Below are 222,939 nucleotides of genomic sequence, written 5' to 3'. Positions count from 1 at the left end.
GGCATGAGCAGCAGTTTTCCTCACCAGGAATAGACGCTCTTCTGGATTTGCATGTGTCATGGGCCCAGTGAACCGCTAGACCTGTTCAGGGAAGCCTGCCCAGCCCCTGCAACCAAGGAACCCATTTCTGAGCACAGGTGCAGCAAGGAGCACGACCATCCCCATGCCATGCTGGCCCTGGCGTCCACAGCTTGGGAGTGACACAGCCTGGTCCGGCTTGGGCAGGGGGGTGAGTGTTTCTTGTTCAGCCCCAGCCATGGGTCCTGGAGCCAGGAGCTGGAGGAGCAGGCGAAGGCTCTCATGTCACAGCAGTGACCCTGGGCTGTGCCTCCTGTCCTGACTCAGAGCTGGCTGGTCTGCAGTGTGGTACTCAGGGGAGGACACTGCCAGCCCAGGGACCTGGGAGCTGCGGCTGTGCCAGGTAAACAGGGAAAGAGAGTGTAAGGCTACCATTCTGACCTATGGTGGGGCAGGGGGGACATGGGTGGGACAGGAGACCTCAGGAATATTCCTCTATGACATGCTCATGTGTTAATGGGGGACCTTTGCAGCCCCAGGGGGGCAAGAGACACAGAGGCTAAGACCTCCTCAGGAATAAAGGTTGGTTTGGCCCCCCAGGGGAGAACCCACCTCTTGGAGCCACTGCCTATCGGCGAGGGCAATGAGGAAGTTCAGCAGGGAGGGTCACAGACACCCATGGGCTTGTGACCCCTTCGGGAAAAAGGAGAGCGTCTTGACTCATCTGAGGTCACCTGTTTTTTATCCTCTCCTTCTTTCCTCTTCCTTCCCCTGCTGTGGGGTAGCAGGTGCACTGACGGTGGGTAATTCTGGCATCTACTCCAGGCTGCAGACACTGGGCAGAACCTCGCCAGAACTCAAGGAGGTGGACGTGCCCCAGGGGACTGTGGTCCCAGTCACCTCCTGCCGCCATGACCAAAGGCCTGGGTGGTCCTCTGATGGGAAGGAAGTGTTTTTATTGACCCTCAGACAGCTGCGCTGTGCCAGGCAGGGCTCCCTGGAACCATGGGTGTGAGTGAAGGAAGAATTGTGGCTGCCACAGGGCCAGAGTGTGGCCCCTGCTTCCTGCAGGAACTGCCCTCACCCGACCCACATGGTTCTGTAGAGCCACCACCCACCGCCAGTGCAGGAGTGAGCTCGGGACCCAGGCCTGGACGATCACAGAGCGCTGACCCCTGGCCCAGGGAGCAAGCTCTTTCCTGGACGAGGAGTGAGAAACCTGTGCCCCCCTGGGTACCCAAGCTGGGACGGGTGACCTGGCCCTGTCTGGGTCATGCACCATACCTCTGCCACGCGGAGGAAATGTGTGGAGAAAAAGAAGCCAGCACACAGAGAGAAGCAAAGCCGAGCAACGAGAGAAACTCGAGGAGACAGACAGAAATGGATGCACCTCTGACATTTGAGTCCTCGGAGGCCCAGAAACCAGCGCAGCCCTTGGCCGTTCAGGTGGTAACTTCAGCTGAGCGAGTGTGAGTTGGGATTCAATCAGTTGTAACCAGAAGGATCTGGGTGTGCCGGCCCTGGCAGTCAGGTGCCCCGATGCCACCGTTTCACAGAACCACTTGTGACAGTCCACGCGCCAGAGGACTGGGTCCTCTGGATCTCTGTCCCAGGGTCCCGCGAACACTCCCGAGGGGGTGGGACCAACGGAGGCCTGATGAGGGAGGGAGGGCAGTGGGATTTCTGGGGACGCGCCCCGCCACAGCCGCTGCACGAGTGCTCCAATGCCAAGACTTCCAGCCAGAGCTTTCGTGCCCATCGGCAGCAGCCGAACCAGACGGAATGGGCAGCGGCCACCCAGGCAACAGCACAGGAAGCCCTGTGCGGGCCAGGAGGGGAGCAGGGCCCAGTGTGGGACTAGTCGTGTGTTCACATGCACGTATGCATACAGCCCTGAAACAGTACAGAAACTGTCTGGAAACAGCTGCCCCAGGTCGGCTCCGCGTCCCACAGGCATTTCGACTTTTGACCTTATGCACCCAGGAAATGTCTGCTTTTGTTCTTATGAGCGTGTGCCCTTTGTAAGTTTTCATGCAAATGTGAAGACAGAAAAGACAGCAGGGAGGTCACATCAGTGGCTCAGGTCTAAGACCCAGTTCTGGCCCAGGGAGGACGCTGCCCGCGGGCCCCAGTGGAGGGCAGACGCCCAGGTGGTGGCGCGCTGGCACGAGGAGGACAGCTCCCGGTCCTCTCCTCTCTGCCGGGGCTCCCATCCAGCGCTGAGGGCACACCAGTCATCCAGAGCTTGGCCACCCGCCGCTGCTCCCTCCCTGCCTCTCATGCTCTGGGAGGATGGGAGGGGGTTTATGGCCACTCCTGTGTCCTGCTTAAAGTGGTGGCGGTGACAGCATTGGTCAGCAATGGACTGAGAGAGAAGGAGCGTCTCAGGGTAGGGAGTGATGGGGGCCTCATGGTCTTGAGCCCCCTGACCACGTGGGTAGAAATTCTGGAAAGTTCTCAGCAGGGCCTGCTTCTCTTGGCTTATGTCCTAGCTGCAAGGGCCCTTGGACAGGCCACTTGCCTCCCCGACGCCTGGTTTCTTCCTCGCTGAAAATGAGGTCAGATGTGACCCCAGCAGGATGGCTCATCGATGGAGACTCCAGCAGGCTCTGTGTCCCCACAGCCTCCGAGCTGCTGGGCACCGAGTAACGACACCGTCTGCAGGGAGGGACAGCAATCCAGCCCACTGGTCATCGCCTGCCTTCAGCATCGTGTCCTCGTTCCCTGTTACCAGGAGGGGCAGAGACTGTGTTGCCCCGGTACCTGTCTTCCCCTTTTTCCTCAGAAATAGAACCCCCAACTCGTAACTGGGCACCTGGGTGTCCAGAGTCAAGATCACATTTTCTGGCTTCCCTTGCAGCCGGATGCAGCCCTGGGACCAAGTTCTGGCCAATAAAGGTGAACGGCAATGCCAAGGGCAATGGGAAGTGTCCTTAAACATAGGGGCTGTGCTCTTCTTTGTCCCTTCTCCCTTCCTACCGGTTGGAACGTACATGTGATGGCTGGAGCTTAAGCAGGCATCTTGGATCATGAGTAGGAAGCTATATTTGAGGACAGTAGAGCAACAAGACAGAAGGAGCCTGGGTTCCTGATGACTGTGGCACCTCCAAATCTGCCCTGGAGGCTTTATGTGAAAGAGAAAGAAGCGTTTCCCTTGCTTAAGTTATTGTTATTTTGGAGTTTCTATGGAGACTAAACCTAATCCTGAGTGTTGGGTATGTTCAGTCCGCTCCCGATCCCCATGGCTCCCCTTTTGTTGAGACTTGCTTGTCCATGCTGACTTCCACTTCCACCTCTCACCCCTCCCTCCCAGACCCGCACCCCCGTTCTGCTGGGATACCTCCGTTAAGAGCCCCTGGGGCATTGTGATCTCTGAAGTCAGTTCACTCTCAGTCCTGATGTCACTGCCAGTCAGGCCCTCTCACAGCATGGAGTGCTCATCACAGCCTGTAATTATGTATTTATTGTGGATTTCCTTGATTGCCTGCTTCCCAGGACTGTCATTAACGTGAGGGCAGGGCCCTGCCTGTGTGTGTTCACCATTACGTCCCTGCGCCCAGCTCGGGGCCCAGGCCCAAGGGTGCATCAGCAAACGCCCACCAGGTGGGTGCTGGCCGTGCTGACACTGCGGTCCTGCCTGCTCCCCTCCTCGGCTCCCACGGCCCCTGCCACTCCCCGCCCCCCGCCCTCTCCCAGTGCCCAGATGCCCTCCCCAGCTCTCTCTGCTCTGTGCCAGTCCTGACCTTGCACTGGAGCTCCAAGCCCTGAGGCCTTCCAGCTCGCCACACTACTCACATTTTATTTTCTGAACTCTGGCTTCAGACTCGAGGGAAGAATGGAGACTGGAGTTCCGGAAGCAGCTCCAGCGTATGCTGGCGGTGTGGCCTCACTTCTCAGACGCGTCCTTTTTCTGCCTATGAAGCCATCACATACCGCCCTGCCCAGGTGAGCACCCTGTCCACGGGGACGTCAGGAAGATCGAGAGGTGGCTGTGCTCCCCGCAGCCCCCTAAGGGCTAACAGTAAAGGACAGACCATCCCAAGTGCTGGCACAGGTGTGGCCACCAGAACCAGCCCACGCTGCTGGTGGGAGTGGCCGTCAGCTGCCCATCGGAGGCCTGAACATCTGGCTCCCCAGCAACCCTGCTGCCAGGCACAAACCCGGAAGACACGCACTAGAATGCTCATGGCATTATTTGTAAACTCTGGAGATCACCCACGTGTCCATTAACAGGAGACTGGGCAAATAAACTGTGACACACCCACATGGCGGACTACAACACAGCAGGACCAGCCACAGGCACGCAGCGACACGATGCATCACACAGCTCGTGTTGAGAGGAAGAGGCCAGCCTCAGAGGACAGGCGGTGTGGCTCCATTAATCCGAATACAAAGATCAAGCAAATCTTCAGGGACAGCGTGGGAGCTCCTCCGGGATTTGAGATGGAAGGGGCACGAGGGAGCCTCTGGGGGGCTGGCAGCTGTCTGGATGGTGGTGGTTTCGCGGTGCACATGAACATAAAAATGCACCCACCTGTAAACTTGTGGTCCGTGCGCTCACCTCAGGTTCAAATGGACTTAAGCCGAAGAGACGTGCTCTGAGGATGCAGAGCGTGGGTCTGCGCGACGGCCCTGCCACGGTAACCCCAGACCAGCCCTCGTTCCCCCTCCTCCGACCTCTTGTCCACCCTGAGACTCCCGGCTCTGCAGTGTCCCCAGGCCGAGCCCTCGTACGCACAGCAGCCACCTGCTCCCATCCTCCCGAGGCTCCTTCCGGTCCATTCTCTCTCTTCAACCTTGGCAGGCGCTGGCCTCCATGGCCTTGGGTTGGGACTGCTCTGACAGTGCTGAGGGCACCTGCACGTCCCAACCCCCCACGCCAGATGCTGCTCTTAAGGACTTACCCTCCCTGTGCATCTCATCCACCTGCCTGGGCTTCCTTCCGTGTGGGAATCAGGCTCGACAAGGGCTTAGGCTCAGAGAAGCCAGGTCTGGAATTGGCACTTCTGGTTCCAGGTCATCAGGTCCCAAATTCTGATGCTGGCCAAGCCAGGGATGGCAAACAGGGTCATTTTATGTGCTAGCTGCGGTTGATTAGGAGGCTGCCTGGAGAATGTGCTGAGAAAGATTCTGAGGCCACTTCTGGACTCTGCAGGAAAGAGCGGCTGATGTGTGAGTGGCACATGTGATGGAGGAATGAGAGGCAAGCTTGCTGTCCCTGAGAGCCATCCTCACTCTACACCCGCCTCTGCCCCTACACAGGCTCCTCGAATTCCGCCAAACCCACCGCCACCTCCCCAACCACAGTGAATGCTCGTGACAGCTCACGCGTATCTATGGAGCCTGTAATTACCTAGCGCAAGACTCCGCTAAGCACATCACCTACTTCTCTTCCCACCTGCCGATAAGCCTCTTATTACCGCCACGTGACAGGTGAGGGATGGAGACGGGCTGCCTCGCCCAGGACCCCTGGCTCCCGAGAGGCAGACATGGGGTGCACGCAGCCAGACCCCCAGGGCCACGTCCTCGGACTGTGGTTTCACCTCCACACTCCCCATCTTTCCTCATCTTCACCACCATTCTAACTCCTACCTGCCCTCAAAGCCACCTCAAGTGCCACCTCCTTCCCTCATCTCCATTCTGAAAGGAATCCTCTCTCTCCGGAACCTCTCAAGGGTCCTTGGCTCAGACTGCCTCATCCTGAACTTATGTGTGGCTTCACTGGACCGTGAACTTCATGCCGGAAACACATCCTTTCCTCCTTGGGGCCCCCTGGGTCTGAGCCCTGGCCCAGCAGAGAAGGGCCTCCCTGAAAATGTTTGTTGAGTGAACAGACACCCTTTGCCTCAGAAGGAAGTGCTGTCTCTGACCTTGCCCTTGGCTCTGACCTTGCCCAGGCAAAAGGCATGGTTCATTCATCTTCCAGTGTGTACTGAGTGCCTGGCAGATTCAGGCACCATGAAGAGACAACAGTGAACAAGACCGGTCCCTGCCCTTGGGACTTATGGGACTTATGCCCTGTGACAACTATTTAATGACAATGGAACATCCAGGAGGGCCTCCTAGAGGCGGTGGTGGCACCTGAACTTTGTGGCCCACGTGTGCTGACAGGTGCGCTGTTCCTCCTCTGCTCTGCCTCTTGTTGGATTCATCACTTGCAGGACGTCTTCCCACTGCTGGAAGGCTCTGAATGGCTTTGCAGGAGGAAGGGGCTCAAGTGCACACCCCCCCCCCACCCATTTTGAGGCTACTTCTGTGTAGGATGCACATGGGTTTGTGCACATGCACAGTGATTTACAAGGTATGTCACTGCCCACAAAACAAAACAGCAATGTTTCTAAGATGCTTTTATTCACACTTCAGAACAGGCGCTGGACACCTTACCAGTGCACCACCCCAGCTGCCCTGCCCCGTGGTCGGAGGCTGAGCTGTAGGCACAGTATCACTGGGGACTCCTCTGCCCCTGCTCGGGCTAGATTCAGCCAAGGGGAAGCCCACAGACAGAGGAGCAGGCAGGAGGGAGTGAGGTCAGTATATATATCACCAGGTTCCTGCCGGCCAGGTTGCTGAGTCCCTCTCCCCAAGGTCACAGCTCCTGCCAGACGGGCCTCTCCTATGGCTACAGCTGCCCTTCAGGTCTGGTAGTAACGGCTCCCCTTTGTCACTGGCCCTGGGTACTCATCATCTCTCCTTTAATTCATTCATTTTCCATTTATTCAACTCTTCTCAAACACCCTGTCTGAAGGTGCCGGTAAAATGTAAGACCATGTCAATTGTCCATATCAGAGAACATTCTTGTATGTTACACTTGGAGTAGCTTGGAGGGAAGACTATTGAAAACTAGGGGGAGGCTAGCCCCCAAGCCTCCCCTGGGGCCACCACTGTTTGTCTCCCCAGGACATTATGCAGCAGGCGTCAATAACTGACTCAATGAATGAGTTGATCCTGCCCGGCCCCTCCACCGCCCAATAGCAGACCGCCTCTGCTTTCCTTCCACCCGGCCTGCTTCAGTCTCCCCGGCCAAGCCCAGGTGACAGGCTCCTTCCTTTCCCGGTCCCTGAGCCAGCCCTCTGGTTATACAGCGGTGGGTGGGTGGAGAAGCCCTGCGCCCAGGCCCCCAGGGGAGGCGAGGAGCCGCGGCCGAGCAGCGGGATCAGGAAACTAGGTCTCCAGCGTCCTCCACCCTAACAGGCTGGGGGCTTTGAGGCTGTCACTTCACCTCCGCGTGTGCAATGGGGACAGCCACGACCCCGGCCCCACACAGCAGATGATCCAAAAGATGGCACAGAGCTTCGCAAGCAAAAGGTGCTCGGGGACCCTCGGGGACGGCTGGCGGCGGTGCGGGGGTCCTCGGGGCCGGGGTCCCGGCGGCGGCGCGGGGGCGCGGGTCGCCGTCCCTTCCCCTGGGCGCGTCCCCATCCCAGCGCCCCGCCCGCAGCAGCTGGCGAGCCGCCGCGCGCACCACCCCACGTGGGGCCGCACGGGCTCGCAGCCCCGGCTCTCGATTGGCCGCCGCGCAGCCAATCAGAGGGCGCTGTCGGCAGTGGCCGCGCCGATTGGCCGCGCTGGGCCGGCCCGGGAAGGGGGCGGGGCTCCCTTTTGTTCTTTCGTCGGCGCCGCGGGCGCCCCCACCGCGGACCCCCAGTCGGGGCTGCGGGGGAGCCGGCGCTGGTTTGCGGCCGCGGCGGACGCCCCTCCCAGGTGGCCGCTCCGGGGCCAGCTCCCCTCCCGCCCCATTCACAACCCCCTCAACACGCTCACCCGGAGAAAGGATCAGCCGCCTGAAACGCGGCGGCGCAGGGGCTGACCTTGGACCAGCCCTTTCAGCGCTTCGTCCCTCGGTTCTCCTAGCCTTGCTTTCCCCGGTCTCGTAGGAATTGCGGAGAAGAAGAGCCCATAAAAAATGAGCTTGGGCTCTTTCTAAAATGTAACCAGTCAATGGTAGAAAGGCGCTGATTTTTCCTGAGAGGGAGCACGTGGGAAATTGCCGAGGAGGGGAGCCTGGGTGTCCGGATTTTGCTAACCTCAAGCCGTATTCAGAGTGACGGTCCTTTCCTAATCATGGCTGGGGGTTCTTGTCCCAGATGGGCCGGGTGGGGGATGGGGCAGAAGTCCCTGCCTCTGCCTGGCCAGCTGTGCAAACTCTCCCTAAATCATTCTCCCTCTTCATCTCTCTTCGAAGTGGCCTCCCTCTGGGGTGGAAAGTGGTGGCCCCAGGAGCCAGGGGCCCTCACAGGGAGAGAGGGCGCTGAGCTGGGCTAGGGGGTCAGGGGTTCTGGTCTGCTCTCCCTCTAGCCCACCACCTTCCCTTCAGAAACTCCCTGAAAGCACTTTCCAGCGGAGCGGTGCGGCACACACATCCCTGGAGGCAGGCACAGGGCTCCCAATCTCTAGTCCCGGGCCTGAGGTCCCCTCCCAGCCGGGGACCCCTAGGCTCAGCTCCTTTCCTTCCACCAGGTGGCAACTGTGGAGCCCACCAAGACAGGGCGGGTCCTCTGCAGAAGAAGGGGTCAGGCTCCAGGGAGTCCTCAGTGCCCCTCCCATCCCCCATTGACCTGGAAAAGCCCCCAAGCCAGTGCTGATGGAGAAGGAGTCCTGACAGTGGCTCAGGGATGGCTGTCATCTCCAAGGTCACCTGCCTGGACCTGGGAGTCTGTAAAACACGTAATTCCCTGAGAAAGACAGAGACTCTAGCCTCTTCAGCATTCAGAATGCCTCTCCATACCGTTGGTGGAGCAGGCCCTCAGCCATAGGTGGCTCCTCCGCTGGAGCGCACTGGGCCACCTGCTCCAGCTCCCAACAAGCAGCATGGGGGTCAGAGGCCTCCCCTGCAGCCTGGCTGGAGTGGCCCTTAGAAGGACTCCCAGCCTCAGGGCCTTGGCAGGTGTCTGCTGGCTCCCTGGGGGTGGGGTGCTGGGAGGCTGACATCTGCAGAGTGTTTTTACTGTTGGACAAATTGAATCAATTAAGCAGGCCCCATCGGGGTGGCTCCGAGCCCAGTGAACAGAAAGGAGGAGAGCAGAGCCAAGGGGGCAGCACAGACTTTCTCTGGGGGGCGGCTCCCCGGCAAGAATTCAGGGTGAAGAGGTGGATGGACAGGATGCACCCCTTTCCCTGTGGTCTGGGGGCAGGGACCCTCTTTGCTGACCACAGTGAGGGAGGGTGGGGCATGCGCAAAAGGTAGAGCCAGCCCCGGGTGCTGGGGCACAGTACTGGGGGTGATGTGGAGGAAGCTTAGAGGGAGTGGCACCCGCCAGGCTGAGACCCACTTCTCATCCAAGATGCAGGCGCTGACTCGGCTTCTCGGCTGCCTGCCCTGCAACCCTTTGGGGCACCAGACACCAGAGCTCCCGACACCGCAGCGTCCTTTCAAAGGCATTTTGTTGCTCTCACACAGAGGCCTCCGGAAGCCCGGAGGCTCCACCGGAGAGAGGAGGCTGCCCAGGGAGGCCTGAGGAGCCGGCAGAGGAAAGAGGAAACAGACTGTGGAGGTGATAGTGAGGGTCGCTGGTCACCCACCTGGAGCGGAAGCTTCCCCCTTGGGCAGGCCCAGAACGATTTATAGGCCGGCTGCTCTGTGACCCAGCTGACCCAGGGCTGGCCACTCCCTAGGAGCCCAAGCAGCTGCTGAAGCATCCCCCTGCCCAAGCTGTGCCCAGTCCCTCGATTCTTGCAAGGGTGGTAGGGCCACTTCCTCAAACGCCCTTCCCCAGTGACCCAGGGCCAGGTGGCGTCTCCTTGGGCGACAGCTCTGAGGGAGCAGGGTATCTGTGAGTCGGGCCGGGCTCCCCACCCAGCTGCCATCCTTGGCACAGACACTCACCAAAGTGCCTTTGCTCATCATGAGCCATGGCAGCAATGATCTCACTGCCACCCTAGACAGCCAGACCACGTCTGTCCCTTGATGTCAAGTGACCGTTACTAGGCCACCTGAGGCAGACGAGTGTCTCATCAGCAAACTCATGGAGGACAAATGGTCAGCGAGAGCCCTTCCTCTGTCAGCACTCAGGACGACGAGGCAGAGGCTGAGAAAGGGCACTGACCAACACCTGGGTCTGGGGTTGGCTGAGGGTCCCACTTCCAGGAGTTAGCCTGGGACAGGGTTAATTCACCGGGAGATGGGGAGACCCTTGCAGCCCCCGCAGCCCATGGTCTGGGGCCCCAGTGTGGACACTGCCCCTTCCCAGCCAGGCCCCTCTGAGCCAGCCTGAATTCCAGGCCCAGCTGCTGGCAGACAAGACGCAGGGAGGGACGGGGACAGGGTGACAGGCACTCTCTTGGTTTTTGCTTGCATGTCACCTGCCAAGGAACCTCAAACTCGGACCCCCAAAGTCGCAGCCCCACATCCCCCTTGGGTAGAATTTGGAGGTGGCCGAGATGGGTGAGAGGGACCCGAGAGGGATTGCCGGGTCTGGGCGGTCCAGTGCCCTGTCTTAAGGGCAGCGAGTGCTCAGGCCGCATGGCGCGCTCCCACTCCGGAGAGTGCGGTCAGCCCCCGTTTGCCGGCGGAGGAACCAGCAAGCAGGTAACAAGGGGGCACAGGGCCCTGGAAGGAAGGAACGGCAGTCACTTCGTCCACTGAGCCTGCGACGCATTTTCGCCCCGACCTCGCGAGCTGCGGTGCAGTCTCGGGGCGGCCCGTCGCCTCTCAGTGGGTCTGGGGAGCAGGTCTGAAGTCGCCTCTGCGGCCTCCCGCTCCCGCCCTCGCTCTACCATGCCGGTGTGAACCAGGAGATCAACGTCCGGCGCCGCCGCGGGCCCCCGGCGGGAGCCGGCGGCCGGCAGGAGCGGTGCGGGGGCGCCCTCCAGCGGCCGCGGTCGGGAAGGCGGCCCGCTGGAAGGCTGCGAAGCGCCGGCCGCGCGGGGCGAGCTTGCGCTGGGGGGACCTGGGGACCGCGCCGCGCCCCAGTGCCGGGCCTCGCGGACGGCGCCCCGTGTCACTGACTGGATCGCAGGTAACTTGGGGACCAAAAAGGGAGCTGCCTGTAAGAGTTAAAAGCCAGACACCTCTTGGAGCCCCGAGGGGGCGGGGCTGGGGAGAGGGACTTAGGGAGGAGTGGAGGGCGCACTGTCGGGAGCTGGAGGAGCACCTGATGAAGAGCTGAGGGAGGAGCACCGAGTCAGGAGCTGGGGGGGAGCACTGGGTCAGGAACTGGGGAGGAGTATCGGGTCAGGAGCTGGGGGGAGCACTGAGTCAGCAGCTGGGGGGAGCACTAGGTCAGGAGCTGGGGAGGAGCACTTGGTCTGCAGCTGGGGAGGAGCACCGAGTCAGGAGCTGGGGGGGGAGCACTGGGTCAGCAGGTGGGGGGAGCACTGGGTCAGGAGCTGGGGAGCAGCACTTGGTCTGCAGCTAGGGAGGAGCACCGAGTCAGGAGCTGAGGGAGCATTGGTCAGGAGCTCGGTCTAGTTTTATCCCCATCAGGTGCGGATGTGTCCCCGGCTTGTCTCTGTGATGGACACAGCCCCTGGTATGGTCTGCCCCCGCCCCGCAGCCCAGCGAGGAGGCAGGCCCCGCCCCGCCCAGGGGGCGCGTGCGGAACTGGAGCACACGCCCAGTGAAGCAGCCCGTGGGAGCCCACCCAGCAGGCACCAGCGCCTCCCTCTGAGCTCAGATCCTGCCACACCCAGGCCAAGAGCACTTCTGGAGCAAAGACACGGCAGACGCTGTTTCCAGTATTACGGCTTTAAATGTTTCAACAGCTTTGTTGAGATATAATTCACACACCATTCAATTCACCCATTTAAAGTGTACAATTCTGTGGTTTCAGTATATTACATCATTAATTTTTTAACGTGGTAAAATATATAGAACATAAAATTTGCCATTTTAAAACCCTTTTTTTAAGTCTTAAGTGTTCCGTGGCATTTAAGTATATTCAGTGTTCTGCAACCATCACCACTACCCATTTCCAGAACTTTTGCATCATTCTGAACAGTAACTTTGTCCTCGTTAAGCAATAACTCCCCATTTCTCCCTCCCCCCAGCCCCTGGTAACCTCTAATCTACTTTCCATCTCTAAGAATTTGTCTACTCTAGATGTTTCATATGAGTGGAATCATACAGTATTTGTCCTTTTATGCCACTCAGCACAGTGTCTCCAAGGTTCATCCATGTTCAAGGGTGTGTCAGAACTTCATTCCTCTTCGTGGCTGAGTAATATTCCATCGTATGGCTGGAGCACGTGTTTCTCCACTCATCTGTTGACGGCCACTTGAGTTGTTCCCCCCTTTTCCCTGTTGTGAACAGTGTTGCAGCGAACATTGGCGTACAGCGTCTGTTCGAGGCCCTGCCCTCACTTCCTCTGAGTGCGTCCTCGAGTGGAAGGCAATTCTCTCTTTAGCTCATGGAGAGGGGACAAACTGTTCTCCAGAACGCGGCACCAGCACTGCGTGAGGGTTCCAAGTTCTCTGCCTCCTCACCAGCGCAGGTTACTTTCATCATTATTATTACTGTATAGCGTTGATTTTTAAAAGTAATGTTTGCATTACAAGCTATATATTCGTTGAGAAGAATGTAAAAGCTACAGAGATAACAAACATTTTGCATTTTCCTCCCACCCCGCCCCCTAGAGACGACCACCGCTCATCTTGGGCGAGACTGTTGGTCTCCATCTAAGGCCTTGTTTCTAGAACGGCGGGCGAGCGGTAGGGGGGGCTGCGAAGCCCTGCGAGGGTCGCCCGGGGTCCGCGGAGGGGCGGGGCCCCCAGCCGGACGGACCGCGGGTCGGCGCGCACGTGCATTACCGGGGCGCCCAGGACAGGGTCGCGGCTGCCTCCCGACGGCGGGCGGCTGGGGAAGAGGAGACCCCGCCGCCGCCGGGCTCGGAGGAGCCGCGCGCCCATTGGCCGAGAGCGCGGCCGCCCGGGCCAATCAGGCCGCGGCGGCCCAGCACCCAATGGGAGCGCAGTGGGCGGGGCGGCGGCGGGCGCGTGCGCGGTGGGGCCTGCGCGCGGCCCCGCCCCGCCGCTGCGTGCTGGGCCTGAGTGCGCCCCGGCCCTCCTGGTTCTCGCGCGGGTCTGAGCGGTCCATGCGTTTGAAGTCCTGGCGCGGGCCGGGGGTCTCTCGCAGATGCGCCACCCCTCCCTCCCGGCCGTGCCGGGACGCCCCCGCCCTAACCGAGGGTCGGCGCTACCCCCCCTACCCCCCTGGCCGCGGATCCGTGCACCCGGGAGCCCCAACCTCCAGCCGGGACCGGGAGGTGGAAGCACTGTTTTGCCGCGGAACTGTCATTATTGTAGAATAAACGCTTTAGTACAAAGGGAGAGGCAGAATTTACGAGACGGCCCCTCGGAGCCGGGTGGGCGACATCTGGCCGCGGCATTCTGCGAGGGGTCCCTTTATTCCGAGACAAAGGAGCCCCGAGGCCGCAGCGGCGGGGGTCCCTGTCGGCCCTGCGGGCGGGCGCGGGGAGCGGCGACCAGGGGGTGGCGGGGGCTCTGGGCGGCGGCTCGCGACCCCCCCCCATTCGAGACAGGCCCCTCCCCCCCGCGCCGCGCTGCCCCGTCCCCTCCCACTCCCAGGTCCCTTTCCGCCCTCGCCCTCCTCTTCTCCGTCCCCTGCCCGCGTCTCTTCCCCTCCCCTCCCCCCTCCCCTCCCCTCCCCTCTTTTTTTCTCCTTACCCTCCTCCTCCTCTGCCCCCGCCCTGCACCCGAGCGGCAAGGTTAAGAGAAAAGGCTTCGGGAGAATTTTCATTAAGTCAGCTCTGCTTCGGGGAATAACTAATAGAATCAAGGGCGGCTGCGACCCCCGCCCATTCCGCGGAGATAACTTATCCCACGTTCTGAAGGGCCTGTGGGGACCCGAGATCTTCCAGGACAGGGTCTTGCCCCTTCCCTCGGGAGCCCGGCTTCTCGCGGGTGCGGCGGCCCCGGTGCCCACGCGGCCGAGCCCTCGGGCCCTGCCCCCCGCCCCTGTCCGGCCGCGCGCTCCCGCCTCGGGCCTCCGGGTGGCCGGGCGGCGCTCTGCACAAAGGCCGCAGGGAGCCGCAGCGGGGCGCGGAAGGACTCGCTTGTGTCCGGGCTCAGCTGCCCGAGAGTGAGGCCCACCCCATGGCGGGGAAGGGGGCCCCCTGGCCGGTGGGGCCTCCAGAAGGGGAACGGGACGGACCGAGTGAGAGGGCTGTGGAGCAGGTGCTGCTCCCCGCTCCCTCCTCCCGGGAGCCCAGCTCTGGGGAGCCTTCGGAGAGGGACATGGCTGGCAGGGCCGGCAGCACCCCGCCCCTGTGCACGGAGGCCGCGCTGCGGAGACAGGTGACCGCGAGAACAGCGGGAACTGCCAGTCCCATTCCCCCCCCCCCCCCCCCGTTACAGGGAGGCCTCCAGGGGCCAAGTTTGACCCTCACCAGGCCTGGGCCTTTGCTCCCCAAGGACCGCCTGGGTGTGGATCAGAAACCCCAAGTCCCAGGGAGGACGGAGGGCAGGGCAGAGGCGGGCAGACCAGGAGGTCCTCAGAGGGGCCTGTGGAGCCAGGGCTGGGGGGGTTCTGCCTCTAACTGGGTCAGTAAACTTCTGTAAGTCACTCTGCTCCCAGCCTCAGAGCTCTCTCCCCAAACTGGGAATCCCCTTTAGCTGCCTGCTTACACCCCAAGAGAATTGCCCTGTAACCGAGCCCTCAGAGAAGCCCAAGTCCTCTGGGGAACCACAAGCCCCACCTAATATGCCCTTCTGTCTGCCACCATCTGACGCTCCAGACGCCCTGGCCTCCCTGCAGTTCCTGGAATACACCCAGACCTGTGCTCACCCCAGGGCCTTTGCGCCATTCCTTCTTCTGGGGACTGCTTTTCTCCCCATCAGCTGGCTGCCCCCCATGTCCTCCTTCAAATCTTTGCTCAAGTGTTGTCTTCGAGGGGCCTCCCCTAGCTCCCTATTTAAACTTTTGACCCCCTGACTCCCTGCCACCTCCTTGTCCCAGTCTCGGCTTTGTGACTGTTTCTCTGCAGCCTTCATGTCCTCTAACCTACTGCACGGTTTCCTTGGTATTTGGGGAGGTGTTTTTTGTTGAAGAGGATTGTCCCTGAGCTAACGTCTGTGCCAGTCTTCCTCTATTCTGTATGAGACACTGCCACAGCATGGCTTGATGAGCGGTGTGTAGGTCCACACCGGGGATCCAAACCTGCAAACCCCGGGCTGCCAAGTGGAGTGTGCAAACCTAACCACCACGCCACCGGACCCGTCCCAAGGTTTCATTGTTTTAAGAGTGTTTCCCTCAACTAGGATGTGAGATCGCTCTGTCCATTGTGTTTCTGGCTGTGTCCCGCCTGGCTCTCAGGCCCTCACTAAGTATCTGTTGCCAATAAAGTAGTGAATATGAATCCACATAAATCTGTAGACCACCCTTCAGGTCAAGGCCAACCCTCCTCCCAGCCCCACACTGGAGCCAGTGCTGGGGCGACAAACCAGCTACTATGTACAACATACACGACAGAACGACAACATACACGACAGAACGTTAACATTCGCAACATGTCGGAGGGTCTTTATTAATCAGTGAGGAAAACAGCAGCCTCTCAAGAGAAAATAGGCATGGCTGTGAACAGACATTCCACGATGGCCACAGACAAATGAAAAGATGCTCCAGCCTTCCCCCGGTCAGCTGTGCACATTCAGACAACCGGGAGACATCATTTCTCACCTACCAGATTGGCAAACATCACAGGGTGGTTGTGGCTGGTGTTGGGGGCTGCAGGGAAAAGGCACCCACAGTGGGAGGGGGTGAGGGAGGGAGGGCAGTGGCCCCACAGGGCCCTTGCAGTTTCATGCTGAGGACCCGGGAAAGCACAGCCAGCCAGGGCCCTCTCAGCTCCAGCTCCCGGCTGCTGAACCCGGGCGCAGCCCTGCGAGGCGCTCAGCCAAGCGCAGGCCCGCAGTGTAAGCACACAGGGAGCCAGCCCAAGAGCAGCCAGTAAGACCTTCCCCAGCTGGGGCGGGGCCTCCTGCCCGCCCCTGCTCCTTGGTATTGGATGTTCCTGAGATACCAGCTGGGAGGAGACACGCCTCTCCAGCCTGGCCAGTGGGTGCCAAGTCTGGGTGGCGGCTCTGCTCCCTGTGGAGAGGCCTAGGGCACTGTGCAGTTGGTGGGAGGCAGCCAGAGCAGCTCCAGAAATACTGATCAAGGAACCAGTAAATCACAGCTCCATCCGCCTCCTGCCCTCACCCCTCCGCATGGCTGCCTGACGTTTTTTATATTGATGCATTTAATTTATCTTTAAAAATGGGCAAAGCTGCTTGTTTGATTTCCACAGAGGCCACGTGGGGCAGAGAGCTGACAAATTATCTCCTGACCCTGGACGGCTGATGTAATGGGTGCCTGGCGCTGAAAGCCCTGTCCCGTCTCCCCGATGCTCCTCGGTGTGGCTCCGGGCCACTCCCCATGCAGTGACATCAGAGCTGGTGCTGTCCTTGGCACCTGGCTCATTTGCCCATAGCTGTGGGCACCATCGGTCCGGGAGGCCCCTGTCGGGAGGCAGTGACTGGGACCTGGCCTCTCCTGTCCGTGCCTCCCAAGGGAGCAGGAGGTCTCTGGTCTGGGGGGGCGGGGGGAGGCGCTGGCCCCTCCTTGGGCCTGACAATGATGTGGGGACAGCTTGGATTACTCCTTGGCCTAAATCACCAAGACAGGCAAGATCTTCGAGCACCACGAAAAGGGATTTATCTGCAGGAAATGAGTATTTTCAGCAAAAAGAAATCTGGAGAAAAGATCCAAGAGAATTCTTTGTCTACACTGGACAGGCTGAGGCCATCTGAGCCCGTGGGACCTCCCAAGAAAAGATCCCGGAAGAGTCCCATCAAAAGAGCCACATTCTACTTTCTGGCTGTGACCTCAACCTCCTTCCACTGGACCTGAGGCATCTTCACAACAAAACTGACCGATTCACTTTTAAAACAAACACATAGGCGGGCAGACACACAACAGCAGCCACCCGTGGTGCCATGGCAGGCCGCCCCCACTGTGCCCCAACGGCCCTGCCTCCTGGCCCCCAGGCCCCTGTGTCCCCTCCCACCCTGTGTCTGGGGAGGTTTGTGAGACCCAGCGAGTAGGGCGGAGCCACAGCACTGCTGAGATCAGCCTGTGGACGCCTCGGCCCTCTCGATCACTGCCTCCACCTGGCGAGGAACAGGCCTCCTGCCAACAGCCGCACGAACCATCCCGGTTCAGTCTTCAGTCCACAGCTTGACCTCAAGCTCGTGGAAGACTCTGCGCCAGGCCCCCTCAGGTAAGTGGCTTCCTGACCCTCGGATACCGTTGTTTGAAGCTGCTAAGAGTCGGGGCAGTTTGTTACACAGCTGACCAGACACCACGGGGAGAAGCAGACAGAGGAGAGGCAGCTGGGCACCTGCTTATACAAACAGAAGAGGAAAGAACTCCAGGACTGCATGCTTCCTTTCCTGACAGAGGACAGAGGGTGGAGCTGGACTTGGGGTCCAAACCCTGGGATGGAGCCTCCAGGCCCCCCTCTCCAGCCCAGCCCTGCAGGTCCACGTTCCCTGGTGGCTGCCGGCCGGCTCTCCGCCAGCTATCTGGTCCTTCTGGCGTTCTTGGTACAGGGAGCTCCTTCTGCCTGTCCCCACCCACCTTCAGGGGGTGGATTCTGCCCACACAGGCAGCCCCTCCCACATGGAGGCAGGGCCTCCCCTGCAACACGCATTCCCCAGGTTCAGGGACCTATTTACCACCAGAAAGGCCAGCTGCAGACCTAGCGCCACACCCGGCATACAGTGGGTGCTTAATGAGTGTTTGCTGACTTGGGGTGTGTGGCGTCAACTTTCAGCCTCTGTTTTTGATCTGAAAGCGGAGGTAGGGGGAGACCATAGCACTTACTCATTTACGCGAGTTAACTCATTAATCCCCACAGCTGCCCATGAGGTAGGTACACCAGTATTCCCATCCCCACCATACAGATGAGGAAACTGAGGCACGAAGAGGCTGAGGAGTGATTAAGACCACATAGCTCTTAAGTGGCACAGCCAGGATTCAGACCCTGGCAGGCTGGCTCTGACGCCATGCTCGTAATTACTGCATTCCCGCTTCCCGCCTACTGGGGTGTCCCCCATCAGCCATGGCCGCCCCCCCGCCTCACCACCGCATCAGCCACCGCACAGGGGCCTGCCCCCAGTGCCCCAGAGGCCAACTGGATCAGTGCTGCCGCCCCTCCAGGTGATTGGTCTGGCAGTCCGGGCCTCAGCCAGTCAGAACACAGTTCCCTCTGCCCACGGATCAGCGAGGGCTGGTGACTTTGGGTCTAATCCCACCTGATCCTCTTGAGCAGTGTGGGGTCGAGATGCAGATCTGACAGCGCTGCAGTTACTTTGCCACCTTGAGAGAAGCCAGTGCAAGCAGAAAGCAGACATCAGGGATGGGCAGAGCTGAGAAAACACAAGAAACCTTGTGGAGCCCTGATGGAACTGTGCCTGAAGCCTACACTTATTTACGTGAAGCTTGATGTAAGACAAGGGCCATGGGTGGGGAGACCCCGGCACGTCCAAGCAGGAGAGGAATCTCTTAACAAGATGCTGGCAGGCTCGCAGACTGCGAGGTGTGGGGCAGTCAGGATCGAGGGCTGTGGTGCTGGGTGGGAAGCCCGGGGCCCTGCTGCAGAGCTGGACAGGCGAGCACAGCCCACATCGGAAACCACCGACGCTCCACACCAGGCGTCCTCTAGGCCCTCTGCCACCCCTGCCGTCCCTCTGCTGTCAGCCCTGCCAGCACCCGTCACCAGAGTGGGCTCTGTGCTGCGTCTGCTCAAGGCGCGATTCAAGGCTGGAGGTGGAGGTGCCAGGCTGGTGGAGCCTGGTCCGTGGCCTTAGGTGAGAGGAAGGTGCCTTACTGCTGGACTAAGTTAGCACAACCTTTTGGAAAGCAATTTGGCAATATGTGTGAACAACCCACAGACAGCTACACTCGGTGGCCCTTTTCCTTTTAGGTAATCTCTCTCTCTTTTTTTTTTTTTTTTTTGAGGAAGATTAGCCCTGAGCTAACATCTGCTGCCAATCCTCCTCTTTTTTGCTGAGGAAGACTGGCCCTGAGCTAACATCCTTGTCCATCTTCCTCCACTTTATATGTAGGACGCCTACCACAGCATGGCTTGCCAAGCGGTGCCATGTCCGGACCCGGGATCTGAACCGGCGAACCCTGGGCCACCAAAGCGGAACGTGCGAACTTAACAACTGCACCACCAGACCAGCCCCAGGTAATCTCTCTTAAGGATGCTGGTAGGAGTGGTGGGCAGCCTCTAACACTCATGCCATCACAGCAGTGTTGATTATAAGCACAGCATATGGCAGCCACTGCCCTGTCCAATGAGGAGAGGATGTGAGTCTTGGCCCGGCATCTTACAAAGAACATTTAATAACCTGGGACATGCTTAGGTGAACCTGGCAAGTGAAAAGAGCAGGCTGTACCTGCAGTTGTCTTGGCAAAGCCTAATGAAGTATTACTTATCGAAAGCAAGAAAGCAGTTGCGCAGGCCTGCCCGATTTGAACTTAGCTGGCAGAAAGGCTTGGAAGAGTCTCCACATTTAGACAGAAATCACCCCAGGAAAATTAGGAAATGTCTTAAAATGCAAATGCCCTTGGAGAAAGCTCAGGGTTGGTTGGCCAAGAGGTTTGAAGAAGTGGGCATTCCCAGACAAGTGTACAAAGATGCGTAAATAAGAATGCCCATCACTGAGTCATGTGTAATAGTAGGAGACGTACGGCCTCCTCAGTCTAGAGGGAGTTAACTGATGGTAAATTTCCACAGCAGAAAACAAATCTTCCTCAACTCATGATGAGGTCGTGTCCTGATAAAGCCATTGTAAGTTGGAAATATCTTAAGTCAAAAATCCATTTAATACACTAACCTACCAAACATCAAACATTGGCCTAGCCTATCTTAACCACACTCAGAACACTTGTATTAGCCTACAGTTGGGCAAAATCATCTTACACAAGCCTATTTTATAATAAAGTGTTGAATACCTCATGTAACTTATTAAATACTGTACTGGAAGTGAAAAACAGAATGTTGTATGGGTCCAGAATGGTTGGAAGCGTATCTGGTGTTCACCCTCGTGATCCCATGGTTGATGGGAGCTGGGGCTCGCTGCCACTGCCCATCACCACGAGAGAGTATCTACTGCATATCCCCAGCCCTGGGAAAGATCAAAATTCAGAATGTGAGGCACAGTTGCTGCTGAATGCATGTCACTTTGCACCATCATAAAGTTGAGCCATTATAAGTCTGGGACCGTCTGAACTACATAGCCATGAGGAAGACACGGCTAACTGTATTGACATGAAAAGATGTCACCAACATGTTGATAACAGAAAAATCAGGTCATAGAAGAGTATATCCTTTATGTGTAGAAATCTGTCAATATATACATTACAAGGTATAGAAGGGGCGTCTACTTCTGGCCATCAAGGGATAACTGGTATGGGATTTGCCCTCCTGCCTTAAATAACTCAAAACCTGGACAGAAAACCCATGAAGCAGCTGTTTTTAGACATTGGACAATAGGCAGTCCAGGACTGGTCCCTGAGAGAAGGAAAACGTCAGATGTGAGCCCTACAATTATCTTGGCTTTCTGCCTGGAGGAAGTTCCTGGACTCAAGCACAGAACACAGAGGTCTTGTGAGTTGAGACACAAAGATTAGAGTCTGAAGAGGCTGAAATGGTTGGAATTTGCAAGGCGGAATGCCTACGTGGAGGAAGCTATGTAGAGAATGAGCTCCAGAGATCAACATGGAGGTCCCCTTAAGACTTTTGGTGAATTTTGAACTGTGCATGTGTACAAGGAAAGCCCACGGGACTCAGCAAAGAACGACTCCTGGGGAGCTGTAAAGCTGAACAAGCCACAGAGTGCACACAGGAGGAGAGAATCCTGGGTTCCCAACGGACCTCATCAAGGGCCAGGACATTTAGGGGAGATTCCACAAGAGTCACACTAAAGCAGGACTAAACTATCCTAGAATAAAGGTTAATCTAGACTCACTCTAACAAAGCTCTAAAACAGCCTCAAAAAGACCAAACTACTCTGCAGGTAAGTTGACTTCCTGTCAAAACAAACTTCAACATTCTAAAAAAGAGGACAATAAAATCCAGAGATTCAACAATAGAACATTTACAATGTCCAGCATTCAGTGAAAAATTGCTAGACATGTGTGGAAGCAGGAAACTGTGACCCGCAGCCAGAGGAAAAAGCAGCCACTAGAAAGAGACCGAGATACGAGAGGGATAATAGAATTTGCAGACGTGGATTTTAAAACATGTGTTATATGTGCAATGCAATTATGAATTTAAAACAAGACGTGAACGTAATGAGGAGAAAGAGAGGATATAAAAGAAGCCAAATGGAACTTCTAACGCTGAAAAACACAATCCCTGAAATTAAGAAGAAAATGTGGACTTAACAGCAGACAGACAAGCAAGACAAAATATCAGCGAGCTGAAGAATCCAATAATAGAAATTACCCAAACCAAATCACAGAGAGAAAAAAAACTAAAAAACGAACCTCAGTACCTGTGGGGCAATAGCAATTAGTCTAACATACATGTAATTGGAATCCCAGAAGAATCGGAAGGGATGACAGAAAACACGTTTTGAAAAAATAATGGCTGAAAATTTTCCAAATTTGTTGAAAACCATAAACCCACAGATCCAAAAGTTTGACAAATCTCAAGCAAGATAAAGATAAAGAAAACCATATCAGGACACATCTGAATCAAAATTTTGAAACCCAGTGATAAAAAGAAAAGCTTAAAAGCAGACAGAGCAAAGAGACATGTTTCATTCAGGGAAATAAAGATAAGAATGACTACTGACTTACTGTAAGAAACAATGCAAACAAGAAGACAATGAAATAAATTGCTAAAAGAAAAAAACCAGCAACCCTGTCAACTTAGAATTCTATATCCAGGGGCTGGCCCCGTGGCTGAGTGGTTAAGTTCACACGCTGTGCTGCAGGCGGCCCAGTGTTTTGTTGGTTCGAATCCTGGGCGCGGACATGGCACTGCTCATCAAACCACGCTGAGGCAGCGTCCCACATGCCACAACTAGAAGGACCCACAACGAAGAACATACAACTACGTACCAGGAGGCTTTGGGGAGAAAAAGGAAAAAAATAAAATCTTTAAAATTAAAAAAAAAAAAAAGAATCCTATATCCAGAGAAAGTGTTCTTCAAAACTGAAGGCAAAATGAAACATTTTCAGAAAACAAGGTTGAGATAATTTATGGCCAGCAGTCCTGCACTGCAAGAATATTAAAGGAAGAGCTACAAACTGAAGGAAATTGATACCAAATGGAAATAAAGAGTGCCAAAAATGGGAAATATATGAGTAAGAACTTTCCTTTTTAAAATATAGTTGACTTTAAACCAAAAATAGCAATGCATTATCAGGTTTTAACACATTTAGAAGTAAAATATGGCAAAACTAGCACAAAGATGAGAGGAAGGAAAGAGATGTGTACTGTTTTAAGGTTCTTCCATTGTATGTGGACTGGTAAAATAATATTTGAAGGTAGACTGTGATATGCTTTAAACATATATCATAAACCCTAAAGCAAGAGAGCAAAAGAGAATGAGAAAAGATTTACCAGATAAGCCAAAAGAGGAGATAAAATGGAATACTAAAAAATACACAATAACAAGAGGGTAGAACTTAATCTCAACCATATCAATAATTGCAATAAATGTAAATGGTCTAAACACTCCAATTAAAAGTCAGAGATTGACATATGGGATGAAAAAACAAGACCAAAATAACTGATGTCTGCAAGAAACACACTTGAAATATAAATCGGTTAAAGAGTGGAATATGTTAGGCCACGGAAACTAACCATAAGAAAGGGGAGTTGCTTTATTTATATCAGACAAAGTAGATTTAAGGACAAAGAATATTATCAGAGGTAAAGACACGATAATCCTAAATGTATACACACCCAGTAACCAAGCTCCAAATACAGGAGACAAAATTGCAAAGAAAACTCACAAATAGGGTTGGAGATTTTGACAATCTTGCGTTAGTAATTGAGATGACAATTAAATAAAAAATAAGTAAGGACGTAGAGGCCTTGAACAACACTCAGCAGTATCAAAACTTGACCTCACTGACATTTATAGAGCACGACACCCAACGTGGCAGAATGCATAGCCTTTTCAAGTGCACAAGGAAAGTTTACCAAGATTGACCAAATACTGGGCTATAAATAAGTCTCAACAGATTCAAAAGGATTGAAATAACGTAGAATATGTTCTCTGACCACAACAGAATTAATGTAGAAATTAACAACAAGAAGATCCTGGAAAAAATTAAAATATTTGGAAGTAAACATATATTTCTAAATAATCCATGGATTACAAAAGAAATCACAAGAGAAATTAGAACATATTTTTAACCACATTATATCAAAAACATAATATATAAAAATTTTGGAGATGCAGCTAAAACAGTGCTTAGAGGATATATATAATTTTAAATCTGTATATTAAAAAAAGAGGGGACCGGCCCCATGGCTGAGTGGTTAAGTTCATGCCCTCTGTTTCGGCGGCCTGGGGTTTCGCCGGTTTGGATCCTGAGCACGGACATGGCACCACTCATCAAGCCATGCTGAGGTAGCATCCCACATGCCACAGCTAGAAGGACCCACAACCCGAAATACACAACTATGTACTGGGGGGCTTTGGGGAGAAAAAGGAAAAATAAAATCTTTTAAAAAATAAATAAATAAACATAAAAATAAAAAAGGAAAGGTCCAAAATAAATTATCTGTGCATCTATCTTAAGATCCAGAAAAAAAGAAAAGCAAATGAGTCCCAAAATAGACGGAAGGACAAAGAAAATAGCAAAAATTGATGATAATTATATAGAAAATGAATAAGCAATAGAGAAAAATCAATGAAAGCAAAAGCTAGTTCTTTGAAAATATCAATAACTTTGATAAACCTCTAGCTACACTGGTGTTGTGGGCTGAATTGTGTCCCTCAAAATTCACATGTTGAAATCCTAACCCCCAGTCCCTGAAAATGTGTTCTTGGAGAAAGGGCCTTTAAGGAAGTGATCAGCTTAAACTGAGGTCATGAGGACCTTGATCCCACATGACTGGTGCCTTCTAAGAAGCGGGGATCAGGACACAGACACACACAGAGGAAAGACCACGTGAGGACACGGGGAAAACAGGTGTCTCCACACTGAGGAGAGAGGCCTCAGGAGAAACCAACCCTGCCCACACCTGGATCTGGGACTTCTGGCCTCCAGACTGTGAGCCCGTGAACGTCTGTTGTTTAAGCCCCGAGTCTGTGGTGCTTTATTATGGCAGCCATAGAAAACTAATAAAACTGGTCAAGAAAAAAAGAGAAAAATTGCAAACTACCAATATCAGGAAAGACAAGAGTGGATGTCACTACAGATCCCACACATTTTAAAAGGACAATAAGAGGGGCCAGCCCCATGGCCTAGTGGTTAAGTTTGGCACTGTCCACTTTGGCAGCCTGGATTTGGCTCCCGGGCATGGACCTACACCACTTGTTGCTGGCCACACTGTGGCAGTGGCTCACATACAAAATAGAATAAGACTAGCATAGATGTTAGCTCAGAGTGAATCTCCCTCAAGTAAAAAGAGGAATATTGGCAACAGATGTAAGCTCAGAGCCAATCTTCCTCAGCAAAAAAAAAGCATAGTAAGAGAGCATTATGGACAACTTTATGCCAATAAACTTGACAAATCAGATGAAAGATACAAATGATCATAATCAATAGAAGAAAAATTATGTGTGTATATACACACATATACATACATACACACATACATATATACATTCTCAAGGCCCAAATGGCTCCCTGGTAAATTCTATCAAACATTTAAGGATGAGATAATACCAAAATTATACAAACTCTTTCCAAAAATAGAGCAGGAAACACCCCTCAGCTCATTTTATCAGGCCAACGTTATCCTGACACCAAAAGTTGGCAAAGATACAAGAAAATAATACTACATATGAACAAATATCACTGAAGAACACAGATTCAGAAACACTTAGCATACTAGCAAACCAAATCAGCAATAAATAAAAGAATAACACATTATAACTAAGTGGGGTTTATCCCAGGAATACAAGGTTGGTTTAACATTCAAAAATCCATCGCTGTAATTCACCATAATAATAGAATAAAGGGGAAAAAACACACGATCTTCTTAATGATGCAGAAAAATGATTTAACAAAATTCAATGCCTATTTATGATTTAAAAAAAAAAAAACACTCACTGAAATAAAAATAGAAGGGAACTTCCTGAACCTGATAAAGCAGATCTGTGAAAACCCACCGCTGTGCATACTCAATGATCAAAGACGGACAGCGTTCCTCCAAGATGGGGAGTGCTCTCATCACGCCTATTCAGTTTGTTCAAGATCCTGCTGGAGGTGCCAGCCAGCACAAGACAAAAGAAATAATACTAAAGTTAAATTAAAGGCAAATATATATGAAAGAAAAAAAGTGAAACATTCATTATTTCCAGGCTATGACCCTGTATATAGAACGTCTGCTTCTAGAATTAACAATTGAATTAGCAAGACCACAGGCCACCAGGTCATTATGCAAAAACCAGTTGTTACTATTTCTACATACTAGGAACAAGCAATTGGAAAGTGAAAAGGATGCTATTTACAAGTGTATCAAAAACATCAAATACCTAAGAATAAGTTGAGTAAAAGATATTATCACCCCTCAACTGAAAACTATAAAATCTTACTGAGAAAAATTAAAGCCCTAAATAGATGGAGGGACATAAAATGTTCATTATTTGGAAGAGTCAGGATTAACTATTAAGATGTCAGTTCTTTTCAAATTGAACTGTAGATTTAATGCAGTCCTAATCAAAATCCTAGGAGACTTTTGTTTGTAGAAAATGACAAACTAACTCTAAAATGTATATGGAAGGCACAGGACTTAGAATGGCCAAAACAATTGTAAGAAAGAAGAACAGAGTTGGAGGACTTAGCTGCTTGGTTTCAAGAGTTAATATAAAGCTGAAGTAACCAAGACAGCGTGGTGTTGGTACAAGGATTACACAGAGATCAGCGGGACGGAACAGAGAGGCCAGAAATAGACCCACACATACAGTCGCTCGATTTTTTTTTTTTTTTTGAGGAAGATTAGCCCTGAGTTAACTACTGCCAATCCTCCTCTTTTTGCTGAGGAAGACTGACCCTGAGCTAACATCCGTGCCCATCTTCCTCTACTTTACATGTGGGACGCCTGCTGCAGCATGGCATGCCAAGCAGTGCCATGTCCGCACCCAGGATCTGAACCAGCCAACCCCGGGCCACCAAGAATAGGAACGTGCGAACTTAACCGCTGCGCCACTGGGTCGGCCCCTAGTCGGTTGTTTTTTGACAACAGTGTCCAGATAATTCAATGAGGAAAGGAAAGTCTTTTCAACCAATGGTGCTGAAACAACTGGATATTTTTGTGGGAAAAAAATGAACTCTTACCTCACACCATTCACAAAAATTAACTTTAAATGAATCATAGATCTAAATGTGAATCTGAGAACTATAGAACTTCTTGGGAAGAAATCAGAGGAGAAAATCTTCACCTGTGGGAGGACACAAGGAGCACTAATGATGATAGAAAACATGGGTAATTAGACCTCGACAAAATTGTAACCTTCTGTTCTTCAAACTGTACCATGAAAAGCCAAAAAGCAAGTGATGGAGTGAAAGTGCCTGCAATGTATATGTATCTGATACGTTATTAATATCCAGATTATATGAAGAACTCCTCCCACTCAACACAAAAAAGTCCAACAACTCAGCTAAAAACAGGCAAATGATTAGAACAAGTACCTCACAAAAGAAGATCTAGAATACGCCAAAAAAAGACCTAAAAAGATGTTCAACATCTTTAACCATCAGGAAAATGCAAATTAAGCCACATTGAGATACTACTAACGTCTAGGAAATGACTACAATTCTAAAACACTGACAACACCAAATGCTGGCAAGGATGTGGAGCCGCGGGAATGCTCATACATGGCTGGCAGGAAAGCAAAACGGTTCAGCCACTTTGGAAAACAATTTGGCAGTTTCTTACAAAGATAAACATAATCTTACCATACAGCCCAGCAGTTATGCTCTTAGATGTTTTACCTAACCGATTTGAAAACTTGCGTCCACACAAAAATGTTCATAGCAGCTTTATTTGTAGTTGCCAAAAAGTGGAAGCAAACAAGATGTCCTTCGGTAGGTGGATGGACACACAGACTGTGGAATATGCACATAATGAATACTATTTGGTGACACAAAGGGAGAAGCCAGAAATAGACTGAGCTGACACAAAAAACACGGAAGAATCTTAAATGCATGTTGCCAAGTGAAGGAGGCCAGTCTGAAAAGGCTCCATACTGTATGATTCCATTTATATGACCTTCTAGATAAGGAAAACTATAGAGACTATGATTCCCGGGGTTTGGGGTGAGGAGAGGATATGATGATGAAGTGCAGGGCATTTTTAGGGTGGGGAAACTTGTTCATGGTATTGTAATGGTGGATACATGACACTATGTATTTGTCAAAACCCATAGAACTCTACAGCAGGAAAAGCGAGGCATAATATATGCTGACTTTTAAAACATTTAGGAGATCACGGGATCCCAGAAGGAATGCAGACTGGGACAAAGACTCTAGCTGCATTGAAACCTCCTCACTGAGGGGCTGGGGAAGGTGCTGACCTCAGTCACCTGGAGATGAGTGGGGTCTGTGAGACTAAAGGTGCGGGGAGTGCACACAGACTGTGCTGTAGTTGGGAGAGTTGTTTCCCATGGGCTACTGGTCAATTCTGAAACCACCGTCCATGTGCACTGGAGCTGAGCCCTGAGTGCAGGGGTGGGGGATACTGGGAGCCAGGGTTCTCGCTGATGGAGTGAGTTTACAGATAAACAAGAGGGAAGGTGGATTGATCCAGAAGGTGATGAGTTAGAGCTGGAGACATCAATAGGAACTCATGTTTAGCTTAATATAGATATACAGATGGTTGCATATAGAAATATACATTTGTGTATGTACATGGATTAATATGCACACTGATATCTCCTTCCTCTGTCACCTGAAACGGCCTAAAAGCGAGGACACCCCGATAGCAATGAGCACACCCTTTGCCCAGATCTTGGTCTCTAACACCATTCTCCAACTAAAGGAACCAGGGCTCCTTGGAGAAATGGCTGAATCTAGGACTGAGGCAGGAAATGAACAAGATGAGCCTGGAGCATCCTGTAGTGCCAGAAAGTAAGGAGGTGTTCCAAAACCCCCACAATGACGGGGCTGTGTCAAAGCAGCACGGGGGCCGACTGAAAGAGCTCCCCATGGCCAGAGATGGAGCAAGCCGAGGAACACAATAAAGCAGGACTGGATTATAACCCAGAGTGTGAAGTAAACATCCACAAGTCCATACCAATCTAAATGCACAATGAATAAAGAAGTGAATGGAGAACAGACTAATCTCCCGTGCAGAATTCTGAACAATTTATAGTCATGCACCGAATAATGACATTTCAGTCAACAAGGGACCACATATACGCTGGTGGTCCCATAAGATTAGTACACACACGGCCTACTAAGTGTGTAGTAGGCTATACCATCTAGGTTTGTGCAAGTACGTGCCATGATCTTTGCACAAGGATGAAATCGCCTAACAGTGCATTTCTCAGAATACGTCCTCATCATTAAGCGACGTATAACTGTATGTAGATTCTCTCCTCTCAAGGAGATGAAGAATTGCTCCCCATCCAAGTGTGGGCTGTGCATAGCGACGCCCTCCCAAAGAGCACAGTACGGGACGGGACATGAGGAGGAGGCACTTGACCCTGTGCTCTTTCTCCCCCAAACCCACAAGCCTGCGCTAGTCATGAGAAAGCATCAGACAGATCCCAGCAGAGGGACAGTCTGCAAAGTCCCTGAGCAGTGCCCCGCAAAGCTGTCATGGTCATTGGGACCAGGAAAGTGTGAGACCACCCCAGCCAAGAGGAGCCTGAGGAGAGGGGTCGACCAGATGTGAGGTGGGCTCCTGGATGGGGTCCTGGAGGTGTAAAGAGATGCTAGGTAAAAACTAAGGAAACAGAAGTGTGGACTTTAGTTCATAATAATGTATCAGGGGCTGGCCGGGTGGCGCAGTGGTTAAGTTCGCACGTTCCCCTTTGGCGGCCCAGGGTTCACTGGTTCAGATCCCGGGTGCAGACATGGCACCGCTTGGCAAGCTATGCTGTGCTGGCGTCCCACGTATAAAGTAGAGGAAGATGGGCATGGATGTTAGCTCAGGGCCAGTCCTCCTCAGCAAAAAGAGGAGGATTGGCAGTAGTTAGCTCAGGGCTAATCTTCCTCAAAAAAAAAAAAAGTTTTTTTAAAAAAAGAATCCTTCCTCATAATAATGTATCAATATTGGCTCATTAATTGTAACAAATAGCCACATGAAGGAACATGTTAACAACAGGGGAAACTCCGTGAGGGGTGTATGGGAACTCTCTGTACTGTCTTTGCAACTTTGCTGTACATCTAAAACTGTTCTAGCATTAAAAGTTGATTAAAAGGAAAAGAAGGGAGGGAGAGAGGAAAAAGAAAGAAAGAAAAATATAGAAAGATATGTTTAACTCAAGGGCTAGCATAGAATATTCAATATAATTGTCTTTTCTTTTTTAAAGCACAGGGGAAAAAATAAAGGATGTGACTGCAATACTCACAAGCTTTACCTTGGTGGTTATGGTGATTTTTTTCCCTTTACCTTTGTCTGTATTTTCCAGATGTTCTACTTTTGCAATCAGACATAATAATAAAGAAACACATGTCTGCTTCCCAGGGGCAGAATTTCCTCATGTCTCAGCCCGTTCGGGCCTTCCATGTTGCAGGGTCCCTTCCTTATGGGGACAGGGCTCTGACGAGGCCAGGCCAAAGCGTTGTGGTCATAATGAGTAACCAGTAGTTGTGGGGCCCTCACACCAGCCCCACTCAGCCGGAGGGCAGTCTGAAACCTGGCCCACCTCCAGCGGCCCCTCGTCCTGCTGCAGCAGGGCGGCCCTCGGAGCCACCCCTCCTGAGACCAGCAAGTCCGAGTTCTGCTCCCCTGGGCTCTGCCCTCCTCTGCAAGAGCCAGCTGTTCTGCAAGGACCAGGCCCCTGTCCTCACCAGCCAGCAGCGGCAAGCCCGGCCTGGGGCGAGAGGACAGCAAAGCAGGAGCGACCATGGACTGGCTGCCAGGCTGCAGGACAGGCGGCCGTCGGACGGTAGACAGGCTGACTCGGAGCTGTGTCCTGGGCCCCAATCCCCACGTTGCACCCCTGACCACAGTGCTGGGCAGGAGCCCTCGAGTCCTCCAGGGTCTTGGGATCCTGGAGCCTCTTCCAGAAGCACAAGCTGTGTTTCTAGAAAGGACAGGGGACAGGGCAAAAGGTGGGTGTGATGCTGGAGCTGGCAGGTGGCCGGCCGAGGGAGGGGCAGGCAGACTGGACAGGGGCTGGGCTAGTCGTGGGGCACTCGCTATTGCTGAGGCTCCACCTTGGATGGTCCAGCCCCCAGCCCCCAGGAAGCCCCTCTCCAGTGGGACAGCTGAGTCACTCCCTTCCCTGGGAGCAGGGGTCCCTGAGTGAGGGTCCCAGGGACTTGGGGCTCTCTCCTGTGGTCCCCACCAGCTTACAGCTCAGCATCAGCCTGTGCTCTGGGGAAACCAGGTGACAGGAGGGGAGGGGCATGGCACCAGAATCCTTACTTCTGCTCAGGCTCAGTTCACCTCTGTGCCTCCTCTTCTCCAAAGGTGCCCAGGGGCCGTGACCAAAGGAGGGGGCCACCCAGCCTTTTTGTTGAAGTGTAAATGACACCCGGAAAAGTACACACTGAACCTTCCCTTTACCAAGAAAGTCCCTGGGGCGTTTCTGGGCTGACCGCCTGGCCTCACGCCCCTCCCAGGGCCCATTCCTGAGGACGTGTGTGGGGAACTCTCCGGTTTCCCAGGAGATTCTGGGAGGCAGGATTGAGTCTCGCCCTCATGCTGCTGGGGCCCCGCCCTTTGCAGTTTATGGAGCGGGACTAACCCTCACAACCACCCAATTTATGGGTGAGGAGAGTGCGAGGAGCCACTGGTCCACATCTGCTGGACAAGAAAGCGACTGTTTCAGAAGAACCTCCTGCAGGCAGGGATGTCACCGGCCTCTACTCTTATTTGCTGAGTCTGGCAGCCCTCCCGGCTCTCTGCTCGGCCCCCTCCCCGGGGCACTGACTCCTTGCAGAACTTCCTGGGAGCAGGGAACAGCCAATGGGGTGCTCCCTGGTGAGGGGACAGGGCCACCCAGAGATGTGGGCTGAGGGAAGGTCAATGCAGGCTCCCTCAGGAAGGGAGGAGGGGTGGGTGCTGGGGGCCAGGGTCTACATGCCGCCCCCAGCCAGGGCCACTTCCTGCTGAGGCCTCCCAGGGGACTGTGGGCACGCCCTCCCTCCATCCACAGCCTCTGGGGGGCCTCACCCCCAAGGCCCTCCCTCCCCATGGCCGGCCCTGCCAGCCCTGGTGGGTTTCCTCCCCGTCAAACCCCATTCCTGAGGAGTGGGCCTGCTCCCTGAGAAGGGCTCTTTGCCAGGATCCCGTTTCTGTGACCAGCACACCATGTGTTTACGGCACTTTATGATTTGCAAAACATTTTCATGACCGTCCCGTTTCGCTCTCCTGCAGCCCTGCGGGCTCAGTGAAGGAGAGATGCTGGTGGTCTGGTGAGTCCTGTTTCTGCCGGCTTGTCCGTGCTGCTGTGGCAGGCCCACCGCCTGCCACCCTGGGCCCATGGCCTGCCCTGCAGCAGCCCGGCCCCAAGGGGCTTGTTAAGACTTCGCTGAGCTGAAGCAAAGGGCATGTCGGCTCAGGGTGAGGAGACACAGCCCAGAGTAGGGTACAGGGGGCCTGGCCTGGGCTCCCCCCAGGGCGCTCTCAAGGCTTTCCCCATGCACCATCTCCCGTGGGGGAGGGCTGCAGAGCAGCGTGCAGACGCTGGACCAGGGGCTGTCAGAGGGGAACCGGCCATGGCGGGGGATCCCAGGCAGGCAGACTCTGACCCTGCAGGCCCAGAGGTGATGCACAGTAGGGCAGGCAGGCTGGGACCGGGGCAGGAGCTGAGCTGGGACAGACCCCAGGTGACCCTGAGTGGGGCTGAGCCTGGGGCAGTCAGCAGGCAGTAAGGAGCCCACAAGAAGAAGACAGGGAAGGCCTTTCTCTTCGGTCCCTCCGACGAGACCCCAGCCCAGGGACGGACGGTGGGGCCTTGGCTTTCCTCTGGGGCCTCTACTGTGGCTCTCCCTGCCAAGGGCCTTGGGGAGGGAGCGAGCCAGGCCCCTGGGCTGAGGTCAGAAAAGACAGGACTGCCGCATAGCCTGACCTGCATAGCAACTGACCGGAAAGTTCTGGACACTGCATCCCCTCTGGGCTGAAGTCCTCCAAGTGGGCCAAGCTCTCGTAAGTTTGTCCCGAATACCCCTGCACGTCCGGAAAGGCCCAGACTCCCTCGCCACCCTGTCCTGGGACAGGCACGGGTCCCCTCCCTGTTTCAGCTCTGCTCCCTAATCCTGAGTGTGTCTCCCAGGAGCTTTGTCCTATTGCCCTGAAGGCAGGGACTGAGTCTGTGCAGACGAACCTCAGACATGCCCTGGGCACCGACTCCGTGCCGGCCAGGCCCTGGGGAGGGGCTGAGAGACCAGCCCCTACCCTCCAAGAGCTTGCTGCACGCCCACCAGGATGGCTACCACCACAAAACAGAAAATGACACATGTTGGCGAGGATGCGGAGGAACGGGAACCCGGCGCACTGCTGGTGGGAACGTAAAATGGCACAGCCACTGTGGAAGACAGTCTGGAGGTTCCTCGAAACATCACACGTAAAACTAGCCTGTGATCCGGGATTCCACTCGTCGGCATCAACTCAAATGAACTGAAAGCAGGGACACAAAGAGACACTTGTGCACCCAGGTTCACAGCAGCATTACTCACAACGGGCAAAAGGTGGAAACGACCCAAGGGTCCGTCGTCGGATGATGGGTAAGCACAATATGGTCCATCCAAACAATGGAATACCATTCAGTCTTAAAAAGGAAGGAAATTCTTTCTTTTTTTTTTTAAAAAAAGGATTTTATTTTTCCTTTTTCTCCCAAAAGCCCCCCAGTACATAGTTGTGCATTTTTAGTTGTGGGTCCTTCTAGTTGTGGCACGTGGGACACGGCCTCAGCGTGGCTTGATGAGCAGTGCCATGTCCACGCCCAGGAGTCGAACCAACGAAACCCTGGGCCACCAAAGCAGAGCGCGAGAACTCAACCACTCGGCCACCAGGCCGGTTCCAGGAAGGAAATTCTGACACCTGCTACAACGTGGATGAACCTTGAAGACATTGTACTGAGTGAAATAAGTCAGACACAAGAGACCAAATATTGTATGATTCCACTTATATGAGATTCCTAGATGAGTCAAATTTATAGAGACAGTGTCTTTTGATGTGTAAAATTTTTAAATTTTCATGAGGTCCAATTGTCTATTTTTTCTTTTGTTACCTGTAACTTTGGTGTCATATCCAGAAATCATTGTCAAATCCAATGTCATGAAGCTTTTGTCCTTTGTTTTCTTCTGGGAGTTTTACAGTTTTAGGTCTTACATTTAGGTCTGTGATGCATTTTGAGTTAATCTTGTATATGGTGTGAGGTAAGGGTCCACCCTGCATCTTTTATATGTGGATACTCAGTTTTCCCAGCACCATTTGTTGAAAAGACTGTCCTTTCCCGACTGATTGGTCTTGGCACCTTTGTCAACCATTTGACCCTCTATGGGAGAGTGCATTTCCAGGCTCTCTGCTCTATTCCATTGGTCTATACGTCTGTCGTTATGCCACTACCACGCTGTTGTGATTACTGTAGCTTTGTAGTAAGTTTTGAAATCAGGAAATGTGAGTCCTCCAGCTTTCTTCTTCTTTTCAAGATTGTTTTGGCTTTGTGGGGCCCTGGAGAGTCCATATGAATTTTAGGATGGATTTTTCTATTTCTGCCAAAGACATCATTGGGATTTTGATGGAATTACATTGAATCTGTAGATTGCTTTGGGTAATATTGATATTTTAACAACAGTAAGTCTTCCAATCCATGAACATGGGATATGTTTCCATTTACTTGTGTCTTAATTTCTTTTAGCAATATTTCATAATTTTCATTGCGCAAGTCTTTCATCCCTTCCAGAAGCTTCCATTCATTAAGCTGAAGAGCATTTAAGACAGTCAGCCTTTGAGGTTTCCTCTTCCCTAAGGTGCCTATTCACATGCTTTTCTCTTGCTGGTCCACAGGTTTTCCTGACTTGTTCTTGCTGATTTGCAGTTCCGTGCACAGTGTGGAGATAAATCCCTTGTCTTCGACTTTGAAGATGTTGCCTCCAGGTACCTGTCTGTTGACTTTATTGATGTTCCTCCTTGAAGAGAGCTCCTTTTTCCTTTTGCACAAGTTGGCAAAAACCATTCACGTCTTTCTTTGGTTGGAGCAGACTCGTGGTTTTGGAAGTCGCAGGGGCTGAGTTCTCACTCTTTTCTCCAGCTCTGTCCCTTCTCTCCAAGCTTAGCATTTTGGGGCACTCAGGACTCAGATACCTGAAGAAAGCATGCTGACAAAAGTGAGACTTTCCACAGGGGCCCGAGGTGCCGTCACACATCCTTGAGAGGGCTCTGAGGGGAGGGGTCGCTGTGACGGGCCTCCCTTGGGCAGGGGAGTCTCTTTTTGGCAGATGAGGATAAATGGGACCCTTAGGCCAAGGCAGTATGCAGTGCCCTACAATACGCCCGGCCAGGCAGTGGCACCCACCACAAGACTTCCGCACTACCTTCCTTGAGTGGATACAGTGATGGGGTTTGACATCTGGTTAACGTCCCAAAAGCACCACAAAAAACCCCGTCTTCTGTCCTGCAGAAATTTTGCCACCCCACAGAGGTGGGAGGGAGGAACGTGTGTCCCTACCGTGTGCAGGCAAGGCAACTGGGGGCCTCGAGTCCTCACACCTGTGTGGAGGACACACTGCTCTCCTGTTTGCAGAAAGGATGGACACATGGAGTAGAGGGACTTGCCCTCTGGTCCCAACACCAGCAAGAGTGGAGCCAGATGGGGCCAGGCAGTGTGGCCATGATGCCAGCCAGCCACCTCTTTTTCTTTCTGGTTCCTTAGTAAAGGTGTGCTCTCCCCTGCTGTCCTACTCAGCCTGGAGCTGCTTCCTCTTTCCCGAACCCACTCATGCTGCGAATGAGATTTTTAGTCCTGAAAGTGGAATGCTGTCCAGGGCAAAAAGGTAACTTCTACTTGTGGCTCTGTATGTTTCACGGGGAGTCACAGGGTCACTGTGAGTGAGGTACCAGCAGCAAAGCAGGATGATGGCCTGAGCTGGGCAGGGTCCACTTTCTACTCAAAAAGGAGAGGCTCTCCACATCCTGACACACGTTGTTGGGGCCCCTTGCCTAACAGAGATCCCTCCCCACCATGGGAGGTCTTAAGACACCTTCCCAACCAATTGAAAGCGGGGCTAGAAAATACAACCATCTCGGTGGGTGCAAGCTGCTTCCCAGCAGTGGAGGGCCCCTCACCCTTTCTTAGAAAATCTTTCTGCCACATTTCAAAAATAAACGTTGCCAAATCCTCAAGCTTTCCCAATCTAGTGAAACTACCTCCTTGATCCAACCTACAAAGAACTAAGCTTGAAAATTTGAAACAGCCATGGAAGACTCGGGCTGCCCTCAGAAGTACTTAATCTCCTTCATTCACTGGGAGGCCCAGGGGAGGAGAGTCTCAGGACAGACTTGCCAATGAGCCCAGAGCCAGTTTAGTGACATTCCCACCGGAAACCCACGGCTCAGTAACTACTCTCTACTCCTCCATCCCATGGTTGCTACCCTTTGCTATGCTCTCCAAGAAAAACAATCCCCACCCCACTCCCACCCGAACGTAGGGAAGGCCTGGGCTCTGTGTGGCTCCAACTGCTTGTGGCAACACCGCTTAACAACCAAACTCCAAGTACCCAAGGCATCTCTTCCAACGCAGAAACCAAACCTTGGCCCTTGGCAGCCGAGGCTGCCCCACCCACACCATCTTGCAGGCAGCCCCCCACACAGCCCCCAAGAGGAGCCAGAGCTCAGTTGACTGCAGCACTTTATTTCCTCACACAATGACGCGTTGCTGGGGCCTAATGTTCTCACGTAACAGTAGAAAACCAAAATTTGTTGTCATCTCTTAAGGAATTGAGAATTGCGTACAAAAACCTTACATAAATTAAAAGGGTGAATAAATTTACAGGTATAAATGCAAACCGTTTCCCAACTCAAGGCAAGTAACCACCCACGGTGTTCTGGCGGGAAAACATCGGGGGAGAAAGGAAAGTGGGTCCTAAGGCTCGGCCCTTCCCAACCCCGTCAGACCGGCAAGACAGAAATGACAACTGCTCAGGACTCTTGCCAGCCTCCAGAGAAATCCTGGAACAGACAGCTCTCACACGTTAATACCCTGCACAGATCAAGAAACTCTTGGTCTCTCAGATTCTCCTCAAGCCAATGGACTTCTCTTCCACGGATATGTTCTCACCTCAGCCACCAAGTGGCCGAGCCGCGTGTGCTGGGGGCTTAAATCAAAGATATGCACAGGGTATTAAACATACACCAATGTAACAGTTAACTCGAGTACAAGGTCAAATCAGCAACAAGTTCTACAATCCAGTGCTGATATCAGATACAAGCTTCAAGGACAAATTTCTTTTCAAAGGCTTATTCCAGTTTCATGAGGCTAGCAAGAGGTGTACACATTTGCCAGGGCAAATTTATACTTCTGAATTCACTCATGCAGCAAATGCTACGCATCTGCTCGCAGTCCATTTAGAAGCATTTGCGGTGGACGATGGAGGGGCCCGACTCGTCGTACTCCTGCTTGCTGATCCACATCTGCTGGAAGGTGGACAGCGAGGCCAGGATGGAGCCCCCGATCCACACTGAGTACTTGCGTTCAGGAGGAGCAATGATCTGGAAAGACAAGAACGTGGCTTTAGCTCATGGCACTGTCTTCCCAGCAAGGCCTTCCACGAGCCCAAGCCCAGAACTGCACTTGACTCACCTTAATCTTCATCGTGCTGGGGGCCAGGGCCGTGATTTCCTTCTGCATCCTGTCGGCAATGCCGGGGTACATGGTGGTCCCACCGGACAGCACTGTGTTAGCATACAGGTCCTTGCGAATGTCGACGTCACATTTCATGATGGAGTTGAAGGTGGTCTCGTGGATACCACAAGACTCCATACCTAAAAAACAAAATACCCTTAGCATCACCTACTCCTCCTAAGGAGAGAAGCATCTCACCCCTCACAATCTCCAACAGAACCCACACAGCCCATCACCTACCCAGGAAGGACGGCTGGAACAGCGCCTCTGGACACCGGAACCGCTCGTTGCCGATGGTGATCACCTGGCCGTCGGGCAGCTCATAGCTCTTCTCCAGGGAGGAGGACGACGCAGCGGTGGCCATCTCCTGCTCGAAATCCAGGGCGACATAGCAGAGCTTCTCCTTGATGTCACGCACGATTTCCCGCTCGGCCGTGGTAGTGAAGCTGTAGCCACGCTCCGTGAGGATCTTCATGAGGTAGTCTGTCAGGTCCCGGCCAGCCAGGTCCAGACGCAAGATGGCGTGGGGCAGAGCGTACCCCTCATAGATGGGCACAGTGTGGGTGACCCCGTCCCCAGAGTCCATGACAATACCAGTTGTGCGGCCAGAGGCGTACAGGGACAGCACGGCCTGGATGGCCACGTACATAGCCGGAGTGTTGAAAGTCTCGAACATGATCTGGAGAAGGCAACGGGCTCCTTAGTGGGAGGCAGGGACCCGGGGCCACCCCATGCACACACACTGCATGCCAGCATGCCACAAATGTGATGTGTGGAGAAAAGAAAAGGAGCAGGCAGAAACACAAATAAGAAACCTTGAGACTTCAGGGAGGAAATGCCAGAAGAGGAACAGAACCCTGGAAATATCGAAAGAAATACTTGAATTTCAGAAAACAAAACTGAGCAAAAATGACTTGTGAAGCAAAGCGGAAAGCGGGAGCGCAGGGCGGCGCTTACCTGAGTCATCTTCTCGCGGTTGGCCTTGGGGTTCAGGGGGGCCTCGGTCAGCAGCACGGGGTGCTCCTCGGGGGCCACGCGCAGCTCGTTGTAGAAGGTGTGGTGCCAGATCTTCTCCATGTCGTCCCAGTTGGTGACGATGCCGTGCTCGATGGGGTACTTGAGGGTCAGGATGCCGCGCTTGCTCTGGGCCTCGTCGCCCACGTAGCTGTCCTTCTGCCCCATGCCCACCATCACGCCCTGGTGTCGGGGGCGCCCCACGATGGACGGGAACACAGCCCGGGGGGCGTCGTCCCCAGCAAAGCCAGCTTTGCACATCCCGGAGCCGTTGTCGATGACGAGCGCAGCGATCTCTTCTTCCATGGCGATCTGTTCAGAGATGCGACCCACTCAGGCGCGCCCCGGCCAGGCCCCTGCGGCGCCCCTCCGCCTCCGCGCCGGCCCGCCGCCCCGCCCCCCGCCCCGCCGCCCCCGGCAGCGCTGCAACCGCCCAGCCCAGGCCCCCCACGCAGCGCCGCCCCCCGTTCGTCGCGCGGCCCGAGCTCTCCGCACTGCGGTCCAGCCCCGCCCTGGTCCCCTCCCCCCGGCGACATCCCCACTGCGGCCGCCGCGGACGAGCTGAGCCGCATCCCTGCCCACCCCTTCCCGGCCACCCTTTGTTTCCCGGGCGGCGCGGCCCGGCTTCTCGGGCCACCGAAAAAGGACGCGGGGGCTCGGCCGCAGACAGGGCGCGCAGACCCGGCCGCTTACCGGCGGAGGCAGCGGCCGCGAGGTGCGGAGCAACGGGCGAACGAACGGCGAGACGACGCAGAGCACGAACCGGCTGCGGCGAGTGAGACCGACCGCGGCCTCCCCCGCCGCTTTTTAAGCGGAGCGGGGCGCGCGCGCGGGCCGGTGGCGCGCGCGGCCCCAGAACATGTCCATATATGGCGATCTTTCCGAACGACGGGCGCCCATTGGCCGGCCCGGCCGGGGCACGTGGGGCCCCGCTCACGGCCCCGCCCCCAGCCCGCACCGCCCCCAACGGCACCCCCCTCCCCGCGGCGCCCCCGCACCCGAGACCCCGCGCCCGAGATCTGGCGTCCCAGACTCGGCGCCCGGGACCCCCGCCCGAGACCCGGCGCGGGCCGGGCGGATGGGCGCCCCCGGGGGCTGCGGGGAGGACCGCGCGGCCGGCCGGCCAGCCCCGCCCCGGGACTGCCGCGCGCCGTGGGGGAGGGCCCGCCTGCACCCCGAAACTCCCCGGCCCGACGCTGGGCCGCGCCCCCGCCCCGCTGGGCGGCTTTGCTCCCCGCGCCCCCTGCGAGCCCCGCCCAGGCTCCGCGGAGAGCCTGGGCCGCGACGGCGGGGGAGGGGCGGGGGTCTCGGCGGCCGCCGGTGCTGAGCTCTGGGCCCCGCGGCCCGGGGAGCTGCCCTCACCCCCGCACGGGGAATGGGTCGCCCGTGCCCCTGCGCCCGCGAGGGGTGCCTCGGGGTCCCTGACAGCGCAGAAGCGGAAGCCCCCTTCTACCCACACCCCACATTTTGCTCCTCAAAGTGCAGGCCCGATAGTCCTCAGGCGCGGGCCCCACTCGGGGTTGGGGCCTCCCCACCCCCCATCCAGCTGGAAGGGGTGGGGCCTTGCTTCATTCTAATCACCTAGAGACAGTATAGGGAAACTGAGGCAGGAGAGGAGTGTCCTGGCTGCCCAACGGTCGACTCCCCCCAAGACTTGGGGGGCACCCTTTATTCTGTCTATGAGACTAGGAGTCGGGGCTGGAGTGGGTTTGCTGATCCCTAGGAACAGGCCGCCTGCGCTGCTCCCCTGCCCCTGGGCGCCTGCCCTTTCCCCCCTGCGGCCTGCATGGAGGACCTGTCCTAGCGGCAGGGTCCGGGTGCACCTGCTGGCGCCCATGCTTTGCTCATGCCCAGAGGCGAACCAAGTACTATAGTTTCCTTGGACTTTTTCTAAGCTTTTGGAATCGTTCAGTGCAGAATTAAATATGAGAGGAGCGTGAGGAAGAGCCCTGGCTGAGAGCAGTGGCAGTGGGGCAATGGGGCAGGGGGCTCATCTTGACGCACGCAGGTGTCTGACGGTGAAAGGCCGGGCCTCGCGCCCCGAGTCCTGCAAGGCCAGCTGGTGACCACATCTAGGGATGAGGACGCCGGGCCCAGAAGATAAGGCAGCCACCCAGGTCACCTACAGACTGCAGTCCCTCAGACGCCAAGGCCTTGCCTATGGCCACCTGTGCCACTGGGCCCAGCTGGGTCTCGACTCCCCAGACTTTCCAGGGGCGCAGGGCAAAGTTGCTCTCCGTCAGGTGTGTGCCCCACTCATGGGAGAACTCGGGGCTGGGCCTCCAGAAAACCCACTGTTACTGGCGCCGGTGGGCACAACCACTGCCTGCTCATCTCCCTGGTGGGGGCGTCAACGATGTGAGGACGACTGCTTCGCTTGGGGGCCCCAAGATGCCACACAGGACATGGGGGAGGTGGGAAGTAGCTAAGATCTCCTGGCCCTGTGTCCGCCCAGCTGCATTCCACCCCTGCCCCTCCCCACGCCATGCCCTCCGGCCTCCTGTCTCCTGTGTGCCGGGCGGGGGGCTGCACCCGGCTGCCCGGGCTGCTTCTGGGGGCACATGGGGAGAGGGCCGAGGCCCATGGACCTCTGTTCCCGCCCCCCTCCTTCTTCCCCATCTTGCAGTCTGCAGGATGCTAGTGCACGGCCTAAGGGTCGCGGGGGAAAGTGAGGCGGGGCCTGGGAGCCCCAAGATTCCCGCCAGCTCCCCCACCCGCAGGGCTGCAGCTGCGGGGGAAGGCAGGGGGCGCTCCCTGCCGGCCCGGCGCGAGGCAGGGGGGCCTGCGTCCTCTTCCGCGGATGTGTCACCCGGCGGGGGGGGGGGGGCCAAGGTGCGGCCGCAGGTGTGCGGGCGGGGGGCGGCGGCGCGCGGCGCGGCCATATTTGGCGATTTCGGCGCCGCCCGGGAAGCCGCGGCCCGGGCAGCACCGTCCCCGCCCGCCGCCGGCCCTGAGTCACCGGCCGGGCGGGGGGCGGAAGTAACGGACGGGGGGCGCCGGGCGCGCTCCTCGCCTTATTTAGTCAAGGAGGCCGCCGATTGGCCGGCGGGACAAAGGGGCGGTAGCGGGCGGCCGGGGCGGGGGCGGGGCGGCCCCCGGCGCCTCCGAGGGGGGGGGCGGGAGGGGAGGGGTCCTTCGGCTGCTCCGCACCCTTACCTCGGCCCTCCGCGCCTCCCGAGACCCCACTGCTCCGCGTCAGGCTGGCCGCGAGGGCGGGGTGGTGCCTGTGGCCGCGAGGCCAGGTGGCCGCCAGGAGTGGGGGGATGCGGAGCTGGATGTCTGGCATGGGAGGAGAGGGGCGTTCGCCCGCCTGGGAAGCACCGCCGAAAGCCAGGAGTCAGTGGGCGCGGTGCGGCCAGGCCCCAGGTGGAGCGAGGCCTCCAAGCCGGGCTCGGGGGATGGGGAGCCCCGTGTTCTGCGCTGTGATTTTTCTGTTTTGCAACTGAACAGTGAGAGGCCTCGCCCAAGGTCACCTCAGGGCTCTGCTCTTGGAGCGCAGGGCCACCCCCACCCCTCCTGGAGCCTGGAGCTGGAGAGGGCCGGGCATCCCTGGGGAGGGGGCGGCGCGGATGTGTGAGCAGGGAGGCCATGGGGGCGGTGAGAGTCAGCAGCTGCGCTTCTGCCCGGAGCGGGCGTGTCCTTCCCATCTTGAGGATGGAGACTTGGGACTCAGAAACGCTGTGATTTTTTTCTAGCTCTGTGCTGGTTTTGCTGGATTATTGTGAGCTTGCTGCGTCTCATTTTATCTTTCATCCATTGAATAGCTGAGAAAACAGCAGGGCAGGAGGTGGCCTCGCCTTGCAAGGAAGTGCAGCCTGGCTGAGACTCAGCCTGCGGCCACCTCCCTGGTCCTGCGTCCTTTCCCAAGGGTCTTCTTCCTGACACTGAAGCCAGCCTGGCATCTTCCTGTTCCAGCCTCCAGGGTGCTCCCAGGATCGGGCTCACCTCTGCACCTGGTAGCATGGCCCCCAGCCCACCCTGCACCCTCCCACCTCCAGCTATCTCCCAACTAGCAGGTTACTTGTCAGGCAGACAGGATAGAGTATGTGGTAATGAGTCCTGGCTCCTGGCCTTTGCCTCTACCATTCCACCTGCCAGGAATGCCTTTCCTTTTCCTCTCTGCAAATGCACTGTGGGATCCTGGGTTGGATCCTGGAACAGAAAAAAGGATGGTAGTGGAAGAACTGGTAACATTTGAGTAAAGTGAAGTTTATTAATACAAAGTACCAATGTCGGTCTCTCAGTGTGACAACTGTGTCAGGACTGTGTAAGATGTTAGCATTAGGGGAAACTGGGTGCAGTCTACCGGAACATTCATCCTGTCTTTGCAACTTTTCTGTAAATCTAAAACTATCCCTCGGGCAGGGCCCGGTGGCGTAATGGTTAAGTTCTCACGCTCTGTTTCCACGACCTTGGGTTCGCAGGTTTGAATCCCAGGCGCAGACTTAGTACTGCTTGTCAAGCCCACGCTGTGGTGGCATCCCACACAAAATAGAGGAAGACTGGCACAGATGTTAGCTTACTGACAATCTTCCTCACAAAAAATAAAAATAAATAAACTTATCTCATAGTAAAGACTTTTATTTTAAAAAGCCCAAGGAAAACCAAAGTTTCTCTACCCTCAGCTCACTGTCCTCTTGTCCCAGGCCTGTGTGTTCCCGTGGGGCGGGGTCAGCCCCTGGAGTGGCCTTATTGGGAACAGTGGTCCTGAGGGCTGCCCTGGTAGGCAAGGCCAGGTTCCTGCTGGCCTGGCCTGCCTGCCTCTGAGTTTCACGTCAAAGGACAATGTCAGGGCCACACGCTTCTCTCTCTGGCCTGGCGCCCAGTGGGGGCTTGTTCTGCCAGCGCTGTATGGACCGAGGCATGGAAGGGCCAGCTGTCTGGAGCCAGCTGTACAGTCACCTGGGCTGCTGTGAGTTGGGTCGGGGGCTGTGTGCTCAAAGCTGCCATTTGTCCTGTGCCAGGATGCACCAGGCCAGGCCTCTGCATGTCTGAGGACACGCCACTGCTGTGCCATTTTCCAGGAGGGGAAGCTGAGGCTCACAGTGCGCGCCTCCCACATGAAGTTTGGGGGGTCGGGTGCACAGAAACCCTAGGCCAAAGGTCCCCACCCACCTCCCCTCCCCCCACTGCTCCAGTGGTGGAGGGCTGCAGGCCTTTGAAAGACAGATCCCACTGGAGTTTATGAGAGGTCCCCGTCTCCCCACTGTGCTGCAGCAGGAACCAAGGAGTCCCCTGGAAGAACACTGGGCTGGGAGTCAGGAGCTGGGTTCTGGTCCAGGCTCGGCCCTGTGCCAGCTGTGGCCTCCCTGGGCCTCGGTTTCGGTAAAGAAGATGGGCCAGTGACGTGAGGGGTGTGTGGCCCATGAGAGGCTCTGAGGCTGGCGGTGGCCCTCTTGCACTGGACAACAGGTCTGGGGACAGAAGGCCATTAGGCGGCCCAGCAAACGCCCCAGGCCTCACTGCTGAGGTTTTCCAGGCCTCTGGCCTTGCGGTTCGGTTTTTGGTGATGATTGAGAAGCACTCAGCGCCTCTGTGTGTCAGCCCTGAGATTCCTGGGAGCAGCGGCTCCCCACTCTGCTTCCCAGGGCACACCCTCAGGCCTCCTTCCCCGGGCCTCCATGGACAGAATGACCATGCTCCCTACCCCATGGAGCAGGGACCTGGCACAGTGCTCCCCACCTGTGCTGCACACACCGCCAAGGATAATTATGTCACGGACACCGTGGTGGGCCCCTCCCCCGGAGATCACCCCCTTCCACCTCTGCATAGTTCTTACTCTGCGTGAGCCGTGTCCACAGACTGCAATGGGGAACCAAGGATTAAACCCAGGAGTCCGGGCCTCCAGCTGCTGAACAACACGGTCCTACCTCTGCACGTCGTGAAAGCCAGAAAGCGGGGTGCCTGCCAGGCCACAGGACGCCCCACACATCCCTGACCTGCTGTGGTGTCTGTCCAGCCCAGCCACCCACCCCCTGCTTCCCCACAATGCTGCAAATCAGGTCACTCTGCTCCCCAGGCCACCCACCGCCTCGAGATGGAAGCTGAGCCCCTTCCCTGGAGCTGGAGGCGATCTGGGTGCCTCGGCCTGCACCCCCTCCACCTACTGCACCTCTCACACACGGCCCTCCAGACCCAGACCAGCGGCGGGCTGTTCCTCTGCCTGGAAATTTCTTCCCATTGGCAGCCTTCTCCCTGCAGGCCTCCAAGCCATCCCCGGGCCTGCAGTCAGGTCCTCGCCTCCCACCCAAATACTCGTTTGTTATTCACTGTCTGTCCTGGTCCTCCACCCTCCCTGGAGCTTAGGTTCTGGGGTTACAGGGTGACGCTGGTTTCCGCTATGCCTGGCATGGCACCTGGTACCTACGGGTCCGGCAGAAGGCATGACTCGAGGGAAAAGGAATGGAGAAGGAGGGGCTCCCAGCCCTGGAGGAGGGAGGAGAATTCACTGAGAAGAGAAATGGGACAGGGAAAGGCTGGCCGATCTGTGCCCCCAACCCTGATTCCAATATGCAAGTGGGGGTCAGAGCTCTAGGGCTGAGAGGGAAGGGGGTCCCGGAGCCTGACTCTCCTCTGGGACTCTCTCCCTGCCCCCCAGCTGGTAGGCTCGCGGGGCTTCAGGGGACAGAGAGGGCCGGTGGGGAGACGCCTAGCGAAGGTTCAGGCTAACCTTCCCGCACCTCCCACTCTGGCCCCAGGCTGCGGGGAGCGCGCCCCGCCGGGTGAGTTCTTTTGTGCTACACGGTGGTCAGCCACCCCAGGGACACCTGGTGTGACGCCGAGGACCAGGGGGCACATCAGGGTGAGACACGGGCCGGAGGCCATGCTCTGAGCCCTGTGTCCTCCCCGCCACTGTCCCAAGGGCTGCAGCTGGGGTGGGCAGGCTGGGGGGGGTCCAGGCTGAGGTCAAGTCTGGCCTCCGGACCGGTCACCCTGGCCTTCGCCGCGCCCTCCTTCCCCGGCACAGACTTCCCAGGGAAGCTGTGCGGCCGGGCAAGGGGCGGGCGTTGTGGGTGCGGGTGGGGGGGGCGGGCATTGCTGCGCTCGGCCCCGCCCCCAGCCGACGATTCGGGGAGCATCTCCCAGGAGAGCGGGTCCGATCCTGTGGGGCACGGAGGGACCCCTGCTGGGTGGGCCCCGGAGCTCACTCACTGGCCTGGCCTGGGGCCGCGCGTCCTAACTTGGTCCGGGGGCGGTGCCCTGGCCACGCGTCCTCGCTCGCCCCGGCCCTGCCCCGCCTCCGGGAGCCCGGTCCCCGCACCAGCTTTCCCTGCGCCCCTTGGCGTCAGCGCCGGTGTCCCCGGGAGAGACTGGTGGGCCTGGGAGGGAAAGACAGGGGGCAACCGGGAGAATGTGGAACATGCTGCCGCCAAAGCAGCGCAAACTGGGGCGGGAGACCTGGGGCGCCCTGACCTGTCCGGATCCTCACCGGCTCTGGGGATGCGAGCGGGGGGCCATGGGGCGGTCATGCTACCCTCGGCCCTTCTGCGTCCTGGCTGTCATCTGGTTTCAGAAACCCTCCTCTCTACCGCACACCCCATCTCCTCTGCCCAGGGTGGTGGGGGAAGGGCACCGCACGGTGGGAATGGGGTAGGCAGGCACAGGCCCCGCACTCAGCATGCACCACTCCTGCAGGGCACGGGCTGGGAGCAAGGACACTCCCCAGGGCCAGCGAGCTTGGAGGCCTGGGCCAGGAGATGGCGCCCTGGCTGGCCGCGGCACCCCAGCCCTGAGCGCCCAGCTCTGAGGTAGGCGCGGTGTTATTCCCAGGTGTGCCGCCAGGTGGGTCCCGTTGTCGCGGTTGGACACCCTGGCAGAACAAGGAGTCTGGGTGGCCCCTTTCTGTTGGGCCCCCACTCCCCATCATGCTGGGCTGGCTCTCCCCAGCGCTGGGAGGGACCCCCACAGCCACTGACTGGGGCTGGGGAGGGGCCTGGAACTGACGGGCAGTCGCTGAGTCACTGCCGCCCCAGGGTGACAAGGGAGCGGCTGGTGACCTCAGCCAGTGCTGACGCAGGGAGAGAAGGTGGGATCGGGCAACTAAAGAAGGGAGGGCCAGGGCTTCGAGTCAGCCAGGCAGAGTCAGCTCACCCCAGTGTCCATGGCACCTTCTGTCCAGGGGCAGACAGCACCCACAGAGAGACCCTAAAGCCAGGGCCTACCCTGGACCTGATGCGTGTCTGCTGAGTACAGGGCTGGTGCCTAGGGGGCTGGATGCCAGCTGCCATGCCCTGTCTGCTTACTGGGTACACTGGCTTATTTCAGCAGCTAAGCCACCCTGGGAGATGGTTATTGATAACCAATTCAGAGAGAAGGAAAGGGAGGCTCAGAGAGGCTGTGGCTGGTTCGAGGTCACACACAGCAGGAAAGGTGGAGCTAGGATTGGAGGGGTGGGACTCTGAGCCCTGCCCCCCCCCACACCCCCTGCTGGCTGTGGGATGCCGAGGTTGGGGAACAGCGAGGGTGCGTTTATTCTGCTTTTCCAGCAGCCTCCCCAGGGCTGTGAGATGTGGAGCTTGGTTGTTTGGGGCTAGGTTAGCCCCATGAAGTGGGAGGGGACACTGGTAGGGGGACAGCCTCAGGGTACCTGGAGTAGCACCCCAGGGCAGTGGGGAGCCACAGAATGCCCTGGGGTGGAGTGGGGGGCAGAGGGCAGACTTGGGACGTGGCCCTGAAGGTGGAGGGGGCACCAAGCCAGGCTGGGGTCAGGATATTCTGGGGAAGGACAGGCAATGTCCATGGGCAGGTGGCCGGGGTGGCACCTCCACCTCCCTGGGTAACAGGTGGATCAGCCCCAATTGTGTGTCCACCAGGGACTGTAGGAATGAATTGTCACAGGGAGCCCATCTCCAGGAGCAGCCCCCACTCACAGGCGCCCTGAGTGAGCCTGGATCTCAGCCATGCTGGGCCCTTCCACGACCCCTCCTCCCAGTCCCCGTGGCATTCTCATCCCCACTTTACACGGGGCCGACTGCACTTGGTGGGCCAAGCAGCTGGGCAGGGGCTGCCATGGTCACGTGGCCGGGCAGGGGTGGGAGGGGGCCTGTAAGTGGGAGAGCGAGATCGCACGTGTGCACACACCTGTATCTTACCCTCGTGGGGATGGTAGTTTGGCGAGGGAGGAGCTTCAAGATGAGATGTCCCCTCGGACCTGAAGGCTTGGCTTCCTGCCTCTTGCTGCACTGTCACTCTCAGGCAATGTGTCACCTGAGCCCTGATCCCGTGTCCATAATAGTTAGGTGTTCCCTTTATCCCGCTGATCTACAATTCCTGCTGTGCCCAGGAGCCTCCTCATGCTTGTCCAGGTCCTGCCACTCGGGATCCTTCAGTTCTGGGGAATTTTCTGGCATTCTTTCGTGCCTTTTTTTTGTTTAGGAAGAGTAGCCCTGAGCTAACATCTGCCGCCAATCCTCCTCTTTTTGCTGAGGAAGGCTGGCCCTGAGCTAACATCCGTGCCCATCTTCCTCTACTTTATACGTGGGATGACTGCCACAGCATGGCTTGACAAGTGGTGCCACGTCCACACCCGAGATCCAAACCAGCGAACCCCAGGCCATGGAACCAGAACATGCAAACTTAACCGCTGTGCCACCGGACTGGCCCCATGGCATTATTTCTTTCATAATTTAATTCCTGTTTTATTTTTTCTGTTCTTTTGTTTTGGAGGTTTTTATTAATTGCGTGCCATACCTCCTAGATGAATCCTTTAATATTCTTGTTTTTTCTTCCATCTCTTTGTGTGTTTTTTGTTTTTTGTTTACTTTCTGAGATATTTTTTGATGACCTTTTCTGAGACTGCAGTGGAATTTTTTATTCTATTTAATATAGTTTTTTGTGTGTTTGTGTTTTGTTTTGGTGAGGAAAATTGGCCCTGAGCTAACATCTGTGCCAGTCTTCCTCTATTTTGTATGTGGGACACTGCCACAGCATAGGTCCACACCCAGGATCCAAACCCGTGAACCCTGGGCTGCTGGAGTGGAGCGCACGAACTTAACCACTACGCCACCAGACTGGCCCCTGATATAGTTTTTAACCTTTTTGTTTTGAGATAATCTTACACTAAATTTTAAACATTTGCCACATTTGCCTTATTGTTCTTTTTATCTCACTTTTCAATTCTGAGCCATGCGGTCAGCCTCAGATGCTCTGCCCCACCGCTTAACATTTCAATGTGGTTTTCCTAAGAACAGAGACATTGTCTTATATAACCACAGTACAGTGACCAAAATCAGGCAATTTCACATCGATGTGACACTATTCACCCATCTACAGTCTATATTTCAGTGATGACTGTTGTCCCAATAATGTCCCCCACAGCACCTTTCCTGCCCTGGTCCAGGATCCCGGGTCGCAGTTAGCTGTCATAACCTATCGCCTGTTTACTCCTGGGGTCTCTCTCCGTTCTCTGCACCACTTATAGTATCACCTAGAGGTGAGAAGATTTTTATTAGAAACAGACCAGCACTAGTGCCTCAAGCTGAGAGGTGTGGCACTGTCCCCATGGGAGGCACTTGACAAAGGAAGGTGACCACGTGCAGAGGCTGTCTCACTGAAGGATGAGGCAATGGTCCATTTCTGTTTTGTCCCAGAAGTCAGAGATGGAGTCACTCCCTGTTTGGACCCCTAGAAAGGTTCCTGGCGCACAGTAGGTACTTAATGAGTGCCTGTGATTGTTTCATGTGAGGGATCTGGTTCTTCCAGGATGGGCTGAGCCTCTGCAGATGGATGCGGTATTGTGCATTCATGTCTCTGTGTGTGTGTGTATCTCTGGGCATGTGCGTGTGTGGTGGTTTTTTGTTTTTTTGTTTTTGAGGAAGATTAGCCCTAAGCTAACATCTGCTGCCAACCCTCCTCTTTTTGCTGAGGAAGACTGGCCTTGAGCTAACATCCGTGTCCATCTTCCTCCACTTTATATGTGGGACGCCTACCACAGCATGGCTTGACAAGCGGTGCCATGTCTGCACCCGGGATCCGAACTGATGAACCCCAGGCCATCCCCATGTGTGTGTTTTGTGTGAAGGTGCACACAGACGGGGGCTGGACAGAGGCTACCATGGTCACCTGCAGAGTTGTGAGCTCATGACTGGCCATGCCAGGTGTGGCACATCTGAGCCATGCACCTGTGTGCCTGGAAGCCCAGTGGGCGGTAAATAGCCATCTATTTCCTTGGAGTTGATCTGATTCTCACTCAGCCCCATGTGGCCAGGAGCTCACTCTCAGATATTCTTGTGAATGCTCCCATGTTGTCCCAGGAATGCACAAAGGTCCTGGGGTTTGGGTGTTCGAAGACTGCCTAGTGGTCATAGAGCATCTGGGCTTGCTGAGGTGCCCTTGGTCCTGTCCTTGTGGTCCCTTCAGGGAATCTCGGCCTTCCTGGCACCCAGAGGTTTCTGGCCTGTCGCTCCTCTCTGCAAAGTGCTGTCTCTCCTCACCCCTGCCAGACATACCCGCCCCCCCAAACCTTATGGTTTTACAAGAGGCAAAAGCCAGGAGACACACCAGCTTTCGACCCTGACAGCCCCAAGCAGGGGCTTCCCCAGCCCAGCCAGCAGCTCTCGGCTTGAAGTGGGCAGCAGCAGGAGAGGATCTCAAGGAGCTGCCGTGCCCTGATGGGGGATAGGCGGGTCACGAGGGATGGGGTGGGGGTGGAGGAGGGTGGGGGGAAGGTAAAGGTGGGGGATGGGGTGGGGAGGGCAGGGGTCTCAGGAGATGGGGGTGGGGTGCGTTTTCCACGGAGCAGGTGGGAGGCACAGGCTGGGCAGCCCCAGTGTGTGGCCACATAACACAGTCGGCCATGCGCCAGCCCCCTCCTCACTCTTCATCCCAGCACCGCCTGCTCCCTCCTGCCCTGAGCAGGGAGCTGTCACCCTAAACCTGCAGGCCTCCAGTAAACCAACCCAGGCCGGAGTAAGAGAAGCGTGGGCCCCGCCTGCCCGTGTAAGTGGAACTGCAGAGCAGCAGAGAGCTCGCCATGAAAAAATCATGAGGCAACCAAGCCATGGGCCTGTTTTCAGGAACAATGTGGGAGGCTGGGCTCTGGGCACCTGCCAAGCTGGCCCCCTGGAGCAGGTGGCAGGCCCAGGAATGAGGAAATCAGGGCCTTGGGCCATGCCCAGCAGTGTCCAGGCCGGCAGAGTGGCCCTCACCTCATGGGACGAGGACCCCCCGGGGGCAGAGGGCCGAAGGGGGACAGCAGAGGCCCTGGTAGGGGCTGGCCAGCCTGGCCTGGGCATGCGAGGGGCAGAGTACCCAGGGCGGTGGGGGACAGGAATGCCAGCAAGAGCAGCAGCAGGCCAGGGCTGGGGCTGAGGCGGGGGCTCTGGAAAGTGGGGTGAGGCGTTGGGGATCCCCTCTGCGTGAAGTGACTCCTGGAGCCTTGCTGCCCTGCAGGGAGGGTGCGCCAGGCACTGCTCAGAGCAGGGGACCGAGACCTGGGTCTCGAAAGGTGTGGCCTGTGGAGGTCCCTCAGCCAGGGGAGCTGCCCTGGCCTGTCCTGGGCCATTTCCCGCTTCCGGGCTCCAGGCCAGCTGAGGGGGGGAGCCATCTCTCCCCCAGCCTGCACACACGCAGCCTGTGCCAGCTCACGCCACCAGCATCGGTGTTGCCCAGGCGCCCAGCCTGGCGCACATGCTGGTCACCATGGCAGCAGGCAGCGTGCTGGCAGGAGCCCAGGCGGGACCCTTGCATCCAGGGCCAGCAGTCTAGACATACGGGGGCGAGGGTTGTTTCCCTGGTAGCCCCAGAGGGGCCTGACTGGGTGAAGCGGGGAGGGTGGGGACCCTCCAAGTGGCCAGGCTCGTCCATCCCCCAGCTTCTCTGGAAAGGAACAGTTTCCTGAGGGCTCCAGGGTGGACGCCAGGGTCCTGGGGGGCTTCAAGGCCCTGTGCTCCTGGCCCCAGCTGGACACTCACCGAGAGGGGCTGGCCCCTGCCTTGTCTGCTGAGGGCTTTCAACATCGCCCAACCTGCCTTCCAGGCCCAGGTGCAGCCAGCAGGGTCCATCCCGCCGTGTCCAGCTGCAGAAGGCCACTCCCTAAAGTAGGGGCCAGGGGTGCCACTCACCTAAATGGCCTCTTGGTGCCCATCAGGAAAAGGTGCCCCTCCCCAAATCAAACATGTTCAAGGTGGTGCAATTGGGCAGCCTGACATCTGTGCCCAGGCCTGGTCCAGTGATCGCAGACGGCACCCCTGGGCAGTGGGCACACACCAGATACCCACTGCCCAGGGAGGGGATGGCTTCAGGTTCAGAGGTGAGTGTGGTCAGGCGAATTGGGCTCCCAGAGTGGCAGTGACTTTGGACACCCCAGAGTGCAGGCTCTGGATGCACAGGACACAGTGATGGGCATGTTTGTGTGTCCCAAGTGTATGGCTGCGTGGGCACCTTCTGGCAGGGGACATGGCCACAGGGTTCTACGGGGTTCCATGAGAGGGGTGGTCCCCATTGCCTGAGGATGCTGCTGTGGGGCTGGAGCATCCAGCCTACCACAGGGTCTTATGAGTAGTGTACATCTGGGATATGAGTGGTGCCCGTGAAACAGATTCTCTTGTGCAGTGCATAGCCTGATCACCCTGCCTGACAGCCATGAGTGAGCTCTGAGGCTGGGATCCAGGGCAGCATCTCTAGGGCCAGGGCTGGCCCAGCAGGTGGCTATAGATCCCTCTGCCCAGTCCCCATCCATGTGTATTTTCACACATATGCCCAGGCTGTGTACATACTGCTGCATCTATCTGCACAGGCTCAGTCCATCACACAGGAACCTCCACATCAAACAGTCACAGGCACTTATTAAGTACCTACTGTGTGCCAGAACATGTGGAGTATCCAGAAAAGAACCATGACCCCAGCAGGCAGGTGGGCAAGGGCCTCAGGTCCTTGGTTCCTGAGCGGGGGATCCGTGCAAACGACCTGCTCCAAGAACATCTAGGCTGGGAGGCCCACCTCTTAGAGTCCCCCAGAGGCCCAAAAGGCCACCCCGTGGCTCACACCCCTGAGTCACTGCCAGGCAGCCCCACCCCACCCCCACCTGGGGCTGTGGGCCCCCAGAATTGAGAGGCCACAGCCGCTGCTGGCTCTGCTGCCAAGCGGCTGCCTGGAGACAGGCCCACTTAGCGCCTGGCGGCCGGGCCTCCTCCCGCCGGGCACATGATGCCCATGAGCGCCTGCCAGTGCGGCTGTGCTAATGAGGCTGTCATGCTAATTGGGACGTCTTGGGCTCCTCTGAAGCCTGGCTGGGAGGAGGGGGTGTGGAGAGGCCAGTGCCCACACCTGGGGGTAGCACGTGCACAGCTGCCCTCGGGCCCCCACACATGGGTGAACTGAGGTACAGGCAGCACCACGGCTTGTACCCCCAAACCAGGGCCATCTCCCCAGCATTGAGGCTAGACCTGGGTCCCCGGTGCCCTGGGAACTTGGGGGATGCTGTGTGGGCATCACCCCTGAGGCAGGGTGCAACCCCAGATAGCGTCTTCCTCCCGTGGGTCAGGAAGCCCGGTGGGCACACGGTCGGCGTCCCGAGAATGCACATGGGTCACGGAGATGGATGGCGCTGGCCCCCAGAGAGCCTGCCGGCACCTGGCCCAGCTGAGCTGCGGCACACAGCGCGCTGTCCCCGGGATTGTGCTCGGGTCTCTCCCGCACCTTGCTCATGCCCCAAGTGAGGGAACAGGTCCCCGTTCTCAGTGTCTGCACGTGCTTGGCGAGGTCACCACCCAGGACTTGGAGACTGGAGGAAGGACTTCTGACCCCAAGTGCATCCCCTGACCATGGACCCCTGTGCCCACCTGCCCTGCCTGCCCCTGGGGCCCACACATGCCCAGTCCAAGGCCCTTTACTCTGCTGGACCCCCACAGCGTGGGGCCCCCATCACGACCTCGAGAAGGATGGAGGGTGCTGCCCGGAGCCCCGAGGGCCCATGAGGAGGGGGCATGACTCTGGAGGCCACGGCTGGAAGTGCCCCGTGGCTCCTGGCCCTGGGTCCCAAGGATGCCTGAGGGCCACACGCTGCGACGAGGAAGAGGACACCGAGGCTGGCCCCGGCCCAGGATGGGCAGCTGTGGTTTCACTAGTTGGCTCCCAGCCCCTGAGGCAGGTGCAGGAGACAGACAGGCAGGGTGCAGCTGAGCGGGCCCACTGCAGGTTCCCAAAGACGGCCCCTCAGGCTCAGTGGGGAAGGGGTGCAGCCAGACAGCCAGAGCAGCTGGGGCTGGGAGGTGCCAGGGGTCAGGGGTCACCTGCTTCTGGCCTCTTCTAGCCTGCTGGTCTCATCCCTCTTACAGAGGGCTTTGCCCTACACGGCCCCCTGGAGCCGACCCCACAAAGACCCCAAGTCAGGCCAGTCACTCCAGTGATGTGAACAGCAGTTCAGGGGTCCACACGGCCAGCCAGCAGTGCCCACCCATAGAAGAAGGGACAGAAGAGGGGCCCCATTAGGTGCCACCCGGATGACATCTGCTTCACACTCCTGCTCTCATGTCACCCTCCCACAGAGCAACCCTTGAGGCGGGTGTTACTGTCTCCATCGTACAACTGCCATCTCGGCCCAAACCAGGGGCCCTTTCCCTGGGGCCAGCACAGCCAGGCTGCCGGGCCCAGTGTGGACACGGCTGGGCAGCAGCCTCTCCACACCTCCTGCACCCTGCCGTGCAGCCGGGTGCCACGGGTGCCAGGATGGGGGCCCCTGGGCACTTGGCCCACTCGCTGGCACCAACGCCCCCTCCTGCCGCTTTCCCCACTCAGACCACTCTCGGGGAAGAATCAGGCCCAGGGCGAGAGGCGGCGGCCAAGGGGACGGCACACGACTTGGGCGGAAGAGTGGGGGGCCTTGCCGTGCTCCTGGCAGCAGGAATCAGAGAAGCAGTAACTGGATCTGGCTGAGGATCGGGCGGCCTCCAGGGCGGAGGGCTGTGATCGGGTTGCAGCCACACTGCGAGTTTTCCACCAGCAGCTTTTTCTGCCTTGGGAAAGAGCTGGGTTGGGCTGGCGAGTCCATGCGGTGGGTTTGGGGGCCCTGAGGTCGGGGGCGGAAAGGACAGAAGCTAAGAGGTGCAGGAGCCACAAAGCAGGCCACAGGGCCCGAGCCGTGGGCCCAGGCAGCCGCGGGCAAGGGCAAGGGCAAGGACGTGGTCAGCCCCGCCGCGCGCGGTGCTCTCCAGCCCTGCAGGCCCTGGGCTCCGGCCCCTGGTGCGGTTCGGGAGTGGCTGAAATCCAAGCTGGGGTAATGAAAGGCAGCCGCCGTTCTTAAGCCGACACAGCTCTGATCCGCCCTCCCACCCGCCCTCTGCTGCCCGCTAGCCATGTAAGAGCTGCCTGGGCCCACGGCCACTGGTCAGAGGTGGCGTGCGAGCAGGCAGCGGGTCCATGACGCCAGCCAGGCTTGGGGGCCGAGGGCCAGCCCAGTCACACTGGGCCTCCGGGGGACCTCGGGGGCCGTGAGCACTCAGAGAGAGCTTCCCAGGCCCCTTTGGGGACCTGGGCCAGTCCTGAAGATGCCCACCAATGGCCTGCACCAGGTGTTGAAGATCCAGTTTGGCCTTGTCAATGACGCTGACCGCTACCTGACAGCGGAGAGCTTTGGCTTCAAGGTCAACGCCTCGGCACCCAGCCTCAAGAGGAAGCAGATGTGGGTGCTGGAGCCTGACCCAGGGCAGGGCACTGCCGTGCTGTTCCGCAGCAGCCACCTGGGCCGCTACCTGTCGGCCGAGGAGGACGGTCGCGTGGCCTGCGAGGCAGAGCAACCGAGCCGAGACTGCCGCTTCCTGGTCCTGCCACAGCCGGACGGGCGCTGGGTACTGCAGTCGGAGCCGCACGGCCGCTTCTTCGGGGGCACCGAAGACCAGCTGTCGTGCTTTGCCACGGCCATCTCCCCGGCCGAGCTGTGGACCGTGCACCTGGCCATCCACCCGCAAGCTCACCTGCTGAGCGTGAGCCGGCGGCGCTACGCGCACCTGTGCCCACAGGAGGACGAGATCGCGGCAGACAGCAACACGCCGTGGGGCGTGGACGCGCTCATCACCCTCATCTTCCAGAACCGGCAGTACTGCCTCAAGTCCTGCGACAGCCGCTACCTGCGCAGCGACGGCCGCCTCGTCTGGGAGCCTGAGGCCCGCGCACGCTACACGCTCGAGTTCAAGGCAGGCAAGCTGGCCTTCAAGGACTGCGATGGCCGATACCTGGCGCCTGTGGGGCCCGCTGGCACGCTCAGGGCCGGACGCAACACACGGCCCGGCAAGGACGAGCTTTTCGACTTGGAGGAGAGTCCCCCGCAGGTGGTGCTAGTGGCTGCCAACCACCGCTATGTGTCTGTGAGGCAAGGTAACGGGCCGCCGCGGGGCCGGCCATGCTGACCTCAGTGTGCAGGTCACACGGGGATGAGGCATTCTGTCCTTGGGGGTGGGGACACCTGTGGCGGTACACAGTGCAGGTGGGTGGACCATGGGCCCAGGCCCATATGGTTGGTGTGTCAGTAAAATGTGGGCAACGGTGTGGAAGAGCTTCCTCTGTGAGAGTCAAAGGAGATGCTGCACACAGAGGTCTCTGTACGTGTGCAGCTAGCGAGCGAGACTTGTGGTGGCAGTGTGGTCTGTGGCTGTAAGGGTGGTGGTGGAGCAGATGGTAACCACAAAGATGGTGCTAGTGGTTCTGCTGGTGACAGTGGTGGTGTCGACGATGGTGATGATGGTGGTGGTTTTGGTGATGGAGATGGCTGTGGTGGTGAGGGACAGTGGCTATATGGACCATTTTCATTCTCTGGATCACCCTGCAACTGACCCCATCTCTTTGATGGGGAATCTCCCACTAAGGACCAAATCCGCCTCCCACGGTAGAAGCTGGAGGTAGCCCCGTTCGCCTCCCCACTTCCCCTGCAATAAGGCTGACGGTGTATGACCCAGCGCCACAGATGTTCAGATGTTGGCTTGACAACCAGTGATGCGAAGAAGCAGGATGCTGCATCTCGTTCCTCGGGGAGGAGGGAGTGGTGCCCCTAGATCCCAAGGCAGCCCGAGTGGTGGTACCTTGATCCAGGTCATCTTCCTGGCCAAGCAGCCTCCAAACCCAAACTTGTCTTCTTGCCCTGGGGTGTCTGCGAGCACTGAAGCTTACCTGTTTTCTCCTCCCAATGTCTTTCTTTGTGCTGCTTGTTTCTGCCACACCTGTTGCCAGCCTTGCTGACGCGGTGGTGCTGACAGCAGCACAGCAGTCACCGTCTGTTGCTGCAAGTAACAGAAAAATGGCTGCAAACTGGCTCAAGCCATGAAGACATTGATTACCTCGTATAAAGAGGAATCTGGAGGCACGGGGTGGTGGGGTCCCAGGCAGGGCACCATCACCAGCTCAGCAGTGTCACTAAAGTCCTCCACTCTTTCCTTCTCGTGGAACCACTCTCCTGGGACAGCTCTGAGTTCAGGCTGGCGTCTTGTGGTCACAAGATGGCTGCTGCTGTTCCAGCCCTCACATCTACACAGCACAAAGTCCAGAGGAAAGAGGAGCACTGCCTCTTCTTGTGTCTTTTCAGGAGTAAGAAAATTTCTCGCGTAAATGCCACAGACACCCTTTCTTCTTCACACCTCCACCGATCAACCAATGCCTCCCAGGGAAGTGGATGTGTGCTCTTTGCTTGCCCTAACCAGGACTCCCTGTGCCTCTCCCACCTTGAGGTCAGGGCCCTAGAAGCAGATGACTGTGTGAGATGGAGCCCCTGGGCCACATCCTGTCTGGAGGAGGTGCACGGGGGCAACGCTGGGGACACCAACAAGGTTGGCCTCAGAGATGGCAGTCGAGGCGCACAGCCCCTGGCCTCGCTCCTCCCTCAGTACCTTTAGGGATGGCTCCCTCACCTCCTCAGGTCTGCTTCAACGTCACCTTGTCTGTGAGGCTGTCCTTGGCCAAGGCCCACAGCATCCCTGGGTGCTGGACATGGTTCTTGTTGTCTATCGCTCCCCACAGACTATAAGTGCCAGCGAGCCAAGGACTGTTTTGTGACTGCTCATGGCGGTCCCACAGCAGCAGCAGCTCACTTAGCTCAGTATTGCTGACAGATGGTGAGGATGGCGGTGAAAATGCCAGGCTGCTGCCTTCCCTCTGAGCAGTGGCCCGTGTGAGGGGGAGACAGAGCCCAGCCTGGGGCGGTTTTGTGAGCAGCAGCCTTCGGGAGCTGGTGAAGGGTGAGAGGTCCCGCCCTGTCCATGACAGGCCCTGCCTGGTGCCCGTCCTTCCTTCTCGAAGGTTGGACAGGATCTGGCCCCGACTCTCAGCCCCTGATGGGGCTCTGCCCCCATCCCTCCTGCTCCCCTAGCTGGACAGAGTGGCCTTGTGGAGAGGTCTGTGATCTGCCACATCAGTTGGAGTGGCCACTTGCCATGGAAACAGGGACAGGGTTTACGGGAAGAAACTGGGGGAGGCTCTAGTGCCTGTCGGCTGCCCCCCACCCTGGGCATGGATGTCCCTTCCATTGCCCTCCCAAGAACCCCAGGCTGAGCCCCGGGTATCCTTGCCCTCCCCAGGGCTTCTGGGAGACCACACATATGTGCATGAGGGGCTGGGGAGGTAATAGGGGGCCAGCTCCTGCCCAGTGCCCGGGAGTGGGCCCCAGGCCCCGGCTGTGTCCTGGGCCATGGCATGGGGAAGAACAGAGATCTTACTGTGCCCGCCCAGTGGCTTAGGGGCGGGTATAAAGAGAGGCTGGTCTAAGTCCTGGGTCGAGAGAGCGGGAGCAAGCAGATTACCTGACGATTAGCAGAGGCGGGGGATTTGCCAGCACGGAACGGACTGGCTCCTGGGGCTATGGTAGCAGCTGGGTCAAGGACCTTTAGGGAGCAGTGTGGAGGGTCCCCAATGTGGCTACATGGCCCTAGGGGCAGGGCTCCTCGACCCTCTGAGAGGTGCCCTCCAAAGTCCAGAGGGTTCTAGATGAGACCCCCTCTGGTTTCAGGGTTGCCCCAAGAGCATGCTTCCCCACCCCTCTGCTCCCCATCCCACTCAGGGAGAGGCGTGAGGGGCTTCCCATCTCCTCCTCCAGGGGTCAACGTCTCAGCCAACCAAGATGAAGAACTGGATCATGAGACCTTCCTGATGCAAATTGACCAAGAGACAAAGAAGTGCACCTTCTATTCTAGCACTGGGGGCTACTGGACCCTGGTCACCCACGGGGGCATCCAGGCCACAGCCACACAAGTGTGAGTGCACCACCCCCACCTCCACTACCACTTCCGTCTCCAGCAGCACCATCACCACCATTACCATCATCACTACCACCTCCATCTCCACCTCCACTACCATCACCATCACCTCCATAACCACCACCACCTCTACCACCACCCCACCTCCACCTCAACCACGAAGACCGTGGTTGCAGCCCAGCCAGGGAAGAATGCCCACAGGGGTGAGGGGCAGTTCTTAATAGTGGTGGGTGTGTCAGTGGAAGGCAAGGGTCTGTCCCTCCCCGTGGGGGTGGTACTGGACCAGAAGGGGATGGGGAGGCCTGACCCTGAGCCTCCATGTCCTGCTGCTCTGAGAGTACCTTGCCCCGCCCCCTCCAGTTCTGCCAACACCATGTTTGAGATGGAGTGGCGTGGCCGGCGGGTGGCCCTCAAGGCCAGTAACGGACGCTATGTGTGCATGAAGAAGAATGGGCAGCTGGCGGCCATCAGTGATTTTGTGGGTGAGCACTCCCCACCTGCCCTGGGGGAACTGGGACTGGGCTCCCTGCCCAGGGACAGCACCTGCTCAGAGATCCTGTCTCCACCAAGAGCTGATCCTTCCGGCTCCCCACGGACCTGCTGCTGCCCCTGGCAATAGTCATACTTGCTGGTCAAGATAATCGTTCTGGACGTGGGGGGAGCCATTAAATCCCAGAGTGCCCAGACCTCCGCTGCACACTTGGGGAACCCGGGGTTCAGTGGCAGCAGGCCACTTGTCAAGGTGACCTAAGGCAGTGACAATGGTAGATCTGGCCCACAAGCTGGGCGTCGGAGCCTGCAACTCTTCCAGGGGAGCCCCGGGTATGCCCCCACGCCCTACCGCCCCTCAGCCCGCTCTCCCACCAGGCGAGGACGAGGAGTTCATCCTCAAGCTGATCAACCGGCCCATCCTCGTGCTGCGCGGCCTGGACGGCTTCGTCTGCCAGCGCCGCGGCTCCAACCAGCTGGACACCAACCGCTCCGTCTACGACGTCTTCCACCTGAGCTTCAGCGATGGCGCCTACCAGATCCGAGGTGCGGATGGGGCGGACCGCAGGGGGCGTGGGGCCGTGGAATGAGTGGGGCGGGGCGGGTGGCTGCACAGGGCGGGATGGAGGCACGGCAGGCAGGGCGGGGGAGCGAGCGGGCCCCGCCGACCCCTCCCCACCCCCAGGCCGCGGCGGCGGGTTCTGGCACACCGGCAGCCACGGCAGCGTGTGCAGCGACGGCCAGCGCGCCGAGGACTTCCTCTTCGAGTTCCGCGAGCGCGGCCGCCTGGCCATCCGCACCCGGAGCGGCAAGTATCTGCGCGGCGGCGCCTCGGGGCTGCTGCGCGCGGACGCGGACGCGCCGGCGGGGGTCGCGCTCTGGGAGTACTGAGCACCGGGCCCGCCTGTCCCCCATTAAACCGTGTCAGTGACGCAGCGGCTCGATGGCACCGATCGGAGCGGGGCAGGGTGTGTGCGGAGGGTCTGCATCTCCGGCCACAGGCCGGGCCTCTTCTGCCCTAGAGTTCCTGTGGTGGTCAACCTCTCCATCCTCATGCCCGGAAAATCAAGGAGGGGGGCTTGTCTGGGGGAAGGGTTGAGCCAATTGAGTGCTCCCCTCCCCCAATCCTGGACAGCCACAGCCCTGAGCCGCCTCTTGTTCTGCCCTGCACTCCCCTTTCCGGGCCCCCCCCCCCATGCCTTGCCATACACCTCCTCCCCAAAACCGAGGGAGAAGACCCCTGCTCCACTCAGCGGGACCAGGAGTTAGGTGGGACAGCTAGAAGCCCGGTCTGTGGCCCTGGCAAGTCAGGCCTGTTAGAGGGTCTTTGGGGGGAGCACGTCTCCGTGGAGCATCTCACTGCTCTCTTTCCCAGGAACAGAGTCCTAGAGGATCTGGGAAACACCTGATGGAGAAGTGACCCCCCCACCCCTCCCAAATAGAACCCCTCTTAGCCCAGGAAGGGGGCTCCAGGCCTCCCACCCCCAGCCTCAACCCACATGTGGCTCTCAGGCCAAGGCACTCCCCTGCCTGCCCCCCCAACCCCCAACAGATGAGGAGAGTCCTCACTCGCCTTGCCCAAAGCAGGCTGGTGGCCCTATGGCCTGGGTGGAAGATGAGACAAACCTATGGTTCACCCACGTCTCCCCACCACCCAGCACCTAGAATTCCTCAGCCCCCAAGGACCCCCACCCAGGCCAATGCCTCTTGGACATGCTAGGTGACCTGGGCCATCAGAGGTGGGAGACAGCCTGAGGAAGGCCTAGAGCCTGGAGGGAGGGTGCGACCATGAATGCAGATGCCCTTGCCACCCTTCCCCACACCCACCCCCTCTCCCAACCCCAGGCAGCACCTGCTTGAAGCAGGCCTGCCTGAGTGTGGCCAGCGTGGGCGGAGGAGAGGGTCAGCTGGGGCTGGGGTGCTTTGAGAAAGGAGGGAGGCAGGGAGAGGGGCACAGCGATCCCAGGGGAGAGCAGACCTGCAAGGCCAGGGAGGAGAGGAGGGGGCTGAGAGGCATCCTGGGGGCAGGGAGGACCAACTGGGTCCCCCCCAGCCTGCTCCTGGCCTCGCTGCTCTCCTCTCCCCTTAGGGACAAAGAAGGGCTGAGACTGAGGGGGCTGGCTGGTCCAAGGCCAGCTTGTTAAACCTGCAAGAACCAGATGCCAAAGTCCAACCGGCCCCTGGAAGACAGGTGGCTGCCTCAGCCTCGGCGTGCACTGCCCCCTGGTGGCGTCTGGGGCAGGAGGGCTGGTGGCCCACCTGCTGGGCACCAGGCCTGGAATCACACAAGTCGCTCCCACCCGTGCCCTTTGGAGCTCCCCTGACGCTGCAGGGTGTTGAGAAGGGGTCTCCCTCTTGCTGACCTCAGCCAGACAGTGCATGTGGCCTCAGACACTTGCTGAGTGGAGCTTGCACAGGCTGGGGCAGCGGCTGCAGAGGGGAGGCACGGGAGAGCGTCTAGGGGTCCCCAGGAGAGGCCAGCTGGGGTGGGGAATAAAGGCCAGGACTGGACAGAGGAGAGGGACACACTGAGGCTAAGGCGGGTGGGAGCTGCATGCAGGGGACACAGAACTCAGTGTAGATGGCCCATGAGGGCCAGCCTGGGGCCTCCCACAGCAGGGATCAGCAAAGGGACGCCCCGTGTCCGGCGTGGTGCTCATCCTGCTCTGCGGGAAGACCGCACACTGAGTGGCTGGGGGGGCACTCAGAAGGACATCCAAGCAGGTGAGGGCTCCTAGGTCTTGGTTGTGGTCCAGGTGGCTCCCCAAGCAGCTCCCTGTGGATCTGCTGCCTGCCGCCCACTGTGTGGCCTCAGGCCTCCACCCTGCCCCTTGGTCTGTGGGCTTCGGGCAGGTTCGCGCAGGCGGCAGAGTGAAGTGTCACGGCCGGGGTGAGCCTGTCACCCTGCAGCTTCTTTGCTGTTTGTCCTGTCCTTCCTTTCTGCCTCCTCTCTGATTTATCACCTTTTTCTCGTTACGCCATTTTACCTCCTCTTGGCTTTTTAGGTGTTCATGTAGTTTTTCTCCTTTTCTGGAGATTACGACGTGCACCCTTAACGTGGCAGTCTGCCTTGAATTGCTGCCACCGTGCCCACACCACGCAGGGGCCTCTGGCCAGCAGGCAGGAGGAGTGGCCCTCCCACCACTGCCCCTGCTCCGTACCTCAAAGGCCTCGTTTTTTTCAGACAGACCAGCACCAACGCCTCGAGAGGGTTATCCCTGAATGAGCCAGCAGAGGCCCAGGTGGGCCAGGGACGCTGTCTTAGCTGTGGGGCCACCACGTGAGCCTGTGTCAGGAGCTGCACGGTGGGGACCAAGGGCGACCAATCGAGCACCCAGTGCCTGGGGAGATGGTCCCAATGCTGCTCTTTCACACACCACGTTGGTGCCCACCGCCCCCTACACAGCTGAGGCTCACCGAGTTGGACAGTGTCACTGCTCTGGGCCGAGACCTGGTTGGGGAGCATCGCAGGGGGCAGGTGGCATCCCCATCAGTCTCCTGCAGCTTCCATGACCTGGGGCGGCTGGCTGGCCTCTGGGTAGGTAAGCCCTGCAGGTGACCAAGACCCAGATCTGTCAGCTCTGGGCTCCCTGCAGCCTGTGTGGCGAGTCGGGGGCTGTGGGGCAAGGCTCTTTCTCCAAGGTGGGCAGACACAGGCCCTGAGAGTGCTGTCCTCTGTCCACTCACAAAGAACGGTCTATTCTGGGGCCTCTGTGGGCTGGCCTGGCCACTCCATTCTCCCCGTGGCACTCAGGCGACAGGAAGACGACCCTTGGAAAACAGCTGGAGACAGGGCTGCTAAGGGGGTACAGGCCCTCCCTGGGCCAGGCCGGGCCACAGCAGTGCTCTAGGCTGCAGAAGGACCACCGTGAGCCAGCAGAGGCTGGAGGTGAGCCCCCTTGCTTGAAGGAAGCTGCCACGGCTGCTCCTAGCACACAGGGGGCAATACTAGGGGGCCTCCCTCCCACCCTCGCTCCCGCCCTGGAGAACCCTCCATCGTGGGGTCTGTGTGGCGACCACCCACTCTCCCAGACTGATTTGAAGCACCTGCCAGCCCCCCTCCCTCTGTGGAGGGTGACAAGGAGGTGACCTTGGTCCTCCCTGGGAGGGACTCTCGTGCCCTGATCGGCAGGATGGCTGCTGCAGCGACCACTTCATTTGTGGGCTTGGCCCCAGTGCTGGGGACTCCCTACTGGCCCCAAGGCCACGGAGAGGCCAGTGCAGGGCTCATTCAGGCGCTAAAGAGCTGGGGGCACCCAGGAATCCAGGTCAAAGGTGCCACCGGACTGAGGGAGGAGTAAAAAACCAGAAGACGAAGCAGTTCAGCACAAAGGGTCAATGTGGGTGGGGGGCCTCACAGGGGGATCCCGCACGCACCACAGGAGAGCACTGTCACCTCCCCAGATGCCGAGAACGCCAGCACCAGAGCTGAGCCAGGCTGCTGCCCAGGCTGAGGGAGGGCTGTGGGGCTGCGCCCACCCTGAGGGGCCCTGGCAACAATGCAGTGCTTGGTGCTGGGTGCAGCCATAGCTGGAGGCACCTAGTTGTTGAGTGTTCTGGCCACAGGCCACCGGAGGCCACTGGGCACTTCCGTGAGCTCCCCCCACCCGCCCCCCGGCCATTTTTGTGCTTCAGTCACAGGAGGCGCCCTCACACCTGGTGGCCCCAGCTGCTGCAGAGTGGCAGGGCAAGGTGCCCTGAGCTGGATGGGAGGTTCGGGGGGGAGGGGCGTGTCGCTAGAAGGGGCAGCCCCGCGCTCGGGGCAGAGGGGTGGGAATGGATACAAACCCGCCCCAAGTCCTAACTCCAGAAACCCTGTTCCTCCATGGCCTCTGCAGGCCGCTCAGGCAACAACGCTCCTGCTTTGGGGTCCAGGGTCTGTGTCCTGGGCCTGACTTCTGAGCAGAGGGGATGTCGCTGATCCAGCCCAGCACTCCGGGTGGGAGACTGCCCAGCAGTGACCACCAGGTCGTGTGAGGAGGCTGTGGGCAGCTGTTGGAGGAAAGGAAAGGAGTGATGTGAACAGAAGACAGGAACTGGGGAAGGGGGAACAAGGATGAGTGAGGGCAGAGCCTGGTGCTCAGGGGGCTCAGATGCCACCCAGGCTGCCCTGGGACAACTCACTTCACACTTCACTTCCGCCGAGCACACACATGCATGAGGGCAGCCAAGTGGCCATGCAGGGGACCAGGTACCCTGCATTACGCTGTGCACTGGCCAACCCCATCCTGCCCCCTAACTTTCCCTGGCTGTGACCAGGCCAACATGTGCCTCCTGGGTCATGAGCAAGAAGTAGTCTCTCACATTCCAGGTTTTTCTCTGTAAAACCACGAAGGCACTGTGAGTGGCTGGAAGGGGCAGGGCCGACCTGAATCACAACAGGAGGAGGCTGGGGCTGCGAAGCTGCCTGTACAGCTGCAGGAGCTTCTCGGCGGTGGCGCAGGAGTGGCCTTCGTCCTCCGTGCACAGCCGGTCACGCAGGGTCTGCACCTCCCGCAGCAGCATCTGCAGGGGGGCAGGTGGCAATGGCTCAGGCCACCTTCCCACTGGGCATGTCACTGGGTTCCTCTGGGGGATGCCAACCATGCATAAATCCTACTTGGGAGGGGTCGGTGGTACAGGAAGAACACTTATCTGTGACCCTACAGCATGGGACATGCAGCCTGGCCCCGAAGGCCCCTCAAGACAGGAGAGCTGCTGGGCTGAGGGGAGACACCCTCCCCAGGTGAGACAAGGGTCCCAGCCAAGGCGGCGCAGGGAGGAGGAGTGGGCCCAGACAGAAGTGACTGCACCTACCCTGCCCCACCGGCCCCACAAGGGGAGCCGAGCCCACACCCCTGACTTGGCTGTGAGGACAGCGCAGGCCCTGCTGGACTGGGCGACACCCGAGTGCTTGCGTGTGTCCCCAGAGGAGCCCAGGCAGTGGTGGGAGGTTCAGGGGACGGGACCCATGGGGGCCTCACCTCGTGGTTGGCCTGGATCTGGTGGAGATACTGCATACGGAGGTCAGGTGGGCTGGAGCCCCGGGCGGCCTGCTCGACGACCATCCGCTGGGGGGACACAAGGGGCAGGTCACTGGAGAGAAAGCGCTTCCCGCCGCCTACCCTCCATGCCTCAGAGCCAGATGGCCCTGCCACTCCCCTGCAGCCTCCATCTCAGCCCCCCACCTCACCCCGCTGTGTCATCTCTGCTGTGTCCCCACTCCAACGGCAGGGCCTAACCCAATGGTGACTTACTTGGAAGAAAGTTTCAGGCCTTTCCCCTCTGCTCCCCACCGCCTCGGCCCCACAGAGCCACCCCTTCTCCCATCTTTAGCTTCAGGCCTCAGTGCCCGCTCCTCCTGCCCCGTCTCAGGCGGCCCCCGGAGCTGTCCCCCTGGCGGATCCACTCAGCACGGCCCACGCAGAGGCTGCTCCACATCCCGCTTTCTGGAGGAAGCCCAGCGGCTCCTGGAGCTCAGACCCAAGCTCCCAGGCAGCTCTAGGCAGCGAGGCCCCCACTGGCCTTGGGAACAAAGTGCTGAGAAGAGATCCCGACACCCTGATGGGCAGCAGGAGGGGCCGGCCCATGGTGGACACTGCACACCTGGCAGGGTCCTGACTGTTCCATGTGGCCAGGTGACGAATGCTGTTACAGGAACCCCCACAACACAGAGCTCGGCGTTGGCTGATGGAGGACGGACAGGTGTGAGGCCCGCGTGGACCCCCATCCGGGGAGCGTCTACAGCACTATCAGGGGCTGAGCTGTGCCCGCCGGCGTTCACACGCAGAAGCCCCAAGTCCAGTACCTCAGCACACTACTGTGTTCACAGACAAGGTCTCTGCTGGTGATGAGGCTAGTGAGGTCGTGGCTGGGCCCTAAGCCAATCTGACTGGTGTCCTCATGAGAAGAGATTAGGAGACAGACATGCACAGAAGGATGACCACATAGGGACACAGGGAGGTGACGGCTGTCTGCACGCCACGGAGAGGCCTCAGAGGAACCAACCCTGCTGGCACCCAGATCGCAGACTGCCAGCCTCCAGCCCCGCTTTCCTGTTGTTCGTGCCCCATCTGTGCTGCTTTGTCACGGCTGCCCCAGGACACTAACCACCCCCTGCTTCTTGCTGGAAGTCCGCTCAGCACGCTCCTTCCCCCGGCTTCACGCTACTGTCCACCTCGTGGCCGCCACACTTGGCACAGTCTGCAGATGGCCCAACACTCCAGGCCCAGGGAGAGCATGCCAATGATGCACGTGGCTCCTCTCTGGGGCAGAGAAATGCAGGTGCTGGAGCTCTGCTCTCGGCAGGGAGAGGGACCCATTCTGGAGAATGGGTGTCCCTAGTGGGCAGAGCCCTGACAAGTGGTACCACTGCCCCAGAGACCACCTTGATGACTCAAAGTGCTCAGGCCTAAATTCCTGAGCAGGCTCACCATGGCACTGTGATCTCAGCAGGGTGACAGTCACAGTGCTGGGTAACCAGAGCATAAGAGTCACAGCAGGGTCACGGCACTGTGTGACATGGTCATCAGGGTCTCAGTGGGGTCACAGTGCCACGTGACATGATCATCAGGGTCACCCATCTCAGCTGTCGAGTGGCACCCACCCAGGCTGGTGCAGGGCGTCCCATTGCAGCTCAGTTCCAGTGGGTCTTGAACAACAGCCCTCAGATCCTTGTTAAAGCTCAGCTCTCAGGTCCTCTGATTCTCAGGGTCCGGGGTGGGGCCTGGGAACGAGCACTGATAGCAAGGTGCAGGAGAGACCAATGCACAGACCACACTCGGGACAAATCATCGTAATGGGCTGACAGCGGCCACTGCAGCCCCTCTGTGAGGCCAAGGCCACACGGTCAGAACAGGTGGCAGAGGACAGGCGGCCCGATCCTGAAGGCAGGGCTGTGTCCTGCTCAGGTCACCAACTGACAGACTTTCATTTGGAAGACAAGGACCCTCTCAGATCTGGCAGTCGTGGCCCAGGCGGCCCCGGGAGGGCAGTGCAGCAGTCTGCTCCTGAGCCAGGTGGCGGAAGGGCCCCAGGGCTGCCGGGGATGGCCACCAACTCCTGCTTTCTTGGCAAAGACATGGAGGCTCACACAAGCACGTACTTTGTCCAGGGATCTGCGCCCAGGGTGTCTGACCCGAGGGCATAGCCTCTCCGTGGGGCCTCTGCTCGGCCAGGCAAGTGCAGAAACCTCCAGCTGAACATAGGAGGTAGTAGCTGGAAACACCTCCCTTTAATCTACTGGCCATGTGGCTTCACAGCTGCATTAGGAGCTGATGGAACACACAGAGGGCAGTGTCTATCACTGGGGGATAAGCAGCAAAGTTCTGCCACACGCCTCCTAGCTCCCGCAGCTCACCTGCACGACACGTGCATGTGGGAGCCAAGAGAGGAGGTGGAGGGGTTGTCCTGCGACCCCTGTGGCAGGTAGCCACAGACCACCATGGTCCCATGTTCCCACCACCCAGCAGACTTCCCCACGGAGCCCAGAACGGACTGACACACCTGCATACGCCCGATGATAGCGTGGTGAGCCTGGCACATGTTGGCCAGAGAGGAGCTCTCCACCTGGATCTCCACGGCCTGGAGAGGCCCTGCCGGACACAGGTCGGTCACCGCCACCTGCAACACATGAGGAACCTCGCTGCCTGTCCAAAGCCCTGCCCAGCCCAAGAGTGGCTGGAACGACAGGAGCCTCCGAGCCAAAAGGAGCAGGTGAAGCCCTAGGGCCCCAATGCCCTGGCCTGGGCGGCCCCTCTGCACCTGCGCAACGCCCTGGCCTGGGCGGCCCCTCTGCACCCTGTGCGTGGGCAAAGCTGGGCACAAAACGGCTCCCGGACCTGCTCCTCCCCCTCAATGTTAATTCCCCCCTGAAGAACAGCCAGCCAACCAGCAGCAAATCTGCTCATTTGGAAGTGTGTGCCCAGGAAGAACACCATGCCGACCACGGCACTCACTCCAGGAGGAAATGACTGCCCCCCCCCCCGGCCAGGCCCCAGAATCAGGGCCCGGGGACCCCCCAACCTAGACACGCTGGCCTGGTCTCGGCCTGGCCCGAAAGGGCTGTGCAGGGGCAGCCCCCACCCAGCCCTCAGGGATGTGTGTCTTGGCCTCCTGGGATGCTCTGCGAGAGCCTGCAACATTACAAAGCCAGGGTCTGCTGGACATGACCCCAGTGGCTGGGGGCGGGGCTGGGGGGCCCTGTAAGCGGCTTCTAGGACAGGCCTAGAGCCCCCTGGTGCTCTAGAAGTTTAGTGCCTCAGATGCTGACAACGGTCTGTGCTGCTCCTGGGGTACAAACCGTCAAGGAGCAGCACTGGGGACCCGGCTATGAATTCCAGCAGTGCACGAGGTGGGAGCCCACGTGTGGGGAGTGTCGGACAGGCCATTCCTCACTGGGACCTAAGACTGAGACCTCGCCAAGGCTGCCCCATACAGCTGTGCCTCCAACTGAGGCGTGCCTTGGAATCCTCGAGAATCTGAGTCCTCTCAAGCGGCCCAGAGATGCTGCGGCCCCAGGGACCCTGCTCTGAGAAGCGCTGCTGTAGAGGCCGGTTTCCCCGCAGACGGGAGAGCCGACCCTCTGCTTACCTCGCGGATGATGAGGTGGACGTCGGTGCCATCTGGGGCCACTCCCTGCACAGAGGACAGTGCTCGGGCCCTCACGATGTCCACAGCAGCATTCTCGGCCAGGAGCCACTGCAGGGTGGCACAGCATAAGGACACGCCTGGAGGGGAGAGGCGCCAGCCATGAGCTTGGGTGGATCCTGGAAGGAACGACCCCATATCTGCAGGCCTCAACACCAGAGGGAAGCCAGTCAGCGCCACCAACCTGAGTAACTGTCCCCCATGGTGGCCCTCAGCAGCTCCGCTGACACCTTGATGGCGGCCACTGATGGAGGCAGGTAGGCGGCCCGCAGAGATGCAGGTCCAGCCGGCTTGCTGCCTGGCCCAAGGCAAGCTCCCAGGAAGGTGTCCACAGGGTCACTGACTGGGCTGAGCAGGCTGGGGGCCTGCATGTGGGGTGTGGCCAGGCTGGGGAAGCGCAGACACTGCAACATGTCCACCGTGTGCTCACTCAGGGGCAGGCAGATGCCCTCCTGCTCAGGCAGGACATCAAGGGGGCACATATCCAAGGAGGGGTCCTTGGAACAGTCTGAGGGGGTGAGGGCCCCGCCCACGACCTCCCGGAGGCTGTAGAAGAGTGCACAGGACACGGTCACAGGCAGATCGAGCATGCCGTCCTCGCCAGGGCCCAGGGGCAGCGTCACCTCCCGCCGACTGCCAGGGCCGAGCCGGTCCACGGGGATGGTGTAGGTGACCGCTGAGCTGGCCGAGTCCAGCTCCAAGGTCCGGGAGCTGGTGAGCACCTGGATGCACAAGGCCCAGCCCCGGTCCAGGCTGAAGTCGCTGCTGTTCTCCAGCAGGCAGGTGGCCGTAAGCATGTCCTGCAGCTGCAGGCGGCTCCAGGTGGTGGTGGTGGTACAGGAGATGGGCCTGGGGCCCTCCCGGCTTGACAGCAGGGCACAGCTCACGTTCATGGCTTCATTGAGGCACATCAGAGCCTTGTTCCGCTGGTCAACTGCCTTCTTCAGAAAAGACACTCTGAAAAGAGCAGATGTGCCACCCAAGGGAAGGGCAAGAAGCCACTGTGGTGGGTGCAATGTCCCCTAGCCCCAGGGTCAGAAGGAACCAGAACTTGGCTCCCTGAAAAGCACCAAGTGAGGAATAAGTCCCCGCCCCAGAGAGCAGCTCTCCTTGTCCTGCTCATGCCAAACCGTTTTGAAGCTGTTGCCAGCTATCTGACCCAACCGCTCCTCTTGGGCAGCAGGAGGACAGAAGACAGAGGACAAAGCTGGTGCAGCCTGTGCTCGCGGGCCTGGCCTAGCCTAGCAAGCTCATGGAGCCTGCCACCCCGGTCAGGACAACGCGAGCCAGGTGAGGCCTGGGGTCAGGGGTGGGGGGGCTAGCTGCTAAGTTGGCCCCTTTGCTCCCCAGCAGCACCACCACGATAGCCTGGAGGATGGCAGGCGCTACAGAAACAGCTGTCAGCCACAGGCGCCTGGAGCTCCAGAAGCTCCCTCGGGCCCGTGGAGGGCAGGTGAGGGCAGTGAGAGGAGCTGCTCTCTCTCTGAACAGGTCAGAGAAAAGGGCTGCTGGTGCCCTCACTGAGAGCAGGGAGGAGAGGAGGTCCAGGGGGAGGGCTGAAGAATCGGCACGGGCAGCCCCCTACGCCCCTACAGGGAAAAGATGGAGCAGTCGGAGAAGATGGAGGTCCCTTTCGACTCACGAGGCAGCCGGCCTTTAGCGCAGCCTTTCACCAGGCGATGCGATGTCTGGGTTCTTGCTGGGGACCAGACGCAAAGGAAAAGGCCTGGCCAGGACCAAGACCATCACCCAGGATGCCACCACCTCGGACACAGTCATCTGAGGACATAGCACCAGCCTCAGCCCGAGCCGCAGAGCAGCTGCTCACCTCTCAGAGACGGTGCCAATTCCAGAGAGCAATTCCTTGATTTTTCGGCCAGTGTTTGCTGCGGTCACTCTGGTAGGGGAAGGCGTCTCAGAGTTCAGGTCCAGCCTGCAGGTCATCAGGCGGCCTTTGGCAGACAGGGCCAAGAGCTCAGTGCCACCTGAAAATGGACACATGCAGGGCCTGGTCGGCAGGCGGGAGCGGCATGCTGCTGGGAGCACCCAGCAGTGCCCCTGGGATGCAAGACCAGTGCTGGCAGAAGGTCAGTGCCCGAGTGAGAAAGAGAGGGTCCTTGGAGCCATCCCTGAAGAGACGCCCCGAAGAGCCCAGACAGGCGCCAGAGGCTGGGTGGAGCCGCTGCCCACGCTCACCCAACACATGCTCCCAAGGGCCCGTTTGGGGTGCCAGCGCCACAGAGGCGGCCCTCGGTGGTATCTGGGCACATCTCACACGGATGGGACTAAAAGGCCACCATGTCAGCTGGGCGTGCTTGACCTCCAACAGGCCACCTGGAACAAAGCTGCCCCGAAGTTTCCAAAGAGAAGTGAGTGCTGGGCAGGCGCCTTGCACTCACTCTGCTCCCACTGGGGCCTTTCTGGAAGCCCACGCCTCTCTAGCGTCATTCTGCCTTCTCTCCCGCTCCTGGGTTACCAGGGAGCTCTCCAGGACACAGGCTTTATCTCCTGCGACCTCGCTTGTCCCCCAGGCCCAATAGCGTGGAGGCCCTGACCCCACCCCAGGAGGAACAGCCCGACAGGCAGGCCCCTCCCTGAGCTGACAGGCACATGCCCAGGTGGGCTCTCTATGCCCTTCCATTCCCTGCTGTCCCTGCGGTCTTCTTCCCCCATGGGACGGACAGTGGACTTTCCCCTTTAAGCATTTCTTGTATGTGGACTGTGGTGCAGGGCAGGCCCACGGCACACTCACGGGCGGGGAGGGCGGCTCTACCCTCTCCCCCGGCACTGGGTAAGCACAGCTAAAACGCTCCGTGGCTCTGTCTGGGGACAGCATACGCCGGGAGCTCTGGGTGCAGCCTGCCCACCTTCCCTCCAGGCAGGGTGGCTCCTTCACAGCCACGTGTAAGTGGAGCAGGTGTGTTCTGACCTTTGGAAGAATGTAAGGCTTGACCTGAACCAATTCGAATTTCCCCTGCACTACCCGCGACGTAAGACCTGTCATGGAGAGACGCCCTTACCCCAGGGTCACCCAGGTGCAGACCCCATCTAGGCAGAGCAGCACACCTCCTGCAGCACACCTCCTGCTCCTAAACCCACACAGGACACATACAACCAGGCACCCCCTGACGCCAAGACAGGACGTATCAACCACGAGGCTACCCAGGTGAGAGGAAGCCGCCTCTGTCAGGTTTAGGGAAGACAGGAACGAGACGCGGAGGGGAGGACGAGCAAGTTCACAGGGGAGAAGGATGCCAGAGGAAGGATGCCACTCTGAGACGTTGGTTTTCCAAGTTTCAACAGTGGCTCGTACCTTCAGGTGCCCTAGACGACACAGACAGGGTGACGACGCTGCAGACACTCAAGCTCGCTGGACACAGCAGAGAGGGCAAGTCTCCTGGGCCCGTGTCCGGCTGCATGGGGTCCCAGGGAGTGCCTCCCCGAGCCAGGTCTACCACACAGAGGTCCGAGGGGGTGCTGTGGTACATGCGGCCGCCCCCGCCGCAGGCTGCACAGAGCACAGGCCCCGGGAGGCAGTACTCCCGCAGCTCTGGCACCAGATTCCCAGCCTCATCCCAGCTGGCCTTGACAGCCAGTGTCCGGCCATGATGACCAAGTGCCACCAGGCAGTCGGAGTGTGAGTCTTCCACGTCCTCAGCCAGTGGCTCTGTCCTCAAGGCCCCAATGAAGACGACGGGCTCCTCCAGGTGATGGAGGATCTTGACAAGAGCCTTCGAGTCATCAGGGGCCAACCCAGAGGTGACCAGGGTCTGCAGGACCACACAGCAAAGCTGGCCATCGGGGAGACCACAGAGGATCACGGGTGACTCCAGGAGGGAGGCATCAGTTCCAAAGAGTAGCCCAAAGAGGGTCTCCTCCAGCGTGAAGCCCCTGGAGCCGTGCAGGTGGCTGTGTGCGACTCTGGAGCCTGGCGGTGACATGCAGCACAGCACTGGGAGGAAGTAGGGGGCTGCAGGCTCTCTCGGACTCCCAGCTGGGGGGGTGGACAACTCCACCTCACCGATCTGGCCTTTGAGCAGGGGGTCCTCTCCTGGACAGGGACACTCGAACAGCTGCACCTTCCACCGGGCGGGGCCCTGTGCTAAGGTGATGAGCAAATTGTCGAGCACGGTGAAAGTGCACAGCGTGGCATCATGGAGGACACAGGCGTCTGGATCCACAGGGATCACACGGGAAGGGGACTCACCGTCCTGACTGTCCTCACTGTCCCCATCGTCCCCGTCATCCTGGCTCACAGACCTGCGAGAACACAGGGAACTACCCATCACGACCTTCACGCACTCTTCAAGACAACCCACCACCAAGCACGCTGGGTCTGGGGTCTTCAGAGAGAGTGATCTCAGGGACCGTCACAGCCCCTCAGCACTGTGAGGAAGGCTCCCCAGGGAGCAGCCTGCCTGCCACACTGCCTCCCACCTGCCCCAAGGACTGTTCCACTTGGCACCAGTCACCCAGGGACACACATAACAGGATGTACCAAGGCTTCCAGAAATGGAGTGTGGACAAAAAATTCTCATCAGTGCAAAACTGTTTGACCCCTGAGGCCTCATCTGTGATTCACACTGGCTACCTCTTTCTGTCCTAAGCCAGTAGTGAGCAGGCGCCGTGTGAAGGCGCTGCACTGGTGCCTGGGAGGGGCCTGGCTCCTCCACATTGGGCTTCTCTAACCACTGACTTGGGGTTCATGGTGCTTTTGCCATGACTACCAACCAGAGACCCACTGGAAGGTGTGTCATGACACAAGGGACAGGACCAAAGGGGCAGGGTCCTGCTCCGAGCTGCAGACTTGGCTGCCTGAACCCCATTTACTAAGGATTCTCCGCAAGCAGGAACCTGTTAGAGAAGGCAAGTGCTGTGGGCTGGCCGGGACACCGAAGGCTTCAGAACCGAACCTGAGCCCCATGCTGGGGAGTGCTCATTCTGAACCCAATCCAGCAGCAAGCAAAACGTACAGATCGCAGGGGTAGCGTCGGAGCAGAGCAGGGCGGCCACGGATCAGAGACAGCGAGCTCATCTGAGGCCAGGTCGGCCTCCACCAAAGAGAGACCATTTGGACTCGCCCAAAGTGGTGCCGCCCAGCGACCATCCTCACCTGCTCGCCTGGTCCAACGACATGCAGTAGATGCCCCTGTGGGCGCACAGGACGTAAAGCGCCCTGCGAAGGGCCAGAAGCTCCAGGTGCCACACCTGACCCGGAAACCTGTACACCGCCTGGACAGCGTGGGGGCAGACGACAGCACGGAGCCCTTAGTTTTAAACGAACTCCTCAAACGCGCCAGCCCCTCGGAAGGAAGCGGGAGCTCCGCCCCTCAGCCCCGCCCGGGGAACCCCGCGCCTCCCTGGCCCAGGCCCGCGACCCCCTCCCTCCCCGCGCCCGGGACCCCCGCCGTTCCCTCCCCGGCCGAGCGCTCACGGTCAGCAGCCCCGCCTCCTGGTCGTAGACGTAGACCAGCTCGCTCCCGGTGGACAGGAAGATCTCCGCCCCGAGGCACAGCACGCGGGGCTTGCCCGCCGCCAGGCCCCCGAGCGGGCAGCAGAAGCCCGCCAGGTAGTTAACCTGCGGCGCGAGGTCGGCCATCGTGCGGGCCTGCGGCTCGGGGAGCGCGGGAGGCGCCGGGAGGCCGCTCCGCTCCGGGACGCTGATGCCGGGGGTGGGGCGGGGGCGCTTCACGGCCGCCCACGTCGCGGCGCGTCCTCCGCCGTAAAGCTGGGCGGCGGGCCGAGGCGGGGGCGTGGCCGAGGCGGGGGCGGGGCCCGGACTCCGCGGCTGTTCTCCGGGAGGCGGGTCCCCGCTGGATCCCTAGCCGGCGGGCTGGAAGGCCACGCCCCTGCGATCATGCTAGTGGACGCAGAACAGCTAGGAAAGAGCCGACGTGTTTAAAGGCAACGCGGGAAACCACGGGCCTGCGCTGGTCCACCCAGTCCGTCCTCCGAGCGGCCCGAGGCGCCTTGTTGGAAGACCCTGCGGGTCTGCAGCACCTCCCACGCCCGTGCGGGGCGTGCGCTTCGCTCGTGCGTCCTAAAGCATGGCAAGCTCCGGGACCCGGCCAGTCCGCGGGCTCCCCCAGGGCGGGGGCGGGGCCCCTGCGCCCAGCAGAACGCGTCTTCTCGGAGCAGCCGATTTTCTAGGGTTTCGGGGAACTGTTGAATTCTGCGGAGGAGTCCAAGAAGGGGGCGCACGGCACTCTCGCCCTAGGGACGGGTCTCCTTGCTCTGAGCTGCTGAGCCGCCCCTTCCTCAGGACACTGCGGGGGTGAGAGAAACATGAACAGAAGTGTCACCTTTCTCCATGCCTGAATATTAGCTGTCCATGGGTGTGTTGGCTCGACTGGACAATGGGGACAAATGGTAAGCTGGAAGAATTCTGGGCTGGGGGCAGAGGACCGTAAAAAACTGACAGACTGGGCCTCGGGACGGGGCGGCTCACCAGCAATCAGCTGGGGGTGAGGGTGAAGCCAGGGCAAGACACCTCTCCTTCCCACTGGGGCTGCTCCTTCTCCACATCCTCTAGCATTTTGGAGACAGGCGCTAACCAGAGAGGGAACAAGAGCTCTGGAGGAGAGACTGGGAGATCCAGAGCGTCCCTGCTTACAAAGTGAAAGACCCGCCCCCTCTCCTTTGAGAAGCCAATCCGGGAATCTCTAACACCCGACGCCCATGAGCCAGAGGCCTCTGGGGGGCATGGCCAGGCATCCAGCTGCCAAATGTCTTCTGCGTTTGGAAGTCACCCTGACATCACAGAGGCTGGTGTGCCTACCGAAACACAAAGAACCAGTAGCACAAGTTCCAACCCCTCTCCTTGAGGTTGAGGTGGGCCCTCATCTCTAGGGCAGCGGACAGCCACGGTCCCACTGCTCCTGGATGCTGGTTGGATACAACTTGAGTGGGCATCTGCAGTCTGTTGTCTGTCCCTCCTGCTCCCAGATGTTTAGGCTGGAAACACTGTCCTGGCTGCTGGGACAGGAGGAGAGGGCCATGGAGGAATGAGGAGGACCCACTCCTACTTGGCCTTTGGAATTAGGAAGAGGACATGCTGCTTTCAAGCAACGTATCACTCTGAATTTCCCCCCGCCCAGTGCACAAGTGTTCTTGGCTGGTTTTCTGGCCACCAATCCTTGGGAGCCACATGCTCACACTAATTCCCATCCCACTCCTCCGAGGCTGTTTTCCAACACTGAGGGAAATACACCAGGATCATCCTAGAGAAAATGACCATGTGGGGAGGACCACCTGGGAGAGGATGGGCTGAGCAGGTTCAGCCCTGACTGGCCAGGACGACCCTGCAGGCACTGTTAAGTTGGGTCACTCCTCTGTCCCACTTCCTTCTGTTCAGGGGGGCTAGCAGGCTCCTGGCCCCAAGGCCAGGCAAGCCCCACTCTGCGATACAAGGATTTATGATCATCAACAGCCTATCTCAACACAGGGGGGCCTTGAGTGCCGATCCCTGGAGGTTACAGACATGAATAAAGGGCTGAAGGCCCACTCAGATGGCTAACGGATGATGCAGAGTGAGGGGGCCTCTCACATGGGTGTGCAAGGTGCACACTCCTAGTGGGAAACCTGAGACAGCAGAGCACATTGCTGACAGCCAGTAATGCCAAGTTTGGAGGCAGCGTAATCACCCTAAGGACAAACTGCGCCACTGGACTCGGGGGAGAAAGCACGGGGCGTGCAGGGAAGTTGCAGGCTGTGCCATGTACTTCTCACAGGTGGCGTAGCCTGCCAACAGGTCGAACGTGCCAGCAAAGAGGGGGTAGGACCCCAGAATTCTATTTCCAAGCAGTACACTCCATTTGCTTGATTTCTTGGGGTGTGGTGGGGGGGGGGTCCCAGAACCGTATCACTTCATGGAACCAAGTTCAGCAGCCTAAGATGCACCAAGGGCCCAGCATGACAATAAAACCTGAACTTGGGAGCTGTGGTTGATAGTGTGAACTGCACTGCTGTTGAAAGCAGAAAGTCTCAGGGACAGGACTGAGACTGGAGGCAGGTGCTGACGGCCCGCCCACCCTACAGTCCAGAAGCAAGGCTGGGGCCTGCCTCACCCCAGGGCCCCTCAGACATCCACGTGAGGTGTTCCTATGTACTGATTCAGGGAGCAATGAATCACCCAGCTGGAGGACAGAGTGGTGCTGAAAGGTGTGTGTGGAGGCTGGCACCCAAACATCAGAGGGGTGCCTTCTGGCTGTCACCAGACAAGGTCATTCAGGTGAGGCAGCATGTCACCTCCAGGCCTCGCACCCGACACCTGTGGAGTCTGGGGGCTTCCGGACTTCATGCTTCATCTGCTGCCTGTCAGTTGCACCTGCTTCACCATGCAGAGGCCCAGGAGCAGCCACATGGCTGACAGGCGGGGAAGGCGCAGAAAGGGAGCCCAGGCTCTCCTCTTCCACCCAGACGTTGTGCTGGAAGCACACTGCCAAGGAGCCCAGGCAGGGGAGTGGGGCCCTACCCTTCAAATCAATTGTCCAAATACATCAGGGGAGGACAGTGACATGTGGAGGAAAGTTGTCAGTCAGCCGACATACAGCAGACACCACTTGACCTGCAGACAAAGGCTCAGCGCGCAGGGAGAGGCCTCGAGGCCCAGGAAAGACAGACGGGGAGCTCGGCAGTCACTTCAGGTGCTTTTATTAGTTCCACTGCAGGGCTGGAGTCCAGGTAACGCTAACGCAAACCCAGCCGATGCACACTTCGAGCCCCAAGCAGAGCCAAGGCGGGAGCACCAGGGCAGACTGGTGGGAGGAGGCCGAGGCGGCCGGCTGTGTTCACCCGGGCAAGTGTGCAGTCAGTCACCTCTCGCTGGGTTATGGTGCCTGGTGGCATGAGAGGGTGTGTCCACGTGAGGGCAGGTAGGACGCAGGTAGGGCTGGGGAGCCCCTCCCCTGTGCAAGAGGTGGTGGCTGGGCTGCCTGGGCCCAAGCCCTCCAGCAGGACACCCCCGCACGCCCTTTCACTGAGCTCAGACTCTCTTTGGACAATAAAATAAAGTGCATTACTGAACAAAGAGTGACTCAGAAGCAGAGAAATCACAATGCTTTTTCTTTAACTGAAAGACAAAAGGAAACAAATGGAATTATGCAGATGCTGGAACTTCAGAGTGAGGAGAAAACTGGTTGAAGAGAAAAGGAAACCAGCTTGGTGGATCAAGCAGAGGAGGAACTGGAGGGCGGGGGCATTGGGCTCTCAGAAATCTGCATCCTCCATCCCTACCCCGGCACTGGGAGACACAGAGACTAAGCACGGGGCCTGGGGACACCAGGCCATCTGCAGGCTGACATCTGATCGCAGAGCCCAGGTGACACAGAGGCTGGAGCTCCAGCGGCGCAGCTGTTAGGAGCAAGACGAGGCAGCCGACAGACGAGCTGGGGAGAGAGAGACTGGCAGCTCTGTGCCTCTCCTGCCCCTCCAGAACAGACAGCTCTGCCGCAGCCAGACCCAACCCAATGGGCCACTGGCCCCAAGAGCAGACAAGTCTGTGTCTCTCATTTGGTGTCCCCCGCCAGGTGGACCTGAAGATGCCAGGCACAGCACTCACCACAGGAGAAGCCAACATGCACGTGTTCTCTGTCCACAGTGCCAAAGGTAAGGGAGGGTCACATAGGCCTGCCCCCAACCCCCACACCAGAGACTTGAAGTCCCCAAGCACAGAATGTGTCTGGGCCGGCCTCCCTGGGGGGTGCAGTGCAGCTCAGAGATACGGCTCTCATTAAGGCAAAGAGGCATCAGGATGCCCACAACTCCCTGGGGAAGGGCCAGACCATAGCCTGGCCACAGAGGAAATGTGGGGAACCCAGAGCACATGGGTATGGTCAAATCACGACCTCTGTCCTGGGCTAGCCCAGACCTCACACTGTCAGCATAGTATCAACTTTCCGATGCCCCCACAGCAATGCCACATGACCCTTATGACAGGCCAAGCCCCTACTCCCTCACCCAGGCCCGTCTCAATGGCCTTGTCACTGTGCCAAAGGCCAGGGGCTGGGCGGGGCAATGGGAAGGGATGGCGAAAGAGACCAGAGCTTCCAGTCCCCGGCAACCAGCTCACCCGATGCAGGCCTGGTCAGCAGCATTGGCCATCTGGAGGGGCCGCTTACTTGGTGGGAACCACCACTGCCCTCCTGCTCGGACCGCCCGTGTCTGCAGGTGTCGCAGCTGTGCGGCTTGGCAGAAAAGTCTCAGGCACTGAGGTTTACTTCCAAAGAGAAATGACTGTGGGTCCCCCGTCCACACTCACCCACCCAGCACACACCCACAAGGACTCACTAAAGGAGGGAAGTGGAAACTAGTCTCTCTCACTCCCCTTTTATGCAGTTTTTATCTTAAAAAAAATAAATAAAAAGTCTTCTGGGCAGGAATTACTGATAACTGTTATTACAACCAATGCAGACTTTAAAATCCCACCTGGACATTAGGTGAGAGCAAGAAAAAGGGTGGGCAGCAATTAACCTGCAGATCAAGCAGTCAGGAGGCTGGTGAGCCCATGGCCACTCGAGTTTCCACCAGACAACGGCTACTGGAAGGGGAAGAAGTTGGCCCTCACAGGCAGGGTCTGCCCCAGAGCAACAGGGTAAAGAGGCCCTCAAGAGCTCCCAGCCAGAAACACGGGAGGCAAGAACAAAAAGCATCCAAGAGGAAGGAAAGAGAAAGCTGGGTGGCAGCAGCAAGGCTTCCCCACCCCTCCAATCCCAGGTGGTGATTTAGAGGTGCCCAGTCCTTCCACCACAGTAGGGGCTGGGAACCGGGCAGGCGTGCCGGGCATCCGGGCCTAGAAGTCTGGTTTCAGCCCGCAGAGCACCAGCCTGGCTCCCTCCCTCCAGGGAAGCTGGGTGCTAAGAAGCTTTGTGGATCACAGACCCCAGGGCAGTCAGCCCCGCCCTGCCCTTCAGGGCTGCCCACTTTTGGGCATGGTTACAACAATCCTGGCTTCAGAAAGGGCTGGGGTGGGTCCAGTCCTGCCAGCAGGGGCCGGGAGCCCTAGGTCCTGGGGAGGCTGCACATCTCGCAGTGGCCAGTGCCTGGCTGGTTCATGAAGGTGCAGTGCTGACAGGCCCACATAGCAGCCGTGGTGGCATGTGTGGAGCCCCCGATGGCTCCGTACTCATGGAGGCCCGGAAGCTGAACTCCGACTGTGCCTGTAGGGTGGGAAAAAGTGTGTGTTCATCATTTCTGCACAGGAAGATGTTCCACCCCGTCTGAGAGCTCTGCGCTACTGCTTATCAGAGTAAAAGTGGACTCAAAGCAACTGCTACGGGCATGGGCAGATGCGGCTGCAGGACCCCCACTGTGGGTTCTCTGATTGCACAGAACCCTGCTAAATAAAGCTGTCGTGTGCAGAGCTCAAATCTGTCGCCTATGACCGACTCAATCCACCTGGCCCGCCCTCCTGGCTTGCCGTGTCAGTGGCTCCTTTTTTATTGCTGAGTGGTACTTCTCTGTGTGAACAGCATCACAGGGTACCCATTCCCCTCTTGACGGACATTTGGGTCGTTTCCAGTTTTGAGCTCTTACAAACAAAGCTGCCACAAATATTGTTGCACAAATCTTTGTGTGAAACCTGTGTTTTCATGTCTCTTGGGTAAAAATCTAGCAGTGGGCTTCCTGGGTCCTAGGGCAAGTGAGAATTTATAAGAAACTGCCAGACTGTTTCCACATTCTCAGTGGGGTGTGAGAGGGTTCCAGCTGCTCTGCAAGCTCACCAGCACTGGATCCTGTCAGTTTTCCATCTTAGCCAATCTAGGAATGTGTAATGGTATCTCATTTGTTTTAATCTGCATTTCCCTGATGACTAAGGATGCTGACCACTACTGTATCTCTTGTGAAATGCTGACGTCTTTCACCCGGTTTTTACCCATGCTCTTTGTGTTTTGGTTATCAACTATCCATACGCAGAGCTCGATTTCAGCTGTGAGCCCTGCGTCATTCACATGTATGTTGTTGATTGTCCGTGTGCAGAGTTCTCCGCTTTGCCTGTGAGCCCTGTGCCGTTCCTGTAGATTACAGATATTCTCCCCCGGTCTGTGTCTTGCCTTTTCATGTTTTTAATAGTGTCTTTGATGAGCACAAATGCTTCATTTTGATAAAGTCCAGCTGACCAGTCTTCACAGTCAGTGTTTTCTCTGTCCTGCCTCAAAGTCCTGCTGCCGCCTAAAACAATCTTTGCCTGCCCCAAGGCCCTGAAGATACTCAACTTGTTTTTTTTAAATAAATGCTTTAGGGGCCAGCTGGTTAAGTTCACACGCTCCACTTCAGTGTCCCGGGGTTGGCGGGTTCGGATGCAAGGTGTGGACCTAGCACTGCTCATCAAGCCACACTGTGGTGCCATCCCACTTAAAACAGAGGAGGACTGGCACAGATGTTAGTTCAGGGACAATCTTCCTCAAGCAAAAAGAGGAAGATTGGCAACAGATGTTAGCTTAGGGCCAATCTTCCTCACAAAAATAAAATAAAATAAATTAATTAATTAAACACATTGCTTTACAGTTTTAGCTTTCACCATTAGGCCTATGACCCATCTTGAGTTGATTTTTGTGTATTGTAGAGGTCAAGGTTCATTTTGTGCACACATATCCAGTTGTTCCGTCGCTTTCCTGAAAAGGCCATCTTCTCCTCACTTAGCTGTTCTGGTGCCCGTGTTATCAACCAGTTCTCAAGTTTCCATCTGGCCCGTTGGTCTGTTTACTCTCACGCTGACACCATGCTGTCTTAGCCACTGTAGTCTTGTGGTCCTGAAATCAGGTGGTGTCTGGCCTCCAACTTTGTTTTTCTCTTTCAAGACTGCCCTTCTAGGCCCGCGACATTCCCAGATAAATTTTATAACTTATTTTTCACTCCCCTCCCCTGCCAAAAAATGTCTATGGGGATTTTCAATGGGATTGCACTGATTGATTTTGGGAAAACTGACACCCTAAAAATATATTGAGTCTTCCAATCTAGAAAGATGGTAGTTCTGTTTACTTCGTTCATTTGGCAAAGCATCAGCTTTCAGCAGAGCTTTGCCCGGCTCCCATCAAACGCGCCCCTAGGTGCCTCACGTTTTGTGGTGCCTGGCTAAGTGGTACTCTACTAGCAATTTCTGTCACCAGTCCTGTGCATAACACGTTGAGTTCCATGAGCAGATTATATGTTGAGAGGATGTGACAGTCACCTAATACACTTTTTAGCAAAGCAAGGATCATCAACACCAGGAGTTCTCCAGGCAGAGGCTGCAGGCGGCTGTCCCCCTGCTGCTGTAGGACTGACACTGACAGGGGCTTGGGTTCTTCTTATCCTGTCTAAGCACGAGGGGTGGGGCCAGCAGGCTCCAGCCCCTGTGGGGTCACTTGCTTCAGGTTAGTGGCTAATGGAGATGGCAAAAACATGCTAAATGCTCAGACTGAAACCTTTTCAGATCTAGTTTTCCTTTCCCCCAACCAGACCAATGTGTATCCAGAGTAACCTCCTGGCAACCTGTCCTCCCTCTGGGTCCCCATGGAGCATCTCTGCACACTCTTGGCTGCCCTGTGCACACTCTCTGGGCTGGAAGAAAGGGCTCCAATGTTAAAGCTGCTGTAATCAATGTTTGTGTGAAGGATCTGAAAATAACCCTGGGGAGGAAGCCCATGTGGGAGTTACACCAGGTGTTGAGCATCACTGGCTGGTGCCACCCCACTGTCTACCCGAGGACATGAGGCTGTGGGGTTTCATTTTAGGGAGTTTGGTGAGAACAACTTAGAACATCTGAGCAATGGTTCAGAACATGAGGGCAAGAAGAATACATAGCACATCTAGCCAGCCATATTATGGTTTGGCTGTCAGAACTGTATAAAAAAAGAAAACTTCACAAAAAGCTTAACACAACAGATACTAAGGTTCTTCAGACCACTGAGCTCCTGGGTGTTTTAGTTCAAGAGAGAATAACTCTCCACTAGGCTTCCTCACGGCTCGGATTCCACTGAGGTTTTTCTTGGCTAATTTTGATTCTAGTATCTATCTACTAGATTGAGAACATGTTTTTATATGTATTTTCAAGGTTGTCTTAAGAGGGCACTCCAATATTTCTCAAAGCCACAGGGAAAAGGGCTGTCAAGGCTGCCTGCCACTTTGAGTACTCGGCTGGACGGGATCAGCCGCACTGGTGCAAGCAGTGCGCGAGCACAACACGGCTGCAGCGGGGCGCCTGACCGAGACAGACAGAGGACTCTCATCAGGGTGGCGTGGTCTCAGGCTCCTGGAGACACGACATCCCCACGTTCTATTCTGTAACTGTTTTCCTTCTTACCAGTCAAGAAAGCTCTGAGGACTAGGGGAAAAGAAAAGCCTGAGGAGACCAAGAGGTCTCTGTGCTCTCAGCACTCATGTGAATGTCAAGTTTCTGTTTATCTAGAACAATGACTTTAAAATTGTCCCTAAGATGCTTGAAGAATAGCTTCTCCGTGAACACATGTTTAAAAATTCACTGATCTTGGGGCTGGCTCCATGGCCGAGTGGTTAAGTTCGTGCGCTCCGCTTTGGTGGCCCAGGGTTTTGCTGGTTCGGATCCTGGGCGTGGACATGGCACTGCTCGTCAGGCCATGCTGAGGCGGTGCCCCACATGCCACAACTAGAAGGACCCACAACTAAAATATACAACTATGTACTGGAGGGCTTTGGGGAGAAAAAAAAAAAATTCACTGATCTGTACACCAAAGATCTGTGCCCTTTATAGAATGTATGTTACGGCAATGAAGAACTCTGAGTGCCCTGGCAGAGGCCAGTCTGTGCTTGTTCAGCTGCCCATGAGCGATGCCCAGCAGAACACAGCTGGCGTCAGGCTTCTAGGGCATAAGAAGCACTGAAGCTCTGAAGAGCAGGCGTCCGGCCCCCTGGGCTCTGTCTGGCAAACGGACCATGAGGGCGCGACCCTTGGGACCAAGGAAGGGAAGGACACTTACTGCACAGCTGCTCGATGGTGGCCCACTGCTCGGACTTCTTCCATGTCTGAGCAAGCTCCTCATTTCTGGTCCTCACGGCCTCCAGCAGCAAGCTGATGCTGTCCTGCAAGAAGCCAAAAAGAAGGTTCCAACTTGCTTTGCCTGTGGTGGACAGATTCTTGTTAATAGGTTTCTTCTTCCCCAACATCAAGACGTACTTCAGGGAAATTTAAAAAACCTCACAGGCTGTCACTATGAAACGTAAAATGCCACACACTTAGGTCTATAAATACAACTGCTAAATTGAGCTAAAATTCAAATTCTTCCCAAATCACCCCAAGTTGGCTGCTGTGCCGCTCTCTGTCATGGGCTGACAGAGTGCTCAATCACCTACATAATAAAGCTCACGTCCCTTCTGCTGGGGGCTCAGATGGGTGGACAGGAGGCTCGTGGTTGTGAAGTCTATCCTCCCTCACACTCTCTCCTTGGGCTCTTTATCTTCTCACTTGCGTCTTTAAAAATGCACTTTATATCCTAGGCCTCTAGTGTCAAAGTGCAGAGAATTAAAACAGTTTATATAAAGAGAGATTTATAAAGCCTTCGGGGCTCTCAGACAGTACCTACAGAAAATGTTTTCCAATAGGTGACTGCAAAACAGTACACAATTACTAGCAAGGAGGCCCTGATATTGAGAGCCTAACTTTTCACCAGCTGTCCAAATGGACGGGCAGCAGCTGAACCTGGGGCCAGAGGTGCAACTCTCTAGGCTTAACAAGGAAGGCAGAACCAGTGGGAAGTCCCAGGGTGCCTGGTGTCAAATATAAGAAGCAGGTGATTTGGGGAAAAGATACAGATACTAGATAAACCCAGCAGGATATAATAAGAGCTAGAGGCCACCTGATGTAGAAAAGCAGTGAGGAGGGAGGGGTCTCTCCATTCTATGCTGTCACCTCCAGGGAAAGGTGCTGAGTCAGTGTATCGGTGGCTCAGACATGAACAAGTTCTTTCTCTAGCATTTGCTTGGGGTCTTAGGCAGAAAAAAGGCCAAAACAGAAAGACATCCATGACATGGCACATGAAAGGGGCCTCCTGGCTGGATCCACTGGCCCCTGCCCCCACATTGCTCAGATCACAACTGCCGTCTGTAATGCTCTCCCTCTTCTCTCCAACAGTGTGCCTTAAAAATGCCAACTGTGCAGCTGTGCACTTGGGGCCTGGACGCTTGCCAACCTTCTGGGCCAAGGAGATAAAACCAAAGTTGATTTGGGCGGTGGGGAGATATCAATAAGCAGCAGAAGCTGTGATTCTGAAACCATTAGGACAGGAATTTTTAAATTGTTGGATCTCTGGTGCTCCATGCTAGAGGACACAGAGCTCAATGAGCTCTACTTCCCAAGTGATTACAGCACAAACCAAACTGTCCTCCACCACGGAGGACGGACACTTAAGAAGTTGTTTCTATGCAAACGCTTAACGTGAAACAATTCATCTTTCTATCAACAAGCCCCTTGTGAAAGCCGCTGCCCACAGGACGCAAGGGGCCACTGCAACCCAAGGCCCAGCCATGCTCTGGTTTGTGAGGAAAGGAAGCATATCTTTCCAGCCAACCCTCCCGGGGTCCACCAAAGCCAGGTGCTCAGCAGGCACACACACTCAAGACGTACCTGCAGAGGCATGACTTCATTGGTGACCAGAAAGAGCAGGAGGTGGAAATCCGAGATTGTGTCCAAGAACACAGATGAAGTATTCTGGGACAAATAGGTAGCCAAACTATGGAAGTCCTAGAGTGATGGGGGTGAGAGAAGGAAGGAAACAAACACGGACGTTCCATTACAACTCCCCATGGCAGACCCAGAAGAGAGCCATTTCCTCCTAAGCTGTAAGTGAAGATGTCTGATGCTGATGGACGCCTCTCTCCCTCTCTTCCTACAACCAGTGATGAGGACCCAGGGACAGAGGAGCACACAGGTGCAGAACAAGCTGTGGCCTCTTCTCTCAGGAGGACACTCTCACGACATCTGACTTAGACAGAGGTATAAGAAGGCATGTTTATAAAGCTGACCCAGGTGTGAGACACGTTCAAACAGACAAAAAACACCCCCTTCCCTCTAGGTGAAGGCTGTGGGAAGGGCCCACTTTGGGGCTAGGAGACCCGTTTGCTTTTCTGTCTAGTTGCATTGTTGATCTAGGGCAGCTTGATAATGAGGAGGAGGAACTGTGTGTGAGGAGGTGGAGGTGGGCTTTTGCAACACTAATACCTTCAGCAGGATGGAAAAAAGGAGATTCAAGAGTGCTAGCCCGGGGCCGGCCCCATGGCCGAGTGGTTAAGTTTGTGCGCTCTGCTTCGGAGGCCCAGGGTTTTGCCAGTTCGAATCCTGGGTGCAGACATGGCACTGCTCATCAAGCCATGCTGAGGCGGCGTGCCACATGCCACAACTAGAAGGACCCACAACTAAAAGTACACAACTATGTAGTGGGGGGCTTTGGGAGAGAAAGGAAAAATAAAATCTTAAAAAAAAAAAAAACAGGGCTACCCCACTAAGTGGCTCTGCACCTCTAAAGCACCCCGAGTCCCTGGACAGACGGGCAGTAAAGAGACCCACAAGTCAGAGAGGTTTTGTAAACAAACCACTGCTTCAGAAGAAAACCTCATAGATATTCTGTAACTAAGCCATTTTCTGCAATGCCTGTTAACAAATTAGGATCTAAGAACAAACGTGTGTTCACGGACCGTCCATGTGGCACACGCGCAGTCAGAGCATTTCCGATCTGGCTGATCTGCTGGTGAGAGGGGAAGGCCACAACGTGGGACATGTTGAATGACATCAGCACCATGTGCTGGAAAGCCTGAGGGGCCAGGCCATACAAGGCCCACAGGGCTCAGACGGTGCCCAAGAAACAGCAGGTGACAAGGCAGGCCAGGGCAAACAGTGAAGCAAGACATCTCCATAAAGAGATAACACTGATTAACAAACAAATGAAAAAGTTCTTGCAAAAGGACACAAAGTGAGAAATAAATTTTGGGAAAAAAAGGAAGCCAACCAAGAATGGCCATTCTGGCAAATCCACAGGCCCAAGGACTTACGGGGATTTGCCTTTGTGTCATCCGTCACCCCAGCCCCAGAGAGGGCCTCACGAAGATCAACAGTGTCTTAGAAAAAGGCCTAGCCAGGATTTGTCAAAAGAATGAACCAGGAGAGTTTGAAAGCTTGGTACTTTCTGGAAAAACAATACTGACACTAAATAAACAAGCAGTAGTTACTTTAAATTATGTTTCTAAAGACAAAGAGCTTACCTGTGTCTCACCCAATACATCCCGGTTTTCAATAGGAAATGGATTTTGCGAAATAGAAAAAGTATAAACTGGATCCTTGGGGAAAGTTGTTGTGATCTAATGAACAAAACACAAACTCGTGATAAACTGTGCTGTAAACAGGGGTGTAGACAATTGTCAAGTGCCCCAAAGAGCCTTGCACACACACACCACCCCCAGATCCCAAGTTTCAGCGGCAAAGAGCCCGAACTGCCCTACACTGAAGGAAGAGGGAACTCTTAGTACCACCTCTAGATGAAAATTCTGAAACTTTGACTCTGGGAGGCAAACTCAAGAACTATTTTTAATAATTTTTGAGACTGCACACCTGTGGGCAGTTTCTGTACACTGGCCCCTATAATACCTGACTCTGGCCCCCTGGGACTACCCCAGGTGCAGCTCCCCTGTGATGAGCCTCTCACCCAGGTGCTTTCCTGCACCATGGAGGAACTGGAGAGGGAACTATGGGAACAACAGAGGAGGCGAGGAGGCATGTCAGAGCTGCCTCTGCTCCCAACTCTGGAGGGGACTGCAGAATCAGCCTGTGAGGGTTTTGAGAGATGCAATGACCTCTAGCGAGCTTGCTAAAAGCCCTTCTGAATTCTGGAGGGCCTCGCTCCAGAGGGGAGGAGAGCGGAGACCTCTGAGATGCAGGGCCCAGCTCTCCTGCTCTCCCTGAAGATGCTGGAGTCAAGAGCTGTGTTCAAAGGGTTGTCTGAGCCCTTCATTTGGTTCAGACACGCTTTAGAAACAACAGAGGGCATTTTGAATCTAACATATAATCCACAGAAGCTACACACAGTGGTAAATGTGCAAGAATCAATACAAATACAGTTCCTCATTCCTCCTGGCAGATGCCCCTCCCCACAAAAACACCAGAGGGTGAGCTATCAGCCACCTTTTGGTCAACGCAGCTTTTCCTCTGCAAAATGACACTAGAGGCAGCAGATTACACCTCATCCAGATTTAGGGCAGCTATTCAGGTTCCTTTGGGACTATTTCTAAAGAATAAAAATGTTGTCCTGGTCTGTTTTCCACATCAGCAAAGGCAGCGAGCTGTTTCAGGCTGGCTGGCCGAGGATTCGCTGTGCCTGTGCCAGCACTCTGAAGGATGAGCTGAGCTGTCAGCAGCAGCCCCCACCCAAGCCTTACTGGTCTTATTGAGACCCGTAGCCACATGGCGAAGGGTATGGACTTAAGCTGCAGTGCTGTGTACTAGCTGCTTGGCCTCTGTCAGCTAGGAATCCTAAGTCTCACTTTGCTCATCTGCAAGATAAAGATGATCCTAGTGCCTACGCCTCCTAAGGCTGCTGTGAGGATTAAATGCGCTCAGACGTGCAAAGTCCTCAGAACCGGGCCCAGCACACACAGGGCTCAGTCTCGGCTGCTGTCATAGTTCCAAAGACAGTGGAGTGTCTGTCCGTGCTGCAGAGACAAAGGTCTGTGGACTGCTCGGGTCCCTCCCTTTGGGAAGGCAGAGATGGTAAGTAGACAGGCGACAGAGAATACCTACTAGTAAGTAAACGTGGAATTAAGAGAAGTATTTGTTAGACTTGCAGTTGCCACTTGGAGAACAACAGAACCACAGTTCACCTGGCAGTTTGTGACTATTTCAGACGGCAGAGGGGAGAGGAGGCAGGGTGTCGAGCACCTGGTCTGATGCTTAGATCCTCTCCCCACCCAGCCTGCCTCAGGGTTGACTAGCCCAGACACCTCCAGAGCATGGGCACAGAAGCCCAGAGGAACGCAGCTCATCCCTCTCCCTCCTGAAACAGCTGCAGGTCAGGAGATTCGAGGACATCAGACGGCCCCAGTTAGGCTATGGATCTGGAGCCAGCAGAGGAGCTGAGCACACTTGGCTGGGCACCTGCTCTCAAAGGAATGCTTCAACCTCCTTCCACAGGAAAGGAGAGCTTGGGCATCACAGGGCAGAACGTTCCCTCAACAACCACATACCACTGAAACAACGCGCTAAGGCAAAACTTAGCTCCTTTAGGGAAGAAAGGGGAGGCGAGGCCACTGGGAGGGAAGACCTTAGAAAGCTGGCTTTAAATCATGCCGACTCCTCCTAAGTGTATATTCCATCAATCTGCTTTCATCTTAATTACACCCTAGGTAGTCTAAAAAACAGATGCCTTACGGCCTAGGTAATAAATATGTTCTCTGGAGCTGTCAACTGGAATGGAGCATCGATGGGCTCAGCTCATGGGGACCCGCTGCCCCAAATGCGATGCGAGTTTACAGCCTGAATCACATGCCCATCCCAAGTCCAAATGCAACCCAGACAGATCCTGGCAGGCAGCAGTGAGGAAATGAGCCACCTCCCACCCTCCCCTTTGGACAGAACTCTCAGTGTCAGGCCTTCATGCTGCAGCACTCCGCTGCCCTCTGGCCTGGGGCCACATCTCTGTGGCCAGAGCACACCCCCAGAAAGAGCTGAGACTTTGGGAACATGCATTGGAGGCAGTAACCCTCTTGGCTCCTGGACTCCCCTGAAACCACACTGGCCCTCACTCAAGAACAGATAACCGCTGTGTCCCCTAAGGACTGACTCAGACAGAGTGGCCTCCATGAGCCTGGCTGTGGCAGGTAAGCTGTGACCGGAGCGGCATGTACACACTCACACAAGGAGCCACTGGGGCTCACTGACCTCAGGGCTGCTCAGCCCAGCTGCTGGTTCTTTGTTCCACTTTAGTTTGGCAGAGGTTAACATCTACATTGTTTTTAAGGAAATAAAAAAACTGAAAGTAAAAGAAAAAGCCCTTAAAACTGTGAGCTTTTCGGGGAGGTCAGGAGCTGAGTGATCCAAACACCTCCTAGGTGCCTGTCCTACGCCAGGCCGATGTGCAACTGTCCAAGCCGCTGCTGCCCTTGCACGGCCACCACCTGGCAGACCTGACCTCCAGTGCACCCACTGGGAGCGTGGGGCAGTGGGGACAACACACACTTACGTCTATGATCAGATACTCCACAGGCAGGGGGCGGGCCAATTGCGTGATCTCGTTGCCAAACTTGTCTATGTCCTGAAACAGGAAACAAAGGTGGATGGCATGAGTGAAGGTGTGGTGACCAGTGACATGTTTTTCCTTTCACATGCTCGTCTCACCTTTCACATTATTACAATTCTGTTTTGTGGAAGATTAGCCCTGAGCTAACATCTGCTGCCAATCCTCCTCTTTTTGCTGAGGAAGACTGGCCCTGAGCTAACATCCGTGCCCATCTTCCTCTACTTTATATGTGGGACGCCTGCCACAGCATGGCTTGCCAAGCAGTGCCATGTCCGCACCCAGGATCCAAAGCGGCGAACCCTGGGCCACCAAATGGGAATGTGTGAACTTAACTGCTGCACCACCGGGCCGGCCCCCATCATTACAACTCTTGCTGAAGTGTACGAAAAGCAGAAAGGGAATGTGCAAAGTTTTGCAATGAATCCACCTTCCCGCATTGTTCGGAGCTCTTTATGACGGCCATAAGATGAGAAAGCAGCTATACTCTAGCCGAACAGGAGTCTCCACTGAGAGAACGTGTTTGAACCTCATGCCCCCCCACCCCCGACTCCCCACCCCCCACACCGCTCGGCACTCCAGCCTGGTCCTAAAGCTGCCTGAGCCATGGGCCCAGGGCTCCCGCTTGCCCCTCAGGCTGCACCTGTGCCCTCTCCTCTTCCACAAGCTCCCTCAGTCTCAAGTCTAAATACTAATTCTTAACAATCTTACACCTCTGAAAACCCAACTTTGTGGAAACTTAATACTCGAACAGCAATAAAATAAGTACACACATAAATGAGTACACATACACATAAATACGCAGACATGGAAACCTCCACCACCAATCTGTCAAAGTCTACACTTGTTTTGCTTTGTCAGATGCACGGAACATAAAGTTTAATTATGGGGAAAAATGGCCAGCATATGTTCATTAATCATAAAATGACAATTAGATCTGATTTATGTCAAACATGCTGAGTTCAAACAGAGCTCTAGAAATAAATTCATAAGAACCGACGCTTTTCATTAAAGATTCTGCAAGAGGGGGTCATATTTTCTATCTAAGTCATCACTTAACATTATATAAATCATTCATTGAGTCATATATAAATTATACATCCATAATTTCCAATTATGGGGCCCTACATAAAAGTTTACGTTTATTAAAGCTCTCAGACCTGAATGGATGCCAAGCAGATCTCCCTGAGGCTGCGGGGTGAAGCAAGGCCCGCCGCCCCCCCACATTCACACCTTCCCCAGTGTCAGAGCCAACCTTTACAGGCTGCTGCTAAGTTAAACCACGTCCATTATCTTAATGGACACCCAGAGGCCCCATTTGGCCCTGCTCCCTTTGTGTAGAAATTAACATTTCTGGTCTGCAAACCTCTCAGGTTATCCATACCTTCTCTACCTTCTCTCTATCCACAACCTACAGAGCTGCCAACAAGAACTTGCCCCTTTGCCCTCCCAGAAAATGGTCCAAATGTATCTAACCAGCTGGCTATACAAGGAGCATTAGCACCCCATCAAAGGACACATTCCTCGAAACAACACACAGCTTGTGTGCTTGCCTTCCTCTGAAGTCAGAAGTACTTTCCATTCCATCTGGGTAAGAGCCGTTTGTCCTTCCCCAGGACAGGTGGCTGCCCTGTGTTTCCACAGCAGTCAGGTTGGCCCAGCTTTCCATGGCTCTACTGGCTTTGTCAGGGGCAGCCCAAGATAGGACCCTGCTGAATGGGTCCTGGGGCCCCAGAAGAGGCAGTTTCTCGATGGAGGAGATACGGTAGGAGGCGGGAATCAAATCCAATCAAACTAAATCACCATTTCCAAAAATACACGCTTGCCCCTACAAGAAAGGACCTGCAACAACTCACACATAATTAGCCCATCTGGAATTCATCTTCAAATCTAATTAAGCTCTAATATGCAGAAACATTTTCCAGCACCTGTTCGCTTTAATCTTCCCCTCCAGGGATTTTCTTGTTAAATGCCCCTCTCTCTTTTTTTTGTGTCCTGCTATTCTATTTCAAATTTAACTACCCAACTGTACCTTTCTGCTCCCCAAGAAAATAAAGGTGTTGTATCCCCCTCTCTTCCCTGGGGGGAAAATCAGGTAGCGTCGATCTCTCCCCCATGCCTTCACTCAAATGTTTTTGCCAGCCAATCCCTAGCCCCATACACCATTTTAAAAGGCAATTACTTTTTATGGGCGTTAGCAAATGTCAGGCGGAATACACTAAGAGGAAGACATCTTAATTCTAAGTTTGGCAGCTGCCAAAGTGTCAGCAGTTTTATCTCCACCTGGGGCAAGACACTGGGAGAGTGAGAAATCCAGGTCCCCAATGCCATTTCACTAGCTGCTATCAGGCACATCTGGAAATAGCGCACCACTGTGGTGACATCAAAGAGAAATCCAGGGATCTCTGTCTTTGTTAGCTTGAAAGCACGTGGGCTTTGTGCCAGGACAACAGCAAACCCCATTGATTGGGTGGCCCCATCTTGCTTCAGAAAAGGTGAACCAAATCCTTAATGTCTTGCTTTTCTCTTTAAAGAACTCACAAGAAGGGTAACTAGTGACACTAGTAGCTTGATCAGAGACTTCACAGGATAAAGAAAAAACAAGGCTGTCAGAACAAATGTCCTTAAAGAATCATAGTTTAGGAAAACAGTCTGGTTGAGAAGAACCTACAGAGCACCTGTCAGATGCAAACAGAACCAGCAGCTGACCACTTTTTAGGTGCTCACAGTGCCTGGTCCAGGCTCAACACTGAGTGCACAGAACCACTGGGTCCCCAACGCATGATGAAAATATGAAGGGCCACAAAAATGAGTTAACCTGCCTGAGATCTAACAGCTGGCAGGGACAGAAGAGGGGTTAGAGACCAGGTCCATCCACATCACAACTCAGGACTGAGCAAGAGAACTTGCCCCTCCTGCTCCTCAGCACAGTGCTGGCACCGTGGGGTCGGCACATTCCAACTCCACTCCTGCTCTCGGGGATCTTGCAGGCGCAGGCCCCTGCCTTGACAGCAGACTTATACCGAGCAAGACTCGCCATCTCCAACTCAAGGCAAAGAATGAAAACCAAGCTTGGAGGTTTTCCCTAGACTGGAATACTATGCTAATATGTTGTTCAGAATCTCTTCCCTTGTTAGCAATTGCTTGATTAACTGACAAACTTTCCTGAATAGCGCTAGAAGCAAATATGATCTCCTGTGATTAAAATATTTGTTTAGGGGCCAGCCCTGTGCCTGAGTGGTTAAGTTCGAGCGCTCCGCTTCGGCAGCCCAGGCTTTCACCAGTTTGAATCCTGGGTGCAGACAAGGCACCACTCATCAGGCCATGTTGAGGCGGCGTCCCACATGCCACAACTAGAAAGACCCACAACTAAAATATGCAACTATGTACTGGGGAGATTTGGGAAGAAAAAGCAGAAAAAAAAACCCAAACACATTTGTTTAAAAAAGTTGAATATGGGGCTGACCCGGTGGCGCAGTGGTTAAGTGCACATGTTCCACTTTGGTGGCCTGGGGTTCGCTGGTTCGGATCCCGGGTGCAGACACGGCACCGCTTGGCAAGTTACGCTGTGGTAGGCGTCCCACACATAAAGTAGAGGAAGATGGGCACGGATGTTAGCTCAGGGCTAGGCTTCCTCAGCAAAAAGAGGGGAATTGGTGGCAGATGTTAGCTCAGGGCTAATCTTCCTCAAAAAAAAAAAAAAAAGTTGAATAGTGCAGGGCCTTGCCCTAACAAATACAAAAATGTATTATGGAGCTACAATAAATAGATAAATAAATAATGGATTATGGATCTCAATGTAAAATTAAATCATAAAAGCACTAAAAGAAAACATAGGTAAATACATAGCTTTGGGGTAAAAAATTACTTTCTAAGTATGATAACAAAGGCAGAAATTACAACGAAAAAGGATTAAGGTATCTTTGAAATCAGAAAATATTTCAGCTTCTTTGTATGAAACATATAAAGAAAACGATAGCCTGATAGGTGTTTGCAACATGTGACAAGGGTTAACATACAAAGACCTCACAAACGAAAGCAAAAGTGATGAATCACCTTACAAATACCTAAGCTCACACAGAGGCAATACCCATAAGAGACTCCTGGGTAGGGCAAAGAGAGTACAGGGAGCAGGGTCCTGAGAGCAAGGCGCCTGGTCTGGCGGGTGGGCAGAATGAGGGTGGGGCTAGTCTGTGGCATAGCCTGCGAGTGTAAACTGTGAGACCTTCTAGGTGTAAATTTGGGAGGATACAGGAAACTCTTGAAATATGTCATCCTTCAACAAAATAAGGTCAATTCTGAGAATCTGTCCCAAGTGATTGAGAGTACAAACAGAGAGAGCTATAGATGGCCCACAAAGCACTGTTGGTAAGCAACAGATGCTGGGACAAACCCATGTCTGGATGAGGAACAACGTGTCAGTAAACAATGGCCCTCAGAGAGCCCCATGCCCTCCACGGCCAGCTCCTTGAAGGAAGGATACCCCTGACTGCCCCCAGGTCACTCCTCTATGCTGCAGGCACTTGTCAGCTCTTCCTAGCCTCTCAGCGCTGACCCCACACCCACCCTTCATGCCAGGAATCCACCCTCCTGGGTCAGCCCACTAAGAGCAGTCTTCTGAGGACTCTATCCTACACCCTCTCTGTCTTCTGAACAACCTCAGCTCCTCGCATCCACTTCCAGGGCTTCTATGCAGATAGCCTTGAAAATGACATTCTCGGTCCATACCTCTCCCTTGCTGTCCTACCACATCAAATTTTAAACATGGGGCATCTGAAAACCTCCACCCCCGACAACCGCCTCCACCCTGTTATTCATCACAGTTTACGACTCCAATACCCACCCACTCACCCAAACCACAGATCTGATTCCCTCCTGGGATCTCCCTGCGATCCTGCCAGGCCTATGGGACTGTCGGCTCCAGCACACCTCCTCCATCCCCAAAGGCCAAAGGAGGTCGATACATGTCACCTGGATTACCTTCTCACTGGGCCCCCCAACTCTGTACCCAAAATGAATCTTCCATAACAGTGACCTCCCCTCCCCATCAACCTGGTTTCCAGCTCCTTCATAGTGCATCTCATATTGAATTTCAGGCCCACCTCACATTTCTCTCCTGCTGCCCTCTCCTGGCTCAGCCACCAATATTTGATGCTTGCACTGCTGCAAAAGCCTCCTGTCTCCAGACCACTCTTCATGCCACATCCAGCAAGAATGCTCCGGAACCACCTTCCACCTCTCTTTCTGTGGCTCCCCACCGCCTACTACACCCTTCATAAGCACACTCCAGCTGGACTGAGCCTTGACCCTCTGGACGTGTGGCCCCTGGATGGGCTCCCTCCCCACCTGGCTAACTCTCACACTCTTCAGGTCCTGGAGCACCCTGCCACACCACACCAGAACACCTCAGCAGGAACTCGAGGAGGAGGAGGGGACCAAGTGTGACTTGCTCACCACTGCGGTCCCAGGACCGGGGCATTAACATCTGGCACAATATCTAAGTCTCAACTAAGCACAGGCTTCATGGTGATGCCATTATCAACTTACACAAATCCATGCATGCACAGCAGCATGCTGGAAGGACAGGTGAAGGCTGGTGTTGAGGTGTCTATTTTCTTCATATTAATCTACAATTTCTGACTTTCCATAATACACCTACACTGGATTTCATGTTAATACAATGTTCTGCATGTTAATTTTTAGAAGACTCGCACTCCTGATGCACATGAAATCGTGAGCCGTGATCAAGCACCTGTCTGCCTCCAGTCAGCCCCTCGCCCACTGCCTGAGAAGCTCACATCACAGACCTCCAGCACCTCTGCCTCTTGCCTCACTCTCAGCTGATAACTTGGCTTCCCGTAAGCAAACTGAACGTCCAAGGCTCCCACATCGCAGCCCTCCTGCACCCACCCGCCAGTTCAGCAGCTACGTCTGCCTCCTGCCTGGTACTACATGTCTCTAAATGCTCTAGAACCCCACTACCCAGGCGACAGATTCTCCCTCCTCCTGTCTTCTTAAGGACATCACTCAGCAACTTTCTCCTTCCTTTTACATCACCAAAAACCCCTCTCCACCAGACCAACACTAGCAGCACACACAGGCTGTTGGTGAGAGTCATCACTCTCGTGATTAAAATAATTCAAACAAGAAAACACTTTAATCCTATTTCCCGCACCAGCACTGTCCACTGCCCTACCTCCCTTCACAGCAAAATTCCTTTAGAGTTGTCTGCCTGCTGTCTCAATTCTTCCCTTGTCTCTTCCTTAAACCCATGCTAAACAGCCTCTCGCCCTCTATGCAAGCTGCTCTTCAATGTACTGATGGCCGTGTGGTACCTGTTAACAGCACCCCCATTGTGGACTTATCAGTACCTTTTGACAGGAAACCCTTTCTCCGTCTGGCTGAGGCTCCTCCCGCGCTCCCTGGGGTGCATGCTCAGTCTGCATTCCAGGCCTCTGCTGTGGCCCACCTGTCCATGTTGGAGGCGCAGGGCTCAGCTGGACCTTAGTTCTCATATCTGTCCAGACTCCCTGATGATCTCTTCCAGGATAATGGCCCTGAACACCACCAAAACACTACAATTCTAAACCCACATCCAGGGTCCAATCACTCTCCTGAGCTGTACCTCACCCACCCCCAGCCAGGGTGACAACGGAGACACTGGCACCACATCTAAAGGTGGACCAAGGCACCACTACCAGCCCTAACAACAACCAGACACAACTAAAGTAGCCATCAGCAGAAGATTAATTAAATACATAAGATTTGGCCACATACTGAATAAATGTACTCATTTATTCTGTATAATTACAATTTTTTAATTTATTAAGAGAACAGGGGCCGGCCCCATGGCCGAGTGGTTAAGTTCATGTGCCCCACTTCGGCAGCCTGGGATTTTGCAGGTTCGGATCCCGGGCGCAGACATGGCGCCACTCGTGAGGCCACACTGAGGTGGCATCCCACATGCCACAACTACAAGGACCCACAACTAAAATATACCACTATGTACTGGGGTGCTTTGGGGAGAGAAAAGCAGGAGAAAAAAAGAACAGAAAAAGAAATGAGGAGGAACTACACCAGATGCAAACAGTGCTGTCATTAAATAAGTCTTTTCATGTCTTTCTGCAGGGATCAAGTGTGCTACCACGAACATGTATAACTTCTGCTTTAAATTCTAAAGGACACACGGGTGGTATAAAAGCAGCCCAGAAAGATGGAGGGAAAAGATCATCCCTCCACCCCAAATGCCTAGGAGATGACCCACAGCAAGCACTGAATCTCTTAGGAAAAGGATCTGGCTTTTTAAAAAACACACACTAGATATTACACACATAGGTCTTCAATTCCTTCTTCAGCATCCTGGTATCTTTATGTACCTCTCTCCCCATCTTCCCAGCAGGCACTTTCACTGGCTGCACGGAGTTTCCCAGGACAGACAGACCTGAGCTGTAGACAAGTGCTGCCCTCCTGGTAGACCTTCAAGCTTTCCACTCCTGTCCTCGGTGTGAATGCACATATAAATGTGTCTACATACAAGCATAAACACCTGCATGTGTGTCTTTAAAAAACAAAAAATTAATTGGGAGACTCTATATACAGGTACATTTTTAAATTTACATCATGAGTTTTATCCCATATCTTTAAATAATTTTCAAACACAGGCCTTTAGTGACCACATAATATTCCACCATACAGGGGCCGGCCCGGTGGCACAGCGGTTAAGTGCGCATGTTCTGCTTTGGCTGCCCAGGGTCTACCGGTTTGGATCCGGGGTGCAGACATGGCACCACCCATCAAGCCATGCTGTGGTAGGCGTCCAACATACAAAGTAGAGGAAGATGGGCACGGATATTAGCTCAGGGCCAGTGTTCCTCAGCAAAAGGAGGAGGATTGGCAGATGTTAGCTCAGGGCTGAGCTTCCTCAAAAAAAAAAAAAAAAAAAAAATCCACCATACAGATGTATAACAATTTAATGCCCCCTGTTATTGGACATTTAGATTGCTTCCAATTTTTGTTATCACAGATAATACCATGATGAACAGCTTTAGACAAATATTGGTACATGTCCTGTTTACAAGGCATATTTTAAAGCCAATCCCAGAGCCCACAGGAGGACTAAAAGGATTACTTAAATGTTTGCTTTCATGGGTCTCTTTCCTCAAGCTGATATTTCCTGAAACATATGAGAAATGAGTCTCTCAAATCCTACAGGGCTATAAACCAATCCTGGGAAGCATTTCTAGTCTGCTCTCACTGACAGGCAAGTAAGCAATCTGAGAAAGGAGAGGCATGATTAAGGAAATAACACATGTTCCATGACAAACGGGAGCTCATTTCTTAAGTGCAGGAGACTTACAACAAGACATGGAAATAAAAAGCAAATTTCAACCTGATAAAGGGTATTACAAAAAAAAAAACCCAACTACACACTCATAGTTAATGATGAAATCTTTTAATCTACGATTAAAAACAAGACAAAAATGCTGGTCACTGGACATTGTTCAGAAGCCCTAGCCAGCAGGAAGAGCCAAAAGGAATGGGAAGGGAGAAACAGAAGTGTCATTCCTGGATAATATGCTCATCTGTGTAGAAAACCCAAAAGAATAAACATATAAATTAGAGGAATGAATAACAGATGGCAAAGTTGCTGAACGTAAAAATTTACCAGTTTCAAACAGCAACAGTTTGAAAACATAATTTTAAAAAGATGCTGTGGGGGGCCCGCCCCGTGGCTGAGTGGTTAAAGTTCTGCACGCTCCACTTTGGCAGCCCGGGGTTCACATGTTCGGATCCCGGGTGTAGACCCACTCCACTCATCAGCCATGCTGTGGAGGTGTCCCACATACGAAGTAGAGGAAGACTGGCACAGATGTTAGCTCAGGGCTAACCTTCCTCAAGCAAAAAAAGAGGAGGACTGGCAACGGTGTTAGCTCAGGGCAAATCTTCCTCACACACAAAACGGAAGCTGTTTATAATATGTAGAAACTACAAAGCACCTAAGAACAATCTAACAAATGATGGGCAAGACCGTCGTGGAGAAAATCCTAGCCTGAGACATCAAAGAACATGAAACAAGTGCAGCCCCTCCCCATGCTCGGAGGGGGCTCAGCATGGAAAAGAGACTAATGAAACCCTAATGAGACCTGCTTGTTTTCGTGTAACTTGGAAGCCAATTCTAAAATTTACATGGAAGAGAAAAGGGCCAAGAACAGTCAGGCTGTAATTCACCAGATACGCAGAACAATCATAAAGCTGCAGTGACTGAGAGCACGGCATGGTGCTGCTGAGGAAACTGACCAAAGGGACAGCACGGAGTACAGAAACACCCAGGACCACGGACACAACTGATGACACAGAAGCACCGCGGACAACCAGGGAAAGAGGAGGGTTCTTTTCCACACACGGTGTTCAGACAGTTCATTATCCATATGGTTAAAAAACTACCAAAGGAGCTGGGCCCCTACCTCACACCACACATTTAAAACAATTCCAGGTGGACTAAGAACCCAAACATGTAAGACAAAATTACAAACCTTGTAGAAGACAAGATAACAGACTATCTTCATGATTCAAAATGCCAAACCATAAAGACGAGAGTCTCAAAGCTGACTACACTGAAACGTAAGCCTTCTACATCAAAAGACACTACGACCGTGAAAAGAGAAGCTGTGCTGAGAGCTGGGACACAGCTAACTGACAAAGGGTTAGGATGCAGAATATATAGAGAACTCCCAGAAATCAATTAAAGAAAGACAAAACCACCCAAGGAAAAAAACAGGAAACAGACTTGAACATGCACTTCACAGGAGAAAGGAGCTCAAGCTCACTTCTAATCAGGCCAGTGCAAGTCACACTCGACGAAATACCATCGGAAACTCTGAATGGTGAATGTGGCACTTGTACACGGGTGGAGTTTAATTCTGTACAACTGCCCTGCTCGTGGTGGGGCGCTGTGCAACAGCTGACGTGAATGACCACCACACACGGGTCTTAGGCAACAGAACGGTAAGTGAACACACAAGTCTCTGAGGGTCAGGAAGAGCACGATTTCTCCTCCATCAAGTGCAACAGCACGCAAAACTAACAGGACCTGGGTTAGGAAAACAAACATATGAGGGAAAACTAGGAAGGAAAGCAAGGAAATTGTGCTTGACACTAAAGATAGCAGTCATCTCTTGAGGGGGTAGAAAAGGAGACGGAAGCAGAGAGGTGAGTCCAGGGAACTTCACAGCCCACAGGAATGTTCTGGTCATTAAACTCCGGCATTTAGTATTATGTGATTTTTATTCCTTAAATGCATTTTATTTTAAAAACTTTGAAAACAGAGAAACAGATGGCAGTTTGATTAATGTGAAGTGATGTGTTCGTTCATATTATGCATGAAAGGGTTTCCTGAGCATGTGCTGGGGTTGAACCAGGCCCACATTACTGCTAAGTCCCCTGCTACCAGTGCCAGAGAGTCCGCGTGAAGAACCTGAGATGTAAAACACACGTTGAGCTTTTCAATGAGGACACCAGGTTCTGTCATTGCCCACAGACCAGCAGGCTTTTCTAAAAGGGTTAAACGAGTGGCCAGCCCGGTGGCCGAGTGGTTAAGTTTGTGTGCTCCACTGCGGCAGCCCAGGGTTTCACCGGTTCAGGTCCTGGGTGTGACCATGGCACCGCTCCTCAAGCCACGCTGAGGCGGCATCCCACATGCCACAACTAGAAGGATCTACAACTAAAAATATACAACTATGTACCAGGAGTGCTTTGGGGAGAAAAAGGAAAAAAATAAACTCTTAAAAATAATAATAAATAAAAATAAATAAATAAATAAAAGGGTTAAATGAAACCATTGTCCAAATGTTCAGGATAGGGCCATCAGAACCACCAGGTCTCAGGTTCTAAAAATTAGTCAAAACACTGATTTTCTATTACAAAACATAACATTATAAATACATCTTATAAGATAGGAACTTTGGGGAGAAATAGCTAATCCTCATATCTATTCGTAGCATGGTGAGATTTGATGTCTGAAAGTTTAATAATGATTTAAACCGAACGCTTATTCTTTTGGAACAGAATCGAGAGCCCAGAAATAAAGACATGAGTCTACGGACAGCTAATTTTTGACAAGGGAGCCAAGAACATACAATGGAGAAAGGAAAGTCTCATCAATAAATGGTGCTGGGAAAACTGGACAGCCACATGCAAAAGAATGCAAGTAGATCATTATCTTACACGATATACAAAAATTAACTCAAAATGGATTAAAGACCTGAATGAAGACCTGAAACCATGAAACTTCTAGAAGAAAACATAGGCAGTATGCTCTTTGACATCAGTCTTAGCAGCATATTTTCAAATACCATGTCTGACCACACAAGGGAAACAACAGGAAAAATAAACAAATGGGACTACATCAAATTAAAAAGCTTCTGCACAGCAAAGTAAACCATCAACAAAATGAAAAGACAATCTAACAATCTGGAGAAGATATTTGCAAATCACATATATAATAAGAGGCTAATATCCAAAATATACAAAGTACTCACACATCTCAACAACAAAAAAACTAACAACCCGATTAAAAAATGGGCAAAAGCTCTGAGCAGACATTTTTCCAAAAAAGATATACAGAGGCAAACAGGCACAAGAAAAGATGTTCACCAACGCTAATTATTAGGGAAATACAAATCAAAACTACAATGAGATACCACCTCACAGCTATCAGAATGGCTATAATTAACAAGACAAGAAATAACAAGTGTTGGAGAGGATGTGGAGAAAAGGGAACCCTCATACACTGCTGGTGGGTGTGCAAACTGGTGCAGCCACTATGGAAAACAGTAGGGAAATTTCTCAAAAAGTTAAGAATAGAGCTACCATATGATTCAGCTATCCCACTGCTGGGTATTTATCCAAAAATCATGAAAACACAAATGCGCAAAGATACATGCACCCGTATGTTCACTGAGGCATTATTCACAATAGCGAAGACTCGGAAACAACCTAAGTGTCCATCAAGGGAGGAATGGATAAAGAAGATGCGGTATATGTGCACAATGGAATACTACTCAGCCATAAAAAAGATAAAATCTTGCCATTTGCCACAACATGGATGGACCTTGAGGGTATTATGCTAAGAAAAATAAGTCAGAGGGAGAAAGTCAAATACTATATGATCTCACTCATAAATAGAAGATAAAGACAACAACAACAACACACACACAGATACAGAGACTGGACTGGTGGTTACCAGAGGGGAAGGGAGGAGGGCGAACAGGATGTAATCTAGACAGAAATCAAAATATAATGATATACATCTGAAATTTATATAATGTTAGCTCAATAAAAAAAATTTTTTTTAAAACCCTAATGATTTGTCTTTTTTTTTTTGGCACCTGAGCTAACATTTATTGCTAGTCTTCTTGTTTTTTCTTCTTCTTCTCAAAGGGGCTTCCCAAAGCCCCCAGTACATAGTTGTAATATTCTAGTTGTAGGTCCTTCTAGTTGTACTATGTGGGACGCCACCTCAGCATGGCCTGATGAGCAGTGCCATATTCATACCCAGGATCCGAACCAGCAAAACCCTGAGCCACTGAAGCAGAGCACACAAACTTAACCACTCAGCCATGGGGCTGGCCCACGATTTATCTTTTAAGTACCTGATGTACAAAGAGGATCTGTCTGAGGGTGAGGTCTGCGCTATCAAATCAGATAATTTTTTATTAAATCGCCCAGGGGGTGGTAGGGGAGAGAACAACAGTTCCTAAATGAGGGCTTAGGAAACATTTCCTTACAAGACTGATATGGAGCACCCCTTCCTATTAGCTCCTTTACCGCGCCAAGTCGGAGAGGTCATCGGACCTGTCAGGCAAGTCTGACTTCGTCCCTCAACCACAATACGTAGTCAGAAAGGAGCAGACACAGCAGAGCTGCCATCCTTTGTTCCGCTAGCACTTCCGGATACACAGTTGACAGGAAAAGCACGCTGAAGCCTTAGGACACAGACCTCTACTTGCTGGCCCAGCTTTTCCAATGAGGCTTCCGAGTCTCCCGCCCCAGCTCCTGGAGACCCCACGGCCCCTCAAACTGAGAGCAGTGCTAATTCACAAGCAGAAATAAAGCCTTCATTCCAAAGAGTTGAGGAGGAGACCAAGAGCAAGGACAAAACCACTGCCGTGCAAACAGACGCCCACTCCGCTCCTTTCACCTGCCAGCGCTTCTCTCCCCATCACCCTATTAACACACACACAACAATATGAATGACCTAATTCCAGACAGTAATTCGGCCCTTACTCCTATCTGCGAGGAAGTGAATTCTTGGTTACAAGTTAGGCCGTCTCCAGCTTCATAAGTCACTTCTCAGGACGAGGCCTCAGAGCTCCTCAGCTTCTGGGTGTTCTCGCAGTGGTCCACTGTGCCCCACAGGTGATATGCTACTCGCACACAACTGAATGTTATCGGCAACAAAAAGAATAAAGTACTACATGCTACAAACATGATAAACCTTGAAGATATTATGCTAAGTGGTGAAAGAAGCCAGTCACAAAAGACCACATATTGTAGGATTCCATCAGGCAAACCTGCAGACAGAAAGCAGACTGGTGGCTGCCAGGAGCAGAGAAGGATGGGAGGATTAGGGCAGGACAGCTAAGGGATGCAGGGTTTCTTCTTTGGGAAACAAAGATGTTCCAAAATTAGATTGTGGTAATGGCCACACAACCCTGTGAATACACCACACACCACTGAACTGTGCCCTTTACATGGGTGAATTGTATGGTATGCGAATTACATCTCGACAAAGCTGTTTAAAACTTTAGATTTGGTAGGAATAATATAAACAACAATAAAACAATGGCTACACATAGAAGGGAACTACCTCAACATAATAAAGGCCATGTACGACAAACCCATAGCCAACATCATACTCAATGGGCAAAAACTGAACCCCATCCCCCTGAAAACAGGAACGAGATAAGGATGCCCTCTATCACCACTCTTATTTAATATAGTACTGGAGGTCCTGGCCAGAGAAATCAGGCAAGAAAAAGGAATAAAAGGAATCCAAATAGGGAGGGAAGAAGTGAAACTCTCGCTGTTTGCAGACGACATGATCTTATATATAGAAAACCCCAAAGAATCCATTGGAAAACTGTTAGAAGTAATCAACAACTACAGCAAAGTTGCAGGGTATAAAATCAATTTGCATAAATCAGTAGCATTTCTATACTCCAGTAATGAACCAACAGAAAAAGAACTCAAGAATACAATACCATTCACAATCGCAACAAAAAGAATAAAATACCTTGGGGTAAACTTAACTAAGGAAGTGAAGGACCTATATAATGAAAATTACAAGGCCTTTCTGAGAGAATTGGATGACGACATAAGGAGATGGAAAGATGGAAAGACATTCCATGTACATGGATTCGAAGAATAAACATAGTTAAAATGTCCGTTCTACCTAAAGCAATCTACAGATTCAACGCCATCCCAATCAGAATCCCAATGACATTCTTTACAGAATTAGAACAAAGAATCCTAAAATTCAAGGGGGCAACAAAAGACCCTGAATTTCTAAAGCAATCCTGAGAAAAAAGAACAAAACGGGAGGCATCACAATCCCTGACTTCAAAACATACTACAAAGCTACAGTAATCAAAACAGCATGGTACTGGTACAAAAACAGGTGCACAGATCAATGGAACAGAATTGAAAGCCCAGAAATAAAACCACACATCTATGGACAGCTTATCTTTGACAAAGGAGCTGAGGGCATACGATGGAGAAAAGAAAGTCTTTTCAACAAATGGTGCTGGGAAAACTGGAAAGCCACATGTAAAAGAATGAAAATTGACCATTCTTTTTCACCATTCACCAAAATAAACTCAAAATGGATTAAAGACCTAAAGGTGAGACCTGAAACCATAAGGCTTCTGGAAGAAAACGTAGGCAGTACACTCTTTGACATCAGTATTAAAAGGATCTTTTCGGACACCATGCCTTCTCAGAGAAGGGAAACAATAGAAATAATAAACAAATGTGACTTCATCAGACTAAAGAGCTCCTTCAAGGCAAATGAAAACAGGATTGAAACAAAAAAACAACCCACTAACTGGGAAAAAATATTTGCAAGTCATATATCTGACAAAGGCTTAATATCCGTAATATATAAAGAACTCTCGCAACTCAACAACAAAACATCAAACAACCCAATCAAAAAATGGGCTGGAGACATGAACAGACATTTCTCCAAAGAAGATATATGGATGGCCAATAGGCACATGAAAAGATGCTCATCATCGCTGATCATCAGGGAAATGCAAATCAAAACTACACTAAGATATCACCTTACACCCGTTAGAATGACAAAAATATCTAAAACTAATAGCAACAAATGTTGGAGAGGTTGCGGAGAAAAAGGAACCCTCATACACTGCTGGTGGGAATGCAAACTGGTGCAGCCACTATGGAAAACAGTATGGAGATTCCTCAAAAAACTAAAAATAGAACTACCATACGATCCAGCCATCCCACTACTGGGTATTTATCCAAAGAGCCTGAAGCCAGCAATCCCAAAAGTCCTGTGCACCCCAATGTTTACTGCAGCACTGTTTACAATAGCCAAGACGTGGAAGCAACCTAAGTGTCCAGCAACAGACGAATGGATAAAGAAGATGTGGTACATATATACAATGGAATACTACTCAGCTGCAAAACAGAACAAAATCATTCCATTTGCAATAACATGGATGGACCTTGAGAGAATTATGTTAAGTGAAACAAGCCAGCGAGAGAAAGATAATCTGTGTATGACTCCACTCATATGAGGAATTTAAAATTATGGACTAAGAACAGTTTAGTGGATACCAGGGGAAAGGTGGGGTGGGGGGTGGGCACAAAGGGTAAAGTGGTGCACCTACAACATGACCGACAAACATTAATGTACAATTGAAATTTCACAAGATTGTAACCTATCAATAACTCAATAAAAAAATAAATAAATAAAAATAAATAAAACAATGGCTACAAGTGCATGCATCAATTAAAAAACTGCTGAAAGATTCAAATCATTTTAAAGAAACTAGACAATCAAATTTTGACCTGGATATCTTGGACACGGTATAATGGCCACAGGAGATAATCCTCAACAATAGATACTACAATCAGGAAAACTTGGTATAATTAAAAATGTTCAGGGCCAGCTCCAGTGGCCTAGTGGTTAAGTTCGGCGCTCTCCACTTTGGTGGCCCAGGTTTGGTTCCCGGGCATGTACCTACACCACTCATCTGTCAGTGGCCATGCTGTGGTAGTGGCTCACAGACAAAAAGAGGAAGATTGGCAACAGATGTTAGCTCAGGGCAAATCTTCCTCAGTAGAAAGAAAAAAAAGTTTAGCCTCATTAGTGATTGAAGAAGTACATGTTTACATGTCAAGACACTACTTGACAACATCAAGTGTTGGCGAGGATGTGGAGAAACGGGAACTCTCATCACCTGCTGGTACCTGGTCAAACACAACACCACAAATGCCACCTCCTAGCAATTCCATGCCAGCCTCCAGGACTCAGAGAAACTCGCACAATGTGTGCCAGGATTGAGAGACCAGAGTTCAACAGCAGAGCTACTCACAGAAGCAGAAACCTACACGCCAGGGGCGCACCCAGCACAAGCAGAACAAGCCAGACTGTGATATGTCCCACACATGGGGAAGATGAAGCTCTTCCAGCAGCACAGATCCACACGGATGCAGCTCAGAATCAATACACAGAACACGAGGGAAGGTCACAGAAGAAATAATATCATATGTGGTCCCATTTAAATACAGTCCAAAAAGGCGTACAAGGATACATATACCTGGTAAAAAGAACAAGAAAAGCAAAGGAAGGATGAACACGTTGGGGAGGGGCTCCCAAAGGCTTTTCTGGTGCTGGTGATACGCCCTTTCTCAAGGACGAAGACATGTGTGTTTTATTATTCTTATTTACATATTTTATTGACTCTTTTATACGTAGGCTGTTTCACAATAGAAACAATTTAAAAACAGATCATGATGAATTAAACCTTTACAAAATATGCCTGGTAAGAAATTCATTCTAATGAAAATAAACATCAATACAACAAAAAGGAACAAGAAAAACATTACACCATACTGAAAAATCATCAAGGAATTAAACTGATTTAAATGTCATTCACTCTAGAGAACTGTCTTGACAAAAGTCATCAATATTGGTATCAATTGTTTAAAATTATTTTCTTCATAAACACAGTGTCTAAATATACTTGGGGCAAGAGAAACTCTCATCAGTGTGGACATTCGTTCATTTATGGAAAGAATGTCAGAGACACTAACAACGGTACCAGGAGGAGCTCTATTCTGCAAGTGCTGCCTTCAAGCCTCTCTCAGCAGGTTATTTTAGAACACACATTCCTGGGAATGAAAACATCTGGAAAGGGAATCAATTCCAAAGCTTTGTGCTTAACTAGAAAGAGTCAGCAGAGATAGCAGAAAGAGGGAAAGCTTTGGGCCAAGTTTCATGCGGGGTATTTGGCTCACCAAACAGGATTTTTTATCCATTCTAGAATTCTCCATTTGTTAGGCCACTAAAACATTCAACTGAGTACTTGAAGTATTCCACTTTTAAACTGTTTACAGGGCCTCGAGGCCCTCACAGAGTGCTGGCAGCCCCGACTCTGTCGTCAGAGCAGCTTCCACCCGCGCCTCTCCCGTCTGCCGGCTGCGCTAACTTCTCTGAGCCTCCATCTCCTCAAGTGGAAAATAGGGAGGATGGCAATGAAGATAATAACAACAACACCACAGCGCCACTGAACTCCGCGGCTGCCGAGGGCTAGAGAGAGACCTGTAAAGTTCTTAGAAAGCAGGTAGCACGTCGGAAGCCAGCAACTATAATTCCTGCGGGTCCCGCTGTGGACTTACAGGCAAATGAGGGCCACATTACTAGAATGAAAGCAAGCTCCTTCTTAGTTATCAAAGAACTGCAAGGAAAATTCAAGAACAGAAACATGATCAGGAACAATAAAATATTTCAAAAGTGGGCAAGAATGTTAAAAAGATATCCGGACTTCCCCTTCCTAATAGGATACAAGAGGTCATGGCAGGTAAGGCTCCCACTTACAAGAGAAAAATACATTATAAAAACTGCATTTTTAAAGTAGTTAACTGTGGAACCAACAAAGATTACTGAGGATTAAACTGACCAAACCCCCCCCAAGGGGGAAACTGTTCAGAGGGTAGCAGACAGTGTTCCCCGGGCGATATACTGATGCTGGACTGAAGACCTGCATTTGGCTGGGTCACACAGAGCCAGTGGCGGGAGAAGAGAGAGCAGCAACGCTTTTAGTAGGTGGTGGGGTGGGCTGGACCTACAAAACCGGAGGTCAGGGGCCTTAAGTATAAGCCCGGTTCCCCCACAAAATACTGTTCAGCTCTGAGACGTGTGGGAGGCTGAGCACCTGAAGGGCAGGTGACAGCCCCTGTCACCTCACCGTGGTTAGGCCACGAAGACCTGCTGACAGAAGGGGCCTGGAAACCAAACAGGCCAGCGATGAAGACTTGAGAAAGCGATCAGTGACACTGAGACTCTCACCACTCCTGGGTGCTAAGAGCCTGAGTTCAGGGAAACGTGCCCAGCAGAGACTGCGGCTTCACACACAGCGCCACTCCCTGCCTCAAGACAATGCACAACTTGTGAGGTATACGGGGTGGGGGGTCCACATGTTTAAACCGCATGAGGCAGCAGCCAAGCTGGAAACATGAATGGGACTAAATCTCCCAGTCTTTCAGGGCTGAAGAGACAAAGATCTCAGTCCCACCGTCCTCTTACAAAGGGCTCTCATGTGGAAACTCTGGAGGACAACACCATATGAAAAGGCAAGAATCAGCAGTAGACTCAGTCTTACCCAAACACAAGTCAGATCTGACCCAGCTAAGTACTACTTCAATGTAGGCAGACAGCCCACCACCCCGTTCCCCCACTGGAGGACAGGAAAGCCCTCTCTGGTGGAAGGACCCTCTGAGATCCACAGTGGGGTTTTTTGGGTTTTTTTGGTGAGGAAGATTGGCCCTGGGCTAACATCTGTGCCAGTCTTCTATTTTGTATGTGGGATGCAGCCACAGCATGGTTTGACAAGTGGTGTGTAAGTCCGTGCCCAGGATCCAAACCCATGAACCCCGGGACACCAAAGCAGAGAATGGAAACTTAACCACTACATCACCGAGCTGGCCCTGGCATCTACGAGTTTTTTAATACACCATGACCAGCACACAACAAAAACTTACTAAACACATGAAGAGGAAAGACAGACAATCCAAAGAAGAAACAGACAATAGCTGTAAACCCACAGATGATAAAAATGTTGGACACAAGGACCTTAAAATAACATGACTACAACTCATAATTAGGAGGAAAAAAAAAATCAACCAATCAAATCTGATCCAGAAATGACAGACCAAATCTAAAAATACACCAAAAGAGTCATTATAAATGTATCCCACATGTTCAAAAAGTTAAGTTGAAACATAAAAATGTCAAATTAGGAGTTGGCACAGTGGCCTAATGATTAAGTCTGTGCACTCCGTTTCAGCAGCCCAGGATTCACAGGTTTAGATCCCAGGTGCAGACCTAGCACCATTCATCAAGCCACACTGTGGCAGCATCCCACATAAAACAGAGGAAGATTAGCACAGATGTTAGTTCAGGGACAATCTTCCTCACCAAAAAAAAAAAAAAAAAAGGTCAAATTAAACTTCTACCAATGAAAACTACAACATCTGAGCATCTGAGATGAACAATACACTAGATGGGATTAACAGCAGATAGACATCACAGGAGTAATGATGAATAAACTGAAAGACGTAGGAATAGAAACTATCCAACATGAAACAGAAAAAACCCAGACGAAATAAAACGAATGGAGCGTCAACGAGCTGTGGGACAACTTCAAGCAGCCAAATGCACACAGGTGATTAAAGTCCCCAGAGGAGAGGAAACAATCAAAAAAACCTGAATGGCTGTCAAAGGCAGAATTCTGAAAACGGTCCTGAAATGTTTCCCACCCTCCTCCCGAGGGCTGTGAACATGATGAGAAATCATGCCCGTGAATGAGGTCCCTTGCATGGCAAAGGGATTCAGCAGGTGTAATAAAGGTTACTGATCAACTGACCTCGGGATCCGGAGAGGACCTTGATCACCCAGATGGGCCCAATCAAAGGACAGGGGCCCGCACAGCTCGTGTTGGTGGCAGAAGTCAGAGACAGGCGCTCCTGGGCCTTAAGAGAGAAGCAGCAAACTGCCATCCTGAACCGCCCGGGCCAGGCACCACGTGACCAAGAGCTGCCAGCACATTGGACCTCAGATCAAACCAAAGCCCCCGCTGACGCGCTGTGGCCTGGACAGCCCTGAGCAGAGCAGGCAGCTGAGCTGTGCCCCGACTCCTGGCCACAGAGCTGCGAGGGACAAACGGGTGCTGCTGACAGCCACCAAGTCTACAGCAACTGGTCAAGGCAGCAAGAGAAAACAAGCACTACAGCCAAAAAGAACACTACCAGCTCAGAGACCCCAGACGCTCAACAAACCCCAGACAGAGGACACAGGAGGAGAGCCACGCAGGCACATCATCATCAAATTGCTAAAAACCAGGGATAAAGAAAGGATCTAAACAGCAGCCAGCAGGAAAAGTCACACTACGGACAGAGGAACATATGAGGACAGCCGACTTCCTGTTGGAAACACTGTGAGTGAGGAAACAGTGGAGCAAAACCGTCAATCTAGAATTCTTTACATGGCGAAAATATCCTTCAAAATGAAGAGAAAACACTCAGACATACAAAAGCTGCCCTGCACTGTAAGAAATATTGGAGTCCTCCAGGCAGCAGAGCACTGCCAGATGGAAACCCAGGTCTGCCTGGATTGGGAACCAGAAGGAGCCTTGATCACGACCAGGACCAACTCCCGAGCTGAGGATGAGAAGTGTGTCTCCAGTCCTACAGGGAAGCACCTAACTCCTACATGTTCAAACTAGACAACATTTTTCAATAAAAATAGTTTAATAGCTTTCACAAGAAACAAAGATTGAGAAATGGACAAGTACCAGGGCTGGCCCCCGGACCAAGTGGTTAAGTTCGAGCACTCTGCTGCAGCGGCCCAGGGTTTCACCAGTTCGACTCCTGGGCGCGGACATGGCACCACTCATCAGGCCACACTGAGGCGGCATCCCACATGCCACAAATAGAAGGACCCACAACTAAAAATAGACAACTATGTACTGGGGGGGCTTAGGAAAAAAAATTTGAAATCTTTAAAAAAAAAAAAAGAAATGGACAATTATCTATGTTGTAGCTCAGCCTGACTGCAGCCACACAGCCCTGTCTCACTCCTGGGAGGCCCCGACACACACCATCTTCTCACTTCTAGAACCTGTAATTCCACGTCGCAATGGTTTGAACTGTGTTACATATCCCAAACCCAGCACATGTTCTTTCCACTTCCGGCTATAAGCTCTAACATCATAAAAGCCTCAGTAGCTAATAACAAGCCCCAGGAATGTGATGGAATGGCTTTACTCACAAGCTGGGCTTTAACCAACCACAGCTGACAAACAGCTAATATGGCACAATGTACCAAAATTAGTAAAGCCCAAGCCCGGTCAGTGTTCACACTGCTCTCCATCCACTTAATTCTTTTCGTACCATCACAGTGTTACCTTATAGAACACATCAGGCACATACTGCTCGCTGCTGGACTCCTTGGCATAGCCGAGCTCAGGGGCGTCCTTGCACGGCAGCAGGCACTCATCACGGACCAGCGCCATGCACTGATTGGACACCTGGTACCCTTCAAAATGGACCTGGTTGTCGGGACCACCTGCAAGAGAGAGACCTTCGATGAGATATTCAAAGGACATCAACAGATATTCAACACAAGTCCACATCTGTTACTCTTCACTTCAGTCCAACAGAACAAACAAATTCCCAAGTTTGGCTTGGGTAAGAATTCAAAAATGTTTGATGGCAATTTTATGAGTAGCTTGAGCATATGGCCTTGAATGCAGGGCACAGAGATGCCACTGCAGCTCCTCAAACAGGTCCCAACAATGACATGTTCTCTCAGAACTGAGAAACAAGACTGTTAAACATTCTCCAATATCTGCGCAGAACTAAGCTTCGCGTCATCAAGTAATTGGGCTTTTGGTTTTTAATTACACCAGCGGCATGAACAACAAACAGAGCCCCACATTCCAGCAAACTCCCATTCTTGAGTGACGGAGGGATGTGGAGGTACAGAAGTGGAGGGCGGAAGAACAAGACCGAAACCATTTTCAGCACAAACAACGCCAGTACTTGTACTGCACGTACAGCGGTCTCCACCTCATGGAGACCTGCAGAGCCACAGCATCATTTAGTCACCACATGTAGGGGGTAGAGATGCCACCACAGGGTCATAGGCAGCACAGGGACCCCCCCGCCCTAGTCTCCTGACAATCCCACATGTGCCGCTTTCGCTGCACCATGCATCACCCTCCACACCTTTCACTCTTTACCTCTCTCGGACCCACTCCATAAAAATCTCCAATGTGACTCAAATCAGGGGCAAGGGTAGTGCAAAAAGCTGCTGAGAGGGAACAATCTGATCAAGTTAAGCCGAGCAGGAAGCTGGGTGAGACAAGAACCTGAAGTGAGAAGGATGGGCCATGCTGTGAAAGGCAGGTCCTCAGTCCTTGCAAGAGACAAGACCAGACCGTGCAGACGGCCAACTCCGACCGCAGACAAATGTGTTTCCAGAATCCAGGCTTTGGAGACCTAAACCCCTCGCCGCCCAAGATCTCTGCTTTAGTTTCTTTGACAAAAATAGAATTAAGTTATTGACGAGGCAACAGAAATTTTGACTGTCTGGCTTTCAAACATTTATTAGAAACCAGACCTGATGGCCAAGCAATCAGAAAATGTGAAGGACGGGGGCAGAGCCAGCCTCCAGTGGGGACCAGCCAGGGGCCTGCTGTCTGCTCCACTCTGCACACCAGAGGCCAAAAGCAGCTGGCTTCCAAATGCTGAGTCAAACTGGGCTCCAAAGGCCCACTCGGCAACCAAGTCTAGTACCTTCTCCCCGGCCCTCACTCCCAAACTCGAGAGAGGTGGCCAAGCCTGGGCAACGACCACTGATTAACATTGAGGAGTCAAACACAGGGCGCTTCAGCCTCTGGCGAGTTCGGGGATATGAACGTCGACCTCAAGTGAGCACTGGTTTAGAAGGAGCAGAGGTGAAGGTCACGGAGGAGCGGGGAGGAGCTGCCCACGGGATGTGTGTCTGGCCACTGTTCTACTTTGGGCACTGTAAACCTGCACTGGTTTTTAAATTGATCATTGAAGTGTGATAGGTCATTAGAGAAAGAGGAAACCTGGCCTTTGAGAACCAGAGAAAAGTGGAAAGCAGTACACGTAAAACTGAAAGCTGCTAAAAAAAAAAAAAGCAAAATGAGTCCACATGGATAGCCTCCAAAGACAGATTCACTGAGAAGCGCAAGCTCTACTTTTCCATGTGGAGGAGCAAGAAATCCGGTCCTGACAGGTTTACTCACCCTTGCCAGAAACCTAATAATTGCTGAGATACAAAGGAGGCCAGATAAGTTAAGCACCATTCCCCTCCCAAATCAGCGTGTCAGGAAACTCACACGTGGGACGGAAAGGGGCCGTGACAGGAAGAACTCAGCTGCAACTGAGTCTGAGATGCAGCCTCAGAAAGTAACTTTCACAACCCAGAGAAATGGATGCCCCAAATGACCAAGACACAGACATAGTGTTGTGGCAGGGAGTGTGAACGGGCTCTGTGATGCATCTGCCCCCACCAGATCCTTGAGGTTCACGTGAGCAAACATCACACACAATCAGTACTCTTTCTCTCTGAAAGTGTCACACTAGAGAAGCTCTTGAGGGAAGGGGTAGACAGACACGAGACAAGGGGGTGAGGTCTCCGCATCAGGGCCAGCACCCGGCCTTGCAGCTTCGGCAGCAGCTTTGGGCAGAACAGAGGGCACTGTGCCTGCAGAAGCACCATGAACCCAGTGGTGCAATGGTCAGTCTCCTGGGAGACAGCCACACACACGCACACGCACACGCACACACACACCTGCTTCTTCGCGTCCCATCAGGATCTCAGGGATGGGACTGCGGCAAGGGCATTTCAAACAGGTCCCCAGAGTACCAACATGTCCCTGGTCAAGAATCACTGATGCAGGGAAGAGCACACTTTATTTGGAGTTAGAAGATCTATGATGCTTTGGATAACCACCCTTCTGTTCGCTACCCCCCTGAAAAATGGAGAGAATTTTAAGTCTGAGCACCTCACAACGTTACCAAGAGGGAGGACTCGGCAGACACATGAAAAGGACTCTAACTGCAGACCTTATCATAAATTAGTTACTGTCTCACAGCTCTAAAACCTTTCAGTAAAATGCCGATTTCAGAGGCAAAAATTCCATGGACGATCCATAATTTCCAAACTCCCAACAAGAGGTATGACTCAATAATTGAAGGTACAGGCAGCCCCAAGTTAGAAACTATTTATAATTCTAAAAATGTGCCAGTTCTTTTGGCCCATCAAATAATTCCCCATAGAAACAGTAATTAAAAGGGTTAGGTTACCATGTGAGCCCATGGAAGCCTAAAACAGTAGTCCTCATGAGGAGCAGTTCTGGAAATCTGTGAAGGTGATTTTTGGTCATCTCAACGATGGCGGGCGGACTGCCAGCTTTAGTGGGCTGGAGCCAAAGATGTCAGATGTCTTGCTGTGTTCTGGGGAGTCCCACATAACAAAGTGGTGTTCCACATCCCACAGGACCTTGAAAGTTCCCTGCACACTCAATGTAGGCAAAAACCCCTATTTATGATGATCTGAGATTAGAATCATTTATATTTTATATATAACCACACAAAAAAACAGACCGTTTTAACGTGGTGAACTCTCCAGGAGTGCGATACTGTGTAAGCTGAGGGAAGGGACACTTCAGCCCACAGCTTCACAGACAGTCGCTGAATGTCTCAGGAAACCAGGTCACTGATGGCGAGGCCAGTGGACGTGACCTGCCATCCAGCCAGTGCAGGGCCCACCCCACACAAGCGTCAGTCCCCAAGCAGTGACATGCTGAAACACACTGCTTTATTACATATTTCGTTACTATTTCCCCTTTACGTTATGGTTAGGCTACTACTCTGCTTTCTTTTTCAGAATTATATGTGTAGGCAGGTATGTTATCCATGAATTTTGTTTTCTACATAGTAAAGGGGCAACACAAGATGTTCTAAAAAGGGGGTGTCCAGTCTGATAGGTTTGAAAACTACCAGTCTGAATTACTGTACCCAGAATATGAGCCTAAACGAAGACAAAGGGGTTACGTGATGCAAGGAGTAGAAACATAATCCTTTTGTCCCCTTCGTCAAATACAGAGCTGGCCTGGCAAAACCCCAGATTCTGTAGAGGCTGTCTGCCCCCCGCTCCCCTCCCCGGCACCCAGTCTCTGCCCTGCTGCTGCTGCCCTAAGTGCTCCCTCACAGCAGGGCCCTGGCCAGGCCCCACACAGAAGTCTCCATGCTGCAGAGCTGCTGAATCATTCAATCCCAGTCAAGACTCCCAGCCACTCTCCTCAGCACCTGACCCAACGACAATCTAGGAAAGTAAATCTGACTTAACTAACCCACATGTGCAAGATACTGCCATCGCCCCTCACTCACACTCACACGTGCAAGACACTGCCATCGCCCCTCACTCACACTCACACGTGCAAGACACTGCCATCGCCCCTCACTCACACTCACACGTGCAAGACACTGCCATCGCCCCTCACTCACACTCACACGTGCAAGACACTGCCATCGCCCCTCACTCACACTCACACGTGCAAGACACTGCCATCGCCCCTCACTCACACTCACACGTGCAAGACACTGCCATCGCCCCTCACTCACTCACACGTGCAAGACACTGCCATCGCCCCTCACTCACTCACACGTGCAAGACTGCCATCGCCCCTCACTCACATCACACGTGCAAGACACTGCCATCGCCCCTCACTCACTCACACGTGCAAGACTGCCATCGCCCCTCACTCACACTCACACGTGCAAGACACTGCCATCGCCCCTCACTCACTCACACGTGCAAGACACTGCCATCACCCCTCACTCACACTCACACGTGCAAGACACTGCCATCGCCCCCACTCACACTCACACGTGCAAGACACTGCCATCGCCCTCACTCACACTCACACGTGCAAGACACTGCCATCGCCCCTCACTCACACTCACACGTGCAAGACACTGCCATCACCCCTCACTCACACTCACACGTGCAAGACTGCCATCACCCCTCACTCACACTCACACGTGCAAGACTGCCATCACCCCCTCACTCAAAGTGCATTCACTTCAAAAAGGTGTCTCTGAAACTAAGTGGATCTTAAAGCAATGGATCTTAAAAATTCAGTGTGAAAGACACTTTTCTTCGTGGTTCCCACAGCAGTGGTAACAAGCTCAATTGGGATTAATAGAGGCTCCACTTACTCACATGCTTGGGCTGTTTGTAAACTGGTGTTTGTTAAACTGAGGGGTGTTTCTTTCTATAGAACTAGGAGAAGAACGGTTAAGAAGTGGATTATCACCTCTGCGAGGGTAGAAACCAGGTCTTCACAGGATTAAGGTTATTGTTGACTTTTAAAAACTGACCAGGGCTGGCACCGTGGCCGAGTGATTAAGTTCGCCCGCTCCGCTGCAGGCGGCCCAGTGTTTCATCAGTTCAAATCCTGGGCACAGACATGGCACCGCTCATCGAGCCACGGTGAGGCAGCGTCCCACATGCCACAACGAGAAGGACCCACAACTAAGAACATACAACTACGTACCGCGGGGCTTTGGGGAGAAAAAGGAAAAAAATAAAATCTTTAAAAAAAAAAACAAAACTGACCAGGGGCCGGCCCAGTGGCACCGCGGTTAAGTTGGCACGTTCAGCTTCTCGGCGGCCCGGGTTTCACCGGTTCGGATCCTGGGTGTGGACATGGCACTGCTTGGCATGCCATGCTGCGGCAGGCATCCCACATATAAAGTAGAGGAAGATGGGCACCAGTGTAGCTCAGGGCCAGGCTTCCTCAGCAAAAAGAGGAGGACTGGCAGTAGTTAGCTCAGGGCTAATCTTCCTCAAAAAGAACAAACAAAAAAAAAGCAACTGACCAGAGCCAGCCCTGATGGCCTAGTGGCTAAAGTCTGGCATGCTCTGCTTTGGCAGCCTGGGTTCAGGTCCTGGGCATGGAACCACACCACTCATCTGTCAGTAGCCATGCTGTGGCAGCAGCTCACAGAGAAGAACTAGAGGGACTTACAACTAGAAGATACAACTACGTACCAGGGCTTTCAAGAGGGGGATAAAAAAGAGAGGAAGACTGGCAACAGATGTTAGCTCAGGACAAATCTTTCCCAGAAAGACAAACAAACAAACAAAAACCTGATCAAATAGATTGTTTTCATGAGTTGGTTCTCCAAGTTTCAAATTCCTATTCTTTTTAATTTTTTATTTTTTTGCTGAGGAAGATTCGCCCTGAGCTATCCACTGCCAATCGTCCTCTTTTCATATGTGAGCCGCTGCCACAGCATGGCCACTGACGAGTGGTGTAAGTCCACATCTGGGAACTGAACCTAGACCGTGGAAGCATAGTGTGCCGAACTTAACCACTAGGCCACTGAGGCTGGCCCATCCTATTCCTTTTAAATTGTACGGTCCTATGTCTGGCTATTTTTTAGGATAGGATCTCAAGTATATTATAAAAGATTTGGTTTGGGGCCAGATTGGTGGTGCAGCGGATTGGTAAGTTGCATGTTTCGCTTCAGCAGCCAGGGGTTCACCGGTTCAGATCCTGGGTGCAGATATGGCACTGCTTGGCAAGCTATGCTGTGGTAGGCGTCCCACATAGAAAGTGGAGGAAGATGGGCATGGATGTTAGCTCAGGGCCAGTCTTCCTCAGCAAAAAAAAAAAAAGAGGAGGATTGGCAGCAGATGTTACCTTAGGGCTAATCTTCCTCAAAAAAAAAAAAGATTTGGTGGCACTTTTTTATAGGCTGCAATCTTTTACTATTATGTATTTATGATGAACACCAACACATAATATAATACATGTAACATCACAATATGCATGTCACTCCCAACACAGCTTTATGGAAATGGTTTCTTAAAATAATACTCCCACTCATGATGTCAAAAATAAACAAGTAACAGAAACAGCAAATCCCTTTTCTCCTGCATAGCCAGACAAAGAGTCATCTTTGGTTACTGGAAAGCGGCAAAGACAGCCCCAAGCTCAGGTCCAGAACCAAGTTCACATGGACTTGGGATGAAAGAGTGAACTAGAGAAGAGCTGCATCGAGGCCCCAATTCTAATTCTAGTAATTTTGCGGGTGATGCTGTCAGCTCAGCCTAAGTTCTGGTTACCACAAACCGAAGAGAGGAATCTGTATCTCACAGCCCCATTAAGAAAATCCATTGTAACTGAGTTAAGGATGAAAGAGGAACAAAATATATTAACAAGGTAGTAATATTTACAACATGACTCTGTCCCTGCTTATACCTGTAGCCACTGCAGTAACAAACTTGGAGCCAAAATGTCCGTCTGGAGAGAGTCGACATATGTTGGGATGCTTATTTTGGAAGTCTCCTGCAGTGATACATTCTTCTGAACTCAGGAAATATGTGTCCTAAGATAAGAGAACCAGTATATCAAGTTTTACAGCATCATGTCAAATATTCTTCTATTTCTTCTTTAGAAAATATTAAGAACTATAACATGTCAAAAATGACACTGAAACAAATACCTACAACTCTTAGCCATTATAGACTCCTCACATAAAGCCATGCATAACTAGTTAAGGCCAGAAGCACTGGGCAATCCTCCCCCACAGGCTGACTTCCAAAAAGCACTGGTTTGTAAGGGTCAGGTGAGTTTTGCTCTACAAAACAGAATCAAAAGGCCCAGCCTTAATTTATCAAGAAGACTGTGCTGGAAAATCATTTAGTCTAGCGGCCAGTGCAGTGGTGTGGTGGTTAAGTTCGCACATTCCATCTCAGCAGCCCAGGGTTCATGGGTTCAGATCCCAGGCAGGGACCTACACATTGCTCACCAAGCCATGTTGCGGCGGTGTCCCACATACAAAATAGAGGAAGACTGGCACAATACTATTTTTCTTTTGAGAAAGATTGGCCCTGAGCTAACATCTGTATCCATGCCCATCTTCTTCTACTTTGTATGTGGGAACCCTGCCACAGCATGGCCTGACAAGCGATGCATAGGTCCGCACCAGGATCCAAACCAGCAAACCCTGGCCACCAAAGCGGAACGTGCGAACTTAACTGCTGTGCCAACGGGCTGGCCCCGGAAGACTGGCACAGATGTTAGCTCAGGGACGATCCTCCTCAAGCAAAAAAAAAGAGGAAGACTGGCACAGATGTTAGCTCAAGGACAATCCTCCTCAAGCAAAAAAAAGAGGAAGACTGGCAACAGACGTTAGCTCAGGGACAATCTTCCTCACCAAAAAAGAATAATCATCATAATTTGGTCTAAAAGCCAGGATGAGCTGTACAGAGACCCCCGTGAGAGTGTGAGCCAGAGCTAGTTTGTAACCAAGCTGCAGGCTAAGTCAGTGAGTATTCCTGTCCCACCTCACCTTATTTCGACTGTAACGAACTGTACCCTTTCGGGTGTCTTCCGAGACAAGGTCTGTAAATATCCAACCAACCTGCATAAAAGAGGAAAATATCTTCTGAGTCTCTCCCTAAAATAGATGACAAATGTTTCCCGGCTTCTGCCCAGAGAGCTTAACAATAATGTTCTCAGCAAGAGACTCCTGTGAGCCCGTTCTTTCTTCGTAGATGACTCAGTTCCTCAAGTAAGCTATTAGGCCACACCAGGGCTTTCAAACTCTACTCAGTTGAAACTGGCCACCCTCCTTCTGGTACTGCTGGCTTGGAGATGAGGGTAAACAACCAGAGCTCATTTACTCATTAAACAAAGTCTTCCATGGCACCAACTCTGGGCCTAGCACTGTGCTAGGCGCAGTGGACTCTGGGGTGAACAAGATTAACAGAATGCGACGGAAAAGGGAACTTATACTCCAAAGAGGAAGACAGACAATGAGCTGGCAAATCAAGATGCTAGGACTTTCTCTGCAAGATAAAAAAACAGACTCCCTAGAAAAGGCACTAAAAATAAGAAGGAATGATACAATGGAGACTTCGCCCAGCTGCTCCTTTGAGCCCCACTGTAGGACTCAAACAAAGGAAGCTTCTGAGGGTACAAGGATCTGAAATCCCCATCACTGGGGCACCCTAACAGCAGTCCCAGAGCTCAGGGCAGGGTCAGCACCCCCCAGTGCGTCCTGTCACAGCTACACTGCCCGTCTGTATGCTCTGTGATCCCTCGGCTCTTTGCCCACGAACTTCACAGCTGGTTCCCCATCCTGAACTAGAGCCTGGCTGGGAGGTTTACGAGTGGGGCTAGACTCCAGACACCCCACTTCAGTCTTCTGGAGAACTAATCTGGTGCCCATGACTCACTCCAGCACAACCCTGATACTGAACTCTTCAAATCTATCTCCTGCAGACATGACCAGGAAATTCAGAGATTTCCATTTTCTCTAAAAATTCCTAATGAACAAACAACCCAAGAAGGATGGAGATGAAGAAAACAAGACTTAAAGGATAAATGTAATTAAGCAGTAAATACAGCAGAACCAAGATTGAGCTGAGATAAATAAGGGTAAGGAACTAGTGTTTAGAAGAAAGGTATTTAAGTAACTTCAAGATCTTCTATTATAGTTATGATTATCATGAATTATGAGTCTATAACAAACAAAAGTCAAAAAACTGTACCGATTTCTCTTTTGAATGAGAAACTTCCAGAATTTAACCCTAAATATGAACCTAAATCAAGATATAGACTCCTTGTTAGAAATAAAAGGACATTTTTCTCATAAAACTTTTTTCTTAAAATGGTATAGCCACTTTGCTCTATAAAATTCCTAGGTTATAAAGCACATTTCCAGTTTTCCCCCATTTATCTGCAGGGACTTTATTTTTCACTGCCTAAATTGATTAGGAAATAAAAGATAAAACTTACAGAGCTATTAATAGTTACTTTCTAAGATTTGTTCATATTCACAGTTCAACACGTAGCTATAAAAACTCATCTTTAAAGTTCCTGGGAATGTTATCAAGTATGTGAGATAACTAGATCAGCAGCCTCAAAGAGGCTCCCTTGTCTTCTAACCCACCCAGTAAAACTAGCAAGGCTTAATGTGCAGATGCCTACAACTATACACAGGAAGTTCAATGATGGTGACGAAGGAACACCAGGACCTCCCAGTGCACGGGACAGAAAACTGACGCTGTGAACGAGGCCTTTGCCATAGGCAGCAAAGACACATGAAGGGAGAGCTTACACCTAAGGGGACGTGCCACAGTGGGTGGGCAGGACACACAGCCTGGTGTCAAGGTGCCCTCTCAGGCAGGAAGAAGGGGTCTTGCTCCCGCTGCTCCTTCTCTCCCCGCTTTGAAACAGTCCCCCAGAGGTGCGGCTGGCAGACTTAAATATAACAGCTCCTGCATCGGGATTGATTTATTTTTTATGCTCAGGGAAATGTTCTCATTTTACTTTAAATCAGAGAAACATAAAAGCTATTGGCACCCAATAAACACAAATGAGGCTTTAAAACAAGCCGGGCCTGCACCTGACCTTGTACAGCTGGGAGTTCAGTCCCAGATGAGGCCTTACCACGCCACCCACCTGGATGTCCCCAACACAGAGCCCAAGTCCCCTCTCAAAGGCCTCAGTACCTTCCTCAGGCCGAGTTTGGCAGCAATTTCATCAACCACGTCAGCTTTTGGGTCTTCAAGAAGCTCCAAGCTGTTCTGTGTGCCAATCTGTCAGGGCATCAAAGGAGAACACGGGTTCAGAGCAGTGGGCTCAGGAAAGCAGCACAGCTGCTCCATTCCCTTCTGGCTCCGGGTCACAGAGGAGCACTGCTCTCCCCCTTACCAAAAAGAGGGTGACAGCAGCAGTAAAGCTTAAGGCCATCAGATAAAACACAACCGAAACCCCTCCAGGTTTTTCCCTTCTCAGGTGGCGTTGAGCTTTTGATCAAGACTCAGAACATGAAGACGCACTGTTCAGGCCGGTTTATGGCAGACAGCTCCATATCGAGTGTGTGACTATCCAGGACTAAGGCAGGCTCTCTACACGGTTTCCTAAGGTTCCTCCATTGGGGAAAGAAGTTAGTTTCAAAACCCTGTTGGATAGTCACACTCCAAATAGGTTGTGGCTAGCTTAGGCAAGATGAGAGCTGTAAGGTAACATTCATTCCCAGAAAACAGCCTTGGAAAATTCGTGTGCAGCTCCTACAGAGACATTGTCCTACAGGGACAATGCTTAGCTTCCCTGGTAAGACACTGAGAGAGCGACCGACAGGCAAACCCTAAGCAAATGAAAAGGCTTCTGTGACCGGTTACCTGCTGGCTGGTGGGCAGACTGCTAGGCTCGGGACAGCAGGTGGGCTCGTGATCCAGCCAGCTCACACGCAACCTAAACTGGCCACAGGACCCCAACTTCCTGCAGTTGGCAAAACCTGCCGAAACCTTTAATCTGCATTGAAATGCAGCTCGTGGGTCATTAATAGTAAGTATTGTACAGAGCAGAAACCCCAGCCATAGGAATAGGAAAGTGAAGATAATCCCAAATTGAGTTATACTAATTGGGTATATCCTTGTAAATTAGTCAAATTCTGGCAAAAGAACAAAAGAACTTTATGTTGCTGGGTATTACCCATATGGAGATCATTAATACCTCCAGAGCATAGGTCAAGTCACAAACTCAGAACAAATCTGAGGATTTTGTTTCAACATGTGGCAGCATGAGCTTCAACTTCTAATGAGCTAGAGGTTATTAGAGGTCAACCGTTTCAACCTCCAGGATCCCCAAATTGGGAGCGCCAACGATGCTGTTAGTAATCCGGTCGCCAGAAGCTTCAGTTCCAATTTTTTGTTCAGTCATCCTCTTAACAGAACAGTTGAAACTCTTCATGAAAGAGACCCTCTACAAAACTGACTTTGGACGTCGTGTGCTTCAAAAAGCAGCCTCCTGATTGCAGAGCGCACTTCATGCCCTAAGGGTTAGGTAATCAGGGTCTCTCGTAGGGTCTCTGTTGCCATCTAGTGTCTCCTTCTAAATGAACCATCACAAAGGCCCTGTCCAACTCTTCATCTGCAGCTCTCAGGAAATACTGAAAATGTCGGGGGGGAGAGGGAGGGGAGTAGACTACACACACAATCTGTATAAATACAGCCATGGAAGACAAGGGCATTTGTGCAGGAGCCACAAACCTGCACAACAGCCAGTGGCCACAAGGCCTGCAGTTTCAGGTTCTTTAAAAAGCAGGCCGGTCCCGGAGCAATCTCCAGAACACAGCGCAAGGGGACAAAGGTGTGAACGGTATGGTAAACATCCAAAGAAACAGAGGATGTGTGCGTATCTCCTTATAGTAAAAAATCAAACTTTAGAAGTCTGAACCAAAAATTTTTTAAAGTGGGGGCCACTTGTGGGGGAAGGAAGGAAACAGGATGAAAGGGAATGCCTTGTTTGTAGATTTGATGTTGGAAATGTATAAATTTTTCTTTTCCAACATTTTTTTAAATAAAAAGTGTCAAACATAGAACAAACTTTAAAGAATGTTAGGGTGAACACCCATATACCCACCACCTAGACTCAGTCATTAATATTTACTACACTCTATCCATTCCTCTAGCCATCCCTCAATCCATCTTATTTTTTCGTTGCACTTCACGGTAAACTACGGACACAAATCTACCTCCCCCTCACTATTTCGGCATGCATTTCACTAACTAGAATGCAACATATATACAGTTTTCACTTTTGTAGTAAATTTACATACAACAAAAAGCACTATATATTTTATATAGTTATGTAACAAATTAAAAATATATATGTATAAAACCAACCCCTAAAGATTGAAAAGAAAACAAATGAACATAAATGTATAACTAAATATGTAATTAGTTGGTGGCAAAATCACACAGAGAGGACATTCCAAGTGACTTAAAATACAGTGACCCAGCGCCCGTCCCTAGTGGGTACACCCTAAAGACTCCCCCTCCCACCAAAAAATTTTGAAACTGTTTTCAGTCCTATACCGGTGGTGATTTGGGTACTGTTATTCTGGGACAATGTGTGTGGCACAGGGTAAAGAATATGAGTAATTCTGTGATTCTCTACCTCCATCATCCCTGGGGCTGACTATACGTGGGGGAGACACAGAATTACAGCTGGTACCCAACTGATGATGGTTTGACTCATGATTTTTCGACTTTATGAAGGTGCAAAAGCCATATGCATTCAGTAAAAACTGTACTTATACTGTGATCTTTGATCTTTTCCCAGGCTAGCAATATTCACTGCTATCCTCTCTTGTGAAGCTGGGTAGTGGCAGCGAGCCACAGCTCCCAGTCAGCCACATGACCACAAGGGTAAACAACTATATAATCATTCTTTTTTTCACTTTCAGTACAGTATTCAACAAATTACATGAGATATTCAACACTTTATTATCAAATAGGCTTTGTTTTAGGTGATTCTGCCCAACTATAGGCTAATTTAAGTGTTCTGAGCACGTTTGAAGAGGCTGGGCTAAGCCATTCTGTTCAGTAGGTTAGTGTATTAAATGCACTTCTGATTTACAATGGGTTTATCAGGACGTAACCCCACTGTAAGTTGAGGAAGATCTATATAAGACAAGAGATGAAGCGATGGTGAGACACTTCTGGGGCAAGTGACAAAAGTGGAATACAGATGGCAGCTTAGATAAAAATATTGTATCAATGTTCAATTTACTTAAGTTTATAAATGTACTTGTTATGTAAGAGACTATCCTTATTCTTTGGAAATACTTACTGAAATATCTAGTGGCAGTGATCTTACTCTCCAATAATTCAAAAAATAAACACCGGGGTTGGGGGAGGGTGTGGAGAGAGACAGAGACAGACTGGGCAAATGATAAAGCAAAAGCAGCAAAATGCAATCTGAAAGGGCATCCCACACAGCCTTCAAAACACAGAAGGCAGAGACCCACAAATCCTGCACGTCTACCTGAGGAGGTTCATAAATTGCAGCTACTTCAGCCCTGATGCCAAGAGGAATGTCTTTGTGCTCCGTATACCGGCCATACAAGTACCCGAAATGCTGGTTCCCTGTCTTCCTCCAGAAGTCAAGAAAGCGATCAGCAACTGTGTGATTCTCAAACATGATATTGTCCACATGTCTGTATTTCTGTAGAGTTAACAACAATGGGCTAAATGAAGACACTCCATCAAAAAGAAATGATTTTTCTAGTACAAACCATTCACAAATATCTCCTACCTAGCTCTTTAAACACACACACAAAGGCTCACGAATTTTAAGAATGTGCTCTGTCCCGAGGGGGTGGCCCCGTGGCCGAGTGGTTAAGTTCGCGCGCTCCGCTGCAGGCGGCCCAGTGTTTCGTTGGTTCGAATCCTGGGCGCAGACATGGCACTGCTCATCAAACCACACTGAGGCGGCGTCCCACATGCCACAACTAGAAGGACCCACAACTAAGAATATGCCACTATGTACCGGGGGGCTTTGGGGAGAAAAAGGAAAAAAATAAAATCTTTAAAAAAAAAAAAAAAAAAAAAGAATGTGCTCTGTCCCTGAAACCATTTCCGGTTCTGGTGGGCGGGTCGGGCTCCTCAATAAACTAATTCAAATTAATCTTACTGAGATTTCACCTAAAATGCAGGTTTTCACAATCTCTAGTGCAAAGAATAATTTTCAAAAAGAAAAAGAGAGAAATGGAGGGAAGGAGAGAAAGAAAAGGAAAAAAGAAGTTTCCAAACAGTCAAGAAGGCCATGGAATTCTCGCTAAGAAGCAAAACATGGGCCAGCAGTGGTGGGGAAAGATGAGGTGCACCGCTCTTAGAGGGCACGACAATAAGAGCGGAAAAGGCCACAATAACCCTACGCAATTTTCCCTGGTTCTCTCCCTCCCTCCTAAGCCCAGTCCCCTTCTTAGCCCGGCCTGGACAGGCATCCTGAGCTGGTCCCAGTTCTGTTACCAACTTTCAGAGCCACGGTTTCTTAAAAGACAGAGTCACGACCACTGAGCATTTTAAATAGTCACCAAGGAAATTCTGCCTCCATGCAAGCACAAAAAACTGAAGGCTCCCCTCTGTACTTGCAAGAGCTGGAGATCTTACAAACATTGTCTTCAGTGTATCACTTCCACAAAAGGTCAATCGATCTGTCAATAAATACCTGGGAATGTGCCACACGTAACACACTCTGCTAGCGGCAGCTCCTCTCCAGGGAGGGGCTCTTCCAGCAATTTTCATTTCTCAGCCATAAAAACAAATCTACTGCTTTCCACTGTCTAGACGGACACGGCGAACATCTCACCTGTCTGTTCAGCGTGATGGCGCTTGGCTGGCACTTAGTACAGATGCCGTTAGGCCATGGAAGGTGTCCCTCACACCCTGATTTAATCTTGCAACTGATGTTCTCCAGGGCAACAAATTTCCCCCTGAATAAGAAGAGGCAACTTAATTAATTAAACGTTATAATGGTGAAAGGTTTAGCAGGAGACTGGAAATAATATGTCAAATATCTTACACCTCCTGAACAGAGTTCTAAGGAGCTAAGCATGTGGTAGGCGGCAGCAGAGAAAATGTGCTAAAGATGATTCTAATGGAATTCTAGCTTCTGTTCTGTGGACTTAGACTACACAGCAATACATAACTATTTCCTATAAAAAGCGTTTTACTTTGCACTATCACTAACATCCATGAAGATTTTCAAGAACACTGTTGAATCTACTGATCTAACCTATGCCACTGAGAGGAAATGAAGTCTTTTCAAATTTCATTAATTTATCAGCAACGTTTACATTAAGAGTCTAGTATTCAGACATTTGTAAAAAAATTCTTGTTCATAAAGATTTTGATTGTAACCTGACTAGGACATATAACAAAGATATGCTCCCTCCGCTTTGGCTAAAATAAAAACTACTGTTAGAAGACCACCATCAAGGAAGTCCTGGGCCCCTCTCTGAACTTGGGGCGAATCTGCACAAGTGACTTCACCCTCTGCCAGTTTCCCCATTCAAAAGACGGCCCCACTAATTCAGAGTGGTCTTCACAAGCCAACAGGGCAGGATGGTATGACAGCATCTGGAAAGCAACGACTGCCACTAAGTCTGCATGTTAGTGACAGCCGCAGATGTGCCCCCACGGGAGACTATGGTACTTGACCTAGACTGACAAAAGGCTTACAGATTTCACCACAACGAATCTCTACTCATTCCCTAGTCCAGAAAGTTCCATAGCTTACCCCACTGACAGGCAAGAATGAGTTTCTGGTGGGATTTTTTTCTCCTGGTATAACTTTTTTAAAAAGTGATTTCAGGATGTCAGTGGGTTGTCAAAGATAAAAGCTACAATCAGGCCAACATGACATTCTTCACAAAATGTTGCTGACAGATCCAGCCACCACCTCCTCCTGCTGCACGAACAGGAATAATAAAATCACGGTATGAAGTCCGTTACTCTGGTAAGGGGAGCACACCATCAACAGAAGGGAATGCACAGACAAGTACTTGACGTAGTTTAAAAGAAAGTGAAATACCTCAGGTTCACCCCTCTCCGGGCACTGTCACAACCTGCTCTCAAGGAGCCAAGAGATGGCCTCACCTTCACATACAACTAAGTCACCAGGGCACTGAATACCCAGGGGAAGGTTGGTGAGGTCGCCCAGGGGCCTCCACAGTGGCCACTGCCAGCCTGGCATCTGTCCAACACTGTAGGCACTGTGCATTACAGCAGGACACCACAGAGTCTCCACTCAACTGTTTCTTTTCTAGAATCAGGGCAAAATTCATGAATTCAAATGCTTCGTGACCACCCTCTGATCATTACTTTTCTCATTCATATACACAGTGGCTCTAAGTAACACCTCCCAGATACACAAAATGAACTTCTGCGCACCAAAGCCACACTGGTGCAGCCTAACCGCGTTCAAGCTGCTTACTTGTCGGCCCCTCCAGTCAACTTTCGGATGTAGGCGTGGAAGGACATGTGCTTCACGGGAGGCTCAAGATGGTTTAGGTAGTCCTCATCGAACGGCTGCCAAGACACACACAGTCAGTATGGTCAAGCACCTGCTGGGGTTGCAAGGCACAGAGAGGTAGGCAGCCGAGCTTCGGCTGCGTGCAGGGAGAGACCCAGGCAGCCATGGCCTCTACAAGCCAGGCCCCGTGAAGAGCAATGAGGGAGAACAGGTGCTTGGTTCTCACTTATCATTCATTCTAGGTCAGAATCAAATTTTTCTTTGTGTACCAGTTATTCTTTCAAGATTAAAATGAATCTACATTAAATATAAAACGCTCTAAGTCAAGTAAATATCAGGAAAATTTTGCAAAAAACAAAAAAAAAGCCACAGGATGGAGCAAGAGGAGCCTCATGAAGAAAATCAGGTTGGCCTTGCCGCCATAAATTCAGTGTTACCCAGTTACCAGTCAGCATTATTATGGTAACTCTCAATCTCGCCAGGACAAATCAGCAGAGGAGACACGAGATTCAGGGCAAAGTAAATCAAAACAACGTCAAGCACAAAAACCGCCAGGCCTAGCTTTGTGTCAGGTTTTAAAAGGATTGTCCAGGGAGCCTACTGTAAGTGCTGCCCCTTTATCACAGCAATACAAATGCTTTAGCCATTCCTAATCCACCCAGAAGGTCAGTCCCATAAATAAAGGCTCGTCCTCTGTGCAGTTTGCACTAGTGGGAATATGAGGCCCAGGGCAATAAACAGATAAGTTCTTTCAGCCACTACGACCAAGTGCAGGGACTTAAGAGAAGTATTTAGACGGCTCCAGGAAGCGGCCCACCACTCGAGCCCAGAACTTACTCTGCAAGGACTCTCACCTCTAGAGGAACGCAGTGCACACATTTCCCCAGAGGGCCGTGTCGGCATCTGAGAGCAAAAGAAACACACAGCCATCAGCATGCCTGTTTTTCTGCTGCTGCCCCTCAGCGTTTTTGATATTAAAAATGTACATCATACTTAATAAAGCATTTCCCTACCTACATGAAATTACTTTAGATGGTATGTGGTGAGTGTTTTTTTTAATTGTTTAGCATTTATTTTGATGTGTATTAGAAAAAACTGACCAGCACATCAAACCTGTGATTTCATGGATAGTAACTGCTTAAAATGACACAAGCTAAAAATAAAAGTGAATGGATTTGAAGTCAATTTAAATACAAATGTTAAATAAATACTAAGAAAGTTGGTACGTGGATATGGCAAAAATCCTCAGAGTGGTACATAAATAACTCAGGTCTGGAAAACACCCACGTCGTGCACGCTTTGGAAAAAAGCACAAAGGATGCTTGGCTCTGTAGGTTTCAGACATTTCAGTCAGAGAACCCTTAGAAGCTCCACATGTAAAACATGACCGTGGAGATGAGCTCAGGTGAAGAGGGTGGTGATGGGCTGGTGGGAAAGCCAAGCAGTGGTCCCTCAGGGCTCAACCAGATCACTTTCTAAATGGGGTCAGAACTCTGATGCATGTGAGTTCTACATGTCAGGGTAGAGATGGCCTGTGTCTCCTAACAGGCAGGCTCTTATAGATGAATGCACACGCGGGGCTGGTCCCGTGGCTGAGTGGTTAAGTTCGTGCACTCCGCTGCAGGTGGCCCAGTGTTTCGTTGGTTCGAATCCTGGGCGTGGACATTGCACTGCTCATCAAACCACGCTGAGGCAGCGTTCCACATGCCACAACTAGAAGGACCCACAACTAAGAATATACAACTATGTACCAGGGGGCTTTGGGGAGAAAAAGAAAAAAAATAAAATCTTAAAAAGAAAAGAATGCACACACATGTGCACACACACACAAGCACCCTCTAAAAGATTCCTAATGAAGCTTCAAAGACACTGATCGTGCAGAGAGCTAGCACTGGGTCCCTGGGAGGAAACGCAAATGGAAGAGGCGTGCAGGCTAATGGCTATGGCCATGAAGTGGCTCCATGCCAACTGCAGCTGAGCACCATTTGGGGCTCTTTAATCTAAGATGTACGAGTTGCTAATGCAGCATTTGGAATCCCAGTATCTCGATGTCAGCACCCCATCACGTTTATGGACTGACGCAGTTACAAAAGACTCCACTGCAGAGACAAACCACCTTCGCTCAGATAACTTCACATCACCGAGTGTAAACTCAGAGGTCTCTAAATGATTGCTTTAAAAAGAACTGCAAAAAATCTAAAATAAACAAATGTACACAAACATAAGCTTTTTTTTTTTTTAAAGATTTTATTTTTTCCCTTTTCTCCCCAAAGGCCCCGGTACATAGTTGTGTATTTCTTTAGTTGTGGGTCCTTCTAGTTGTGGCATGTTGCATTTTATATAATCCTAAGTGAAAAGCTAATACTCAAGGCAGCAGCAGCACCTTTAGCAAATGAAATGTTCACGTGAATGAATGAAGAGTATACGGCATAGATAACGTTGAAACTGCACTACTCTAATGTAATGAGAGACCTGAACGAGGACCATGCACTAGCAGGTACCCAAGTACCACCCCTTCTGCTCCTTCCTCCTGCCCTGTCACACTTGCTAAAGTCCCACTCTGCCCATGGCAATCAAGTATCCCCAGGGGTACATCATGGTAAAGACTCAGTTTAAGGCCTTTCCCTTCTTTCAAATCTCTTAGTTCCAAATACTTGGAGACTCTTAAATCATATATGGAACATACTTTGAGATTCAAACAACGAGAAACAGCTTACAAAATAATTTGAAGTGAAACAATCTGAAAAGAGGTAGTCAAACTCAAAACTTACATTTCTTCATCAGATATGTATTGAAACAGGACACGCTGTCAGTGTTTCACTTTACTGACCCATCAGGATCACCAAAGGCGGGACTGAACCCCAGGAGCACTTACAGCTGTGGGTCGCGGCTTCTGTAAATCTTCCCGTCCTGTTTGCTGAGGTACTGGTCAATCTCATCTTCCACCACATTAGGAGCACCAAAGGCCTTGAACCCCGGTGGGGTGGATGTCTCCATTTCAGATGAGGGTCCAGCAAGACTCGAGGGAAACAGGAACAACAAATCGCCATGCCTGTTCAAACGACAAACCTAAGTCAAGGCCTTCCTTCCTTCCTTCTACAACCTGAGCTGCACAGATCACCCTGGATCTGAAACTCTCTGACATCTGCAGAAAGCACACACCAACCTTCCCAAAGGCCTAAATGACAAGCTTTCCAATGTTGAGAGACCAGAATTTTCTTTTCATGTTTCCCACGCTTAACATTCTAAACGCCAGCAGCAGGTTCTCTGGAACTGTAACTTCATTTCTTTTACAAGTGTGTTCTAAAATTCATGCCACACACCCACCTGCCTGTATATGCTCTCACACAGATGGACAGACGTCAAAATATACACACCAGCTCTGCAGGCAGTTTTCTCCCTCCTACTCACTCTTCACTTGGCTCCCACTGTCCTTTAGCCTCTATTCGGCTTCCCCACGTTATCTACCTGGTACATACTTCCATTTCTTTCTCTACGTTCACACGCCCACACGTCTACATAGACATATGTATCACTGCTTGAAAACAATGAGATTATCAAAGACATACTTTTTGCATTTGCTTTTCTCATTCAACAATACCTCACAAAATCCCCTCAAATACTCCAAATATAGTCCGTGTCACGTCGTTACTTTTACTGGCTGCATAACGTTCCCCAGTGAAGCTGCCTCGTAATTTACTCTGCCACTCCCATGCCAAAGGGCACCTGCGCTATCCGTGGGCTTCTGCCACCATGAACACCACTTGAGGAAATGCTCAAAGACAGCAGCGTATGGTTTTGCTTCTACAGAGTGGATTTCCGGGAGTGGCCCTGTTAGACTGAAGAGTTTTTGTGTTTAAAGCTGGTGACACACTGCTTTCCAAAAAGGCTGCCACAATTTCCATTGACAATACTTGGTTTTCTATCATTTTCACTGTAAATTTAAATTATTTTCTTCCTTAACCAGAACCACGCTGCTGACTTACTGCAGGACCCGATTAACACAGCCAGACGACTGCGACCCAAAGCTAAACAAGCATTCCCACTCGGGAGCGGTTCTCAGCAGCACTGTGGGCTCCCGCAGGACCACAGACGGTTCGCAACACCAAAAACCAACACCATCTTGGAGGAAAAGCTGCAGCACTACCATTTGGTAAATATTTAACTGCTGTCAACAAGACACACACACAGGAAAATGACACTGAAAGAGCAGCCTGCCACAGCACTAAACCAACAACCTGAATGGAGAGGGGCGCAGGCCACAGATTAAAAACAGTGAGGACACAGGACATGAAGAGGCTTGGTCACAGCTCTTCAGTAGACTTGTTCTCTCCCCTTTTTCCTTCATAATTCAATGGTGATAAAATTGCCAAACAGGGAGCCGGCCCAGTGGCATGGTGGTTAAGTTTGTGCACTCCACTTTGGTGGCCCAGGGTTCACAGGTTTGGATCCTGGGTACAGACCTACACACCACTCACCAAGCCATGTTGTGGCAGCGTCCCATACACAAAGTAGAGGAAGACTGGCACAGATGTTAGCTCCGGGATCACCTTCCTCAAGCAAAAAAAAAAGGAAGATTGGCAACAGATGTTAGCCCAGGGCCAGTCTTCCTCACAAAAAAAGAAATTGCCAAACTGTAATCAAAGACCTCTGTTTCTAGCAGCGGGTTAGATATTCCTAAACATTCTCCAGCTACAGAACACTTGGCTCAGCTGCCACATCAGTTTTAAAAAATATACTCATGCACTGTCGAGCTCTAAAGAAAGTAAGGAACTCCCCAGGGGCCAAAAAACCAACAATAGCTCAAACAAGAACAGGGGGAACAGAGCTCATAGCTGCCCTCTGGCCAGCCCCACTACAGGAGCCCCGAGCTTGGCTTACACAGTCATTCTCTGCCCAAGGCAGACTGCTGAGCCTGAAACACCACACAAAGTCACGTCTCGAGAGCCGGGAAAAATCCATCAGGTGAAAATAGGAACCGAAGAGGAATCCCGTCTGCTTCCACCCACTACATAGTAGGGAAAAAAGTCACCTCTGAGAGTCTGTAACCAAAAGCCTGCTCTGCCATGTGCCCAGGGTGGAATTAGCTATGCTACTTGGTTCTGGAAGCCCAAAGACAGAAATTAACTCACAGGAGTGCTGGATCCACAGCGCCCCCTTGTGCCAAGAGAAGCAAATGCAAGGCTTCTCCGTAGAAAAGCCACTAACCAGGGGTCCTTCAGGACTCCCCAAGACCAAGTTTGGTCAAATATAAGCTCTCAAAAAGAGTTCACCAAATGGACAAGAGAAACAAGCCGTCATGAGCAAGAGTGGGCAAAGACAACAATAATCAAATTTAGACAGTCAAGGACTACAGATTTGAAATTACAAGATACAAAACATAAGATTAGATGGAATGTTGCACAAAAATGGAATGGAAAGAGTCCAAGTAACAAGAAGCTACCTAAAACGACCAGGTGGGATTCTGGGAGGCAGGGCAGCTGGGGCCACAGATGAAGTGGCTCTTCACAAATCCCCTGATACAGAGCCAGACAACATGTCAAACTCACTGACAACAGTGCGACAGGTATCCTCGTGAACCCCAAAACAGGCGGGGGAGACACCCCCGATGCTACAAGACCTAAGAGGAAAGCATCATGCGTGTGCCTGGCAAGACAGAGCCCCCACAGAAGCCAGCAGTCTTCACCAGAAGCTTAGCAGGCCAGTGCAAGAACAGAGGGAAACCCGGAAGGAGCCTGAGCCACACGGTCCCTGCCAGTGAGTGAGGCCAATGGCTGGGTTTGAAAAGGGGTTCACTGGTTCGAATCCCGGGTGCGGACATGGCACTGCCTGGCACGCCATGCTGTGGTAGGCGTCCCACATATAAAGTGGAGGAAGATGGGCACTGATGTTAGCTCAGGGCCAGGCTTCCTCAGTGAAAAGAGGAGGACTGGCAGCAGTTAGCTCAGGGCTAATCTTCCTCAAAAAAAAAAAAAAAAAAAAAAGAGCAGACAGAGGGGGAAAAAGATCACCCACAACTGAACAAAAGAATTATAATGGACTGCTGAGCTGTGACAAGGTAAGCCAGGGGGCGGTGGAATCAGATCAAATTAGAGCACAAAGAGAGTAACCACCACTCGTAAACACATGGGTGAAATGAAGGCATGCTTCAAGCATGACAGAAGAGCAGTGACAGAACGTAGTTCTCAAGTGTAGGCCCACGCTGGTAAGTACCACGACTATCCTCGGAAAGACAGACTCTAGGATAATTCAGACAGAAATCCACTCTAAGCGCCCCTCGGGGTGGCTGAGCTGTCCGATGCCTCGGGTACAGTACTGGTGCCTCAGGTACAGTACTGGTGCCCCGGGTACAGTACTGGTGCCCCGGGTACAGTACCTCGGGTACAGTAGTGGTGCCTCGGGTACAGCACTGGTGCCCCGGGTACAGTACCTCGGGTACAGTAGTGGTGCCTTGGGTACAGTACTGGTGCCTCGGGTACAGTCCTGGTGCCTTGGGTACAGTACCTCAGGTACAGTACTGGTGCCTCGGGTACAGCACTGGTGCCTTGGGTACAGTACCTCGGGTACAGTAGTGGTGCCTCGGGTACAGTCCTGGTGCCTTGGGTACAGTACCTCGGGTACAGTAGTAGTGCCTCGGGTACAGTCCTGGTGCCTTGGGTACAGTACCTCGGGTACAGTAGTAGTGCCTCGGGTACAGCACTGGTGCCTCGGGTACAGTACCTCAGGTACAGTACTGGTGCCTCGGGTACAGTACCTCGGGTACAGTACTGGTGCCTCGGGTACAGTACCTCAGGTACAGTACTGGTGCCTTGGGTACAGTACTGGTGCCCCGGGTACAGTACCTCGGGTACAGTACTGGTGCCTCGGGTACAGTACCTCAGGTACAGTACTGGTGCCTTGGGTACAGTACTGGTGCCTCGGGTACAGTCCTGGTGCCTTGGGTACAGTACCTCGGGTACAGTAGTGGTGCCTCGGGTACAGTCCTGGTGCCTCGGGTACAGTACCTCAGGTACAGTACTGGTGCCTTGGGTACAGTACTGGTGCCTCGGGTACAGTCCTGGTGCCTTGGGTACAGTACCTCGGGTACAGTAGTGGTGCCTCGGGTACAGTCCTGGTGCCTTGGGTACAGTACCTCGGGTACAGTAGTGGTGCCTCGGGTACAGTCCTGGTGCCTTGGGTACAGTACCTCAGGTACAGTAGTGGTGCCTCGGGTACAGCACTGGTGCCTCGGGTACAGTACCTCAGGTACAGTACTGGTGCCTCGGGTACAGTACCTCGGGTACAGTACTGGTGCCTCGGGTACAGTACCTCGGGTACAGTACTGGTGCCTTGGGTACAGTACTGGTGCCTCGGGTACAGTCCTGGTGCCTTGGGTACAGTACCTCAGGTACAGTACTGGTGCCTCGGGTACAGTACCTCGGGTACAGTCCTGGTGCCTTGGGTACAGTACCTCGGGTACCGTAGTGGTGCCTCAGGTACAGTCCTGGTGCCTTGGGTACAGTACCTCGGGTACAGTAGTGGTGCCTCGGGTACAGCACTGGTGCCTTGGGTACAGTACCTCAGGTACAGTCCTGGTGCCTCGGGTACAGTACCTCGGGTACAGTCCTGGTGCCTCGGGTACAGTACCTCGGGTACAGTACTGGTGCCTCGGGTACAGTACCTTGGGTACAGTCCTGGTGCGACCACAGTCCAGTTTGATAGCTTTGTCTCAAAGGCATTTCATTCTGTAGCCTCCTTTCCTTGGATCCAGCTTTCAGAAGAGTTTTTCAAAACTTAGCCACTATCTTTTGAGGGCTCACCATGTACAGGCGCCGTGCAGCCGTGTGAAGGAGGCACTGCTATCCCCTTGCAGACAGGGACGGTGAGGCCCAGTGAGGTTAAGTAACTTCCCCAGGCACACAGCCAGTGAGGGCGCAGTGTGAATCCAAACCCACCTAACATTCATGAGAAGTGATTCTTAAGGTGCAAAAACCATTTACAAGCTGGGAGGAAAGATGAGCCTCATCTGCACTGGAAATGGACATCAACGACAGGCTTTATCTAATTACAGGGGTAGGCAAACAGCAGATATCCAATAAATATTTGTTGAAGAACAAATAAACGAATGCTGTAAGTGCTTTTTTATCTTCTAGATATACTAACTTGTGAACCTAAAAACGAGCACACAAACTGCCAAAATAGCCTATTATTCTGACAGGTAAACACAGAGCCAACCACCAGCAAAGTCCAGCCCACCCACTCACGCTGCCTGCAGCCCCCGTGGGAGAGCTCCCCACCCACCAGCTGAGGCCTGAATGATGTTAAGCGTTCGGCTCACTGATATGTTAGCAGGTGTGCCCAGACAGTTTAGACAGAAGTTGGCAAACTTTTTCTGCAAAGGCCCAAAACAGTAAAAATCTGTGGCTTTGGAGGCCATGCCATCTCTGTCACAATCACTCAGCTCCACCCTTGTAGGGTGAAAACCCGTAAATGAATGCCTGAGGCTGTGCTCCACTGAAACTACAAAAATAAGCAGTGAGCTATGGGAAGAGGTCTCTGTACCCCATAAACCCCTACTGACATCACTCGTCAACTCTAGGGAACTCTATGGGGTCTCGCCAGCAAGAAATACGGTCTGGGCACTGAGCCACTGCACTGCCGGCCCCTCTGCCCGACAAGCAGGTCCCGAGGCAGAAGCCCGCACAGAGCTCCGTTCAAGGTCCTCCTCTGCAGAGAAGCAGCCGACTGTGCAGCTCACCCGCCGCACCCCCGCCCTAGACCGCAACTCTCTCTCCTCAGTGACACACATCTCAGAATTCTGCAAGTCAGCCAAAGCGGCTCAACAGTAACTGCAGATTCAGTGTGACTGCTGAATACCTGGCAAGAAATATGGTCGCCTGTGTTTCGGCCAGTGACTGGGACCATAATTACAGTATCAGGGCGACGTGAGGAGGAAACAGGACAGAATGGAGCAAGCGTGGTGGGTAACCGGTGCCGTCATCCCACCCTCCCCGCCGGGCACATACTTGATCTTCAGCAGGTTGAGGGACTTGTTGGAGGACGCCGTTATCTCTCCAGTCTTGTTTCTATTGATGTAAACTGAGAAGCCATTATTTTGGAAGCCAAACTCCTTTGCGACCTAAAACAAGCCCCAAACAACAGACAGTTAATAAAATATTTAAGCATCATTTCTCTGATCACATATACATCAGACAATAGGAGAACACTCACTAAATTTAGAAACTGCTCCTCGTTAGCCAAATTTCTCTGGTTATTTTGCTCTCTTGTGAGGAAATTTGTACTGTTTATGCAGATGTCAAGTAAAACGAGAAAAGTGGCCAAAAAGAAGCAAAGCTTTTGTAAATGATAAGACTATGACACATTTAAGAGTTTGAAGCAAGCTGGAGTCATGGCCATATCTGGAAAGTTTAATTTCTACTTTTGAAATCAATTCTAAAAATTCACTTCCAATTTTGAAACCTAACAGAAGAAAAATGAAGTATAGAAGATGCCACTAAATCAGTAACAAATGTCCACCATGCCAGGTGCTGGGAATATTCATTTATTCACTCAACAAACAGTAAGCAGTCCTGTGTGCTGTTCCATTCGGGGTGCTCAGAACACAAGACGGAGTAAAAACAGACCATGCTCCTGCCATTGAGGATCTTACCATCAAGTGGGGGAGACAAACTCAACAAAGATGAGCACCACAGGTTGAGATAAGCACCAAGGCAGGAAGGGAGAGAGAGCAAAGCAGGGAAGAGGCCGTCCCAGAAGGGAGGACAGAGAAGGTCTCTCTGAGGAGCACATGTGAGCAGAGGCCTGGAGGAGGAGAGTGAGACTGCTACGCACAAAGCTGGGAAGGAACAAGGCAGGCAGGAGGAGCACATACAAAGGCCAACAGGCAGGAAGGGGTTGGAAAGAGTGAGGTCAGAGTCCAGCGGGCAGGAAGGAAGCAGGACGTGATGAGACTGGCGAGGTAGACAGGAGCTGACACACAGGACCATGTGGGCCGTGAAGAGTCTGCAGGCCAGGTCAGGAGCCATGGGAAGCCACAGGGGCTGAGGACAGGAGGCTGCCGACCTACTGATCCTATTTCTTATTGCCACTCTGCTGCAGGTGGGAAGAGGAAATGGGATAGCCAATCGTCTGGACAAGAGGAGACGGGCTCAGATGAGGCCAGGACAGTGGAGAGGGAGGGAGGAGCACACCTTCCAGTCATCATAATCAACAACCCCCAGTAAGGGGCAGGATGAGAGGGCAGAATGGAGTGAGGGAGAGGACAGACATCACAGTGGTGTTCAGAATTCTGGGTTGAGAACTGTTGGAAGGTGACACCTGTAAGGGAGCCATATAAGAGGCTGAAGGAGGAAGACTGAAAGGAAAATCAAGCCTTCTTTTTTTTTTGAGGAAGATCAGCCCTGAGCTAACATCTGCCAATCCTCTTTTTGCTGAGGAAGACTGGCCCTGAGCTAACATCCATGCCCATCTTCCTCCACTTTATATGTGGGACGCCTACCACAGCATGGCTTGATGATCTGTGTTATATCCGCAGCCAGCATCCGAACCAGCAGACCCCAGGCTGCCAAAGCCGAACATGTGCACTTAACCGCTGCGCCACTGGGCCGACCCCATCAAGCCTTCTATTTAACGCTGAGATTTGAACTGACTTCCAGACACCCTGGTGAAGGCATCAGGCTGGCAGTTAGTACTTGAGTTTGAGGCCAGGAGAGGGATCCAAGCTGGTGCTCAACGTTTAAGGGTCATCAGAGAAGAGTTAAACCAATGAAAAGACAGGGTCTCGCGGCAAAGGAGCAGAAATAATAAAACAGAATCAAATGGAAATTCTACAAATGAAAAATATAATAAATAACTGAAATGGAAAATTCACAAGATGGGTTTATCAGCAGAAGGGAGATGACAGAAGAAAGAGTCAATTAACCTGAAACTATATAATCTGAAGACAGAGATTTAAAAGAAAAATGAACAGAGCCTTAGCAACCCCTAGAACAATATCAAATGACCCTCAAGAGAAGACAATGAGGATACAACTGAAAAATTGAAGAAAGAATGGGCAAAACCCTCAAATTTGATGAAAAACACAGAGTAACAAATCAGGAAGTTCAGCAAACCCAAAGGAGGATAAATAAAAAGAAAACTACCCGTAGGTACATGATCATCAAACCGCTGAAAACCAGAGATCAACTGAGACCAAAACAATGGGACAACATCTTTAAAGTGCTGAGGGGGACTAAAAACTTGTCAGCTCAGAATTCGGTATCCGGCAAAAATACCCTTCAAATACAAGGGTAAAAGGAACATATTTTCTGGTCAACAAAACCCGCCAGAGCCTGTTACCAGCAGGCCTCCACTACAGAAAATGCCTCCGGACGTTCTTCAGGCTGAAGAAAAGCAATACTAGACAAAAACTCAGACCTAGAAAAAACACTGGAAAAGTAAAGAAGGCAGAAATTATGAAGATAATAACTCTAAATTATGCAACATGAAACTATCACATTAAATGTTTTGTGATTGTTAAAAAAAAAAAGAACTGCCATGAGACTCCTTACAAAGAGACAGCATGGGTCAGGAATGAGAGCAGGGAGGAGCTGGACATTTCCCTAAGTCAACTGAAGGCTCACCGACAGCTGATGCCTTGTTCTACCTGCTGCTTTTTACCTATGGTTGATTTATCCTTTGATATGGAATTACGGATAACAGCTAGTATTTATTCACTGTAAGAAAAAAGAGTTAATAATTAACTTTATGTATTAACCTTATATTCTACTGATTTAAAAAAATGGATTAAAAGTAATTTCAAATCACCTTGTCATTCTGAAAGCAATAATAAGCAATGGTCTTTAAGACAAAGTTAAGATTTTATATCAGATATACTATAATAAGTATGTGATACCACATGATTTTTTCCTCCAAGCTAAAAGTGGCATTAATAAAATTAAGTGGGGCCAGCCCCGTGGCTGAGTGGTTAAGTTCTTGCGCTCCCCTGCAGCCGGCCCAGTGTGTCGTTGGTTCGAATCCTGGGTGCGGACACGGCACTGCCCACTAAGCAATGCTGGGGTGGCGTCCCACATGGCACAACCAGAAGGACCTACAACTAGAATATGCAACTATGTACTGGGGGGTTTGGGAGAAGAAGAAGAAAAAAGACTGGTAACAGATGTTAGCTCAGGTGCCAATCTTTAAAAAAAAAACAGTTGAAGTATTATAAGGAGAAGGGACCATGTCACATGCTGCTGAGAGATCAATTAAGAAAAGACTGAGAACCACCCACTAGCCCAAGCAGGTAGGACGTGAGGTGACTCTCTAAGAGTCGTTTCAGGGAAGCAAGCACAACAGCAGCCTGACAGAACAGGCTGAAGAGCACTAGGGTGAGGAGGGGCACCGGTGAGTGAGACAGCCAGAAGGACTCATCCTGGAGGGGTTTACGGCTGATGATTCACGGAAAAGGAATGCTTGAGTGAGAAGCATTAGAGGTCTCACAGGAAGCCAAGGCTCAAGATTCTGTGAGAGATTTTCCGCATAAACCATCTCACCACACTTGAAAACATCAATTTCCTTAGAGGGCATAAATACCACAAATTAAATCAGGATCAAGGCTATCAAGTGTGGGGACAGCAAGCTAGAGCCAACAACGTTCACAGAAGACAACCTACACTTTTCAGGCAACTTTGTGATTAGACAGGAAGGCCATTTCAAAGCCCATTTATAGGGTACATGTACACAGCCAAACTATTAATTACTAAAGGTCAGTATGATCCCACTTACATGAGACACCTGGAGAAGTCACATACACAAAGACGGAAAGTAGGATGGTCGTTGCCAAGGGCTGCGGCAGGAGGAGAAGGGAGCTGCTGTTTAATGGGACAGAGTTTCAGATTTGCAAGATGAAAAAGTTCTGGAGATGGATGGTAGTGATGGTTGCAAAACAATGTGAATGTACTTAACACTATTGAATCGTACACGTAAAAATGGTTTAGGGGCCGGCCCCATGGTGGACAGGTTAAGTTCACACGCTCGGATTCGGCAGCCCAGGGTTTCGCCGGTATGGATCCTGGGCGCGGACATGGCACCGCTTGTCAGGCCATGCCGAGGCGGCATCCCACATGCCACAACTAGAAGGACCCACAACTAAAATATACAACTATGTACTGGGGGGATTTGGGGAGAAAAAGAAAAAAAAAAAGGAGATTGGCAACAGTTGTCAGCTCAGGTGCCAATCTTAAAAAAAAAAATGGTTTAGATGGCAAATTTTATGTTGCGGGTTATTTTTTTATCACAATAAAAAAAAGGATGTAAATCTACATTTATTGACATAGAACCATGTCCATAACCTACTGTCAAGTGAAAAAAAGGTTACAAATGATCATATGATAAGAATTTAACATCTTTGAAACGGATACATCTTAAGAGCAACAGCGTCTTACAGTTTTTGCCTGCAGGGCAGCAGGACTGACACAAAGGACACTGCCTGGGCATGTGTAAACTTGTCACCCAGGTGGCATGGCTGGACAACTGTCACCCTCAACATTTCTATCAAACAAGCCATTTAACCATCAGTCAAGGAAGGAAGAGGAATCCTGTTTGTCAAGCCCTCCTGGTAGGATGGAGAGAACTCCAGCACCAGCACCCGCAGAACAGGTGTCAGCAGGTGGCACACTGACCCTGCCGACAGTGCAGACAATGACTCTCCGTGGTAAGACATGGACACTAACAGGTGAGTCAAAAAATGGTTCAGAAGGACTACACTCTGAATGTGATGTTGTAGGGAGATCCTACCCAATTAATTTCCCCAAGATTTTCGTTCTTATGTATAGGTAAAAATAATACATGGTTAAAATAAATTATTTCCAAATAAGTCTAAAATACCACTTTATTTAAATATAAAATTCTAAGTGACAAGGGACAGCAGGTGTGATAGCACTTTCTTCTTTCTTAGTGATACATAAATGTTTCTCCTTAAACTCAATACACTAGATCTGACAAGCACAGCAACAGTACAGTATGATCCCATTTCGGCAAAAGTTTGTGCACGTATGTATGTAGGGGTGTGTGACTGCATGCACTCACGTGTGCACGCACAGACATGCTATGCTAACAGTTATTTCTGGGCAGCAGAATTGCAAGTGATTCTTGCTTGTTTCTTTATGCTTTTCTGTGTTGCCTGAATCTGTTATAATTAATCCATACTATTTTTATAATCAAAGGAAAGGATTTTCATTTGAGGGAAACATACTTCAGAGTAATAAATGTGTTTGTTTTTTAGTATTCCCAAGAAAATTTCTTCCAAGCAATGACTACTGTGTTGATGATGGCTTCAGCGATCAAACAGTCAAAATCAAACTATATCTCCCCAACTCCAACCACTTCCAATGACAAGCTGTCGTGTCTGTGTTTCTCTATGCGAGGCAACAATGAACCACCCAGAGGGAAATACCAGGATTTCAGGAATACTTCTGAAGCAAACAGAAGTCAGAACTACAATGTTATATTTTTAGGTTTCTCTGAAATCTTCTGAATTTAACCTGTGTGACCACTCTACATTTGATACCAAGCACAAAAACCTCAAGTTAAAAACAAAATCAGGGCCAGCCTGGTGGTGCAGCGGTTATGCGCGCACGTTACGCTTCGGCGGCCCAGGGTTCACCGGTTCCAATCCTGGGTGCAGACATGGCACCGCGTGGCAAGCCATGCTGTGGTAGGTGTCTCACATATAAAGTAGAGGAAGATGGGCACAGATGTTAGCTCAGGGCCAGTCTTCCTCAGCAAAAAGAGGAGGAGTGGCAGCAATTAGCTCAGGGCTAATCTTCCCAAAAAAAGCCACAAAAAACCCCCCACAAAATCCTATCTACCCGTGGTTACTATAGACTAAGTTAAAAAATGTCCCTATCACAAAGCCTCAGAAAAGTAAAGAACTATAGGTAGTTCTCTTACGTCTGGTGTTTATCCGCACAATTATCTAAGCAATAGCCACTTAATGCTTAATCTTTGTGCAGATGACCTCTCAAGAATTCTAGCACTTACCATATCCTAGCACCATCCCTAAGAACAAGCTGACAATGGTCAGATGCTACTACAAGAGTAGGATACTAAAAATTTCCTGAAGACTCAGAGATTCTCTGTTACCTATTGCACCTAATTCTTCTTCCTTTTATTCCTATAAATATGGTCCTGTAAGCAGTGCTATTGGAACCATGACAGCAACTACGTTTTAGAAACCAAATTTCCCAAGTAAGAGTTGTGGCCTCACCAACAGATCACAGGCCCAGTGTGAGCCTCAGTAAGTCTCTTTACTCCCCTGGCCTTCAGTTTCCACCTTTGTGAAAATAAAAAAGTCAGACTATAAGACACCTAAGATTCCCTCTGGCTCTAACAGTCCATGACACTACAATATTTTTTGCTTATGAAAAATGAAAAACGATATTTTTCATCATTACCAAAGGTAACACCTGCTTGCAACAAATTCAAATAACACAGAATGTATAAAGCAGAGGCTGGCAAACTTTTCCGTAAAGGGCCAGGCAGTAAATATTTCTGGCTTTGCAGGCCACACAGTCTCTGCCCCAGCTCACCTCCCTGCCGTTGGAGCTCCAAAGCAGTCAGACAATACACAAATCAATGACTGTGGCTGTATTCCAGTAAAACTCTACTTACAAAAACAGGCGGCCAGGGGCGAGCCCGGTTCGCATGTTCCACTTCTCCGCGGCCCAGGGTTCGCCGGTTCGGATCCCGGGTGTGGACATGGCACCACTTGGCAAAAACCATGCTGTGGCAGGCGTCCCACGTATAAAGTAGAGGAAGACGGGCAAGGATGCTAGCTCAGGGCCAGTCTTCCTCAGCAAAAAAGAGGAAGATTGGCAGTAATTAGCTCAGGGCTAATCTTCCTCAAAAAAAAACACAGGCGGCCAGCCCTGGAGCCATAGTTTGCTGTCCTCTGGCATGAAGTATAAAGTGAGAGCCACTCTCCTGACTGCAGGCCTCTCCTCCCAAGGCTACCTCTTCAAGTCAGCTGGTGCTCTTTCACGTCACATTCTGTGCTCACACAACAGATGTGTGTTATGTGGCATTAGTTTTTAAGAACAAAGGGGATCATTCTATACATGTTTTTAACAATTCCCCTTTGACAGACAATTCAAGTTTTTCACTCTCCTCTTTTTCACTGTCATAAACACTACTCCTGTGAAATGGTTTTACACCTACATCTGGGCCCTTGGTCCTACAACTGTACGCAGTGGTCAGTCGTGACACAATGTGATGCTGTATCAATCCAACCAAGCTCGACAGAGAAAAGCAATGCAATAGACTCAACTTGGGAGTGGGCGGAATGAGGAAAAGAGGAAAGGTAGAGAATGGGAAGGGAATACAGTGGAGGACGAAGAAGATCCTGACAGGCAAACACCCGAGCCACAGGTACCTTTTTCAAAAATGTTGCAGCCGTTTCTCTCTTGGTTGCTGTGATCCGCTTCACCCCATCTGGAGACTGAACACGAACGATCTGTTGAAATGAAACGAGACGGTTACTGCACAGCCCAGTAAGGTCCTGATCTATTATTAACACTAACATCTGCAGTCTTCCAACATCATATGGGTGACCGAAACTTAAAGCCAAACCCCACCCTTCCCCTTGCGATACCAAAGTTTCTACAAGATGAAGCCGAGGTACGAAATTCATCAACATATGGGAGGACTTCCTGAGAGGACTGCCCTGATTCTCCACGCTTATTTCACTCAGAAAGACACAACCCCCATTCCTAACCATTACTTATGAAGAATATCTCTGCAACACTAATATTTTTCTCTTCAGATTTACAAAAAACAAACAAACAAACAAAAACAGAAGAAAACCCCACCATGCATCATGAATGACCAGGTTCTTTAAAAAAGGTCTGGGGGCCGGCCAGTGGCATAGTGGTTAAGTTCACTCGCTCCAGTTCGGCAGCCCAGGGTTCACAGGTTCAGGTCCCGGGTGCAGACCTACACACCACTCATCAAGCCATGCTGTGACAGCGTCCCACATAAAATAGAGGACGATGGGCACAGATGTTAGCTCCGGGCTAATCTTCCTCACAAAAAAAGTCTCACATTGTTCCAGGATGTACACACAGACATTAGACTGACTTAAAAGAGTCGTAAGAAACCTTCTAATTTGTTATTTACTTTTTTTTTTAAAGATTGGCCCCTGACTAACATCTGTTGCCAATCTTCTTTCTTCTTCTTCTTCTTCTTCTCCCCAAAGCCCCCCAGTACACAGTTGTATATTCTAGTTGTGAGTGCGTCTGGTTGTGCTATGTGGGAAGCCACCTCATCATGGCCTGATGAGCAGTGCCATGCCCATGCCCGGGATCTGAACCAGCAAAACCCTGGGCCGCCAAAGGAGAGCGCACAAACTTAACCACTCAGCCATGGGGCTGGCCCGTTATTTACTTTTAATAGAAAGATTAAAATAAAAGAAGTAAAAGTGTTTAACACCATGATAAAAGTCAGCAAAATTTTAAAAAAACTATTTTTGCGGCGAGCCTGAAACGATGGGCAGGCCTGGAAGGCTCCTGGACAAAGAGCGCCACTTTCCAAGACTGGGTCTCTACACTGACCAAAGCCCTTCCGAGGTGCGCTATCACAGAGGCGACCTCGGGCCACGCTTCAGTCAGGGGCAGGACACCACACGCCCTGCCGCACACAGGCCACGCGAGGGGCGGAGGCACCAGGCTGCAGGTTCTCCTCTCAGCAGTCACTGCACTGTGCACTGTATTTAAAACAGCACTGCACAGTGGAAAACGTCACAGGCCGTTGTTTCTGAAAAGAGGTATTCACCGATAGATATGAGATAAAACGCCACAATGGCTTTCAATCTACTGTCTGCTTTTATCAAACAAATTAAGGATAATCTAGATTTTCCTAAAATAGCTGGACTCCGTCTTTCTCGTTTTCTAGTAACTTTGCGTTGACTGAACAGGCTTTGCCCCCACATTGTTCTCAATTTTTAAGATTTTGTTTCAAATAATCCTTAGGAAGTCCCAATTGTTAAGAGCATAAAATATCTAGTTTTTGCTCCTCAACTATACTTGCTTAACGTGCCGAGCGCACGCACAAAGTCTTTCACCCGCTGATTTCTAGGACACTTCATGGCGGATTCTACACCCAGAGACGTGCTCCGCAGCCTGCGGCATGGGCATCGAGTCTGCCTCCACCCTCGGGCACGTCAACACGGGAAGAGCAGTTTCCCGGTCGAGGATTCTGGCCATTCCTCCCACTGCTCACCCAGGACCAGAGCATGACACTGCACTCCTGGAGGGACTAAAGGTCAGGCTTACAGGCTTCTGGAGAGTTCCAAGCTTAGGAAGTCGCTCTACCTGATCCTCCACAACAGGGCACGGCAGTCCAGGTCTCCGAGCCAAGCCCAGCATTAACCCCAAGAGACAAACAGAATTCGTACTGAGGGAAGCTCTGGCTCGGCCTCTGACACAGGCTACAGAATTAAGTCCCTAAGGAGAGACAGACCTGCAACATGGACACACCGCCTCTCCTAACTTAGGTCTCACTATTTATAAGGAAATGAGCTCAGGGGCCGCCCAGTTGGCACAGTGGTTACATGTTCGCTCTGCTTCAGTGGCCCGGGGTTTGCAGGTTCGGATCCCGGGCATGGACATACCCACAGTTCATCAAGCCATGCTGTGGCGGGGGGTCCCACACACAAAATAGAGGAAGATGGGCACACATATTAACTCAGGGCCAATCTTCCTCACCAAAAATAAAAAAGAAAGAAGGTGAGCCCAGACTACTACTTCCTGGCAAAGTCAAAGAACTGGTGAGATAAAAATCAGTTTAACTCACAGAAATTTTTAGACCTCTTTCTAAATTCAAAAAAACACCTTGGAATCCATTTCAGAAGGCGGCTCTGTTTTAAGTCCTCACAATCTGAGAAATGCGACAAGAGACCCCTGGCGTCGAGGGGGGCCTTATGCACGCCCGTGGAGCAATGGCCTTGTCCCTAACACTCACTCGCCCGTGGCCACTCCGGTTCAGCCAGAGGCACCCCGGTAAACACAAAGTTTGGAAGCAGATCAGAACCTATTTCTAGAAGCCACCAACGACAGGTAAATCCTATTTTAAGAGGAGCGAGGTCCTCTCGGGCATTCGCTGCCGCCGCTCGTCTCCAGGCTAGGAACGCGGAGGAGCCGCCGGGGCCCGTGCGCGGAGCCGGGCGCGAAGGAGCCGTCCGAGCACAGCCCCCGACGCGGGGCCGGGCTTCCCGCCGACGCCACAGCGGCCGCGCCCGGGCGAAAGCTCGGCGCCCCGGAAGACCCCAAGCATCCTCCGCGGCAACCGAAAGCCGTGCGCCTCGGGGGGGCTCCCTCCGATCGCAGCGACTTCCCACCGGACGGGAAGGGGGCGCGCCCGTCCCTAACTCAGCCCTGAGGGCGCCCCGGCCGAGCGAGGCTCCCGGCCCCGCGCCCCTCCGCGCCCGCCGGCCCCGGGCCCCGCTCCGGGAGCCCAGCCCTCCGCGGACGCCGGCGGGGCGCGCGAGGCCCGGGCCGGGGAGGGCGCGCGGGCGAGCCCGGCGGAGGGAGGGAGCCCGGCCTCCCGCAGGCCGCGCCGGCAAATCTGCTGCCTCATGCCGGCGCCGCGCTCGCGCCCGCCCGCCGCCCCACTCACGATGCTCTCGGCCATGGCGGCCGCTCCCGCCTCCGGGCTCGAGCCCTGGGCCGCCGCCGCCTGCCGCCCCACGGGCCTCGCAGCCCCGGCCCCGGCCTCAGCCCCGGCCTCCCGCCGCCGCCGCCACCGCCGCTCCAGCTTCGCCGCCCGGCCGCCACCGCCGCGACGTCCGGTGCCTCGCAAAACGCGCTCCGCCGGCTGCGCAGCCCCGAAACCCGGTTCCGGCCCCACTAACGGCCCGCGCATGCGCAGGGCGGCCCCAAGCCCGGCCGCCGCGCCCCTCCCCGCCTCGCTCGTGGCCCTGCACGCCCCCTCTCCCTCCCCCTCCCCCTGCCCCGCCCCCCGGCCTCTCGAGAAAGAAGCGCTTGGAAAGATGACTGTGCTAGTGACATATGCTCCTTATTTAAAAATCCAAGCAATACGGAAGAGTCCAAAAAGAAACAAAAGCAAGTATCCAGACCTCACCCAGAAGTAACCACCGGTGGGGTTATAATTGGGCAAAGTGTCATTCCGGGCCTCTCGATGGTCGTATACAAGCAGAGAGAGAATTTCAGGAAGGTGACATCATACCTTTATGTCATAAAAAAAAGAAAGAAGGCGTTTTCCCTGAATCTAACATAAGAGAAACGAATGGATTTAGACTGTGTTTTAGATAAATCTTTCTTTGCCACAGAGATATAATATTCTAAAATATGCCGCCAGGGCCAGCTTCATGGGCACCCCCTTCCACCACTCAGAAGGGCCTCATGCTTGGCTTAATGCTCTGCTGTCACCGTCTTGAAAGATTTAGTAATTTTCAGCAGGGAGCTCCCCAGTTTCATTTTGCACTGGGCCCTGCAAATTTGGCAGCTGGCCTTCCATATGAGTGTGAAAGAGAGTTATGAAAAGCCCTAAGAGGCCAAAATCTATGTTTTTTAACCCCATGGTTCAATTTCAGATTGTATTTTTTTATCTCGTGTGCTGAAAAAAGTTAGGAAATTGTTAGTCTCATTTCCTCCCCATCCCCATCTCTTAATTTCACTGATTTTGTTATTATAGTTACAATGTCAGTGGTTATAACACATTCTGTTCTGTAAGCTCAGTTTCAGTAGTTATTTGAGCTTGGTTTATTCATTCCATCAACAAATACTTATTAAAGTGCCTACTTTGTATGTGGCATGGCTCTAATGCTAGGGATAGAGCAGAAATAAGATAGATCCCTGCCCTGGTGGAATCTACCAGCAGAAGGCAGACTGTAAACAGATCAAGATGTAAATAGGTGAAGTCGGGTGATGACCAGTGCCAGCTGACAACCAAAGCAAGGGAGGGGCCGGAGGGTAGTACAGGCTGTTTTAAATAAGATGGTCAAGAAAGACCTGTCTGAGGAGGTGAGGCTTGAACAGTTCCCAGAGGAAGCACAGACATCCCAAGGAAGAGTGGAATAGAATGAGGGGAAGCACGTGCCAAGGTCCAGGGGCCTGAGAAGTGCTGGAGTGCTCCAGGAGCAACACAGGGGCCAGTGTGGCTGCGTGCAGTGAGTGGGGGCAGGGGAGCGCTGGGTGCAAAGGCCTCAGGTTCTGCTCTGGGTGTGTTAGGAAGCCTTTGGAGGGGTGAGAGCAGAGGAGATGAGCTCTCTCTTGCATTTTAGGATTCTTCCGGAGGCCTAGTGGAGAAGAGACAGTGGGGAAGGGGCCACAGGAGAAGCAGGGAGACCCTCAAGGAGGCTCATGCCATAGTCCAGAGGACAGCTCATGGTGGCAGCGAAGGCCGAGAGGTGGCTGGACCCCGGACGGACATTGGAGGAAGAGCTGGTAGACTGTCCGAAGAACTGGTTTTTATTCTGCTGGTACATCCTTCTCCTCTTATTTTCCCTCTTCTTCTTGTACAGAATGGCCTCTGATCTTTTCACTTCTCTTATAACCAAATGTATCCCTTACACAGAAGGGCCCGCCTATGCCTTCTTCGTGATGTCTCCTGGTATGATTGTGTTCGAGCATCGCATGAGGATGGACAGGTTATTCTATGACACATTGCTTACTTTTTAACCTCCATTATGTTATTGTGAAGGTATTACATTGGTTTTTTTTATTAAGGTTATGAAAGTTAACATCCTTGTGAAATTACAGTTGTACATCATTATTAGTCATGTTGTAGGTACATCACTTCACCCCTAGTGCCCTCCACCCACCCCCCCTTTCCCCTGGGAACCACCGATCAGTTCTCTTTGTCCGTATGTTAACTACCACCTATGACTGGAGTCATACAGAGATCGTCTTTCTCTGTCTGGCTTATTTCACTCAACATAATACCCTCAATGTCTATCCATGTTGTTGTGAATGGGACGACTTTGTCCTTTTTTGTGGCTGAGTAGTATTCCATTGTGTGTATATACCATATCTTCTTTATCCAATCATCCATTGCTGGGCGCTTAAGTTGGTTCCACATCTTGGCTATTGTGAATAATGCTGCGATGAACATACGGGTGCATGGGACTTTTGGAATTGCTGATTTCAGGTTCTTAGGATAGATACCCAGTAGTGGGATGGCTGAGTCATAAGGTATTTCTATTCTTAACTTTTTGAGGAATCTCCATACTGTTTTCCATAGTGGCTGCACCAGTTTGCATTCCCACCAACAGTGTATGAGGGTTCCCTTTTCTCCACAGCCTCTCCAACATTTCTCACTCTTGGTTTTGGATATTTTTGCCAATCTAACAGGTGTAAGGTAATATCTTAGTGTAGTTTTGATTTGCATTTCCCTGATGATTAGTGATGATGAGCATCTTTTCACATGTCTATTGGCCATCCTTATATCTTCTTTGGAGAAATGTCTGTTCATGTCCCCTGCCCATTTTGTAATTGGGTTGTTTGATTTTTTATTGTTGAGTTGTGTACATTGATTTTTTTAAAGTGATATTAGTAGTTGTATTAGTTTTCTGGTGGCTGCTTTAAAAAACGCCAATGACTGGGTGGCTTAAATTTATTTTCTCACAATTCTGGACGCTGGAAGTCCGAGATCAAGGTGATGGCAAGATTCTGAGGATTCTTCTGAGGCCTCTCCCCTTGGCTTGCAGACAGCCACGTTCTCCCTGTGCCCTTCCCATGTTCTCAAGCATCCCTGGCGTCTGTCCATGTGTCCCGATTTCCTCTTATGAGGACGTTGGAGTCAGGCCTGCCCTAATGGCCTCATTTGAAGTTAATTACCTCTTTAAAGGCCCTGTCTCCTGGCCCTGTGGCCTAGTGGTTAAGTTCAGCACGCTCAGCTTCAGCAGCCTGGGTTCAGTTCCCGGGCATGGACCTCCACCACTCTGCAGCAGCCAAGCTGTAGCAGTGACCATGCTGTAGCAGCAACCCACATGCAAAGTAGAGGAAGATTGGCAGTGGATGTTAGCTCAGGGAGAATCTTCCTCAGGAGAAAAAAAATGCTCTTTCTCCAAGTCATGTTCTGAGGTACTGGGGTTGGGACATTAACAGATGAATTTAGGGGAACACCATTCAGCCCATAACCATGGTGGTGACTATAATTTCATCCAAAGGCTGCCCATCATCAGGACAGGACAGAGATGGAGCTGGGGAGGTGATGGTTGTTGCCCTGAGAGCCTGGCTTCGGAGCTGGATGCAGCCTGAGTGTGTCACCTTTGAGGAAGAGGTGAATGATGGCTTGACTACAAGGTCTAATCTCAGTTCTCATCCTTGCCCTGACTTCTGCCCGCAGCACAGAAGCCTGAGTGGTCCTTTTAAAGCATGAGGCAGGTCACAATGCTCCTTTACTTGACTCCCATAATCTCCCCATCTCACTTGGAGCAAAATCCTTCCTTCTTCAAACTTACCAGCCTTGCTCCCACCTAAGGCACTTCCCATGCCTGAAATGCTCTTCCCGCACACATCAGTGTAGTGTGTGCTGGGTGCACCGCCCAGACCCCCACTTGGGCTGAAGCTGCTGAGAGTGTGAGCGGCCAGCAGTCCTCATCTGAGCTCCCCTTGGGGGACTGCCCTCGCCCTGGATCACTGTCCCTTTCCCAGGCAGCCCATGCTCAACAACAATCGATGGCTATCAAGGCCCAGCCCTTTGTCCCAGTTTAGGACATCTCTGCAGGCCATCCCGGTTCCAGAGCTCCTCATAGGATCCCGAGCCTTTGTTGTGACTGCCTGACAGCTCACCTTCTCCCTGTGCCCAGTCCTCTTTCCTTCCCAGAGGTGGATCCCTGGTCACTTTCTCAGAGTTGGCCTTGCGGGGGGCGTGAGCTGAGAAAATCCATGTGGCTTGTTTCCTTGCCTCCTTAGGTTTCTTCTCAGTCCTCTTCTTCTTCTTTGAATTGAGGTGAAATTCACATAACATGCAATTAATCATTTTAAAGTGAAAAATCAGTAGCATTTAGTGCATTCACAATGTTGTGTAACCACCTCCCCAAAAGGAAACTTGTCCTACTCAGCAGTAGCTTTCTGTTGCCCCCTCCCCAACCCCTGGCAACCACCAATCATCATTCTGTCTCTGTGGCTTTACCTATTCTGAATATTTTCCATAAATGGAATTACATGATATGTGGACTTGTGCGTCTGGCTTCTTTCACTGAGCATAATCTTTTCAGGGTTCATCCGTGTTGTGCGTGTGTCAGTGCTTCATTCCTCTGCATGGCTGCATAGTACTCCACTGTATGCATAGAGCACGTTTTGTTTATCTGTTCTTCGTCGATAGACATCTGGGTTGTTTCCACTTTTTGGCGACTGTAAATAATGCTGCCTTGAAAATGCATGTATATGTATTTGTTTGAGTCTCTGTTTAAAATTCTTTCGAGTATATATGTACCTCGGAGCCAGACATCTTCTCACAGTGAGGCCCTCCCTGATCACCTTATATGAGACACCACTACCCCACACCCTTTATCTCTCTTTCCTTGCTTCATAACTCTTATGATTATATAAAATAGAGTATATTGACTTATTTATTCTCTTGCTTTATGAGTTCCCTGTACTAGAATGTAAGCTCCTGGTGACTGGGGATTGTCAGGTTGTTTTCACGGCTGTGTGGCAAGGGCTCAGAATGGCCCTAACAGAACAAACCCTTGTATCAGTTATGTGTTGTCACAGCAATGCTGTGTAATGGGCTCTCCCAAAACCTAGTGGCTTAAAACGACAAGCACTGCTTCGGCTCACAATCCTGCGGGTCAGGAAATTAGGATGGGCGCAGGCTGTGGTTGTCCTGTGGGAAGCTCGTAGGGGGACATGAAGCAAGAACAGAGAGAAATAGTAAATGAAGCAAAATTGAGTACATCAGAATAGAAGCGAAAAGCGCTCCAGAAGCCCAGAAAGGGGGAGCCCACTGCCCCCTGGGCAGGAGACGTCTGGAGCTGGACGCAGGAAGGAGATTTCAGGGGATGGCAAAGGTCGGGTCGTACGAGTGTGGGGCCATTTGGGGCCAGCCAGCAGCCCCTGTGGCTGGATTGTGAAGTGGTGGGTAAAGTGGGGAAGAGAAGCTGGGGCTGGAATGCCAAACCCCGGTGGGGAGGATGGTGGAGACGGGATGGGGCCCTGGCATGCCCCGGAGGTCACCCTCTCTCCTGCCATGAAAACACGCATGTGCAGAAGGTCTCCTCCCAGTCTCTGCCCCCACGACCATCAGAGGTGCCCGGAAGCCAACAACTGACGTGCACATCATAGCCTCACAAATGGAACAAGGGAGGTGGGGAGACGTGCGTGCCCAAGCAGGTGGGGGTCCCCTCTGAGCCTTCCTTCCCACCACTGTCCTAGCCACTGAGAGAAGACGAGATGAAACAGAGTCAGAGTGTCAAGCACACCTTCTGTCCATCCACAGGGTGGCTGCGTGGCCCGGGTCCTTCCAGGCACTAGGGCACAATGCTGACTGTGACAAAGTCCTGCCCCTGAGAAGCCCAGAGGGTTGGGGAACCCAGGTACCATGAAACCAGGAAGGATGTGAGCTGGCCAATGGATATTGTCTCATTCTTACCATGAATGAATCAGGGGAATAATCTTGCCTATAGCTGCGGGCAGGTCTCCAGGGACTATTCCTGTGAACAGGGTCTGATCTCTTGGGTGAGCTGATGGAGCAGCCAGAAACCTGCCAGGCTGAGGCCCACCCCAGGGCCCTGTAGTGATGGCCACGAGGCCCACACCCTGACAGCCCCATCCACGTTGTGCTTACGCAGAACTTCAGGGAATGCACAGAAAGAGCCAAGAATCTGGGCTCGAGAAGAAAGATCGTCTGCATCTCAACAGGCAGAGGCTGTCTTAAGCCCTAAAATGTGACTCCTCACATGATCCGGTTGTGACTACAGCGTCCTGGTGGGGCTCATAGCTGCCAGAGCAGCCAGAGACAGGGGCAGCATCAGGCCCGGTGTCCCAGCCAGAGAAGCTGGGCAGGGGACCAATGTGCCTGTGCTGGTGGAGGATGAAAGAGGGGGAAAGGAGCCCCCTGCTGTCCCAGGTAAGCCAGTGCCCTGGTGGCCTCCCCTGGGTTTGGAGATGTCCCCAGCCCTAAGGCCCGTGGGAGGCCCCTGGGCCCAGTTCTTACACACCCTGGCCCCTAGCCCCATCCCAAGCCTTGCCGTATGCTGGGGTTAGCCAGGCGGCGGATGTCCATGAGAAGCTGCTAAGATTGGGGTTGAGGTCTTCCCAGTCAGGCTCCTTCACCTCACCCAGCACCCCGTTCAGACTCTGAAATGTGACCCGACCTTGTCCTTGCATTTGACACTGCACAGATGTGTCCATGCCCCGAGGAAAGCACACGCCCAGGGCTTGGTCCCCCTCCACTTGTGACTTCCCCCCACAGGCCCCTTGGCCTTCTCACCTCCCCTGTGGCCCCTTCCCCACTGCTCCTGTTCTCTCAGCCCAGTGCTGGCCCCCGGACAAGGGGTTGGGGGCGACCTCTGGCTCAGGGTGAAGGAGGGACTAAAGGCCAACATCCCTCCCACCTGACCGTGGAGCTGCAAGGTGACGTCCCCAGCCCACGTCCACTCCCATGGCCTCCTCTGGCCCCAGTCCACCCAACCTAGCACTGGCAGCCTGTCCTTCCGCTCCTACTGGCTTGTTGGTGTCTGGGGGGCTGATAAATAGCCCTCCTTCCCTCTGCTCTGAGTTCAGAAGAAATGAAGCATCCATACAGAGTCAGACAGGTGGGGATGAGGGGCAGCTTCTTCCTGGTAAACTGGACTGGAATGGGACCCCTGCCTAGACGTGGGGTGTCAGCTTCCTAATCCTCCCCCCATTCAAACTTCATCACTGGCAGAGCTGGGTGCCTGCGGGCCTCCCCAGCGGGGGCTGGCAGGGGCAGGCTGTCCCTCTGCTCCTGCAGAGAGAGACCAGAAGGCCCTCCCACACCTGCCTGCGGGGCAAGGGGGTCAAGTGAGGAAGAAGGGGCAGGCAGAACTGAAATTGAGATCGTCCATTAAGCGGCCAAGTAGAACAGGCTTTGCAGTTTCTCTAAACCTCACCGATCAATGAGCCACTCCTCTGTGGGGAATTGTGAGGGGGGACAGGCCCCCAACATTCAGCACCCCTTAACTATTCACTTTGGTACGGCCAGGAGCCCCAGGCTTGGCTGAGTCCTGCTAGAGGATGAGGGGGCCCCTTGGAAGGCCCTGCGTCCCACAGAGCCCTGGTCTCCTGGTGGCCCTTCTCCCTGCCCCGGGAGCCGGGTGGGCAGGGCCCTGGCCTGTCCCCCACTGTCGTGGGCCCAGCACAGCACTTGCACTCAGTTAGCAGGGCTGACCAAGTGGATTCTGGGACATCAGGTCTGGTTTCAGAGGCAGTGAAGGTGGTCACTTGGGCCAGCCCCTCTGCCTGGTGGGCCCCAACCTCCTGGCCTGGTTGGAGAAGCCCCCCAGTGACCACGTCTTTTGCCACACAGGTGCAGAGGGGAGAGGCGTGGAACGGGAATAGTTATTTCCCACCATCGCCTTGCTTAATCTCCACCACGGACTTGGAGGGGGTAGTAATCCCCCTGTTCTAAAGGTGCTGGGACCCTCACTGTCCCCTCTGCTACCCGGCCGAGCACGACAAGCCTGGAGGCTCCATGTCTTGGCCATCTAGGATCTCTGAGCCCCCTCCCCCCTCCACCGTCCAGCTTTCTCCCCTCTGCCGGCTCTACCCCTTGCTGTGAGGTTTCCTCCCTCCTGACTGTCAGGGGTCTGTGGGAATGGGGTGGCACTGGCAAGGTCTCCCTTTTCCTCCTCCCTCTGCAGGACGCTGGGGGCCAGGAGCCACCCCTCTCTGGGAGCAGCCCACTCACTTCGAGCCACCTGGGTCCAGCACTCCAGGAGGGCCAGGCCTGGAGGACAGGCCTTGGGGGAGGCCTGGTCCCCTTCCTCCCCTCGGGAAGAAGTTGCCTCAAGTGCCTGACCTTCCTATCCAACTTCCTCTTCTCTCTGCTCAGCCTGCTGGCCCTGGCCATGGGGCTCTGGGGCCTGGCCATCAGGGGCTCTCTGGGGAATAGTTGGGGGGGCCCCCTGCCTGCAGACCCCATGCTGGGGTTGGTGCTGGGGGGGCTGGCGGTGAGTGTGGTGAGCCTGGCGGGCTGCCTGGGTGCCCTCTGCGAGAATGCCTGCCTGCTGCGCTGCTTCTCGGGAGGCCTTCTCACTTTCCTGGTGCTGGAGGCCGTGTGGGGGGCCCTGGTGGTAGCCCTCTGGGGCCCACTGCAGGATGGCCTGGAGCATGCCCTGCGTGTGGCCATCACCCACTACCAGGATGACCCAGACCTGCGCTTCCTCATGGACCAAGTCCAGCTCAGGCTGCAGTGCTGCGGGGCCGCCTCCTACCAGGACTGGCAGAGGAACCTGTGAGTCCCGGAGCGCGGGAGGGAGGAGGGTGGCCTCTGGTGGTCAGCAGGGTCCCCGGGGCTGGAGGGGGGTCACCCCCCACACACACACGTCTGCACACATACACACTCAGACCCAGCCAGGGCCAGGTGGACACGCAAGGATCTTAATGGAGAAGCCCAGCCAGCAGACTTAGAAAGTCACTTTTGGGGGATTTTCTTTGGTAAGGACATCATACAAAACACCTCAATGTCAAATGACAATAACTTTTAGGTTGATTCAGGATGTCATTCTGGACCACGACTCCACAGTCCTCCCTCCACCGTGTGTGCGTGTGTGTTTCAGCACTCTCTGCTCAGGCGCACAGCAGTTTCTTTTTTGTTCTGCTCGAGGCTATCTGTTTTGTCAACTGTCCCCAATGCACAGACTCTGGAGCAGCATCTGCTCTCTATGTGACACTCACGACAGATGGTATATGCTCCCCCCTTGGGCCTTCCTGGTGTGTGTATCCAGGGGAAACTGACCACAAGAGATGGAGTCATGTGGAGACTCTCAAAAACCAGCCATTCGTACCCAACAGTCACTAACACGTGTGGAGCCCATCCATGTGCCAGGCACTCTAGAAGCATGCACCTGGGTTGTTCTTGTTTGCTGGCTGCATGTGACCTTGGATTGGTGGCAGCTCCCTGTGGAGTTGTGGCCACTTATCCTTTGAGCCCCTTCCTTACAAGACCCACTCTTTTGGGAGATGAGGCAGTGCCTGTGAGGGAAGGTGAGGGGGATGAGCCTACAGGTTGCAGGGTCCTGGACACCTGTCGGAGGCCAAGGGCGACTGGGGACTGTGACCAGAGCAACACTCCCTGGCAGCCCTGGGAGCTCTTCCCAAGCCTCCCACCTCGTGTCACTGGCCAGTGCTGCCCCTCACTTCCCCACTATGACCCAGTGACCACTAAAGAGGCCTCTGTCAGGCCTCATCCCACCTTCTCCCACTCCAGTTCCACTGCTCAAACCAACTCAGCAGCATCTATGGAGCCAGGCTGTCTTTTTTTTTTTTTTTTTTGAGGAAGATTAGCCCTGAGCTAACTGCTGCCAGTCCTCCTCTTTTTTGCTGAGGAAGACTGGCCCTGAGCTAACATCTGTGCCCATCTTCCTCTACTTTATATGTGGGATGCCTACCACAGCATGGCGTGCCAAGTGGTGCCATGTCCACACCTGGGATCCAAACCAGCGAACCCCAGGCCGCCGAAGTGGAACATGGGCACTTAACTGCTGCACCACCGGCCTGGCCCGAGAGCCAGGCTGCCTTTATTTCCACCCCTCATCAAATGCTTGTCTCCCCTTCAACCATCTCATTAAATATGGCCCCTCTAGCCAAGAAGCTATTACATCTGCCTGCATGTGCAGAGGGCTACCACATGCCAGGATCAGTTATAGAAAGCTGGGTATTGTGTGTGTGTCTGTGTGTGCATGTGCATATGTATGTGTACATGCTTGCCTGTGTGAATTCATGCCTGTGTGTATGCAGGCGTGAACGTGTGCATGTGCATGAGTGTGGGTGTGTGTGCATGCGTGTGCACCTCTGTGTGTGTGTGTGTGGCCATGGAAGCTTGAAGGTGGATGGGAGACACTCTGTGCAGCACCAAGTCCCAAAACAGTGGGTGCTGCCCTCCAGCCTGACGCCCTGTGTGCCCTGCAGGTTCTTTAACTGCAGTTCCCCCGGGGTCCAGGCCTGCAGCCTTCCTGCCTCCTGCTGCATCAACCCCTGGGAAGATGGAGCCTCTGTCAATGACCAGTGTGGCTTCGGGGTCCTGGGCCTGGATGAGGATGCAGCTCAGAGAGTGGTGCACCTGGAGGGCTGCGGCCCCCCACTCCGACAGTGGCTGCGAGGAAATATCCCGGTCGTGGGTAGTTGCTTGATCACAGTCGTGGTGGTCCAGGGGGCAGAGCTCCTGCTGGCCACCCAGCTGCTGAGGGTCCTGGCTGGCCGCAAGGGGGCGGCGGAGAGCCCCGGAGGGGAGAGGGAAGGTAGGCCTAGCCACTGGAGTCCCAGAACTGATGTCTGGCCCTCTGCCAAGCTGGCTGGGGATGACTGGCACCGGGGACAAAAGATGGGGGCAGTGGGATAGAGTCTGGGACCCTCCCAGGGAAGGCGTCAGAGTGACCTGCGTGGGTGCTTGTGGACGTGCACCTCGGACACCCGAGCCTCCTCCACCTGCTGGGCCTCTGCTCCCCAGGGTCCCCTCTCCCCAAGGGCTGAGCCTGCCTGCCTCCTTCTCAGTTCTGTTGTTTCCCCAAGGCTCGGCTGGAATGAGTCCCCGGCGGCCACCTGATTTCGCTCTGTTTTGGAGGCTTTGCCCCCAGATCCACTGACTCACACTGCCTGATCGCTTGCAAAAGCCACTGTGGTCTAAGTGTAGACCGACCCCCAAGAGGTGCTGCCGGGCCAGCGTCTGCCTCCCACAGAGGATGCAGGCAAAGCCACCTGGCTGGGAGGGAGAATGGGGTGGGACAGGGACTGGATGAAATCTTGCGGCCAAGCCCCCAACTCTGAGCCCTGCCTGTGAGGTCCCACGTCCAAGGCCCATCTCCCACCCGCCTCTGAGGCCAGCCTCAGACCCCCACCTTCAAGGCCTAACCCTGAGACCCAGCTCCTTACCACAGCTTGGCATCTGCCCTCCTCTGGGGCCACCTCCCCCTTTGCTATCCATTGTGGTGGTTGAGGGTGAGGCCCAGGCCTCTTCCTCCAGAATTCTTTTTTTGGGGGGCAGTAAATGTTATTGAGATGTATCATTCATGCAGTAAATTGCACCAATCTTAAGTGGGCAGCACGAGGAATTCTTACCTATCTAAACACCTGGGGAACCACCACCAGGTCAAAATTCAGCCCCAGCAGGCTCCCCCAGCCCCTCCCTGTGGTCACCCCTGTTTGGACTTCACCGCCTTCGGTTAGTGTGGCCTTTCCTGGCTTTCACATAAACGGGATCACTGAGGGCCCTTCCCGAGAGTCACCATCTGGTCACCACACCTGGTCCATGTCGACACGCACCTGGGTGGCTTCCGGATAATGACTGCTGCCAGCGACAGTTTTGCACAGGTCTGGTATGGAGGTGGCCCTGCTTCTCCTGGCTGTGGTGTCAGGAGTGGAATTGCCAGGTCACGAGTGGGTGCCTGACCAGCTTTAGTGGACACTAAGGACAGGCTGGCTGGGCCACTGGGTAAGTTACCGAATCTCTCCGCACCTGTTTCCTCACCTGTGAGGAGGGGACAGACGTTCCCTCCTCCTGGCGTGAGCTGTTGTTGGGCCTTGTCCTGTCCCACCTTCTCGGTCAGGCCTGCTCTGGCCACTGGGAGTGCGCGAGGCCACCTGCCTGCCTCGTCCCAGCCCTGGCCTGGCTGCTTGTGTCCCCGGCCATGAGAGAGCCAGGCTCAGAGCCCGATGGGTTTTCTTCCCTCTCAGCCTGGCCAGGGCCCTGCTGCCCCCACTGCCCTGCACCTTCATCCATACATTCTACTGACAACATGCCCCAAATGAGCAAGTGGGGGTGCACTAACTCTATTTTGAAACAAGGACAGCAAGCATGGGCCATGTTGGAAAGGACGAGGTCCTGCAGGCATGATGGTTCACAGTGGCCTTGCTCTCTTGCTGATGCCCTCAGGACTCCTGCCCACAACCATCCCAGACCCAAGGGCGCCTGCTGGGACGGGCTAGTGGGAGGGGCTTGTTCTCACCCTGGGACAGGGAGGATGGGGGCCTGGGTGAGGGGGACACTCCTGGGAGGTCCTGCTCTGGCTTTCCAGCCACCAGTGGAGAGGGGCTGGGGTCCAGCTCCCTGTCTCCAAGGGCAAGCCTGGGGGTGTGGGCCAGAGTCTCGGGAAGTTAAGCAGGGCCTGGCCGGCCCCAAGAGGGCATCCTGTGGGGAGATGGTGGGCTCCTGGGAACTAGTGTCTGGGGGCCTGAAGTCGCTGCCCTGTGCAGGTCTCCAGACACAATCTGGGCAATCCGGACACACTGCACTGGGGGGTGGGCCTCCTCCACAGGAATCCTGAGCAGGGGTTGGAGCAGACAGCAGGGTGGAGGGTCCCGGGACCCTGGGTGCTAGATGATTCCGTACTGGGCCAGCTCATGCAGCTCCAGGTGGTTGAAGGCCTCCCATGGGCAGATGACTGTGATATCTGCAAAAGAAGGAGGCCAGTGTCCAGGAGGGTGCCATGGCCTCAGAAGCCACTATCCCTCGGGGCCCTATTATCTACACCCCAAGTGGTGAGAGTACACGTCTTGGGTGTAGAGGCCTCCTCCCAGGACACACCAGCTTTGGGGGTGTGTGGAGTGGGTGTCCTGCCCAGGAAGAGTGGCTACAGCAGGCCCAAGGGAGGGACTGGAGGAAGGTGGGCCTTGCTGCCAGGGGGAGGGGACGGCAAGGGCGCCCTGTTCTTTTCCAGCCCCTCCAAGAACCCGGTGAACCCACAAATGAGAACAAGCTTCAGTTTCCACTGTTGGGGGAGATGTTGGGGGAGAAAACAAAGGACAGGCTCGGGGCGGGTGACACCCTAAATAAGCCTGGGCCTGAGAAAGCAAGGGAGGTTGGGCCTGGGCACACCGGTGGGTGAGGGGGCAGCTGGGTGGACCCTAGCAGTCGTCATACCTGTTCCCAGGCCTTCCATTCCAGGGATGTCGTCCCCAAACCTGTGAGGACAGAGCAGTCAGGGACTGTGGCCAGGAAGAGAGTGGGGTTGGGGGAGGGGGGCGTGTGTGCTCTTGACTCAGCTTCCTGAGAGCGTGGTGTGTCTGGGAGTGTGTCCCTGGTGTGTTCACGTGGGCTGTGAGTGTGTGTGCAGGGACACTAGTCGGTTGAGGGGGCTGTGGCTGAGTCTCAGGTGGGAGTGGGTGCTTTCGAGACCTGATGGCAACACCAGCTAGAGAGGGTGACTGGAGCCCTCTGAGCATCCCCCTGTCCCTCCTCCCATGCTGGGGAGTGGGGGGCTCTGAGACAGGCTGGGCTCGGGCCCTTGGAACTGCCCCATCCCATTAGCATGATGGGACCACCCAGCCAGGAAAGGGTGGCTGAGGCCCCTCCCCAGCCTCCCAGCTACAGCACAGCCGCCCTCCTATGCCACCTGAGGATCAGGGGGGTTGGGTGGGGGGGCTGGCCCTCCATCCCCTTGCAGAGGCTCCCCTCCTTGAGCTGTGCTTACCCTTGGACGCCTTTCTTGGGGGGCTTGCTCTTGAATTGTCTTGTTTGTCGCTGCTTAAACTTGGGGGGCCCTTTCCTGGGAGTGACGGGCCCCCCGGTCACCCGGGTGGCGGACCGGATCTCGGCCTTGGGTGGCTCCAGGTTCATGGTCAGGCCGGCAGACCCCCTGTGGTGGCCTCTGGCTTCTGGACTCCTTCACGCTGTGGGCTGGGGGTAAACCAGGCCGGGGATCCCAGTCAGCCCTCCTGCTACTGATGCCCCTCGCAGATCTTGACCACCAGAGCAGAGGAAACCCTGAAACATGAGATCCAGCTCTGCTGGCCTTCACCCTTCGGTACGACCCTGATGGCAGGCCCCAACCAGCTCCTCGTGGGGCTCGACGTGGGGCTAGGCAGGGGAATGGGAATGCTGGGTGACCCCCAAGTGTACCCCTCCTCACACGTCTCCCCCTTCTCCTCTGTTCCCCACCCCTATCCCTGGGGGTTGGGACAGTCGGTCTCATTCATGGTGACATTCCAGCACCCAGTGGTGCTGATGAAGAATGACCGGAAAAATGGGAGGGCAAGGTGCCTGGGCAGAGCAGGGCCCTGTCTCAGAATGAGACGCCCAGCTGAGCTGTGTAACCCTCACCCAAGCAGTGTCTTCCCTCTGCTGGTAAATCCTCTGGCCACTCACTGCGCTTGGAGCCCACTCAACGCCAACATCACCTGCCTGGCTCGGGTGTGGCTGAGCAGGTCTCTCCGCTGCTCCAGACAAGGCCAGTGTCCTTGCACCCACCTCAAAGGGTGACCTCCCCACCTCTCCCCCAGAGCCTCTCCCCAGATGCCCTAAGCCCCAGTGACCTTGGCCAAGGGTAGCTCGGCTTCCTCTAAGCCTGTTAACACCAGAGGGAGACTCTAATCCCTCAGGGAACACCATGAGCCCAGAAGGGTCTGGGGCTAAGCACATGACACACAGGAGCCACTGCCCCTGGCACTGGAGAACCCAAGGACCACCTCTTGGGTCCTGTTTCTTGCCCTCGGTCTTGTGGGCTGTGATGCCTGACTCCAGCCTTGGGCTACCGTCAGCTCCCTGCTAGAGCGTCAGGACTGAGACCAACTGCGAGGTGAGGACAGGTGGCCCCACAGGGAGCAAGGCTTGGCGGCAGGTCCAGGGCACCTGGGATTGGGGTGGACCCCGCCATGGACCATCCCTCCCTAAGGTGCAGCCTTTGTGCCAGGACTAGCACCAGCCTGGGAGGAACCAGGGCTCAGGAGCCGGATCTGCGTGGGGTCTAAGGCGGACAGCAGCAGGCCTGGTGGTGCTGGCTGCTCAGACCCCACAACCCCACTCCTCACAGCCCAGATGTATAGGCCCAGTCAGACCCCCTCCCCAGTCCCAGGCCATAGGCCTGGCAAGGACAGCCAGGGGCCCTGATGGAGCTCCAGCTATCATGCTGTCCCCATGGAAACTGCTGCCTGAGCTGCCCAGGGCCCAGCCCCCGCTGTGGCTGGGGCCCACTCAAGCTGGCTGAGCATGTGTGGCCTAAGGCTCCCAGACCATTGCTGTCTCGGGGATGGCCTGCACCACTGTTCGACATGGGGGAGCAGGGAGATGGGCTGGGCACCCTCTCTGATGGAAAGGGCCGGGGATGGACTCTCGCAGACCCAGGCCTAAGTGTGGTGGCGAAAAGCCCACCTGCTGCCCACCCTCTGGGTAGATGCCCACTAACACCCTTGGGTAAATGGCCACCAGGAAAGGCGACCTGGGAAGGTCACTACTCACCAAGCTCTGGGGCAGGTCTCAGGGGGTTATGGGTGTGAGTGGCCAGGTTTCCCTCAGCAGGGTGCCGGCCTGGGCATTTATCCTGCTGTGGGTAAGCTGATTAGGACTGTCCTCTGACACCACACTAATGAGATTGTCAGGGGCCCTGGGGCAGGCACCCCCCCCCTTGACGCTTCTGGGGGACAGGGAAGCAGCTCAGGTGTGGTCAAGGGCCTGAAGGAAGGACAAGCCAAGGACGGGGCCAGGACAGGGAGGGGAAGTGTGATCAGGAACAGAACAGCAGGAGAACAGCAGCACTCTCTCTTGAAGCCGCTCAGCTTTGAAATGAAGATGAACCCGCACTGGCTGCCGTCTTGCACCTCTCCCTCTCTTTCAGTCCTCTGACTTCTGAAGAACCCACCTTTGTGGCCCCCAAAGCCGTGTGTAGCCAGGCCTCTATCTTTTTTTTTTTTTTTTTGAGGAAGATTAGCCCTGAGCTAACATCTGCTGCCAATCCTCCTCTTTTTGCTGAGGAAGACTGGCCCTGAGCTAACATGGATGAACATTTTCCTCTACTTTATACGTGGTATACCCACCACAGCATGGCTTTTTGCCAAGCGGGCCATGTCTGCACCCGCCAGGCCCCTATCTTTGGCCTCACCTTTCACCCCTCTCTCGTTCTCCGTACTCCGATGAGCCCCTTCCACCCCAGGACGTTTGCACCTGCTGCTCCCTGGGTGGTGCATTTTCTACACCTCTCTGCTTTCCCCCAGCTCCCTCCTCCTAGGCCTTCAGAGCTCTGCCCCAGTCTCATCTCCCTGGGGCGACCCCTCACACAGTATCAGGATGCCTATTTCATAGGACCTCACAGCAGCTGGAAGTTTCCTTCATCACACTTATCATGTAATTGTATGTTTGGATAATTCTTGTGTTAACCTCCGTCTCCCACACTAGAGCAGAATGGGGAGACAGATTTCCACCGGATCCCAGAGTCTAGCCCAGTGCCAGGTATTTGGCAGACGCTCCATAAGTACCTGTGGGATGAATGAATGAATGAACAATGACAAGATCCGCACTGGGACGGTAGTTTCAGCAAGGCTGGTGCTGACACTGTGCTGGCATCCTCAGCCGCCATGTTTTACATGCAGGAGGGGGCCTGCCCCATGGCAAGGGGCGAGGCCAGTGGCTTCTCTTTGGGGATGTCCCACACTGAACGGGCCTTTTCCACGACTGGTGAATTTTAAAACAAGGCTAATTTCGTAGGATCCACTGGGTGGGCTGTATACATACGTACACAAGTACACACACGTGTATATGGATATATGTATACGTGTGTATACACATATATACAAGACGTTTTGTAAATCCCTATTTTTGAGGAAAATATAGAAACCCTCTTCCTACATCTCTGAGATAAACCCCCTCTATGTCGTGGACGACTTCAGGGGGTCCCGGAGCACACTGAGCTCTGCTGTGCTGCTCTATGTGGGGAACATCTTTTCCTGCACTGTTTTCAAATCTGTATCACAGGGGTTAGACTAGACACTGAGATAGACTCTAATAAATATGTCACCATAATCACATTTCTCTGAACCCACCAAAGCTCTGAATGCTTCTGGATGACACTCATTAGCTGTCCAAGACAACAGCCTGAACTACTGCGTGTCTTGTTAGGCATTGGTATGGCACATTTTGCGGTTGCGTGGTTTTAGTCTACTGTCCACAGATCTCTATCTCTCTGTGAAACGCTGGCTTTACACTAAAGACCCCAACCTGGGAAGACCTGTTTATCAGCGCAAATCCCTCGTGAAGTCCTGTTACAATCTTAGCCAAATGAGTAGGAATAAAACAGGCATAAATTCATGTAACCCTCGCCAGGCCCAGGCCACTGGAATCAGATCTTGGAGTTGCTTGGAGGCGGATGAGGGGGGAAAGTTTCCATGGAGGAGGGTGAGCAGGACATGGGGATGGGCAGTGAGGGCCCTAAGATAAAGTCCTACCTGGGCCAATGGTCCAGTGCCAGGTCTGTAGCCAAGGACCAGGCTGGTGCCAGGAGGCTGGTTCCAAGGCTAACACTCGAGGTCTTCCGGTCCTTCCAAGCCCACTGCCTTGGGAGCCATGGCTAAGCAGCTTGAAACGGCTGGTGGCCAAGCAGTGCTCAGGCCCCTGAGGCTGACCTGCAGCCTTCTACCTGGTGGTGGAAGGGTGTCTCCCAAGGACCCGAGCAGCTGAGGGCTGACTGCAGCTGGATGAATGGGGTGCTTCCCGGGCTGCCTTCAGGCGTTGGCACCAAGGGCTTTGCCAATGGCAACTTCACGGGACCAGATGGTCCTCTCTCTGCCGCATGTTGAGAGTAACCAGAGCTGACCTCTGGGCAGGACTTCTGGGATGCTGGGACATGGAAGGGAGCCCCGGGGTCACTGTCACTTGAATATTCAAGGAAATGAGTCTTATTTCACCCTCACAGGTTGGTGAAGGCTGTGGGTGCTCGGTAAATATGACCACCTGTCCCTGCTTTCTTTGATGAGGCAACACAAACCTTACAGACATATAACGACACAGAAGCCTCCTGTCTAACCACCACAGAGAACTTATTTATTCTCAGATAAAGTCAATAAATAACTCTTCCTATTCGCATCCAACACAAGCCCCATAAAGAGATGACAAATAAAAGAGGCAGTGTTGCTTCCCAATAAGGAACCGCCAAGCTGGAGCCCCTTAGGGCGAGGGCCTCCGTCCGGGTGAGGCTGTCTGGCTGGGCCGGCTCAGCCTCCACTCCTCACTCGGAGCCGGATCTCCATCCTGAGGAAGGCCTTGAGGTTCTCGTCAGCCACGTGCTCCTCCAGGGCAGCCAGGGCCCGCTCCCCACCGTCCTGGTAGTGCTGCAGCAGCGTGTCCGCGTACTCCACCCACACGCAGTTGGGACAGCCGCTCATGCAGCAGTTGGTAGGGGGCTGGAGCTCAGGTGGCAGGGGGTACGGGGGTCCCAAGGGGCCCCTGCCGGGCAGGGAGGATTTGGGCTGCCTAGTGCTGTCTGCACCTGATTGGGAGCCCACCTCCACATGGTCCTTCGTGAACTCTCTGCGGCCTTCACGGACTCGGATCCAGGTGTGGTGCCTGTGCAGAATGTTGCTGCCTTCAGGAAGCCTTTGGCAGCAGTCCCAGCTGGAGAGTCGGCGTGGCCCCTAAGAATGCAGATAAGCATATGAGTCTCTAGGAAGCTGGTAAGGCCTCGCCTGCCCCCAGCTCTGGGGAAATTTCATCCTCCTGTCACTGGTCGGGGGCTCCATGTCCTTCTTGGCTTCCTCATTTCCTGTGTTACTTTAGACAAGTTACTTTTCTAGACTCAGTTTCCTGTCTATAAAATGGGCATGATGGTTGGTATGAACACGACACAATTATGATTCATGAGAAGTGCTGGGTTCAGGACCAGGCACTAGGTGTGCACTCCAGCAGTGGCGGGGTGGGAGGGGGGGAGGGGGGGAGAAGCTTGGTACCTCCAGCTAAGATAACTGCTCTATGGACAGGAATGGTGGCAGGGAAGCCTGTAAGCTTCGGCCACACAGCCACCTCTCCCTCTCTAACCAGTACAGCCACGCCCCCCACGCCCAACCATCCTGACTAACCACATCATTCTCTCATCTCTGTGTCCCTCTGTCACGAGAAGCCCAGGCCTCCCAGGTCATCCCCCAAAGGCCGCGGGAGGGTGGGGGGCAGCCTTCCCTCCTTCCTCCCTCCCCAGCCCAGGTCCCCAGGGCCCCTTCCCTGTTCTGTGTGTCTCCAGAGCACTCAGCAATGACTGACACTGCCCAAATTTCCTTCATTTCTTCAACTCCTCCTGCAAGAAGCATCAGCTCCTTGTTCACTGCGGCTTCCCCAAGGGCTCGCACACAGCAGACGCTCGACAGATACTGCCGAAGGAGTGAACGAGCTGAGAACCCGGCTGGTGCTATCCCGGGGCCCTGCCCAGTGGCAGAGCGGCCCTTCTCGCACCCCGCCAGGGCGGAACAGACAGGAGGCGAGGCCCGCAGGCTGTCCTGCCCACCGGGAGCGCGGCGGTTGCAGCTGTCCCCTAGGAGGCGGGGAGGCCGGGCGGGCGCCGGGCCCCGGCCTCCCGAGCGCGCCCCAGCCCCGGTCCCCGCCGGTACTTGCCGGCGCACGAGCAGCGGCGGCCACCGACCGGCCTCCCACGGCCAAGCTCCGCAGCAGCATCGCCGGCGGCCTGGCCCACGGCGCACGCGCGCCTCAGACCAGGGCCCCGCCCGAGCCGTGAGCGGCAGCCGCGCTGTCCAATCGCAGCCCGTCAGGGAACAGCGCCGTCCCAATGAGCGTGGGGCTGAGCGCAGGAAGCGCAGGTAGCGGTTGTGGGGCGGGCCGTGCGGGAAGGCGGAAGTGGCTTCTTATGGGAGCGCAAGGAGCGCAGATGGCGGGAGCTCGGCGCGGAGCGGCGGCACCCGCAGGGGCGGCGGGGCCTGGGATCCGGGGGCGACTGCACGGCCGGCAGCAGCCGCAGCAGCGGGGGAAGCAGGGCTCGGCGCCGTGGCCCCGGCCGCGCAGGTGGGTGTCACCGCTCTGGAGTCTCTCCCGGCCCCTCCGCCGGCCGGGCCCAGCGCCCTGGTGTTGGTGCGGTGGGCGCGCGGGAGCGAGTCTCCGCTGTGGCGCCTGCCACTTCCTGGGGTGCTGTCTTTGCGAGGCGGACGAGGTCAGGAAGCGACGGGCCTCCCCGGGCTCTCGGAGCGCCCCTCACCCAGCGTCCTGGGAGAACCCGGTTCGGGGGCCGCCTCCGAGCGAGCGTGAGAGGAGGGGTTGCTGCTGCCTTGACCCGCACGCGCCGCGGCAGCCAGGGTGGCCTGCGAAGTTTCTTTCTCGAGGCCCAGCTTCGGTTTCTCTGATTCTGCTTATGCTGGGCTTGGGACGCGTCTCACTCTGGTGTTCTCCTTTCCAGCAAAGAGAAGAAGAAAGTGAATTGCAAGCCCAAGAACCCGGATGAACAGGAAATCCCTTTCCGCCTCCGAGAGATTATGAGGATCCGCCAGGAGATGAAAAACCCCATCAGTAACAAGAAGAGGAAGAAAGAGGGTAACGTGCTGGCCCATGCTGGGGAGCTGTAAAGCTTTGTGTGTTTGAATACACTTAATTGCGCAAATATTTAATGGCATTTCAGGCAAAGGACACTGCCCAGATCCAGTGGTCCGAGGGTACAGGAGCACACGGAGGACTGACTGACGGCCACTGTTGCCAGGGCCAAAATGGTGACTGGTGGAGGGGCAGTGTGGTTTTAGGTGAAGCTGCAAAAGGAGCCTGTGGGGCCTCACATAAGGAGTGTTGATCTCCACTCCAGAGCAGTGGAGATCTCTCAAACGGGATGGTGGGTTCAGATTTACTCTGAGAAAAAGTCACTACGTAACAATTGAGAGAGTGAGAGTGGACATGGCAGGCCCGTGAGGCTATTGCAATTGAGAAATAACTGTTCCCTGGACCAGCGTGCAGAAACCACGGTGGAGAGAAGTGGATGGTTTCCTGAGGTTAAAGGGAGAATTGATTAGACCCCGTCTGAGAAAGTTACCTTTCCTCCCCTCCTCCAAGGCCAGGCCGGGTGCCCTCCTCCCAGCCTCTGCCAGAGGTGACACGCAGGGCACACTGGGGAATGGAGTCCAGCGTGTTTGTCTGTGCATATTTGTTTTTCCAAATGTGGGGCTGATTTTATAGCAATGCTGTTTTATAATTTCTTTGTAAACCTTAGGTTTTTCACTGGGGGCTATAGCTGCCAAAGGCATAGTGAAATAAAGAGTCGAGGAAGGGGAGGGGCAGAGGAGGGACGCTGCCCCTGCTGGAAGATGGCACATTTTGAACCGTGCTCCATTGAATCAGCACTCTTTTTGGTTATTTACAAGATACAAGCCTACCTCCTTGGTAGAATCCAAGAGCTCTGAAAGGTATTGAGGCCCAGCCCTGCTCCCTCCCCTGAGAGAACCCCGCTGTTCATCCTCTTGTATGCCTTCGCTGGAGAAGTACCATGTGTATTTTCACATGTTTATGATGTAAAAGCTATGCTTTCATTCTCTACGTTGTTGAGTGTCCTGGGTTTCACTTCCAGTGGATTTTATAGGTCTTTCCACATCCCTACGTGTAGCTCCCCTGTGCTCTCTCCCACGGCTGTGCAGTGAAGTCTCGGGATGAACATAGGGGAATTCATTCAACTAGTCACCTACTAATGGACATTTAGTTTGTTTCCTGTTTCCTTTCTCAGCCGAGCTGTGGTGGACATCTTTAACGTTTATCAGGGCTGTGGGAATCCCATCCCTGTGGGTGCCCTGAGCTGGGCAGCTTAGATCCTCATTAGCTACTGTGGTTGGGCTGCTCCCACTTGAGCCTGGTCTTCCCTTCCTGTGGCCTCGGGAGGGGAAATGAGCGTAGACAACCGGCCTGGCACCTACCTGCTCCCTCCAGCACCTGACACCACACCCCCTCTGAGGGCTCCCTTTGTCCTCAGCCCAGGTGGCCTTCAGAAAGACGTTGGAGAAGGAAGCAAAGGGAGTGGAGCCAGACATCGCCGTCCCCAAGTTCAAGCAGGGGAAGTGGGAGTCCGATGGGGCCTATATCCAGCGCATGGAGCAGGAGGCCAAGCATGTGCTGTTCCTCAGCAAGAACCAGGCTGACCGGCAGCCTGAGACACAGGCAGCTCCCAAGAAGGAGAAGTCGGAGCGGAAGAAAGCGTGAGTGGGTGCTGGAAGGGGCTGGGGTCTAGCCCTGGAGGCCTGGGGGAGGCAGGGCAGTGGGGTCCCATGATTATCTTCTGCAGCGACAGCGTCTTGTTGCCATGGGGCACCCCCATCCCACCCCATGATCAGGGAAAGCGTGGGAAGAAGGTACAGCCCTGGTCAGTTGGCAAGTGTTTTTCTCTGTATCAGAGCTTCTTAATCTCACGGTTCAGGATTTAGGGAGGCTCCCAACCCACAGAATCCTGAAGGCATAGCTGTGTCTTTGCCTTTCTCTGGAAAAGCATCACGGGTGTCCAAGAGCCAGCTGAGGTCCAGGGCCAGCTGTCCAGCCCGGGTCAGTTACTGTAGGGAAGTAGAAAAAAATGAGGCTCACTGCCCTCTCAGCAGGGCCTGCTGGCCACCGGCGACCGTGCCTGCCCCACGGAAATCAGTTTCCAGTGTTCACCTTTCTGATCTAAAGGAGATCTGAGAGCCTTTAGCTGTCATTTATACAAGTTCTGTGACCTCTCTCAGACTGAGCTTCCTTGTCGGTAAAGTGAAAATTCCGGCACCTCCATGGAGGCTCGGACGAGATCCTTGTATGGTTCCTGAGGGTGATGTCCAGCTCCAGGAGGGAGCCCACCGTCAGCTGCAGTTCCCCTGCTCTTCCCGCCCCCAGCCCTGGAGGAGTCTAGGCCGGAAGCCATGAGCCACCTCCCTGAGCCTGTGGGCAGGGTCTGGGGAGGTTGTTTCAACAAACAAGGGCTTTTTGAGACATGTTTCTGCCTTAACTGTAACTTTAGAGATGAAGCAAGCCAAGCTTTCATCAGAAGTTTCTCTAAAAGCTGTGAAAGTTAGATTGTTTTCACCTTTGTGGAGTTTCTCCATGTCTGAATTCCTGTCATACATGTAGTCATATTAGCCAATGAAAATTACATCACAGAAAACCTATCCCAGATACTGTCTAAAGCCACAGTGGTCTCCAAAACTGTCAATAAACATTAAGATTCCAAAGTCACATTACAGGCCATGTCACGTATCTGCTACCTTGTGAGGCCCTTTAGATACAGCAGCACAGTTGACACTTGGGGCCAGATGCTTCTCTGGAGTGGGGCTCTCCTGTGCACTGTAGAGTATTGAGCGGCATCCCTGGTCTCTACCCAGGAGGTGCCAGGAGCACCCCCCCCATTGTGACAGCCCAGAATGTCTCTGGACATTGTCAGATGGCCCTGGGGGCTGTTGCCCCTGCTGAGGACCACTTACTTGGAACTTTACAGGGGCTTGCTGGGCTCAGGGCCCTCTCTGGTGGGTGGCAGTGGGTTGTGGGTGGTGGCAGGAGTGGGGACTTGGAGGCAGCCACCTGGGCTCTGCCATAGGGCAACCCTTGTGGGCAGGGGTGACCTTTGCCTCCTGAGTCCAGTGAACTGAGAGGTTGGGAATCTCCACAGCACTGGGTTTTCTTCTCCAGGTTCCAGAAGCGGCGATTGGATAAAGTCCGGCAGAGAAGGGAAGAAAAGGCAGCAGAAAGGCTGGAGCAGGAGCTGCTCCGAGGTAGCTCTTCCTGCAGCCGTTGTGTCAGCCCGGGTCCTGCGGGCAGGCGGGGTGGGGCTGGGCACCCGTGTCTCCCCAGGGTCAGTGGGTGGGTGGACAGTGACTCTGGGTGCCGGGCTGTGGGGGTTGTGTGGGCAGCAGGTTTCAGTTGTGCTCCTCTGCCCTCCAGACACGGTGAAGTTTGGTGAGGTCGCCCTGCAGCCCCCAGAGCTGACCGCCAGGCCCAGGACGGGCATGAACAGAGGCCAGGTGAGCAGGGACAGGGGAATGGCCCTGTTTGGCCCTGGTGCTCACAGGGCTAAGGCTGTTGGAGCAACCTAGGCTCTTTGTCACCTCCCCTCCTTCCTCAACCTGTGCCTCAGCGTTCCATCTTTCTGTTTCTCAGCCTGGCAAGAAATCGCTGATGCTGAGGATGCTTTTGAGCCCTGGTGGTGTGTCCCAGCCTCTGAACACCTCGCTGGCTCGACAGCGGATCGTGGGGGAGGAGAGAGAGAGGGCCGTGCAGGCCTACAGGGCGCTAAAGAAGCGGCAGCAGCAGCAGCAGGGCGCACGGTCACCACAGACACCCCAGGCACTCCACCTCCCTTCTGGGAAGACGCCAGAGCCACACCTGTGATGCTGAGAGACCAGGCCGCTGCAGCTGGGTGGAGAGGGACGGCAGACCACCTGCAGATGAGCAGCCTTTCCCTGGACACACCTGGGACTCCCAGGGCCTAGCACACCACCTCTCAAGAGTGGGAGAGGGTGCCAGGTCCTTGCTGTCTCGTTTTTTCCTCCTTAAGGACTGCTCTTTCACGAGTGACCATCCGCTGGACCCATATCTCGCGTGGGGCATCGTCCGTCCCCTGAGCCCCCATAGATGGGGCCCGTGCCTGGTTGAGACGCAGCCACTTGGGCACACCTGATGTCACTCACAGCTTTGTTCTGGACACACAGGTCCAGGCTGAGACATAACCCAGGGCCACTTTAGCGGGGCCAATCCTGTAATCCTGTCCCTAGATGGCTACTAATTGTAGATGCTGCCGATTTAGGTCGACTAAATTGATAACAGGCTCAGCTGGATTCAACAGAGCAACATGGCTGAACATGTGGGCCAGCACTGGGGGAGGAGGGACAGACCCCGGGGAAGGGGTCAGCGTCATCACCTAGACTTGCTCGTGGCTCCACTGTGACGGTCCCCACAGAGGCTGGTGGAGCCCACCCAAGTTTTGGTTCAGTTGTGGAGACTGCTGATGCCATCCACACTTGAGAAGATTTGAGGTTTGGTCCTTATGTCATCGAGGTCCCTGTGGCGAGCAGGGCACACCTCTCAAACAGGTCCCAAGAGGCTTGACAGCGAGGACAGGAGCCTCGCCTGGGACTCCTGTGGTTAGAGGGCCTGAGCAAGAGTTCCTGCCAAGAGTAGTGCCTGGCAAGGTTTGAATCTCCCACTGGTGCCAACAGACGGAGCACCCCGATTTTATCAGTGTGCCCACATGTGGGGCCCTGGGGAGCCGTGAAGGCTGTCAGCTGTCAGATGGAGGAAGGGAGTGGGGCTGTGCACCCCCTCTGAGGAGGCCGGCCACCAGCCCCTTGCTGGTGCGTGGCTCAGGCCCTTCCTATTGGCACAGACAGGAGCTCACTAGGTGCGGGTGGGCCCAGCCAGTGTGCACGTGCAGTGGAGTGGGGTCTTTTTGCCCTTCCCTTGAGGTGGGATGCACTGTTCCCACAGGGTGTGGGTGGTACTGTCGCTTCTGTAGTCTGAGTGCAGACTTGTCAGGGTTTTAGACTCAGCAGCTCTGGTTCCGAGAACCAGGAGGTAGAGTTGTGGGTGCCGCAGGAGTGTGGGTGGGTGGGTGGGTTTGCTGAGCTGACCCCTGACTTCCTAGGATCCAGGCCGCAGGGACACTGGGCAGGAGGAGGGGGAGGTGTGCACCTGGGCTCCTGTTGTCCAGAAAGTCAGCATTTTAACAACAAAAACTAGGAGCAGAGCTCTCGGAGAACACCACCACCGTGGTAGAGCAGGCTCCCCTGACTCGGCCTCTAGGGCGCACAGGGTGGTCAGGACCGGGAACTCGGTTTGCTTCCCACACACGGGACCAGGGCCCTGGGGCCAACCTTGCCCCGTGGGAAGACCTGTGAGAGCCAGCCCAGGGCAGCAGGGTGTCTGGAGGGCGGGCTGAAGTGCCTCTGCTGCCCGGCTGGCGGCTCCGGCTCAGTGACCGCGCCTTCTGTGCGGAGGGAGCCGGGCCTGCATGGATGCATTGGAATCAGAGTTGAGGGTTTAGCGCTGCTTCTTTCTAAGCATTCCTCAAAGTCTGGCACTGTGGAGACGGTAATATTTGCCTTTTATTTGAATGCCTTGTATTTTTGTTGCCTTATTCATTGGATGACATGCATGAAGGGCACAGGATTGAATGAATTCTGGAGGGAGCCGACTTCCAAACAGTCCCTCTGCTTCTCAAGCAGAACGTCTGGGTTTAGACACGGGCTCTGGGTGTCCTCCAGCCTACTCCTGGTCACCATCTTCAGTGGTTACTTCAGTCACTCACTAAAACTGGTCTGTGCTCTGGGGACTTCCAGGCACCACTGGCGCTTCTAGAACTGTGGTTCTGAACCTCTTTCTGGCTTACAGGTCTCGTCTGACAAAATACCAGGGAGATCATGAGGAACAGGACAAGAATTTCTACTGTCATTAGTTAATATAGTCCTGGAATTTCTGGTCAGAGGAATAAACCAAGAAAACAAATGTAACAAACTGTTTGCCAAGTGATATGGTTGTGGACCTGGAAAACCTCAAAATAACAGGAAAACATATAATACAGAATGTATATTTGTATCATTTATGTGAATAATTCAAAAAATATATGCAATTTAGATTTGAAATATAAACATTTATGTAGTGTATAGAGATTCTTGTATTTGTATAAATACATAAGAATAACATAAAGATAATTCAGTAGGTAGCCTATTAAAAATGAGTAAAAGAAAATAATTTTTAGGGGGCCAGCCCCATGGGATGGTGGCGAACTTTGCATGTTCTGCTTTGGCAGCCTGAGGTTCGCAGGTTCAGGTCCTGGGCATGGACCTACACACAGCTCATCAAGCCATGCTGTGGCGGTGTCCCACATACAAAATAAAAGAATATTGGCACAGATATTAGCTCAGCGACAATCTTCCTCACCAAAAAAAAAAGTTTTTATATATATCAGTAAAATTAGACAAGTTAATGAATTGTGGGTTTCATTCAGAATAGTGACAATTTTTAATATAGAAGTAAATTTGTCAAGAAATGTTAACGTGGATGAAGGAAACTACAAACTAGCAGGGAACAGGAAAGATTTACAGAACACAGAGGTTCTTAACAGGCAGTCTTGTTGCCAGGGGGCAGTCTGGAGACGTTTTGGGTGCTCCGGCATCTAGTGCATGGAGGCCGGGGATGCTGCTAAATATCCTACGGTACACAGGACGGTCCCACAACAGAATGATCCAGCCCACACTGTCAGCAGTGCTGATGCTGAGCAACCCTGGTCTAAAAGGAGAGGTGTACCTTGCTCCTGGATGGGAATACGCAAAATCAAACAGGGAAAAACTTTCAGCAGGGACTGTGGGGGAGGGGCCAGGGCTGGGTAAGCAGACAGCATATGGCCGCCCAGTTAACAGGGAATGTTGTCTCTGCAGTCAGCTGACGCCGGATGCTTAGTTGTTAGGAGGACGTGCCTTGGCTTTCCTGGTACCCCTGTGCCACACACCACCCCTAAACACACACACACATACATGCATACCTCAGATACACCCACACATGCACATACCATATCCAAACACACACATGTGCTCACACTCAACACTCATATACATGCACCATCTTATCACACGTAGTACATCTGCCACACATACACTCCAAGTACACTCAGACATACACATGCACACACATTCCAGACAGAATCACACATGCACACTCACCTACGTACACTCGTGCACAAACCCCCATCATCTGGACACATACACATGCACATCTGTGTACACATGCACCCACTCAGATGTAGACAGCCCCACAGTCACACCATCACACCCCATACTTTCGGTCCTCCTCCTGGGCCCTCTCCTTTTGCCCTGGTGACCAGCCACCTGTCCCCAGTGGCAGGCACGGGCTTCCCTCTGCACCCTAGCACTGTCAGCCTTTGACTATGCTCTGCCGCAGCATTTTAGACCAGGCCTCTGCTTTGCTCCGTGTCACCGGGAGGAGCGAACCCGGAGGATAAGGGCAGCCTGGCCCTTCCACATCCTCCCCGCAAGTGCCCAGTGCCGGGCTCTGAGGACAGATGGCTCCACTCGTACTGACAAAGCAGCTGGCCCATGATGGCCTCTCCTGTGCCCCACTGCTGGCCTGCCCACTAAGCCCACACTGCAGGCTGTGCTGCTTTCCCTCCCACTGGAGAGAGGTAACTGCATCCACATTCTGCCAGTGTGGGAATGGAGCCCCTCCAGTCAACCCTCCTTCACCACCCTGCCTCGTGGGAGCTGCTTCTCTGCTGCCCCTTCTTTGTTTAGATCCTGGTCACCCCTCCTCCCTCCCTGGCATCTGCATTCTCAGGAGGTTCCCCTCATGCCCCCGGAAACTGGGCGAAGCGACAGCATCCAGGGACGGAGGGAGCTGCTGAGGCAGACGGGGCTCTGGCTGGGCCACAGCTACATAGAGCAAAGCCTGAGCTTCTGTTCCTTCCTAGCCCGGGATGCGCAGTCACACAAACACTCTGCACAAAATAGGGGGCGGGGGGAGCAAAACCAGCCATCCCAGACTGGTCACCTTATTCACACTGAAAAAGCACAGTTGAGGGGGTTCTGCCCAGGCTCCGATTCGGGGAGCTCCCGTCTCAGCATCCTTCCACCTCTCACCTACCCTTCGTTCCTAGGATCTTTAGGAGATGTGGATGTACATCAGCTCAAAGTGGATGTTTAAGAGATGAAGACCAAAGATGGAGCTTCCTGTGTGTTCCAACCTCCCACAGGGCTGAGCTGGTTTCTCTCTGTACAAAGGGAAAACAATCTGCACAAAATTGGGGGGGTGGGGGCAAAACCAGTGATCCCAGACTGGCCATCTTACTTGTACACACAGGCCTCGCAACACCCTGCGTGTGGATTCTCTCAGAGCCAAGTGTTTTTTCAGACTAGTCACATTTAAACATATGTACAACGTCATACTTTTCATTACACTGCTGCATAATGCTATCCTTTGTTATCCTAGTGTTGGATTTGATGGGAAACCCAAACCCTTAAAGAAAGTTCTTATCCAGATGCTATGAAAGCATGCTGACAAGAATCCACAGGCAGAGACGTCCTTTGAGAAGAGTGGCACCCTCAGCAGTGTCAGTTCCCAGATTCAGGAACTGAATTTAGCTCCCGGGGGTGGGGTGGCTAGGCCATGGGAGAGTGTAGTGCTCCAACACACAGGGTGCTTGGACCCAGAACAGACCCCCAAGAGCAGCGGAGGACCCCAAAGACAGGGGTCGGGGGCATCCCCGCCACTGTTAGGGTGAGCCACCTCTACTCTGGAGGACACACCAGTTTACTCTTAAGAAGCGCCCTAAATCCAATCATAGGTGTCCCCATAAGAAAAAAATGGGCAGCCACACAAAGACAGAGGCAGAGATTCAAGGTCTGCAAGCTGCAAGCCAAGGAACGCCAAAAACTACCAGCAGCTAGAATCCATTCTCCCTCAGGGCCTCCACAAGGAGGCTGTGGACACCTTGATTTTGGACTTCTGGCCTCCAGAGCTGTGAGCATAAGTTTCCATTGCTTTAAGCCACCAGTTGGTAGTAATTTGTTACAGAGGCCTTAGGACACAAATATACCAATCGATACGTGTTCTCCAGAAAGCTCCCCCAGCTGTGAAAGGACACGAGCGGGACATGGGAGCCTTGGCCCTGAGGGCCTGGTGATGAGCTCGCCGGCAGCACCTCCCATGCTCCACTGGAGCCTCTCCCAGCCCTCGCCTACCTGCAGGAACCCCACATCCTCCTGGCTTCTCGGGGCAATGAGTGTTCACGTAACAAATGCACCAATGAAATGCTTCTCTGGTTTCTGATTCTAGGCTTGGTTCTTCCTGTGACACTGGCTTCATCCAGCAGGGGTCACACCATCAGTGTATCAGACCGCCACAGGCTACAGCTTGTACCACAGTAGAAAGAGGTCTGTGGTGCTTGGAGTCTAAACACCTTGGGGAAAGAGGAGGGGGTTTCCTGGTGGGAGGGGAACAAAACCCAGTAGCAGCAGGACACCAGCTACCCACCAGGCCTGTCCCCTTCCAGCCCTGGGGACAGAGGCAAGATGTCAGGAGTTTCTGTAACCTAGATGACTCCATTTATCCATCACTCAGCTCAGCACACAAGCCTATCTTCTACGGCTCACATTCAGCCATCCCGCCCCCGCAAGAATAAACCGCCAGAGGCCAAGCAGTGCTGTGCTCTGCCTCCTCGCCACAGAGCAGGACAGCCACATTCCTCCACCCTGTAGTCAGCTGTGGGTTCTGTGGGTGTCCTGGAGCCAGCGCAGCACCTCTGACAAGCCAGTGCCTCTCAAGGCACTGATTTCTGCTGTGGTGATGTTCTGCTTGGCGCAAGCAATGATGTCCGGGAGCCTGATTAATGACTGCATCTCCTCTACGGTCATATAACAGGGCAGGTCACTGCAGCAAAAGAAGCACTGTCAGAGCGGGCTGCCCCAAGGCTACCCCAGGCCCCACTGCACCCTCTCCTAACAAGCCACCCTCCTGGCTACACTCCAAAGGAGCCCTGCCCTGAGGCACCCCCTGCACTCTCTCTCGGCTCACAGACGCATACATTTTATTGAAGAGTATCAGAACCGATGCTTCTGCAAGTTGTTCTGCAGATAGAAGACCCAAGAGTTGCACACAGGATGCAGACAGCTGGGTGGGGTTAGAGGCATCCATCATGAACTGTGAAAGAAGGAAAAAGAGATCAGGACCACCCTGCGAGGAAAGACAGTCCTTGCCAAATCTCTCCCCTTGGGCATCACAGAACTGGCTTAGGAAGGGCAAAATGACTTTTAAACAAAGGGTTTTGGGGACAGGCAGAAGCAGAGAGAAACTAGTTGCACGAGAATGACCTGGTGTCATTTGTTTCCATCTACACAGAGTCTCTTTTTTTTTTTGAGGAAGATTAGCCCTGAGCTAATCTGTGCCCATCTTCCTCTACTTTATATGTGGGACGCCTACCACAGCATGGCTTGCCAAGTGGTGCCATGTCCGCACCAGGGATCCGAAGCAGTGAACCCCGGGCCACCGAAGCAGAACGTGCACACTTAATAGCTGCACCACTGGGCCGGCCCCTACCCAGAGTCTCTTTGTGTGGTGATCAGTTCTCCAAGGAGCAGGTCTGGAATTTGGGGCACAGGCCTTGCCAGAACCAAAGGGATGTAGAAATCAAACATGAACATAAAAACACACCTGGGGCAACAAGGCAGACAGTATAGATGTCAGACAGTTACGTGCAGAGAACAAACACTGCCCTCAGCAAGGCTTCCGTGAGCTTCTATATTCCTCGGGAACAGGAGCACTTGGGATCAGGCTGGCTTCCCAGGAGAAAGCAGCTCTAGTGTGGGCCCTGTTCCCTTGACTAGCATAGTCGCTCAGGAACCCAAACTCCATCTCATACAAAGTGAGGTTGGGGACAAGACAAGGCCAGAATGGGGACACACTTCCCTAAAAGCAGTTCGAAGGATTGACCTACCAGGAGAGAATGGCAGTTTCCATAGTAACTGGACCAGATGGGGCCCATGCAACCCCCTAGCTCCCGGATGGTGATCTTTCTCTGGACCACGATGTCAGTAAGGTTAGTGCCCACCTGTGGAAAAAAACACGATGCAGAGAGGACAATACAGGCGTCTTCCCATTCGAAACTCCTAGACAGCAACTTGCACAGCCTCCTATGCTGTGATCTAAGCTTCAACAGATCCCTCTCAAGGACTCAGGCTTTAAGGCAAAACCTATACCCAAGGAGAATTACAGATGCTTCCACCGGTCCAGGGCCTGGCCCCGCAGGGCCGGGTGTGGCCGGAGTACCAGCGCCCATCAGTGGGATTCGCCCTGTGGGGCGACTAGCGAAAACAGTCTTGAGGGGTGGGCGGCTGGGGCACCTATCTCCACTGCGGCTCTGCCTCAAGGGAACCAGGCTCCTTCCGGGACTCCCCACTCGGCTCCCGAGGGCCATATTTAACTATCGACCGGCTGGATTCCAGCCTCCACTTAGAACTCAAAGTCCTCTGCAAATCGCAAAGGGTCCCCGATTCTACTAGCCCTGCGGGAGGGCGGACGCCTACCGTGGGCCGCGTCGGGGGAGGATCGCCCAGGTGTCCCTTCCCATCCCGGGAGCTCAGCTGTGCGGCGCAGTCAAGGACCGGGAGCAGGCAGAGGAGGGCAGCCGGCGGTCAGCCCCCGCCCCCCAGGAGCCCCCGCATCCCGGACCCCCAGCCCCGGTCCTCCGGACGCCCCTGCCCCCGCAACCCGTCCCCCGAGCGCAGCCAGCACCCCCCAGGCGCCCCTGCCCCCCAGGTCTCCAGGCTCGGCGCGGAAGGATAGCTTGCAGTCGTTTCACCAACAGCGTCTTCCCGACGCCCGTGGGCCCCAGGATGAGACACATCCCGGCCCCTAGCTCCACCCGGTACCCGTAGCTCTGCCCCGCGGCGACGCAAGGCCCGCCCCCCGCCCCGCTCTCATTGGAGGGGCCTCGCCTCCGGGCGGCTCATTGGTTCTCGGCGCCCACCGACTCGACGGGCGCGGCCCGATCGGCGCACAGAGTGTGGGCCAAGCGTAAAGGCCCGCCTCCTAGCGGCTCGCGGGCTTGCCCGGCGACGTGCGCGTGAGCGCGCCCGGGGTGAAGGCGGAAGCGGAAGTCGGGGGCGCGCCGGCTGGCAGGGAGGGAGTGCCGCGGCGTCGGGTCGGCTCCGGGGTCGCCATGGGGCGCGGCAGCGGCACCTTCGAGCGTCTCCTAGGTAACGCAGCCCCCGCCCGCCCCCCGCCCGCGCCTCCGCCGCGCGGTCCACTGGCCCCGGCCCGGGGCGCGCCCCGCCGGCCCCCGCCCCCTGGCCCAGCCCGCGGCCGCCGGGAGGGCGCCGAGGGCGGCCGCCGCGCGACCTGGGCCCCGTGTGGGCGCGCCGGCGACGCGGGGGCTCGGCAGTCTGGGCACTGGGCGGACGTCCCCCGCAGTGGGCGCGGGTCCGCGGAGGTGCCCTCGCGCGGGGCTCTCGGCCCCTGGGGCTTGGAAGCTGGCGGGTCCCGGGAGACGGTCGGGCTCCTTCTGGAACCGCGAGCTCTGACCCAGCGACGGGGCCAGAAGTCCTGAGTCACGAAACCGGTGACTCAGTCAAATAATAAGATTTCAGCAGACTTCCCTCCCCCGAAAAAAGCCTAGATTGTATAGGATTTGGAAGTTATGACCCAAACATTGGGCCCCGAAGGGTGGAGCCAGTCGCGTCGTTCCTGGACCCTGCCGAGCTCTTTTGAGCGCTGCTTCCCTGGGGAGCCGGACCAGAACCCAGGGAGCGCCCGGTGGGTTAGGAAGGCGTATTCTCTGTTTGCTGGAGGTGTAAGGCTGATCCTTTCTGAGCCTCCTGGAGGTCACAAATTTTAGGAAGGAAAGTGAATATTTGTGGGCATGTTCCCCCTCCCCAAAAGAAGCTACTGGCACCCGTGTTTGGGACAGGCTCTCTGGGTGCTCCGGTAGTCAGCCCGAGCCCGCCCTCCGATGAGGCGTGGAGCGCCTCCTTCTGCCTTCCTTGCTTTTGGAGCATGCAGGCTGAGGAACTCAGCCATACAGGGATGGTTCAGCCCTTCAAGGATCAATCCAGAAGTTATTACCAGATCAATACTGAAAGTGGACATGCCTTATTAGGTCATCTGTATGTCAGGAGATGGTGCCAGCGGGGCTGGAGCAGCAGCTCCTCGGAGCGTCTGCTATCTGGGACAGCTGTGGCACACAGTAGTGATATTGGGTGGAGAATCCTTCTTGGAGGTCAGTCCCATCTTTGCCCCAAAAAACACTTGAAGTAGAGGGCTGGAATCCGTGCTGCGTCTCTCTCTAGCCTTGCCCCAACTGAGATCTGATGGAATAGGTTAAACTTCTAGAAAAAAACAGAAACTCTGAGGGACGAGATGGCAGAATTCTCTTTGTTGAGAAGCAGCCCAGCATAGAGTTGAATTCCGGCTTTATCCCCAGCAAGCTGTGTGACTTTGGGCGGTAACCTCACCTCTCTGCTTCAGTTTCTTTATCTGCAAAGAGGATGGAAATAGCACCTAGCTCTTAAGCTTGTGTGAGAGTGGAGTGAGTGAGTTCACAAAAAGTGTTTGGAACAGCACCTGGTGGATAACAAGCCCATGACGGGCATTCTCTGTTACTGTTTTTCAAGTTATTTGCCCCTTGTTTGGGCAGGACAGCGCTCATCGTTATCGAGCATCAGGAGGATTTTCACATGGTTTTCCATTTCGTTCAAATGTTTAAAATGGGAAGGAGGCAGTTGCTCCTCCCGGTTGCTGAGCTGGGGGCTTCCTAAGGAATCACACAGCAGGACAAGCCCTGATCGTGGTGCGTTTCTGCCTTAGACAAAGCAACCAGCCAGCTTCTGCTGGAGACCGACTGGGAGTCCATCCTCCAGATTTGCGACCTGATCCGCCAGGGGGACACACAGTAAGTGGGGAGGGCCTGTGCTCACTAGAACCAAGGGCCTGGTCGTGCCATCTGTTGGGGTTGCTTGGTGCCCACTGACCCTCCAAGATCCTGCGATGATCTTCTGGATGGAGTTTTCTTCAGGCGGAGAGTTGCCTGGTGTGCTTTCTGGGATTTTTGAGACCTTGGGACAACTAAAGGATTTTCTCTGTATGGCTGGGAAGCACGTGGTTACCTGAACATTTGCTGGGGGTTCTCAAGGACCACATGGCGGTGGACTTTTCTCATCTTGGTTGCTGAGACTATTTCCTTTTTTCCTTCTCTTTCTGCTTTTCCCAACGCCCTTTTTTCTCAGAGCAAAGTATGCCGTGAGTTCCATCAAGAAGAAAGTCAACGACAAGAATCCCCATGTGGCCTTGTATGCCCTGGAGGTAATGAGACCCCTGCATTCCCGTCGTCCAAGGGTCCCCGCCCCCTGTTGGGATGGCAGAGATGAGTCAACCAGTGGCTTTGCCCACCTGCCTGGGCATACCACCAGCAGTGAGGGGCCCAGAGGGAGGGCAGATGCGAGCAGCCCTGATGAGGGCTGGGGCAGGGGAAATGCTGACAGACTTGGATCCCTGAGCTCGACTCTGGTCTGTCCTTGCGATAAAACGTGGAGTTAGAAGGAGCGTGTATAGCGCTGGCTGCCGCCTGCCTTAGAGGATGCCACGTGGGCTCTCCTGACTGCCTGGGTGGCCCTAGAGGCCTGTCAGCCCTGCCTTCTTGTTGGGGGGTGCGCCTGTCCAGGAGGGGGTGTCCCTGCCCTGACCGGCAGCCTGACCCTTCCCTTCCTTGGGGTCTGCAGGTCATGGAGTCTGTGGTGAAGAACTGTGGGCAGACCGTCCATGACGAGGTGGCTAACAAGCAGACCATGGAGGAGCTGAAGGAGCTACTGAAGGTGGGGGCCTCGTGGGGAGCAGTGAGGTCCAGGCTGGGGATACGGCTACCCCATGGCCTGCCTTGTGGGTGTTTGCTGGCACCTCTGGCAGGAGCAGTGCCAGGTTGGGCAGAGGACGGGAAGGCGTGCATTGGTCGTCCTCGCATGGTGCCACTCCCAAACCGGTGAGGTCAGGGCCTTACCGGAAGTGAGCCGGGTGCTGAGCCTAGGGGCACAGAGAAGACCCCGCTCTTCCTGTGGGGTCGGGATGGCTTACTGAGGGCAGGGCTTGGAGCCAAGTCTTGAAGGAGGGGGACCTCACCCTCACTGAGTGGTAGAGAAGTAGGTGGAAGGAAACAGGGTGTGCGAGCAGAGGCCTAGGGGTGTCCCGGAAGGCGCTGGGTGGGTCCCACGCATGGGGCCCCAGGAGGGATTCTGAGCAGGGAGGCCTGTGAGTCTGACGTGTTTATTATGAAGGGACAGTTGAGGGGAGACAGCAGAGCAGGGACACCTTGGAGAGTGCGTTTCATGCTATTCTTTGGCAAAGCAGGGAGAGTCCTCCAGAACCCCAAGAGAGAGTGTTCTGAGTGGGCAGCTGCCTGTGGCCTCAGGCTCGCACTGCCCACCTGCGGGGATTGTGATGTGGGCAGTGACACCGGGAGGTTGTGTGATGCAGAGTGGAGTGGTGCAGCCATTCTTTGAGGGGAAAGGGCATTCCCCAGAGATGAGGCTGCCCAGGGTGGCAGCTGAGGAGCACAGCCCTGGGCTCCATCTCTGCCACCACTGGTGAGCCAGGCCATGGTTTCGTGGGCCTGTCCAGGTGCCTGTGGGCCCACGTGGCCAAGAGCCCATCTGGGACCTGAGCTGACAGCAGGGCTTCTCTGAGGCCCTGGCTGGTGACATTGGCCGTTCCCTACTCTGGGCAGGCTGAAACAGCAGAAGGAGTTAGAACCTGGTCTCTCCTTGTATTGGCACCATTGTGTTCTGTTCGTGGGGCATGTGGTTTATGCCAGTTAGTCCTCCCTTGGCGGGGGCAGGGTTATGAGAGGAAAGGGGGGGGCCGCTGACTGGACACAGATTATGAGAAAGAACCGAAGCCCAGCGTGCGAGCTGTAGTAGGTGTCTCTGTGAGCAGCCTTCTTATCCCACCGTTCTCCTGAGCATCGTGTGTGGACTTTGTCCCCAGGAGGACTCTGGAAATGTGATTCGCTGTGCTTTGACCTGGTGGAAATGGTTGCTGCCCCCAACCCACCCCAGCTGGCTATGGGAAGGAGGGAGCCAGCCAGAGGCACATCTGCTCCCTCAGCCCAGCCTGTTTGGCTCTGCCTGTTAGAGGCCAGCGTTAACTGGGGCCAGAGCGGGTTACAGACTGAGGGGCTCCTGAGGCTGATCAGGGTCCCAAGGGGCAGGAGAGAGAGAAGCAGATGGTTACAGGATGGCAGAACTGGAGAACTTTGGCTTCAGGGGTACCCCAGCTTTTCTCAGGGTTAAAGAAAAGTCCAGGCCCTGAGTGGACAGACAGGTGCAGTAGGTTTGTCCTCAGGGACAGGGTTCCATGGAGGAGGGCTGGGCCTGGAGAGTGGGTCAGTACATGGCCCTGGCACCCCGCTTGGGGGACCCAGCCTGCCTCTGCCAGCTCCGTCTGCTTGGAGTTGTGGGGTCTTGCCAGCCACTTCCTCATGCTGAGATGTCTCTTTGGCACTGGCCTTTCCCAAGGCCCTCCTTATCTTTCTCCTTCCCTTCTTTGCAGAGGCAGGTAGAAGTAAATGTCCGAAATAAGATCCTGTATCTGATTCAGGCCTGGGCACACGCCTTCCGGAATGAGCCCAAGTACAAGGTGGTCCAGGATACTTACCAGATCATGAAAGTGGAAGGTGAGTCGGAGCAGGCTTGGGATGTGGCCTCCAGGAGCCAAGAGGCTGCCCCTGTCCACCCTGAGCAGGGTGGGGGATGGCGCCTCACCACATGACCATCATTGGGAATGTGGAGTAGGTGTCCCCACAGCGGGGACATGGGATCAGCCTGGTTCTGGACACCCGAGCCCCTGCCTTTCCGAATCTTATTCCCCATCGGGGTAGGGGTGGAGAAGGGGCAGTGCAGCAGACAACACAGAAGTGAAAAGTTAGCAGAAGAGCTAATTTCCACGAGAGATGGGTTCTAGGAGAGAAGTCAAGCTGAGGGACCTGGCCCCTGGGGGGGCTGGGTTAGGACAAGTGGTTGGGGAAGGCCTAGAGAGCAGGTGGCACGTGCATCAGACCTGAGCCTGAGAACGAACTGGTGAGAGACGTCCTGGGCCACACTGTCCCACAGAGGACCACGGTTCAGAGCCCCGGGGCTGGTGCAGACTGGCTGCTGAAGGTGTGGGAGGCACCAGCCTGGAGGAGAGCTGTGGGCCAGAGCTGGGGTCCTCTGAGCACAGCAGGAAGTCCTTGGAGGATTTTAAGCCAGGGTGTGGCAGCTAAGGAGCATTTTTTAAGGATTCCTTGCATTCCTCCTGGCTGTTGGCAGTGGCTGTGGAGAGCTGGTGGGGTTTGGCAAGGTGGGCAGTGGATTCAGGCTGTAGTTGGAAGGTTTGCTGATGCTCATGCTGGGCAGTGAACGAGAGGGCTGGGGCTTCCGTGCCCTGTGCAGAACACTTGGCCAGGTCCTCTGGCCTTAGACATGAGGCGTGGAATACAAGCAGAAGTGGTGTTTTGTGGCTGTGGGGTGGCAGGACCCTGTGGAGAATGTATGACCAGGGTCCTGTCCAACATCCAGTCACTCAGTCCCTGAACATTGGACATGGGATGCTGGAAATGTGCTCACATTAACTTTCCTGGGGCGAATGTCTAAAGTTTTATAGGATTCCCAAGGGGTCTGTGCCTCAAAAAAAGCTTGGGAACTCCATCTTTAAGAATACTGGGAAGTGTGGTTGCCTGGAATGTGGGTCCAGGAGCCAGACGGGAGGCCCAGGGAATATCTGTGAGGCCTTGATATGGTGGGAGAAAGGCTTGGCTCTGTGTTGGGGGCCCCCAGGATGGAGTGGCCGTGGGGAGCCACCTGGGTGTGGTGTGGGCTGACTGAGCTGTGCACTAAGACACTCTGGCCCGTTGTGGGTCACTGCACCTGCCTCCCGGGGGCTCTGGGCCTCCTCCTGTAGGTTTCTTTGGGGAGGCAGATGTCAAGAGTTAGGACATAGCTCCTGAAGGTCTCAGGGCGAGGACAGATGAGGCTGTCAGGGCCTCGCATGCCAGGGTGGCACCCGGTGGTAACCGGGGCCTCCTTTCTCCAGGACACGTCTTCCCAGAGTTCAAGGAGAGCGACGCCATGTTCGCTGCAGAGAGAGTGAGTTCTCGGGGTACTGCGGATCTGGGAATTAACTTGCTTTGAGGAAGCAGGAGGGAAGCCCTGGGATCCGGGCTTGTTGGGAGCGTTGGTGGGTGAGCTGCTATTTCATCTCGAAAACAAGAATATCTGACTTTTTCAAGTAAACACGCAGCCGTGTCTCTGCAGGCTGAGATTGGAACATGGTTCAAGGTGCCTTTGGACTGTGTCTAGAAAGTTCATATAGTTAAAGTAAATATTTGCTTGTCCCCGAAGCTGCGGGAAGCCTTGCTGTCATGCCTGTATGAAGAAAAGTCTGTTTTGCAAGGGGCTTCTTCCTCATGTCTGCGGTGACGTGGCCCTGGGCCCTTGCCCACATCAGGGTCTTCTTCCATCTGTGGGAAGTGGGGATCTTGGCAGGGGGGGTGCAATGTGTGATCCTGACTCTGTGTGCCCACCAGGCCCCCGACTGGGTGGACGCCGAGGAGTGCCACCGGTGCAGGGTACAATTTGGAGTGGTGACCCGAAAGGTGAGTGTGCCTGCCCCTGGGGGGGTCTGCCGCCTGAGCAGCCATGTGGGAGGGCCTGGCTCCTTGCACGGCCGGGGCAGACCCCAGGCCACCCACCGTCATCATGAAGCCACTGCACACGCATGATCCTTTCCCTCTTGGCTGTGACTTGGTGGTGCAGGGAGCCAGTCCAGTCTCCAGCTGTGTGGTGAGCATGGTCACCAAGGGGTCCCGTGTCTGATGGTCAGTGCCATCAGGTGAAGCTCGGGCAAGGCTGCGCTCCTCCCAAGAAATGGAACACCCCAAGCCCAGCTCGGGGGGCTCAGGTCTGTGTTGCCTCAGCTGACAACCCCTTAGCTGCGTCTCCTCAGCTGACTTGGTCTGTCCAATTTGGATCCTCAAGCCACCATCTCTTGCCCCTGAAGCCCAGGTGGGCAGCAGCCAAGGCTGGGAGCCTGGGAGGTCTGAGCAGACTCACAGGACCCACTACCCAACAAAAGCTCTCCTTTATCAGCACAATTCACGCACGCTTTTTGTGAATCTTTCTTTTTAATTTAACTTTGCCCCAAAATGGTGTCTGCAGCTGAGAGCCTGGAAGGGAGCCTGTTTTTCCAGGGCCTCTGTGGCCTCCCACACCTGCTTTCTGCCCACCCTTTGCCCCCCCCGGCCTGGGAGGCCCAGCCTGCTGTGTTCAGCAGTAGGCGGTGCTGGGCGGGGTGGGGGCCCATCACCAGGCCGCTGCCCTGACCCACCCTGTGTCCCAGCACCACTGCCGGGCATGTGGCCAGATCTTCTGCGGCAAGTGCTCCTCCAAGTACTCCACCATCCCCAAGTTCGGCATCGAGAAGGAAGTACGCGTGTGCGAGCCCTGCTACGAGCAGCTGAACAAGTGAGTCCCTGCGGGCGCCTTGAGGACAGCTGCGTGCCCCATGGAGCCGGGCCTCTGTCCCCCTGTCTCGGAGGGTTGGCCCCAGGTCCCGGACTCCGGGCAGGTCAGGCGGGCGAGACCGAGATGCCTCAACCTCGGGTCTGAGACTTGCGGGCCAGTTGCTTGGGTTTGTTTTTTGGTTTGTTTGTGTTTTAACATTTTAGTTTGGAAGTAAAACCTAGAGAAAAGATGCAGGAGTATAAGAAGACCCTGCGAGGTGGGCCCTTCACCTGGCTTTTCCGGTGTTGACACTAACATGTTGCCATGTTGGCTTAATCACGTGTCCCCTTGTCTGCTTGTGTGTGCACACATACGCATTTTATTCTGAACCATGCAAGAGCAAGCCACAGCCACCCTGTCCCTCAGCCCTGGAACCTCCTGGGTATATTTCCCAAGGAGAAGAATGTTCTCTCATGTAACCACAGCACAGTTGTCAAATTGGGGCATCTGACAGCTACTTTGTAGTCCTTGTTCTGGTTTTGCTGAGTCCCAGTAACATCCTGTGGCAGTTCCGTCCTATCAGGACCCATCCCACTCTACAGCGTGTGGCAGGTGGCTGTCACGCCTCCTCAGCTGCCTGAACCCAGACGTGTTTTCCTCCTCTTTCTCTTTCATGATGTAGACATTTCTAAGGGTCAAGGTCATTGTAGTGTGTCCGTCCGTTTGGGTTTAAGGTTTCCTCATGGTTATAGTCAGGTTCTGCACTCCTGGCAGGATCCAGGAATGAGGCTGTGTCCCTCTCGGTGCCTACGCTGTCCGTCTGTCCCAGTGTTGGCGATAGGAGCTGATCCCTTGGTTAAGTGATATCTGCAGGCCATTTCACTGGAAAGTCCCTTTTCCGTGGAAAGCTGTGGTCTGGCCAGGTGGGCGTTTGAACTTGGTTTTCGGGAGAGGGGCTGTGGCTTAAGCCAAGTGGCTTGGCCAGGGTCCTGTGGCCTGGAGGCAACAGAGCTGGTTTGAAAGTCCAGCTTTTCTCTGGATGTGGATGTGAAACCACCACTTTCATTTTGTGGGGCTGTTGGAGGGAAGTCCCAGGTGGTGTCCTCGAGAACCTCGGGGGGCCTGGGGTGTGGTGCTTGGTCACCCACAGCATCCTGTCACTTCCAGGAAAGCAGAGGGAAAGGCCTCCGCCACGACAGAGCTGCCCCCGGAGTACCTGACCAGCCCCCTGTCGCAGCAGTCCCAGGTACTGGCCCCGGGTCCCTGGGGGCGCCTATCCCCTGGGTCCTGCTCACTCAGCCCTATCTGCCCCCAGCTGCCCCCGAAGAGGGATGAGACGGCCCTTCAGGAGGAGGAGGAGCTGCAGCTGGCCCTGGCCCTGTCACAGTCAGAGGCCGAGGAGAAGGAGAGAATGGTGAGCCAGGGAGGCACTCCGGGGGGCAGGAGGGGGACCTAAGGCTTCACTGAGTCCAGAGGTGCTGGGGGAGCGCCCCTAGATGTTCAGGGAAAGCAGAGGAGTGTGGAGGCTTGGCCTGCCTATGCCACGTGCTCCCCACGCAACACTCTGTTCCTGGTTGTCCCGCAGAGACAGAAGTCAGCATACACCGCATACCCCAAGGCAGAGCCCACACCCGTGGCCTCATCAGCGCCCCCCGCCAGCAGCCTGTACTCTTCACCTGTGGTGAGCCCTAACCCTAACCTCTGGCTCGGCCACACTGGCTTAAACCACTTCCCATGGGAGTGGGCAGGAGGATGGGTGGGAGGGCTGTCCCAGAAGGGATGGCGCCGTGTCATGCAGGCGAGTGTCAAGGGAACCTAGCTTGGCAGCCCAGCTCCCATGGCTCTCGGCTCCCTGGTCAAGGATCCTCTTTCGGGGTGGAGGACACTGGGAAAGCTGGAGGCCCCACTGGTGAGACCCCAGTCTCTTCCACACTTCCCGCCCGAGCCTTGCCTTTTTCTAGCCCGCCCTCTGCCCGGCTGTTACGGGACTTCCTTTCTGAGAGTTGATCCAACCTTTCTCTGGCCTCACTCAGCCCCCTCTGTAAATAGTGGGTGGGTGGCAAGTGGGACGGAAGGTTTAGAAAGTGATTTGCAAGCTCTGCAGGGCTCTGTGGGTGCGACCAACTTGGGGAGGAACTAAGCTCAGCCCTGCCAGCTACTTGCTGGGACCATCTGTGCAGCTGACGGGAGGGCTGGCAGTCCTCCCTGGGACCAGCTCCAGCCAGCCCCTGGGTCCACTGTCACCACTGTGCCATCCAGGCCTCCTGAGCAATGGCTCGAGGGGAGCTGGGGCGAGTGGTTTGAGCCTGCAGGTTGCTGCTTCTCTGGCCTGCGGCCCCTCAGACCCCTCGTGTCTCCCCAGAACTCATCGGCGCCTCTGGCTGAGGACATGGACCCCGAGGTGAGGACACCCCACATGCAGCGCTTTCCCCTTCTGCTGCTTTCTGCCCTTGAGAGTGAGTCCCTTGCCTGTGTAGCTTGCCAGGTACCTCAACCGGAACTACTGGGAGAAGAAGCAGGAGGAAGCTCGGAAGAGCCCCACGCCCTCCGCGCCTGTGCCCCTGACGGAGCCTGCCGCCCAGCCTGGGGAGGGGCACACAGCCCCTGCCAGCGTGGTGGAGGTGAGGGGGCTGCTCTCAGCGCTCCTAGTCCCTGGTCCCTTGGGAGGGGGGACACTGGCACAGTCTGGAGGCCCCATTCACGCTCTGGTCTCTTCCAGACTCCTCTCCCGGAGACAGACTCTCAATCCATGACTCCCTCCAGCGGCCCCTTTAGTGAGGTAAGTTGTGGCTCCCTCCACAGGCAGAGGGAAAGCATGGCCTCCACAAGTGCAGAGCACCTCACAGGCACCTGCCCTGACAGGAGGGTCAAGCAGCCCACAGTGACTTCCCAGAGTTCCGGCCCAGAACTCTTGATTGAACCTCTCTGGGCTGGCTGGCTGTGGTCCAGGAGCTCAGCCACTTGCTGTCTACCCTGAACGGACTAGAATATTTCAGGGCAGCCCAGAACCACCCACATGAGTCTTTGGTCTATCCTGGGGCTTCTGGGCTTTATTGGCCCTTGGAGTAAGAGACCAAGGCCTTTGGGAGGGAGGCAGGCCCTGTGTCACCACTGGTGGGAGCGCCTGTGGGGAGGGGCAGAGGGGCTGCGAGCCAAGCTGTCCAAGCCCCAGACAGCTCCGTCCTGGGCAGCGCTGTGCCCGTGGGCAAGAGCCGAGCCTCCCTGGGGGTCAGTTTCTTCATTTGGAAAAGGGGATGCTGAGGGTGTCCCCTCACAGTGTCATGGGGAGGATCAAGTCAGAGATGCACAGCTGGTTCAGAGCTCAGTGCCTGGCAAGGCCAAGTGCCGCCTGGGGCTTGTGCAGGTGGGGCTATCGAGGCCTTGGACAGAAAGCCCTGCCCAGGCAGGCTGGTCTTGTTCAGGGAGCCTGGGGGGCAGGGGGGACACTCAGCCAGACCCCACTGTGTGTCCCCAGCAGCAGTACCAGAACGGGGAGTCAGAGGAGAGCCATGCGCAATTTCTGAAGGCCCTGCAGAACGCCGTCACCACCTTTGTCAACCGCATGAAGAGCAACCACGTGCGAGGCCGCAGCATCACCAACGACTCGGCCGTGCTCTCCCTCTTCCAGTCCATCAATAGCATGCACCCCCAGCTGCTGGAGCTGCTCAACCAGCTGGATGAGCGCAGGCGTAGGTGCCTCCAGGGCCGCGGGGCCTTCTGTTGAGGTCTCACTGTACATGCTAGGTGCGGTGGGTGCCCTCTGGGCCAGGCACCGTCAAGCCTCTCCAGTGTTGTGTGAGCACCTTCTCTGCTGGCCAGTCACTGGGCACTGGAAAGGTTCCTGAGGGTGGGGCTGTGGCTTCTTAAGAGTATGTCTCTGGGCCCTGGACTCCGCAGGAGATGGTCCCAGTGATGGGAAATGTCCCACCAAGCATGGGACAATCAGCTCAAAGAAGAACCCCACCCCCAACTCAGATGCCAGCTGTGCCCTGTTGACAAGTACTTGGCTGGGCCTTGCTGTTTCCTGAGACTGGCTGGGCAAAGGCAGGCCTGGGCATCACAGCCCAGGGCAGGAGCCCACCACCAGGCAGCCCATGCTTCCATCCAACACCAAGGGCTCCCCACTCTGTCCTCTCCCCACAGTGTACTATGAGGGCCTCCAGGACAAGCTGGCGCAGATCCGCGATGCCCGGGGGGCACTCAGTGCCCTGCGGGAGGAGCACCGGGAGAAGCTGCGCCGGGCAGCTGAGGAGGCCGAGCGCCAGCGCCAGATCCAGCTGGCCCAGAAGCTGGAGATCATGCGGCAGAAGAAGCAGGTGTGGTGACGACCCAGCTGTGGGCGCACCAGGCACGAGGCTGGCCCTGACTGCTGCTTTGTGGCCCGCAGGAGTACCTGGAGGTACAGAGGCAGCTGGCCATCCAGCGCTTGCAGGAGCAGGAGAAGGAGCGGCAGATGCGGCTGGAGCAGCAGAAGCAGACCATCCAGATGCGGGCCCAGATGCCTGCCTTCTCCCTGCCCTATGCCCAGGCATGTGGCTACCACCCGTCTCACTCCCCTAGGACTCCGGCAACTGAGAACTGGCTCTGACAGCCGTCTCTTTGTCCCCAGCTCCAGGCCATGCCTGCAGCCGGGGGCGTGCTGTATCAGCCCTCAGGCCCAACAAGCTTCCCCAGCACCTTCAGCCCAGCAGGCTCGGTGGAAGGCTCCCCCATGCACACGGTGTACATGAGCCAGCCGGCCCCGGCCGCCAGCGGCCCCTACCCCAGCATGCCTGGGGCCGGAGCAGGTAATGGGGGTGGGTGGAGGTGCTGACCAGCTAAGACAAGCCCCACACCTTTATCTTTTTCTTCTTTGATCTTTATTTTGGCGTAATTGCAGATTTACAGAAAAGTTAGGAGAATGGTACAAAGAATTTTTTCAGTTCCCCAGATGTTAATATTTGACCACGTTTGTTCTCTCTCTTCACGTGCACAGACACGCACACATGCACATGCTTTCTTCCCTGACCTGTTTTAGAGCGCAGCAGGCGTGACGCCCTCTCCTAGAGGCTTCAGCATACATTTCCTAAACCAGGACACTCCTCACAGCCTGGGCACAGGTACCAGACCGACCAGGAGCCACTGAGGCCAGGGCCTGACCTCATCCACAGCCGTGTTTGTGCTCCCACATTGTCCCAGTAACACCCTTTGTGCCAATAGGAAACCCCACGATATGGGTTGTATTCAGCCACCCTGCCTATCTCCTTTAGGCTAGAATGCTCCTCGGTCTGCCTTTGTGATTCATGACATTGACTTCTCAAAGAGCACTGACCCTCCGTCTTGCAGACCAGCCGTTTGGGTTTGTGTGGTCTTCCATCGGTGTGACATTCCAGGGCTATGTTTTGGCAGCTATCACGGGAGCACGTGGTGTTCTGTGGGAGGCACAGCAAGCCGCTTTGTCCCATCACTGGTGGTGGTAGCTCTGGTCATGTGGTGTGGGGGGCCGCCGGGTTTCCTCACTGTAAAGCGACTCTTTTTCCCTTGGTAGTCAACAAGTGTTTTGTGGGGACATAAGACTTGCAAATATCCTGTTCTCTTTAAATTTTCACCCACTAGATTTAGTGTTTTTTGCTAATTTTTACCTGAACCTGTCATGTTTGCCAGTAGTGACTGACTCCGTTGCTCCCGCATTCCTTAGTTGTCTTGCCACCGTAAGGATGCCCTCTTCTTTTCTCCTGTTTATTCATTTGTCATTCTTAGTGCAGACTCGTTCTAGTCAAAGGTGATAATCCTTTATTCTCACTGTTTATTTGGATGCTCCGATTGTCCCAGGTGGGACTCGGGGAGCCCTCTGGCCGGTTCCTCTGCCATCCTGACACGTCCTGCTGCTGTGTGGGTGCTTGCTTTCTGGAACAACTAGATCTTCTGTGGTCATCTTGTCCTTTCTCGGCGCTGGAAGCAGCTATTTCTCCCAGGAGCCTGGTTCCTTTTAGTGGAGGATGGCGTTTGGACGCCGAGGTCTAGGTTTACGTGTGCTCAGTGCCTCCAGACCCTCTCAGCAGACAGGGCTGGGCAACGTGTGGACACACGCCCAGCATACGTGCATATATGCGTGTGGATACACCCACCCCTTTATCTGTATGTGTAAGAAACATGAGTTTACTCCGATGCCTTCACCTCCAACAGCATCAGGGCTTCCTGCCCTTTCCGTGTTGTGACTCCCTCCTCTGACAGTGAGTCTGCCCCTTCTCTTCCTGTTCGCATCCTGTTCATTCCCAGGACACACAGAAAGCAGCTTTAGGAACACTGACCCAGGCCTCCGGGAAAGGTGCCCTGACCAGGTTTACTGTTTGCTGGGGGTCCTGTGTCTTTAGCCTGAGGGCAGAGTCCAGACTCTGTTACTAGGGTTAGTCTCTCTACTCCCTTCGGTGTCATCATGTTACCTGTTTGGAATTCAGTTTGGTTCATTTTTTCTGATTCGTTCAATTTAAGGGTTTCTTTCTCATTCCAATTGATTTCATTTATTTTCCTTTTGTGAGACTGTGAAACATGAACTTAGTTCCAAAAGTGACAACAAAAAGGAAAACTCAAGAGAAGCAACTCCCCTCGCCATCCTCCACCCTCGCCATCCTCCACCCTCGCCATCCTCCACCCTCTCCTTCCTGGCCCCGACCCTCCAGGGTCTCAACCTCATTCTTCTTTTTCCTCCACAGATCCCAGCATGGTGAGTGCCTACATATACCCAGCAGGGGCCTCTGGCGCACAGGCCGCCCCCCAGGGCCCTGCTGGGCCCACCGCCAGCCCAGCCTACTCGTCCTACCAGCCCACTCCTACACAGGGCTATCAGGTAGGTGGGCGAGGCTGCTCCCCTCCCCCAGTGAGGCCTCTGCTCTGGGGCACCCGGCCCCAGCCCTTCTCCCATCTCACCCCTTCCTTCCGTCCATAGAACGTGGCTTCCCAGGCTCCGCAGAGCCTCCCAGCCATCTCCCAGCCTCCGCAGTCCGGCACCATGGGTTACATGGGGAGCCAGTCGGTGTCCATGGGCTACCAGCCTTACAGCATGCAGGTGAGAGACTAGGGGTGTCCAGACAGGGGAGGGGCGGGGTCCCTTGGCGAGAGGCTTGGGGAGACTGAGCAGGCTACACCCTTCTGCTCCCCACCCTATCCCCTCCACTGGGTTCTCCTGGCTGGTCAGCATCTGATTTTTCCAGGTCAGAAACCAGCCCATTTGTGTGGTTACCCAGCTCTTTTCTCAATGTCAGGGTTCGTTTTATTCTTCACAGAATCTCATGACCACCCTCCCCAGCCAAGATGCCCCTCTGCCACCCCCACAGCAGCCCTACATCTCAGGGCAGCAGCCCATGTACCAGCAGGTGAGCCTCTCCCAGGGCTGCCACTGTGGGTCATGACCCAGTGAGGGCTGTCCTGTAAGCCAGCTCACAGGGGAGACAGGCTTGTGCTCCAGGCCCTCCTCAGGGTGGGCTGTTCTGGGACGAATGGACAGTGCAGGCCAGGACTGCTTCTCGTCAGAGAAAAGTAGGATGGAAACACACACAGAGAACACCTGTAGGTATCAAAACCACTGTATTACTTACAAGCCCAAGGCCATGTCGGCTCAACCCTGTAGACATTGGTTCGGAACTCCTGGAGTCTGTGCTCTGCTAGGGACAGGAAGAGGACAGGGAGCCCAGAGTAGGCTGGAGGGAGGGAGTCGGGAGGCCTCCTTTGCCGCGGCCCAGACTGGGCTTGATGGGACTGAGTACTGGGGATGAGGCCAGGACAGGGTGTTCTAGAGAAGCCATTAGAGGGTGGGGAGGCTGGGGCCTGGGGAGGGAGGACCAATGGCCTGTGTCCCCACCCCAGATGGCACCCTCGGGCGGCCCTCCACAGCAGCAGCCCCCCGTGGCCCAGCAGCCACCTGCACAGGGGCCGCCGGCACAGGGCAGCGAAGCCCAGCTCATCTCATTCGACTGACCCTGGGCCGGGAGCTTGCTATGCAGAGTAACACCGCAGTTCTCCAAAACTGTCGCCTCCGTGTCTAACTAGCCGCACCCTCTCCTCTTTCCTCTTACACCGTGTAGTGTCCCTGCTCCATGTGAGCAGAGGGGGGCCCTTCACCCTGGCCCTCCTCCCTTTTTCTGTCCTTGCCTGCTGGCTCTTCATCCCCCCGGCCCCATCCTCGTCCTTGTCTCCCTAGTTGGTCTCTGACTTCTTTCCCCAAGGCGGGGGCCTCAGGGAGGAGGCTGGGAGGGAAGGACCTTCTCTGAGAGGAAGCCCCTAGCCCAGTGGGTCAGGTCCCTCTGCCCCGTGCAGCCCGTGCCCTCCCATCCCCACCTGTGAGACCACGGGGCTGGTGGTCTGTGACTAATGTTCGTGCTCCCCGGAGCCCTCCAGCATGGCCCCTGGGCTGTCAGCAGGGGTGCCCTTGGCCCTCACAGGAAGGGTGGGGGCTTGTCTCCAGCTTCTCTGCTTCTGAGCTGTCATCTCATCCAGTGCCCCAAGTAGACGGAATGGAACAGTGATAATAAAATGTCCTTCAACAGGTGTCCAAGTGTCTGCTCAGGGGAAGGTGGTGGGCAGCGGGTCTGGACAAGGGCATGTAGGTGTAGCACTATACCCAGCCTGTCTCCTGCCACAGGCCCAGCTCCACAGGCGGTCCCCACAGGTGGACCCTGGTCTGGTCCTGCTCTGGCCACAGATGCAGATCTATCTCCCTTCCTGAGACTGAGCACCTCAGAGCTGTGCCCTCAGGGGGAGCTGAGCAACAGTCCTCCCCCCCAGCCCTGCTCCACCCGCATCTCCCCTGACACTCCTGGGAGAGACTCACAGGGCCCATGGCTCCCATGTGACTGACAATCCAGTTAGAACTGTAGTCTGGAAGACAACGTTTAAGATGATAGACTCACAGCCCCTTGCGTCCAGAGTTCAGAACATTTCACGCACCTTACATACCCAAACCTCTGAGGTGAGCCCAGCATTAGCTCTTCTGTGAAGGAAGACTAGTGTAACAGGCACAGAGAGGCTACCTGAGCTCAGGTCAAAGGCAGCGCCAGGATAACAGGAGGTGCTGGGCAGAGGGCAGCCCTTCTCAGTTTGACTTAAGTCGGGGCTCTCCTCCAACCTTGGTTCTTAGAAAATCATTTGTGGTGTCTGGGACAGCTGGGAGAAGAGACGCCACTTGCTGCATATAAAGAGCAACAGCTCAGGACCCTCACGGCAAATGCCGGCTGAGGAGCTGGGGACACCCCACGTGCTGGATGTTTGGGAGATGGACGGAGAGGCTGGCAGGAGTGCAGAGGATTGGGGCAGTTGGAGACAGAACCAGGGCTTACAAATACTCTCCTCCGAGGTGAACTGTTATCCCTTCTGCCCAGGACCCCGTCACTCGTCCCCTTCCCGACTCGATCACAATCCAAGCAAACGCTGTAGGCGGAGTCCCGAGACTCGCGCGGGCCCAGGACGCGGCCTCGCTCCCGGCACCGCATGGACGAAGAGGCACACGTGCTCCCGTAGAGGAGGAGCCCAAGGGGAAGGCTGCCCGAGGGCAGCAGAAGCTCCCCGCGCTAGATGACCGCGGGCGGCGGGGCCGGCGGGGCCCCTAGCGCGGACCTCTGCGAAGGGCGTTCGGGACCCCCGTGCCCGCCCTGCGGCAGAGCAAACGTCTCGGGCCGAGAGCTGCTGCAGCGGACGCCAGACTGCGGCGGGGTCCCGGCCAGTCCTCCCTGGCCGACCGCCCGGGGGCCAGGCCCGCCTCCCCGACCCGGATGGAGCCTGGCGCCTCGGTCTTCTCTGGCTTCCGTTCGCCCCACCGGGCGAGGACAGGAGCAGGTCACCGTCTGCTCCCTAGTCCCCGCCACGGGCCGCCGCCACCAACGAGGCTCTGCGCCTGCGCGGCCCGCCGCCTTGTGGGTAATCTGGAGAAGCGAGAGGAGGCTGGCGCAAGGCGCGGCTAGAGCGTCACCCCCCCAACTCGTATGCTCGGCGGCCCCGGAGGCTAGAGCGTCCTCCCCAGCTCGTATGCTCGACGACCCCGGCGGCTAGAGCGTCCCTCCCCTCAGGAGCCGCGTGTGACCTTCCCGCCTGCGGACCGATGCTGCCGGCGGCTGCTCGCCCCCTGTGGGGGCCATGTCTCCGGCTTCGGGGCGCCTCGCTCCGGCCCGCCAGGTATCATGGGCTGCCGAGGGCCGGGCGGGCGGCAGAGTGGGGGCCCTCGGCCGGGCACTGAAGGTGCAGGTTGGGGCGGTGTCCGTGGGCGGCGGGCGCCACCCCCGACTCGGCCGGTCCCGGTGTGGGTGGGAGGCCGAGGGCCCCCGCGTGCCGACACCCTAATCGCGCGTGCCGCAGAGAGTGTCCGGGAGGGCCCGATGACCTTGGACGAGTCCCTGCCTCAGGGCTTCAGTTCCCCACTTCAGCCCGGTGACGTGGTAGGACTCCCGTCAGTAGATCCCGCCTTCTGCCGCCAAGGGCCCCAGGTTGTGAAAGGTTTTGTGCAACAAAATGCATTTAAGCAATTATGTTACCTCCATGGGCTGATACAGTTCATTCAAACGGGAAACAACCTTGTTGGTAGCTGTTTGCAAATAATTGTGTGGATTTCTAATGCTCTTTGAAAAACATAAGGTAGCTGAGAATTCCCCTTGTTATCCACGTGGAGCCTCCAGTCTGAGAACCTTAGGTTGGGACCTGAACCCATGGCACCTACCTGTCCGATCTGTGTCACCCACCTGTGCCATTCCAGGCTGATGGCTCTGTATGAATGGGGGGCTAGGCAACAGGTGCTGCGTGTGTGTGCCATTCGGCTGATGAGATGTAGCAGCCATCGCCGGGGGGAGGCCCTTGCTGGTGCACCCCTGGATAACGCCCCCAAGGAGTACCCCCCCAAGATCCAGCAGCTGGTGCAGGACATTGCCAGCCTCACACTCCTGGAGATCTCAGACCTCAACGAACTCCTGAAGGTATTACAGGCCCGGGTTTGGGCAGTGAGGTCTGGGGCTTGTTTTTGGTATATTTGGGAAGTTTGGTAAATTGTCAAAAGTGTGGTCCCTGGGTGTGTTGGGTGTGATGGTCAGCTGCTGAAACTGCTCTCCTCTGTCCGTGTAGAAAACGTTGAAGATCCAGGATGTCGGACTCATGCCAGTGGGTGGCATGATGCCTGGGGCTGCCCCTGCTGCAGCAGCGGCCCCTGAGGTGAGCCTGGGCTGGGTCCTGTGCAAAACGTCTTTCTTTGGTGCTTGGTTCCCATCTTGTTTCACATTGCGTGGCCAGATTTCTCTTGTCCCTTCTCTCGGTCCTACATCCATCAACACCCCCTGGAAATGTGTGTGCTTCTGGTGTGGGCTCCCCTGTTGTCCCCTGGGAGCTCCTCCCACCAAGGGTGTGCAGGTCCCTGCCCACATGGAGACCACATTTCTAGTGGAGGGAAACAGGATGAGCCAAGTGAACGGAAAAAGAAAGAAATTATGTTGAACATAATTAATAATTATGTGGAACATTGTAAGTGCTATGGGAAAAAGGTAAAGAAGCAGCAGAAGGGCAGGGGAGGGCTACAGTTTCAAGGAAGGCCACATCAAGGAGGTGACACTCTGAGGGAAGGCTTGAGCTGAGGAAGAGAGCTGGGCATTCCTGGCAGAGGGACGGCAGGCACAAGGGCCATGAGGCGTGTCCCGGGCTGGAGCAGAGAGTGGGGGAGGTGATGAGCAGCTCCATTCTCCGGCTTACTGGGGCAGGTTTGTGTCTCTGAGGAAACCGGCAGACTGGAAGCCACATGCTAATGGGGGGGAGAGGGGGTTGCAATTTTTGTTAGGAAAAGTCTCAGACTCATCTACAAGTAGACATAATAAAGAACACGATTACCTGTATACCTGTTACTCAGGCTCAGTAATTACTAAGGTTTTACCACATTTGCTGCCCCTGTTCCTTGAAGTTTAATTTCTGATCTGAACTTTCCTTTTTGTGCATTCCAACACACATCACTAAAAACAGATATTTTGTTACGGGGCTATGAGCCATTTGCACAACAGACATAATGAGCAGCGATTTCTTATGCCGTTCTATTCCACTTTTGCCAGTAGTCTCAGACTTCTTTGTAACAGTTGGTTTACCCAAATCCAAACAAGGTTTGTGTGCTGCATTTGGTCATTGGGTCTCTTAAGCCTCTTAAAATCTGGATCGTTGCCCTAAGCCCACTTCCTCTCGCTGTCACCTACTGAGGAAACCCAGTCAGTAGAGCATTCCACCTTCCAGATGTGTGTCATGGTTCCACCGACGTCATCCACCCCCCGCACCCCATGAACTGGAAGGTGGCTTCACAGGCTGAACAGATTCGGGCTGAACATTTGGGGCAAGGAGAAATAGAATTACCATGCCATGTGATTTGTTGTCTAAATTGAAACGCATTAGAGAATGAAGAGGGTGCTATTAATAATTAGGCAGCAGATCCAAACCAAGAGTGCCTCAGGCTGTGAGCCCTGTGGGCCTGCTCTGGGAGGAGCTCCGGCACTCCCAGGCATCCCATTGTTGGTCACTTGGTGAAGATGGAGCTGAAGCTGGTTGTGAATTTGCCGTCCATAGTTCACCTGGGGTTTGGCTGAGGACTGGAATGGCCCTGCTTTACTGTAATGTGATTTTATCTGCAGGTTACTTTTGTTGTTACTCTTTCCTGTCGTTATCAGTCACAATTTTTAAGGGGTGAGGGAGCTCGAGTTTTGGGGGGCAAGGGCCAGGAGGCAGTTTCCGAGCAGCCTCTGCAGAGATGGGAGTGTTTCTGGGTGACGGAGCCCGCCCTGACTCCTGGAGCACGTGAGCGAGGGAGGGCACTGGGAGCCTAAGGAGTGGACCGGTCGGGCAGCCTGAGCCTGCCTGGCCCGGTGAGGCCTTCTGCTGGAATCGCAGGCTTGGGGCTACAGAATGGGCTGCTCCAGTCGGGCAGCCTGAGCCTGCCTGGCCCGGTGAGGCCTTCTGCTGGAATCGCAGGCTTGGGGCTACAGAATGGGGCTGCTCCAGTCGGGCAGCCTGAGCCTGCCTGGCCCGGTGAGGCCTTCTGCTGGAATCGCAGGCTTGGGGCTACAGAATGGGGTGCTCCAGTCGGGCAGCCTGAGCCTGCCTGGCCCGGTGAGGCCTTCTGCTGGAATCGCAGGCTTGGGGCTACAGAATGGGGTGCTCCAGTCGGGCAGCCTGAGCCTGCCTGGCCCGGTGAGGCCTTCTGCTGGAATCGCAGGCTTGGGGCTACAGAATGGGGTGCTCCAGTCGGGCAGCCTGAGCCTGCCTGGCCCGGTGAGGCCTTCTGCTGGAATCGCAGGCTTGGGGCTACAGAATGGGGTGCTCCAGTCGGGCAACCTGAGCCTGCCTGGCCCGGTGAGGCCTTCTGCTGGAATCGCAGGCTTGGGGCTACAGAATGGGGTGCTCCAGGAGCGAATGTGCCAGCTTCACCCCATCGTTTCCCACTTGGCTGCCCACTTTCTCTCCCCCCCCCCGCCAGGCAGCAGAGGAAGACATCCCCAAACAGAAAGAACAGACACATTTCACCGTCCGCCTGACGGAAGCAAAGCCCGTGGACAAAGTGAAGCTGATCAAGGAAATCAAGAACTACGTCCAGGGCATAAATCTCGTCCAGGTGTGGCTCCGTGCACCGCACGGTCTTCCCGGCTGGTGCCAGCACCTCTGGGGCGGGTTTGGTTTGTGGCAGCCCAGGCCCAGGGTCTGACTTTGCTCTCTGACAGGCAAAGAAGCTGGTGGAATCCCTGCCCCAGGAAATCAAAGCCAACGTCGCCAAGGCTGAGGCCGAGAAGATCAAGGCGGCCCTGGAGGCAGTGGGTGGCACCGTGGTTCTGGAGTAGACCAGCTCAGAGGACTTGTGGACACAGCTCCCTGGGACCTGGGCGAGGCCCCGCCCGCTCCACCCCAGCACCCAGGGGCAGCTGATGGGACCGGCCCAGAGCTGAACTGCGGACCGGCACCACATGGCCAACTCCGGTTTGGGACAGACGGATGGACTTACTCAGATGGAGAGGGAGGGGCCACAGCTGCCTATGCGAGCACCAGGGAGACAACTCTAGAACATACTGGAGTTAACGCGCGCCCCCCTGGTGGCTGCTGAGAGAAATACATTGTTCAGGCGCCGTGTGTGGAGTGATGTGTCGGTTGTGCCAGTGTAGGATGTGTGAGTCTGCAGGCGATCATCACCTCATCATCTGGGTGCTCCATCTGCAGGGCATGTCCTCTGAGACCCCACAGCAGGCGGTGTCCTACAGGCAGCGTGGTGGGGCTTCTGGGCAGCCCCCGTCCTGCCTGGGGGCAGCCGTTGCTGCATGGCTGATACCAGATCTTCACCTGGGAGCTGGGTGTGGGGCATTTGTGAAATGTCCTGGTTTTAAACATCGGTGGTCTAACAGTAATACGTTATGTGCCGGCCTCGGAAACAGGAAGTCTTGGAGTGAGCGCTGCAGTCTCCAGCCTGGGCGGGCAAATGGGAGGTGAGGGGTGTACAAAACGACAGAGCAGGCCTGCGGGAGGCTGCTTGGCCAGTGGTGGGCGGGGGCGCGCTTTGCCACGCGGCAGCATTTGGGAATGTCAGCTACTGTTCCCATGGACCCTTTAGAAGGGGGCTGGGCCCCATGGAGCTGGGAGGGAGGTGGCCTGGTGCCAGGGTGTGGCGTTTACAGATGGTGCTGGCCACCCGGGGCTTCAGGCCCCACCCAGTGCATGCTGAGTGAAGGTGACCCTGGGGTCTTGCTCTGAGGACCCTTGGCTTCCTTCTCTAGGGGCAGGCTCCATCTCAGCAGAGCCTGGGAGGGGGGCAGTGGATTTCTTCTCCTGGCCTTGGGCAGGAGAGCAGGAGGCTGCAGGGCATTTTGAGCACCCACTGTTGGGAGGCAAGATTCCTGTGACCCAGGAGGGCCCACATCCTCCAGCATTGATCTCCAGATCCTGTCCCTGCACCCCTCCCTTGGCCCCGTTGGAAGAAGGACTTGCAACCTCAGCTCCGTGGGACCAGAAGGGGCACTGTGTGTCTGGGAGTGCTGCTCTCTGGGTGGGACCCAGGACAGGCCCAGGGAACTGGCAGGCTCCCAGGTGGGCTCACTCAGCACCCCTCACATGATCTAAGGGCCCTCCGAGAGGACATGCTCCCTGACCTGGAGGGCCCCATGGTCCATCATGTGGCCTGTGCCATCAGCAGATCTCTGGGTGTGCCCTCCCTCAGCAGAGGTGATTGCTGGGCCACTTGGCCTGAGTGTGGCCTGCTGACCCGGCTGCCTTTTCCCAGGGGAGATGGGAGTGGTCCAAGCTCAGAAACAGCCCCCAGGCCAGGCCTTTGGGGTCACAGGCCCCTCCACCAGTGACCTGGAAAGTCGGCTTGTGCTCTGAGCTCCTTTGTCTTTCTGAGGGTGCCAGGGTCATGATTAGGACTCCCCACCCTGGGATGATGGGGCCCTCTGCACCATCCTGGACTTGCTGGGAGAGGCTGCTCAAAGGTGGGGTGGTCTGCACCTCGGGGGCCATCAGACCTGATGCAGGGTCCGTGAGCCGAGGAGTCGAAAGAAAGATTTCTTGGACTCTCAAGGTCTGGCAGTAGTGCTCTTTTATTTAGAGAATTGTGTGAAATAGCGTGGGGACAGGACCCATGGGCAGGAGGAGCTGCTGCCAACATGGGTGGAGACTAGGGCTAAATTTAAGGCATAGGCATGTGAGTTATCTCTTTACAAGACAAAGGAAAGAATATGTAAAAAGAGTTGTTAAAATGGTATCAGTGCGGTTAGGGTCTGGTTATTGGGTGGTCCTATAACTTTTAGATAAGAATCAAACCAGATTGAGTAAATGGCAGAAGCCACAGCTTAAATATTATCTTCAGCTAAAGACAAAGGAGGATGTTGGGGGAGGGGGGGTGTCAGTTACTTGAGGTTGCCAGACAGTAAACAACTTAAGTTCTTGCCTTCCCCATTAAGAATTTCCAGAGATAAGGCCATCCCCCCTTCCTCCTGGTGCAGAGGGAGACAACCCCCACAGATGGAGACTTCCTTCACAAATGCAAATGTCTTATCAAAGGGCAAGCAAATTCCATTCCTCAGAGCCCCCTTCTCATCTGCAGTTTTAAAACTAACCAGCCTAAAATCCTCATCAAGACCAACCTCATCCACCTTGCTTACACCAGGCTAGGACAGCAATCGGACAGTGTCCATCGGGTACCCTCCACCTGACCTCACAGTCAGATACCTAAAGGCACTGTGAAGACCCTGGGTCTTTTCTTCCCAGGTAGCTCCCTGGCCCAGGCCTCCTACTGGGGGTCCTGGCCCCCACAGCTCCCCTTGATCTGCTCTGGCCTGCAGGTGGCCCATAAAGAAGTGTCTCAGATCCAGGAATAGGTGGGGTGTGTCCCTGGGGGTTGCCTGGGTCTCTGCAGCCCCCTTGGCCTTGGCCCTTAGGTTCAGCACTGGGAGGTGGGTCCACTGTGCGTCCTGAGTCACAAGATCTTACCAGACCCCATCAGATCCTGGTAGAAATTAGTATTGTGTGTCTCTGTCCAGGATGATGAAATGGTCACAGAGGACACAGCAGAGGGAGATTGGGAGCTGACTCAGGCCTCCTGCCCCCACAGACCCCACATTCCAGGGACCCTGGTGCCTGCCAGGCCACCCACACAGCTCCATCCTCCCTGCCCAGGTACCATGAGGAAATGTGCAGATGCCACAGAACAGACACCAGGTCCTGCCCACCCAAGAGGCCTGGCCAGGCAGCCCTGTTCTCCAGGGCCTCCCCGTCACCCACTCTGGCTCAGGCACATGTCTTCGTGATCCATTTGAGAATTTGGCTGGGGAATCCTTCAGTTCCCCGGCCCATAGTTTGCAAAATCCACGTTTTTTAAAAAGGGTGTTCCAGTCTTGGTGCATTTTGTTTTCCAAGATTCCTCCCACATTTCTGACTGTTTCACAGCATTTCCAGTTCTCACGGGAGCTCATGCATTTCACTGCACTGCTGCTCTCGAGTTTTATTAAAATCTCTCTTCAGTTCCTGCTTTAAGCCTCTGGGCCCTGCCCTTTCCCTGTTAGGGACAGTCCTCATTCTGTGCAGAGCGAGCACTGGGGTTTCCCTGGAGCAGCAGGTTTAGGACCCTGTCTTGCTGATGACCTGGGTGAGGAGGCAGCCCCAACGCTGGGCTTGGCCCTCTGCTTCCTGGGCTGTGACACAGACTTGGGACCCCCGGGGGTTGCTGCCACCTCTGCTTCACTGAGTTGTTTGTAGTCAGGAGCCAATGATGGTGCCCGTGGCCGGTCACAGGCTAGGACATCTTGTTTACTCTGAATGAGACCCAGTCTTGGAGAGGGAGAGGGCTCTGATGATGCTACTTCCCATGGGACCCTGGACAAAGAGGCCACTCCTGCATAGTAACAGTTGGGTCTGTTAGCTCTGGTTTTTTCCACAAAATGCTACTCTGTCTGTTGTGTATTTGGCTGTGAAAGCCATCTCGTTCAGTGACACTGACATTTTCACATTTCCTTGGAACATTAGTGCATCTCCCATCCTCTCTAATTTCCTCCAGAGAATGCCTGTGGCCCCTCCCCCACCGTCGTGTTTCCATCTGGTTTGCGTCTGGCATCTTTCTCAATCATGCCCTCCCCCCTTTCCGATAAGGCATGCTGCCCTCGTGGCGGACACTGCACTCTGTCTGGACACCATCTCTGTGGCCAGCTGTTCACTTCCCAAGCCGATGACCTCACGGGTCAGAGGACTCCTGGGGTTCTAGAAGACAGTCTCCTTGGTCTCCAAGCGGCTGCTTTAGGCCAGTCGATGGTGGGGCTTGCTGGTGCACTTAGGCTCCGACACAGCTAGAGAATCGCTGGGTGCCCAGATGCCAGGACTTGTTATTCAGGGTGCTTGGTGGGTTCAGGGGACCAGGAGTTATTTCCCCAGTGCCCCTCACCCTTCTCCCTTCTGGTTGGGGGCTGAAGTGGCCAAGCTGGGATTGCAGGACATGCGTTCTTCCCTGGGGAGGGGGTCTCTGCCTCTGCCTCGGCCTCTGAGATCAGAAGGGCCCTGCCCTCAGAAGCCCTGGGGACTCGGATTTCACTTTGCCCCGCAGGTGTGCTTCTGGGCAGGCGGCACTCCTGCACTTCCTGTTGTTTGCTGGGAGGTGGGATGAGCGTTACAACCTACGCACAGGTGGGCGTCTCCTGCTGGGGTGAGGCAGCTGCTGGCAGCCTGCCCATCGCACTTCCTGGGACCCTGAGCCTCCACGGCCCAGAACCCCGCCTCCTGGGCCTCCTCCAAGGTGGCCGCCTGGGGCTGGACTTCCTGGGAGCTCCAGGCGGGGTGGGGGCTCTGCGGGGAGGGGAGGCCAGTCTCTCCGAATTGCTTTTTGCCCTACTTTCCTGTCATGTTCACGCTGGCCCAAGGAGGTTTCCTGCTACTTCTTGGCAGCCGCACGTGTCTCTAGGCAGACCCCGAGGCCTGCGCGGCGTGGCAGGGACCTGGGGCTCAAGTTCAGGGCCATGGCTGGGGCCGGGAGTTTGCAGGAGCCTGGCCTCCGGGAGCGGTGGGGGCTGGCAGAGCGCCCGGACCATTACTCGGCCGTGACCTTCGGAGACGTGCCCTGGCCTTGGGGACGGGCCAGCGCAGGATTGGGAGGGGCGCCATGTTCCCAGGGGAGTGGGGGAGGCCCAGCCAGCAGGCTCCCTGCGGTTGGCGCGGCGTGCACCCGTAGAGCCCCAGGGGCAGCTCGGTGGGGCCCTTCCGGATCGCGTGCCCGGCGGCGACCACTTTAAGGCGCGGGGCCCGCCCCTGAGCCCGGGGCGGGATCTCGCGTGCCCCGCCCCCGCATGCCCCGCCCCCTGGTCTCCGCGCGCGCGCATTGGCTGCTCGGGGCGCGGGCGCGGGCGGCGCTTTGAACGCGGCGCGGGGGTGGCGGCGTTGTGTCGGGGGCCGGACCCGGGGTCCGGGCCTGGGGTTGCAACCGGCGCCGGAGGCGGGGTGGGGTCGAGTCGGCGGCAGCTGGGGCAGCTGGCGCTCCTCGGCGTCCGCGGCCGTGCCATGGCGGCGGAGGCGCGCGTGTCGCGCTGGTACTTCGGGGGGCTGGCCTCGTGCGGGGCCGCCTGCTGCACGCACCCGCTGGACCTGCTCAAGGTGAGGGCGGCGCGCGGCCGGGCCGGGGCCGGGGCGGGCAGCGGGGCGCGAGGGGACCCGGCCCTGCGCCCGCCCAGGCCCCCGTCCCGGGCACCCGGCGACTAGCGCGCCCGTCGGCACTGACCAGCCTCGGCCTGCTCTGCTGGGAGGGCTCGGACCTGGGGCCGCCTTGCCCGTGGCCTGCGGGGCATCGGCCCGCTGCCCCCGCCCGGAGACCGTGCGTGGAGGGGGTTGGGGAGAGGTTCCAGGGGCACTGCCGACCCCGGGTGCCCCACGTCCCAGCCGGCTCCCGGTTGTTGCGGGCCGTGTTTCAGCCCCAGCGCTGCGCTTTCCTACCTGTGTGACCTTGGTCTCTCTGAGCCAATTTCCCCTGGAACTTTTGCACTTTTGAGGGTGCTCCTTTTGCGTGTTACAAGTTGAGGGGGTGGTTCTGTGGGTGCACAGGTGTTGGCACTTAGAGACGTGCAGGGGCTCTAGAAGACCCAGAGCATGGGCCGAGCCACCCCCTGCCTAGTGGGTGCCCAGCACACAAGGAGACAGATGAGGGATGTGGCCTGGGCGAGTGGGGTGACCCAGGCACGCCTGCTTTGGGCTGCCTCCTCCTGGGCTTGGTGGGCGCTTGGGAGCTATGGGCCCTGTGTGCCTGCAGGTCCTGCCCTGTGAGAGGGAGTGTTTCTCTGAGCCAGAGGTATTCACTCTTGCATTTTTTTAAAAAATGCTTATGGGGCAGAGTAACACAGAGCTTCCCTTGTCTCCCAGGGCCCGCCCAGTGGGCCTGTTTTCTGACCTTTTCTCACCACAAAGAACAAAGGGCCCGAGGCTCAAAACACAGTCCCGAAGGGGCCTGGGCTCCTGGGGGGAAGGGGACGCTGTGGGCAAATGGCAGCCACCTGGCCCCCCTTCTTTACACACACCCAGAGCAGCCTGGTCTCACACCGGCCCCCTGGGAGGGCTTGGCACCCTTGGCCTGGGCTGACCTGGAGCCTGGCCAGGCCTCTCTGCCCGAGGGCATCTTTTTCAGCAGCCCTTTTCCTGAAAGGAGGGGATTGGCTTCTCTGGTGTAAAAATGCTCGCCACCGGTCAAGGCAGGGTTAGCAGATGTGGGAGGGCTGTAGCTGTAGCCTCATTGGCCTCAGGCCTGGCTGTCCTGGGAGAGGCCAGGCCTGAGACGGAGCAAGGCCGGGCCTGGAGGGTGCTCTGACCGCAGAGAGCGGGGCTGAGTGAACAGGAAGGTCCTTTTTGGTTTGAGGAAAGAGAAGCCCCTCCCCCGGCTGTGTTATTTTACCTTCCACGTGCCCACACTGTTCCCTGCGCCCACCCCCCACCTCAGTGGGGCCCCGGAAGGTTAGCCTCACTGTTTCTGACCAGGGTTGGGCACGGCCTCCAGGGGCTGTGGGAGCCCTCCCTGGCCTGACTGGAGTCACTTCATTGTTCAAGGCCCCTTTGGGCATCACTGCCCTTTGTCCCATCCCCCAGGTGCTGTTTTGCTGCGGAATGCTGCCAGGAGAGGGTCAGAGGAGGCAGGCCGTCCTCTGGCCCAGGGAACACATGACCGTGTGCTGGGCTTCAGAGCGCAGTGCTGGCAGCCGTGGAGGCCAGCCTCAAAGAGAGGCTTTGGGGGCTGGCCTGGTGACATAGCGGTTAGGTGCGCACATTCTGTGTCAGCGGCCCGGGGTTTGCCAGTTCAGATCTCGGGTGCGGACATGGCACGACTTGGCAAAGCCATGCCGTGGTAGGTGTCTCACATGCAAGGTGAAAGAAGATAGGCACGGATGTTAGCTCAGGGCCAGTCTTCCTCAACAAAAAAAAAAAAAAAAAAAAAAGGAGGATTGGCAGCAGATGTTAGCTCAGGGCTAATCTTCCTCAAAAAAAACAAAGGGAGGCCTTGGCCTGAGTTTTTACCTCCCGGCATGGTCATTGGAAAGGTTGTCTTAAAGCTCCTTGATCTCTCATTTCGCCCTACGTCCTGGCTTGGTTTTCACAGTCGCTTCTTGCCTAGATGGGGGCTGCTGCCTGCACTCTGCCCCCAGGCCCAGGGCCCTCTGTCCTGTCCAGCTTGGCTCACACAGCAGGAGGACAGCACTCATGTCACCTTGCTGAGCATGAGTCCCCTCTCCATCTCCACCCACCTTTGCTGCCCCACCACCCCGAGCCCCTTAGGTAGGGATGAGGCCAGGTGGGGGAGGTGTACCCACTGAACTCCTTAGTCCTCACAGCACACCAAGGGAAACTGAGGCACAGGAGATCAGTAACCTGCCCAAGCGGGCCCAGCCAGGATGTGACGGGCTGGGCAGGGTGGGTTGTGCAGGGACAGACTGAGGTGGCCCATCTGGTGGCTCTCCCAGGAGTGCCCTTCCCTCTTGCCCCTCTGAATTCCCACCCACCTCTTCCGAGTCTCCTGTGCTCCTTGAGTCCCAGCTCCACCCTCACTGGGTGCCCTTAGGAGGCCTCTGCCTCCCTGAGTCTCTGCTCCCGTCTCTCACCGGGGTGGTGACAGTACTTGGCCCACAGGGTCATTGCAGGAGTATAAAGACCTAGATTGTAGGAAAGGGCTCAGAGCAGAGCTGGCCTGGGTGGGCCCCGGGGCACAGCTCTGAGCAGGTGTGACCCCCCCACAGGTGCACCTGCAGACACAGCAGGAGGTGAAGATGCGGATGACGGGCATGGCGCTGCAGGTGGTGCGCTCCGACGGCGTTCTGGCGCTCTACAACGGCCTGAGCGCCTCCCTGTGTAGACAGGTGCCTCTGGGGCTCCCACCTCCCAGGGCGCTGGGCGGTGCAACTCACAGCCAGGGCTCTCGTGCCTTCCAAGGCCACCCCCACTCATTAGGTGCTGCTTCCCCAGGTCCTGGTCCCAGACCCCACGCCCTGAGCCCAAGCAGGCTGGCATCCCCCAGGCCTGGGCTCAGATGAGGCCGCATCGCCTACCCACTGTGGGTGCCCTTTGGGCATCGAAGCTGCTTTCTCCTCCTTTTCAAGGCTGCTTAGGAGGAAGGAACCACAGGCTTGGGGAGCCAGAGACCCCTGTGTCTGCACAGGGCATGGCGGTGTGGGATGTGCTTCTGCCTTCCATGGGGTCAGCCCTGCTCCCACAGCTGGTCCAAGACCTCTACTTACAGATGCGGAAAGTGAGGCCTGGGAAGGGAGAGAGGAGAGTTCAGGGCTCTGGATTCAGCCAGCCCTGGGTTTGCAAATTGGCTCAGCCACTTGCTGGCTGTGTGGCCCTGGGAAGGTCCCTTGGTGTCCCTGTAGTCCACGCAGTGATGACCATGCACCAGGAAGGCTGGGGCGAGCGGGGCCAAGGGGTGCAGGGCATGCCCAGCATGGTCCCCCCACCTGCCCCCTCTGAGCTGCGCCCCTTCTCCCCCAGATGACCTACTCCCTGACTCGGTTCGCCATCTATGAGACCGTGCGGGACCATGTGACCGCAGGCAGCCAGGGGCCCCCACCCTTCTATAAGAAGGTGTTGCTGGGCTCCATCAGTGGTGAGTAGCCGGCCAAGTTGGGGCAGGTGGGCGAGTGGGGGTGGGCACCACCGGTCATCACATGTTGGCTCTGGGGTCTGTCACCCCAGGTTGCATCGGAGGCTTTGTGGGGACTCCTGCGGATATGGTCAACGTCAGGTCAGTGCGGTTGCCCCCAAGGTCAGGCTCTTTCCTGTCCCCTGACAGGGCCGGGGCTTGCTCACTGGGGTCTGCAGTGTTTTCAGCCTGGAACAAGCCTCAGGCGTTGGAGTCCTGGGTGTTGGGAGCTGTGCCGCTGAGGCTGCGGTGGGGCCAGCTGCTCTCTGCCAGAGCGAGCCCTCAATGCCTGCGGGGGTCTGTGTGGGCATGTCTTGCCCCCTGCCGGCCCCCTGAGCCAGCGTGGTTGTTTCAGGATGCAGAATGACATGAAGCTGCCCAAGAACCAGCGCCGAAAGTGAGTAGCGGGGCTGAGTTCTGCCCTTGGGGGGTATGGGAGTGTGGGGGGCCCAGGCCAGGAAGACCCCTGAGCAGCTCTGCTGGGACCCGGCTGGGACTCCAATGGGCCACATGCCTCTGGGGTCACCTGGAGTGCAGCACAGGCAGCTGATGGATTTTGGAAACACTGCACATCTGTCCTGGAATCATGAGGGGGCCTCGGGCTTCTTCCCTCCGGGGGGGACTGCGGCGGCGTCTCTCTCCTGCCCTCCTCCTGCACCTTGCACATGTTCACGTAGAAGAGGGTTAGAGAGTTGAGTTTGGGCCTTTAAAAGGGTTTGGGAGCTGGGATTTGTTTTTTATGATAAAAATGCCGTTCTTCACAAAGCCTTAGACGATATCGACTCCAAGGCTGTGTTCAGACTGACGTTGCACTTAAACTCCAGGTGCCGGTATCGGTCAGTTCAGGCGTGACACGTGGCTCCACAGGAGTCCGTTGTCCCCTCTCTGGCCAAAGAGAAAGCCGTGGGCAGGCGGACCAAGTGAACAGGTGGGAGGGGACCAGGCAGGGCGTCCCATCCCCCCACGCTCCGTAACAGGCCACAAACAGGACCAGCCTCCAGGCTGGCAGCCCCCCAAAGGGCTGGGCACCCATGTGTTTTCTTGTGGGACTCTGGGGGATCCTCGGGCACTGAGGTCCCTTGCGGGGGAGGCTGCTCTGAGCTGTTGGCAGAGGCCTTGTCGCCTGGCCCCGGGGATCCTTCTTGGAGAGCCTCGGGCCTGGGATGGGGGCCTGGGGAGGACCCTCCCATGGGAGCCGGTGGTCAGGGAGAGCCTCACGTGGGCCCGTTCTGTGTCCCCCGGCAGCTACGCCCATGCCCTGGACGGCCTGTACCGCGTGGCCCGTGAAGGTGAGAGGAACAGGCCCTTTGCTGGGGGTCCTGGGGCCTGCAGAGGTCAGGGGGCAGGGAGCACCGTGCAGGGGCTGGGGGGCCCGGAAGGGTTTTGGCCGAGCGCCCCACCTCGCTCCTTCTCTGGCAGAGGGTCTGAAGAAGCTGTTCTCAGGTGCGACCATGGCCTCCAGTCGAGGGGTGTTTGTCACCGTGGGCCAGGTAGGGCTTCTGCCCAGGGTGGGCCTCTTCGGGCAGCATCTGGGGGGCCTAGCTCAGCCCTCGAGAGGCCACTGAGAAAGGCAGTGGGCACGGACCACAGGTAGGGGCTGAGGAGGTGGGCACAGGTGGGTCAGGTATATGACCTTGGGCAGGCCCCTCCATGTCTGGGCCTCACCTGTCCACCCAGGCCCAGTGACCATGTAGGTGACCTGCAGAGCAGGTGCTTGGTCAATCCAGATGGTGTCATTGTAGGCCCCTGTCTACGTTCTCCGGAGCTGGGGGACGTCCTGAGGCCTAACCTTCCTGCCACCCCTGCAGCTGTCCTGCTATGACCAAGCTAAGCAGCTGGTTCTCAGCACGGGGTACTTGTCTGACGGCATCGTCACGCACTTTGTCGCCAGCTTCATCGCAGTGAGTGTGGGGCGTGGCAGGGGCTGAGGGTGCACAGAGGAGGCAGGGGCTCAGAGGAAGGAGGTTTTGGGGGGTCTGGTGGGTGCTCTTGGCTGCATAAGGGGGCACCAGGGCCCCAGGGAGGAGCCTGATGGGTCACCCGGTACCTGGGCCTGGACAGCTCCTGGTGTCCCCGGGCGGCCCTGGGTCCTGCAGCCCTCTGCACCTTACTATGGGATGCCTCCTGGGGGGTCCAGGATGCCAGGGGCTCTTTCCACAGCAGGCCTGTGGGGAGGAGGTGAGGGTACCCACACGCCTTGCTTGGCAGGCCCGCTGGTGACAGCCTCCCCACCCCACCCAGGGTGGATGTGCCACGTTCCTGTGCCAGCCCCTGGATGTGCTGAAGACCCGCCTGATGAATTCCAAGGGCGAGTATCGAGTGAGTGGGCGCCGCAGACGCCAGTGCCCTTGAGAGCACAGGCCTGGGAGTGGGGAGCGGGGGCCCAGCCTGCTGCTCCCGGGCTCTGTGGCCGGGTGAGCTCACGTCCTCCTCTTGGGATGTGGGTGACCCCCTCCAGCCCATGACTTCATCCCTCCCACTTGCCGCCCCCATCCGGCCTCGGAGCAGCCCTTGGCCTTGGGTGTGTTAAATCAGATTCTTTGACATGTTAAGGGAGGCAGCAGTTTGCTGTGGTCAGTGAAATTCGGCAAGTTGCCTTTTTAAAGTTGGCAGCCTGGGGCTCCCGCCGTCATGCACAGTGTCTTCTGCCCCTCGTCTTCTCCCCAGCCCGGCCTCTGACCGCCCCGACGCGCCTGGTGGTCAGCCTGCCCATGGGGTGCGCCTTGGCGGCTTCTGGTTTTGCGCATCAGCAGGCAGGGCAGCTTCTTGTGTTCACCTTTGAACGTGCCCGGCCAGTCTGCAGGCCAGTCTGCAGTGCCGTTGAGGTCACACCACATGTCAGTGTGCGGGACTTCCGGCTGGTGCTGAACAGGAGTGTTTTAATTTGTGCCTTTCGAGTGGGAAGCAGCGTTTCTTTTATGGCTTCACCTTGTGTCTTCTGCAGGGTGTTTTCCACTGCGCCGTGGAGACAGCGAAGCTCGGCCCGCTGGCCTTTTACAAGGTTGGGCAGGGGCTGGACAGGGCGGAGTGGGGCTGGGGGTCCCTCCCGGCCCTTTGCACTTCCCCTTTCTCCTTTCTCCCTCCAGGGCCTCCTGCCTGCCGCCATCCGCCTCATGCCCCACACTGTGCTCACATTCGTGTTTCTGGAACAGCTTCGAAAACACTTTGGCATCAAAGTACCATCCTGACGGGGCCATGGGAGCGGGTTGGGCCACGCCTGGCCCCAGCGCCAGGTTCTTCTGGAGTCTGGGAGGGTCTTGGGGCTGAAGGCTGCCCGGAGCCCACCTCCGGCCCCCACCCGCCTCTGGCCCAGGACCTCCCCGGCCAGCTCCTGCCCTCACCCAGCCTGCCCGGGCCAGAGCTCATTCCACTGACCTTCGTCCCTCCAGCCCCCACCTGCCCGCCCCACGCTCTGCCCACCTGGTATCCCAGCTGCCCCCCCTTGTGCTCTGATGACTCACTCGGGGGCCAGGCTGTCTAGGCTTTCTGGGGTCTGGGGTCCCCTGCCCCTTCTCCTCTGGCCCTGGAGGTTTCTTCCCTTCATGTGCAGCTGCCCAGGGCCCACAGCACCGTCTTCCAGCAGCTTCCATCAGGGACCTGGATGGCAGAGTTGGGGGTCGCCCACCAAGTTGTGTGCACGTGCACTTTTATCCAAGGAGAGGGACCATAGCGTTCATGATGTTCTCAGAAGTAGCTGTGCCCCCCACACCTCCTGGGCCAGTGAACAAATGACACAGGAGCAGAATGAGTGCCCAGGAGCAAGGGTCAGAGTGTGTGACCTGTGGGCGCCCCTGGTGGCAGGCCTAGTCCCCACCCCCCCACCCCCTGCCCCATGCCTCCCACGTCCAGCCAACCCCCAGTTGCTTTAACAATTAGTTTCACCAAAACCTTTCAGCACCAAGAGGCTGCTGCTGTCTTCAGGGAGTGTGCAGTGTCCCTCACGCCGTCCACGCCCTCCCCTCCTGCTCCTCAGAGGTGGGCTGTGGTGTGTCCTTGGGGGCTTCTCTGTGTAGACGGCGGTCACCTGCAAGGCCCCCAGCAGCTGATCAGCCAAAACAACTGGATTCCGCTGTGAAAGCAGCCTGCCCCCCCACAAACCAGGCTGGGGGCTGCGTCCGCCTGCCTCCCCGGGTCCCCTGGGCACTGTGCCCCCGCCCCAGCAAAGGGCTGCAGGCCCACATTGCTCTGCAGGGATGCTAATAAAGGACGGTGAACTGCTCTGTCTGGTCCCTGCATCCAGGCTGCTCACTGGTCTGCAAGCTGCCTCACTGTCCAGGGGCAGTGAGAGCACCTCTGCACCCTCCTCGGAGGGCTCTCTGGTTTAGGGGGGCAGGGCCCAGAGGGAGAAAGCAGCAGCAGCCCTGGCTGGATGCATTGCTCTGGCCTGTGGGCAGAGGAAGTGGAGGGTGCTAGGGTGGGAGCAGCCCAAAACCAGTGCAGGGGGAGGGGAAGGGAAAGGTGAGGCTGGGGGCTGGGTGGGCTGAGTTCCTGGATCCAGGTCACCGTGGGCCCAACAGTGCCACCCCTTCTCAGCACACACCTGGGTGCTGCAAGACCCCCAGGTTTGAGAGTTCCGGGCCAGGCTGGCCAGCCTCCCCAGAGGCTCCCCTCTCCTGGGGGCGGGAGGTGCCCCTTGAGTCAGAGCCTGGGTTCTTGGGTGCTGGTCTGTTGTCCAGCAAGCCCAGAAGGGGCCATGGAGACCCTGGTTCTCTGGACTGCTGACCCTCAGACAGACAGACTGAGGCTGGGGCGGGAGGCGGCGTGGGTGCTGCCCTGAGGCCTTTTCACATGCGTGAAAGCTGCCAGGGCTCGGCTGGACAGACAGACAGACAGTCTTTGGGGCTCCTTCAGACCTCAGAACCTCTGATGCTGTACTCCTGGAGCAAGGAGACTATCCTGGAGCATTTCAGGGGTGTGAAAAATAGGATTTTAGATAGTGGTGTCAGTTGCACAGCTCTGTGAATGTACTAAAAAACACTATATCTAAATAAAGCTGTTATTTAAAGAAAAACAAGCTGGCACCCATGTGCCCGCCCCAGCTTCGGCGGTGGACTCCCCCAGGCCCTCAGTTCTGGAATTGGAAACAGTTCCAAACACGAGATTGTTTGGAAGCAAATCCCAGACGTTTGTGGATAAATACTTCAGCACATGTCTGTAAAAATAGTCTTTCAGAAAATTTTAACAACTCCAGTAGTAGTTCATTCTATGTAAAAAATCCTAGCGGTCACTCAGGTTTCCCGGATCACCATGTACATGCTGTTAAGAGTCAGTTCTACTTGAATCAGAGTCTAGCTGAGGGCTCCAGCTCAGTGTCTGGGTTCCCAGCGTCCCCCTCCCTCCCCGTCCTTTCTCTGCAGGTCCTCTGCAGGATAAGCCGGGTCCTCGGCCTTTCAGATTTGTCCCCTTACTCTGTCCCTAAATTTCCTAAAACCAGCAGATAGATCTGGATTCCAGTCCTGTTTCTGGGCAACAAACATGGCGCCTGGAGTCTCAGGGTCTGGCCGGGGGTTGGAGGTCGGCAGGAAGCAGCCATCGGCCTGGAAACGCACAGAGGATAGAGCCCGACTCCCAGGATCCGGGATGCCAGGGGGGCCCTGGTTGGGGGAGTGCTGTGGGGTGCACCGGGAGCCCTGCTGCTGCTCTGACACACTGGGGACGGGCCTGGCTCTGTGCGGTTGAAGAACCATCCGGGCAGAGCCTGTGCCTGCACAGAGCCCTGTATGCCTGGGCTGGAAACACCCCGAGGCATTTGGGGCGAGGAGGCGTGAGGGTGAGTGAACATGGTCGTGGGGAAGCCTGCTGCTTCTCTCGGACCTCAGGTGAGTTGAAAAGGCAGCAAATTCCAGAAACTTTGGCCACTCGGGCCACGTTCTCTCTCGTGGACACTGCTCTGACTTGGAGCACCGGCATGGTCTTACGGGATATGGAATGTGCCCGGGGCAAACCCAGAGGTTGGCATTTCACCAGCTTCCCCCCTGCGCGGCCTGTTTATGCAATGCCGCCCTGGACCAGGGCTGGAGGGGAGAAAGTGCCCCATCTGGTTTGGCAGGGACAGGCCTGGCAGGAGATCACTGCAGGGCAGGATGCAGAAGGCTGAATGGGAGGGACACTCGGCAAAGCGCCCGCCCATCCGCCCTCCAGAGAGCCCGTGGCTTCCTGGGACAGGCGCACGGAGCGAAAATGGAGGTGGACCCAGGGCAGCAGAACGGTCTGGGGGACGGTGGCGAGGGCTCGGCTTTCTCCCAGGGAGTTTTCATTCCAGGGCCCCCCATTCCTTGTTGTGGGATCAAAACCAGCCTGAGAGCGTGAGCTATCAGTGGGCCAGCACCCGCCTCAGTCCTGGGGTTTCAGTAACCCAATTGCAGGTCATCTGACCCCAAAGAGTCAAGCCTATTAATTTCACACTTGGGCGGGAGAACACACACCAGCGTCTCAAGAGTCAATCTCAGCCTTTTTTCCTTAAGACTATAGTTTACAAAAAGCCACACAATTTGTATTTGTTGTCAGGAAATGTCAACCAGGGTTTCAAGACAGGTCAATGGGGAAGGGACCGTCTTTGCTGGACAATTGGACATCCACGTGCAAAGAGTGAAGCTGGACCCTCACCATACACATACTCAAAATTTAACTGAAATGGATTATAAACCCAAATGTCAGAGCTAAAACTACAAAACTTGCAGAAATGAACAAAAACTACCCAAATGAGAATAAGCAGAGGCTGTGTACTCAGAGTTTGTTCGATCGGGGAGCAGCCACTCTCATGTGCATTTTGGCAGAGACTCAAAGGATGCAGAGGGGGACAGGAATGAAGAAAAGGGGGCTCAGGTGTGTTCCGAGTGGAGGCTGTTGGTGTGGGGAGCTGTGGGCAACTAACTAGAGGTTGGCAACTTGTGTGATTGGTTAGGGAGCATAAAAGGCTTTCTCTGGTTGGCCCTGAGTTCCAAGCAGAAGCAGAAATGAGGGAAGCTGGCAGTAATTGATCACATTTGGGCCAATTGCTACAGGGGCTAAGAAGCATATGTCCACAAAGAAACCCACACACAAATGTTCAGAGCAGCATTATTCATAATAACCAAAAAGTAGAAACAACCCAGTGTCCATCACCTGGTGAATGGATAACTAAAATGTGGTGTATTTGTATGATGCAATATTATTTGGCCATAAAAAGAAATGAAATAGTGATGCACATACAGCGTAGATGAACCTTGAAAAAATTATGCTGAGTGAAAAAAGACAGAAACAAAAGACCACATAGTGCATGATTCCATTTGTATAAACGGTCCCAAAGAGGCGAATCCTCAGAAATGGACGCAGGTCAGTGGCGGCAGCAGCCGGGGGATGGGGAAGTAGGGAGTGACAGCTAATGGGGATGAGGTTTCCTTTTGAGGTGACGAAAATGTTCCAAAATTTATTACAATGATGGTTGCACAACACTGTGAATATACTAAAAACCAATGAATTGTACACTTTAAACAGGTGGATTGTATGGTATGTGGGGTATGTGGTGACAATGATTTTCTCTCCTTGATCAAACGCTAGCCAGGTTCCTCTGAGCCTGCTTCTCGATTAGGCCTATAAAGACTGGAACAAACACTAACGTGGTTTCTAACAGCTTAAGGTTTCCACGCCCCCAGGATGACCCCAGCCCTCCTTAAAGTACCTGCCTGGGAAAGCTCAAGGCTGCCAGGAGAATTCACTGTTTTGGCCAACACCTGAGGACAAGGCCCGTCTCCCAGCCTCTGTGCCAGAGCAGGAGTGGAACTTTGCTAAGCGCCAGTTGATAACCCAGGTGGGTGTCACATGGACCAGCCCCTTCCCGCTTTTTGGAATTGTTCGCTCCCTGACTCTGCTGAGTCATCCCCTCCTTGCTCCCTCACCCTCCCTTTAAACCACCGGATCACCTCTGCACAAACTGAAAAGAAGGTGAATTCACACTGGAGTTTTCTTTTTTTTAAAGATTGGCACCTGAGCTAACATCTGTTGCCAATCTCCTTTTTTTTTTCCTTCTTCTTCTCCCCAAAGCCCCCCAGTACGTAGTTGTATATTCTAGTTGTAGGTCCTTCTGGCTTTGCTATGTGGGACGCCACCTCAGCGTGGCTTGATGAGCGGTGCCATGTCCGTGCCCAGGATCCGAACCAGCGAAATCCTGGGCCACCGAAGCAGAGCGTGGGAACCCAACCACTCGGCCACGGGGCTGGCCCCTTGAGGGTTTTTTTTTTAACAGTTTCTTTGAGGGTTAATTGACATACCATGAACTGCATACATTTGTGGTACACAATTTTGCAAGTTTGGACACTGACATACACCCGTGTTACCATCACCCCAATCAAGTGGGGAAACATGTCCATCACCCCCAATTTCCGGCCGCCCCTATCCTCGCCCTGCCCATCCCTGGACAACCACTGACGGACTTTCATTACAATAGGTCTTATGATTTTATATAAATGGAATCATGTAATATGCACTCTTTTCTTGTCTAGCTCCTTCACTCACCATAACTATTTTGAGATGCATCCAGGTTGGCCATCACATTTTACGCCTGAGTGCTATTCTGTTGCATGGAGGGATAGAACACAGTTTGCTTGTCTGTTCACCTGTTGATGGGTTGTTTCCAGTTTTTGGCTATTAGAAGTGAAGCTGCTATGAAAATTGTGTACAAGTCTCTACAGATATATATTTTCATTTCTCTTGGTAAATACCATTAAGAAATTGTCAGGCTGTTTTCCCAAGTGTTTGCACCATTTTACTTTCCTGCTAGTAGTAGGTGAGAATTGCAATTGCTCCACATCTCACCAGCGCTTGGCGGAGTCAGTCAGTAATTTTGGCCACTTTAGCCGGCGTGTGGTGGTCGGTCACTGTAGTTTCACTCGCATTTTCCTAATGACTAAGAGTGCTGAGTGCTCACCTATTTGCTGTCTATACAGCTTCTTTAGGACGGTGTCTGTTCAAATGCTTTGACCATTTTTTACAATTGGGTTGTTTTCTTATTCTTGAGTTTTTAAAAACATAACCCTGGCAAACTCTTTGTTTCAGTGTATGTATCACTTCATTTTCCGCGTGGGGGGTTCTAACCCACGGTTCCACTTCTCCACTACTTGTGGGCTCCTCAGCTTCCCACTTCCTCAGGAGCTTTGGGTAGTTTGTGTTTTTCCAACAATTTGTCTAAGATACTGGCAAAGAGTTGCTTGTAATATTCCCTTATTATCCTTTTAATCACTCGATTGATTAGCAGCCACTCACGTTTTCTAAGCTGTGCATTTACGGCCGTGAAGTTCCTCCTCTGAGGCTGCCCTGGGCTCTGTTCCACAAGTTGGGCAGCAATAGTGTTCTCTCATTATTGATTGTTTAAAATTTTTAATTTGCTCTTTTACTCAAGAACTATCTGAAGAGTTATTTTTTAAAATAAGACAAATCCGAAGGCCGGCCCAGTGGCCGAGTGGTTAAGATCCCGCTCTCTGCTTCGGCGGCTACAGTGCGCGCTTCCACTCAGGTGCCCCCGGGACTTCCACAGCACAAAACAAGCCTTGACAATTTAAAAGATTTGAAATCATACAAATTGTGTCTCTAACCATAAAGGAGTTGAACTAGCAGTCAACAGCAGACAGATAACAAGAAAATCAGACACTTGGAAACTAAACAACAGACTTCAAAGTCAGCCAAGCGTCCAAAGAGGACGGGCAAGGGAAACACAAAAACACGGACACGAGTGAAAGTGAAAGTGCAGCACAGAAGTCGGGCTTCCACAAACGCAGGACTGGGGGAATTTATAGCATTAAGTACTTATATTAGGAAAGACGGGGGCCGGCCCATGGCATAGTGGTTAAGTTCGTGTGTTCTGTTTCAGCGGCCAGGGGTTTGCAGGTTCGGATCCCGGGCAGGAACCTAGAGCTGTTCAAGCCACGCTGTGGTGGTATCCCTCATGAATCAGAGGAAGATGGCCAACAGATGCTAGCTCAGGGCCAATCTGCCTCACAAAAAAAAAGAAAGAAAGAAAGAAAAGAAGGAAGCTGTCAAATAAAAAATATCAGATTCCACCTTAAGAACTGGAAAAAGAAGAGCAAAAATAAACCCTCAGCAAGCAGAAGGAGAGGAAATTAGAGAGCAGGAACAAATGAAATTTTTCTTTTGAGGAAGACTGGCCCTGAGCTAACATCCATGCCCATCTTCCTCTACTTTATATGTGGGACGCCTGCCACAGCATGGCTTGCCAAGCGGTGCCATGTCCACACCCGGGATCTGAACCAGCGAACCCTGGGCCCCCAAAAGCAGAAGGTGAGCACTTAACCACTGCACCACCGGGCCAGCCCCGAATCAATGAAATTTTAAACAGACTAATAATAGAGAAAATCAAAGAAACAAAAAGCACTTCTTTTTTTGAAAAGATCAATAAAATGACAAACTTCTAGCAAGACAGACAACAGCAGATGATATTACAGACCCTGCAGTCACCAAAGGCTGTGGCGAGAATGTGACGAACAGCTCTACACACATACATTTGTCCCCTTAGATGAAGTGGGGCGACTGTGGAGACGCACGCGCTACCCCCACCCTCCTCCGTGAACTAGACCCCTGACCAGCCTGGACTAGTGAGGACGTCAAAGTCAGAATTTTAAAACTCCCAAAGAAAGAAATCTCCAGGCTGGATGGTTTCCCTGGAGAATTCTACCTCACGTTTAAAGGAGAATTTTGCACACTCTCTTCCAGGAAATAGGAGGTGACACGTGCCAATTCCTTTATGAGGCTAGTATTGCCCAGATGCCATAAGCAGGCCAAGAGAACACAAAATAAGAAAACTACAGACAAACGTCCCTCATAAATATAGTTGCAAAAATTCTTCACAAAATATTAGCAAATAGAGTTTGGCAACATATGAGAAGAATTATACACATAACCAAGTGGGGCTTATTCCAGGGATCCAAGGCTGGTTCGGTATTTGAAAAATCAATGTAATCCATTGGCTAAAGAAGAAAAATCACACGATCCTATCGACAGAGAAAGAAAAAGCATTTGACAAAATTCAACACCTATTTATGATTAAAAAAAAAGAAAACTCAGAAAACTGGAATGGAGGGGAACTTCCTCCACAGGATAAAGAACATCTACAGAAGCCTGTCGCTAACATTGCACTCGAGATCAGAGCAAGGCAGGGACGTCCCTCTCACCACCCCTATTCAATGTGGTCTTGGACGTGCTAGCCAGCGCAAGAGGGCAAGAAAATACACAACAGGCACACGTGGAAAGGAGGAAATAAAACTGCCTCAATCTGCAGACGACATGACCGTCTATGCAGAAAATCTCAAGGAATCTACAAAAGGAAAAAGTCCTCCTCGAAGTAAACTTTTCAGTATAAAAAGAAAGTTATTGTTTTTTAAAAAAAGAATTCCATGTGCTTAGAAACTAAAATGTACACTTCTAAGTAATTCAGCTGCCCAAGAGACAATCACAACTGAAAACATGAAAAGTTGAGAACTGACCGGAGGTGAAAGCACACGGCCCGCGTTTGTGGACGCAGCAGAAGCACCGGGGAGAGGGCAGACCGCGGCCTGAAACGCGTTCATTGCGGAGCCGAAAGGGCTGAAAACGTCGCTAAGCATTTGACACAGCAGCTACAAACAGAACAGAGCGAACCCAGGGGAGACGGAGGGAGGAAATGCTAAAGACGAGAACAGACGCTAATGAAACAGAACCTGATGCACAAGACTCAAAACTGGTTCTGTAAAAAGACGCATCAAATATGCAAATGACCAGCCAAGAAAAAAGAGAGGAGATGTGAGTGAGAGAACAGACAAAACCAATATTAGAGGCTAAAATTATAAGGGAATATTACAAACAACTTGATGCCAATCCATTTGAAAGGTAAGATGAAGCGGATAATGTTCTAGAAGAATAGAGAGAGACTGAATATACGACCGGACAATGGCTACATATGACAACGGGACTCTGGCCAGCAGCCTGTGCAGCGACCCGCCCCAAACGGCCAGGACTCGGTCAACAGCTGCCAGCTTCCCTAATTTCCGCCTCCACTTGGGACTCGGCCAACCAGAGAAGGTCAGGCATGCCCCGCTAACCCATGGCATAGGTTGCACCCCCTCTAGTTAGCCGCCTGCAGTTTCCCCAGCCTCTCCTGGGGCACACCTGAGCCCGCCCTTCCTCACCGTGACGCTGTCGCCCTCCTCCGTCTCCCTGCTCGGAAGCCCTGAGTACACCGCCTCTGCCGGTCCTCACGCAGGCAGTCTTTGTTTACATCCACATTATTTCTTACCAAAATTCACACCTGGTTTCACAGGTGAAGTTTTACTAAACGTTCATGGGACAGAGAAATCCCTATCTTAAAACCCTCACAGCTAGCATGATCTCCACTCCAAAATGAAAGTTAATAGACTCATCTAATTCAAGGCTGTAGTTGCCGAAAGCCTAAATAAACTGTTAATAAACTGACATCAGGAGACCTTGTGGCCACTTTGAGCTTATAGCAGGATTGTTTTTTTTTTTGAGGAAGATTAGCCCTGAGCTAACATCTGTGCCCATCTTCCTCTATTTTATAAGTGGGACGCCTGCCACAGCATGGCTTGACAAGCGGTACATAGGTCC

General features: G+C 54.2%; 12 protein-coding genes and 2 long non-coding RNA genes across 31 annotated transcripts; 8 read left to right on the top strand and 6 right to left on the bottom strand.

Annotated features, from left to right (window-relative positions):
* The first annotated feature begins 7,048 nt into the window (after positions 1-7,048).
* On the top strand, positions 7,049-11,858 carry LOC139073792 (uncharacterized). 2 transcript variants are annotated; one of them, XR_011522797.1, is made up of 3 exons: positions 7,049-7,323; positions 9,300-10,973; positions 11,441-11,858. It is a non-coding gene; the product is annotated as an uncharacterized lncRNA (long non-coding RNA). The 2 variants fall into 2 exon arrangements; XR_011522796.1 differs by having other exon boundaries at positions 11,426-11,858.
* Positions 11,859-15,912: 4,054 nt separating this feature from the next.
* LOC139073990 (uncharacterized) lies at positions 15,913-26,185 on the top strand. Its single transcript, XR_011523247.1, has 2 exons — positions 15,913-17,231; positions 19,081-26,185. It is a non-coding gene; the product is annotated as an uncharacterized lncRNA (long non-coding RNA).
* Positions 26,186-36,166: 9,981 nt separating this feature from the next.
* On the bottom strand, positions 36,167-39,081 carry ACTG1 (actin gamma 1). The gene is made up of 5 exons (XM_070561334.1): positions 38,881-39,081; positions 38,131-38,499; positions 37,414-37,852; positions 37,132-37,313; positions 36,167-37,040 (listed from the first exon to the last, which is right to left on the bottom strand). Exons 2-5 carry the CDS (start codon positions 38,491-38,493, stop codon positions 36,897-36,899), a joined length of 1,128 nt encoding a protein of 375 aa, XP_070417435.1. The 5' UTR covers positions 38,494-38,499; positions 38,881-39,081; the 3' UTR covers positions 36,167-36,896.
* Positions 39,082-54,543: 15,462 nt separating this feature from the next.
* FSCN2 (fascin actin-bundling protein 2, retinal) lies at positions 54,544-59,780 on the top strand. Of its 2 annotated transcripts, none has more exons than XM_008520383.2 (5): positions 54,544-55,497; positions 58,202-58,358; positions 58,722-58,843; positions 59,229-59,396; positions 59,536-59,780. In XM_008520383.2, exons 1-5 carry the CDS (start codon positions 54,672-54,674, stop codon positions 59,739-59,741), a joined length of 1,479 nt encoding a protein of 492 aa, XP_008518605.1. In that variant the 5' UTR covers positions 54,544-54,671; the 3' UTR covers positions 59,742-59,780. The 2 variants fall into 2 exon arrangements, with proteins under 2 accessions (XP_008518605.1, XP_070417434.1); XM_070561333.1 differs by having other exon boundaries at positions 59,178-59,396.
* Positions 59,781-63,171: 3,391 nt separating this feature from the next.
* Positions 63,172-74,219, bottom strand: FAAP100 (FA core complex associated protein 100). 3 transcript variants are annotated; one of them, XR_011523246.1, is made up of 11 exons: positions 73,912-74,191; positions 73,591-73,709; positions 71,791-72,737; positions 70,306-70,462; positions 68,662-69,434; positions 68,421-68,557; positions 67,335-67,451; positions 65,087-67,102; positions 64,814-64,900; positions 64,219-64,355; positions 63,172-63,842 (listed from the first exon to the last, which is right to left on the bottom strand). XR_011523246.1 is itself a non-coding variant. In XM_008520386.2 (10 exons), exons 1-9 carry the CDS (start codon positions 74,074-74,076, stop codon positions 64,224-64,226), a joined length of 2,634 nt encoding a protein of 877 aa, XP_008518608.2. In that variant the 5' UTR covers positions 74,077-74,219; the 3' UTR covers positions 63,172-63,842; positions 64,219-64,223. The 3 variants fall into 3 exon arrangements, 1 of the variants encoding a protein (XP_008518608.2); XR_544938.2 differs by lacking the exon at positions 65,087-67,102 and having other exon boundaries at positions 64,155-64,355; XM_008520386.2 differs by lacking the exon at positions 65,087-67,102 and having other exon boundaries at positions 73,912-74,219.
* Positions 74,220-77,112: 2,893 nt separating this feature from the next.
* On the bottom strand, positions 77,113-147,766 carry NPLOC4 (NPL4 homolog, ubiquitin recognition factor). Its single transcript, XM_070561331.1, has 17 exons — positions 147,544-147,766; positions 144,305-144,385; positions 136,899-137,011; positions 130,769-130,945; positions 128,748-128,796; positions 127,855-127,949; positions 126,229-126,352; positions 124,903-125,082; positions 121,581-121,667; positions 119,414-119,485; positions 118,321-118,447; positions 111,418-111,578; positions 89,654-89,725; positions 86,685-86,780; positions 85,054-85,170; positions 83,411-83,513; positions 77,113-79,633 (listed from the first exon to the last, which is right to left on the bottom strand). The coding sequence occupies exons 1-17, from the start codon at positions 147,556-147,558 to the stop codon at positions 79,476-79,478; spliced, it is 1,827 nt and encodes a 608-aa protein (XP_070417432.1). The 5' UTR covers positions 147,559-147,766; the 3' UTR covers positions 77,113-79,475.
* A 5,919-nt stretch (positions 147,767-153,685) lies between these two features.
* TSPAN10 (tetraspanin 10) lies at positions 153,686-159,110 on the top strand. The gene is made up of 3 exons (XM_008520389.2): positions 153,686-153,963; positions 155,720-156,312; positions 157,989-159,110. Exons 1-3 carry the CDS (start codon positions 153,907-153,909, stop codon positions 158,416-158,418), a joined length of 1,080 nt encoding a protein of 359 aa, XP_008518611.1. The 5' UTR covers positions 153,686-153,906; the 3' UTR covers positions 158,419-159,110.
* A 716-nt stretch (positions 159,111-159,826) lies between these two features.
* Positions 159,827-165,582, bottom strand: PDE6G (phosphodiesterase 6G). 2 transcript variants are annotated; one of them, XM_070561330.1, is made up of 4 exons: positions 165,228-165,582; positions 161,486-161,691; positions 160,936-160,976; positions 159,827-160,465 (listed from the first exon to the last, which is right to left on the bottom strand). In XM_070561330.1, exons 2-4 carry the CDS (start codon positions 161,629-161,631, stop codon positions 160,389-160,391), a joined length of 264 nt encoding a protein of 87 aa, XP_070417431.1. In that variant the 5' UTR covers positions 161,632-161,691; positions 165,228-165,582; the 3' UTR covers positions 159,827-160,388. The 2 variants fall into 2 exon arrangements, with proteins under 2 accessions (XP_070417431.1, XP_008518612.1); XM_008520390.2 differs by lacking the exon at positions 165,228-165,582 and adding an exon at positions 163,249-163,295.
* A 217-nt stretch (positions 165,583-165,799) lies between these two features.
* Positions 165,800-167,643, bottom strand: OXLD1 (oxidoreductase like domain containing 1). Its single transcript, XM_008520392.2, has 2 exons — positions 167,380-167,643; positions 165,800-166,412 (listed from the first exon to the last, which is right to left on the bottom strand). The coding sequence occupies exons 1-2, from the start codon at positions 167,437-167,439 to the stop codon at positions 165,993-165,995; spliced, it is 480 nt and encodes a 159-aa protein (XP_008518614.2). The 5' UTR covers positions 167,440-167,643; the 3' UTR covers positions 165,800-165,992.
* Positions 167,624-174,365, top strand: CCDC137 (coiled-coil domain containing 137). Its single transcript, XM_008520393.2, has 6 exons — positions 167,624-167,784; positions 168,173-168,306; positions 169,721-169,943; positions 171,397-171,479; positions 171,649-171,728; positions 171,865-174,365. The coding sequence occupies exons 1-6, from the start codon at positions 167,630-167,632 to the stop codon at positions 172,093-172,095; spliced, it is 906 nt and encodes a 301-aa protein (XP_008518615.2). The 5' UTR covers positions 167,624-167,629; the 3' UTR covers positions 172,096-174,365.
* On the bottom strand, positions 173,790-180,200 carry ARL16 (ARF like GTPase 16). 3 transcript variants are annotated; one of them, XR_011523245.1, is made up of 7 exons: positions 180,055-180,200; positions 179,796-179,854; positions 179,207-179,320; positions 178,298-178,413; positions 177,456-178,143; positions 176,359-176,485; positions 174,332-174,570 (listed from the first exon to the last, which is right to left on the bottom strand). XR_011523245.1 is itself a non-coding variant. In XM_070561329.1 (5 exons), exons 1-5 carry the CDS (start codon positions 180,113-180,115, stop codon positions 177,972-177,974), a joined length of 522 nt encoding a protein of 173 aa, XP_070417430.1. In that variant the 5' UTR covers positions 180,116-180,200; the 3' UTR covers positions 173,790-177,971. The 3 variants fall into 3 exon arrangements, 1 of the variants encoding a protein (XP_070417430.1); XR_011523244.1 differs by having other exon boundaries at positions 176,359-178,143; XM_070561329.1 differs by having other exon boundaries at positions 173,790-178,143.
* On the top strand, positions 180,173-196,260 carry HGS (hepatocyte growth factor-regulated tyrosine kinase substrate). 8 transcript variants are annotated; one of them, XM_070561319.1, is made up of 23 exons: positions 180,346-180,467; positions 181,367-181,486; positions 182,074-182,158; positions 182,493-182,568; positions 182,985-183,077; positions 184,807-184,930; positions 186,328-186,380; positions 186,821-186,889; positions 187,633-187,757; positions 188,904-188,982; positions 189,052-189,150; positions 189,322-189,417; positions 190,099-190,137; positions 190,214-190,357; positions 190,456-190,515; positions 191,215-191,425; positions 191,880-192,052; positions 192,124-192,264; positions 192,346-192,523; positions 194,429-194,562; positions 194,662-194,781; positions 194,999-195,088; positions 195,579-196,260. In XM_070561319.1, the coding sequence occupies exons 1-23, from the start codon at positions 180,431-180,433 to the stop codon at positions 195,687-195,689; spliced, it is 2,457 nt and encodes an 818-aa protein (XP_070417420.1). In that variant the 5' UTR covers positions 180,346-180,430; the 3' UTR covers positions 195,690-196,260. The 8 variants fall into 8 exon arrangements, with proteins under 8 accessions (XP_070417421.1, XP_070417422.1, XP_070417420.1 ...); XM_070561318.1 differs by having other exon boundaries at positions 180,376-180,467; positions 191,212-191,425; XM_070561320.1 differs by lacking the exon at positions 181,367-181,486 and having other exon boundaries at positions 180,173-180,467; positions 191,212-191,425.
* Positions 196,261-197,089: 829 nt separating this feature from the next.
* On the top strand, positions 197,090-201,836 carry MRPL12 (mitochondrial ribosomal protein L12). 2 transcript variants are annotated; one of them, XM_008520398.2, is made up of 5 exons: positions 197,090-197,879; positions 198,484-198,670; positions 198,816-198,902; positions 201,193-201,327; positions 201,434-201,836. In XM_008520398.2, exons 1-5 carry the CDS (start codon positions 197,806-197,808, stop codon positions 201,548-201,550), a joined length of 600 nt encoding a protein of 199 aa, XP_008518620.1. In that variant the 5' UTR covers positions 197,090-197,805; the 3' UTR covers positions 201,551-201,836. The 2 variants fall into 2 exon arrangements, with proteins under 2 accessions (XP_008518620.1, XP_008518618.1); XM_008520396.2 differs by having other exon boundaries at positions 198,454-198,670.
* A 4,707-nt stretch (positions 201,837-206,543) lies between these two features.
* SLC25A10 (solute carrier family 25 member 10) lies at positions 206,544-214,566 on the top strand. 3 transcript variants are annotated; one of them, XM_070561327.1, is made up of 12 exons: positions 206,584-206,828; positions 208,305-208,473; positions 209,447-209,566; positions 210,198-210,312; positions 210,402-210,450; positions 210,704-210,745; positions 211,594-211,637; positions 211,768-211,838; positions 212,157-212,249; positions 212,590-212,667; positions 213,293-213,349; positions 213,435-214,566. In XM_070561327.1, exons 3-12 carry the CDS (start codon positions 209,477-209,479, stop codon positions 213,534-213,536), a joined length of 741 nt encoding a protein of 246 aa, XP_070417428.1. In that variant the 5' UTR covers positions 206,584-206,828; positions 208,305-208,473; positions 209,447-209,476; the 3' UTR covers positions 213,537-214,566. The 3 variants fall into 3 exon arrangements, with proteins under 3 accessions (XP_070417429.1, XP_070417428.1, XP_070417427.1); XM_070561326.1 differs by having other exon boundaries at positions 206,615-206,828; positions 208,305-208,560; XM_070561328.1 differs by lacking the exon at positions 208,305-208,473 and having other exon boundaries at positions 206,544-206,828.
* Positions 214,567-222,939: the final 8,373 nt, after the last annotated feature.

This window comes from Equus przewalskii, chromosome 10 (assembly GCF_037783145.1).
Source record: "Equus przewalskii isolate Varuska chromosome 10, EquPr2, whole genome shotgun sequence".
In the NCBI taxonomy this organism is placed as follows: Eukaryota; Metazoa; Chordata; class Mammalia; order Perissodactyla; family Equidae; genus Equus; species Equus przewalskii.
The sequence above is the reverse complement of the archived record's forward strand: the minus strand, read 5'-3'. Positions and strand labels throughout refer to the sequence as shown.

Coding starts and splice junctions, on each gene's coding strand:
- ACTG1 (XM_070561334.1), bottom strand. CDS start 38,493: ATGGAAGAAGAGATCGCTGCGCTCGTCATCGACAACGGCTCCGGGATG. Junction 37,853..38,130: donor ACCGCGAGAAGATGACTCAG/GTAAGCGCCGCC, acceptor TGCCTTCTCCAG/ATCATGTTCGAGACTTTCAA. Junction 37,041..37,131: donor CCAGCACGATGAAGATTAAG/GTGAGTCAAGTG, acceptor TTGTCTTTCCAG/ATCATTGCTCCTCCTGAACG.
- FSCN2 (XM_070561333.1), top strand. CDS start 54,672: ATGCCCACCAATGGCCTGCACCAGGTGTTGAAGATCCAGTTTGGCCTT. Junction 58,844..59,177: donor GGCCATCAGTGATTTTGTGG/GTGAGCACTCCC, acceptor CTTCCAGGGGAG/CCCCGGGTATGCCCCCACGC. Junction 59,397..59,535: donor TGGCGCCTACCAGATCCGAG/GTGCGGATGGGG, acceptor CCCCACCCCCAG/GCCGCGGCGGCGGGTTCTGG.
- FAAP100 (XM_008520386.2), bottom strand. CDS start 74,076: ATGGCCGACCTCGCGCCGCAGGTTAACTACCTGGCGGGCTTCTGCTGC. Junction 72,738..73,590: donor TCGTTGGACCAGGCGAGCAG/GTGAGGATGGTC, acceptor GTGTTCTCGCAG/GTCTGTGAGCCAGGATGACG. Junction 67,452..68,420: donor TCCACCTCATCATCCGCGAG/GTAAGCAGAGGG, acceptor CATGTGTTGCAG/GTGGCGGTGACCGACCTGTG.
- NPLOC4 (XM_070561331.1), bottom strand. Junction 130,946..136,898: donor CTCAACCTGCTGAAGATCAA/GTATGTGCCCGG, acceptor TCGTTTGAACAG/GCATGGCGATTTGTTGTTCC. Junction 86,781..89,653: donor TGGAGTATCTGATCATAGAC/GTAAGTGTGTGT, acceptor TTTGTTCATTAG/ATCACAACAACTTTCCCCAA.
- TSPAN10 (XM_008520389.2), top strand. CDS start 153,907: ATGTGCCTGTGCTGGTGGAGGATGAAAGAGGGGGAAAGGAGCCCCCTG. Junction 153,964..155,719: donor GGAGCCCCCTGCTGTCCCAG/GTAAGCCAGTGC, acceptor CTCCCTCTGCAG/GACGCTGGGGGCCAGGAGCC. Junction 156,313..157,988: donor CAGGACTGGCAGAGGAACCT/GTGAGTCCCGGA, acceptor TGTGCCCTGCAG/GTTCTTTAACTGCAGTTCCC.
- PDE6G (XM_070561330.1), bottom strand. CDS start 161,631: ATGAACCTGGAGCCACCCAAGGCCGAGATCCGGTCCGCCACCCGGGTG. Junction 160,977..161,485: donor CCCAAGAAAGGCGTCCAAGG/GTAAGCACAGCT, acceptor CTGTCCTCACAG/GTTTGGGGACGACATCCCTG. Junction 160,466..160,935: donor AATGGAAGGCCTGGGAACAG/GTATGACGACTG, acceptor CTTCTTTTGCAG/ATATCACAGTCATCTGCCCA.
- OXLD1 (XM_008520392.2), bottom strand. CDS start 167,439: ATGCTGCTGCGGAGCTTGGCCGTGGGAGGCCGGTCGGTGGCCGCCGCT. Junction 166,413..167,379: donor CCGCCGCTGCTCGTGCGCCG/GCAAGTACCGGC, acceptor CTGCATTCTTAG/GGGCCACGCCGACTCTCCAG.
- CCDC137 (XM_008520393.2), top strand. CDS start 167,630: ATGGGAGCGCAAGGAGCGCAGATGGCGGGAGCTCGGCGCGGAGCGGCG. Junction 168,307..169,720: donor CAAGAAGAGGAAGAAAGAGG/GTAACGTGCTGG, acceptor CTTTGTCCTCAG/CCCAGGTGGCCTTCAGAAAG. Junction 169,944..171,396: donor AAGTCGGAGCGGAAGAAAGC/GTGAGTGGGTGC, acceptor TTTCTTCTCCAG/GTTCCAGAAGCGGCGATTGG.
- ARL16 (XM_070561329.1), bottom strand. CDS start 180,115: ATGTGTCTCATCCTGGGGCCCACGGGCGTCGGGAAGACGCTGTTGGTG. Junction 179,321..179,795: donor CTCCCCCGACGCGGCCCACG/GTAGGCGTCCGC, acceptor TTTTTTCCACAG/GTGGGCACTAACCTTACTGA. Junction 178,414..179,206: donor GAAACTGCCATTCTCTCCTG/GTAGGTCAATCC, acceptor CTTCTTTCACAG/TTCATGATGGATGCCTCTAA.
- HGS (XM_070561318.1), top strand. CDS start 180,431: ATGGGGCGCGGCAGCGGCACCTTCGAGCGTCTCCTAG. Junction 184,931..186,327: donor CCAGATCATGAAAGTGGAAG/GTGAGTCGGAGC, acceptor TCCTTTCTCCAG/GACACGTCTTCCCAGAGTTC. Junction 194,563..194,661: donor CTCCTACACAGGGCTATCAG/GTAGGTGGGCGA, acceptor TTCCGTCCATAG/AACGTGGCTTCCCAGGCTCC.
- MRPL12 (XM_008520396.2), top strand. CDS start 197,806: ATGCTGCCGGCGGCTGCTCGCCCCCTGTGGGGGCCATGTCTCCGGCTT. Junction 198,903..201,192: donor CTGCAGCAGCGGCCCCTGAG/GTGAGCCTGGGC, acceptor CCCCCCCGCCAG/GCAGCAGAGGAAGACATCCC. Junction 201,328..201,433: donor AGGGCATAAATCTCGTCCAG/GTGTGGCTCCGT, acceptor GCTCTCTGACAG/GCAAAGAAGCTGGTGGAATC.
- SLC25A10 (XM_070561328.1), top strand. CDS start 206,736: ATGGCGGCGGAGGCGCGCGTGTCGCGCTGGTACTTCGGGGGGCTGGCC. Junction 206,829..209,446: donor ACCCGCTGGACCTGCTCAAG/GTGAGGGCGGCG, acceptor ACCCCCCCACAG/GTGCACCTGCAGACACAGCA. Junction 210,313..210,401: donor GTTGCTGGGCTCCATCAGTG/GTGAGTAGCCGG, acceptor CTGTCACCCCAG/GTTGCATCGGAGGCTTTGTG.